This window comes from Exophiala aquamarina (assembly GCF_000709125.1).
Source record: "Exophiala aquamarina CBS 119918 chromosome Unknown aczIA-supercont1.4, whole genome shotgun sequence".
NCBI classification, from domain to species: Eukaryota; Fungi; Ascomycota; class Eurotiomycetes; order Chaetothyriales; family Herpotrichiellaceae; genus Exophiala; species Exophiala aquamarina.
In genome coordinates, this window is record NW_013550584.1 from 818,317 (window position 1) to 1,087,127 (window position 268,811).

The following is a 268,811-nucleotide window of genomic DNA, read 5'->3' on the forward strand; positions in this document are numbered from 1 at the left end:
GCCACGAAAGCGGCGAGGAGATTTGTTGCTGGAATGCCGGCGCCTTCACCATTTGCAATACCGTTGGCCGCCATTTGTGATATTTTGTTGTGATATCGGCAAGTGAACAGTTCTCATCGCGCACATATGACAGCAGCTTTCGTTTCGTCATGCGAGTACCATCAATATAAGCTACCGATCATTCTTATTCGGAGTTTCGCGGTCCAGCGCATCATTGCAGCCCCTTGGATCCCCAGCACCATCTACTGGAACCCTTGTGGGTGAAGTCCGGTCGGGTAGCAAGCCTGCTTCATTGCAGCAGACCGGGAATACTGAGCGTTTCTTCCATTGTCTGCCCTGACAATTTTCGACCACAGTGGGAGCTATGGGAATCGTAGAAATGCACCCGAGCTCTCAGACACACTCGCATGGGACCTGAGGTCTGAGAGTACACTCTCTTCGGGACGACGGTTCATTGGTCCGGGATCGTCTGGTGCCTCCATGTCGGCATTATCATCAACTCGGCTTCCGGAGCCTCGGCTCCCTCTGGATATCAAGTCGTCTGTTCGAGCGTCTGTGGCAATGCGGCAAGGTGCTGATAATCGACACAATGAGGAAACACTCATTCCCTGCATCTTCAGGTCCACGAGAAGTGCCAGGTTTACTGTGTTACGACGGAGAAAAAAGCTCGATCAAAGCCAAATTCGTTGACACTCAAGTGACAATCATCAAACTCGAGAAGGTACCTCTCCTTCTTGCTGATGCCACAACGTGATAAGACTCAAGACGCTCTTGGGGTGTGGGACTTTGCCTCAGACGTGGCTTCTGCTGTGCTTAATGCTAGCTTCGTCTTCTAGATGGTAGTCCAGGAGGCTGCCGTCGAGGAAGTACGTCCACCGCCAGCGCACCCTTAAGAGGCTACCACGGAAGCTAGTTATCATAGTCATTCAGGATAGACGGGTAGCTAGATAGTGACAGGTGAAAGCAAATGAACACTGGAGCGCCTTAAGATAGGCATTGCAAGCCGTAAGCTTTACAAGCCACAAGGTGGGGTTCCAAGAACGCACGGGTTTGAACCCCAACATCCCCCCAATCGCCCGTTTGTCCACATAGCTATCCTGTTACTCTTGGGCAACACATTGAACTCGTCCCTTAACTTGTGGCCTGATAAAAGGGGTCAGGAAGCAAGCTGGCACTTTGTAGTAGACTTCATCATGGCTTCGAGAATGACAGACCTCCCAGCTCCTCAGCGCTTGGGCGGCGTCCGCACAAAAAGATACAAAACCTCGCTCGCCTGTACAACTTGCCGTGCTCGAAAGCTGAAATGTGACGGTGCTCGTCCAGGTACACTATCCCTCAATCTCAGCTTTGTGGCCTGTTAACGAACTGGTGCTTGCCCAAGGGCCTGGTTACGCTTTTGTCAATTGAGTCAAAACCAGTTAAGAATACAGCGTGCCGCAATACTGACCTGGTCCAGCATGTGGCAGATGTCAGGCAAAAAATCACCTCCGCGAAAATTGCACATACGTCCCTTGCAGCGATAATATTAGTACTTCGTCCAGGTACTCGCACGACATACCTAGGACGGAGCCGATCTCGTCCTCAACGGCGCCAGTGCCGGTGCCGACGAATTCATTGTCATTGTCGCGAGCAGAGCAACCTACGACACCCGACATTGGTGAGCCCGTCGGGGATACGGATCCAAATGATTTTGCCACCAAGGTGACCGAGGCCATTGACACCAGACTTGGGCTTCCTGCTGCCAAGAAGCGGTGCTTAATCCCTCTGACAGATGCGCCATTGTTTGGAGACGTCTTGCCTCATCACCAACCCACGAATGAAGCCCACAACGCAGACAATGTTTTGCCACCGCGCAAGCACGCCGACCACCTGGCGGGGCTCTACTGGCTACATCTTGAACCTATGGAGCCTCTGCTCGACAAGGACCACTTCTATACTTCTTATCGTTTGCTTTTTGCCGGTAACGAACTCGACTGTAACGAGTATATTTTTGTCAGCACTCTGAATGCTATTTTCGCCTTGGCCACCCAACTTCAAGAGACCATTCCCTCTGAGCAACGGACAGGCATGGCCAGGACATATTTCCACCGCGCCTGGTCTTTATTACGTCCCGAATCCGTTCTATGGCATCCAGCTTCTATGGACATTGTCCAGTGCTTGCTTCTGATTGCAAGGTATTTACACTGCACGAATAATCCGCATCAGACGTGGATGGCGGTAGGCTGCGCGGTACGCATGGCTCAGAGCCTCGGTCTGCATCTGTGCCACAAGTCGACGACAAATTCCTCCAACCGTGAGAATCATGTGGGCCGACAAGTTTGGCAGCACTGTGTATACTTGGACAGGTAAACAGCACCGACTCTCTGTGTTGTCAGCACTGATCTGTGATAGGATCCTATCATGGACTCTCGGGAGGAGCTCGATGTTAACACTGACTGCCTGCTCCTTCATCTTGAACTCGCGATACGGGAGCCCGGCCGGTGGAGAACCTGTCCATCCTGCTGCCAAGATGCACGACCTTGAGGAAATAGCCACATTCATCGAGTTTTCACAAATTGTCGCCCGTAGTAGCTTTGCGGAACGGCTGGGCATCGCCCCGCCAACTAAGATTGCAGACCTGAATACCGTCATGCAAATTGACGAATGTCTGAATAAACTGCAATCGAGCCATGCCTCTCTATTGCTCAGCGGGTCCCTGACAAAGACAGACGATGACCTAGATCGACAACGATTCTTATTCGAACTGCGGCTTGCACACGCCCGAATCCTACTTTTCAGACCGATACTTGTCCGGCTCTGCCTCTCGTCACTGACGCCTGCGGGGCTTTTCCCTGATCTCGAGCATCGAATCTTGCAAAGTTGTGCCATGCTCTGTGTAGAAAACGCCCAGAAAGTCATTGATCTAGTGGCCGAAGACTGGAAGTCCGACACTCCGATAGGAATATTGCCATGGTGGTATCGCGTCTTTTACCTATGGATCGCCACCTTACACATCATCGCGGCAATGATGCGACCAGAGATCTTCGAGTCTGTCGTTTCGGGTCATTGGGAAAAAGCCATATCCTTACTCACCGCACATGAACATCTCTGCCAGTTCCTTCCAGAGACCGTCGTGAATTTTCGCAGCATGTGGGAGAAAGTCATGAGAATTAGAAATCTGCCGGATAATGAGGTGCCTCCGGCGGAAGCCTTTCAAGACGTCTTCCAGCATATGGGATTGGAAGCGCCAAACCTAATGTACAACTTTGGCACAGAGGACATGACTTGGTTGGGAAATTTCGAGTGGGATGACCCGGGAATCGGGGGCTGATATAATCTGTTGGATCCCTAGTTGCGAAAAAAATTGCTTGTTCATATGCATATGATAGTAGAATCTGTCAAGATCAGCAATAGAACCTGAGCTGACACATACACGGTCATCTGATCTTTTCCCGAACACGATCCACCATTTTCTGGCTCGCACCCATGTAATTCAAGGGATCACACAGGCTGACAATTGTCTTGTCTTCAATGCCAGTAACCAAGATGGCCTCTTGTACCTTGAGCACATCATACAGTGGCTTTTTCTGGTCCGTGGCAATCTGACATGCCTCGTACACCACCTCATGAGCGAGCTGTCTTCCAAGAATGGGAGCCAAACCCATCATCACTGCTTCGCCTACAATCAATCCTTGCGTCGATTGCAAGTTGCCGTACATCGTATCCACGTTGACTACAAGCCCCGCCATCGCAAAGTTCGTTTGGTGAAGAGCGCCCACGGCGAGTACAAACGACTCTGGAAGGGCAGCCCATTCCAAGTGCCATGGTCCCGTGGCCCGCTCGAAGTCTGCTACCATCGCGTCCAACCCCAGTCCTGCATTGGCCCGTAGGAGTTTCGAGGTCGCCAGCACGATCTCGCTGGAGATAGGGTTGCGTTTCTGCGGCATCGTGGAGGATGCCCCTCGATAAGGGATGAAGGGTTCCGAGACTTCGCTAAGCTCGTTCGAGGACATGATCATAACATCGTAGGCGATCTTACCTAGTGAGCCTCCAATTGGAGCCAGAAAGTTGATGATTTCGGCAATAGCATCCCGGGCGACGTGCCATGTAATATCTGGATCGATTAAGTCGAGTTCCTTTGCGAGTTGCTGGCGGACCTCGATTCCCTTATCTCCTAGGGAGGCCAATGTCCCGGCTGCACCGCCAAACTGCACCAATAGACACCTTCTTTCAATCTCAGTTAGACGCTCTCGGTGCCGTAGTATACTCGATAGATATATCGCGCATTTGTACCCAAATGTACATGGTAAAGCATGTTGAAGATGCGTCCGGCCAGTCATGGGTCTTGAGGGCTTCAGCTAAAAGCTAAAAGCTAAAGGGCTTCTCTAAGATTAGGCTGTCAACTTACGTATCGCGATACTTGTCGGCTAATGATTCAAGAGCCTTCACTAAGGTGTCGAGTTCTCTCCACACGATTCTCAGGCCACTGCGGATTTGAAGCATCGAGGCATTGTCCATAATGTCTTGCGTAGTAGCACCCCAGTGAATGTACTTTGCCATTTCCTCCGGGACATTTTCCGTTAGCTGCCGCACGAGCGGTAGCACTGGATATCCGACGACTTCCGTCTCTCTTGAAAGTCGCTCAAAACTACTTAAGACGTTAGCATATGTCAAAATGATGCTCTTAAGATACTGTGACGCTGTAGTCTCGTAAGTAGCAGAGGTGAATTGCAAGGTATAATGTAAGAGAGATATGCATACTTGATCTCGATCTTGCTTAGTGCCTCCGTGATGACCTTGCCTGCTTGAGCCGGAATAACGCCCACTGCGGATTCGGCACGAGCAAGAGACGCCTCAGTGTTGATGAGTTGAGCTACGTAGGCTTCGTCACTGAAGACACTACGAATTTCTTGGGTGCCGAACAGGCCGCGAAAAATGCGGGAGTCAAGTGCGGAAACCGACATTTTTGGGGGTGCAGCCTTGGTGGTTGTGAAATCAAGTATCTTGCTTCGCGCCTGTCAATCGCATTATCGGCAGCGTAAAGCAGGCCCAAATGATATTTGAACTCTTGAACAGTATAGTTCTCGAGAGATGTCTTTGGTCAGAAGGAGGAACAAAGTCGGCATTGTGGCTCTCCACATCTCGGATAGTGAGGCTGCGCGGATTCATTCCCGAATCCGATCGGGATGCTGCCCAACCGCAGCCATGATCGTAGGCTGCGGCTGTACTTAGAAGGATCGCTTTACTATTAGACGCAGACGAGCAGATAGAGTCTGGAATATTCGTTGATGGAACACACCGCGAGCGGGCAAATAAAGGTTGATCGGATTGAGAGGATCTGTAGGTATTTGTATAGACCTTGCGAGACGCCGAGATACCAGTCTTTCATTCTCATCCACTTATTAGTCAAAAAGTAGCTCTCGAGAGACAAAAGAGCTTTCTGGGCCCAGATATACAAACCATGGAAGCCAACTCACTTTGCCTGCCTGGCCAAGACTTGCTTGGCATAGACGTGATAGTATCGACCCGCAAAGAGCCCTTCAGAGATAGTAGGATAGAGGGGTGTAACGTGTATTTTCTGTCAGCGATCCCCCGGCCACGAATTACGTCGTCCCCTCACGAAACAAAAGCTCTGGTACGCATTTCAGAGGATGTTACTTAATACTCCCTGTAATCAATTCCTGTAATTTGAGAATCTAACAAGGGCATACTCCTCATGCCTAATATCGTAAAATGGAAAGTCGCAGGTCATGGCCCCTGTGGACCTGTCGCAGTGCTCTGAGTTCGCTCCCTTGGATACATAGCCTCTTCCTTCTCTATCGGGGCATCAACATGCTCATTGAAGTCATGAATTGGATCGATCAGGAAGAAAGAGGCTTGCAATTCAGGTCAGCGCTGATATCTTGACCTCTTGCAATGGTTGCAATGGAGGCAGTACTTACCGACTAGTGCCACCGCAGCGAAACATGCAGCAGCAATATAAACTCCGCGCAGAGCATCAACAAATGCACCTCTATATGCTTCTAGCGCAGCTGCTAAGCTCTGAGGAGTCATCCCGGGGACTTTGCCTACTGCCGAGGATGCCCCTGTGGCATAAGCGTGGATCACGGCCTCGAGCGTTTCTTTGCGAAGATGAAACGGCAGTAATGCCTCCGTGACCCTAGGCACAACATTACTAGCCAACTTCGAGTTGAACAGCGGAGTATCTTGTCGCTTGTGTCAGCTCTCTGGTCTTTAGCACGTGTATGGGATTCCAGATGTACTCACAGACGGCCAGACCAATTGTTCCTCCGAATGAACGTACTGCAATCAGCAGGCCGCTGGTAATTGCACTATGGGGAATCGTAAGCCACTGGACCAAAAACTGGGGCTAGTGGAATATTCGCCTGACTGACATCAATTCGGGAGGTGTACTTAGCTGGGCAGCTGTCACCAGCGCTGTCATGCCAACACCTAGGCCACAACCAAGGAAAATTGGATAGCCCCAGACTGCTTTGGCGCTTCCAACCTGTGTGGTTGCCATACATATTTCGAATGCAGCGAAGCAACCAAATGCAAGCATGAGTGGAACTCGTAGTCGCTTGGCAGTGAATGTATACCATGCCAGACACCAACCGGTAACCATATATACCGCAAAAGCAATACAATAACTGTTGTAGAGATGATGAGGCTCATTCCAAATGTCAGAGATACCATGGTGGCGGAAACTTACTGGAGTGACACTTTGATGGTGTTCGTCTCATACATAACAGCGACTTGATAAGACAGAAAACTGTTGGCAGTGAAGAACACCAGACCCTTCAACACAAGTACAACCCAACGCAATAGCAAAGTTTCGATCTTTGGTGAATAGCCCGTGATGAAACATTCCGTCAGTCTTGAATTTCCATTCATAGATGGCCAGAGCAATGATGAATGATCCGCCGAGAGTAACAGGTGCGAGAGTGCGGGCACTCTTCCAGGGGTCTGGTTTTAAGATCATCAATACGCTTCGCCATGATCATACCTAGATCACTTACAAGGGTTATCGGCCTTTTCCAAGCCCACTGTCCACAGCACCAGTCCAATGATCAGCAGAACGTAGCCAATCCAGTCGAGTTGACGGAGCTTTTCAGAACGCAGAAGGCTTTGGGTCGGACGTGGCGGGGGATTGTAGAAGAAAAAAGCACAGATCGTGGATACTGCAAACAGACCAGCGTTCATGTACCAGAAATTCCGGAATCCCTCAGGGTTGTGATGGGTCATGACGCCGCCCAGTAAAAGTCCTAAGATGCCGCCCAGACCGACGCCAAAGTTGAGAGCCGCTTGTGCTGCGCCACGGTTGCGGTGAGTCAGGACTTCGGATGCAATGGCGTGTAATAACGGCAAACTGCCGGTTGAGATGCTGCTGATGGCCTCTCCAGCAATAGCCACACCCATAGTTTTGGCTCGAGCTAGGATGATACAGCCAATCAATCCACAGAAGGTAGGAACAAGAAGTAGCCATCTGCGACCCCAGTAGTCTGCCGCCTGGGCCATCGGAGGACTCAGACAGGGGATCATAATGACAGTGCTGGCAACAATCCAAATACTGTCTTGAGAGTCGCCAACAACGCTTGCAATAGAGCTCCTCAATGAACCACTCCCGACGAGGTTGACTAGTTGGGCGACATAGATCAGTGACATTGCGAATACTACCATATAGGTTCTCCAATGGATTTTGAGAGAGATCTCTTCATCCTGGTCGGTTGTTTCGATGCAAGCTGGCTTGCTTTGGGTTCGTCCTGAGCGTCCACTTGGGGGTTATGAGTGTCAACCGAGGTTTGACCCATGTTGATGGATGCTATCTTTGGAGTCCGGGTGATGTGTCTGAGGACCAAGCGTTTGCAATGTCTTAGGAGAAGAAGCCAAGGACTGAGAGGAGCAAAGAAATGTCGTTGTATGGTTCCCAATGTGTTCAAAAGCAGGAAGTGACTCTTTCACATAGGAATTGGCATGCCCACCGAGCTGGTTTTTGGGAATGCGGATAGACGTTGGCGTGCATCTGGACCGTGTCCATTCTTATCGTGCTTTTGGGTAGAGAGGTAGGTAGTGATGGAGACTCTCGCTCGGCAGCTCTACCCGCCCGTGCGGATGCCTGCGTCGCCAGAGGTCTCGGAACAACCAGACAAACTGGATGAAGAGAGAAGCTGGAGTAGCGTCAACACTTCCTAAACACAGGGTGGCTTATCTGAATCTCGTCGTGCTTGACTGGTGTGAAGAAGAAACCGTCAAAGCACGGATGAGAAGCTAACCCAGCCATAACCTGAACAACAGTGCCAGCGTAGTGTCTTCGGTGGTGAAGGGAAATTTTGGTCGCGCGGTGGTGGTGGTGGTGGTGGAGGCAGCCAATGACGACGGATCCCGAGGCTGCGACACTGAGGGGCAAAGAGGCCTCCGTCGGAACGGACTGTGGACCTTATAACAACCATCCCGAACGAAGCCTGCTTGCAGCTAACTGTACAGAGCAGGATCGTCTCCCGGAAAGCATCATGATTTTGAAGCGCTGTTGAGTGCCAGGTTGCAGCCGCGTACAGCTAGGCGCAGACGAGACATCTTGACCCACGTGCATTGACCGAGAGTGGCGGGGCTTTGCATTCAGCTCGGGATGGTGAGATACTCATCGGGCAGGCTTCTGCAGAGGTTCAGCGCATCGTAGACTCACAGCCATGTATAACACACTGCCTTGAACACTCCAACCACTCTTTCCTGAATGAGGATTCATCCTACAATAGCAGATTCTTCGTAGTAGGTCTCGCCCAACAATACCTTTTTCCTATCATTTGTGTTGCGAGCGTCAACTCCAAATCACTGAAGGAATGACGGCCTCGAGGTCAGACGTGCAACCTCTCCCCGACCCTCAACGGCATATCACGGACAACGACGAACATGGCAAATCTTTCTTCTCAAAAGCAGTTTCTACAGCACTGCCTGTGATGAATAAGCTTGGCACTGCCCATCAGCGACTTGGCTATCTTGTGCCCCCGCGCCTCGCGGCCCTTACAAGTCAAGAAGATCTCAAAGTGTACGTGGCTTCATTGAAGGACTTGCCTTCTCTTGTGCCTGCTGGGGGCAATGCTGCAGTCTGGTACATCGACATGCCACCCGGCACTGACAGTCCCATGCACCGCACGGTGAGCTTGGATATAGTCATCCAGATTGAAGGGGAAGTCGAGCTCAAATTGGAGAGTGGTGAGAAACGCATTATGAGGCCAGGGGATTTGACAATTCAGAGATCGACCTTGCATGCATGGCGAAACACGAGCTCTGAGAAGTGGTCGCGCATGATTGGTATCATGGCTGAGTGTCAGCCTGTGGAGGCTGGGGGGCAAGTACTAGGTCCGGATTTTCCAAGGCATTGATGATCGGGGTTTATGTATGTGGAAAGCACAAGTTCTGACATGTTGAGTGTGTGCGGTTTTTGTCTTCAGCATAGAAGTGACCGTAAGGGAGCAAATGTTTCGCGAATCTATCAACCAGGGACGGCATGCCATTCGCATGCTCTTCCTTGAGAGATATCCTTATCAGGCAAGGATCCAATTCTGTCTAGTATATCATACTCTCGTTCTTGTATACCTGCCGCGAAAGAACGGGCGGTTCCTCCACTCATGCGATTACCAGGTTGGATCATCACCTCCGTGGCATCAGAGGTAGCAAGCTATGTAAAATGGAACCACTGAGACTCTCTGATGGCCAAAGGGAGCGAGCTAGCTGGATTGCGGACAGACCACCGAAACCCCATCCTCGGGAGAGAGGTGGGACCATCCGAGGTAGCGCGGTAAGGCCACAAGGTCTGGCTCTTCGGCATTCTTTCTGCGCTGAGAAACTATCATTTCAGTGGTACGGGGCAGTCTCGAGCGTCTCCAAGGTCCGTGTGATATCTAGCGCGTTGAGAAATCTCATTTCGAGACGTTACTCGGGTGGTGCTCGGAACTTGGATGGCTCCTATTTCTGTATTAGTGTGGCAATTCAATCTATCAGGCACATATCGTCCTCGGGATGTGTAGTTTTGGCTCCCAGGCAAGTACCAAGTACCGTCTTCGAGACCGCTCGGGTCCTGAAATGATTCGACTGTGTCTCAGGTGGGTGGCAATGCTCATTATAGACTCTGCAAAGAGCATTTAAAATTGTATTTTGAACTTTCTCCGGGAACAGTTTTTATCCTTGAAGTTGAGAAGTGCATATCGATCTTGACTGACTGGCTATTGCATTTGTGCCTCACACAGCCCCGGCGGAAACTGAACGTGCAGCACAGAGGTATCTTTAACCATGACTACCCCTACAACTACAATGCAAACTGCTCCAGCACACGTGGAAACCACAATCAACTATTTTCCCGAAGTGGGCGGCACAACCTCTTACGTGACAGGAAGTCCCGACTTCTTCAACCGCAAGTTTGCTCCCACGAAAGTGAAGGTTCAAGATATCCGCGGCAGGGAGACAGATTTCTCTCTGGAAAAGCAAGGATTTCAATGGGTTGAACATGCTAGTGAGCAGGGAGACTTCGGTGATGATGCACGCATCCGAAGCTTTTATTATACCGAGGCGGAGGACCTCATTCGGCGTGTGTAAGTACATTTCGAAACCGGGCACGGATAGCATGGAATCTGACGCAATGATTGCGATAGCACCAGGGCTACCGCGGTCAAAGGATTCTCTCACGAGGTGAGGAGCGTTGATTTAAGCACACTTTTGGATCAGAACAAGAGTGTCGACGTTAAAACACCCCGGAATTCACCTCCGGCTATGTATGCTCACATCGACAACGGCCCGGCATGGGCGAACCAGCTGTTCCGACGTTTCTTCACCTCTGAAGAGGTAGAACGTTTCCGTGGCTGTCGTTGGGCCATTATCAATGCCTGGCGACCCATCAAGACTATATACAGGAATCCCCTAGGTGTCTGTGACACATCGACAGTGCCTGACTCTGATCTCGTGCCGGTGTATGCCACGCTAACGCCAACTTGGGGGAACACCCTCGAGGATCTATCAGCTGAGCAATCTCAAGTATACAATGTCAAAGCGAATCCGAATCATCGCTGGTACTTTGCTTCCAAAATGCAGCCTGATGAAGTGCTCCTTATTACCATCTTTGACACCAACAAAACGGCTGAGGGTATTCCGCGCCGTGTTGTTCATTCGGCATTTCCCTACGAGAGCGGACAAGGGGCATCGCCAAGAGAGAGTATCGAGTTCCGGGCTTTGGTCGTATGGGAAGATCAGAAGGCTGCAGAGTCCTAGATGATGCCTACTGGTAAAGATAAGAGAACACGGGATCGTCATTGGCTTTTATCAAAATTGATGCATGATGGTGCAGATAGGCTTCTGGAGTGGCGCCCTTTCCGTGCACGAAGCAGTAGAATCAACTCTTCCTTGAACTGCTTCAGTATCCTGTCATTCTCGTGGTGAAGCACTTGCAGGACCAGCTGCCCGGAGCGAAACAGTGAAAGATCACGCATGTCCTGGCGAGAGGAAACGACCGTGTGAAGGGCTGACTGCAGATATAGTTCTGACTACGTGAGATCTTCAGACGCCACAACAGGGAGACAGATGAGCACTTGTTCGTTTGACAACGAAACTAGCGGGAGCAGCGTCGTGTGGCTCGTGATGGTTGCATCGGCGCGACAGATATGAAAGGATGAGCGGGTGGGAAAGAAAAGGGCCTTGGAGAGAACGAGGTGCTCATGGATGTTAGAAGCGGCGCACATAGCCCATAACCATGTCTCTTCTCCATACCCTGGGGATGTTTCCCTGCGCTACACTAATATAGAATGTGATAAATGGCCTTTTGTCCGGGCCAACTACGTGATATTCTCCGTATACCTCAGCTATTACTGTAATTCTTGGCTTCAAAACTCTACAAGTCGATGCTGAGCCCGTTTCAAACCAAATCGCAAGGCATACTGATCGATGAATCGTGGATAGTGGTAAAGTTGTCAATAAACCCATGAGCCAACCCTACAGTATTGCCATTGCGCAATGGCTGGCACATGATATAGCAGCATGGGAACAAGCACAAGGAACACTTTATGGTGAAAGTGTTGGCAGGCAGTGTTCGTGGTATTGGCAGTGATCACAGTATGATTCATTTCATGCATTGTGAGAGTAAAGACTGTCGCTAGTGAGATTTAGGCCTTTCGGGAGAATTTGCACGCATTGTGCAGTAGGCAACCGTGAGGCTCGCCAGATGCTTTGGGAGATCTGGGCGGTTTCTGCTGTCGTATAATCCTGTACGTCAAGAGCTGAAGGTGATAATATGGTGGCTTTGAAAGAAAGTCCTGACCCAAGTGGATCCGCACTTCGCCCAGCCAGCATTGTTAGAACTTCAACATCGAGACACGATCGACCTGACTATCTGGGAGTCTTTGTCGTATTGTCTGCCGCAAGACGTCTCGTGCAACAAGTCCATGGAGGCTGATATAATGATTGCTTGACGTACAGCGACAACGGGTTCTTCAAAAGGCAATGTCATCTCTCGCACAAGCGTGTTTAGACTCGTTGGGAGCTCGAACATAGCTATTGACTCAGCACTCGGCTGAGATACTTTGAGCATTGGTTGTGCTGCAATGTGAAGTCGCTTCGGTCGATCATTAAGCCTCTGTCGTAAGTTGCTTTACGCATGGTGTACTCACGGGTATGAACAATGAAAAGTCATCAAGGGCACCCTTTGGCCCTTACGACCATCGGACAATCATCACTGATTCCTGGGGTTAATATTATCTGCGATATCCCAGTACCGTAGACGTAGACCATTGCCAGCTTTCATTCAGTTGAAAATGCATCTAAAACACATTGAGCTTGACCACCATTGAAAGAAAAGGGTACTTTGAAGGGTTGATAGATAAGTAAATAGAGTGCAAAATTTGTATAGTACTCATAGAACGCGTTATTTGAGGGACGTCCCGCCAAGTAGGGTGTCCCGCCATATTGAGCTCTGACGCTAGTGGCTGGTAAGGCGTCCATCGCAAGTCTATCTGAACAACAGGTGCTTTCCGCGCAAAGAACGCTTCTACGATTTCTCAATTTGCGACGTATAAATATCGTAATTATTCAGGTAGGTCATAGCCCCTGTCCTGGAAGTCAACCCTCAAGAAACGGCGGTTGGGATACAGGCTCCCAAGGGTGAATACAGGCTTTGGAGGGCCAAGCCAGTCTCATCCTAAACCTTCTACGACCATGCAGTTGACGAGTGACGAGGGTGTTGTGCTCCCAGTCGAACGAGATCCTACAGTCACCGAGTACGACGGAAGTACGAGTACTCTAGATCCCGACTGGTGCGATGAAAAGGTCTTCCAACGCAATCGGCTTCCCGCTCGCTCATATTATATCCCGGACACGTCTGTCTCATTGAACGGAACATGGGCATTTACCTACTCACCAACGCCTTATCATGCCCCATCCGGCGAGGCTTACAATACAGAGATTGCTGCTCCCTTGGTCGATCAAAACCAAGACATCGAAGGCAGGACTTGGTCTAAGATCACAGTGCCAGGCCATTGGCAGCTTCAAGGCTACGGAAGACCCCAGTACACCAACTTCGTCTACCCGTTTCCCTGCTGTCCCCCTTACGCACCGAGTGAGAATCCCACGGGGACTTATTTCCGCAGGTTCAATGTGCCCTCAGACTGGCAAGGGGACAGTCATTTGAGATTAAGATTCGACGGCGTCGATAGTGCCTTCTACGTCTGGGTGAATGGCGTCAAGATTGGCTATTCGCAGGGGAGCAGAAATCCTGCCGAGTTTGATATTACCGACCAAGTCTCGGCAACTGCCCCGAATTACTTGGTCGTGCAGGTTATTCAATGGTGTTCTGGGAGCTATATCGAGGATCAGGATCAGTGGTGGCTATCCGGTGAGTTCGTCTTCCAACATTAAGCTTGGTAGAGAGAAGCAGTCGGGTCAGTATGCGAGAAAGCGAAGTCATGTGGCAATCTTAAGGATCTATCGAATTTTCAGATACTCATCTCGTTCGAAGAAATGAGCAACCTTTCTAATTCGAAGCAGGAATCTTCCGCGACGTCACATTGATAGCGCTTCCAGGTCGCACGAGGATCGAAGATTTCTTTCTCACCACCACTCTGGACAGCCACTACAAGGATGCAGAGCTGCACATTGCTTTGGACATGACGTATGACGAGCCATGCCAGCTGACACTCTTACTGAAAGATCCCTTCGGACACGCTGTAGTTGAAGAGAAGTCTATCAGTGTCTCACACCCTATCTTTGACCAAGAAAAATCAATCCAAGCCTCACATCCCATCTGTACCCTCACAAAATCGATACGAGTCAAGAACCCTTACAAATGGTCGGCAGAGACCCCTGCCCTGTATGAACTCCAAATATCGATATATGGCATGGAAAGTCATGCAAGGCAAAAAATAACACATCGCACCGGGTTCCGCTCTGTCGAACTGAAAAACGGCAACATCTGTGTCAATGGCAAGGCCATCACTTTCCGCGGCACAAATCGGCACGACCACCATCCTAACTTTGGCCGCGCTGTGCCGGCGGAATTCGTCCGGAAAGACATCCTGCAGATGAAAGCACACAATATCAACGCGGTCCGCTGTTCACACTACCCTTCCCACCCAGCGCTCACGGGACTCTGCGACGAACTGGGGCTTTGGGTGATCGACGAAGCCGATCTTGAATGCCACGGATTTGCAGCTGCGGACGACGCTACCAAGGACGCAGCCTCATACACCTCAGACAACCAAGATTGGGAAGCTGCGTATCTCGACCGGATGCGCCAGCTCGTGGAGCGAGACAAGAACCACCCTAGCGTGATCATCTGGTCGCTGGGGAATGAATCCTTCTACGGACGGAACCATGCGGCCATGTCCAAATGGGCCAGGGCGAGGGACCCAAGCCGTTTGATTCACTACGAGCCCGATGGGCAAGCACAGTCCACAGACATGATATCGCACATGTACACGTCTCCCGAAGAGCTTGCCAAGGAAGCAGTCTCGCAAGGCGACGACTTCGACAAGCCGATTATTCTCTGCGAGTATGGCCATGCCATGGGCAACGGGCCGGGCCTGCTGGAAGACTACCAGGCTGCGTTCCGCAACCATCGCCGGCTTCAGGGTGGTTTTATCTGGGAGTGGGCTAACCATGGGGTCTGGAAGGAAGATGCCGATACTGGGAAGAAATACTATGCCTACGGAGGGGATTTTGGCGACGTGCCTAATGACGGCGACTTCGTCATGGACGGCCTTTGCTTCAGTGACCATAGTCCCACGCCGGGACTGGTGCAGCTGAAGAAAGTCATTGCTCCGATACGAGCATGGCTAGAGGAGGAAGAGCTGGTTGTCAGTAATGAGTACGACTTTGCCTCGCTGGGCCATGTCGCTGTAAACTATCGGGTCGAAGCGTTCGCCGACAAGTATGCACCTTCCCAACCAAGAGCAGCACCCTTTCCTACTGTATATATTTTCTTTTGACTGACCAAATTGTACTACATATAGGCCCAAGACTTTGACATCAGGCTACTTTGAGCTCCCACGCATTACGGCAGGGACAAGATCGAAAGTTCGGCTTCCAAAAAAGATCCTCAAATCCAAATCCCAGCACCCGGCTGAGACATGGCTGACGGTGACTTTCCATCAAAGGCACCATACGCCCTGGGCGAAAGCCGGGCATGTTATTGCCTGGGCTCAAATTCAGCTGGATCCTCAAGACAAGCGAAAGGCGTCTACGCTTTTTGATATGGAGCAATGGAATCATCCCCTTACCTTGGCCCCGGCCGATACCACTGAAATTTCTCTCACCCTCACAGAAACCCCACAAGAATACAAAGTGTCGAATGACAACTTCCTCATCGCCTTCGATCGCTTCCGTGGCCACATCACAGGATGGACGTATAACGGCATCCGATTACTCCAGAGCAGCAGATCCGATGCACCCTTACTCACGCTGGACTTCTGGCGCCCACCGACCAACAACGATATGGCATGGCAGACAGGCGAATGGAAGCACTTTGGACTTGACATGATGAGCAGTCGCCTATGCTCTTTCAAATTCCTGGGTAACACCGTTCAAGAAGTCCAGGATGGCAGCAAGAAACCGGGACTCTCCTTCCAAGCAACCCAGGCCTTCGCACCACCTATCCTCGCATGGTCAATCGAAGTCACGACCACCTACACAGTCATCGTCGACTGGGGATCCTCCGTGCCATTTACTCTCCAGATCCACACTGATATCGAGCCAAAGGGACACCATCCGCCAAATCTACCGCGCATTGGCCATAATATCCAACTGTCACCGGCGTATAATCACGTCTCATGGTTCGGGTTAGGTCCCGGCGAGAGCTATAATGATAAGTGCTCCAGTCAGCAGGTCGGGATCTGGGAGAAGATGATCGACGACATGGGGACGAGTTACGAGGTACCTCAGGAGAATGGGAATAGGGTCGGCACGAGGTGGTGTACCGTCAGCGCCGAAGCTTCAGAGAAGGAAGGGGAGGTCCAGGCACCGGTCCAGGCAAATGCTGATGTCAAGAAGGCCACAGACAAAGACAAAGACAAAGACAAGGAGAGAACCACCATCCCGTCTCTCCGCGCCACGGTCCTGCACCACAAAAGTCAAGACCCAGAAATAGCCTCCGCCACTATCCACGACCAACACTTCCAATTCTCGACGCAGCAATACGATGCCTCGACGCTCGAGAAAGCGGCACACCCATGCGATCTGGACGAAGCCGGCGCGCGGCGCGAAGGGGCGCTGTGGCGCGTCGACGCAGACGTTGCCGGCGTTGGCACCGCCGCGTGTGGGCCGGGCGTCTACGAGCGCGACCAGGTCATGTGTGTCCCCCGGAACTGGACGGTGCAGTTGGATGTGGTGCTTTCGTGAGATTTGAGGGCTGAGGTGCGAGGTCGATGATGAATGGGCCTGTCTCTGGCTAGAGACTTGGGCCGTTGGTGGTTTGCCGAATAGCTACGAGTAGCTGGCTAGGTCGTATGGAAGGGCGAGTACTTCGTACTGTGGCGACTAATTGACGGGGCTGAGCAGGCGGATTTGGTGGGGATCCAGACTGGCAAACCCAAAAAAAAACAACTAATTATGTACGGAGTCCGAAGTACCAGGGGGAGAAAGGGAAAAGGAGAAGCAACAGAGACCAGGAGATGATCCAAAAATAGGAAAAATGTCTATTCCTTCGCTACACCAGAACAACGCCGAGCGTATGTATATACTCATCCCAACGAGTCATCTACTGGGATGTATATACGGCTACCTTCGGTGGCGATTGCTACTACTTGGCGGAAACGATGCACATTCAGACATGAGATGCGGCCAGGACTGACTGACTGACTGGCTCTTTGCGTTCTGCGTCTACTAAGTATGTAGAAGAGCCGATCCGCTTATCAATTGGAACGCCAGGGGCACCTGTGTGCTCGACGTCCTGTACGTTTGTCATGTCTCTGCTTCATCTGTAGTGTAGATGATAGCCAGAACTCCAAGATGTAGCTAGATCTTCCCAACGTGGTCCTCAAAGTCCTGGTCCTTAAACATGTTCCCTTTTCCAGAGATGATGACCAGCCGTTCTTGAGATAGGGTCCCTCTCGCCAGAAGCCAGCTATTTTCTGATTCGCATTGATGGAGGACGCCAGCCTGTGTTTCTGAGTAATTTGCATAAAACGGATCCCATCAATCTGCCAACAGCAGCAGCGCAATAGACATATCGAGGAGAAGGATTCGATTCCACGTCGTAGTAGAAGAGAGCGGTAGAGAGGCACAGTAGTTCTTAAACGGTCAAACATTTTCGCTTCAAAGCACACAATAATACATAACAAAAAAAGGAAAAAGTATAGGATCGGGAGCAAGGGTCCGACGTCAACGCTGGCGCGGGAAAATAAGATATGTTATGCAAACATCGAATGCAATCGGGAGGTCATGTCGTGTACAAAGAGGTGTTATATTTTCAAAACAGATAGTTTCTAGTCAGAGACGACATAGGTGGCTGTGCCTGAGATAACCGCGACCTGGATTCGTTCATGTCAGCATATCTGGATACGATATAAATCAAAACCGTCACGGGCAAAACTTACAGTGCAGCCTTGGCTGTTACATCCAGTGACGCCGCAGTATTGACCGTTTGAGTACTTGCATGTTCCGGACAGGTTGCCTTGGATCTCAACGGTGCCTTGGTATTGTGCGTCGGTTGTAGGAGAGTTCTGGAAGATGGACAACCAGGTCTTGCCGTCCTTTGCACCAACACCAAAATTGATAGGTGCATAGTTTCCGTATGGTTGACCGGGAGTACCCCATTGGCAGCCCTTTTCCTTGGACGTACCGATCGGATTGAGGTAATATTGTGCAGAGGTGGATTTGCCTTGCCATTCGTAGTAGGTTGCAGCGTCAGGGACGGTCAACTGATCGGTTTGACCAGGTTGAAGCTCGACTGGAATGGTCTCGGATTCAGTACCAGGATAGTCAGTTCGGCAGATTGCAACCACACCACTGGCCTTATTGGTAGCCTGGACACCTCCAACACCTGGGATACAGAGCTTGGTGGAAAGACCCGGGTTGGTCAAACGGAGTTTTCCACCCGAGCACGACAATCCACCAACTGACTGACCTGTGGCACCCTGAGTGCTGGGCCACTGAGACTTCTGCATACCTGGCGGGCAAGCATAAGAGCACATAGAGCCTTCCTTGCAACCATCTCCAGAAATTCCAGTCACGATATGATTTACCAAACCTCCAGCAATGGAAACAGCTTGGAGACCGGACCAACCACTCATTCCCAGGTAATTGACGGGGACCGCACCATAAGCGGAAGGGAAAGTGTTGCAGTCAAGCTGGCCATCGGGGAAATCAGCATCAATGCCAGTTGCGCCAGTGCCCGACGAAGGAGTAGAGGACGATTGGGCAGGTGAACTCCAAGAAGTGGCGGCCTCGCTTGGACTGGCCCATCCTGAAGAGCCAGGAGATTGGTAGAACTCAGCAGGTTTGGACCAAGATTCAGCGGCGGAGCTGGTGGCAGCGGCGATTGTCGTCGTGGGTTGAGTAGTGGTGGATGGAGCAGAACTGGAGCTCCAGGTGGAAGAGCAGACACCAGGATCCTGACCGTCCACGAACTTCAATTCATTGTCCTGAAGACCTTCGCAGACCTCCTCTGCAGAGATCTCTTCGCCGTTTAGGACATACTTGTACGCAGTTGGGCCGGGAGCCCAAGCGGTTTCGGTGACATCCCTTTTGTGCTTGTGGACGTGTTGATGCCCATGGTTGTGGGGTTGGGCGAGAACGATAGACGCCGAGACAGCCGTCAAGGCAATCGAGGTGAACTTCATGTCGACTGTGTTCGGATTGAGGTAGCTGAGTCTCTCAAAGACTGTAGTGTGTATCCTGAATATGGTCTCGGAGGTGGGCGTTAGGTGCAACGAATTGGGACCAGAATAGATGAATCTGTCACAACCATCGTGTTAGCATCTTTGTCCCGTATCGATTGTTCGCGGGAAATGAGAGAAGAAAGAAAACAGGACCACTCAAGGGCGTGAGTTCCCCAGAAGATCCGTTCCCAGAAGGGGCTTGTTGGACTTACAAAGCCTGAGACTCATATGATCAATTGTCCTGGAATGTGGGAGGTCGAAGCGCGGGTTGTAAAGGGAGGAGTTGGCTGGAGAGCGGTTTGCACGGTGGGTGGCCGCGAGCGTTTGTGGTGATTCTCAAAGGAATGGAACGAGAGAAAAGTCTCTCTGGTAATGAGCGTGAGCCAACTGAAAGGATAGAGGGAAAAGGAAGAATGAGCGTGACAAAGTTAACGAATGTTGTAGCCAAATGCAAGCTTGGTTGTGGTACGGAGGACTGTAGACGGTGTAGGAAAGGAGAGGCTGTGAAGAGGAGCAAGCCAAGGAGTTCAAGAAGCTGGGCGTGGGTCTCCTGGCTTGTGGTCGATGGGGAGGCGGTAGGCGGCTGTAGTCGTCGACAAGGGTTGACGAAGCATGGACTAGGGCATCAGGGGAGGCGTTCCAGGAACAGGCTTAGCCTGGAACTCCATCTTTCTAGGCTTTCCAGGGGGGTTGGAGGACATGCCCTGGGCCCTTGGCCCAGGTACCTGGGGCTAGTCGCAACTGAGCGATCCCCTGGGTGTTAGAGGTCAATGCTGGAGCCAACGAGAGATTGCACTCCACTTCCACGGCCACGGCAGACACATGCCATTGGCGACAACGTGCACTCATTAAGTTAGTGGCATATCGTTGACCATGAACACGTCGACACCCATCTGAACAATGGCCAAGCGAGAGTGAAATGAGTGCTAACTCGTCAGTTGCCAACCAAGTTGACGAGTCTGGCCGCTTAACTAGCGATAGGAGTGATTGAACGCATGCTCGTGCAGAGTACGGAGGACAACTGACTGTGCTAAAGCCCCAGATTGGTGATATCTTAGGTAAACCACTTTAAGCATTGTACGTACTCCGTAGCATCGCCCGACAAGGTGTGTGATCGCTACTACCAGACACTATGTCGACGGCTGCTCCATATTAATCTCAAGCTCGACGATATCTTGACACAAACACTGAGAGGCTTGATGGCCAGGAAAAGGCATTCAATCTCGATCCTCGTGGCAAGCTCGTTGCCCACGCAATCCTGCAAACGACCCTTCGACATGGTTGTTTTCGCGCATCAAGTGGTGGACCATTGCCTTTATTTCTTGTCCATCTTGACCATCGATGGAGAGATTGTATCTTGATGATCATGCCTTGGAAGAGAACAACAGTCGGGACCCGCCATAATAATAATAAAAACCTACCCTAGGGGTGCCACTTTACTGCCACTGCCACTGCCTTTGCCAATACCTTCATGGATACACACATGGAAACTTGGATACTACTGTGCACCTGGGCACCTGTGCAGGCTCTTCCTCTTAGAGGATGAAAACCGTCTGGCAGAGACAGAGCCCCCCTTTGATCCCTTTGATTGCTGGCGGGGATCCTGCTCGCCATGGCTTTGGTGCTTGCTCCGTGCCACCTCAAATCGTCATTGACATTGTCGACATCTCTTGGATTAGATACCTCGCACGGCAGACTTGGATGTTACAAGAACAATCAAATAACCGCCCTTTATTGAATTACTGCTCTGGAGTTTGCTTTAGTTGCCTTGATGAATGGCCTCTGTACAACCACACTTTTCAGCACACCCAAGATCTATTGGAGCGATGCCATCTCAACCAGGAATCAGGTGAAGGCAAAGCTTGTGTACCCTGGCATATCCACTGCTCGCAGGCCCAGCGCGGAGTCGAAGGCTGCTTTTGGTTGCCATGCCCTTGAACTTGAGGTTGCAGACAATACAGAACTGTCCAGGACTCCGCACAAGACCAGGGCAACCAAGCAGCCTTACGTAGGCATTGCACAGCATTTGCTCCATCGTGATCCTGAATCATAATCACAGGGGCTGCAAACAAGCATTTGGCCGCTGGAACCCCCAAGAAACCAAGCTCTTAAGCCGCGTCTCGCACAACCAATCACCGCGAACAAGCCAATCTTGAAGATTCAACCGCCGCCGCCAAATCATGGGAAGCAAGCATTACTTGAATGCCTATTGGACAATTCTCCTAGATTTGGGATCGTACATCTACCCATCTCCCCTGTCTTGTGTCATCCTGCATCTTCCCACCCACACTCAGTCCAGTCCAGCACCGAGTACCGAGTACATACGAGATATCATGTACGTGGCTGGTTGGTCGTTCAGATCCTTGTGCCGTGTTTCATCTTTCTCCACACAAGGCTTCCTGGAATCTGGGCAAAACACACCATCTGCCAGGCCGCAAACTGGACTTGCTTTCTACTCTGTACTTGGTTGACACAATTTCGTCGTGCAAGAGTTCCCTCCTTTTTCTTCTGACGCAAGCACTGTTCATGGCTAATCCCTGCTCTGTCTCTCTCAGATCCACGAATAGTAAAATTGTAAAAAACACTACATCATGGCTAGGAACCCTAACATGCCCCATGCGTCCTTGGTAGCCTCTGCTACGGTACTCCTGATTCCTGAAGCCTCTGCATTTGCCAATGCTCGCCTCTCGCGGGTCAGCATGACTTGCAGCTGGAAATCCTCCGACCAGCCTGACTCATGAGCCTATTCATCCTTCCCATCCTTGGCATTGCCGCATATCCGGTTGGATTCATCATGGAGCTGATTTTCCATCAAATCTGACCGAGAGATGGTAAGCACTAAATATTTAAAGTCTCGTCCTTTTGCAACCGCCCTGTTGTGCGCGATGAACCAATACTCGTACTTAGTAATTCAAAACAATGGTCGGTACACAACTCCTTCATATATCAAGGCCACCTGCGTGGCCTACATAAGCTTCCTCAGGCACCATAGCCATCCAAAATGCCCGGAGGAGGGAATGCTTTGGTAGCTCTTTTTCATTGCAAGGGACCCGAGTACAATCGACGAGGCCGAGATACCTAAGCATAGAAGAGATCCCAAGCAAAGATGAGTCAGGTGCAGTAAACCAGGCGGGAGGGGAAGCAGCTGTATATCTTCCGGACGTGACACTGGACACCCTGTGTCGAATCAGACATCGATTGTCTCGAGTTTGTATTGCCAGTCTGGAGTTTCAAATCAGGGAGTTTCGAAAGTCGCCTTGACGGCGTATCACCAATAATTTCCCTGGCATCGTAAGCGCTCGGTATGATGGTTTATCCACGGCGACTCGCCTCCCCATCTCCACCCCCCCCCCCCCCCCACCCCCCAAAACTTTGGAAACACCACAACACGCCGGGACGATACCGCTGCACGACTGCAAATGCTCCGAGCCCCTCTCAGTAAGTACCACGGTCCGCTTGGCTACCAGAGTGCCTCAGTGCCAATGTCTTCCCAAAAAAAGGTGTCCAAGTCCATTTCTCCTTTCGGAATGTGACAAAGAGGCAGCATCACTTCATCACTTCTTCTCAAAACTGGTCGGCGCAATAGCAAGGACTACCGCTAAACTCGCGATTATCAGGGATCCGGTTAGGAAGCCCACGATAAAGATACTTCCACGACTGGCAGGAAATTTGCCTCTCATGATCCAGTGCTGCGATTCGAAATAACGGTGGAACCCAATAAACAGTATCACGATAGAGATGCCCAGAAATGTTGCACCAAGTGGCTTTCCAATATGGCGGAGCCTAGCGGCTTTCTCTTCGTCAAATGCTGTGGCATGAATGACACCAGCATGGCGCACCTGATGACCATTTTCATCGGGGGGGCCAAGCAGCAATAGTTGATCGAGGAGTGTAGGTCCCAGAGTTGGCACTGACGGGGAAGCAGTACCTACAGCGGACACCACGAGTTCTTGTATGTATGGCAACAACTCCGGAGGGAGTGACTGTGCTACCAATGGCGAGAACGGGACATTGGAGCATGCTGAGAGGGCAGAGATGGAGTTTTGACGGCTCTGTAGGTTGGTGTTGAGTCGGAACAATTGTGTGATGGCAATCCCTATGCTTGCGAACGCTAGGCTGGTCCGTAACCATGCCAAAAATGTTCGTTCCAGAGCCAGGTGATCCCTGGCGACCGAGCCTTTGTTCTCTAGAGAGACGGAGCCGTACTTGTCTGCAATACCTCTCCACCATGTAGGCTTTTGCTTATTATCACCCCGTCCTTCGTCTTCCGAGGCCTCGGCCGGGTCCGTAGAGGGAGACGGAGACGGAGCTGACTCGGTATTGTACCTTCGACTGGCGTGACCGTCTGCACTTCGAATAGGTGTGATCTCATCTGAGTCTGCTGGTGTTCGGCGGTGGCTCGACATTGGAGATTGAGAATGCTTCTTGCTGTCTTCGGAAAAACGAACGCTTGATTGCCTTCGAACAGGTTTCGGAGAGGACTCAGGTAGAGAGTCCGAGGTCTCAGGTTCATCGGAAGAAATAGATTTTGGTTTGCTTTGTGCATTTCGCTCGTGAGTCCGGGAATCCGAAGCCATATTTAGGTCCACCCACGGCCTAACAGCTTGCGTCAATAGAGTTAAGGCGGCTGTCAGAGGTAAACGATCATGCGAGTGTCATCTCTGTTCCTCTCCAATAGTTGCAGAGCTCCACGAATGAGATTGACTGCAGCCCAAGCTACTTCAGAAGAGCAGATGTAGCTAATGCCTTAGCTCTTTGCTAATGGGATCAAACGGAACCAGGCATGCGGGACAATGGAGTAAAGGTCAGGTTGTCAAGGGAATTGGAATAGCCGGAGGGTGAGATACGAGAAGTGGAAGCAATTAATCATAAAACCAAGGAATTGCGTGATGGGTGAAAGGATAGATGAAGCAAATGATGCACCAGACTGCGGGAATGATATCAGTGGGAGACTTATGTAGGAGGGAAAGGCACAGGCGTAGCCCGAGGGCTACGGAGTTAGCGCTTTAGTTGACATCTGTACGTGATCGTAGGCACAAGACGTGCAATTGGAGGGGTAGCTGGCCGCTAAGCACAAAGACCTGGGGAAAATCCAGTGGTTGAGATGAACCTCTTAAAAACGCCCCAAGGCGCCTCAGACAAAAGCGAGAATAGGCGGTTTAACCAGAGAGCCCCCGAGTCCCCGACACAGTCTAACAAGCACACCTACGAGTACGAGCAAGGAGGGAACGGTCGCTTGGTCTGGCACCCATCTGGTGACAGGTCACGGAAACGTCAGGGTGGCGTGGACCCTGCTTAAGTCAGCTTCCGAGGACTTTGATAATAGTGGGTGATAGGCGGCAGCCAGGTGGTGAGGCACCCACTAGACCTTATCCAACATGCAACTGCCTGATGTTTTTGCTAACTCGTATAATTTCTAGATCTACACTCTCGACACATCTCGGTACCCGCGCGTTAAGATGGCTTCCCATGCCATCCCAAGACTTCCAGCTTCAAACAGCATTCCCAAACTGATTCCAGGATCTCGCCGAAAATCAGCCAACCCTTCACATCCCTCCGAGTCAGCCCCCGAAACTCCTGCTCTCCCATCTCCTCCTGCACCAGGTTCTATACACTTCACCCCGCCGGTCAAAAGAATCTTGTCAGCAGAAGATCATGATAAGTTTCTTGCTTCTTCGACTTACATCCTGCTGCAAGCATGGATCTTCAACCTAGCTAACTCGGTTCGAGGTCAAACCACCGCCTCGATCGATTCCCATCATTTATCAGACACCATCCGCCGACTCGACTCTGTCCTCGACCAGCTTGAATCCCTCGTTCGACAACATCCTGCTTTAGACACTGGCTCCAGGTTTGGAAATCCAGCCTTTCGGAGCTTTCATAAGGCAATAATTCGAGATGTCGAGCGCATGCATAAAGAGACGCTGGGCCTAGGCGACGAGGAAGCAGTGCAAGAAGCTTCGGTGTATCTGATCAATTCATTTGGTTCTGAAGAACGCCTGGACTATGGATCTGGTCATGAATTGAATTTCATGGTGTGGCTGCTGTGTTTGTACCAGCTTGGGCAGATCCAGACCGAGGACTTTCCAGCCATTGTCCTGCACACCTTCTTACGTTACCTTGACCTGATGAGAAAGATACAGGTTACATACTATCTGGAACCCGCCGGTAGTCATGGTGTTTGGGGTCTCGACGACTATCAGTTCCTCCCGTTCTTGTTTGGCGCCAGTCAATTGGTTGGGCATTCCTACATCACTCCTAAATCTATCCACAACAATGTGATATTAGACGAGGAGGGCGACAAATACATCTATCTCAATCAAGTCAGATGGGTGGATAATGTCAAGACCGTCAAAGGCCTTCGGTGGCATAGTCCGATGCTAGACGATATCTCTGGAGCAAGGAATTGGCAAAAGGTGGAAGATGGTATGAGAAAGATGTTTGTCAAGGAAGTCCTGGGCAAACTTCCTATCATGCAGCATTTCCTCTTCGGAGGCCTTGTCCCTGGTACTGAGGATATGGGCCAACTGGATCCGGAGACGGTTCGTCTCCAGGCCGAGAGAATGCAGCATGTCAAGGAACGCGGACACGAGCCAGACTATTGGGGCGACTGCTGTGGTATCAAAGTGCCCAGCACCATAGCGGCTGGAGAAGAAATGCGGAAGAGAATGGGCACATCAGGCGCACTTCGGCCAATACCCTTTGACTAACATCACCCCATTTTCGTCGAGGCGACCTCTGGGCTACCCTCCACCTAGGTCTCGACGAGTCGTACTCGTAACCAGGACCCAAAACGACGCACAACTGGGCGTTGGACTGCTTTGTTGCCTTGCACATGCATGGCCACGAATCCTCCCTCCTGTGGGGGACAACCAGCGAATCAGAAGACGAGGCCGGAATGGAGTGGATAGAAATCCCCTCAGTAGCCGATTCAGCCTGACTTGAACATCCAAGAACATTGGGTTGCGATAGCAGCTTCAAGAGTTCGAAGTTGCCCTGATTCTAGCCCGTTGGTGCTGTATCCGTGGGATAATGGAATCCGCGAAGAGGAGAGCGTTATCTGCGGGTATACGGAAAGAATAGTTCGTGTACTCGTACATGAGGGATGGAGGGGCTGAATCGACAGTCCGAGTGCTTATGCCTTGAGGCAGCCCGCCAACCCAAGCCGGCTTTATCCTCCTACAAGCTTGAAGCTTGCAAAGAACTTGATTGACCACTGAGAATGTGCCATCAGCGGATGGAGATAGGACCTCCAAGTTACCTAGCTATCCAAGCAGGAATTCAGCCTTGTTCCCAGTCCTACTCCTGGTACCAGCCTACCTGGTATCTCATGATGACTGGTTCTGCCTGGCCTACTGACCTACCCCTCCTTTTTCACTTCAATGGTTTGCTCTGGCTGAGCTTTGAGGTTCACAGTTCGTGTGAACCTCGCGTGAACCTCACGCACACGCCGCCGCCACCTCTTCCCAAATGCGCCGTGATCGTATCTGCGTCGTGAGTCGTGTCCGTGACCTGTTCCACTGAGTCACTCGTCCTCTAGACCGACCTCTTTCACTTTATCTCACCAGCCTTCGCCTCTTCCTTTCTCTTCTTGTGAGTTATCACTGTCAAAGGCGTGCGATAGCTTTAGTTTGTCACGATCCAGCCAGATCGATCTTATCTTTGACCATCCAAACGTTGATACTCCCCTCTGAGCATCCTCTCGCTGACCGACTACCCCGCCACTGACTTCCAGCCTTATTCTACACCACATCACTTCAACCTTTTCTATCAAATCCATCACAAACCAAGAACGATAGTTGTTCTCGTACCACTTTCTTTCATTGCATAGCCCTTCAGCAACGATGGGCAAAAAATCCAAGAAAGCCGCGGTGTCCAGCACCACACCCACACCTATCGCACCATGGGTATACATCAACGACCCCAGGACCGGCATCCCTCACATTGGACACTTGCACGCCATGCTTCCTGACTCTGCCATTCTCCACAACCCATCCGACCCCAATGTCACTCTCCGTCTATCAGACCTCCTCCTCACCCATCTCACATCCAAAACCGAGATCCCCTTGATTGCCGACAAGTTCTCCGGGTCAGGTGAAGGTGACCTGACCAAGAAACTCGCAACCGTCAAGGCCCTTCGCGACTCTGCGATCAAAAACGGTTGTAACTTCGTCAGTGTCAACATCTACGAGGGCGAAGGCACCGGTACCAAGAAGGAGGACGTGAAGAAATGGGGCACCAACCATCTCGAGGTCAAGGCGGGAGGAGACGATGAGAAGAGCCAGAAAGTTGTCGCCGAGAAGATCTATCGTTGGCTATGTAAGCCTCTGCCTCTCTCTTTGCCTCTTGACTTCCATATGAAAAGGGCCTGGGCGAAACTAACCCCAAATCTTCAACACAGTCAAGGTCTTGACACCGCATGAAACCATCCACCTGATCCCGGAGTCGGAACTACAGGTCCGAGACACCAAGTCGTTCGCAGACTATGCGTACTGCCCCATCAGCGACAGCAAACTGCACCCGAAGAACGCCAAAATCCAGTTCGTCGCCATCGTGCTCACTCGCCCGGTGGTCGGTCCCGACCAGAAGTTGACATGGAGCGTGGCAGACAGGACTGGTGTTGTAAGCACACCCTCTCCGATCTATCTATGAGACACCTCAAACTAATAGCCGTGCCCACCCCTGCCAGGCAAACTTCTACTTCCAATACCGCGGCGCCAGCAGCCAGTACACATGGGACTGGTGCCTTGCCCTGCAACCAGGCGACCGCAAAGCCCTGCCTCGCATGCCAATGGTCGAAGTCAAGGAACGGAAGCGCGTCAAGATTGCCAAAGCACCCTTCCGGGGTATCAGTCTCGCCATCACCGGCGTGGGCGTCACGGTCCGAGCGATCGGCCACGGCGTAGCAAAACTGGGGTCTGCGGTCAAGATGGGCCCGTCGTCTCGCTGGGTCCCCGAGGGCGACGTTACCGATGATGGCCAGGTGATCGACTGGGCCAAGTTCTGGGACGATGAGAAGAAGCAGATCAAGTTGAAGGTCGAGGCGCAGATGGGCCGTGGAGCTGGTGGTGGTCAGAAGATGCCGGCTGTTGTTAAGGTTTTCAACGAGAAAGGCGAGAAGTTGTGGAGGGATGATGACAGCGTCGCGAGTACGGAGGCTGGTGGTGAGTGTGTCAATGAGAAGGAGTTCGTGTGATCAGGAAGGGGCTGTCTTTCAATCTTGCGGATATGTCTGGTTGCGTTACCTGGTGAGAGGCGCCTTCTTCTGGGAACGGATTCGGCCCTGTTGCAGCCAGCTTCTGGTCTTCCTCACTCACTCACTCACTGATCATACCGCTCTGTCCCAGAAGACGTTACGGACTGAACGACTTGAAACCGAGCTCGCGCCCACACAACAACCAGCCAACCCCTTCCCCCAACACCAGCAATGAGAGCAAGTCAGGTCATCACGAAGAACTGGACGACATGCACAGAAGCAGAGCAATCCCAGTGCGCCATCAAACTAATCCGATATCAATCACACCACGAGGGGAAAGGGGATAATGGACCGAATGTGCGATTCTAGATACGGCGTTCTTTTCCTGTTTCATGTGCTGCTACTCGTACGCACGAGTTCACCAGTGATATGATACCCGCATGCTTTTCTCTCTCTCTCTCTCTCTCTCTCTCTCTGTTTTCACACAGCCAAATTAGCTAGCTAGTTCCCTAATGAGAAAGAACCGATTGTCAAATGGACAGAAGTTTATCGATCATTTCTGTGATACCGAGTTTTGAGTCACGATGTGGAGTGTGTGTGAGAATATGAATTAGTACCTTCTTGAGGGGATGGTGCCTTCGTTGTTGGCAGACTGGTGATATGATATGATACGATCAATGGGTACGTGGACGTGTGATGGTCCCTATCTAGGTCCGAACCAGCACTCGTAGCGACTGGATCTTCTTCGCACACGCAAACAGTAGTCAGCCTCAGAGTCCTTTTCCCTCTCACACTTCCGACAACCCCCCCCAACCCCCAAAACGGCTCCCTTCTTTAGTTAGTTAGCAAGCAAGCAAGCATAGTACTTCTCCCCCCTCCCCCCACTCAAGCGCTATAGTCCATGTCTCAAAGCAACCCCTGCGGGCACCAAGAAATACCTACAGCGATCGAGAGAAAAACGCACGAAACTTCACTCCAACCCGCTGTGCGTGCATGGCGTCCCGGTCACGATCGCAGCCAGCCCGCCCGCCCGCACTGAACTCGGAGGTCCGAGCAGCCATACAGAGAAATATGCAACCGCCGGAGCTGGAAGGGCGCTTCGAGGCGGGCACGCAGATATTGCGTCTTTCATCTTCCTTCGAAAGGCGACAATACAGAATGAGGTGGTCTGTCCTCTTTTCGTGGGTCAGGCACTCACCGGTTTGTGTTGGTTGGAATATCCTTGGTTCCGGACTGGGCTCGTTTGCTATACATACTCATAGTAGCATGGAGGTACGAGTGAGTACCGCGGACGGGTTAGCCGTGCTGGAATTTACAACACAGGGGTGACTCTCGTTCGGTTCCAGATGAATGTTCGAATTAGGATTCGTTGCCACGCAATATTATATCCTACGACATCTGCACGGTTCCTTTTTCCAAACAAACTAGGTAAATATTCGGACCGTTCAAGTTGAAATTCAAATTAGTGAGCCCACATCTCAAGGAGTACACTCTGCCTGCTTCCTAGGCCTCCTCCGTGCTCAGTAGCCAGTACTAAGTAGTCCGCAGGTAGTCTTCCAGATCGAAGATAGCAATGTCAACGACCGTTCCCTCCTTCACTACAAATAATATGCCGATACGCAAGCGCCCTGCACTGAGAATCCCTCCTTGCGTGATATGGGCATAACTACAGAGTACAGCTCGTGCCCAGGTGCTTAGCCTCACCATGCAATCTGAATGTATTCCTCATCCCTCATCCATCCTGCAATAGAGCTTACGTGCTGGGCATGTTCTCGACTCTCTTCATCCCGATTTAATTGACTAAGCACGGAGTACTTAGTAGTAGTCTGCACGTCACGCCTGTTAAAACCTCGTAGTTGACTTGGTTTCTAGGGCGTATCGAGTGCAGCAAGCGTTTTTCAGCCCCTTCTCAGTACCCTGTCCCCGACTAACCTGGTGTAATGGGTAGGTGGTATTTCTTGATGCCCCAGAAATCCCTTCCTGGCCTGACCCTTCGGCTAGCTACCCGCGTAGCAAGGCGTTTTTGTTGGATAGAACAAGGGCAGCATCTTGTACTAAGATTACCTCGTTGTCGTAATCCAAAGAGTCTGTGTTCCGCATCACTTGCTGCCGCCTTCTTCTCTGTCTCACCTGGGGTCTCGAGCATGATCACATTACCACGGGTTCGACACTCAGGGGTGTAGCTTGAAGCTTTCCGCACAGTGGCTCGTAGTGTATATGAGTGTGCAGATTTGATCACGAAATTTCCACCCCCTGTGTGTGTCTCTCTCTTTCTCTCTCTCTCTGTAGATGCGTGTGTGCCTGGCCGATCAATACCCACACCCACCACACACATTCTTGACCAGGTCGACCATGGTCATTCTCGTCACGAAGAGCTGCTTCATGGTGAAGTGCGGGGCATCTCTCGGCGCATCGCTGATAGGCACGATATGACTTCTTGAGGCGTCTGGAATGACGGACGAGGCGCCCGGTTTTGCGGGGATGGCAGCCAGGCGAGATGGTTGTGGTGGTGCCCTGTCCATCACCGGGCACGGGCCCACGGGCCACGGCGCGAAAAGCTCGTGTTGCTTTTGTGTGATCGCCCTTTCGAGTACGTCCAGTCATTGGTCCGTAGATCCGTATTGGTTTGTTTCCTAGATTCAGGTACAGGACAGGAACTGGAAGGGGACAGGGTCATGGGTCTACAGATGGTCATGGTTGGTCGTGATGTGGATGTGCGTGGAGGGGTGGAGGGGTTGAGCAGTGACGCATTGTGCACCATGCCACAACGTACCGGTCGAAGCCTGCGAGGATTTCATGTGATAGACTGGTGCGCTCTAAGAGAAGAATGATTGACGAGGTGTAGGCTGCTGTGATTGAAGCGTAAGGAAAGGGAGTGCTTGTTTCGAGGGAGGGCATCCTTCTTCTGTTCAGAAGATGATAGAGGGCCCATCGCACATAGCGGAGGAATGAGAAGAACAGAGAGAGCATCACCTGGTTAGAGTACACAATACACAATACTATGAGCCTTCCCTCCCATTGAGTCCAGTCATGCCTGCCATCTGCCATCTGCCACCTGCCACCTGCCTTGCCCTGCCTCCCCTCCCACCATCGTCGTCGTAAAGCGTCAACATCATACAGGAAATGAAGAAGAGCCTCCCTTCCCGCGGCAAGACTCAAGTATAGCCGGTGCCCCCAAGTGGCCCCACCCATGATCGCTTGAAGGAAGAAAATCCCCTTGATATCTTTCTCTCCCCTTATGTTTCGGATGCTCTTGCTGTCCCATGGCATCATTTTCGTGAACTGGTTTGAATAATATAGTTTGGTCCGTTTGTCTTGACTGGAACAAGTACTGAATTGGATGGAATTTCCCTTGGGCCGTTCCCTTTCCCGGTTGTAAAGAGGTAGAAGAATATGCTCTCATTCGAGGTTGCTTTCGTCACCATCATTGTTTGAAACGCCATACCTTTGTGTGTGAAATTGTAAGATCGGTCCCTCCCCGACGTTAATATCTTCGATGGCTGTGCGTAGTATAAAGAGGTACGTGTGTGACAATGTCAACTGCACCACCTCCAGTTCCGACGCCGAAGCCAGTGTGGTAGACTCCGTGAGATGTAGTTGAAGGTGCCTTCACCTTCAAAACGCGCGGTTGCGGTGAATACATGTATGGCTCCGTCTTTGCGACCTCATAGCCGTGGGAGCCTCGAGATTCTAACGATCCATATGATCCATATGCCGAGTCACGCGGCTCATAGTAGTCGTACGTCGTGTAACTGGCTGGAGCAGCCTTATATCTGCGCGACGATGATCGAGAACTGTGGGAATGAAAGCTTTCCTGGCTATCATGTCTCTGACGATGATGCGTGGGCCGTCGGCTTCGTCGTTCGTAGTCATCATTGATACTTCGGATCTCAACCTGGAGATTGCGCTCCGTCGTGTCCATACGTCGCCTTCGATCATAGTCGTCATCGTTATCTTGGTAACGATGATCCTCCTCGTACTCATAAACAGGTCTGTCGTGTCGAGTTGGTGAATAGATGGCCGTTGATGCCTCATCCGAGGACATGGTCGACGACATGCTTTCTCGTATCGTTTGGAGGTCGACATTCCTCTCGCCGTGCTCTTCCAACCAAGCTCGATCAGCCTTGGCCCGTGAGGGACTTCCCCAGTCCTTCTCTTTCTGTAAAGCCGGTCCCCAGGGACTTATTCCTCCACCAACGTCAAGTGTCAAGGTTTCGATATTGTTGGAGATTTCTGCGAGGGGTTCCCGAGACCTGTCCTTCTCTTGTGTGCGCTTACCAATTGCCTGAGCATATCTCCCTTTGCCCTCTCTCCCTCTGGTCACTTCCACACCACCACGTTTGCACTCTTTACAATCCCCTTCTCTGGGATAGTGATACTTCTCAACCACAGTACATCGTGACGAATAGCACTCGTTGGTCGTCTTGTACTCATGCCCGCATCCATACGATGTTTTGGTACGCACACACATTCTCAGCACAGAGAGGCCAGAAAGCAAGAGGTCAAATTGCAACGCCTTCAAGCAAACGATTTGATGCTTGTGCTTGTGTCGCGGTATTGCGGTATTGCGGTGGTGCGGATTGAGGCAAATTCTTATCTTTCTGATCGAATACTATTGAATGAGGTGCAAAAGGTTGCTGCACAGCAACAGGCACAGGTGGCTTCTTCAGGTACCGAGAGGGCGGTGAAGACTTGTGTAAAGGTCTACAGAGAGACCAGAAGCATGTACACTGTTCAACTGAAGGATAGTAGACACAAATAGGTCACGCAAGTAGGTCTCAAAATGGCTCTCAACTGTGACGTCGAGGTACATTCAAGGCCAGGACCAGTTTGCTACAGAAGGGTAATGCAGTTCATGAGGGACAGGTTCCGTCTCACGTTACCACAGGGAACATGCATGTGAACGACGGGAAATAGAAACAAAGACAAAGAGAAAATTGTGCTCAAATTTGTTTGCAAGCGCTCGTGGAGTGATGGATATTGTGACGGGAGAATTCTTGGTGTTGGCGAAAAGTGAGATATTTCCCATCCCAGTGCTAGAAGGGAGCAGGTAGAGTTTAGAGCAAGAAGTGAACTAAAGTCACCTTTTCACACGAGGGAGGCAAGTCTAAAAACGAGGTCGAGATGTGTGATGCAGACTCCATTCCAACTCGCCTCAGATTTGAGTCGCGGAGGACGACGTATGCGAGGGAAACGCATGGCTTGAGGTATCGTTGCAGTTCTAGGCTGATAGTCCGTCGGTGTAGTGCAGATGCTGGCATGGATAGTTCTCAATCTTGCGGGTGGACAAGGCACCTAGTGTCACAAGAAGGCGGACCTGAACGCCCAAAACTGCAGGGGTATTGACCAGTGTGAGATATGTCGGCTAAGCGTGACCGATAAGTGGCCAGCTCAAGCTTGTTCGCCCTGTCACATCGAGTGGGAAGGGAGTTTCACGGCTCGTAGTGGAGTTTCCGGGCTGGAAGTTTGCCTCGTCAGTTGGTACCTCCAGTCTCTCCAAGACCACAGACACTTGCCTGGCTGGTAGCTCTGGGTTTGTGTTTTAGCGTGCTGGTGCCTCTTGTGGCTCTGTTCGCTCTCCGTTCGCTCTAATCCTTCGCCTTTTGGCTCTTTGCAGCTGCTTCCCTCGCCCCACCACCGCTGTAGCTGACATTGGGTGGCGATGCTGATCTTGGGGCGACGTATTGGGACTTGCATGCAGACGGGGAAGTCCAGTTGAGGCAATCCTTTCAGCAATGATCTGGCAACGTGGGTCAGGTTTCAATGGACCAAGGATCTATCATTGGGAGCTCGGTGTCTTCCATCCAGCCCACGTAGCACAGAGCCATTGGATTGGGAGTCTGAGGATGCTGACCGAGACCTGACTTTGACAGGTGATTATGACCCAAGCAGCCCCAAGTCATGAACTTGCACTGGATTTTGGTGGCAGAATACAAGTCCGTTGGCCCCTCGAGATCTCGCTAACGCAGTGGGATGCTCTTTCGATGAGATGCCGATAGGATGTGGAGGGACAACCAGCAGATGCAGCACAGGAGTAGTAACAAGTGCAGCACCCTCACGGGGCCTTTCGGGAAGCATTGGGAAAGCAATCTTCTGACACCTATCATTTGTCCGTATTTACCTACCTGGGAGAGAAGTCGGGAGTAATTCCACCAGTTAATCAGGGCAGACTGGTTGATTTTCAGGCGTCGGGCCGTTGCGAAGACACCAAGAATCAGCGATATGTATTTACATAGAACTCCAGTGATTGTGGATAGGCTGTCAAGGAAGATTCCGCGGCTATGCCGGCCCAATTTTCCATAGGAAACGAACTCTCTTTGGACTCTTCTCAGCAAATCTAGTTCGAGCCGGATAAACCATGCGCAAGACTCCCTGCCGATTCACCATTAGGTGATCAGCTGAATCATGTTCAGTGCACCCGGCCTGAACACATGTTGTTGATGAAAGCCACAGACGATGCCGATACCCCTCTGGTTCACCCAGGATGCAAGATACAAGAGCGGTGGTTTGCTCGGTAATCGTGGTGTCGAAAGAATTGGGTGGAACGTGATCGTGACCGTTCAAGCGGAACAAGAGGCAAGAGGCAAGAGCCGGTGACCTCATGGCATGGTGGATTGTTGTGGAAGGGACGATCATGCTGAATGTTGACTCGTGACCTGAAAGAACTCCTCCCGCTCCCGTCCTCTTCTTTCTGCTACGTGGAATCTACTCAGACTACTCAGCTGTGCAAACCATTGCCCACGAGTCCATGACATGCCCCACGCAGTGACACCACGTTTTCCGTAAGACAAAACCCATTGCGTTGGAGTCTGGTTGATGTTGTCATTCGCAGCCTCCAGCAGACTTGAGGTTGAGCATGTCCGTTTCTGGAATCTCGAAGAACATTGGCAGTTTGATTCCAGAAGACTCCTTCTTCCTCTTCTTGTTGCAGATCGCCCGGATTTCTGCTCTACCAGTGGACAGCCAATGGTGACATGCCATTTCTCCCACCTACCAGCTGTATGTAATCAAGACAGCCAGCCCATCGAATCACCTGAAGCTCCGCGACCTTTCTTGATTTCGAGGCTCGCTCGCTCACAACGTTATGCTTATGCTGTAACGAATATTTGGCGAGAGAAGGATGAGACAATCCGGAACACCGATTTGTATGACTTGCATGCCCTGCACGGCGCATGCATTCAATCCTCCGAGATGAAGATTCTGTGCCAGCACGAATTCAGTCCTGCTCAATGCAACAACGCCGAAGCTGGGGGAAACCTAATGTGAGTTTGCCCAAGCTCAATTTTGGTCATGCCTACAATTGTTACATATGCCATTCTATACGGCTGGGCGCACATTGGGGAGAGACTTATCTGAAGACTTGAGCAGCTGGGAAAATATTTCCAGCAATGATCAAGCTCGCCCTGATTGAGCTGCACAAGTGATGACAACAGCCCAAGGCAAGCTCCACAAATAGCCAGAACTCTCAGCATTTGAAACACCCTCATTGTCAGATCATAACTAGCCGGTGCCCTTCAAAATGCACACTCAACCTTTAAGCGAGTGGCCATCGATCAATCGCTTGTCTGGTAGGTGCCTTGTCCAGCGATGCGCAAGGCCAACGCGAGTGCTTGCACAGATCCAAGATTGCGGTGTCCGCCCGGTGTTTTGGAGTTACAACAAGAAGCAGGTACTCCGTACCTCCTCCCTCGTACATCTGAGACGCGACTAGGCTTGGGAATCGGGATGATGCTATGTAGTATCGTTTACGCGAATGGTCTCTGCCATCAAGCCGTAAAGTAGGATACTTTGTACGTTCTCTAGAATCATGTGTCAGCGTTGACAATTGTCAAGTCTTGAAAATGACCAACATCAAAGTCTCGTGTTGGTATCAAAGATCTATGGCACCCCCCGTGGCCGCTGGTGATTGAACTGCTATCTAAGTTGTAGCAAGGGCCGTGGCATGCTTCTAGACGCTCACATGGATCACCACCTCTCTATCATTTACTGAAGCCTGCTCAAAATCTGTCTTCAAGTCCTTTTGCTGACTCCTGCTTCAATCTTTCGTTGTTCATGTCGTGCCACCATTTGTGAGTTTCATCCTTGATATCCTCATACTTCTCGTCCCAAGGCTTGGGACTCAAGATATAATGCATATTCTTGACTTGGTCGTCTCGCCAGATGGCATCGTGGACTCCCTTCCATCGAAGGGTCTTCAGAGCATTGTAAATATACGGCAGCCCGACCCAGCGTCCATGAAACCGTTCTCCCAATAAACTTTGGTCGGCAAATTCGTAGGTAGACGTCAAACCACCGTCCTTCATTGTCTCAAGGATCTTATCGTAAGTTCCTTTGCTTGGGTTGCAGGCAACCAATCCCCCGTTTGGTAACGCTATCCCCGTGGTAGAAGAAGGCCCATTAATCTGGGCGTTGTCCGCATCGCCATGCTGGCTCGTCAATGCGCAGTTCTCGGGCGTCCAGTCCTTGGGATAATGTGGTTTGTTTAAGGGGTTGCAGGCACATGCAGGACTGGCCGCATATACCCTATCTCCATCTCCATTCAACTCGGGTGCGTCCAGTTCCAGGTCCATGAGCTCGTCCATGTTCTTCAGCACCATCATGTCACTGTCCAACTGCACGACTCGCTCATACTCCGTCAGACTAAATGGAGTGAGTTTGCTCCAGCAGTCGTAAAACCGGGGATCATTGGTGTATTCCTTGGGGACAGACGGCAATAAATAAGGGATTTCCTTTGCGATGATATTGCGGGCGTTCAGCGCCTGTAGTCCTTCTGAGGGGAAAGTATCCGTGTACAGAGCGACCAGTGGATATTTCGATCCAGCTTTTCTCAATGAGTAGTCTAACGTGAGCAGGCCAGATAAATATTTGGTGTTTGTGATCAGTGTGGTCCAGACTTTCTTGGGGGACTTCTCCCCTTCGCTGGAAGCCATATTGGACTGCTCGTCTCGGGCGAATCGTGGATATTACTTTTCTCAACCTCACTGCTATGATTTGGACCAGGAGCTGTACCACAGGAGGTTCAGATTTTGAAAGGGGTGAGGCTTCATGGCGCCATTATTCAGTTTACTAGGGGCTTTTTTGCTGGTACGACTTGGTTAGTGTTCCGCAACCTTCTTTCCTCTAATCTACAGTACGCACGTTCTCACCGGCATTGTTGCCTCAACAAATCCTTTTATTTTCCCGGGTCGGCGAGTCGGAAAAGATCGTCGACGTCATTGCCCACATCGGGGAGCCTAAGATAAGCCCGACCGGTCACAACGCGAAAAAAGAGAAGTACGGCAATGCCCTGTGCAGCGGGCCATTCTCCTGCGCTGCTCTATTACACCTGTACTTCCTGCTCAATCAATGACTCTACGCTATCATCGGCACTGTGTTGTCCAAATGGTTGATGAGAGTTTCAGTTCTCCCTGCCAGCGGTAACGAGCTGTGACGACCTTATGGATACGACATGTCGGCCGCAATCAAGACGTAAGTACTTCCGTAGCTCAGCCCTGAAGCCGTCTGGATACTGAATGGTATAATAGTGCCGGAGATGCCTTGAGCGCAGGCGCAGACGCAGGCACGTCGTCTCCCGGAAATATACGCATCCTCGACGAGCAGCATGTCGAGTCTAAGCCTGCCCAAAGATCAATCACGAGCAATTACAAGGGCTTCGTCGCTGGCGTGTTCTCGGGCATCGCCAAGTTATCAGTTGGTCATCCCTTCGATACCATCAAGGTCCGCCTGCAGACTTCAGAAAGGGCACAATTTAAAGGCCCTTTGGACTGTGTTATGCAAACATTGAGAAAAGAAGGACCCGGTGGATTCTACAAAGGTGCCACCCCGCCTTTATTAGGATGGATGGCCATGGACTCGGTGATGCTGGGGAGTTTGACGTTGTATCGAAGGCTGCTTCATGAGAATGTCTTTTCGAGCCCGACTCTCCGACCAGGAAAATCTGCTGCAGAGCTAGCCAAGGACCCCTTGCCTTCATATGGACATGGCATTGCCGGAGTCATGGCTGGCTCAACGGTGTCCTTCATCGCTGCCCCGGTAGAACATGTCAAGGCTAGACTGCAAATCCAGTACGCTGCGAAGAAAGCAGACAGGCTTTACCGCGGTCCGATTGACTGCTGTCGCAAGATCCTCAAACATCAGGGAGTCAAGGGCCTATACCATGGCTTGTTCGCGACCTTGATATTTCGATCATTTTTCTTCTTTTGGTGGGGTAGCTACGATATTTTCTCGCGAGTATTCAAAGACCGCACCTCACTTTCGACTCCCGCAATCAATTTCTGGGCCGGTGGACTTTCGGCCCAAATATTCTGGTTGACGTCTTACCCTTCCGACGTGGTCAAGCAGAGAATCATGACAGATCCACTGGGAGGTGGTCTGAACGATGGCACGCGTCGATTCCGACATTGGAAGGATGCTGCGGCCACCGTATATCGGGAGTCTGGGTGGAGAGGCTACTGGAGAGGGTTTCTACCTTGTTTTCTGCGTGCATTTCCGGCGAATGCTATGGCGCTGGTGGCTTTTGAAGGCGTGATGCGTGCATTGCCCGATTAGTTCTGGAGTTTGCATCTGGGCGGCTGCCATTGCGCGAATGACACATGGGCGTAAGCTCGCATAATACGCCATCGAGATTTTCAGATAGTCTCTACGACCACCCCATCTACGAGGGTCTGTTCTGCGCTGTACTAGTAGAAATCTCTATTCGATAAACCGCTTCACCTTGGATTTCTAAGAGAGTGATCATCGTGAGGATAATTGAATGAAACCAAATGCCTTGCAGGATTGAGCAACTCGCATTTCAATTTTGGTGAAGTGAGAACATACCGTCTTGCTGATGGTGGCCTCCTAAACTTTTAGAGCCTCGTTGGCTGCCAAGATATGCCAAGATTCCATGTATGAGACAAAATCTGGTGATCCCAATTTGAATGCCATTGTCACCTCATCAGAAAGAAGTCAAATATCACTGTTGCTAGTCATGGTCTTCCCCCTTGTGAATGGGCCACCCCAGGCCGCACTACGTACACTATCGAATGCAGATGGCTCAGCAACATACACTGAACCTGGGAGCACTTACAAAATTATAGCCGGTGTCAACTATCCGGTGGAAGTGCCCTACAGAAGCGATGAGATTCCGGAGTCTACTTTCATCGATGTAAATCTTCGACCCCATAACGGCGTGGGCATGGTCAAAGAACGCCATGTCGAAGAGCTCGTGAAGCGAACGCTACAGTGCATAGTCCTGGGTGATGAGACGCCGAGAACTATGCTGCAAGCCACCCTTCAGGTTGTGGGTGTTCAGAGTGACGAGTCTTTGCCGGGCGGAATCAAGGGAGGTGGCCAAGGCGAGTCGTATCTCGATATCTTACCATCTGCGATCAATGCTGCAATTCTTGGTTGTGTCGATGCAGGAGTACAGATGAGAACCACCGTTGGAGCAGTACTCATTGGGATCGATCGGGACGGTCAGTTGATTGTCCACCCGAATGTAACGCAGAGAAAGACAAGTACCAGCCTCCACGTTTTTGCCTTCACCAGTGACGGCCAAGTGGTGCTCATGGAGAGCGAGGGCAACTTCAAAACGGGGGATTGGAAACGCGCAGAAGAGGTTGCCAGGTCAGCGGTTCTGGGAACTTCGGATATCAACAAATCCAATAATATCAACAAACAAAACGGAGATGTTTCCATGGACGGCGGTGCAACCAGTAAGAGCTCGGTTGTCTCTGTGCTGGATGTGATCAGAAAAACTCTAGAAGAGAGAGTGATTAAGGATGGAAGATGGCAACAGGACTGAGGCTGTTACCAGTTTTGCATGAGAAACATCAAGATGAGACACATCCACAATGCCTTGGATCACCCGAAGTGGGCGGCTGATGGGATCAAACAGGACCTCAGAGGGGCAGATAGCGGCGCTGGGCGTTGATAAGGGCTGTCTATGGTCGGTGTTAGGCGTCGACATGCCCCGAGCGCCCAGGGGTGCCAGCAAGATTGATCGCTAGGTGCCGACGATCCCCACCACGTGCTGTCTCACAGTGCACAGAAGGAATAGCCAGAATATCGGATCGAGGGGCGTTAGATGCAGCCCCCCTCCGTAACCCCCCGGGCTCCAGCAGCTTCGACATTCCCCTTGTTCCTGATCCTCAAACTGACGGGCCCTCCCCTCGACATCCACATTCGCTTCGCTATATGTGCACGGTACAAAGTACCGGAGTATTAATAGTCGATGAATCCAGGCATCGCGAGCCACCGAGATGGAGGACAAAAATCAACCATTCAAACCGACTTTCAGTACGGAACCCAGGTGACAGAGCAGCTGGCTGCACGTCTTTCTTTTCTTACATTCTGATTGCATTCCTCGTTTTGTGTATTTTTTGCATTATCCTCGGTCAGCAAGCGGCATTTCATTTCTGGGTGACTGATCACCGGTCGTTTGACTCAAGCATCGCAATATTAATCACCTCCGGACGCATTTGTGTGCTTTAACTCCGGGCGAGACGGAAGAAGCCTTCCCGCAGATCTTGGGCGCTGGCAGCCTGACAGACGTCACCACTCGGCACCCCCTTCGGTACTCAAGTCACCCAAAGTCCCCGGCACGATTCGTCCGCCAGGCGCAGACGACCCTGGGAGCTCGGGCCTGTATCCCTCGGCATCACCAACGCACCTCCACCATCACTACCATTTTTGCTGATTTCGGTTACTGCCCATCGTTTTCCTCCTCAACATGTCCCTCTCCCTCCAGCACCCGCAAACTCAGCACGCGCACTCGCACTCGCACTCCACATTATCCTCACCCACTACCTCCGAAGCCGCTAGTTCCAGCACGTTCTCTCCTCCAACACCTGCCCTTGATAATCCTGACCCTCTGCTCTCTCATGGCATGGCCAACTTGAATTCCAAGGCTTCTGTGGGAGAGTCGATTCTGCGCCAGTATGCCCAGCACTTAGATCCTCTTCATGCTGGTGATGATACCCATCATGTTCACCACCTCACAGAGCCTGATGTTGACACCCTGCACGAGACCGCTTTAAACACCGCCCTCAACCTAGCAAACAGCCCTGTCACTGTCAGCAACTCCTTGTTAAAGTCATATACCGCCCATCATCCTTCTGTACCTGTCCCTAAACCACTCTATCTCCCAAAGCCATACAGAGCCCGTCACAAAAATACGAAGTCGACCGACATTCCCAGACAGACCATTCTGAAGGCGCTGGCTTCTCGCCGGCCCAGCATGGGACCCAATACCGCGCCTTTGGGCGCGCCTACTCTCAAGGCTGCACTCCTGGAACCAGAGTCAGAACCACAGAACGATGGCTCGCCTTCGATATGTCAGACAGCCACGGTGGGCGGCTTTAGTTCGATATCCGGCTACTCTCCAACCTCGACCAGCTTTCTTCGCTCTCCCTGCTTTTTCCACCAAAGATTTGAGGGCCTTGTGGACATCCAGAAGGTGTTGGAAGAAATTGCAGAAGACGAGTATTCCCACTCGCGATTGATGCAGACCGCGACGGGCGTCCGCGAGGTTTCCAAGCAATTACAGCGCAAACCTTTAAAGCGCGCTGTGCGCAACATAATGATCGTGACTAAGGCTCGCGACAACAGTCTTGTGCACATGACTCACGACCTTGCAGAGTGGCTTCTCTCAACGCCGAGGTATGGAAGCGATTTGGGTGTCAATGTCTATGTCGATGCCAAGCTACGCCACTCTCAGAGATTTGACGCCGACGGTTTGCTCAAGAAGGAGCCGCGATTTCAAAAGATGTTGAAATACTGGACTCCTGACTTGTGCTGGTCATCGCCAGAAAAGTTCGACCTCGTGCTCACTCTTGGCGGCGACGGCACTGTCTTATTCACCTCTTGGCTATTTCAGAGAGTTGTACCTCCTGTCTTGTCCTTTTCTCTTGGCAGCTTAGGCTTTCTCACCAATTTCGAGTTTGACAAGTACAAGGAGCAGCTTGATCGTGTCATGGGTGACGCCGGTATGAGAGTCAATCTCCGCATGCGTTTTACCTGCACAGTGTGGAGAGCTGATCACTCGCCCAATGCTGAAAAGGGCTCTGTGGAAGAAGGAGAGCAGTTTGAAGTCCTGAATGAGTTGGTCATTGACCGTGGCCCATCGGCATATGTTTCGAATTTGGAACTCTATGGCGATGATGAGCTTCTCACCATCGTACAGGCAGACGGATGTATTTTCTCCACGCCCACGGGATCAACAGCTTACTCACTCTCTGCCGGTGGATCTTTGATACATCCATCCATTCCCGCTATTCTCCTTACGCCAATCTGTCCTCATACCCTTTCTTTCAGGCCAATGGTCCTTTCAGATACTCTTGCATTGCGCATTGCTGTGCCAGTCAAGTCTCGTTCTTCAGCATACTGCTCCTTTGATGGGAAGGGCCGGATAGAGCTGAAGCGAGGAGACTACGTGACGCTAGAAGCTTCACAATATCCTTTCCCCACTGTCATGACTGGCACCAATGAGTGGGTTGAGAGCGTTCAACGAGCGCTCAGGTGGAATGTTAGAGGTGCTGTCCAGAAAGGATGGGATGACGGAGATGAAGAGGACAGCACCAATGTCGGCGACAAATGGGACATCGACATTGACTCGAGTCCCCTAGGGGGCACAGATAGCGGCATTGGCCCTAGCGAGGACGGTGACCATGCTGCAAGCCCCGTGAAGCGCCAAATGAGTCTGCTCAATATGTAGTGGATCTGTGGAGATGAGATTCTCCCACACAACATGTTGAAATTTACGACGTGCATCAATAGTCCACGTCGCGACAAGACATTTACGATACGGCGACGGAGCATTACCCGTCGCGACGACATTGATTATAGAGTTGGAGCTTTGGTCCTAGATTTGTATGCTATGCCTCCTGGCAACCCTTTTCTCAGCCTCGCCGTTCATTTTCAGCCTTGTCCATTTTTTCCTTCTTTCCCTCGTCCGTCCTTTGTACCTTTCTGTTGGTCTGGTATCTTAGGTGAGTCCATGTCCTGACACATAAGAGAGCCGAGCGTCAGGTGGGCCTATGCCCTTCCACATGCAATAACAAAGTGTGAGCAGACTCCAGTACCTTGGCGCGACCAACGAGGCTGGGCAAGGCTGAGCACTGTTGATAGTGAAGTTCTGTTCCCAGGACCGGCAGAATGAGAGTGAAGGAGAGTGCTAATACTCAAAGACCTTGGTTCTTATCCCTCTCTCACTTTCTCGTCGTTACAAATCTCTCCATCCGCATTTTCCGTCGCGCTCGTCGTTACAACTTCATACCAGTTCGTTTTATCGTTCTTTGCACCCTTTATCATACAATTGAGACCTTGTTGTCCTTGCGCGAGGCACTCTTCATCATGTCAAACCCTCGATTCAATGGACGCGGCATGGGACCGACCAACAACTACTCTGCCCCTTCTGCAGCTGACCAAAACAATGGATCTAGCCAAGCACCCACAGTTCCTCAAAACACCCTCAATCCTGCCACTCCAAACGAGGATGGATCTAACACTGCAAGCGCTTCTAGCACTTTGAACATCCAAGCAGTCATTGATCGCTTGAGCACAGTCAACGCAAGACCGCACGAATCTCCTGATTCAATCGGCTCTGCAGATCTACCCATTGGTGGTCCAGTTGTCAATCCTGAGCGAGGAACTCCCTCTGTCAGACCTCATCACAACAATCGCACTCTCCCTCTCTCAAACTATTCTACATCTGCTGACAACGCTCGAGAGAACACTCCTCTTGCAAACGGCATTCATCTTCATCCACACCTTTATCATCCATCCTCTCCAAGATCCACTACCCCAGACTGGGCAGAGGCTGGTTTTGCAATCCTCAACCTTCCAGCAACTCGTTCTACCCAACTGAACGGCACAAGCAGCAGTTCCCACGGTCTCACTTCTGACTCTCAACCTCCCTCACGTACCGCGGCGAACAACAACGCTGGTAACTCTTCTGGAGCTTCCACCAACAACGTTGCTGACCCATCAGCTCCTCCAAACCTAGTCACCGGCTCAGACAACACTGAAGCGTTCAACAACAACAACGTTGACGGTGCATCATCTCCTCGCGATCAAGTCGCCGCGGAAAGAACTGAAACTTTGGTTCATTCAGATCCCACTGGCACTGATCAACCCAAACCTCCATTCCCTCCAGACATTGTCAGTACTAACAATCCTGCCACTCAGCCTGCGACTTCTTCAAACACCATCACCATCCAGACTCCTGTCCCCGAGTCGTCAACTTCATCAAACACTGTCGTCACTGACGCTGCTACCAATCCTGGACAAGCAAGCTCAATATCCGCTTCAGTCCCAACCCAGACTCGTCTGAACCCTAACTCTGTCAACTCTGAACGTGCAAGCTCAAGCTCTTCTACAACCCGGGTTCGAACTCGTTTTAATTTCAACACTCTCAATCCTGGACGTCCAAGCGCGAGATTCTCAAGAGCCTTTGCCCAGAGTCGCGTCAACGCCAGAACTACCATCGCTGCAGCTTCAGAACCAGGTACTTCTTCAGGTACAACTCAGACTGCTCTACTAAGCGATACTGTCGACACTGGACGTGCAAGCTCAAGCTTTCCTACGGTCCCAACCCAGACTCACCCAGACTTCAGTACTGTCAATACTGTCGATTCACAAGCAGACACTTCTTCAGATGCAACTCAGACTGCTCGTCCACGTGACACTGACAGCACTGGCGCTTCACCATCAAACGTTTCTTCAGGCACAAATCGCACTGTAAGATCGGCTGAAGTCGCAGGCTCTTTCAATCGTCTTTCAGACAACTCTACCCTCATCACCAACAATACTCAAGCCGTTGGTGCGGAAAGTACAACCAATCTAGGATCAAACAATTCCAGAATCACAAACACAAACTACACTACACTACCCGCTGGTCCTGCGATCGCCACTCCTCCAAGAAAACCAAGCACGTCAAACACGATCAACACTCCAGATACTCAGATCACTGGTGGTGCACACTTGCCCTCCTATTCAACTCCACCTCATCAAACTGCTGGAGCTCCCCGTTATTCACTCAGAGTTGCAAGCGGTGTGAATCCTTTGGAAGATCAGTCGGCACAAACTCCTCGCAGACAAGTCTCTGCTCCGATCACTCTACCTCGTCGTCGACGTACTATGACCACAGATGATGGAAGTCCAATTCGCATTCGTCCCTCTGGTTCAAACAATGGCACAGCATCAGACGCTGCTCAGACTCCACATTGGAACTTCAATCTCACCTTGCGCAACGTTCCTTTCGCTGACGCCGACTCTGACAACGATGGTGAACCTTCTTCGACCCGTCCCGGCGCGCGTCACCATTCTCTACCCCTTCGTCGCGTACGTGCATCTGAGGCACTACGCACCTTGTCCACCGAGCACGGACAAAATCCTCCTCTGGCTGGCGCCCTAGCGGCGCCAGGCGTCAACGTGCTCGGTGGAGAAGACGACGAAGGCGACAATGACAACGACGACGAGGAGGAGGAGGAAGAAGAAGAAGAAAGAGGGGAGGAGGAGGGGGAGGGAGGGGTCGCCGCCCCAGAGGGGGTTGTAGAGGGTGACCTCCCCCTCTACAACCCGGCGGACGACGACTTTATGGAGGAGGAGGACGTCGAGGAAGAGGAGGAGGTGGGTCGGTGGGAATGGCTGTTGGACGAGACGCGCCACTACCTGCGCCAGGTGGCCGCGGAGATCGACATCCTAGATGAGATCGATGCGGCCGCCATGGCAAGGGGACGTGGTGCGGCCGTTCGGGCGAGGTTGGGGTTGGTGATGGTGGAGGAGGAGGTGCGGAACGTGGTGCGAGCGGCCGTTCAGGCCATTGAGAGGCACCGAGAGAGAGCGGAGCAGGTAGGCGATGTCGCCGACGTCGTCAACGGGCTCCAAGTCGAGGCGTTGACGTGGCGGCAGCGCGCCATCTTCAATGAGGGTCTCCTTCGAGAGGCACAACTTGAGATGGTGCAACTGCGCCGTCAACTCCGAAACAACGAGCGCCGCGGCGACTGAGGCTGCGTTTGTCCATTTGCGATGATGCCTCTTGTGTTTCTGTTTGGATCTGTTCGGTGGTAAGTCCCGACCTGGGCGATGGTGGTGGCGGGGGTGGTGTTGGGTGTCCGGTTGGTGCTGTTGGTGGGCCTTGAGCCAAAGAATACGTTTTCTCCTTCTGTTTTGTTCTCATCGTCAGGTGGTGCTGGTGTGTGGTGTTTTTTTCTGGCTGTCGGCGGACAGCAAAGTCCCTGCGGGGCCGGCCAGAGTGCCGTATGAGAACAATCAAAAGCACTTTAGTTAGCACCCTTTCCTCCTCGGTTTCTTTCCATTTCTTTCAGTGAGAATCGACCTCTACGATGCGAAATGAGCGAATGCAAGCAAACCGTGGACCCTGGCGCCCTTTGATCATGGATTTTCCGTGCCGAAAAGAAAAGGGTTAGCGCCTCACCTGGATCAACGTAGCACAGGGTGAGGTCCATTACTGGGGACATCCTCCAAGATAGCAACGGCTCTGGAGAATCAACACGAATTGTGGCTTGTTCTCGTCTAAGTCAAGCGCATAGAACACCACAAGTTTGCGATGATGCTGGTGAAGTGGGTGCCACATTGCCTCTATTAGGCAAGTTGAGCTTCCTAATCCGGCCTGTTATCGAATTTTCATGATCCAGCGGGGGTATACAAGTCCAGGGGAAAGGGGCCAAGTTTCCCCTCGATTAAGAAGTACTTAAAGTACCTCCAATCCTAGAGTCTACTCTCATACCCCCCGGTTCTTCCCAGGATTATGCCTGTCACCGTCGCCCAGGTGCGCACATTCCCGATCATGATCGCATTAAAGAAGCCATGGCCAGCAGCGTAAGCCCAGTATCAGCTCCCGAGTCTAGGGACCAGTCCGGGGAGGAGCGAAGAGAGTCTATCGATGTGTCGCCGCGACTTGAGCATTTAGGTACACTCTTGGTGCATCTACCCGACTATGGCATAGTTATCTGCAAGCTGTGCAAGTTTGCCGTTCAACCCAAGGCCCTCACGAGTCACCTCCTGCGGCATCACATATACCGAGAGAAGCGTCGGTTATTATTGGAACGTGTTGCTGGACTGACATTATTAGAGCCTGATGATGTTTCTACTCCATTGTCAAAGGACTCGCCGCTCCCTTATTTGCCGGTGACCAGTGGCTATCGGTGCAATCTGCCCCATTGTGGACATCTCTGCATCTCGGAGAAACGGATGAGCTCCCACATGCGATCGAATCATGAGACGAGCGCGATGGGTCTCGTCGGTGGCCACCACCAGAGAGTGTACCTACAGACCTTCTTCAAGGGCAATAAAGTCCGCTACTTTGAGGTCGACCCTAGTGTGTCACGAGAGACAGATAAAGCAAGTACGCAGCCGCTTGAGTACCGCTTTCTACACTTGTCGCAATCAAATATGGAACGGGTGCTGCCGACTGTAGAATCCATCAACTACAGCCCTGAAGGCTTGGAAGCCGCCACCGTGACCCAGCACCAGCTAGAGGACCTCATGTATTTCCATCAGTACATGACCTGTACGGGACTATCACTAATACGAGGCACCGAACCGACGGAATTCTGGACACATGACTTACCTCTCGAAGCTGCGACCCAGCCATTTCTCATGCATGGCATCCTCGGTGTTGCAGCTTTCCACCAAGCACTACTCGCATCTGATGGCCTCGCTCGTACTCGACATCACGCTTCAGGCTTGCGGCATCAGTCGATTGGACTGGCCACTTTCCGAAGCATTATCGACCACCCAACCAGACAGTCAAGCACTGCACTCACAACCTTCGCTCGGTTACTCGGAGTTCAGTTCTGTGCAGAGACTCTGGTGGAGGCAGACAGGTTCAACGCCGGGAGTATGGATGCTACTGAGTCGAGAGTTTCTACCGTTGTGGAAATGCTGCTTATGCTGAAAGGTGGCACTGAGCTGCTTCTGAGGATGCAAAGCCTTCTGCCTGTTGGTTCAGCGCTCTTTCTCTCCGGTGAGGCTTTCCAAGGACTTGCTCAACGCGAAATGCCTCCGGATGCACTTCTCAACTCCACTCCATATCTCGTAAACGAGGTTTGCTCTCGGATGATCCCTGGTACTCCTTCTCACGCTCCGGGCGAGGCTTTCCGGGCAAGTGATTTGGGTGATGTTAAGCATCTTGTCGACTTGTGTGTGTCGGTCTTAGATGTTCCAGATACACAGCAAGTTACACCAGGCTGGATTGAGACTGTCATCCCGGATTCATTCCAAATTACGAACGACATTCATCTCCTCGCCAGAATTATCAATGAATCGCGTGGTCCAGCAAGCGCCTCACACGACAAGGACCAATTTGAATCTCAGACGCCACCGTGCTCAGTACTGCTGTGCTACCCATATATTCCACCAGTCGTATACAGGCATCTTGCATCACTTCCAGCAAAACTTTTCGCGAGGGTGTCGAAGCCCACTCACTCAAATCTTGCAGCCTTCAACAACGCTCTTGCAGCTCTAGTCTCAAGTTATGCACGAAGTTATGTCGCAGACACCACATGGGCGCGGTGGAATGGAATCGAGAGTTGGCCGATGATGCTGTCGGACCAGTTCTTCAAAATGATTGAAGTGAGCGACCCCTCGGCCTTGGTCCTAGTTGCGCACTGGCTTGTGCTGCTATCTAAGCAGGAAGCATCATACTGGTTCGTCCATGGCCAGTCACAATGGTTACTGAGCCTTGTTCTGACCAATTTGGACGCCGAATTACAGCAGTTTGTAAGAAGCTCTTTCTACTCATTGACTTCGGATGGGCAAAAGTCCATCAATTGATTGATAACAGATTGCCATGGCGAAGCAAATGAAGAACATGATAAGTTCAATACAGAGGGGGCTATCTTTCTGGTTTGATATCTTGCGCCTTCAAACATCGCTATTGTTATGGCTCTTCCTGTCAGGTATCTTCGTGGTCAAATTCTCCACAGGAGCATCAACCCTGTAATTCATCGTCTTTCTCATATCAGCAGTGAACCAGCAAGAAATAGCTGCGACTATGCCAAACGGCGCTGCGATCATGAAGACAACCCTAACAGAATCGGCACTCGCCTGCTTAGCGGCTGCTACACCCGCCGAAATGATTGCAGGGTTTACACCCTCGATCTTGAGCAGTGCAGCCTGGTCTTGCCCTGCCAAGGCTGCTACAAAAGCTTGCAAGGAGACTTGTGGAAGACCTGCCTTCGAAGCCGCTGCGGCAACGTAGCTAGGTAGCTTTTCTTTGAGGCGATCTGAGAAAGCAGCAGCATATATCGCCGTGAATACGGCCGCCCCTACAGATCGGGATGATACCGTGACAGCGGTGGCTGTTGCAATGAGGTGGTGCGGCGTAGCAAATTGCACCATAGCAATGACCATGATAATGATCGCCCCAAAGCCAGTACCAGCAAGAGCTGCAAAGATGAGAGTTCTGGTATTATCATCTGGCTGGATTGTGGCAAGTCCTGCGATACCGCCTGTGAAAATCAGGAAACCCGCTGACATGGGCTCTTTGAGCCTCCGGAGACGGGTGCCAATCAGACCCCAGATTGGGGTCGACAACAGACAGCCAAGCCAAAAAGGTTGTTCCCTAGCCGCTAATAAGAATGGATCTTCCTCGAATAAAGTTGAGTTCCTAGTTGAGTTAGCTATGATCTGCTTGAGGGTCAGCTCTTCCAACAAGGAGACTTACTGGACTGGATAGAAGACAACGTAGGGGAACAGCAGAATCGCCTCGGCGAAAATCAGCCAGACACAGATGGCAAATGTCCGGCCCATGCCATGTTCACCTCGGAATAGGTCATGATGAAGGAATCCTGTCGACGTGCCTTTCCACTCATACAAGCCGAAACACACCAGAACGACCAGGCCGGTTATGAGCGTTCCAAGTGTGCGTGCATTTGTCCAGGGATACTCTCCACCACCAAGGCTGAGCCCAACGAGGAAGAGACTTAACCCAGCGGCGAAGAGTCCATAGCCTATAAGGTCGAGATGCTGTATCTTCTGCCAAAATTGCAGATGGTCGAGGCGGCTATGGCGTTTTGGCGGTCGATATCCAATAAGGATACCCGCTCCAGAGGCCCCCCAGAGGCCCATCTGAATCCACTGGTCCATGTTAGCATATATCGCCCCTCTTTCAAGATCTGGTTTAGTCTTCGTACCCACAACTTCCGCCAACCATTCTCCGGGTCGGCCTTGGTGAGGGCGCCAACGATCAATGGTCCTGTGCAAGCTGCCAGACCAGCAGCAATGTTTATCCACACCTGTCCCACTTTATTGTTCCGTTAGATGAGAGTCAAGCTTAGCATAAGATTCAATTCACTTACTGGGCCTCCATTTCCTGGGTAATATCTCGCTAGGGATAGCATACCCCAGCGGCGCCGCCGAGAATCCAAATGATATCAAGATCTGCGCGCCGATGAGCCGGTATATACTCTGCGACCCGGGTGCGATGGCGGCACCAATGAACGATAGCGCAATCAGCCCAAGCATGAGCCCCTTACGAATCTGGAAAACGTCCGAGATCGAAGATACGAGAGGCGCAAAGACTGCCTGCGGAAGCGTGAGCGAGTTCAGCACCCATGTTTGGATGTCTGTCGCGCCGAGACTAGCTCCGATGTAGGAAAGCTGCGGGCGGAGAAAGGGAGATTAGCTAGGCTTCGTGGCGCTGGTCGGCCCCGTGAACACGGCCACAGCCCGGAGCGTATCGACTTACCACCGTTGGCGGGGACAGCAGAGTAATGATGATGACATAGTTATACAGAAACATAGATGCGAGGGCAATCCATGTCCGGAAATGCAACTCTGGCTCATGCTCCGTGTCGTCGTACACGATATCTTGGTCATCATCGACGTCGATCTGCTCCAAGTGCTTCTCGAAGCCGGGAGATACTTTCGCTTCCTCTTCTGCTGTCGCCATGGTCGTGTGCGGTGAATTGTTCCTCGGATGAGTGATGTCTCCAGAGCTGGAGTTTGTTATCATCCCTTTATTCGCAGCTCTGCTTGGGGAACGTCAAGGGAAATGTTCCTTGTCTTTTGTTGTTAACTCTCAAGCACAGTGGCTGTGTCACAAGGTCAAACATATGCACCACGACAACAGCACTGCTAGCATTCATGGCTGCGTTTATATAATACTCGGTATCACATGCATCCTAACTTCCAGAGCACTTTTACCCAGGCCATATTTCCCCTATTCGCGGGGCCCCGAGAAAGCCGAGTTCTCGTGGGACGACTGCTTATCTGGGACCTACCGTGATTTCGAGTAGACCAGTGGCTTTCGTATTACGCTATTTGTACATTGATGCCAGATGTGGGTGGAAGCTATTTTGCCATCCTCCAGTACATATTCCACAGCAGGGTCCAGACTCCGAGAACATGATATGTGGTTCTCCGCTAGGGGAATGGTGTGTCAGATCGGCGCCCTTATCCCCCGGACTCCTGGTGTGGGGTTACTGTGACGAGGTGCCCATCGGACCCGTGCAAAGGACAAGGGGACTAAACCCGACAACGAGTAGTTAGGACGCCCAAAGGATGGTGGCAATATTACTCAACCACACCAGTACGAGGGACGCATACTAGCTCAGTCATATGAATGGCATTTCGAGCGAGGTGCTGGAACTTCCGCCGACGGGACCTGAAAAGCCGCGGAATCGGGCCTATCTGAGCAGCCTCGCGCGACGGCTCTTCCACACGTGTGCGCCTTGGGCCTTTCTGTGACGATTCCTGCTGCCCTTGCCCTACTGGCTCTAGAGCGCAATCCAGTGCCCTCGCATGACTTGACTCGCATATTGACCGACGGATGTTGCTCCCAGCATTGTTGAGGCGAAACATGTCGGATGGTTGGGGGAAAGAGCGCACAATGGGATTTGTATGTAGATCGTATCATATACAGTGCTAACTACCTAGGGATGTATTCTATCAAACTGGTGACATCGAGTGTCAATATTTTTTTTATTTTTTTTTATAAAAAAAAACCCCTCTTCGATGTACATATGTGATTTGCTACAATATATTCGTGCCGTTCGAAAAATGGCCATGTAGCGTCTTTGTGCCAAGGTCTTCTTTCCACTTTTACGTACCTACATTTACGTTCACTTAATAGGACTCAAGCACTCCAATCACCATTCTCCTTCAAATTCGACCTGACGCCAGCCAACATACGTTTCTTCTCCGACTCAAGACTCCAGGAGTGATAGACGTGACCAGGCGGCACATTGGTGTTTTCAAAGGGTTTGCCTTCAAGGACGTGCGCTAGACACGCTTCGTAATTGTCCCGTGCATAGAGCTCTGGATTGTGGTTCCACACCCAACGGCCGATCTTGAAGAAGCCGATGGTGGTGTTGCTGGTGCTTTGCGCGTTCGCTTGGATTGCTGCTACGTCGGCGGTGTGGAGTTCTTCGCGGTTGAGGAAGCCGGTTTGTTGCAGGATGCTTACTCGTTCGAACCTGCATTTCGTCCACCCCGAGAACGGGAAGAGTTAGCACACGTTTATGTTTTGCTTTGTCCTTCCCAACTCCCACGGAGCCCACCAGTGCTCTAAACCAAAAGATAGAAGAGCTCGATGGAAAGTCCTGCTTACTAACCTCAATTTATTGTGCACCTTCGTGGCCTGGCATACGCCCTTCTTGCCTGCGATGCGGAGGCATTCTGCGAGAGAGACGGCATCTTCGAGTGCTTGGACCGCCCCATTGCCTGCGGTTGGGAGAAAGGCGTGAGCGGCGTCTCCGAGACGCACGAGACGTCCACGCTCTGAAGTCCACTGTGGTGTGCCATCCCGCCATCGGAGTTTCCAGTCCACGACCCCGGTTGGTGTTGACCTGATGAAGTCGAGCACTGCTGGATCCCACTCGTCATTCGCTTTCTCGAGGTAGGGGATAAGGTCTGCCGGCGCTTTCACATGCGACCAGGACTCTTCCGCATCGTTGTAGTCCTTTGCAGAGGGAGGTTAAAATTGGACAATTCAGGATCAGGAGGTCTCCTGCTAAGTGAAACCACATGGACAACATCTTGGTGTTTCTACTCACTGGATGTGTGAAAGCAAAAGCTACCCAGTCGGGTGTGAGGAAAAGGATGAGATGGATATCTTTTCCAACATAAGTGCGGAATTCAGGCCTCACATCAATGTGCTTCATAAGCGACGCCGCAGGTGAGCCATCAAGTATGGCAGAACGTGGAAACGCCGCGCGCGCCACCGCATACCCGCTGTCTTGAACAGCAATCTCGGGGCCAGTCTCGAAACCGGGAATCACGGAGCCAATACCATTTGCTCCAATGCAGATATCGCAGGTGATTTCCTTTCCCGAGGCGGTCTTCAAAACGACGCTATCCTCTCGCTCTAGAACGCTGATGACCTTCTCTCCCCACTGGACTGGGATATTGAGTCTGTTCACTTGATCGAGTTGCATCTGAGCGTAGACCGGCCGACGTTTCAGGAACGAGATGTTGACGTCCGGGGCCGCGTGCGCGATCCTGGCCCGGTTCCACTCAGGATCCGTCGAGTGGATCGCCCGTCCAGAAGGCGTGTAGACGTGAATCGAACAATCGTAGATGCACTCGTGATAGTCGGCGTGCATGCTCGGATATTCTTTCAAGGCCGTCAATGCCGAAGGAGTTATGGTGAAGTAGTCGCCTGCAGCAAAACTCCAGCTTGTTATTATCATCTGTAGCACCAACTTTCTTCCTTACTTGCGTGCCGAAGTAGTTATGATAGATGGCTTCAGACCTACCAAGGGGAGACAACTTATTAGCTTGCTCCAGAACAACAACCTCACAACCTTTTCGCCAGCATTCAAGCGCCGCTTGCAAGCCGCCCACACCGCCGCCAATTATGGCGACCTTGATGCCATTTTCGGGAAGTCTCTGGACTCCGTCGGTGGAAGACTCGGTGGTCGTGTAGGCCGTAATCATCGTTCTCCTGTGTCAGTGGTGTTTCCCGTTGTTGTCAAAAGTCTGTCTCCAGTCATCAAAAACAGCGGCTATACAGCGTTTTTGTATATCGTATAGAGCATTGGAACCACTAATTTACTGAAGACTGCAGAGCACAGGGACCGACCTCAGGGACTTGAATCTGATAGCTGAACGGGAGCCGGTCTTGAACTTTCATCACGATTTGACGTCCCACACCATGGCGGAGTCGAAGGACTGCCTGTGGGACGCCGCTCGGATCAGAATGTGTCAGCCACTATCGATTCTGTTGCTCGCACACATTTCTCTGGGAATGGAATATCTCGTGTTGATGATGAATCTGATATTCCCACATGAAGCGAGGCTGCTCGATTGGGCCATGACATTCACGCTTCTCCTCTTTGGGAGAATCCCACCTGATGTTCTCCAAACTGGAGATTGAACATCCACTACTTTAGTCCGTTTTGCCGAAGATATTCGCATTTGTGGGACGCATTGTTCCACCGTCTGGGTGCTCGCGTCTACCAAAAGTAGGTAAGCCAGTGACAGACCATCAACACTAGAATCGTCAACGGCAACTGGTTTCTCAAAGATATGGACGTGAAGAAGCATCTTTACTTGACCGTTCACCGAGAATGAGCGTGTGGCCTATCACTAAGGCCCAAAATTGACTGAACGCGTTGTCAATTGATTTGCTGCATTTCGCGTGTCGGTACTGAAATCGAAACGGCCCAGGGGAAATGCAGCATAGAGTAGACCTCTTAAGATCCGTTACAAATCTATTGATATGGGCTCTCTTCCATAACGTCTCTTCCAACATTCCACCTTCAGGTGCCACAGGCTTGCACCATGGATTCAGTCAATTCCCTAAGTATTGATGTCCATCACCATTCCTTTCCCCCTGCTTACATCAAGTACCTCGAAGCCGCAAGTCAAAGGCCAGGCGGTTGGGTCACTGAGGAATGGACCGCCCAGACCGCCTGCGACTACTGCCACAGCAAAGGCATCGGTGTGGCCATCTTATCCTGCATTCCAGGTGGGCCGCATAGCAACGAGGATCTACCACGGGCCAGTGAATTCACCCGAGAGTGTAACGAATACAACGCCCAGCTTGTGCAGAATTCACCCAGTGGCTCTTTCGGCTTTTTCGCACATGTCACGAATTTATGCGAGATAGACTTGACACTCAAGGAGATCGAGTATGCCTTTCAGCAGCTAGACGCTGACGGCATCACTCTGGCGACAAGCTATCACAAGGACGGCCGTCTACACTACCTCGGAGACCCCCTTTTCACACCAATATGGGATGACCTGAGTGCTCGCAAGGCTGTTGTCTTTGTGCACCCCGTACCATCCGCCAACATGGCGGCCATCAATGAAGCTCTTCCCGCGCCGGCTTTCGAGTTCCCTCATGAGACTGGTCGAACGGCCATTGATTTGATCACCAACCCGAGTAACATGCTGAAAGGCCACGCGGCCGGCTGCAAGATCATCCTCAGCCATGCTGGCGGTGACCTTCCCTACTTGATAGATCGAGTTGCCGGATTGATGAGCCTGGGTCCCCCTTCCTTGAGGCTCAAGAAATCATCGGAGGAGATTTTGGCCGAAGCGCGTCGCTTCTACTACGAAACTGCGTTGAGCAGCAGTCCAATGCAGCTCAATGCCCTTAGCGCGCTGCTTGGGTCCAGCTCGGCTCACATACTCTTTGGTACTGACTTTCCACCAGCGGGTGTGGACGCCATTGACTATTTCTCAAGACAACTGCATGAAAGCCGGGTTGTCAGCGTCCAGGATATGAGGAGGAATACCTTGCAGCTGTTTCCACGTTTCCGGGGACAGGTACAAAAGTAGTTTGAATGGTGAGGCGAACTAGTGTTGCAATTATTCGCATCACTGCGCTGAGACATCACCACGGGACTATGTCCTGTTTGAATGACATCCATTCAGAGATACCCATAAGAGGTTGGCTACACCCTTCACTTGTAATCGGTATCAGCTCCAGGTCTCACACCTGTGCCACCAGTGATTGCTAATAATATCAAAAAGTGAAATAAATATGCGATATCTTCCGCAAATAGCTCGTTTTTCATATGTAAAATGCGTCTTCTAGCACTTCTGGATCCAGTCATCTAGGTTCATATTCTTGATGATTGTCGAAAAGCCTGTTGCCGTGGAATCTTTGCAGATGGCATTTTTGATTGCGTCAGAAACTGGATTGATGTTGTTCACATCGTCTCCTTTGGGATATTCGACGTGGAAAACAGGCTTGTTTTCTTTGATGAATGCAGCATACGTACTGCATTCTGTGTACTGATGACACTGTTCATTCACGCTGAAATCCACGCAATCAATGACATCGGGGATGATCGCTCCAGCGTTCTTCAACGAAACAGTCAGGCCGCGTTTGTGGGCCTCGTTGGCGAGGAAGATAACGTAGTCGGTGGCATCCGATTCTTGAAGGTCAAGCCCGTTATCATTGTCGTAGCCGTCAACATTATCTGGATCGACGCCATTGCAACCCTTCCGAACCGCAAGGTCCAAACGAGATTGCATGATGTTTCGTACGTTCGTTGAGCGAATATCTAGCCACTTCTCGCCAGGCCACCCATCAAGCTCTTCACCAAGATCATCCGGCTGGAACTTGGATGCATCTGGCCGCCAATCCTCATAACTACCAGCAGAAAAGTAGCAGATGACGTTGGCACCTTTTACCTTCATGGTGGAGATTGTGGCCGCGGTATTGTCAACAAGATCGATGGCCCACACAGAAATGCTAGTATCAATCTCTGATGGCTTTGCTATTGGATTTTTAAGCACGTAGTCCCATGTTGTTCCTGGAGCTGGCAGCTTGAGACCGGCAGGCCTAGCAGAGCATGTAGCACGCGTCGAGAGGGATGCGTCTGGGGCTCTTTCATGCAGTTGAGGTAGTCCAATGCTTAGAGCGTCGGCGAGGGAGGCTGTTATCGCAAACCAACTCAGAGCAAAAACCCAGGCATTTCGAATGTTCGAATGCTCCGAGAAATTTGGTAGACGTAGAAGAGCACCCATGATATTGACTGACATGCAAGAAACCGGGTTTTGATCAAGTGAATGTATATAAACGAAAGGATACAATTCTCCTTGTACAGAGTAACGAAGGCGGGCAGCACTTGATGCTCAGACGCAGCCTGCTGGCGTCAATTTATAGATTGACATAGTGTATCCTTCCACCTGAAGAGATTCGATAGCTGAAAGCCCCCGTCCGTGTTGAAAAAGTCCTTAATTAGAATACTACTACGTCTTGGTGGGGGCGGAAGGATGAGAAGCTTTGAACAACCTGGGTTTCGTTCATAAACCCCCAACGATGCACTGTGGCGCAGTCTAGGAGGACGTGTGGTAGCAGTCAAGAGCTCGGTTGTCTGCCTTACACTCGCCTGCCAGAGCTTAATTTATTGAAGCTTCCATCACCTACCGACTGCGCGCCTTGCACGAGTAGTATGTCAAGTGCTTGCGAAAATTCCGATTGGGCAACACAACCCGTTGATAGATAGCATCCTCGTGCGCGATGGTTGACGCGTGTCGCTATGAATCGGAATCAAGACGTATTCGGGTGTACACTTGGAGGGAGACAACGCTTCTGCTATTGCTCTACAGGACTTGATGTGGCCGGACGATTCGTAAGTGCCTCGGAGCTTGCTTGTAATCTAGATACCTACTGGTAGTTGAACCTGAAGGCCAGGGAAACCCAGGGAGGCTGGATAGAGAAGAGATTTGCATTAGCTAATCTGACAATCTGATAATCTGATACCGCCAAGCCGACTGGGTGCCGAGCCAAGGCGAAGATACGTTTCAAATGACAGACGACACCAGGCCGGCCACTCTCCCATCCAATTTCAGACGTTTCAGGTTTTCATCATGGACGTGGCCGTAACGAGTGCAACGTAGTATTCTCACTATCAGGTTGTCACCGTCGATGGACAACTGATCAGTCGAAGAAGTCATGTGTGCAGGGCTCAGGCACGACCCTCCGAAATTCCGAAATTCCGAAATTGATGGCCTAGCACCAATCGGATGTCTCACTCTGACCTTGTCGTTATCCCTACGAGACCAACCTATACCATGTCCATGAAGTCAAGACGTTACGATGAACAGCGTGAACAACGAGGATGAATCACATCACCTTGTAAGAACAGCTTTCGGAGATGAAGGCGAGGATAGTCACAATACCACTTCCGATGCAGACCACCAGGGGCCTTCAACCACGAGACCCATTCCATCTCCAATTCTGCAACCCTCTCATGGAAGCAAGTGGAACCAATTGCGCCAAGACTACAACGATCAATACCTCGAGATATTCAAGCTCCAGTTGGACCCGTCCAAGGGCGAGATTTCGACCCCTGATTTACCCCCAACACAGCTAGGCGCGGTCTGGTGGCGACCGTCTGAAAAGGACAGGTTATATCAGGCCCTTGAACGGAGAGGACGCCTGGATGTGGAAGCAATCGCACTACTCGTGAGAACCAAATCAGAGGTTGAGGTCAATTCATATCTCAGCTGGCTCAGGCAGGAAGAAACAGACCGACAGTTGTTTGAAACCCAGACCAAGAACATCTCGCACATCGATATCCCTGCTGCCATTGAGATCGGCAGTGGGTGTGAGGCGGTGCTTGACAAAGCGGCTGCGGCCCTTTCAGCATTTCAAGAACAATTCGACTTTGCAGCAGGCCAACGTAACCATGGAGTCTGGCTCATCGATCCCCAGACTGCTTCAGAACTTGACAAAGCAGCTGACGAAGCTGAGCTTTCCAGTGACCTATCAGAGGGCGACGGCGGTGGAGATTTTCAACCAGATGCTGGTAGAACTCGATTGTTCTATACATCGACATTCCTGAAACTCAGTGAGAGATTTTACATGAATCAGGGTTCTGGCGAAACTTGGCACGAACTTGGAGAAAACAATGAGCGGCCGGCTTTGACTATGGACGTACTCATAGACTTCTATGAGATGATTGTCAGCTACCTAAGGAGGCTAGTTCAGTCCATCATCTTCATTGCGAAATCAAGAATTCGGTCAACGAGTACCATATCATACAGCACTCTCCACACTGTGAGGCAGGAAGACGTGGTTGCCGCTCTCGATATACTGAACATAAACGATCATCTGTGGGAGTACTGGATCCACATGGCCAGGAGAAATAAGCTACTTGTTGTGCACAAGAACGTGAAGCGTTTCAACCCAGATGCCGTGATGGACTACGACAAAGTTGAAGAAATTTTATCTGAAAGAAAGCGTAGCCGATCGCTATCTGCCATGTCCGGATTGTCAGACGAGTGCGCGCAAAGCGACGGCTCACTTGCAGAGAGCGGTGACGGGGACGAGGATGCTGTTCTTCCTGAAGACGAGGCTGACGTCTCTGAGCCTGGAATGGAGTTAGGCCGTGCATCTTCAACGGACGAAGGCATGGTCGATGATAATGAAGGCGATGAATTCATGTCACTCGGTAGTGAGGATGGGAGCCACAACATCCGTTCAGGGAACTCTCCTGCTAAACAAATGCCTTCCTCAAAGCGAAAACGAGCACTTGCGATTGAAGCCGAAACCGATGAGTACATGGAGAAGCTCGACCAGATGGCTAGAGTACAAGAGGAATCTCGGCTGCTTCACCTCCTTGGTGTCGAGTCTGAAAAAGCCATGGAAGAAGAGGAAATCGAAATTCCCCGCAAGCGACCACGAGTAATGAGGAAGACTGTCGCAGAGACGAAAGGGTGGTCAGCAGCCTACCAATCGGAATGGGAACTTCATAAGGAGCCTGTCCACTTTAACAACCCCCAGATACCAGCTGGCGGGCGCAACGAAGCCGATCTTGAGTAATCCACAAGAACGTGACAGAGTCTGTCATTCATGCAAGGGGGCAACGCCATAGTTTCAGTTTATTGGCAGGCAGCACAACAAGCTTAAGTCGAAGCTAAATGCTTAGCGGTCGATCATCCGCCTTTCTCGTTTCATCCTTGTTTAGCGGTCCAACTCTCACATAAACAATCCAAGCAGCTCCCAAACACACAATGCAACAATATCCGTACACGGTTACTTGTTAACGGACTCCCTCCGTCTACAGGTAGGCCAATAAGTTTCATCACTGCCTCGATGCGGATTTGCTCACAAGTCACTATTTAATACATTTCCGTGCTTCATCTACTAGACGCGTCCCCACCAAGCTCCAGTGCGAGCGACATACCCAGCAACGCGAACTTGACGCGATCTTTGGTTCAACCAGATTACCTTCCACACACCGCCCCCCACACCAGTCCAACGTGTCATCCTCAAATCTCAAACAGACTTCAACACTTTTACTTTGTGTCTCCTTCACGTACCGCAAACCTGCTTTCTCGTTCTCACCGCCGTCATGGGACTACAGGAGGTCAGAAGTACAGACGACCGACACCTACAAGACATTGCCGATATTCTCGCCAGCTCGCACAAAGTGATTGTCGTCACGGGTGCGGGAATCAGCACAAGCTGTGGCATTCCAGTAAGTCTTCTTGGGTGCATCTTTCAAGTAATGTGCTAAAGGCCAGCAGGACTTCCGATCCAAGGATGGACTGTATAATATCATCCCAGAGCAAGCTCTGCTTCCAACACCTCCCGCATCACAACCTTCCACCCCTACTTTGAAGCGAACAATCTCGATGGTAGAAGAGGACGACTTCCCTTCATCACAAGCATCCAGCGCATCGACTACCTCGCGACGCGCATCTACAAGCCCTTCGTCCAAACTAAGGGGACAAGATCTGTTTGATTCTCGAGTGTTTCAAGACGTCGCGTCGACCAGGGTGTTCTATCAGTTTATCGCTTCGCTAAGACAAAAGATCCGAGATGAAGTTCGCGCGACAAGCTCGGTCCACAAGTTCCTGAGAGTCCTTCGCGATGGGGGCAGATTGATGCGGTGCTACACCCAGAATATCGACGGACTGGAGACACGAGAGGGACTGGTCACCGATCTCACGCGTGGCAAGGGAAACAAACGTCGATTCATGAAGAAGCATTACGAGAGTCCTCGTCCTGGTCACGTCCAAGGCACCGACTTCGATGCTGGGTGCGAAGTTGTGCAGCTCCACGGGGATCTGCAGAAGCTCCGATGCACCATGTGCGCCGTTCAGTATGAGTGGACAGACGAAGAGACCGATATTTATCTGGAAGGAGCTGCACCAAACTGCCAGAAATGCAAGGCGAAGAGTGAGGAGAGAATGGCCAATGGGAAACGTGGTCTGGCAGTGGGCTGTCTGCGACCGAACATTGTGTTGTACGGAGAGGACCACCCATCAAATACTCTCCTCACACCTCTCATTCCCTTCGACGCCAGCTGCCAGCCGGAAGTGATGATCATAATGGGAACATCATTGAAAGTCTTTGGTCTTCAGAAGATGGTCCGAGAGTTTGCCAAAGCCGTTCATGCACATAAGAACGGCAAAGGCAAGGTTGTCTTTGTGAACAGGACGCGCCCTGCAGAAAGCGTGTGGGAGGGCACAATCGACGACTTTGTGTGCATGGATTGCGATGATTGGGTCGACGATTTGAGAACCCGCCGTTCAGACCTGTGGCTTCGACAGGGCGAGATCGATATGACAGTTACAAAGCCTTCCCAACCAAGAAAGAAGAGGAAATCAGTGATGGCAGAGGATGAAATCGAGAACCAACCGACGAAGAAAACGAAAGTGGTCGTTGAGATCCCCCGAGTAGCCCATCCGCCACACGGAATACCTCTTCAGAATCCTATGCAGAAGATAATGTCGACTCCGAGCAAGCCCCGATTCCCACTCGCACTCGGCAACTACGCGAGGGGAATCCTCTCTCCCCTAGCACAAGCCAAACGACCACCGATCTCACCACTGACCAGCCCAGTAAGACCTGACGACGACGATGTTATCCACCAAGTCCGAAGTCCGGCGAAGAGAACCACGCCACAGGCACCCATGTTCTCACCGATCACCCCTAACGAGCATCCGGGCAGCAATCTGAAACTGCAAATACTCCCAGACGAGGTTGTGTTGATAGACGACGACGACGACGACGACGACGACGACGATGAGGAGAACAACAACACGACAACAGAAGAAACACCCACCCACCGGAGCCTATCCCGGCCAGGGGCATCTGACACACTGAAGAAGCCCATGAAGAAAGCGCAGCAAGGTCGAAACATAATCTCTCCTGCAACAATGCAGAAGAAGGCGAGACATAGTACGCGGAAGACGCCCGGATTGGTAGCGCAGCTCTGGCAATTTATCACGGATGAGCGGCCGCCGTCGTCACAACCGCGTTCTCCAGTGTCTGAGGTCTTCGAGCGCGAGGGCGAGAGCGAGGGCGATGCCATCGAGGTAGTCTGCACTCCAACTAAGGGACCGAGGGCCAGGAAGATCGATGTTTTTGCTGGGTGAAGTGGCCAGCCCAAGGGCATGCCTGCATGGAGTTTGGTACTGGGAGACGCGAGCACTGACGGACGGGTCTTTCCAACCACCATGGTTCATAATGAATTCACGAAACTGAGTACATACTGTGCGGAATTGGGTTTTGGGTTTTGGGGGGGGGACGGGACGCGCTTGGTGGCCTGTTTGGAATGGTCCATGTTGTATTGGTAGACTGGAGGTGCTGAGGCTCAGTGATGCACCGAGGCTGGAGCATGGAGCATGGAGCATGGAGCACGGTGGCAGGCGAAGCTTTTGATCGTGCGAGGCGGGCATGAGTACACTTGCACTTCGAAGCGTGTAAGTTCGTCGTATGACTTGAATCCAAAGTCTCACTTCACTCGCTTGCAGCCATGTTGAATGCTGCTTTCCACTGTCTTTGTAAAGTTGTTGCCTGGAAAACTACCTGCGGTTCAGGCGCCGCACTCAATACAATGTTCTCGGGTAATTTCGTGTCTCATACGCCATTAACAATGATCCATCTGTGCATGTTCCATTTATGGGTCTTCAGGCTGTGCTGCCATTAACAATAATGTATCGGTGCATGTTCCATTTATGGGGTTTCAGGTTGTGCTTCCAGACCAACTAATCCTCTCAACTGCCTTCTCTTTGAAGCCACACTTTCTGCAGCAGGTCCTACACCCAAGTCTTGTATGACGGCATCCAATTCGGGCCCCTCCATCCGAGCAATTTGTCTTGACGTAGCGGGGAAACTAGGAACTTGAGCAGCAGTCAAGTTATTGACCAGTGGCGTGAGAGGAGACAATTGGGTGGCAGAGTGCGAATTCTGAATTCGAGCCATATTGTTAAGTTCGCTATAGAATTAGAATTAGTTAAGTAAGGCCAGGATAATATTAGGAAAATCAATAGCAATACATACCTTGCCTGCAACTGAGTCCGAAGTTGTTGACTGAAGACCTGGAATTGATTATTGAGGTTCTGGAATTGATTGTTAAGGTTCTGGAATTGGATCTGGAATTGTTGGTGAAGGTCTTGAATCGCAGCTACGATTGCATCGCCATCTCTGAAGGCAGGAAGATTTTGAAGTTTCTCGGCTTCATCTGCAGCAGTTCGAAGACCCTGAGAGAGATTCACTAAATTCGGCTGCGGACCGAGTGGGTTTGGAGCGTCAGTCATAGCAATGAGGTGAGGGTGCGTGTTTGTGTACAAAGAGGGTGATGTCAAGGTAATGGTCTCCTTGCATGACGTAAATACCTTGGCAAGGAAAGAGCTAAATCACCCCCCAAAACAGCGGCAGCAACCGCCCAATTCGGCGGGAAATTTCCCTGCAACCTGCGTTGATCTGTAATACAGTACATGTTGGACTCAACGAGGGAAAACACATCAATGATGCTGGCTGAGTCGGGTCATGGATTCACAATGTGAGTAGTGGGTGGACACGGCGCAGAGACAACGCCGAAACAGTCCATGATGATTACATTTCAGTTCAATTCAAGTTGACGCATGTTGCATGCAGCAGGGGCCTGGTGAAACTCATACGGCTGTCCCAACAGTGGGATGGTAAGATATGTTGTACCAACGTCCAATCATACTCGACGATCGGTGTTCAGTGTATATTCTTTCTTTCCCCTCCCTGACTGACACGGCAACGCCGAGTTTTCTGTGTTGTTCCAGGGGATTCTTCGACCTATTCCAGGTGTTGTAACTTGATGGTCTGGGCGAGCGGTTCCCGATGCTTTCCGGATTAGAAAGACCGAGGCATTGCCTTTCCGCCCTGCGTAACTATTAATTGGTTAGTTCGTTACTGACTTCTACTGAAAGACGAGGGACGAGAGATGGCGTATGAGGCACACACACAGAGTCAGGTCGTACTACGGTACGCAGCGCACACACCACCCCGCCATCAACTACTCCTAATAATTGTCGATTATTGACGGCTAAATCCAAGAGCCTCTGACCAATTTTGCAGGCCACATGACAAATGGAACTACCGCGGTGCGGTTCTGTTCCCCCAGTCCAGCTAAGCCTGGCCCAGGTTCGCCATCCGCATCGTATTCACGCTCATTTGCAATGTATGGACCGAGTCTCCGTGCTCCGGAGTGATATTACTTGATCATTCCGTCTGCTTCTCTTCCTCTCTTCCTTTTCTTCTCCCCCTCGTACATCATCCCCTCCAGGTCCCTGCCCAATTTCTCGCATTTCACTACGCAAGTAGTACTGCGCCATTCTAACTATCTACAGGAGATCGGCCTGCCAATCCGATTCTAACATTGTGTCAAGTTTTGAAAAAGAGAGAAAGAAAAGAAGAGGAGAATCCGAAGGTTGGAGTTCTACCACTTGCCCGTTATTTACCTCACCCTACTTTGTTCTTGGACTTTTTGCGGGGTTCGTCTAAACAGCCCAAAGAGAGAACGCTTCTCTCAGGCGGAACCGGAGACGCGCAAAGGCTTCGGCATTTGGTGTTCCTGTGTGCACCACCGCATTTGTGAATCATTGTACAGTGTCTGTTGTTATACCACCACTTAATTGCATTGGGCAGGATCTATCCTGAATATCATTTCGAGGAAGGCAATATTGATCTTCTTCCGACAGCGCCGGCATTTTGCGGGACTGGTAGACGTCAAAGAGTCGGAGAGTCTAGGGCCCGAAAGTTCGAAGCGGCGAAGAGGCGAGCCTCCGAGTCAACCAATCATCATCTCCAGGAACACGAGCCAAAGTATCTTACCCGAGGTCGCGACCATGCTCATTCCTACCAGCAGCAGCCCCAAGCCAAAGGAGTTTGACTCCATTGAATCGACGATCGAGGCTTTCGGACGTGGAGAGTTCATTGTTGTGTTGGATGACCAGAACCGTGAGAACGAGGGCGATCTGATCATCGCCGCCGAGGATCTTACCACCGAGAAGATGGCATTCATGGTCAGGTACACCAGCGGTCTGATTTGTGCACCCGTTACTTCCAAGATTGCGGCCGAGCTGGAATTGCCTCAGATGGTCGTTGATAATGCGGACCCCAACCGTACCGCATATACCGTGTCGATCGATGCAGACGATGAGTCCGTGTCCACAGGGATCTCAGCTCATGATCGAGCATTGACCTGTCGAACTCTGGCTAGCAACAAAGCCACGGCCGCCAGTTTCCGACGACCTGGACATGTGTTCCCCCTCAGGGCCAGAGACGGTGGTGTTCTTGAACGCACCGGCCATACGGAAGCGGCTGTCGAATTCTGTCGACTAGCAGGGAAGGCACCAGTGGGAGTCATCTGCGAAATGATCGAGGATGGAGAAGTGGTCCCTGGCGAGACGGCGATGCGTGAGCCGGGCATGATGAGACGAGATGCTTGTTTGGCGTTTGGGAAGAAATGGGGCCTCAAGACTTGCACGATTGAAGATTTGGTTGATTATGTCGCCAACGCTGAAGGTAAGAAGTTGAGCAATGGTGTTAATGGCCACCACCATTGATCAATGTATGTCAACCCTCATTTGACGAAGATGGATTTGGAGGGGAAAGGGATAACGCAGATTTGAACATGACTTGAAAGGACTCATACGAACTCGCAGTGAAGACCAGTTTTGGAAATTGAAGTTCACGTTCGAGTTGAAATTAGACTTGATGGACGTGCGTGCTCCATCACCGTGCCCTCTCTACCCGTCGCGATTCGCTGTTACTCAATTGAACCCTTCTGCTCTTGGTTACACCTTCCACTCCCATGACTGGTGACAGGGCCGACTGGAATATAAAAGGCTGAAATCTGCGAAGCCCCAGGTCTTTGGAGCATGGGGGTCACTACCACCATATCTATCCGGTAGCCGAGCCAGTCGCTGACAAGTGGAGCTTTGGATATGGTTATCACTATCTCACCTCAGCACTATTGTGCAAGGGCCTTCACAAAGACGTGCATTTGCGACAGCCTTGTTGATACCGCACAGAAGCTCATATCGCGGATTGACGCCTGATTCGGGAATGTGTCTAGCTCGATTGGCATTGGCATTGAGAACCGTCGTATCAGGGGAACGACTCCTCGTAGTCTAGTTTGGATGTCTTGGAAGGATAAAGGAGCGCCACTCCAGACTCGTCATGTAATCTCGTCTGATGGTTCCACACCGGGTATGTAATACGTGCGGAGTTCCAAAGAGTCTAAGCATTCCCCAGGTGCCGGTGTGGTCCTCCGTGAGGACTTGTCTTGTATCCAGAGGAGAGTCTCCAAAGCTCCAAAGGTCGCTTGCGCCTCAACATGGCGCAGTCGGCCAAAGTAATTTCCATCCTCGGCCAGCCAATCATGTTGGGCTCGTGTTCGGCAATGAGCCTGCCTGCCAAGTAGGAGAAATACAGCTCTTTCGTATTTGACACGGGCGTCAAAGACGAAGGGACAAAGGTGTATTAACGCTGTACTCGGCACAAACGTAGCTGCTGAAATGCTGTGTGGACAGACCTGCGCCTGATGACAGATCTTTGATATGGCCCAGCAAGAGTGTGCATTAAAGCCGCTTCCATGGACAGCTTCCGTGGCATGCCTTAAAGTCAATCGCATTCCCTATGGGCCAAAGAGAGGTATTGCGAGACGCATGCCCAGCCGAGAACGAGGATACGAAAGCAAGGCCCCCTTCTGAAAGTGTGACTAATAAGTAATAGTCCTATCCGAATCCTGACGCTTTTCATCCTCGTTGACTTCAGCCCCCAGAGTTCCGTCGCTCAGCCTGAACACCGCTTCCCAAGGATTGCGGTACCCCGTCACAGACTCGCAGTCCCCAGTGTGCAGCGTATGTGCCCGGGTGCTGGAATGCCTTGTGGTCCCAATGTTGTCACTGTCATCGTTAATCAGTAATTTTGAGCCGCTCTTGTCGTGGACCCGGGCTGTGAGAGCCGGGCACAGAGAGACCTGCGTTCGCTAGAACGTGGCTGTAAGCTAACCACTAACCTAGTTGGGACTTAGTTCTCCTGCCATTTAATTAGTACTAAACGGGCCAGGGACGAGGAAGGACGAGGCAGGTACGAGGGTGTCAGCGTCTACGGGTCTTGCCTTCTTGACTCCTGCTACTCAGTACTCTTGGGATTTGGCGACCTCTTGAGTCTTGCGTCTTGACATCCATCCTTCGCTCCATCCTTATGAATCAAACCTGGACGTACTTCTCTCGTCCCCTTCTCTTGAATTCCGTTGCTCTGAGAATCGTTAACTAAATACCAACTTAACACTCTTGTTCCAGCTGTTCCTCTCGTTGATTGCTTATTTCGGATATTTGCATCCATACTGGTCCGCCCTCGTTTGCTCGACCTTGCACCACCCCATCTTGACAAGCAACTCACTCGTTAACTTCACTGCCGGCATAAAGGAAAAGCGCCATACCTGATATCTTGGATTATCACGTTCCATATTCTTGTCAACACCAACCTTCAGGCCACAGGGGTTACTCCAGGGAGTTTACCTCACCCACCCCAGGCGTGGCATTCTCCGTACCAAAAACAAACAAAAGCCCATCTTCGTCTCAATTCACTAATACTAAGTCGATGGCGCCGTCATCATCTCATCTACTACTCCCGCGCCAATTTGGCCCTGGCAGCGATGGATTCGACGACCGTGACAACGGGGACGGGATTTCGAGAACAGCCATCGGCGGCATCGCCATTGGTGTCGTTGTCGTCATTGTCGTAATCGCCTGTATAATGGCGGTGCGTATTATGCGTCGGCGGAAAGCACGTCGTCGCACTGGCGGCGTCTCTGTACCGCTCCACAACCGCCCGGGCGCATCGTCTGGTCCCAACCTCATCCCATCTCCGTACTCCAACAAACCAGCCGGCTACCAAAACACGCAGGACCAGAATCAAAGCTTACTAGGTAACGCCGCCGTTCCAGGCGGAGTAGCGTGGGATGCAGATCACGTTGGTGTAGGGAGCACGCAGGACGGCTTTGGATTCACGACCTCGAACATCACTCGCCCAGCAAGCATTGCCAACGTCGACGCCCCACCTCCTCGCTATGAAGAGGCCGCCGCTTCTGGCCCAGCAGTGCCCCCCGCGGGTGGTGAAGCGGCCAGCTACTATAACGCCCCACGGGGAGAACCCGAGAGAGGCCGATCTGCAACGAGGGAATCCGATAGTAGAGCCAGAGCCTTAAGCGTCGACAACCGCAGCATGAACGGTACTCGAAGTCGTAGTGTCTCTCGGTTCAGGGAAGAGCATTTGGATAATGTCAACCTTCACCCGAATCTGAAGTCGTAATGAGCAACGATTCGCCAACCTGCTATGATGCAAAGGATATTCAAAAGGCGTTTCTTCATTGGGCCCCCTGAGAGGGCATGATCATGTCTTCTACAAGTGGAATTGAAGTGTTAGGCCTCCACGCATATATGGTTGAGATCGCTATGTCAGGATGAGAAACCGTATGGATTCCCAGGGAGTGGAAATGCAAATATAATATCAGTATCAGCAGCAAGGAGCAGCAAGGGACGATCGAGCACGCAAGCCAGTCCTCGGGTTTTCTGAGCTCCTCAGAATGTGATTTCTCTATGGATTATGAAGGGATGCTTCATTTAGGATACCCTCCCTTGTTCTCTTTTTACATACATTTGCTTTTCTTAAATATTTGGTGTCGTGGGTATCGTGTTCTTTTGGGTTGGTTGGACTGATGGACCTAATGTATGCATGGTCCAATTGATGATGTTACAATACTACATCTCGTTCCATTAACGCTGGTGGTCTCCGATCCTTGATATCAGATGTGCCGTGCTCGAGCCATTGAATAACCAATGCAAAGCATCCTCCTCGGATTCTTTCAAGCAACGTAGGAAGCGATCATCATTTCCCTCCCTGGGGCCTCTGGTTGGAGTAGTCCCTGAACAGTCCCTGCATATGCACGTTCGTTACTTTAACACCTCGACGAACCTTCTTCTTTTTCTTCTCTACCTTGGGTCCCAAGTCCTGGCTGGCCGGTGCGCCTGTCGACTTGTAGTTCATCTTGGTCAATTGAAGAATGGTATCCTCGACGGTCGGCAGTTGGATCTGGGCCCAGATGTCTTTGAAATCTTGATCTAGCGGCGCAATCAACGTCGGGTCGTCCGCCCACACCATGCGTGGGTGGTTGTCCTTCTTGTTCCTCGTGACCAGCAGTTTGTGTTCTGCCTCCAGCTTGTCGATGGTTTCTTCCACGTTGGGCCAGCCGTCTTTCAATTCTCGCACCTGAATCCCCATTGCTGTCTCTTGGGCTTGGAGGTACCGTAGGAGATCGTCTGCGGACGAGATGTTGTGCAGTGGTTTGAAGGTGTAGCTGTCGGTGACGGCATCGTAGATGACTTTCGGATTGACGTTTAGTAGAGTTTTGAGGAGTTTGACGGCTTGCTCGTCGTTTCGTTTGTGCGCGGGCAGGACGAAGGCAATCAGCTCTTGGGATGGGATTGACGCCGGGAATTTCTCCTTCAGGCGATCTGTGGCGTAGACGACATTTGTACGGGCGTCGCTCCCTGCCGCAGAGAGGCCCTGGCCGTACATCCCAGACATGTTGTCGCAGGAAGTCTAAGGTGGTGGATGAATGGCTGAATGCAGGCTAAATGTGAGGGCGTGCTTGCCACAGAACGGTTCTCTCCTGCACGTCAAGGTCAACATCATCGCTGAAGCCTGTAGAAAACATGACTGGTCATACTCCGACAGCAGAAATCTCTTGTCTTGCACTACAGCAAGGGGTGTTTAGGGGACGAGGGTTGAGAGTGCCTAGTGAAAGGATCTCTTCCGCAAACGGAGGGGAAGATCAGATCATGGCGCGAAGAGAAGGGATTCTTGACTACAGAACCGAGTCTTGTCAAGGAGGGTCTGCTGCTACAGTAGCAAGACGGCGGCTAGCCGAGAACGTGAAGCAAGACAAAGAAAGACGGATAGTAAGGGAGTGGAGCAAGAAGGGAAGATAAAGCCTTGAGGAAGATGACAGTGCTAGATAGTACTCGCAGTCAGACGTGCAAGGCTGCATCCAGCGTCCAACGGGCGCCAAGGAAATGCTTGGCGCTGAGCCGAAGAACTGCCTGCAGCCTGCAGCACCAAAGGACTCAGGAAGGAGGCAAGTCACGTCCTTGCTGTCATGGTCGCTATTGCCCGCAATCGCAATTGTCTCTGTTTGGCAGCTCCTTCCACCAGCAACCTCAAGTAGATGCTCACATTCCTTTCAACACTGCCACCTACACTTCTCCCGCTGGTGTATCATGCGCCATGGTGAGCTTGTATGACAAGTTCTCCATTTCCCGTCGCTGGCGCATCTCGTTCTGAGCGCGCCAGTCTTCCAATCCTTGGCCTTTGGTGTCGCTTTTGTCTTGAATCAAGTCCGCACCTTCCCACCCTCCCCAAACATCAGCCATGGCTGCCCCTGCGGTTGACATCCGTGTCATCTCCGCGTTCACTACGGTTCCTGAAGCCTCGCTCACTTCATTGCTCGACAATCCCACGACCGACCTGGTCCAGTCACTCTTGAACAGCATCGAGGCCAAAGCCAAAGAATTTGAACAAAGCAAGTCGCAAAAGGTCAAGCTTGAAGTCGAGCTCGAAACTGTTGTGAGGACAAATGAATCCAAAACGAAAGTCTTACAGAATTCAAGAGACAAGGCCCTCGCCGAGTCGTCAAAACTACGCGTCGAACTACAGACATCTGGTAAGATCAGCCGTTCGTTCAACATGTGCGGTGTGTTCCTAACATAGAGTGTAGAAAATGCCCGATCGCGACTGGAAACGGAGCTGGAGCAGTATCGCTCCGCAGCCGCCAATGAGACCTCAGAAACCAATACCTTGAAAGCTCGTATCGCCTCCCTCGAATCAGCCAACCGTGACACTCTTGGTCTTCTCGAGTCAAAGACAAGCTCATATGAAAATCTGTCCCAAGAGCTTTCTGCTCAGCATCAGAAAGGTGTCGAGTTACGTAAACAGATCACTACTCTCGAACAATTGGTCCAGACTGCAAACTCTAGTGTGGCTTCTGCCAAGTTCAAAGAGCAGAGTCTTCAGCAGGAGGTCGAAATGCTCAAAAAGAACAATGAATGGCTCGAGAATGAACGCAAGATCAAGGGCGAAGAACACACCACGTTCAGGAAGGAGAAAAACGCTCGTATTTCAGAGTTGTCTAGATCCAACGAGCAATATATTTCTGAAATCGAGACCCTAAGACGATTAGAGACTTCCCTGAAGAACCGACTCGAAGACCAGACATCCAAGTTCGAGAATCTATTGGAGGAGAAGCAGAAAATCCAAGAGGAGCACATGTCATCTGAAGATGCCTTGAGGAGAGAAGTGGATGCCACCAAGCGTCTTGCAGATTTGCAGCAAGCCACAGCCGAGACGGCTAGAGAACGAGTCCAAGAGCTATCGGTTGCGCTCGACGAAGCTCGTGCCGATGCCGCAGATGAAATCGGTGCACTCCGTGCGGAAAGTGAGACTGAGCATGTCGATAAACTGGCCGCAGAAGAACGCGTAGCTGAGCTTGAGAACGCCTTGGAACAATTGAGGACTGAGCTCGAGGAAACCCGAGCTCGACCAAGCACTCCACTACGCCCTATTAACGGGACCGGCTTCTCCACGCCATTACGACCAGGCACTCCTGGTGGCATCTTCTCGCCTAGCACCATCTCGAGACCCAAGGCTCAGATGACGATGACTCAACTGTTTAGCGAATACAAGAAACTCGAAGGTGAATTGGTCTCCGAGAAACGTGCGAATGAACAACTTCGTTCGAATTTGGACGCCATGGTTGAGGAGCTTGAGAACAACAAACCCGAGATCGAGGAGTTGCGAATGGATCATGACCGTTTACAGAGCGAGGTTGTGGAAATGTCAAACATCGTTGAACAGGCAAACAGCGCTCGCGACCGCGCCGCAAAGGAGTTGAGAACCGTTCAAGGCCAATTTGAAAGCAAATCGAAGGAAACTCAAGTTCTCGCTCAGCAGCTTCGTGATCTAGGGACTCAGATTCGCTTCTTGCTCATCGAGCAACACGTCAAGGAGCATGGTGGTGGTATGACCCGAGAGGATTTCGACCAACTTGAGATGCAAGCCAATCAAGCAATGACAGAAGATATGGCAAATCTTTCTGAGACGCAGCAGGTCATCAATCAACGACTCATCGCCTTCAAGAATATCGCTGAGCTCCAACGTCAGAATGAGGACCAATTAAAGACCATCCGCAATCTAGTCACGGAACTCGAAAGTAATGAAGCCAAAGAAAAGGAACAACAAAATCATGCCTTGCAACAAGAGCTGGAGAATGCTCGTCAAAGTATTGCCAGTTATAAAGATGAGCTCAAATCGCAAATGGCACAAAGCAAGAGTTTTGCAAAGGAGCGTGACATGCTCCGTAACATGCTGACCAGACGGGGACAGTTTCCTGGGGGCGTTCAACCAAATGATTTCTCCAAATCTCTTCCTATCCCTCCGGCCGAGTCACCTGCTTCTGTCTCTGGCGAGTCTGATTACGCCAAACTGCTTAAGGACGTGCAGCATCACTTTGATTCTTTCAGACAGGAGTCTTTGACGGATCGCACCTCGCTCAAAGCTCAAGTTGACGAACTCAGTCGGAAGAACTCTCAATTGCAGACCGACATCAGTCGAACGGTCGGTCAACTCACAGCGGCAAATCAACGCTACGAGATGCTCCAATTGAACTACAATTCACTCAAGGCCGAAAACGGCGAGATTCAGAAGCGATCATGGACTGCTATGGAGAATGCCACTAAACAAGAGCTCAAAACCCAACAGGTTGCGGAGGAGCTGGTTGAAGCCCGTGGCCTCCTCGATAGCTTACGCCGCGACTCGGCAAATTTGAAGGCAGAGAAAGATCTCTGGAAGAGTGTTGAGAGAAGACTCATTGAGGATAATGAATCTCTCCGCAATGAACGCAGTCGCCTGGACTCGTTGAATGCTAGTCTTCAGACCATGATCAATGAACGTGAACAGACTGACGCTGAGAGCCGACGCAGACTGCAATCGCAGACAGAAAGTCTAGAGTCAGAGCTCCAATCCGTCAAGAGGAAACTTAACGACGAGTTAGAGGAGGGCAAAAAATTATCACTCCGACGTGAGTACGAGCACGATCAGAGTCAGAAGCGAATCGATGATCTAGTTACAAGTCTAAGCTCCACAAAGGAGGAATTGGCATCAGCGAAGACCGCTAGAGAACACCTTCAAGCAAGGGTGGACGAATTGACGGTTGAGCTCCGCTCGGCAGAGGAAAGACTTGAGGTGCTCACACGTCCTGCCGAACCCGCGGGCGATGCCACTACTGAGCAAGCCTCCTTGACCAGAGAACAGGAGTTGGAGGTTGAGATTTCAGAGCTCAAACGTGATCTCGAGCTCAAAGTGTCAGAGCTTGAAAGAGCCAATGAACAGGTCGAGGTTTACAAGAACATCAGCCAATCTAGTGAAGAACGACTACAAGAGCTCAGTGAAACAAATGAACAATACCGCGAGGAGACTGAAGCAGCTCTTGCCGAGAAAGACTCCAAGATCAAGGATCTTGAGCAACGCATTGAGGATATTTCGGCTGAACTCAATACGACAAACTCAGAGCTCTCACGTCTTCGTGACGAGCAGGCAGAAGCTGACCGAAGACTAGATGATCAGAGATCTCGTTTCAATGCCGAGATTGAACGCCTGAAAGAGGAAGCACAGAAAAGTGCCGAGCAGGCCCAATTCAACCTCGAAGCCTCTAAGATACAGGCACAAATTGCGACCGAAGCTCAACAAAACTACGAAAGTGAACTCGTCAAGCACGGCGAAGCAGCCAAGACTTTGCAAAGCATCCGTGACGATGCCAATCAATTGCGATTGCAAATGGTTGATTTGAAGACTCAAGCTGAGACATCAAGAGCAAATCTGGAGCAGAAATCTAGCAGCTGGGATGAAATGAAGGACCGGTTCGAGCGAGAAATAGCCGATCTGAAGAAGCGACGGGACGAGGTATCGCAACAGAACAACCTTCTGCATGGCCAACTTGAGAGTGTGACTCAGCAGATCACGGCGCTTCAACGTGACCGTGCCGCCTTAAGCGAGGGACAAACTGGCGAGCCTCCTGTGCAGACGACTGCCGAATTGGATAAACTACAAGAGGTCATCACCTATCTCCGTCGCGAAAAAGACATCGTGGACGTGCAGTACCAGCTGTCCACGCAGGAAGCCAAGAGATTGAGACAGCAGCTTGACTTTGCACAGTCGCAGCTCGATGAAACCCGGCTCAAGCTCGATCAACAGCGCCGTGCCGAAGCTGATGCAGAACGGAATGCTTTGAGTCATAATAAATTGATGGAAACTTTGAACGAACTCAATCTTTTCAGGGAAAGCAGTGTCACTCTGCGTGCTGAGGCAAAGCAAGCAGCCCAGGGTCTTTCAGAAAAATCGAAGAGAGTTGAGGAGCTTGAAGGAGAGCTACAGACATTGAATGCTCGTGTAGCGGAATTGGAGAGTTTGGTCGAATTGCGAGAGGGCGAGTTGAAATTGAGCCAAGAGGATCGAGATCATTGGCAACAACGAACTCAAAATATTCTATCAAAGTATGATCGCGTTGATCCTGCAGAGCTGGAAGCTTTGAAGGAGAACTTGGCTTCTCTGGAATCTGAACGCGACCAGGCTCGTAGTGAGCTGAGTGATGCAGCAGCAGAACGGGATCAAGCCAGAGCTGAACTGCAGGCACAAATTGACGGACAGCAGGCAGCAATTAAAGAATCCAACGCCGACCTCAGATCGCGACTAAGTACCCAGTTCAAGGAAGTCGTTCAAAAGAATAAGGCTGCCTTGAATGAAGTGAAGGCTCAACTTGACACGGCATTGGGTGAAAAGGAAGCCCTTCAGACTGAGCTTGATTCTACGAAAGAACAACTGGAAACCTCTCAGACAGAAGCCGCCGCAGCCCCTCAAACTGAAATCAATGGTGACCACGGGAAGCCCTCCGTTGAAGCATCAGTCAGTGGCGACCGCATTGCTGAGCTGGAGGCAAAGGTCAGCGAGCTTCAAACTGCTCTGGCCGCAAAAGAGAAGGAAGTCGAAGACCTTCAATCCACACAGGAGGAGAAATTCAAACACCGTGTCGCCGCAATGGAAAAAGTGCTTAACGGGCGCCTGAAGGAGGTGAAGCAAGAAGCCCAGCAAACCAAAGCCACTGCTCTGGAAGAGTTGGCAGCCAGACTTACGGCTCAGCATCAGCAAGAGCTTGAATCTACTAGGTCTCAAACCACCCCTACGGCACCTGAATCGCATTCGCCTACGAATGAGACGTCGCAATATGCAGTACCCGAACCACAAAGGCCGACCGATGATAATACCGAATCGACTCCTTCTGCAGTGAACGTTGAATCTCTTTCGAATGAAGCATTAAGTGCGGCAGTCACCAAACCGCAGCTTGTGTATCTGGCCAAGTCCAACCAGATACTAAAGGAGCTTGTAAGCAATACCATCTTGAAACGAGTGGAGCAGGAGAGGCAAACCTTACAGAAAAAGTTCGAGGAGACGACAAAAGCCCAAAGTGAACATCCAGTTCCTGAGCACGGCGAAGAGCTCGAGCAGAAACTCCAAGCTCAGAGAGAAGCGATCATTCAGGAGGAAGAGACCAAATTCAATCAAGAAAAAGAAAACCTCATCCAACAACATGAAGATTCACTCGCTCGCGAAAAGCAATCTCTGATCATTAAGCACCAAGAGGAGCTTACCTCGCAAAAGCTTCAATTCGACGAAGACTCATCAAAGAAAATCGCAGAGCAAATCAAGAATGCCGAACTACTTTGGGAGAAACGTGGTGCAGTCAAGCTCAACATGGCGCAGAGGAGCGCGCAATTAGCCAATGCCAAGGTTGAAGTTGTGAAGAAGGCCGCCGAAGAGACGCCCACTAAACCGGTCAGCGAAGTGTGGGAAATCGCTAAAGATGCGAAGCCACCAGCTCCTCAGCCCAAACCTGCAACTACTCCTGCCGTTGTACCAGTCCCTGCTTCGAATCCTTTGCCGGCACTCGCGGCTTCTGCAACATCGCAACCAAATCCTCAGGCCGACTCGAAGCCAAATGCAGATGTAGCCATACAACCCGCACAGTCTGCAACTGAAGAATCTGCCGTGGAGACCAAGGTAACCGCAACAGCAGCTAATGATAAACCCACCCCACAGGTCCCCGCTGCTGAACCCGTAAAGCAACTTCAACAGACTCAAGGTCCAAATGCATTGCAACAGCTGCAGTCAGGCATACCACGAGGAGGAGCATTCCGTGGTCGTGGTGGCAGCGGTATCCCTAGAGGACGGGGCGGTGCCCCTCGTGGAGGGGGACGTGGGGGGGCTCAGGCCGGTCCGGGCGGCAACCCACAGCAATCAACTCGCGGTGGACATGGACCAGGAAGTCCTAGTCGCGGGAATCTCAATCCTCAAGCCGCTCAATTTACGCCAGGAGGGAATAAGAGAGCTCGGGATGATGGAGGAGGGGATGATGCCAACCAAGGCAAAAGATTCCGCGGAGAGACAGGGGCAGCTTGAGCAGGGGTTAATTTTTCTTATGTCAAGTCGTGGGTTTTCGAGAGCGCAGGAAGCGTTGCATGGCGAGGAGTACTACATATCTTGGTTGGAGGTCTTTTCAAATCTCGCAGGACACAAAAGGGGCTCAATCCAAAGGCCGAAACGTTGAGTCAGGAATGGATCATGGTAGATTAGTGCATGTACTAGTACGACAATTGAATGAGGATTTGCTCTACTAGAGAGCAACTCGGATTCTGAGATCTCTCACCATATCTATTTTCTAGCACTAGCTTTCCCAGATCTCGAGCACGATTCGCTAAAGGATGTCCTCTGCTTCTCATCGCTTCTTTCTCGTATCTGGCAGTTCACAATGCTGTGCCCAAAATGAGGTAAAGCGACTCCATCGTCAGGTTCAAGCTCTTGGCTGAGAAGATGCGGCATTGCTGCGGCTGTGACGGAGTGAGCACAGCTGAAGTTTCAACACGACTGGCACTGTAAGAGTGTCTGCCACATTGGTGAAATTGAGTCTCGCCGGCAATTCAATGCGTTGATTGCAGTTCGGATGGCGTCCCCTGATTCGAAAGCCCATCCATCGTCGACCTAAGCCACGTCGACCTAAGCCACGGCTTACACTGGAGTGTTGATCCACTGAACCAACAACTCTGGAGACTTTGGCAGAGACACCCAGTAGACTGATCTCCCCTTCATCAGAGTTCATTTCTTCTTCGCCAGAGTCGCCACGCGGAGCGCAGTGCGGTACATGAGGACCGTGCCCTCACGCTCCTTATCCATGGCCTGCAGACGCATAGTCTCAACTAGCGCAGTGAGACCGCCGTCGTCATCATCATCCTCGGCATCACGGGGCCGAGGGGCCTTCTTCCCCCGGCCACGACGTCGATGCACATCGCCATTACCCATCACGACCGTCCACGGAGCGACGTCGCGCTCAACCGTCAGCCCGGCGCAGACCTTCGAATGCGCACCAACCGTCACGCCCGCGAGGACACTCACGTTCGGCTCCAGAATCACGGCGTCCTGGATCGTCGCGCCCGCGTGCACGTGAGCCCCCGCGTGGATGTACACGGAGTTGCCGAGGAGCGTTTTCACTGGGTCGGGTTCTTCCTCGTCGTCGTCATCGTCTCCAGTGGATTTGGGAGTTGTCGCGGGGCCGAGTGACGGGCTAGCTTTTGCGTCAGCTGTGGTGGTGCTCGAGGGAGGCGCCGGCACAGGCACAGGACCGCCGATGATGCATTTCTCACTGATGATGCATCGGTCGGAGACTATGAGTGGGCCATGGATTGCGATCAGTTGGGCGCGTGCGTGGATTAGGTTATCTTCTCCTAGGGTTATCGCGTGCGTGCCGCGGACGTAGGCTCCCGAGTCCAGGTGCGTTGACGGCGGGAGTGTTACGGGTGGTTTTGATGTTGATGTCGTTGTGGTGGTCGTGGTCGTGGTCGTGGCCGTGGTTGGTGGACCTGTTGGTTGGGGTGGCATTTAGGATCACCTATTCGTAGCGACGGCTTCTCACCTTGGAAGGATGGAAGCATTGGGGATGCTCGAGCGATAGAAATTTGGGATGTAGTTTGCGGAATTAGAGGTGTTTCGTAGGGTGGTATGGATGGAGGTGACTAGAAGTGGAAAGGTCTGTTTGGAGCCTATTTTCGTTGACGCGTTTCATTGGTCTGCTGCCGACGTTGTTCACGGGTTGGTGATTTTTGTATCTTAAGGTCTCTTCCAAGTATCTTGCCACAGACGCAGATAATTGACTGATTCTTCGACTCTACTCAAAAACCCTATCCCTTTAGAACATATTCGGAATACCTACATATTGGTTTTGACTATCCTGACAGAATGTCATACTACGACGTGGACGCGATCTTGACAGACTCGCAGAAACTACCGTGTACATTTGAACTCGATGTGCCAGGGTTGGGCTATCTTGATGGAAATGCAGGCCAGACGGTGAGCATGTCTAGTCTGACATTGAGGGAATGAAGGCGCGATTGCGGTGTCGTACAGTGGAGAGATGACCATTGGTGACTGACTTTGGGTGCTTCGCATTTACTAGATCAAAGCAGGCTCCAAGATCGATCTGCCCATGTGGTTGGGGATTCTGCTTGCGGTTTCGAGCGGGTGAGTGACCCAGCATCTCCGTTTCATGCGGCGCAGAGCGTATGCACACCGTAGTAACGTGTAACTTTGGGTCAACTTTTGCGGGCTAACCTCTCCAACTCAACAACAGAAACACACCTGGAGCGACTCCGCTGGTGTCGTTAGATTTCCCAGAGCCACTTCAACAGCGCGTCATCAATGCTCTCAAGGCAGATCCCAAATCGGTAGACCTACGAGTCCAAGCGCCACACTTCTACGCGCTCGGTGCCCGGATCATGGACTTGTTCGAGGACCAAGACGTCCTGGATACGCTGGTTGATGTATGTTATGCCCAACGACCATCGTCTTACATCAATTGGTCTCGCTTTTCAGGATCGAGGAGCTGAACTTCCTGACAGACATTCAAACAACGTGCGGCCGAGATCGCGGATCACGCTCATCACGCTCGTGGTGCGTTGGGAGAAGGCGCGGAGTTTCTGCGGGGCCTGGACGAAAGTGAGCGGCAGATCTTCAAGGCTGCTCATGAGGGTTCTAAAGCCGTGAGAGTATGGACGCAGGATTTGAAGAAGAATACTTGAGAGTGACCCCAATGTGATGGCTTCGATGAATCGCGATAATGCTTTAGCAGGGAGTTGGGGATTGGCCAGGCTTGGATATTGATGAAGTTAGCCTTTTGCTACGCATGGCTATGGGACGAGCGAGTGCATTCTAGAATAACAAATGTCGTGTAAAAATTAATGCTGGGTCTGGATGAATACTGTATTTAAGGAAGAGTGTTCGGCAAGGCTAAACGCTGAAATGGAAACAGACCACAAACAAGCCAGGAGATTCGCGCTATCGTCTTCTGCTTAGCCAATTCCACCAGCCGCCTCCTTCACCTTGGCCTGCTCAGGGGGCTCGTCAACAAATTGAGGCGGTGCGACTTCATCCTGCAAGAACCCCGGCGCGCTCTCTCCCATGCCCATTTCTTGCTCAAACAGCATATCTTCCCCGAGAGCCTCCAGCTCAGCATCTAGTTCCGCTTCGTCGACATCTTCCGGGACGTCATATGCTCGACTTATGCTCTCATTGATCTCATTTCCGACCTCCATCAGATCCGCCATTTCGTCCTGCATCTGCTCGATCTTGTCGATGTTGATCTTGCCGTACTGCTGCTTCAGGGCCTTGTTGGTTGTCTTCATCGCATCCACCGTCGTCATGACATTCTTCAAGTTGTCCTGCATCATCCCGGCTTGCTCCATGTTCCAAGACTGCTGCTGTAATTGGTCGCGCTGGGACTCGTACATCTTGCGTCGTTGGAGGACCTTCAGGGCTTTCTGCTTGATGGCCTGTTTACCCGGCCCGTCGCGCATTTTCGAAAGTTTGGTCTGGTATGTCGAGAGTTCGGCATTGATTTTCGCCAGTTTGACGTCGATTGAGTCGACTCTGGTGTCGACCTGAACGTGGGGTTAGCGCACGAAAGAGAGAGAACGAGCGAGGTATGGGTGTTGAAGAGAGAGCCGCCTACATTTGAAATGGCACTGTTTAGGGTAGGCTTAGGCGCCGTGCTCTTTGAGCCAAAAAGACGATTCATGGTTGAAAGCAGCGGGAGAATCAACTCGTGTCACCACACGCACTATTTCAAAACGAAGAGTGGTGTGTCAGGAAAGGCCATTTGTTGTAATAGTCAAAAACAGGAAAAGAAGGTGGTCTGCGGACGACCTGCGATGTCATCCCCGCGATAATCGCTCCGACGTTTTTCCGGAGCAGTCCACAGCCTTGCCTAGCCTTGCCACCCACAAACAGAGAACAGCAGATCCTGTACAGTTCTATCAACCACATATATATACCAACTACGAGGAGCTTTAATTCGCTTCAAACGACGACAGGCCACTTTTCAGCGACGCCTCCGGTGCCCAGGCTGGGTTCAGAACATGACACCTGTGCTTCAACGGTGCACAGCGGACAGAGTAAATTCCTTCAGAGCACAATATTTCAACAATAAATCGTGCCTGTAGGAATACAGACAATATCAAGGAGCACAGGCATCCTCGATTCATATGTGGCTCGAGGTATGGCGTTGTCTTGGGAATGGACTTGGCTCACAAATAGTATCCCACATGTCCTCCACAGCCATGTGGGCTCTGAAGCGAGGGAGAATGACGACAGGCCTTTTACGAGATGGAGATGGGGAGTTTGGGGCCAAGTAGCGCACGGCAATGCAAGCAACGCGTGGCTGCGTGGCAGATGATGTGCAAAGGGAAATGGGAATTGGGAAATGGGCCGATTTGCCGCTAAAATGTGTCTCCGAACCCTTTGAGCTTAGGCTATGAGATACGGAGAACGGGCCTTTGGGCTGCTCCTGCTCTTTCCGTCCTCTGTAGTAGGGGAGAAGAAAAGGGGCGGCGGTTTACGGCGCCGCACCCCATGTGCCCTGGGCCGCTGGCAAGCAGGTTGGTCTAGGGACCCAGGTACTTCGTACTCTGTCGAGCCCACGGACGCCAATGGAACTCCTGAGCAGGACAATACTATGTAGTAGGCAGAACATTGTTCTTGTGCGTGTCCTCTGTGCAGGAATAGTCCTCATGATATGTGAATTGAGTTGCACAGTCTGCCTAAATTATAAACATGTCACGCAGCATGTCATGGGATTATGGTTTCTTCGTCGATTGGGGAGTACTTGTACCGCGTGCCAGAGCCAGCGTCCTCCACTTGCCAGCGCATCGCCCGTGTGCCAAGTTCAGGTCCAGGTTCCGGTTCAGGCTCTGGTGCAAGTTCGGGGCGTGGGAAATGGGGGGCATGGGGGCTCGAGGGTCCCTTAGGCGCATCTACGAGTAGGCGTGGTCGTAGGCGTCTGCTTGGTCCGCATCTCCGTCGGGCCTTGACTCCTTAGTCAGGAATACAGTACTACATACTGCGTATACCGAGCACTCACGTCCAACAACACCTTCTTTTCATTGTTCACAATTCCAATCATCACGGCGTCATACAATAGACCGCGCCTGTCGAAACCTTCCGGTTTTCTCCCTTAACCTTCAGATCATCGCTGCCTGATCCTGATCTGCCATTGTCCTCCTCATCCTCGAGACTTCGATTCCAGTCACTCCTTTTGTCCAACTTGGTGAGTGATCCCAATCGCCTTGCAATCTCTCGCTCTGGCTCTGCGCATCCTATCATCCGAGCCCATCCCTCCTCTGTTTGTCGAACGACCACTTGATACTTCTCAACTGAGCAACCCGCGCTGTTTGACATCGCGAGAGTGTCCCCTTGTCTAATCGCGGGGCGCACTGAGTTGTGGTCAACCCCGACAAAACTACCCGTTATCGCCTACCGCCGATCTCGATTTCGTGAACTGCACACTACCCACCAAAACTAACAAAGAAATTATCCTTGCAGCGGTCGGGAGCCCGTCTATGTCTTGTTCAATCACAGTCTCACTAGTCACGACTCCTCACGGCCTGCCTCTATCCTCTCAACGCCCGCCGGGCCTGTACCATTACTAAACTTCCCGACGCAGCCTCATTAACTTGGGTTGCTCGACCAAATCTCGCACAAAGATGTTTTGGCGTTTTGGAGGCTACTCCAACATATCTACAATCGACACTTTACTCGACAAGCCTAACGTCAAGCTCGAAGACTTGCTGGAAGAGTCCGACCTCATTCAAGAACTCAAATCCCACCACACAAAATTGATCGAATATCTTCGCGATGAAACAAACCTCCACACTCTCCTCCACTACGTTGTGGCACCCGCACCCCAATCCGAGAACGATGGACTTGAGATTGATGAGAAAGGCAAAGGTCCTGCCGTAGACGATGGAGAGGAAGAACCCAAGAGAGAACTCGATGAGGAACAGGAGAAGACTGAGAAGAAACGATTGAAATATGCATTTGTCGCTTGTGAGATCCTTTCGTGTGAGACTTGGTCCATCACCGAGTCTCTCATGTCGAACACGCCTTACTTGACCGAATTCTGGGATTTCCTGCGCCGGCCGGCTCCATTGGATCCGCTCCAAGCTGGCTATTTTACAAAAGTCAACGAAACACTGTTGGAAAAGAAGACGGAAGACATGCTGGAATTTTTCAAGTCGCTCCCCAACATTATCCCCGCAATCCTACAGCACGTGGATTGCCCGATGGTGATGGATTTGTTGTTGAAAATCATCAGCCTCGAGAAGTCAGATGGTGGAATGGGAATTGTTGACTGGTTGCATAGCCAGGATCTGATTGCGAAGTTGCTCTCCAATTTGGCCCCAGAATGCAACTCTTCCACACAAACCTCCGCAGGCGACTTTCTGAAAGCTATCATCACCATATCGGCAAATGCGGCTCAAAACGAGCAATCTTGTATCGGCCCGAATTCCCTAACTCGCCAGCTAGTCTCACAGCAATGCGTCGAGCAGCTGATCGATTTCATGCTTCAAGGTGGCAATCCACTCACGGTCGGTGTCGGGATTGTCATTGAGGTGATTCGAAAGAATAACTCAGACTATGACCCTGACCAAGGCCATAGCCCAGACTCTCCTCCAACCAATCACGACCCAATTTATCTGGGAACACTCCTGAGGCTGTTTGCTCAGCATGTCCCTGACTTCATGAGCCTTATTCTTAGCTCAAAACACACGGTGACCAAAGGCGAGGAGACCAGCGTAGTTGAAAGAGGAGAGTTAAAATCTGCCTGGGGAACTCAAATCGAACCGCTGGGATTCGACAGGTTCAAGACCTGCGAGCTCATGGCCGAACTCCTGCACTGCAGCAACATGGGATTGCTCAATGAAAGAGGAAGCGAAGAATTTATTCGAGAACGAGATGTTGAGCGGGAACGATTACGAGCTCAAGGCGCCTTTCTATCTCCAAAGCAATCTGAAGATTCGACTGTGGACATCTCTGTCAGCTCTTCTCGCTTTGAGACTGCGTTCAGCCCTTCAGAATCGGCATCTACAGAGGAGCTTCGGATAGTTAATAACGCCGAGGAGGATGGTTTCGAGAAGGTTGCAGTTTCTGAAGCTTCGGAGGCACCTACCAGCGCCATCACTTCACAACAAGACCTCGTCAATGAGTCTCTATCCCCGCAGCAACCTCAGAGTCATTTGGCACCACCAGCGAATCTGGACGAAACAGTTCGCCGCCTCAGCTTGGACAGTCCTGAAGATACTGACATGACATCGCCTCCTAATGAACCAGAATCATCCAGCCCGCCTTCGGTCAATCAGTCGAGTCCCTCTATGGTGAATCACGACAAGCCTGCACCATTATTTGCCAAGGCTTCCGACCCGAACAAGACTCCAACGGCCAGTAGTCCTGAACCGCCTCGGAGCCCGGGCACCACCAAGGATAACAGTTCTGCAGCGGCTCCAGCCGGTCAACCTGAAGGAGAATCCTTCCAGACAACACAAGATGATACGACCGAAATAATACAGCCGGGAGCTCATGATTCTGATGAAGCACCAGTTGTTGGCGACTACCTCAAGATTATGTTCGTGGAAAACAGGGTGGTCCCAACGATACTGGTAAGTTCTTTTTTCCTCACTCGAAATTACTACTAATTCTTCCACAGAGCTTCTTTTTCCGCTTCCCCTGGAATAATTTCTTGCATAATGTTGTCTATGATGTTGTCCAACAGGTGTTTAATGGACCTATGGATCGTGGCCACAATCGATTCTTGGCATTTGATCTCTTCGAGACCGGCCGCATTACTGACGAGATCATTGAAGGCCAGAGACGAAGTGACGAAGCCCAACAATCCAAGAACATGCGTCTTGGGTACATGGGACATCTCACCTTGGTTGCAGAAGAAGTCGTCAAATTTGGTGAGCGACAACCCCGAGAATTACTCTCTCCCGTTGTGCAGGATTACATATATTCCCGTGATTGGGAAGAATACGTTACCAAAACATTGGCCGAAACCCGAGAAAGGGACAATGCCATTCTAGGAGGCTTCAGACCCGATAATGGTCTTGGTCCCAGACAAGCTGTCCTGAATGCTGTAAGCGCTGGTCAGGGCTTTGGCGGCTCAAGTGGCTTAGCTGGCGTTGGGCTAGGCGGTGGTCAGCATGGTCTGGACAGCATAGATCTCTCCAACAATGGAAGTGCCACTAGTGCCGGTTATAATTCTGGTGGTTCACTTTCCAGTGGGTTTGGAAGCTCTTCAGATGATGAAGACGAGGATATGGACGATGCAGAGGATGAGGAAACCACAAGGACCGCCACTCAGCTTTCAGCTGCAGACACTGGTCTTGCATCAGAAAATGTGAGTGCAAGCAGTGCCTTTCGACGGTTTTTTGTTTTTTAGGCTAATAAGTTTTGGAAAACAGTCTGATCAACCAGTACCATTACTACCTCCTCCACCAGCGCCGCTGAACATCGAGCCATCACGTGCTCGCAGGAGACTAGCGGATCGCTTAGCAAGACGAAAGCAGCAAGATGCAGAAAATGAGCTGGCAGCATCCGAATTTGGTACCGAGGCAGACGACCCATTCGCTGCCCTGGGAAATAGTGATGATCAGGACTCTGGAGACCCGTTCTCATTGGACGAAGAAGAACAGGACATAACCACGTTTGGCAAACGAAGCAATGCCAACTCATCCAACCAAAGTACTGGAGATCATCATAGCTTCTCCGTCAGTCGTGGTTTGACGAGCCTGTTTTCTGCAAGCCCTGAGCGGGGGCGATCCACGGATGATTTCGATGGGTCATTGGATGACACATCATCCGAAGGGTCAGGTTCGGACATCGACGCGGAAAATCCTCCCCTGGAGGCCAGAACTAGTCATGAGCGGCGTCCACTGGATGTGGACGATGACGAGGAGATGGGAGAAATGGTCGCCCCAACCGAAGATAGTAGTAACAGTTCGGACGAAGAGGTGCTAAGTCCTCTCGAGAAAGAGAAATTAGGACGATCGTTTGGGATGAATGATCCTGATGAGCAGGCATCAGAGTTTGCCGGACAAGCTGATCATGATGACGACGACGATAGTGACCAGTTGGTGGAAATTGCGATGCCGGCGAACTCGAAGAGGAGATCACGAGGTTGATTCGAGGACGTCGATGACGAAGGAGCCCTTCAATCATGTAATTGATGTGGCTCGAGATCATGTTCTCTTTCTACTACGGAGTGTTCGTCGAACGGCAGGAGCCGTGGCAATGCCTCGCCACCACATCACGAAGCAGGGGGAGAGAGAGAAAACCCATAAACAACAAACAACACACGAACACGAATCCTAACACTGTACAATTACCTCATGTTTTTTGTGATACCCCACCCGAGGAACAAAAGGACAATGATCATCAACACACATTCACAGCGGCGGTACGGTACTGGTACGGTACGAACGATATACAGTGGACTACTATGCATTCAATTCTATTTTATTACTCATTCGAGTGTCAGAGCCTGGAGGAGAGACGACCAGGCTGTTCTAGACTCTTGTTATTTTCTTAGGTGAGTCTTGGTAAGCACTGAGGGTTCCGGGGCGGCAGGAGCGACGCGAATATGTACATACGTATCGGTATGTGACGGTCGACTTGCCACTGCTGTGGGCCCATGACATGTGCAAAGTTGTTGATGAGTCGCTGGATACCAGTTGGGAACGAGGTTTCCTGGCAGGGAGGATGCCTGGCCAGTCCGTGATTGAGGGAGATGAGGGGAAGAAGAGCCATGAGCAAGACGTTTGTTGGGTCGTTGTTGCTTTGTGAAGAAGGCAGCCAGCCTGTCGTTGGCAGTTAGTTGTACGATAATATGTCGAGTCGAGTCGAGTCGAATCGCTTGACAACTCTGTACATGACCTAGAACCTTGACAAATCTATGGGCAGTACCAAGATTGATCAACCGACCGGGGGAATGAAGAGATGAAAGTTATTCAGAAATCCGCTTACGTTTCATTGATTTTTCTTGTTTGTGTCTTTGTAGATTGATCCCATAGGCATATGATGATAATAATAATAATAATATAATTGGGTAGGTGTCCCTCGTTTCGTTGAGAATCTATCAAGCCGTCTTCTACAACGAGGGCTGGCCGACTACCCGACTGACTAATTCTTCTCTTTCGTTCTATGAACGTGTGTATATATATACTGTGAGCTCGTGATATGCATGTCGTCAATGCAAAGCCTAGAATGCAAATCTTGTGTGTACCCCTTTCTAAGGCCAAGCTAGAGGGCGAAGTGCGTTCTGACAGTTTCTGCTGTTCTATTAGATCTCTTTTTGATGGGTAGAAGAGATCATAACCGACATGGACCTTCTTTTTTAATCGTGCTTTAATTGACGGAGCAGCATAAAGATTTTCCGATCCTGATTGTTCAAGCACCGCCATTCTCGTTTGTTGGACGGCCAATTCTCTCGCGGCGAAGATGCCAGTCCCGTTTAAAGGGAGGTGGTGTGTAGTTAGGGTCCTATCCATAGTTTGCCCCTTTTCCTTTTAGCCTTCCAGCTCCGGGGGCCCATCTTCATCGATCTCCTCGCCCATGAAGCCGGCACCTTGACTCTTCAGTTGATTCTTCGGCAAGTCTGCCTTGGAGATCCCCCGCCGTTTTCGCCACTCCCAGACCCCACGGTCGACCTCGTCCCTAGTCACGCCGTCGCGTACCAGGCAGAACGTCACGCCCAGTTCGTTTTCCACGTTGCGATTCCGAATCTCGTCATCGAAGAATATCATGTCTTCGTACGCGATTGCATTCGGGGGGTCGGCTTTGCTGAAGTGCGCGTGTAGCCGTTGGAAATGCGTCGTCTTGTCGCCCGGGAAGATCTGCGGTGCGGTGAAGAATGAGAGGGCCTTTTGAGGCTGTGATCGGGTTGGATCTTGTTTGGCCGCTGCGTTGGTGGTGTCGTCCTTGCCGTTCTCGCTGTAGGCGCCGACAGCAGTGTTGGATTTGGTCAAGTTGGGCACGTGCAGGCCGCGCAGCATATCTCTCGCCAGGTTTGGGGCGTGAGTTCGGCTGGCCAAAGACATCTTGATGCCCCGCTCCTTCGCGCCAGCCAGGATCCCAGGCACGTCGTCGTAGAAGGCGAACGACTCACCCCAGCGGTCGAGCATGCACGTATTGAATTGCCCCGCCGGTGACGCAGGTTTCACGGGGCCTGAGACGTGCGTGTCCACCCAAAATGGCCATAGTGTGTAATCCAGGTCGTAGACTATAAGTGAGGGTAGAGGGAGGGTGTCGGTGAAGGTGCTGGGAATTGCCGTCGTCGGGGGAGGTCGTAGGCCGTTGATTTGCTTCGACTTTCCTCGCGGCATTGTCGGTGGTTGCTGGATGTCAGTAGTCGAAAACAAGAAATCTCCCGAGGGGATATGAAAGGTGAAAAGTAGAGTGAGTAGAAGATCAAACATATAAAAAAGGTTTGGTCGGGTGACCAGTGTGTATATCTGCCTGCGCCGTCAAAGGGCGACTAGGCATAGCGAGGCTGCAGCCTTCTTCTGCGTCAGTGACGATGAAAATAAGTCTCTCAACAAATCTCAGATAAGTACTGCTCACGTGAGTGACCGGCAGAACCACGTGGCGATAAGCTCCGACGAGGCTGAGATGTCGGCTATCTTGTCACCTGGCCTCGTCTTGCTGGATCCTTTCAATTTCTAATATTTGTATTCCACATGGCTCAGTCTCAATCATCAAGCAGCCATCAGGTATCTCTCTGTTCTTTACTTGCAGCTTTGCTTCCACTCCGCAAAACCTAGTAAAACGTTAATGGCTGTCAAGCGGGTCAAAGTGGACTAATAATCCAGTCTCAGGATATTTTGTGTGCCATTACCCTGAGTTGCCTTAGTTCGTATTCGATAGGTCTTCGCGGACACGACTTTTCCTCTGTTAGTCATGGCACGCCGTGTCCCTTAGCCGAGGTGTACAATCCGTCTACTTTTGTCCAACTAAACGGGCCGTTCTTGGATATAGCTCGAACCTGTAAGCGCTATCCCTTTGAGTTTGGTGGAGCCTGTGACCTTTCAGCACCGAGTGCTTTGCACCGGGAATACATCTGGATCAGTTCCAGACTTGAGCTAAATGTGTGTGGGCAACCTGAGGTGAGGGACAATATCTGCAAGCCATGACAAAAACTCTTGTTTTTGTGAATTACGAACACCCCTCTCATATTAAAGAGCGCTCCCGTCGTCAGACGGTTTCCCAACATACTGGCAAATACTCTCAACAACTACAACGAACCAGGCATACGGATGCTCCTCATCAGAGGCCCACCAAGGACAGTTCAGACTATTTCCAGCCACGTGTTCTCGGCCCGATCATTCAACCAGCTCAAACCCCTACCAACCATATTGGGCAGGTGACCCATCGTCCACCCAGCCGGCTGGGCTTGATTGTCCGAGAGAATCGTCGCTGTGTGTTCAACTGGCAATTTCGACATCCCAAACAGCAAACTGCATCCCACAATGCTAACTGGACATCCGACGACAATCCTCCGTCGCCAAGATTGTATAGATCGCCAGTCACTGGCAAGGCCGATGACGCGAAATTGGGACGAGTTTCCAGCTCTTCCAGGGGCATAACTCGGCCTCAGAGCCCACTTAGCCTACTAGGACAAGGCAGAATTGACCCTTTCGCAAGGTTTGCGATCAACGAAGACGACTCCTATATACATGAACTTGTCGATCATGGTCAGTCATGGTTTTCTTTGTGACCTACTGCATCAATAACGTACGCCCTGACATAGGCAATATTAGGAATACAACAATTTTGGCCAATGATAGCCCCCAGTCGAGATGCTCAGGGCCGGTCTTCATTTCGGTATTTCCTTGAGGACATGAGTGTATCACCCATGGCATACTACGGATATCAGCTCGGTATACTAGCAAACCTTGAGTGGCTTCATGACGACCATCCAAAGAAGCAGCATTATATGAACCTTCGTGCCCGCAATATCTACCGCACTGTCCGCTTAGTCAGACAGCATCTTGAGAGGCTCGATGGCGCTCCTTCTGATATGCTGATTATCATCGTGCTTATCCTGGCGACTGTACCGTCAGGAGAAATACTCAGTCGTTCATCCTTGCCTGTTGCTCGATTCCGTTCGCCCCTGGGAGACGCGCAGGTATTGGACCCCTACGGTCACATACCAAATCCACAATCACATTGGACCGCATTCTATAACTTGATCCAATTGTTAGGGGGGCTTGGAGGAATGGTGCATAGAGACAGGGCAGCACTGTGCCAACTGTGAGAAGGGCCCAAGTCATCATCATTCTTGGCTTTGAGACTAACAACGTGGTAGCGGAGATCTCGTTATATCCTCGAGACAAAGCACACCACCGGGCCTACCGTACTATAGCTTTTTCGCAGACATTTCTCATCTCAGCCTTCACACTGACGAGGCTGATGTGGAAGGGCAACTGGCGTCGTGTCTGCTCAACCTCAATTTACCTACCTTTGTCCTCACTGGTCTTCACAAGGCGATCAAAGCTGTCGCAATAGCAACTATCACCTTGGGGGAGTACTATATGAACGAATCTCCCTCGACATTCTTTCGATTACTCGAACTGAGAAACTGGGCTCAATGGCTTTCACTGAGCGTGCGAAGGCCAGAATTCCCGCGACCGAACGCAGACGATGCCCCCGACGAGGACTGGTGCTTGTTCGACATTGTACGGCTCTCTTTACTCACGTACAATAATCTCGTCATCTACCCTCTCTCTCCAACGAACGAGGTTGGAATAAGGCTGGCATTGGATCTGAGGATCGCCTTGGAAACGAGCATCGACAAGCATCCGACCATCTGGATGATGTATCCCAGGTTGCTCCTATGGGCGCTCATCCTTGGAGGTATCAGCGATGCCGCAGAGATTGAGCGACGGTGGTATAAATCTCAATTTCGCGACCTAGCATCCTCGCCACACGTCTCTCTCCTTCATTGGCCCGAGTTTGAGCACAATCTTGGCGATTTCTTGTGGCAGAGTAATGTTTTGAACGCCGAAGCAATCAAGTTCTGGACCGAGTGCGTCAAGAAATGACTTTAACGTTCATGTATGACCTGCTCGATGCCACTGCTGTGGACAGGAGACACCCCCAATCTTTGATTTCTCGCGTCCAGGCATGAAACTGCTTTATATGACAGTTCTTGAGCATTAGGGGAATGGCCGAGATGTTCCCTGGAGCGACTTGAGCATTTTAGCCTTATATCTGTTGGACTGTCGCCTCTTGCTGACATGCTTTGCACTACCCTTATAAGAGAGGCCACCAAATCTTCATTGCGCCATCAGGGTTTCATCTGGTTGGCCAAGGGGTGCTTCTTCACCCTTGCCCATATCACGGTGGAAATACTCAAGCCATGTCTCAGAACTCTGTCGATGGGGACGATCCTGGTCAAGTGACTTCTTCCGTACCTCCACAACGTGGTCCATCAGCTGAACCGCGGCTGCCTTTTGCCCCAGATCCCACAACATTTTAATATACAACGGCTGGTGAATGTAGTGATAATAGTCGATCAAGATGATGCTTCAGTATTGTCTCCTCCTGAATCTTGACCACCTCTTCTAGGAGCAATACTGCCTCCTTAATTTCTCCATTCATCCCATATGCTGAGGCAAGTTCACGCTGGGGTCGAAGTTTGGCCGGATCATTCGAAGGAAGATGGTCTTGACGCCAGTGATAGCACTTTTCAAAGCAGGTCACAGCTTCTTTGATGCGCCCATCTTCCCGCATACACAACCCAACATCGAAGTACAGATCGTAACTCTCCTCCATGGCAACCGTCTCTTTTCCTCGAAGCAAACGAAGCGCATGTGGTAGATATACGCGCCATTGATTCCAATTCTCATAGGACACGGACGGAAAGATGGCCGCCATATGCTGGATGGCATCCCTCTCGGCCTGTGGCATGAGCGCGTTCCTCCCAATCCAGATTCTCGTGGCCAAATGGACCAGGCTGTGCATGTCGAATATGTCCGTGTCCCCGCGCCGGACTAGAAAAACGTAGCCGTCTAGCGTCCCGATCGCCTTGACCATCGCCTCCTCCGAAGTTAACGAAGGCAGAATCGATTGTGGGATGGCTTTTGGTTTAATACAGGATAGAAACAACGATAACTTGATGGCAGCGGCATCCGACTTCTGGATCTCGTGGAACGACACTGGCCACGAGGTGGCCACAGCATTCCTAGAGCCTCGATACCGAGTAGAAACGTGGAACTCCCGACTCATCAAGCTGACAACGTCTTGCTCGGTACCCGTCAGTAGCTCGACATACTTCGCAATTAATACTCGGTTCCTGTTAATGTACGCTCCCACCTGCGTGATCGCTAATGGGAGATAGGTCAGCTGTTTGAGCAACGAGGTTACTCCCCTCTCATCCTTAACTAGGCGTTTGTCGACCAGCGTCTTGGTCAAGAGATTCGTAGCCTCCTCCACTTTCATCTCTGAAAGTATGACCATCTCGCCTCCCACGCCCAGCGCCACATCCTTCGAGCGCGTCGTTATCAGGATGGCGCCATCACCACTGTCTGGCAGGTACTGGTAGACGCCGTCGGGGTTTTCGGACGACCCGAACAGGACTTCCATATCGTCGGCGTTGTCGACCACAAGAAGCCACTTTCCACTCTCTTTAGAGTTCAGACATCGCCGTACCGATTTACGGAGGCCCTCATCTTCCGATTCTTGCGGACGGTAAGTTTCATCGAGATCTCGGTATAGCCTTGGTTAAAGCTCGCCCCGTTAACTGACGGCACCCAGAAGACGGAATGATCGGGTTTATTCTCTTTAGTCCAGTATGCGAGTTGAAGAGCGACCTGTGTTTTGCCCACGCCGCCTAGACCAACAAGAATCACCACTTGGCCTCCTTCTGACGTGAATAGATTCTGGCAGAGATTTTCTACGACGTCCTCCCGTCCAACGAAACGTTTGTTGGGTGGGAGCGGAATGTAGTAACAGGGAAGGGAGACACGATCTACAAGTAAGTATCAGTTCGAGTCATCTCATGGGGTCAATAGGGTTAAGGCTCTCCATACTCAAGTTACTCCGGATGCCGTCATTGTTGTAGTCCTTTTTTAAACTCAGCTCTGAACCTGTATTCGAGAGAACTAGCCTTACCTGGAACCGGCTAGCCAGGCTTAAATCAGCCTTCCCTACCACGAGTAGGGTTCGTTTACGGAACAGCCAGCAACTAAGTAAAATCTTCAATGTACACACTTTGCTTCAGCTTCAGATTCTCCACGCAGTCTCTGGCCCAAAATATCTGTTGCTGGTCGTCCAGGTACTGATAGGTCGCCGCTTCGATGGTCCCCTGTTCTTCGTACGCCTCTAAGCCGACGTTTTAGAGTCCTTGGTCTCCTATAGACGGAAATGTTGATTACGATCATAGTGTGCTTTCCACCTGGCAAGGAATCTTCTAGCTGTCTCTTCTGTCTCGGTGGAGATCTGGACTAGCGTCTCGGACAAGAACTTCAGTAGATTGTCCTCAATCGGTTTCTTACCGGGATTTCCCGTCCCTATCGAAACGAAACACTTGACTAGGGGTTTTAAGTCGCCTATACGGTGACACTAAATATCAGATGCTTCACCTTGCACCTTTTCGACAGGGTTACTAGCCCCTAATGCACCGTCCTCAAAGTGTCGTGTCCCAATCGAGACGGGGTCAAAGAAGACGGTGGCAGGCGACGTAGCCAATGCGGCTTCGTAGATCGTAGCAGATACGACAGGCTTCTTCTCATGGAGATCATAACTTCGCAAGGGTGTAATACCGTACAGCTCCTTTGACGCAGTGCACATGAAACTGTCTCAGTACTCAGCTGACATTTTCAAATTAGCCAACACTCAGAGTAATGCGTACACTCTACATCCACAAGTTTCCTCATCATTGAACTTTTCGTTCGGGTCGTAACCCTGGGACCTGATCACCTCTTCAATTGCCGCCCTCAGTTTTGCACTGTCGAATCGTGCCTGAACACGTCCTTTCCAGCTAAAGGGTGCTCGGTGTCTCTTCTCTTTGAATACCACCTTGATCAATTCAGTGTAGGCGTAGATGCATGCATCCACATCCATCTCTAGTCGACCAAGCATAATGGCGATTAAGCTGCCACATTTCATTTCAGCGAGTCGGTTCGTGGTCCCCCAAGTGCGGTTGGCACTCACCCTCCTGTGCTCGTTCCCCCAATAAGGTCAAACAATTCAGATGGCTTGAGCGGCGAAGCTCTCTTTTTTCGACGTTCGTGGTTCAGCCGTGTCATGAGGCTCTTCAAGATGTAAAGGGTGGATAGGCCGCGGGCTCCACCACCGTCAAGCGATAACAGACAAAGTCCGGTGTAATCAACTGGGTTCAGGTTCCCACCAGTCATTTGTTCGCCGGCGAGTGCCTGCGCGATAATTCCGCATGAGGTCTAGAGAGATGAATTGAGAGGATAAACAGTAGAGAAGCGGCTCCATGTGAAGTCGCAACTTGCAAGACGATCAGGCTGAGTGAGGCACCTCAACTGTCCACATGCGACATGCATTATCCCCACCTGCCAAGTCAGGCAACAGCAAGTCTTTCTCGCTTAGTCGAGAGCTTCTCGCCTTTTTCTCGCCGTGTCTTTGGCCAATTAATAAAGGATGAACCCCAAACCTTTGCCGTTACCTCGTACTGAATCTTTGGAAAGCTCATCGCATCAGCAGGTATGAACAGTGGCTGAAAACCAAAGCCTAGAGTGGTCTGGATAGCATCCTGTGGCGCGAATGGACATGAGCAGCAGACTCCTGGTAAAGGCACGGGAGCTCGTGTGAGGGACAAGGGGACATATGATATGCCCGCAGGCCGACCACCAGCATGCCCCTTACCTAGGTAGTCATTGTACATAGATCGAATGAGACCGACAACCTCTCACAAGGACGGAGTATGTATTTCCAGTGTAATTTTTAGCGAGTACGGAGTACAAAGGCAGGCAAAGAGCAGCCTTTCCCCAGTCTTGGTATCCAGACTTTTGACCGCTATTAGTCATTGAAATTGGATCGGCTTCCCGGGTCAAATCCTCCACCACCATTGAGAAATAGTGCTCTTGCAGAAGCTTCACCTATCTTCACAACTCATGTGACGCTCTGCGAGCATCCATCTGGGAGCCAGTGAAAAGGAAAAGAAAAGGGGTCGGCTTCATCAAGAGGGAGGTCGTCTGATCCAATACATAGGACTTTGACCAATGCCAGACAAGGCGAGAACCGTAGATGTTTCAAGATCTCGAAGATTGGTCCAAACTCACCTCCACACGCGGCTAGGTTCTTCATATCGTCTGCATAAGCCAGCATAATCATGCCCCATGTCGATCTTGATTCTATTTTGTGTTAGGGCCTGCTCGTGTTTCTGCATAAATACTTCCGTGAGTTCGGCCGGGGCGGAAGCCGTCAATCTCCGAAAAATGGCTCAACCAACAAGGCTGTACTTCCGTAATTTGGCTTTTCTGACAGAAACCCTCTTTCGCTTTGCCTCCAGTGGCCCCCCTATCATTGCTTACAGCCCTCCGGCGAACGTGGCTTCGGATCATTGGAAATCAGAATCGGGATTTATGCTCTTCCTGAATGACAATCATTTATGAAGTGTCCCACAGTGGCCCTGTCAAAGTCGTCATGGTAGGTTAATGCTCAATGCTCAATGGGTCAGGCATGACTGGTCGGGCCTAACCCAGTCATCGAGCAGTGCAAAAAGACCGGCATGCCCACTTCGCCAGCCTGTCTAATGCGAGCTGTAAGCTTTGTTGCTGAGTAGTAGGGTATGGCCATGAGTCTCTTCATTCCCATGAAAGAACCACTCCGCTGTTTGATTGATTCCCTTGTCCCTCAATTACTACGATAGGACTGCCGACCATACCAACGATAAGGAGGAGGAAGAAAAGGATACCAACGAGCGATCAACAATCCACCAATTCTGGCGAGGCAATCAATCGTTTCCGTCATGTTGGACAACGCAATAAAGCTGTACGGGGTGTTTCAGCTACAGATCCTCTATCCGGTCCTTGACGCAACAGCGTGGACCGACAAGCACCAGCACCGGCGAAACCGACGGAAGAAGGCAAGGAGGGCATTGAGGAAGGCGGAGGAGGGGGAGAGGAAGAGGATTGCTGCCATGACCGCCAAAGGCCTGCTACCACTCAAGAATGATGTTCTTCTGAAGGAAATTGCTATCTAATCGTTCATGGTGTGAAAGGAAACCTTGGAGGACCACTCCCGGAGAAATTGAGGCCATACAACGAAAAAGCAACAAATGGGATTCTTGTAAACGGCTGAAATGAGTCCTTCGTGCTCATCTACGCCGACCAATTGTATGGCGTACGATATCAGCAGGCTGATTCAGGGTTTGGAAAGCCTTGAGGATACGAAAGGCATTTCTAGGCGCAAAGCAGGTGATTGTTTGTCAAACTTTGGTATACCCCGTGGGACAAATTGAGCTGAAGGCGCAGAGTCGATGGGAACAACGGGGAATGGACATAACATGGCAGTCCACGCTTCGCGGGTCGCCTTCTCACAGATTTGGAATCCAACCACAGTTCTCGCAGATATGTACGATAGCCATGAGATCTTCTCGTAAACAGATTGGCTTGGTGAATTCCTGGCCCAGCGGTTGATGGTCGACCGCAGTCCCTTCTGGGTTTGCGCTTGGCACATTTGTGGCGTTGATGCTTACCTCAGATTAACGTGTTCACCTCATCAAATAGTGCCATCGCCTCCTTGGCCAATCGACCATTCGCTATCAAATGCATTGATGTGGGAATGCAACCCTAGCCTTAGTAGCATGTGTAGCGAAGGGAATATCTGCTCGAGCGGGTCGATGTTGTGGTCGCGAGAAATTAGTCAAATGACCAGGACGGTGGTCCCATCCGTTATCGATAAGAAAATACGGCCGATCACAGGACGAGTTTTCCCCAAGATTTTCTCCAACCTAAACTGCGCAGTCAAATACATCCTCGATGACTCTCAGTTATTGGCATTGATGAAGGGGAGACGATGGCGACATGCTGATAAACGGCTCTTCGCGCCTGGTGTTTGGCATAAGAGCTCTTTCTCCTCGGAATGCTTCAATTTCTAGCATTTTCCTTCGCTGTCTCCATGGCAAGGCACAAGGGAATGGCCCAAGTCCAACGGTAGCAATCATCGGCTCGGGGCCGGCGGGCTTCTATACAGCTCAGAAGCTGATGCGAGCGCTCCATGATACTAAAATTGACATGTACGAGCAGCTGCCAGTGCCTTTCGGTCTCGTCAGGTTCGGAGTCGCTCCAGACCATCCAGAAGTCAAAGTAGGTAGATCTCGTCGTCCTGGATAGCACACTCCTGCGCAAGCGACACTCTCTGACGCTCACCAGAACTGTCAAGATACTTTCCAGGATGTCGCTGCTTCCCCAAACTACACCTTCATTGGAAACGTCCACCTTGGGCTGGAACTACCTCTTCCTCTCCTGGCCAAACATTACGATGCGATCGTCTTTGCATATGGCGCTTCCAAAGATCGCAAGCTGGGTCTGACCGGTGAAGACAAGCCACACATATATTCTGCAAGAGCATTCGTGGGTTGGTACAATGGACTCCCGGAATATCGAGACTTGAATCCGGACCTGAAAGCCGGCGAGACCGCGATTGTGGTTGGTCAAGGTAATGTGGCCCTGGACGTGGCAAGGACACTGCTGAGTAAGGTGGACGATCTCCGGAAGACCGATATCACCGAATATGCACTGGAAGCACTCTCCCAGAGCAAGATCAAACATGTTCATGTCGTTGGTCGACGAGGACCTATGCAAGCAGCATTTACAATTAAGGAAGTTCGGGAACTCCTTCAGCTGGACGACGTCAATTTCACTCCGATCCCAAATGAATACTTTCCGCAAGACCTGAAGGCGTTGCCGAGGCCAAGACGCCGACTGCTCGAGCTCCTTCAAAAAGGGAGTCCGTTGAAAGATAAGGCGACCAAATCATGGTCTCTAGACTTTCTCCTCGCCCCGAAGAGCATCCAGTGGTCTACGGAGGACCCTAACAAACTCGAAGGCGTCACATTTTCCAAGACGAAACTAGAAGACCCCGCCTCATCCCACTCTAAAGTGTCTTCTAGAGAAGAAACAGTCGCTCTTGCCACGTCAACCCTGTTTCGCTCAATCGGCTATAAGGCAGAAGCAATTCCAGGTATGGACGAGCTAGGTGCAAACTTCGACGAGCGAAAGGGCACTATCCAACACGATGGTGCCGGCCGCATTGTTCCCCTAGACACAGTCCCGCAATCTGGCAGCGGCACGACCAAAAAGGCAAGCCTGTACTGCTCCGGCTGGGTCAAGCGCGGCCCTACGGGCGTCATCGCATCCACCATGACCGATGCATTCGAGACCGCCGACGCCGTCGTCGAGGACTGGAAGAAGACCTTCCACAGTGGCGACATCTCAGAAATCGCTCGAGAGAACCTGGCCCCGGAGAGACTCGGCTGGCAAGGAGTGCTCCGGGACGCGCAGACTATGAACCTTGGCCTCCAGCCTGTGCATTGGGAAAACTGGCAGAACATAGATAGGGAAGAGAAGAAGGCGGGTGAGGTGAGAGGGAAGCCGAGAGAGAAATTCGGCAGTGTCGGTGAGATGCTGCAAGTTTCGGGAAAGTGATCAACCTCTTGTAATTGAGCTGGCGAACCAATTTTGTAAGATTATCGCATATGTGTGGATGTACAGCTATAGAATCACCTACCTAGTACTCCAGACGATAGAATCCGACTCTTGTAATAGCGTCAATACTTTGTCAAAAGTGACACCCCTAAACCCCTCGCGTCCATCCGTTCAGCTTCCTCATGTAAGATTGCTTATATCCTCTCCATCCATACCGTGGTATAATGTAATAGAGCTTCCGACGTCTAACCTATCCTTATCCGCTTCCGTTTCCCCACCTCAACATCACATCCCTTCGTTCTCTCTCTCTCTCTTTCTCTCTCTCTCTGCCCGTGATATGTGCTTAACCGGTTAGTTGGTAGAAGGCTGCGGCAACGCCTTGCCCCATATATGTCCAAGCTGAGCGGGGCGTTTACACGGCGGCTGAGACCTATCCTGTCCTGGAGATTAATTCCAATCACAGCGCGTCGAGTTACCATCCCCAAACACCGCTCTCATATGGCCCGCCGACACCGTTCAAAGAGCGGCCCCCCTTCTCTTTCGCTCCCTTCCCGCTCCGGAGTGAAATCTCACGCCGTCGCCTTCTCCCCGTAAAGAATGTCCTGGACAGCCTCGGCAATGGCCAACGCACTCGTGAGCCCAGGACTCTCAATACCCAGCAGATTCACGAACCCAGCGTAACCTTCTTCCTCTCGGATCAAGAAGTCCTGAAACCCCGTGCCATCTTTCCCATAAGTCCCGCTCGCACCCCTCGCCAGCTTTGGCCTGATCCCACAGTAGTCAAGATCCACGGCATCGCGCCGGATCCCAGGCAGATACGACTGGATCATGTCCAGGGCGGCCGCGAGCCGCGCCGGGTTTGGCGAGAGGTCACTCGGGTCGTCGACCCATTCGACGTCGGGCCCGAAGCGCACGCGGCCAGCTATGTCGAGTGTCAGGTGTGTGCCTAATCCACCCAACCCAGGAACCGGGGCCGGGTACAGGAGAGTCTGGGGTTTGGGGTGCCCGCTTGCGTAGGAGAAGTAGCTGCCTTTCGCGTAGAAAGGAGTCAGATGTCGCTCGGCCGGGAGCAGCATGTTGCTCACCGTGATCGCACCCAGGCCTGCAGAGTTGATCACCGTCTCGGCCGTGATGGTATCTTCGCCGCCTGCGCCGTCGCGCGAGCGCGTCGTTATCGCGTAGCCCGGTCCCTCCCCATGACCAAGCTTCTCGATCGCTGTAACGACGGTATTAAGCACCTCTTCACCCCCGCGCTCCTCAAAGCTCCCCTGCAGATACGCCATGAATGCATGCGAATCGATGATCCCGGTGGTCGGACTCTCCAGCACGCCCGCCCCGGCGCGCACGTCCGGTTCCTGGCGCGAGATCTCTTCGCGACTGAGGAAGTGCGTAGGAACGTCGATGGTCTGGGAGAACTCGTGCAGGCGATGCAGTTGCTCCATCTGCTGCGCGTCTTGTGCTATGATCCATTTCTTCGTTCGCCGGTGCGGGATGTCGTTCGCCGACGCGAGTGCGTACAGCAGCTCCTTGCCGCGGATGCAGAGCCGGGTTTTGAGCGTGCCGCGGCCGTAGTAGAGCCCTGCGTGGATCACCTGGTGATTGTTGAGGTAGGTGGTTAGTTTAAATTTTCGATGTCGGGCGAAGCTTTCGTCTCCCGCCCTTCTTTTTTGGAGGGCAGGGGTTCGACAAGGCGGTGATGGAGAACATAAATGAAATGTATCATCTTACCTCGGAGTTGCGACTGCTGGTCTCCGTGCCCACCGCGTCGTGCCTCTCAATCAAAATCGTCGAGGTGCCGCTTCTCGTAGCAAGTTGTCGCGCAACCGCAAGACCAACGGCGCCGGCTCCGATGACCTGTGTACCAACAAAGAGAAAAACTCATGCATCAGCCCGATGTTTCTCTGGCTGGAGTCTGCATCTTCCATCCGTTACCAAAAAGTGGCCTACAAGCGATCATAATTGATAGAGAAGGCATTGAGAAAGAACCCCAACTCACCGCATGCGTGAAGTCAGCATCTAGAGCCTTAGACGTCGAGAATGCTCGACTTCGAGCCGTCGTACGAGATGATGATAATGATGATACTGATAATACGCGGTAGCCCACTCGTGGCAAAGACGGGAGGCTTGCCATGAGCGACGATGGCTCCGATGATCCGATCGAGGTGAGCTTCGTGCCAGTTCCGAAGAGAAACAATGGAACCCGAAAAACAACAACCCCCACAAAGGTATCTATGCGCTTGAAAGGTTGCTCAGACGCTAGACAATAAGTGGTCGATGGTTGGTTTTCCTTGAGCTACATCACACCAGAGTCAGGACAGTGTGATGCCGGATGTGGTATGCAGCAGCTGTGCTGAAACGCTGTCCTAACCGTCAGGATTTGGGCGAGGCTGAAACGTAGGGGAAGCGTGGTAGCAATCTTTCCGCCGAAAGTTGCTTCAGCCAACACTTATTGATACGAGTTCAGAACCAGCACTGAGTACTCTGTATGGATTCTCGATCCTCCTAGCGCCTTTTGGCTTGACAATGTCACCGACTCACCGGCGATGTGGTCACGAATTGTGGTTGATAGTGACAACCGATATAGGTAGGCCAGCGGTGGAGAAGTCGGAGTCAAGGAACAAATGCGGAGACTACGCGGAGGTTTGAACCCGGCGGCTCAAACAATCTAATCGCATCTCACGTGAGCGCTCACCTCGACCGTGCCGCTTTTAGAACCGCCTCCTCGTGACTTGCCCTCCTCTCACCTCACCCTTCAACTCAGCCTCGCCCTGATGGTTCCATTCAATCCTGCAATTCTCAGAAGAAGTAGGCTCAGAAGGGTGGTAAGTGTGCGCTAGTATTGAGCGTAAGCTGAGTTTGGGATTACGCTCACAATGGGTGCGCTCCGGTAGTGAGGCGTGCTACACTGACTTGAGTTTAGAAATGGACCAGCGCGCATTTGAAATCGACTTTCGGCCGATATTGTGTACCCTGACGGTGAGTACACATCGATGGTGAAAACATGCCCGCCCCTAAAATACAAGAATTTGTGTCCGGGCGGAGGGCCTTGGCAGGAGCACGAGGACAGGTAAGTGACCGGGTAATTGGACTATAGATGACTGTCGAAAGCGTAGAAAGATTGTGATGTTAATTTCAGACACCTAAATGTCGTTACATGAGGCTCATAGCTCGTTACGTCTTTCGAGACGATCAGAGCTCTTGGAATGGCTTCGCATAATGCGAAAAGATTGTCTATTCCGATCCACCTGGCGAAAGAGTCCTCTCTGAATTGGCAAACTCCACGTGTCAGAGGCTTCATCTTGTCCACAGCACAGCGCCTCCACCAACGCCGTTCGCTCTCAAAGGATTGGCACCACCACTAGCATCTATTGTCTCACTTAACCTGCCAACGGGGTGCCGGAATCCACATTTCTCGTAAAATCCTTCTTTGCCATCTGCAGCGATGACACAGACGGGAAAATCGCCGACGGGGTCGGTCTTGGCCACCTGTAACGCTTCCTTGACAAGCTTGTTCCCATAACCCTTCCCTTGGTGGTCAGGATGGATGGCGAGAGTTTCCAATGACCAGTGCCTTTGTCGATGAGGGGCACTGAAGAAGGGCGAGCTGAACGGAATGATGGACGGCAGGAAATTCCAGTACGTGAGAGGTGAAGGATTGTCTCGAGTTGCCTGGGCGGCTGCTTCGTTACCATAGACGCGACGGCGGAAGGTGTAAAAGGCGGCCAATAGGGGCCTGATCAAAAGACCTGGTAAGAAATGCAAAGAGTCAACAAGTGAGATTTCTTTTTCAAAGAAGATGAAGCTAATTGTTTGAGAATTTGAGAGGACAATGACTAGTTCTTACGTGGATCAAGTAACCCCCAGATTCCGTAGATGTGCTCCCATCCCCTGCCCACTCGCTCCAATTCTGCAACACCAGTGAGGACTTGATTCTTCCTCACAATCAGCCTCGCATTCCGGAAAAGTAGTGGCTCTGTCTCCCGAGCTTTTTCTTCGGTCTTTCCATATTGTTGGCTTTGGCTTGCTTCTGTGGAGGTCTTGTGGTAGGACACAAGTAGACATCTCCCGTAGTCGTACCAAGAGAGCCACAGATACTCTTCGAACGCCTGCAAAAATGCCTCGGGATGTTGAGACTGATGCGGAAACATCACTTGGAATAAGGGGTCAGGACCAAACGACGCGGCCATGATGGCGGCCATAATCGGGAGGTCGGCCTTTGTGGCAGGACGGACTGGCATGGTGAGAAATTCCTGGAGTGGAAAGAAGGAATCATTGGCTGTTGTCAGGAAGTCGTTTTTGAGCGGCGATCCTTGTTATCTCAGACTGTTTATCTTGGTCCTTTTGGGACAAGAAAAATCTGCACTATATACCATAGGCTGTTTTGCGGCGGAACTACAGAGCGGGGATGTCACTACGCTCCCGCATCCCCGTGCGGCTAGGGCCTATGGCGCGGTTCCTCTGCTGAACTGCGAGAATCCGTTGGTTTGTAGAATGAAAAGCCTGGCCGGGGCGGTATTCAAGGCATTGTGTCCCCTTGGACACAATTGTGATATGGGCGCCATGCATATTCTCTGGATTCGACAGGCTGCTAGAGAGTTGCTGCAGATACAGGTCGTTTCTCCCTCTTTGGCAAAATATATTTGTAAGCTGCTCCGTAGAATTTGACTTTTAGGCCAAACACAAATCATGTTAACCTCGACGCTACAGAATCCGCTCCTGTGTCCTAATGGGTGCCAGTAGGGCTCATTGGTACATGTATTTTACATACAGGCGATGCTCCGGCCCCACTGATATAGCCCTCAACTCGACGAATCAGCACTCGGGTGCGGCTGTAGAAGAGGGGCAGTTCCAATGCCCTAAGTCCTAGACTGTGATGGCCACCCCTGGTAAGTGAAAATTGGCACAAGAGGACTGCTTAGACAGGGTCTGGATGCGTCTATTCACATCGGACGTCGTACACGACCTCCTTCCGAATGATGTGCTCCTCACTGCCGTGCCTTTCTACCGACCCGTCCTCCTGCGAGGCACTGGAGACCCCGTCGTTGCTCTTTCCGACCCTTGGCCCATCAATCCTCGCATGGTACAGTGTATATCCAGGAGGTCTGAAGTCGGCGCCGGAACTTTGTGCTGCAGAATCGTCGCTATCGCCAGTGCCGTTGTTTGCACTCTTGTTTCCCGCTCCTGTCGCCATTCTGTGGTTGGACAAATTGCTCATCTCATAGTCGTGCCCGGTGGCCCCGTATTGATCTGGTCGATACCCAAATTGAGTGGCGTTGCTTGTGTCGAATTTACGTAGATACTGATTCAACGCTGGCATGGCTGCAGAGCAAAGCGCGTAAAGCAGTTCGGCTTGCCGAATAAGAACTGGTAATATGATTGCAACCCCAGCGTCGGACGCCGACTTCAATTCTGACACATACTTAATATTGAGCCCGATGAAGGCAATGATGCTTTCTTCGATCAGCGTGGGTTCCAATATTGCCGGTGACGGAAGTCTTACGGCAATCTCAGAATGAAGCTTGCGGATGCCTGCACTTTTCGATTCCAACTCATCTGGAGGGGAATGAGCACGACCAAAGATAGTACCCAGATGATGATTTCAAGCACTGCATCGAGCACCCCGATGATAATCCAGCGACTTCCCTAGCCAGCGGTCAGCCAAAATTGAAGAAGATATTGTCGGAATGAGCAATACAAGACCCAAACATCTCCCCTCTGTATCCGAGTCAATTACACCCTCGGGGTTGCATTTGACCGTGACGACTAGTATAGAACCTAGGCACCATGCAGCACACAGACCGATGGTAATTTCACACAAACCACGCTTTTGACGTTGTGACGAGGCGAACAGGCGTCGAACCAGCCAAATGGCCGAGCATTTGGCGACAAAAATCGCCAGAAGGAAGAGGACGTCACCAGCTCGGATGCACTTGTGCCTGTCAGCAGACCCGTTGTGGTGAAGTCAAAGCTGTAGCCTACTCGAGCAGCAGTTTCAGTATCACTTGACGAAACAAGATTGTAGGAAGCGCCGAAGCTCCCTTTGACTGTTGCGGCAATCACGGCTCCAAACTGCGGTATTGCGAGGGCCTGCGGATGGTAAGAACTTGGCCATGTAGTCAATTATAGAGCATCTGAACATACAGTTGCCGCAACCGATAACCAGTCATCGAGGCCTATGTTCCTGTACTTGCTGGCTAGACGCATCACCAATATCATGCAGGCATAAATGATATATAAGACGCCTATTGTCAGAACGACCCCCCGGCGATCATGTTCGCTAAGAGGGAACGGTCGTGGGCCATACACGGGCGCCTCCGCCGAAAAGTCAGACATCGTGATGATGATGATGATGATGATGATGATGATGATGATGATGATGATGATGATGATGATGATGATGATGATGATGATGATGATGATGATGATATGGTCGCTGCCCAAGAGTCAAAACTGCTGGCTCTGTAGCGGGACCCCATTGTTAAAAGTCTGCTACTCTGACTGTACGTATGTATGTATTATGTCCAGTGCTAAACAGGCTTGCTCATGCCCCTGAGCTCCCCTGACATACATTAGAAGCTTGTGTGAGGGACGCTTCCTCGACTGAAGGCTGAACTCAAAAACCAGACATCCTGGGTGTTGCCACTACCCAAACAATATTCTGTGACTTTGACATGATTCGCAACGCATCAAAGGCAGCAGCACTCCGTGGTGTGACCACTCTACAGGCACACAGTACAGATGCCTGCCTGACAAGGGTAATCTTCGCTGGGTGGTACCTGGTCCACGATCTTGAATATTGTCGCAAAGCAAATGACAATATGCAGAAACCCGTAGATCTTTGCCTTTAGCAGCCAAGTTCACGAGGCTATCAGTCAAGAGCGAGCGGGCTGATTGGCCCTTGGGCCTTGGGGTTTGGAGTTCAAGCCTAGTGACCTTCGGCTGATCCACTTCCAGGAGGGTCCGGGATTTTCCGGGGGTTCGGCGCCGTCCTCAACGAGCCGAACGGGGATGCAGGCTTGCATGTCCCAAGCCACTGCCACGACGCTTAGATTCACCTTCTGCATTGGAGACCCATGAGGCCTTTCTTGAATTGAGCGATGTGTACTACATATTGTACTCATGCTATGTTGATATAGAGATGGCACATGCTGGTTCCAGGATGAATGTGTGGGTTAGCCCCAAAAAGGCTCCTGGCCCTTGGCCAAAAGAGCCTTTCTTCACCTCATGAGATGGGCCTGTTGAGACTCGCTCCAAGTCCATCCAAGGTACGGAGTATAGCCCAACCTGGAATGCGCCGCTGGCGCAGACCAGCCAAAAACCTTGTCCAGGAGGGCCCGAAGCTCTGATAAGAGTGGTGATGTCCAGCATCGAAAACGACTGCTGGAAAACTCAAAATGCGTTGTTACATACGTACTCCGTACTGGGACAGTCCTGTACGACTCGCAATCATCCCTAGAACCAAGCAGGGTCAATCTGATGCACATTCATCCTTGACTTCTGGCGGGTGGGGTCTCCGGCGGCGGCGCTAGTGACTCTCAGCAACTGGCTAGGTCTAACGCATACATTATGCGGGTATGTTCAAGTTTGCCCACACCCTCGTGGTTCGTCTTCCATCTTTTCATCTTGATTTGTGGCATGATACGCAAGGTGAGTTCGTCCTCAGAAGAAGGACGTGGGGAGGAGCTAGACTTGTCAAAACCGGTGCCTATGATGATGCTTGTCAGAGCTAGAATCAATCGCAAAATGCTCCTTTGGCTGCTCAGGTCGCTTACAGAGTTCGACCATGTCTTTCTGCTACATACCTTCGATCTTTATAGAAGCCAGGCCACGCCAGCCACGCCAACCATGCCCTGCGTCTAGGCAGGGGAAAACATGGCTAAATAGACTAACAGAAGCCTAGTTTACCACGCGGTGTTGCCACGGCCTTAAGAACATTTGCAATTGCCGAAACTTGGCCTGCATAAAATTCCCCTGCTAAAGCTCTCCCCTTCACATCCAACATCTTCCTCTCCTCTATGCTCGCCTTATACATGCTCAGCCGAACTTTGAAGATAATCCAATAGAAATGGACAAGTCAGCTGAATACGAAGTTGACCCGAGCAGTGAGCTCAACGACGAGGCTCTGCTCGGAGACAAGACTGGTTCTGTTGCAGACAAGAGAGACATGGATCGCCTGGGCAAGGAGCAGTTGTTCAAAGTTGGCCCCGCCGACTATTCGTGACCAGAGAGCCAGAACTGACGATCTTTCTTGCAGCGGAACTTTGGCTTTGTGTCGATTTTCGGGTTTGCCCTGATCATCATGAGCACCTGGGAGACACTCTTGTCGACCGTGGCATTTGGCCTAGGCAACGGCGGGCCTGGCGGGCTTATTTGGACCTTTCTCGCCGCCTGGTCCGGCTTTATCTTGGTTGGTGTCTCGATGGCGGAAATGGCGTCAATGGCACCGACGTCAGGTACTACCAACTCCGACATTCTGGACTCTGGTCTTGCCAAGAACGCACTGACAAAACTACAGGCGGACAATACCACTGGGTCTCCGAATTTGCGCCACCCAACGTGCAACGCCTTCTATCTTACTTCATCGGATGGCTGGGTATTCTAGGATATCAGGTCGGAACGACGATCGGGGCCTATGTTGCCGGCACGCTCATCCAAGGTCTCATCATTTTGAACTACCCAGACACTTACCAGCCGGAAAGATGGCATGGAACACTGATGGCCATTGCAATCTCGATCTGTGTGGCTCTCTTCAATATTTTCCTGGCAAAGCACCTCCCGCTGGTAGAAGGCATCATCTTGGTGCTCCATCTTGCCGGCTTTTTTGCTATTCTGGTCCCTCTATGGGTCATGGCCCCACGGACGCCAACTTCGGAAGTTTGGACATCGTTCGTGGATGGAGGACCTTGGGGAAGCAGTGAGTTTCTCTGAGTCTTGGTCGATGTTCTTCGCTTACCTCTCTAGTCGGAGTTGCCTGTCTTGTCGGTATGATCACGAATGCCGGCGCCCTTGTTGGCGGAGACGCTGCGGCACACATGGCGGAAGAGTTGAAGAATGCGTCGAAAATGCTCCCCCGAGCAATGATTTGGACGATTGTTGTGAACGGCATTCTCGGATTTCTTATGCTTGTGTAATAAGCGATTCCTCCCTTTCTGCGTACGCGGCAGGCTGACATCTGCTCCAGTACATTCCTCTACACCCTGGGCGATCTTGATGAGGATCTCTCCTCAGCCACTGGCTACCCCATCATTCAAGTCTTCAATACGGCAACTGGTTCTGCTGGCGGAGCGTCAGGCCTCACATGTCTCTTGATCATTCTCAACATCTGCGCCAATCTGACCACCATGGCAGGTTCATCGCGCCAGATGTTCTCCTTCGCGCGCGACAAGGGAGTTCCCTTCCACAGATGGGTGTCTCGTGTGCCACCTGGCTACGACGTTCCCGTTGTCGCCATCATGGTCTCTGCAACTTGGGCGTGTGTCTTTCACTGCATTTACATCGGCTCAGCTCTCGCGTTCAACATCATCTTGTCCGTCGGCACTGTTTCACTCCTCACGTCATACATGGTGTCCATTGGGACGATTACCTGGAAACGACTACGGGGTCACCCTCTTCTGCCATCAAAATTGAAGCTCGGCAAGCTCGGCCTTCCCATCAACATTGCGTCCCTCTGTTTCTGCGCCGTTGTGTATGTCTTTGCATTCTTCCCTCCCGTACCGAATCCTGCAGCTGCTCAGATGAATTGGGCGATCGCCGTGTATGGGGGATTGTTGCTCTTGGCCTTCACCTACTACATACTTCGTGCAAGGCACGCTTATGTCGGACCAGTCGCTTATGTCAGAAAGACGGCTTAGAGGTGCATAGATAGCTGAACGGGGGATGGAATTTTGAAGAAACTGGCGTATGATGGTGGTTGATCTCCAACAATTTCCTCGCAAATAGAAAGGTCAATGGAGCTCACCGAAATGGGTTTCATCGAACGGTAAGCATGTGGTTTCCAAGCACGTGCTTCCACAAGCATAGACCCCTAGGATGAAAAAGAAATTGCCTTCGTGACTTCAAACGAAGTAGAAGTGTTGATAATTACTCAAGCTGTTCTAATATACTCAATTTAGTTCGGTGGCACGGTGCTGAGAGCCATACTCCACTCCTCTCCTTTGCGGTCTCAGCAATTCTGTGGTCTGTCCACGATAGTCTGTTGGAGAATGAGTTCTTTGCGCCTTAGCCTTTTCCACTATAGAGCAAACCACTTCGCAACAACGTCAAGGTTTGCAGGCTGGTTGGTTACAGTATCATTGTTGTCTTCGCGCCATTCAACAGCTCTGGTGGCAGGAGCCGTTTCCGTTGATTACGCAAGAAGGACCTACCCTAACATACGTAAGAAAACTATTTGGTTTGGCTATATATAACACGTTTCTTGGTGTAAATATGAAAGGTAGATCAGGCCTGCCATGACTGCAGTCTGTGCGCGAGACGGAGGTGAGTACAGGGCGGCGTCACCCCGTTCCCTAAAGGGGTTGCATCACGAATTGCCCAACCCTTAGTTTGTTACCATCGCCACTACTCCTAGCCTTTGCGAGTCTTTACGCATCGTATTACATACGTGGGATGAACGACTGTCCTGATGATAATCCTGATAAGGATATCCGATTAATAATAATAATAACTTTCCTTTATGCACAACCAATTCCTGTCTGGAGCCCGATAAATCTATTTGATTACCGGCGTGCGTCCAATTATAGAGCTATCCAAGCTCTTGCTGGTTCCCAAATCTATGTACAATAATCATACTTCTTCTACCCTGGATCAAACAGGCGGGATGCTGGACTCCTGACCGTAACGCCTCATTGGGCTGGGAGACCAGAACAAGCCGGTCGACGAGTCAACAGGGAATCGACTCTTCGTTCCGAAAAGACGATCCTCTGTTTGACGAATGGTGTTTGTCATCGTTCCCGAGGCTGTCCCGGGCGTGCAATGTACACTGATGGAATTCCCGCGACGCTTGGACTGGAATTCCCATCGCTCAAACGCAAGACACAAATAAATCAAATATTCAGATCTATGCTCGTTCGGTGAAATCTAGCTTGCAATGGTCCTATCATTCATGTCAGTGCTGTCTGGTCTGTCAAGTCCGCGGATTCTGGTCTTACCTGGGGGAAAATGGTTGCAAACACCTCGATATCTTCACTGATTGCTGTCGGCTCGTGGACCCAATCCATCATGACACTTGCCTTGCCAATCATCGCCATCAAATTTAATTGAGCATAAGTCTGACCAAGGCAGTAATGAGGCCCGGTACCAAACACCATCCAATTCTTGACTTGCTTGTCGGCGTCACCGGTGATCCATCTCTCGGGTTCAAAGCTGTCAGGATTGGGATATGCTTCAGGATCATGAGTGGCGGGCCATAAGGCAGGAATAATCATGGACCCCTTCTTTAGAGTATAATCAGGAGTGACGGGGAAATCCTTTTTGGCCACATATGGCACAAAGATGACTGGAGGCCTATATCGAAGAGTCTCCTTGACAACGGCTCGTGTCCAAACCATCGACTCGAGCATGTCCATGTCGAAGGGCTTGTTGCGATCTCCGTCTCGAAGACGCAAGTTCTCGTCACGGACTTTTTCCAGGATTTCTGGGCGATCGGCCATGATCTGGAACAACCATGTGCATGCACTTGAGGTGGCATCCTGCGACGCAAACAGGAATGTGAAAATGGTCTGAGAGATCTCGCTGTCGGTAAAGTCACGGAGGATCTGAGGTGGCTTCTCGGATGGGGGAACCTCTTCACCACGAGCGATCCTCTCTCTGTAGTGTGCGGAATCCAGCATTTGCTTGACCCACGCATCCATAATGCAGGTCACATTGCCTCCGGCGGCCATCCTGACCTTTGCTTTTGCTGCACACTTGGCGAATTCATCCAAGATCATATCGGCAGATTTCCTGCCGTACCAGGCCTTGGTAAAGGGAATAATGACCGGGAAGTTGACCAGTTCCAGAGCCGCCGTCACCAGATAGAAGTCGAGGGCGATCTTCTTGACCACTGCATCCGAAGTATAGTGTCCGACAAAAGTGCGACAAGAGACAGCACACATGAGTTCTCGAAACTCCGGCATAAACGCGGTTGGTTTGTTGCCACGCTCTTTGCACATCTTCAAGAATGCTTTGAAGTATTTATCATAGACCTCCTCTTGACCTGGAAGGTAGATTTCCAATGCTTGACGCGTGAACAGGCCATTGAGACCCTTTCGATAATCCACGTGAGCTTTACCATCCAAGAAGACCCAGTTGGTCGGTCGCAGAATCTTGGGAGCGATGTCCACAACGGTCGGTTTCACGAAAGCGGGAGAATTGAAGACTTTTCGAGCGAGATCTCGATCGGATGCGATCACCACAAATCTATTGGACTATGTCAGTTAGGTGCAACGCAACCAAATGCAGAGGTGACCGACTTGTGGAAAACCGAGACACAGCTCAGATCAGCACTTTCCCACTTAGCCTTGTATTTTTTGAAATCTGGTTTCACCGATTCCAAGAACGGGCCGATGAAGGGCATTTTCCAGGCGGGACCAACAATGCCATATTTTCGAAACTGGTAGCTGACTAAAAAGGCGTTAATTGCTGCTGCAGACTCCCAAAGGCCGCTTGGAGATGTGGAAATAGCTCACATTGATCATATGTAGCACCGAGCACGAGCAGGCTCAACAGGACGGTCCAAACATTAAACTGCGCGCTGACTCTTGCCAAAAGACCCGTGGACTGGAACGCCTGAAAGTTCAAATCAGCATTTGCAAGAGGCGAGGCAAAGCTAGAGGCGTTGGCGAGGACATCCATAGCGAGTGGTCAGTGGGCGAGGTCGGGGACGCAGGTGCTTGTTTTGGTGGGAGTCGAATGAGGACGCGGTGCCTGAGCAGAAGGATCGAGATCTTGGGGGTGAGTCGAATGAGGACGCGGTGCCTGAGCAGAAGGATTGAATTTTTGGTGGGAGGCGATTGGAGGGGAATGTTTCTAGAGGCGGTACAGCCAACACCTGCGTTGGGCCCAACGAGCGAAGCAACCGACTCTGGAGAAAACGAGTGGAAAGGTTTCTAATGCACTCTCTCTTTTCTACCACAGCACAAGTAAGGAAAACGAGGAAGAGGGGAGAAGGAGAAATAGTCAGGTAGGTTGTTGACTTGCGGCTAAGTAGTGGAAAGTATACGGAGGACCAAGGACGGCTTGCGACTTCACCGCCAAATAGCTTGGCCTGGGGGGAGGAGAGTGTCCGGGTCGCAGTACGGATACATACCACTCGTACGAGTCAGAGCAAGCACAGGTCCTTCAGTACTAAATGCTAACTACAACGAGGTCCAGTTCAACGAGACTTTTCCGGTTGGGGATTGCGATAGCACCTAGACAGGGTGGATGAGAGGGGCTTGAGAGCCGCTTAGCTAATGGCCAGGGAAATTTGATCGCGACCAAGGGGGCCCGCTCCTGCCGTTGTTATTGGGCGTGGTGCGTGAGAGCCCCATCGGTTGCTGCCAGCTCCGGATGGCGACACTTTGATCGAAAAGTCACGCTATCCAATTCCAGCGAGTACGAGTCCAAGCACGATGGGGAGGAAGTACTCCGTAGGGGGACAGCTATTCGGCAGACATTCCGAACACAAACATGGCCATCACTAATCAAGACTCCATAGTGCGCATTAAACGCCTAGTGCCCCCCATTCAGGACTAGTGGTCTCTCCTGACTTTCTAACGGCTTTTGGCAGACGCTATCCCCGAGTGGAACAAGCGAGCACGCACCCGAGAGATATATATATGTTACGGCATGTACGGAGGACATCATACCATTTCACACAAAGTCCAGGTTGTATGGAGTATGGATTGATTGGAGGGATGGATAGAAGACACACGTGCTCAGCCCTCGGCCCTCGGCCTTTTATATTGCCTGCTGATCTCATCTCAAGTGCACGTCTCGCTCTGTGTCGCTGTCCCCTCTGAACTCCCCTCCATACAAGAAATGAGAAGAGTCTGTCTTCTGCCCAGCAACGATGGAACCACGCCCTAGTAATGCAATACCCCTATGCTTGAACTTTTTATAAGTAGAAAGACTGCCATTTCTTTCGTCATTTTCGTCGTCGCTCCGCCTTTCCTCCCCATCCCCATCCCCATCCTCATCCTCATCCTCTTCCTCTTTTGTCTTTCCAGCCTACGGAATGTCGAAGAGAGGCTTGAGCTTCTTAATCAATGCCCACTCTGGGGTCGTCATATCGTCTCGGTAGAACTCTTTGAGCGTATCAATCGATTGCCGTGAAATCATTGAATACAACGTGTCCTTGTCCTCGAGCTGTCGACCGTACATGGGCTGGTTCGGGCCTTCAATCTTGACTGCTACCGAGGGTTGGCCCTTCTTGCAAATCGGAATCGCCTTGTGCTCGCGCTCAATGGATGTCCTGGTTAGGATGGTTAGCAACAGATCGCCCGTTCCATCACAATCGAACTTACACTCTGCCCAAGCTGATGATTTCCTTGACTCCCGTGACAGAGTTAGTCTTGACCACCGCGATCGGGGTCAGTGGACGCAGATTGCCTTCAATCACATCTACTCCAATCACGATGGGGTCTTTCTTGTTGAACACTTGTATCGGGGACAACACACAGGGGAACACAGCATTGAGCTTGCTCTCTTCTTTCTTTTGTTCTTTGATCGCGTCCATGTGTGCGGTGAAATCGTCGAAAAGGTGGTAGATGATATCCGCCGTGAAGATCTTGATGCCATTCTCGTCGGCGTACTGTTGTGCCTCCTTGTCAACCTTGACATCGAAGCACAGCATCACCGCAAATTGCTTGGCCTTCTCCAACATCGTGCCCGCCATCATCACATCTCTCTTGTACACTGGCCCAATCGAAATGTTGGCCACCGGAATCTTGGAAACCTTCAAGAATTCCAGAAGGGCTTCTAATGAGCCCAAAGTCGATGCTTGTACACTGACGCCACGGTTGTCCTTGGACACTTTGCTAAGTAACTGTTGTAGATCACCCATCACTTCATCTTCCAAGTCCTCCTCATCATCCTCCGGTCCAACAACAAGTAGACGCGACCCAGCGATGGCCCCTTCTAGATCGTTGGCCGCGATCTTGACCCCCAGCGCAGCCTTGGCTTCCTTGTTGTGCACGTACTGTGACTTGAGACGGAGTTCTTTGAGCGGTGCGGGAGTTAGAAGCGCTCGGATGTTGGTGGCGATGGGGCCGTTGAGACCACAGAGGACAATCCGGTCGCCTTCATGGAGTACACCGTTCGAGATAATGACATCGATCGTCGTGCCCAACCCCTCGATGACCTTGACCTCGAGAACGGTACACTCGACTTCAGACAAGTACATCAGGCTGGTCGTCATACGTTCTTGCGTCAAGGAAACCAGCAGCTTCAGCATATCTGGGATACCCTCGCCGGTATGCGCTGACGTCGGCACCAGAGAGACGAACCGTCGCATATCTTTATTCTCATAGAAGAGCTCGGCATTGAAGCCCTGCTCGGAGAACGCGAGCTTGGTCTTTTCAAGTCGATCTCGAAATTCATTTTGCACAGCTTTGTTCTGGAACGCCAAACTGTCTTGGAAGCCATTGTTATCGATCTTCTTCCACCCGTACAACCGATCGATCTTGTTGAGTGCCACAATAAACGGCGTCTTGCGATCTTTGAGAAGCTTCATTGATTCCAAGGTCTGCGGTTCCAGCCCGTGCATGATATCGACCACTAGGATCGCGATGTTGCACAGCGAAGAGCCACGAGATCGGAGGTTGGAGAAAGACTCGTGGCCAGGTGTATCAATGACCAGAAGACCAGGGACCTTAAATTCGAACTTGCCATCTCGGTTCACGACGGCCGTCTTCTGTTGCAAGGCGTCAAGGGGGAAATAAGTCGCACCGATCTGCTGCGTGATACCACCCGCTTCACCTTCCTGAACATTGGTCTGTCGGATCTTGTCGAGGAGCTTGGTCTTGCCAGTATCGACGTGGCCTAGAATACAACAAATGGGCGATCGTAGATTGTCTTTGGACCGAGCGGCAAGTGCTTCTTCATGCGCCTTTTGTCGTCGAGCGGCTGCTTCGGCTTTCTTCTTGGCAAGTGCTCGCTGGGTGACCGTACCCTCTTCTTCCGATGAAGAGTCGTCTGAGTCGCTGTCCGATTCACCTCTAGACTTGGACATTGAATCTTGGCCAACAGCAGCTGTGGCAGTGCCATTGGCCGCCGCCTTCGCCTTCGCCTCTTCATCCGAATCAGCATCCCAGCTCTCCTTGACGTCGTCTTCTGCGGCCTTCTCCCAATCGTCAACGCCAGAAGATTCCTCTTCTTTCTCTGCCTCGGCGGCGGCGGCGGCCACAGCTTCAGCTTCCTTGGCCAGCCGCTGTCGTTCTGTTGCGGCAGCTTCAGCCTCGAGTCGAGCTTTCTCAGCGGCAGCTTCAAGGTCAACCTCTTCTTTCTTCGGTCCTTTTCGCTTTCTGCTGTCCTTAGCAGCAGGCTTCTTCTTCTCCTCAGCATCTCCCTCGAGGCCAGCAACTTTGACACCTGATTCCAGCAATTGCTTCATCCGGATCTCAGCTTGCTGCTTTTTCTTCCTATCGGCTTCAGATAGCAATTTGCCCTCCTTGCGAAGTTGCTCCTTCTTTTCCCTCTCCCGTTCCTTCTTCCGTTGTCGAGCCTCGGCCTTCTTAGCTTCCTCCTCAGCCTCCAACCGTAGTCGTTCGTCTTCAACAGCCTTCTCTTCTGCGGCGAGCCTGGCAGATTCTTCTCTTTGTCTGGCCAAGGCCTCTTGTTGTTTCTGGATCGCAGCAAGGTGGGCGGGGACTTTCTTCTTCTTGCCACTTTTATCTTCCTTTTCCGGAGCAGCTGGAGTCGGGGTCTTTTCTTCCGCAGCAGGCTTCGCAGATTCTGCTTTCGCGCCCGGAGGGACAGCTGGAGCAGCAGGTGCGGCGGGTTTCTTTTTAGCAGCCTGAAGACGTGTCAGTAGACCTGCAAAAACCAATATAACTCGAGTGAAATACCTGTTCCTTCTTCCTCTGCTTCTCACGCTCTTTCTTCTCACGCTCCTTTTCCTTCTTCGACTTTAGACCGCCACCTGCGTTGTCTTCGTCATCATCGGCCTCCGCAGCCTTCTCCGGTTGCTTCTTTCCACCTTTATCTTTCTTGGAATTTCCAGCGAAGACATCCTCTTCATCGTCGAAAGTTGCTTCGGCCGGTGCTTTGGAATCAAGGTCGGCGAAGAGTGGGGTCGGTGCAGCACCGTCGGGATCCTCGCCGTCGACGAAATCATTTAAGACGGGCTTGCCCTTTTTCGCGCGCTTGTCCTTGTTCTTTCGTAATGCGGCCAGAAGGCCTCCAGCGGCACCGTTCACCTCACCATCGCCTGCCTCTCCAATCTGTTCTGCCTGCTTTGCATCTTCCGTTGCCTGAGCGATGGGATCAACCGTCTCACCTAGATCGGCTTCCCAGTCATCGGCCTGTTTTTTACCACCTTTCTTCTTGGGCGCCATTGCGTTGAATTGTGATGGAGTGGGACGAGTTCAAAAGGATGAAGCGTTCGCGATTGAGAGGCGGCAACATAAAGTCGTGTGCGGGAACCGGTTGGACCAGGCTAATAAGTCCTTGGAGTTGAGGCTGATGATTGGTTGATGCCAATCCACTGGAATCCCACTTCTTTGCCACGGTTGGCCAAAGGACAGTAATTTTGAAAATCGGATTTAAGGATGTGGTGATGGTGCGCAGAGAGGCGGAAAGTTGGTGGGGCAGGACGAGCAGTAACCATCAAACTTAGTTATAAACGCACGGAGTGATGTTGGGAGGCGGGAGGCGGTTGTATCACTTTCTTGGCGGTGAATCCTCCCTCCGTCCACAATTCAGACCTGCTGAATAAAAAAACACCTTCACTCAAGTGCCGGTGCTACTTGCTATCACTATCTAACCATGTAGAGCAGCACCGGCCAGCTTGTGGATGGATGACTCGTTGGATTATCCTTGAGTCATCCCTATGGCGTAATAAACATTTATGGATTCATTCTACTTTCCCCCCAAGCGACTGGCGTGACTCCCTGCTCAACTAAAGCCTGGTGGACCAGGCACCTGGAGAGCAATATCGTCATGGAGGAGACGAGTGGCTGTCGTAGTGGCTATGCCCTTTGGGGTCCAAGGCCCTGGCTCTTCGCCGTAAACCATGCCCTGCCAATTGCTCCACCTAATCCCAGCGCCTCTTACAATCTACCACTGAGGCCGGAATCTAAACAACTTTCTCACCCAAATCACCACGGCCTCAATGGGATGTTCGGTCTCCCCAACAACCGCCTCTGCCAGTTTCTCAAAAGCCCTATGCTGCTCTGGAGTGCGAAGAAGTTGACGTAAATTGTATGGACCGGGCTCAACCATCATGACTAGGCGATCCCCTCGGACGTGCATGTCGGAGAGCTTTGTAGTCGGGAACGAGAATACCACCCCTGTATTTTCGATGTTTCGTTTGCGCATCGGCACGGCTTTGATGACCTCGCGGTCCATGTGGCTCAACTCTTCTAAGAAATGCAGTAGTTTCCACTCGTCGTATGCGAGAGTGGAGAAATGATAGATCGTGCCGTCTACTGTGCTTCCGTAGAATTGGTGCCGATCTCGTTGCTCGGGGCGCGAGCTCTTTCGGAGCCGAATGCAATCAACATCGAGCGGCAGGTTCACTCTGAACATGGGCGCCGGCGGGCTTGATTCCTGGTTGAAGTCGGAGAATGCCATGAGGTGAGTGCCTTCGTTGTCAAAAGCCGAGAACATTGCACAGCTTTCCCCAAAAGTAATAACGGCCTTGAGGTTTCTCGCTGTACTGTCAGACTTGTGCTCCACCAATTCTGCATTCCGTTCGACAAGGACGATCAGAGAGTGGTGAGATGTGGCGACAAAGATGGTCGATCCTTGACACGAGATTGAAGTGGCTGGAGATGGTAGCTCGTACTTTGACAGTGTCTTCCATTTTCTCACCGTCAGGTCTAGATTGTGCAGAATGACCTCGTTCCCGGCAGCAATCAGCAGTGAGGATCTGCCATACGCACAGATGGCCTTGACGCTGCCCTTGACGCTTCGATACAAAACCCGCTGATGAGGGGCCGCGTGACCCTTCTTGATATTCTTTGCATTGACCGCGATAACACGGCCACTTGCTTGGTCGGCATTGCGGCCATGTCGCTCCAGGGCCATCACGATCCACAGTGCCTTCTCCTTGGACTGATCGTCCTGCTCCAACTCCCACTCGATCAGCGCGGTCACGTGCAAATTGGTCTCTTCGACGATGGAGATCGATGTCCTATCGTCTGATTCTTTCCAGTCAGGGTCGATGATGCGCAGATTGACTTGAACCGATTCTTCAATTTGGGGGAGATCGACAGTCGGAGGGTCCTTAGGATCTGGAGCCTGGTTTTCTGCCATGTCCGGGTAAGGCCGTTGTAGCAGCCTTGGAACACCTTTCGTCCTCTCAGTGGCGACCACCAGCTTTTTCAAATAATTCGAATAGAGCATTCGTTGCGGTATGCCGTTCATGGGAAGCTGAGTGATAATGGTTTGCTCCTGAGCGACTAGAGATGCAAAGAACAACTCCTCTCTCGTGGCACAGACAATGAGGCCACCGGGCTCCCCGAATGGAGGCGTCAATTTGGAAACGCGATAAACCGCATTGACTTCGGGTAGCAGTTCTCCAGGCTATCTGGTGTTAGAAGATGAATCAGTTTCCAGAACGGGACGAACTTACCGCCGTTAAGTTGGCCAGACACAAGGCACTCAGCGCATAATCAACTGCTGCACTATTCTGATACAGCGTAACCCGATATAACCGAGAGTCACAAAGCACGAGTGCTGATGGGGTTGCGATATTGTCGCTACTCGTCCCTTCTTTGGAGATTTGCACCGTGGTTTGTCCTAGGTGGTAGAAATCGTCGCATCGGATACCTGGTGATCGATCAGAAATGAGAAGAGATTCCAGAGTGATCGTTACGTACTTAACTTGTCGTTGCGATCGGTCCTGATCTCCAAGCACATCAAAATGCCATTTCGAAGTCCACACAGAAGCATCGTGAGGCGGGAATCAGGATGGCCGAGCGCCGCTAGAGTTGCAATGGATGCAATTTCGATGTTCGAACATAATTCGCCGACTTCCTGTTCGAATGCCAGCTCCAGTGTCAAATCTGGCATGACTAAATATGCTAGTAACTTTGCATTGGTCGTTCCTAGGATGACGACTCGAGTGCCGTTCACGTCTACGCAACAAACGCTAATAGGCCATTCCGGCAACGTGGCAGGACGGGGTGCTGGATCGATACGCAACGCTTGCTCCGCCGTGGCTACAAATGAAACCAGCCCAACCTCGAAGCCCTCAGAAACTTGTCTGGCAATGGCGACGACATCGTATCGCTCAAAAATGTCAGCCTGTAGACAATCGAGAGCCTTGTGTCCGCAACTCTTGATCTCAGTACCAACACCTTGAGTCATGATGTAGATGCCTTTTGTTGTCACCTGCACAATGTAGTTATTGTCGATCGGTGCTGCAACGAGAGTTGGGTTGTCGAGATCAAACCCGGGAAGACTGTCAGAATCCATCATATCGAGTTCTTGTGTCTCCAGGTCAAACGTGACTCCATTCGTGGTGGTTGGGTGTGACGTGAGGAGCAACAGGCTCTTTTTCCAGGAGATCTCGAGTGTCCAGATGCGCAGAATGTCGAAAGCGTCGGGGAAAGGCATCGTCCAACCCAGTTGCGCTTCCATGCCATGGCGAATCTCAGATATGTGCGCGCGGTCTTCGCTTTTGCCTCCACAGAGATATAGCCGATCAGATCCTTCGAGTCGAGTCGGTGCTGCGACAACGGTATCACTTTCGTGAGGGCCGATGATCATGTCGTGGACCGGTGCGAGGTTGAAGATACTCTGCGTCTTCTCCGGGACACCTCGAGCAGACACATGGAATACGCCTCCCTCGGTCATGTCTCCACCAGCAATGATGATATCGCCTCCTTTGCCGGGTGGGCCAGCAAGCATACAAAAAGCCGTGTCGACATGAATCCCCAAATGGCCAACCGTACTGTTCATGTTGAATTTCGTACTTGAGGATTTCTCGATCTGGAAGTATTGGAGTAGTCCATCCTCTCGTACAATGACCAGGTCGTCGCGTTTCTGCAAGTATTGATTGTGTCGTCTGGGTTTGGCCCACTGCACCCACTTGAGTGGGCCGGCAGTTTTGCTCGTGAAGCGGCAGTTGATACGTTTGAACTCCATGGAATGGACGTTCTCATAGTAGCTGATACCCGTTTCCATGACGGCGACGAAAGAGTACGGGCGAGTTGATGAAATCAGCATCAACGGGAAACGGTCTTCCTTCAATGGACGACCACTGCAACTCATCGGTCTGATCGTCTGAAGAGATGACCGGGTATCCCACTTGTACAGTAACAGGTTAGTTTCCACGCCTGAATCCACCAACAGAATCAGAAGGACCTTTGTGACGTCGGAATCCGAGCTTCGAAGGAACGCCATTTTGAGGATGGTACCATCGAGCTGAATGAACCGTTGCTATGATGGTCAGTCAACGAAGCTTCTAGGATGCCGCGCACTCACCTCTGTCCAGGGCAAGAATGAAGATTGCTTTTGTGGATCCCAGTGGTCTGCCTGAGACTTGATGTCGGCCACTGTGTGAAGTTTGAATATGGCAATATATCCGCTGGACGACGCTATCGCCAGGGCGCGGGAGCTGGGCAAAGTTCAGTGAGAGAGTCTTTCTATCTGGCATTTCCCACCTACTCATGATCGACCGCCATGTGGCGACATTGTCTCATGGGGAGATTCATCCCACGGAGTAAGGATTTCTTTGCAAACACGAATCTTGCATCACCCGATGAGTCTTCTTTAGCGTAAACATAGATCAACTCATTGCTAGATGTGCTCAGGACCAGAAGTTGAGGCGGGTGGGAGTCTTCGATCGGCCGTCCATGTATGCTATACTGTTCCTGGTCCCGCTCCTGCTTGAGAATGGCATCGATGATGGGCACAACCTCTAGCTTTGCTGAGATGACCTGTGCGGCGAGGATCTGAGTGCCAAAGTCTAGTTTCGCGGTTGCGTCTGCCAACTGACCGCTGTCCAGAAATTCACGAAGCTGGACAAACGTCTCACCAACAAAGACCACGTCGTTCTTAGTGGAGGATCTAATTCGAGCCGGGAGGACCCATCTGATCGTTGAGCTGGAGCTGAACGTCCTTGAAAGAATGCCTGTGTAGTGGTGGGGTAGAGAGGGAGTTGAATCCATTGAGGGCATGCTGGAGACGCCAGAGATACGGACGATGCCGGCGTCGTAAGACTTTAACAAATGGGACAACAACAGAGTCGGCAGAGATGGAGATGGAGAGGAGCAGAGCTCAATGCAAGGCGTCTTATGAGGTCAGGAATATGACAGGGCCGGGGCGCGTGCGCCGATGGCCTGGGTATCGCAAAACGGTGCTGCACCGGCACTCAACTCACCAGAGCGGAATGTTTCATCAGAAAGAATACAGGCTGGATAGAGTCTCCATGAACTGTACACTTTTCGAGATGATTGGGCTCAAAAACGGTCACGGTCGCTCACAACAGCAGGTTGCAGCTCAAGCACGAGGGGCAATCGCCATGCGCGCATCCAAATCCAATGGTGTCCTCCATAGATTCAACACCCCTGCCCTTCTCACGATGCAGCCTTGAACCGGGGGGGGCTCAAATTTGGAAATCAGTGGTTGTGTAAAGTGTCAACGTACAAGAATTAAGAACCAAGAACCAGCGGATCAATGATGCAGTGGAATTGACAATACAGAGTGCTGACAAAGGCCGGGGACTCGAGATGGCAAACCTTCTGGCACGGAGACCAAGTCCGATTAGGAATCTCCGCCAGACATCAATCCACGGGGGCCTTGGTCTCCCCACATACCCCTTGTCACAACATTGACAATATGACAGACTTTGCCCGGAATACAGCCAACTGAGGCAGTACTGGCTGACTGATTCAAAAGGCCAGCCTGGAAGTCGTGAGTTCAAAAAGCGGATAGATTGGCACGGACGACCCCCCAGCCTGGTTTTGTGCTACGACCTGTCACCTTTATCCAAACCATCCCCAGGCGACCCCATTGACACCTGCCGTGTGACAATCCTCGTTCTTTGTCGTTGGATTTGAATTCCAACTCCAGGAGCGGTACGTGTTTGCAATCATTCAGCTGTTGGTGGGTGTCTGGTACCGCCTACCGACCTAAGCCATCATCACCGTATGCAGAAGGTCCAGATCCAACGGAGATAGGAGGGATCGTGGACCCTGCCATGGCGCTCCTGCTTGAAGACAAGTCCATGCACGACTCTTCTGAGCCAAGTGTCATGCAAACGCCACCTCATGGCACACAGCAGAAGCTCAAATCCATCGAAGAGGCTTGTGAACGGTCAGATTTTGAGGCGCTGGTCGAGCTAGCAACCTCGACCGGTGGTCTCCTGACCGATGAATTACGTCGAAAAGCGTGTGCGTATCTGGCCCTGTTCACTCTTGGAACGCCATTGACTGTCGAAAAGGGCCGATATTATTGGGTTGCATGCATAGGAATCGAGACGAAAACCCGCTACAGGGAACATCTCGCAAGACTTGGGAGAACCTACCCCGGCATCCCGACGAGGATCAAGTCCAACTTGACGTTGACCGAGCGTTTGTCTACTATCCAAGAGGTTTGGAGTGTCTTCCCGCCGAATGGTGCTACCACCCGCTAAATGCTGTTAGATCAGTCTGAACAGGCCCTCGAGGAGAAGAAAGCACAGCTGTCGGACTTGATTATTTCAACTCTGAGAAAGCATCCTCTACTTTCCTACTTTCAAAGTTACCACGATGTCGTACAGGTTCTTCTACTTGTTTTGGGACAGAACAGCGCAGCCCAGGCTGTCTCACGAATGTCTCTTTTTCGTCTCCGCGACTACATGCTACCAACACTCGTCCCTGCAAGAAAGCATTTCGAGCTGGTCTCGGCCGTCGTGAGTATCGCCGATCCGGAGCTGGCTAATCACATCTCACAGGCTGAGAACAGCTTTGCCCTTTCAGCGACCCATTCCTTGTTTGCCCATGACATCCAGGACTACCGAGAAATTGCACGGTTGTACGATTTTCTCCTAGCACATGAACCGGTCATGAGCATTTATCTCTTTGCCACCATCACCATCTCTCGTCGCTCAGAACTACTCGAACTGGAACCTGGTGAATCAGACATACTGACCTATATGATCGCCAAATTACCGCAAAATCTTGATATTGACACTCTGGCCGCGGACTCGGTGAAACTGTTCCGAAGTCATCCGCCAGAGAGTTTACGTGGGCTTCTCTGGTGGCGTCTATCGTCTTACAGTGTGCTCAAAACATCTCGAGACATCAAACGGCCTCAAAGTCTGGAAGAGGCCGAGATCTTAGGCCATAAACAAATACGACAATTGCGGTCGGAAGAACTCATGAGAAAGCGGGCAAAACAGTTACTCAAGTACCGGAGACCCTTGACGTCGTTGACCGCCGCTCTGTTTATTGTTGTCGTTTCGCTGTATCTTCGTAGAACGGGGCAGGACCAGTATCTCCAATCATTATTTGGTTCGGCAGCTCGGTTGCTGTCAAGCTCAGGTTGAGCCGCCAGCACACATTTGTTGGGAAAGGATGTTCATGAGTTCCACGGGACATGACAGATTTCTTGGGAAATAGAGCGCTCCGGAGTCTCGTGTGCAGGTTCAGGATCGGAAAAGCGAAACAAGCTACAGCAGCTGTTGGCCATCATCCATCTACAATGGTAGATGATAAAGCATTAGCGCAGTAGAGGTGACTGCGCGACGGGCAAGTCATAGATGGTATCGATAGCTACGGCGTATTCTTTCGTTATTTTCAACCCGGGTGGGCATTATGCCCCTTGGAAATTGTAATGACACACGCTCTCGGTAACTGTCATACAGTGCCATTGGCAGGCGCGACAGTCAGGTATACGTGTTTGGAGAACCTCACGAATCCACGAATTGTTCACCTCGTCCCCTTCTACAGTATCTCCCTCTTTCCCACGTCCCAGCAATCTCGTAAACATGGCGAACAGGGGGTATGATGTTGTCGTCGACATCGACACAGAGGTGAGTCCACCTGCTTTGAACCTCCAGGGTCAGAGTACTGATGCGGGATAAATTGTAGGGCGATCTAGGCCACACAGACCTACAAGACGACGACCTCGAGTTCCATTCCTCCAGTGAGCTCTACCTTCAGCCATCTCGATTCAATCTAACATGATTCGCAGACTTCGACACACGGCCTTCGAACCGCAAGGTCCCAGCAGATTCAACACCATTCCTGTCCAACAGCAGCACGAATCCCGCAAACCTGCCCAATGACCCCTCGGCCGTGCCATCCAAGCACATGCTCTGGTCTCTATCATTCTACGCTCAGTTCTTCGACGTCGACACTTCCACCGTGCTACACCGGTGCCGCACCGCACTGTTGCCGTTCATCCCCAACACCCCTCCATTTCTCGATACCTTGGACGGAAACCCGGACCTGTACGGGCCCTTCTGGATTGCCACGACCGTGGTGGTGATTTTGTTCCTCACCGGGACAATCAGTCACAAGCTGGCCTCAGAGGGAAAGAAACATTTTGAATATGACTTTAAGCTGCTGTCTGGTGCAGCGGGTTTGATCTACGGGTACACTCTGTTTGTCCCCCTAGGCCTGTGGGGGGCATTGCGCTGGTTCGGTGCACAGTCTTTAGAGCTGGTCGAGTGCTGGGCACTCTATGGCTACAGCAACCTCTTCTGGATCGCCGTGGCATTGGTGTCATGGTCGCCTTTGAATGGTCTGAACTACGCGTTGGTCGGGCTGGGCTATGCCGTCAGCGTATTCTTCCTGGTCAAGAACTTGTTTCCCGTGATCAGCGCCACAGAGAAGAAGATCAGCCAGGTTTTGTTGGTGGCCGTTGTGCTGTTGCACGCCGGGTTGGCAATCGCGATCAAGATCTTGTTCTTCAGTCACAAGAGTCCGGCCGCCAAGGGGGACTGAGGCAGTTTTCATTGATACTCAAGGGTAAATATACGGGAATGATAGCCTACCCGGGGTTAATATGGCTATGTGGGCACGTACTTCTTGGTTTTATCACCAATTGTTCGGGACGAGAGAATGACATGAAAACAGGTCGGTCCGGTGCCTCTGGATTCAGCATGGGCAAAGACCTTCTGGCAAATTCATTCAGGCGCACATGGAAATCATGCGGATGTAAACAGCAGTCATGAGTCATGGATCGAGCAATTTTGAGCAGACGATTGACTTTGATCTAGTAAATGCAGCTGATGTTCCCATTTTCCATTAACCGGATCCATCGCCACCATTTCATTCTCGTTCACTCAATCAGCACTCGTCATTTCCTTTCCATGCTGCTCGAAAATAAAAACGACCAGTACCTCATGTGGTTGCGTGTGTGAAACTCCGACCATACATGACCTGACCGCCGAATGCTCTGCACCTCCCGCGCTCACCAACTCTGCTCCTCCCGTGATCTCGCACAACCACTACTTGATCTTCTTCTTGGGTCGGAGCTGGTTGGTGTGACCGCACTTCTTCTTTCGGCAGTTGGTGGCTCGGGGTGGGAGGCGGGCGTAGCACTTTCGGCAGATCATCTTGTCGCAGTTGTATTTGGAGGCCAGCGCCTTGAGCGAGGGCTCGATGATGCCACCCCGCAGGCGGAGCACCAGGTGCAGGGTTGATTCCTATAACATATTTGACTGTCAATTCTCCAAATTCAGGGTCAAAATTATTTCTCGGTTCCTGGCACTTTCTTTCCGTTCGGACTCCTGTTTCATGTCTCTTTCTCATACTCGCTGTTCTCTTCCCTCTCTCCTTGCCTGTGGACGTGGATTTGGAAAAGGGTGATAGCGTACCTTTTGGATGTTGTAGTCGCTGAGTGTGCGGCCATCCTCGAGCTGCTTGCCAGCGAAGATCAATCGCTGCTGGTCGGGCGGGATGCCTTCCTTGTCCTGGATCTTGGACTTGACATTGTCAATCGTGTCAGACGACTCCACCTCGAGGGTGATAGTCTTGCCCGTGAGGGTCTTTACGAAGCTGTTAAACCGCGAAGATTTGTGTCAGCCTTGATTCTTCATGTTCATGGTACGTCTCCCTCAATCCGCGTGGCGAATTTTCGAATTTTCGATCGTTCGTGGTTTCGGAAAGGGCATGGTGAAATTCGGGCGGATGAAAAGGGACTTACATCTGCACTAAAATAGTTGTCAGTATACTCAGCGCATTCATCAATCTCAGCGATATGGAGAACTTACTCTTGACAGTATCTTCAGGGTGCTGTGGTTGTTCGGATCGATCAAAAGATGTGGTGGGGGTGAGAAGAACGATACTTACAAGAGATTTGTGTGGCAGTCGGAAATGCCAAGATCACGTGAGACAGTTGACTCATCCCAAGTGGCAAGTTAGACGAGGCGAGGCTGCACTGCAGCCTGGCGGGATTTGGTTACGGCGACACGACGATGATGATGACGATGGAATCATTCTTGAATATCTTTAGAAGACGAAGAGTTTCTTCTTTTTACCCCTGTTAGAGGAGAATATATCGCTGGAAGGACCATTTTAAGGGCAGCCTTTTGGGTAAGTCGTGGCTTCTTCGCTATCCTAGTTCATTTCAATTCGCAGCTTATAAGCATGGCTTCGACTAAAGGACTTTTCGAGGTCTCAATCCTGCAGCCGCTCTCTAGATAACTTCACAGGGTGGTGCCTATCAGACTAGAAAGCTACGTGCTTGATGGGCCCCCGAAAAGCCAGAAAAGGTGTGGGAAGAAGGACGCTTTAAGAGGAGGATTGATAATTGGTGTCCCTTCTTCTTTTTGCGAGCAATTGGACCCTCAGAGCCCTGTCCTTGATTATAAAAGCATTGTGATCCAACACGGGAGTAACCTATGTGTGATGATAATGTTGGTGTTATGTATGTATGTACATCGCCCATCTGTTCACATCTCATGCACAACTGAACCTCCCAGGCTAATGAGCGACGCCACCAATCGGCTACGACCACTAAAAAAGCTTGCCGTGTTCAAGCGATCCACTATTTTCTCTAGCATCCGTGACGTTGCGGATCCCGTCGATGTCTTGGTCAGCTTTGCTTCGTTGAAAGGGCAATCTGGATTGCCAACATCCTCCACAAAGGTGAGAACTAGAATACTTGGATGAACGCACATGATGCTGTGCTGTGTGCGCATCTTCGCAGCAGCCGTACGCCCGGTGATCCTTCCGATAGATCACCGACAATGAATTCCGAATGGCTTGAAGATGGAAGTATAAAAAGCAGTGCAAGCTCCAAGCCCCGAGCTGCTTCCTGCTGACTACCCACCACTACCTGGATGACGCAGGATTCATCGTCGAGAAAACCTCTCATCTTTCACAAACTCCAAACATGCCTCAAACGCCCAAGTCACACCCAGGCTTGGTCCTAGGGGCCGCCAACATGGGCTCAGCGAGCGATCCCATGTGCAAGACCACGACGCCCGAGGCGGCGGCGGAGCTTCTAACGATACTGCAGTCCTATGGCTACGACACGGTGGACACGGCACGACGCTACCCACCGTTCGCACAGGGGACGAGCGAGGAACTCCTTGGCTCGGCGCTCGCGATACTTTCGAAGAGGAACAACACGCCGGCAAACCCACCCAACATCAAGATCGACACCAAAGTCCTCTCGAACCCCGGCGACCACACCATCCCACGGATAACCTCCAGCATCAGGGCCTCGCTCTCCGCGCTCCAGCTCCCCAAAGTCCATACCATCTACGCCCACGCACCGGACCGCTCCACGCCCTTCACCTCCGCAGCCTCCGCCTTCCACACCGCCGTCACGACCCACGGCCAGGCCGCACGGTGGGGCATCAGCAACTACACGCTGTCGGAAGTGCAAACCCTGCTCCAGATCTGCGACGAGAACAACTGGACCCGCCCCTCCGTCTACCAGGGGCAATACAGCGCGGTAGCCCGCCAGAGCGAAGCCCTCCTCATCCAGTATCTGCACTCGCAGGACATCTCCTTCTACGCCTTCGCGCCCGGCGCCGCGGGGATCTTCGGGTCCGCGTCACGACTGCAGCTGCAGAACGCCGCGGGGGATGCGATGCGGGCGGCGTACGGTGTGGATGCGGTGCGGCGTGCGGCGGAGAGGGTCAAGGCGGTCGCGGCGGAGAAGGGCATCAAGAGTGCGCACGAGGTCGCGGTACGGTGGGTGGTGTGGCATAGCATGTTGGATGCAGCGTACGGGGACAAGGTCATTGTTGGGGCAGGGAGTGTGCAACAGTTGAGGGAGACGTTGGACGGGGTGGAGAGGGGCCCATTGGAGCCGGATGTCGTCGAGGTTGTGGAGCGCGTTTGGGCTGAGATTGAGATTGAGAGGGAGAATCCGGGGGTGTAAGAATAGATAGCTGGCATGAACAAGGGTCAGAAAAAGCACTGTGTGCCAGCCGTTGAACAAAAGTTCCGACGGTGACTGGGACGAAACCATGATGGCCAATCGACAGATTCAATTGAATTATTCTATATCCCTGTGTGGGTACAATATAACAAAGCCCGAGTGAGGACTTGCCCCCCTTTTCTCACCATAAACCTACTTCTGAGGCCGACCAAGAAGCCTACTTGATTTAATCAACAGGCTCCTCCTCCAGTAACAACTGGAAGCTAAACGGCTCAAAGGGAACACCTTCGCCAACGAAATGTTTACTCATCGCCTCGACCCAGTGGAGACGGAGCGAGTGCAACATGGCGCTGGTACCTTCCATAACACAAAGTACAGCAATGGTGAGCACAAACCAGAAGAAGAACGTGACGACGATCATGACGACTTGCATGCCACCGGACGAGCCGAATGCATTGCCCAAAGTCATGCTCCATAGCACGACCGAGAGCTGTTGATGGGCCAGGGACAGCGCCCAGAGTCGGAGATATGACGCTGTGTGCGAGACGCAGTTAAGGCAAAATTCGATAGTATCTAGGAGGATCGTTAGTACTGTGCCGGTCATCTATTACGAAAATTGTTAACTTACGAATGGTTTGGTGGATCATGACCTCGGAGAACTCGAACTCTTCATGCTCGTCAGCCCCTCCGATATTCTCCGTGATCATAGCCCCTTCGTCATTGTCCTGGCTCGGCCGGCCGTTCATGTGGTGCTCATCGTTCTCGTCGTCATCAAGAGCATGAGTCACTCGACTGGTGTCGCCGATACCACGATAACCCTGTGCGGTGGTCTTGCTGTGTTGCCACCTCAAATACAGTGGTTTCAACAAGAGCAAGATTGGCACATTGATTACTGCGATCAGTACCAGGAACACTTGCAGACCGGCCTGTCCACTGTAAAGTTGCTCTTCAGGTGCAACGTTTCCTGGAGACAAGAACATCTGAATCAACATGTTGAGGAGAGAAGGTGGGTTTCGACCCTCCGCAGGCCAGTCAATCGACCATTTGTAGAGGATACAGAAACTGAGGTAGCCGAAGATGCTCTGGAAGAAGATCATTCCAGGAACAAAGTTACCCCATACGTCAATGGGTGACTTGAAGTGTCTGGCGTTGATGTAGGAAAATATCAAGGCATAGGTCATGTGTGCCCAACCCATGAGAATGGAAAGTTTCATCTTCAAACTATTGCTAAAGAGCAAATCGTTTTCAGATCCATGCCATGCCCAATCCAATCCAAATGGGTATCGGTAGCTGCCTTTGAGATGGCCCGTCACCTCTGGTCGTCCTTCCTCGGGGAACTCCCATGCCGAAGCAAATGGAGTGAACCCCTTGGAGAAGACATCATTGTAAATGAGACCAGTGTACATGGAGAAGATACCCATCATCAACATGATATATCGACCGTAAAAAGCCATGGCGAAGAGTTCATCCTGCTTGGACCGTGCCAGTGGCTTTTCCCAGTAGATCATCGCAGCGGCAGCCATCATCATCAATGTTCCATGGCCAAAGTCACCGAACATGACGGCGAAGAGGAACGGGAAAGTGATGATTGTGTAGAGACCAGGGTTGACTTCCTGGTATTTGGCGGTACCATAGGCGTTAATGATGGTCTGGAAGCCCTCGGTGAATTTATTGGTTTTATTGTAGGTAGGAGGGGTCTTGTTGGTCTTGATTTGGTTGACGATGGTCGGGATTGACAAGCCTGCGCGGTCGTTGACATCTTGCAGAGTTGCTCTGATCTGAGGAAGGGAGCTGGTTGGCACCCAGGCTTCCGCAATCAGGGTCTTTCGCGCCTGGTCGTAGGAGAAGAAGTTCAGCGCGTTGTATACGGCCTTTTCTTTCTTGATCACAATCAACCATGCCGCCAGAGATCGTGCAATCGCATTCAATTCCGCATCGAGAGTGTTCTTGGTGTTTCGGAGAACGCTTGCGAGGTCGGAGAGACGGGTATTGACTTCATGAATTTGATCTCGACGAAGGTCGCTGTTCTCGTCGACATTGTACAGGTCTGCACCGAGAGACTCGGAGATCTTTCTGATTTTTGCGATGATTTCCTTGCCATGGGCGAAGATGACAAAGACATTCTTCCGAGTCTCCTCATTGGTCTCAGGATTGATGATAGGTTCAGGGATCTCGGACTGATTCATGTATAGATTGCCGCGGAGCGTTCTCCACAAGATGCGTTCAAATGCAGCGAGACGCTCACGAGGGATGACACCGGAGACGAAACCGATGTTCATGACGGCGAAGCTCTGCTGTTGGCCGGTGGCATCGCCATTAACTCTGCCTTCCTCGGCTTCGGTATTACGCAGCAAAGGAGCATCATCGTCATCGACGCTGTTGCGGATATCATCAGTCTGCCCGTGTGCACGATCGAAGAAACCGCCCGCCTCTTTCAGCACCCATCGCCACTCGGTCAACTCGACTTCGCGCTTCTTCAAGGTCTCGTAGCTCTCGTTGAGATTGCTGACGCGATGCTCCAAAGCCTCGGCCCGTTCAGCGAGCTCATCGATTTCACTGGCCTGTGGCGCGGCGAGCATGTTCTCATCAAAGTCCCAGTGGCTCCTCATGGCAATGCCAGATTTCTCCATCTGCGCCTTGAAGTATTTGAGTTGGCGTTCGACATTGTCCAGACGGCGGATTTCCTTGGTGAATGTCCGTTGGAAGGCCGAGGTTTCGGAATTGAGATCTCGGAATTGGACGAGGCCGATTTCTCCTAGGGCAGAGACGACTTCGCGGCCGATTTCGTTGGAGATGTAGAGCTGCGTCAGGGACATGCTCGCCGAGCGAAAAAGAGTGTCTTGTTGGGCCATGCTGGGCGGTGGAGAGGGAATGAAGGGGCCACCCAGGCCGTGTAACGAAGAACGTGAGGATTAGGAAAACAATACAGAGCTTTGAAAGCCCCTTGATTGTGGGAATGAAGGTGTTGTTGAAAGGTGGAGGCCTGCTGCGGCCGTCACGATGATTGCATCAAGGAAGCTAGTCGTGAAAGTACGGAGGAGCATGGCTCTGATGAAACGCAAAGCCGCTTTAATATTTTACCGAGCCAAGACTGACTTGATCGTGCTGGTACAGCGAGTGGCAAGCCCAGCCAACTGAAGGCGTTGGTCGAGGAGACTGGCTCTGCATCGACAGTTATACTTAATATTGTGTTGCTATTGACTCGTGACACGTTACACAGATTGCAATTGCTGAAACTCATCAGGCTCTTCCACGAGAACCCGCATCCCAACTTCAATGACTCCGCCCACCTCGACCGTGCTCATGACCCCAGCTTTGCGCTCCACAATCTTACGCTCCTCATCTCGAACAATGAACTTTTCCTGTAACCCCGACCGAAACTTTTGAATCTGTGGGCAAGGATTGCGTAGTCCCGTAAGCACAACAACAGGGTGTGATGTCTCGGCGATCGTGGTATCCTCCACTGTAGTCGTCGCCTGCGGCAGGAAATGAAGCTTTGTGCCCGTTGGTCTTTCCAACAACCGTAGACCTCGAGTTGTCACGTTCTCGCCCAAGTCTCCAGGTTTTACATCGAACTGCTCAAGTATTTCCAGATCTATCAAGTGCACCTGTCGTAGATTCTTAGGTGGTGGGCGGATGTGTAGACGTGAGCGATGTTGGACTGTTTTGCCGCAATGGCAGTCTCCTTCAACACCTAGATCAGGAAGTAGATTAAGAGACGAAGACAGTGTCTTGGAGAACACATGGTCAGTGGACAGTGAGAGAGAAATAACAGACATTCCTGTGATTTCAGGTCTGTCAGTTTTGGAAGGAGGAGCACAAAGATCGCTGGTGGCGAGTATTGATGATGGTGAAGAACAGAGGAAGATATAATAGTTCGCTGTGACTCAGAACGGGCGAGTGCAGCACTCATTCCACGTTCCATTTGTAAAAAATGTGCACACTGCTCGGATTGTCTGAAAATAAATACGCTTCCATATGATTGGCTTCGATCTGAAGCGAACTTGTTAGTGCACGAAATGAACCAGACAAGGGACGGCTTCACGACATCGAGAACTTGATAAGTTCAGCAATATTGTACAATGACCCCCCAGCCCAATTTGGCCGATTCGAATGATCTACTCTGTGCTCCAATAAACGTGAACGCCAAAGATGAAGCCATCAACTGCTGAAGCTTCCTAGCATCATATTTCAACAGAGGGCACATCCTCTGTGTAGGCACCTAGCATGTCCTGTAATGCATGCTGTTGTCCCTTCCGAGCTTGACGTGCTGATTCTCGTCAACAACGTACCATAATACTTGGCCCGACTTCTAGACGGGCGGTGTCCTCCAAGCCTCCAAGACGATGAGCTCTCAAGAAGGCAGTCAATTTCCTCACCATCACCGAAGACTCTCCACTTCCACCTCCACTTCCACTTTGCTCGCTGCTTATGAGTCTCCCCCAACTGATCATGTGTAAAGTTATACATGGAATGAATGGCGAAGCCGCCGCTCTAACCCCATAATCGTTAACCCTACCGAAAGAAATAATCTTTTGAACGCCCACGCTATGCCGTTCAAGCGCAGTAACCCTGGACAGCATCTCAAGTGTAGAAAGATCAAGCAAAATAACTCTTCCATAAGACGCCGGACAGATCTTCAATCTGTTCTGGTTGGAAAGCCTGAGAAGTGGTTAGCAAGACAGATTGAAAAATTGAATGGCGTTTCAACGACTCACCTTGACGTCAATATGCCAAGTATCCTGTCGGGTCTTCTTGAAATCGCTGATGATGCTCTTCACGCTATTTCCTACCGTTGCGGGGTCGTTGGCCGCCTTGCTGCTCAATGTCACAAGAACATCAGGCATCCATGGTGGTGGCGGACTTGAATAGGGAAAGGCTTGAATCAACGCCCCGAGACCTAAAACGGCCGCATGCCTGACAATGACCAACCGTTGTGCCTCTGGAGTTGGAGTATTCGTCCCGGATGTACGAGCTGATGATAACCCGGCCGCAATTCCGGCCAGTTGACCTTTGGGCTTTTTGGGTAGCGGATTTTCAATCAACGTCTGAGTGAACCGGTCGCGGAGCTGGACAATCATCTTCTCTCGGAGTTCAAGAGGTGAACAACGGATCATGCCCGACAATGTAGTCGCGGCGCCGGCGCGCACTTCGTGTTGCGTGTCTTCTAACATGTCCGCAACACACTTGAACAGAATCTGTTTGCTCTCCTCCGACAACAAGAACAATCGTCGGAAGAAGATAATTTGCATGTTGATCATGACTCGCAAACGTTGGTGCCATGAAGGAGAGGTTCTTCCGATTCTGATCAATGAGTCAATGAGCTTCTGGTCTTCTCCTATGCGATGGGGAATATTTGGTAGATGTCGGAAAACGTGATAAGCCAACGATTGCAATTCGGGATCCTCTTTGACATCCATCATGTGCAAGAACTGTTCAGTAAACAAGTTCGGGAAGTATTTCAAGAGCTGAGTACACTCGTACGAAGAGAGCATCGAATCCAGCCAGAGAAGGATGGTCTTGCTGCCCGATGTGTACGAAGATGGAGTCTGTTGTCCTGGTGTACGCTCCTGTCGCCACTGTTCGATGCGCAAGAAGACTTCGGTGATTGTGTTGTCAAATTGCTGAGTGGGGATGTACGGCTGTTTACCGATCGACCCGGCTGACTTCTGTGCTTCGATGAGTTGCTTGACATCCTTGTATGATTCGTGATATCGTGTACGCGAGATGGTCGCGAGTGTATGTGCCATGGCCTCTCGGACCCCCTTGTATGGATGGTCGATGTGGCTCAAGAAGTCTTCGGTGATCGGGGCCTCCAGTTGGAAGTGCCACCCGGCGTCCATGATCACTTGATGCAACAGGTGGATTTTAGAGCTTTCCTTGAAAGCCGCATTCGATCCCATGTCCAGTCGGAAATTAGTCAACCATTCTACGAGGGGCCATGCTCGACGTGGATCACGGGCTTGAAGAATCATGTGAAGGAAGGTCGTCCAGTATCCCGAATTTTCCGGTGTCAAGCCGTCGGAGAAGACTTTGCGAATGATGGGAAACGCAAACTCCCAGACCATGGTGCGACGCTCGATCGAATTGTCCATCACGGACGTCACCAAGCCCGCTAGAATTTCGGCCGTGGCTCGATGTTGATGTTTGTCGCTCCCGTCCTCGAACACGGCAAGGGTTTCCTCTTTGATCTCGTCAAATGTTGCCACCGCGAGGCCATCCCGGATAATGAGCTCGAACGCATAGGTCAGCATTGCTGCGCTAGCCATCCGGAACTTATCCGCTGACTGATCTCGAGGTTCCTGCTTGAGGTATTTGAAGAATGTGGAGAACCAATTCCGGTCGAGCAACTTGCCGATGACAGTGCGCTTTTTCCATTCCAATTCATCGTACTCAATGTCATTCTTGACATTAGCCTTGTATCCCGGCATCGATTTGGACCAGACCAGCCAACCGGGGTAATCGTGATCGATGTATACATCAGCTTCCGGTTTCGAGAAAGCTTGCAAGTATTCATCCGTCCATGACTCTTTCTCCGGATGTGTCGTCACCTTAACTTTAGCTGGGAATTCTTGCAAGGCTTGAATGTAGTTCGCGTAGTCGTGACTGCACACGGCTCGGACATCGGTCATGGTGAACAATGCCACCAGGCCTTGCGAATAAAGACCTCGTAAGCCCGGATGAGGATCGATGGTACCACGTGTGATGAGATCGATCATGTTGTCCGAAGCAATGTGATCGAAACGCATGCCTAACGACATCACCAGTGTCGCAACACGCGTGGCCTTTTTCCAGTGCGATACGCGGCCGAGCTCAATCAGCTCTTCTGCAAGCTCGGCCTTTTTCTTCTCAATGCTCGCACGTTTGCTGAGGATAAAAGACTTCTTCTTGGCAATTTGATCCTCGACATCCTCTTCTGGGGCGAGGGGTTCGACCACAGTGCGATCGACGATTGCCATACGATCACCAGGGCGGCCGTAATCCATGACTTGGAAAAGACCCCCCCCGCACAATTTCTGGATGGACGGTTTATCGGCCGTGCTCGCGTTAATGAATGTTTTGATCACGGTCGGGGTGTATTTCCAATGTCGTCCCACTGTCTTGGCAAGACTGCCGAACAGGAGCGCGAAGAGACCACCTTTGATCCGTGGAAAGTCGTTGCGATCCACGGCCTTTTGGAAAGCGGCCAAAAGTGGTGGGATGACGAACAAGCGGGCTCCGAATATCACCTTGAGCGCTGATTCTCCAGCACTTTGAGCATTGCGGCGAACCTCCGTATATAAAGAGACAGCAGATTCGGCCAAGTCCGTCAACAACTGTTCATCCAACTCAGACCGCGGTCTCGGTGCGGCGTTGTGCCTCAGACGTTGCGTATGGTAGACGTTTGCGCGTCGGACCAGGATGGACCGAGGGTAATCTTTTCTGATGCCACTGACTTTGTACGGTTGTTCATCAGCATGTAGCAGGCGGGTCACACGGTCCAGCACATGCGCAGAGCGTTCGATCCCAACATCGACGAACCATGATCGGTAAGCCGTATAGAGCGGTGCAAAGGAGGAGACATCGTCCTCGCCCTCCCTCGTCAGGAATTCGTGAACTTGGTGGAGCACTCGGCCAATTTCTTGCCTTAACTGATGCAGAGGGGCGTAGTTTTGGTCTCCCGGTCGGAGCAGCTCGCCGCTCGGATACTGGAAAGAAGGTTTAATGGAGGTCTCGTCGGTCCCGTCCAAAACGGCATCGGAATCTGCCACGTCTTGACCCTCCTCTGGTAGATGCCCATTGGCATGTGAGATAGCGGTATCGGCATCGATGCCGGCCGCGGTGGTAGTGAGTCCTTCATTGACACCCTTTGCGTCAAAGAGAACCGACACTCCAGCCAAAAGGAGTCGCAGTAAAACAAGATTTCTCGAGACCTCATCCGACCATTCTTTACCGCTTCCATCTCTCTTGATGCTGGAGGTTCCTTCGATGAGGCTCTTGAGGTGCTTCAGGGCGCCTTCGGCTTGGTTCTGAAACAGCTCGACGGCAAAATCGAGTTCTTCCTTGTTGGGGACGTGCCACTTAGGTTTGACCGTCGCGGCAGGCTCTGCCACGCCCCACAGGTCTGCCGTGACGCCGTGGGCTTTTCTTGCGGGCTCATACAAACTGTAATCTGCCGTATACGTGACGGTCAAGTTGAGGAGAAGGTGGTGCACATAGTTTGAGACATGAACGGTCGGCATTCCTTTGCACTTCTGTTGCATATACACGGCAATTTCAAATAGCTCTTGCTTGTATTTGAGAACAGCGGAACCCACATGAACGACACACATGCTGAGCATGCTGATGTTCCAGACCAATCCTCGATCACGCGGCAGGACATCGGAGGCCGCATTTCTCGTCGAGCCTGCGCCATTTTCGTCAATTTCGGTTCGAATGGCGGCCACCAGGACCGGCACAAACTTGGCCAGAGCCTTCTCCGGATCGACCTTGCACAGACAATTGCAGATGAAGGCCATGGCGTCTCGTGATTGGTGGATTACGTGATTCGCCACAAAATCAACAATCTTGTTCAGGGCCATGTCGAAAAGCTCGGGAGACAGTGACGCGAGCAACGGCATGAACGCGGCCGGAAGAGTATTCACAATGTTTTCTTCGGGAGACCCGCTTCTGATTCGCGCGGCGTCGGGCAAATTTTCAAGAAGTGTAAATACCCGTCCCAAAAAGGAGCTGACGAATTCTCCAAACCCAGCGGTCGATGAGGCGAGGATCATCTCTTCTTGTTTTCCGTCCAATTCCGCGTAGTTGAGTTCCACAGTGGCGCCTTCGAGCTCCATTCGTTCCATTTCCCCCGTGATCCATTCCATGGCCAGGATATTGCCTTGGACGTCGTCTCGGCCCTTGGAAAGGTCCTCAAATGGAATATTATAGCACACATTGGCGAAGAAGGATAGCGTGTAGAGAGTCTTTTCGAGATCGTTGGCATCAATCCCGGGCAGAGCCAGACCCAGTAACGCCGTGATGTGGCATCGGTACCCCTTGGTCCTAATCATGGTTCTGGCCAGTATCTGCAAGGATCTTAGTGATGAGATGGTTCTGTGGACCTCGACCAGGCCTTGCATGGACGGATAAATGCGTTGTAAAGCGCCAGGAAGGATGAGGTCTGGTTCCAAAAAGGCCAGGGCTTGTAGCGTCGACAGCGAATAGCTCATTGCGGTTCCGCTCTTTGCATAGATACCCATAAAGATCACTTCTCGGAGGCACAGGACAAATCGCTTCCGGAGTGGAGCATTGAGTCTTCGTTCCTCTGGCACCTCCATCTCACCGTTACGCTCTCGGTTCCAACGCATGACGAAGAAGTCTGCGAGGTAGAAGACCAATTGGGCGAGGGTTCTGGTCCAGGACCCAGAATTCGACGGGTGGAAGAAGGTTTCGACGGCCTGGATCAGCGTCTCGAGGAGAGACAGTACCGAATCCTTCTTTCCCAGACAGGCTGGTGACAGAGACATGACGAACCATCGTGCAATGTGGTGGGACACCGGATGCTTGCGACTGTCACGATCCAGGAGAATGCCCATACCCGCCGTCAAATCGACGAGAGCGCTGTAGGGGGAGGTCGACTGTCCTACAGGAATCTCCAATAATCTCAAGATGGCGGTCACAATGAGGGTCGACTGTTCTGGTGTGAAGATGCCAAACTCTGAGAACTCTATGTGCTTACTGGGTAAGGCGTCCCGAGCCATACGAGAGAAGAGGTCGAGACTCGCAACGTCGACCGTACGGGAACGGTTGACCAACGACCATAAATGGAAGTACGTCGGAAGGAATTGCTGGGGCGCCAGATCGGCACGGTTGGGTGGAGGAGGAGCGGTCGGGAGGAGGAGATTGAGCAATCCCACCACCACAAACGCACCCTCCGCCTGCGACATGGTGAAGTGAGGTAGAAGCTCCTCCAGCATGGCAGGGGTATCTTCGGGGTCGAAGTATAACTGGGAGAACGAGCATATCTTGATCAGAGTCTTGATATTCCTCCTAAGGTTTGTGGTCTGCATCAATCCCGATTCGCTAGGTAGAACAAAAACCTTCAGTTCCCGGTACAGAAGGCGCCAGTCGAGAGTGAGGTCTTTGAGTGGGCGCAGGTAATGCTTTCGCCTATGACTAAAGTTAGTGGATATCTCTGGGGCCCTGGATAAATACGCACTTTGTGAGAAGCATAAACATGCTCGCAAAACGTTCGGCCACACCGGGATCGATGCCTGGAGCCAGAGCAAGCTCATAGTAGAGTTGGACGAGTTGGACTCGCTGTTCTTTGGTGGGATCAAACTTCAATCCAAGCCAGCTGCGAAGCTCTCTAGTCCAATGCAGTGCGCCCGGTGTGAAATCACCAGCCTGGATGGCGATGTACAGGTGCTTGAGGATCTCGGCCAGGTTCTTCTGACGCTGGCTGTCATCTTCGACGGGGTAAGGGAGGGTTGTGAAATAGGGAAACGTCCGTGGTCTATTTCGCTTGACCTCCTGTGTCGTGTCGCTGATTTGTGTCTGATCTAGACTGGCCGCGCCGCCAGGAGATGTTGCTCTGGAAATTTCGGATCCATTTCTCAGGTTGTGATTCACCACCTCTTCTAGATGCTGTTTGTGATTGTCCATAGCTGAGCAAATGCCCGGGACATTTGTAGTCCAGGTAGGAGAATGAGGATCAGCAGAATGACAGATGATGGTTGTACAGAATGAGGGTATCGAGGTAGGTATGTATGCTAATTGAAAGTATGGTGAGCACCGAGCAGCCGCTTAGCAAGCCGCAGTGCAGCCTTGTTATGCTACGTCACGCTAATGCCTGCGACGAGGATGGAAATCGGTAGGGGTATGAGTACTAGGTCTGGAGAGAAAGGCGGTTTGTGTCATTGAGTGAGAGAGCGATGACGAGGACAAGATTTCAGCCTTAGCCTCAGACTCAGACTCGGACCAGTTACTCTACGGCGAGGATGGCTTGTTCCTTGAGATGCATTCGCACTGGCACTGCACGCGGCTGTGAATTGCAGTCCTGACCACAATGAGCGCTTGGCAGCTAAAGCAATGTAAAAACTGCTCCGAGCTCACCCTAATTACATACATAACTCTAATAATACAGGTTGTAGGCCAGGTCATTCCGGGCTTCGCTTCCACCTAGACATTTATGGACCAGCAATTGGTGGAAGACCAATGCTCTGTCTTAAGCGTTTCTCTCTTGCTAGTCTTCCTCCATTTGTAGGTAATCCTAACTGCTCTAGGACAGAAATAAGTCTCGCGTCTTCCATCGTTGTTATTTCTCTTGGGTTTGTAGGATATCCTTCGATTGCGGTCTTGGTTGAGGGATTTAAGAGTGGTTCAAGTCGATCTGTAGTTCTTGCAAGGAGGGAATTCTGAACTCGTGCCATATGATTATGTTCACTACTAAATTAGTAACTATTATAATAGATTGAAAGCTAAACTTACCTTGTAGAGATTTGAGTACTGAGAGCGTTAAGTTTAGCTTCCATTCGATCCATTCGAGTTTCCATTCGATCCATTCGAGTTTCCATTTGATCCATTCGAGTGTTTATTTGAGTTATTTGAGCGAGGATCTGGGTAAGGGTATGTTGAAGAGCGTTGGCTTGGGCAATTGCAGGTATGTTTGGCAGTTTTTCCAACTCCTCGGTGAAGCTGTCAGCGAAGGTGCGAATGGATTGTACCATAACGTTGGGTATTGGGCTGCGGGCCCACAGGATTCTGGAACGCCATGATAGTAGAGTGGTGAGAGGGTGGTGTTTTGTTTACTTTGGAGGGGTGAGTTACGAGCAGTTTTGCCTTTCCTTGGCGGCGCCCGGAGAATCAGTAACGCCGAAAAATACGCGTCTCTCGACTTTGGCTCTCCATCCGGAGGACGAAGTTTGGTATGGAACGTACCTATACAACTAAATACAGGGCATTGTGGGCGCCCATCAACAGAGATATTGAGTACTGTTCCCCATGCTGCTCCTATTTTGATGTGATGTCTATCGTTCCAAGTAATCTATTCTAGAAAGAACCGATAATGTTCGATTTCTCAGATGCAGGGGTTTCATCAAAGTGGCCGTGAATCCGCACGCAGCTGCGGCGTGTAACACGGAAACATCCATCACCTGCCACCAAAGTTTCACCATCCCGATCTGTTACGTCGCGTCGCCTCGCGCAGCCTTATTTTGGTTTGCTGCCCCAGATATAATAAAGATGCACGTACATGTGCAATTTCGGATTGATCAAATCGGTTTTGAAGCGGTCAACCAACTTCTTCGCATCTTTCTTCGCATCTTCCGCATTGGACCCAAGCACCCTCGTGAACAATGTCATGGTGAAGGGCTCCACGGCGTCGACAAATTGAGCACGGTAGTAGAGGCCTACTTCTTTACTCCGCTTGCCCTTTGCCCAGGGCCCGCTAGGCACCTTGTAGATTTCTTCGTGGACATCGACAAAGCCGACGTCCTCCATGTTCTTCTTGAGGAGGGCGCAAACCCTTAGCTCTTTAACGGATTTCTTGCTTGCCTCGTTCATCTGCTCAGCCCACTCCAGGAGATGAGTTGCTTCTGAGGCGATACCGTCATCGCTAAGTACAATGCAGCTGTACTCTTGCATTTCAATCAATCCCCCAGGTTTGAGATTGGCCAGAGATTGAGAAAACAACCTTAGCCAATCCGCAATACTTCCACAAAGGGCTCTGCCTTGGATGTAGTCGAAATGCTCGGCCGGTGGATATGCCCATTCACTCTCGATATCGTCGACATAGAATTTGCAATTCGGTGGAACCTACTTTACTGTCAGTGGTCTGACGCTTTCCAGTTTTCCGGGAGGTGTCCCTCTACCCGTTCTAACTGAATTGGAGATAAGTCAGTCCCAATGACCAATGCAGTCGGCTGCTCATCGGCAATTTCTATACGCCAGATGCCTGTTCCACAGCCTAGGTCGAGAGTGCGCAGTGCGTGGTTGTCGGCAATTGGGGCGCGGAAAAGAGCACCGCCAATGATGAGTTTGTAGATATGATGACGCATATCGAGTCGGTCTTGCTCCTCTTCATCGTTGGGCAGGATATACTGACCCTCGCGTTTGGCGTGATATCTTTAGAAGCTGGTAAGGAAGACATCGTTGTATGACAGTGAATACAACTGTACTGTCGCCCACTTTCATACTTGTAATTGAGTACCGACAATGCCAAAGAGGCGGACCAAGAGCCCCCTATTGATGATCCAACTGCAGAATCGCCTTCATCCTGATCGGCCTGTCAAACATTAATCTGGTTGATCCCGGGCTTCTGCTGGGGTGCTCAAGTCAGGTAGTAAGTCGGCTTGGTGAGGGCCAGGTGACTCTGTATTAGCCTGGGTTGATGGCTGGGTGTCAGGATTGCACAAGATCCGGTTGGGGGTCCCAAGGAGAAGAATAAAAAACAAGGAAACGACCCTGCCACATACAGGGAGGGGCCGATGAGCGTTGGAGAAAGTGGACTTACATATCATGTCAGGCTATCACAGTGTTCGTTCGCCCACCTTGTTCTCAACAGTGGCCGTGCCATTGGACTGCTGCGAGAGCTGACGACCCCATCAACCTCTATGGAGTTCTCTGACTTTGAAGGCTGGGCCTACGAGGTAGTCCGTACTAATACTGCACAAAACCGGTTCCGTCCACTTTTCCAAGCGTGGTGGAGGGAAAGCAAATCCTTGAAACGGCAGGTCGCTTGCCCGCACGGAGTGGCTAACCAACGAGTTACAGCAGAGGAATGGAGGACCCTGTGGGCAATCCGTGTAGCCCAAATTCGTGTAGTCTAGCAACTTCGAATGAGCGAGGTTGCTGGTCGTGGGAACAGCATGACCTCTTGTACCCGTAGCCAGGGTTGAAAGGGCTACCAATTCATGAGTCAGTCGTTGGATGGACGTCTGAGCACGTTAACTCGGCGCTACCGGGTTTTCACGGTCGGTCCGAAGCGTCCGTCAGTATATGCAGGCACAGGCAGATACAAGACGTCGAGTTCAGCACATCACCCTAGCTCTAGATATTATATTTTACCATGAGACTTCTCTCACGGCCAATTCAAGCCTCCCGCATTCACACTATCTACAGAGTACGGACACTATAATAAGTAGTGCCACGTGTCTGGTTGGATGAAGGCAGACCATCACCGGCCGCTATCCTAGTACTTGTCCCCGGTTGCAGCTCATCCGCCGACCCGTTAAAGCCCGCTGCACCTATCGCCGATGCGAAGCCTACATTTGTCTTCCTACGGGGCCTACAAGTATTTACGATAAAGGTTGCCTTGGAGAATGCTCCAGAGAGAGCTTCCCCTCCCGAGACCCACAGCCTAGTGACTCGAATACCCAAGTAGTGCGTGGTTCGGCTTTTGATGTAACTATCACTCTATTTTCAAAATTCAGGCCCCATGCCGCATGATAGATAGCCGTTGATACCGCTCCGGTGGGAACAACTCTACCGACCGCCCTATCGCATCGTATCTTTGATCTTCACTCACCCTCTTTTTGCTCTGATGAGAATCATCGTTCGCTGGGAACTTGTATCCATCCGAGGTGCACATCATGGCGGTCCCCTGGGCTTTACCAATTAGCTCCTCAATGGGGCTCCTTCTTGTGGGATTGATAGGTTCATTCTTTTATGCTCTCGGCGTGGCGATCTACAGACTATATTTCCATCCTATTGCCCATTTGCCGGGGACCGAAACTCGCCGGATTGACCAGATGGTACGAGTTCTACTACGAGGTCATTCGGCAGGGAAATTTCACCTTTCACATTCAAGACCTTCACAAGAGATATGGTTCGTTTTGTCTTGATCAAGACACAGGGTCCTCGTTTCTGCTGATTCGCAACAGGCCCAATCGTTCGAGTTACCCCGAACGAGTTGCACATCATCGACTCGGACTACTTTGAGGAGCTGTATGTAAAATCCGGGAAATTGGACAAATACCGCCCCTTTTCTGCCAGATTTGGGACCGATGAGTCGTTCCTCACAGCGCCTTCCCATGAATACCATCGTGTCCTACGAAATGCCGTCGCTCCCTTCTCGAAAAGAAAGATTATGGATTTTCAGCCGGTCATTCGTAGTAAGCTGGATAAACTGGTGACCAAGATCGAGGGCTATATCTCTTCGGGCGGCGTCCTTGCCCTACATCGTGCCTGGACGGCTTTCTCCGGTGATGTCGTAACCGAGTTCTGCTTCGCAAAAGCGTACGATCATCTGGACTCACCGGATTTTAAGGATGCCTTCCATGGAGGCATGCACGCCGCTTGTGAATCTTCAAACGTGCTAATGCAGTTCCCTTGGTTATGGCCTATAAGGAATGGTTTGCCGGACTGGCTGGTTCTGAGGATTGAGCCCACTATGTACGTCCATATCCAGGTGCAAAAGGTTATTTTTGGCCAACCAGTACTTGAGAAGATTTCATTGATCCGATGATTCTAGGATTTCCAGCGCACCTTAACCGCGCTCAAGGCAGAGCACGACAAAACTCAGAAGCAGGCCGACCATGCCACGTTATTCCACGAAATGCTGCATAGTGACCTTGCTCCGATAGAGAAGTCGGTTGAGCGAATGATGCAAGAGGCCCAGGTCATTATCGGCGCCGCCATCCTGACGACATCTTGGGCGGCTGTCGTGGCTAGCTTTCACATTATCGACAAGCCTGACATCTTCAAGAAGCTTCGCGCGGAACTTGAAGAGGCCATTCCAGACCCTAAAGCGCCGTTAGATTGGCAACATCTCGAGCAGTTGCCATATCTCACGGGATGCATCAAAGAGGGCATCAGATTGGCTTATGGCATAGCTTCTCGTCTACCACGTGTTGCCCGGCACGATCTCAGGTATAAAGACTGGGTGATCCCGGCGGGAACGCCGGTTTCCATGACGATTGTCGACCTGAACCACGACGAGGATGTCTTCCCCGACTCGCATTCGTTCGTGCCAGAAAGGTGGCTAGGTAATCCAGTCACCGCAAGGGGCCAGAGCTTGGAACAGTATTTTATCGGTTTTGGAAAAGGTGCGAGATCGTGTATTGGTCTGAAGTGAGGAACACCCCCAACTCTGTTGACGGAGTACTGATGAGATGGCAGTCTTGCGCAAGTAGAGTTATACACAGGCCGATCTGCGACGCTTCACTTTTGAACTGTATGCGACTGACGTGACGGACACCATTCTCAAGCATGATTACTTTGTCCCCACTGTCAAACTCGACACCAAGGGGATCAGAGTGAAAGTGGCGGCTATAGGGATATGAGGGGGGTTGACGTCGCTGTGTGAAGGCCCATTGCTTGTGTAAATGAGTTCTCCAGCAGATGGCTGTAGCTTTGCGGTACCATGATGGCGTGGGGATAAAGATATTGACCACACAAATCAAGCCGGAGGGAGAAATGATGCATATAAACCAGCCTGGATCAGCCCATACATCACCATATACCTAATGATGACTGAGGTGCGACTCCACCCTCCCACAATTTGATGGGACAGCCAAATATACCACAATGGGTACCCCGAGGCGAGCCTCGTGATAATTTGAACATGATAGCTGGTCAACGCCAAGATTGCCAGTATCAGCTGTGGGAGAGCGAGACTCCAAGCAGTGACCCTGTCTCGACGACACACTGTTCTCGAAGTAGCTTTTGCAGGGCTGGACGAGAATATGCGAGGGTTTCGCATGAACTCAGTAGAAGAGACAGCGAGAAGCCACAAGGAGGGAGCGGCCAGCAAGAACAAAGGGAGGTTTGATAGTGTCCAGTATCGGAACGGTCCGACGTTCCTGATGTCAACCGTTAGAAAGAAACATAGATCCTGGAGGGAATGACATACCAGTAGTGCGACTGAACGAAGGTGAAAATGGACGGCATGGTGTTGTTGCACCAAGGCCGCCGAACTTCAGGATCTCTGCCTAAACAATACTCCGTGTATGCTAGGTATTGTGGTATCAGAGTTCCCACCGCTACCAGCAAGCCTCCAGCCGCCACTGATGATAGTCGAATCAATCGCCAGATAGTAAACTCTTGAGTCAAGAGCGCAAACACTGTGGCTGCTGCTTCCAGTAAATAGGTTACGCCAGCTAGGATGCCATTTCCCCGGACAAAGGTTGCCAAGCCAAATGGTACTCCAGCGGCAACCATTAGAACGGACCCTGCAAACACTCTAGCATGGTTGAAATAGTGCACGGCGTAGACGTAGCCCAGGAACCCGGAAATTGAGAGAAATGCGAACAGACTTTCCGAGTATGGCGCCGAAAGAAACACTCCGGCTGGAGAGATGATGTAAAAGGCGGCCGCACAGAAAGGGACCTGAGATTTAGGACTCTTGCTTACATCAACGAGCCGTCTCGCGAGGAACCACAGCTGAACAGTCGAGAGCCAGTGTGTAGTATGTGATAGAAGGACACCGGCAATGACCAAGGTCACTGCGTCGTTCGTTCCAGTGAGAACAGCAAGACCTGTCCAAAACAGTAAGTACCAGTTTGGCCTATTCGCGTGTCCTCAGAACAGACTCACGCTTTGCAAGGAATGATAGCGAGGTCGACAAGCCAATGCCCCAGGCCCATTCCTGTTCGAAAACAAGTCCATGTCCAGCCATGTGTGTGGAATATATGGCATCCCACCTGACAAATTTCAGCCACTGACTTTGAAAGTTGTTGGGGGTTTCAGTAAGGATTCCGTTGTTGGTAGCCTTCATCAACAGACTTGCAGAGGTGTCATAGCCAACAGCAAGGCTTGAAAACACGATGAGGAGAATGAGACTCTTCCATACAAGGAACAGACCAAATAAAGCAGACAGCTGGTGTTGAGGAGTAGAAAGAGAATCCATGACGCCAAGTCAGCACAAGGAGGCTGGATTCAGAAAACACCATGCATGGACTTCTGTCACAATTGTGAGGACGGTCTGGGAGGTCCTCGAGTTGATGGAAGCAAGTGCTGCTCTCACATCTAAAAGCGATCAATCGATGTCTATTTTGTCTGTTTCAGTGCATGATGGCTGCTCCTCCGTAGATCGGTAGAACAACTGGCAAATCCTACTGGCGTTGCTGGAGGGCGATGAAGATGAGGTCGCAATTGGGAATGGAAAGGGGGCCGCAAAAAATGCCAAGAAACAAAAGTCGTCCGGATTAACCCTACCTAGATTTAGACACCTTGTGAGAGGAGGAGATTAAGTAAGGTAGCCTCAAAATGCAAAAACCGGCAAAAAAGAAATGAAGGGAGTGGGATTCGAACCCACGAGGGTTGCCCCACCAGGAAGCGCATATCCGTTCTTGAACAGATATAATGTTAAGATTTGACCTTAACCTGGCGCCATAACCAACTCGGCCATCCCTCCATGAGACTTGAAGACGATTTGATGACGAGAAGAAGAAGATATATCTATCTAAAGAAATTCTATGTTTCCACGTGATTGGTACAGTCCGTTGTGATGATCGCTCTCGCCATTCAGCTACTGTATGAGCCTAAGTCACAGCCAACGCTAGTTAATGCCATCCTCAAAGGGCTGGTGGTTACTGGTAAGGACCTCGGCAGAGCTGCACTGCGGACATGCTCGTAATTTTACTATCCTGGATCATCATCGTCGTACTCACTCGGGAAAATCAAGCGCGCTGAATGCGCACCTCACCTGGCCAAAGGAGGGTGTGGTGTGTGACGAGTCTACTGCACCAAATGGATTTGCAAATTCGCGCGGGCGCAGAGTCATGATCTGCGCAGCACATCCATAGTATCCTGCTCTCGTTGTCGTCTACCAGTTATGAGTCATGACAGAAGCCTCCTACAAGGGCAGTGGTGCACCCCCAAAAGACAGAGCTCAAGATGTTGTCTAGGGTGGTCAAGTTTGCCGTGGTTGACTTACTCGTAACTATTCGACCTTGCAGATTTGACTACAAGTAGGCAGGGATGTTAATTAGGCCCTGGGCCCCCAAGTGCCACCTACGCAATAATAGACGTTGGCACCGAGATGGGTTTCAGGAGCTAGTTAACTCTTGCATATTATCTGAAGTTGCCCCGTCAGCCTGAGTCGCCTAACTAATTAGTGGCTGCAGGAGTGAAAATCGGAGCTTGGTCCAGCATCTGGAGGAAACGATTCTACACGTGGATGCTCACCAATTCCATCACCCACGAATTTCAACATCCTGATGTCATAGAGGACAACTTGAAGCCACGCACACAAAGATAACACCTGGATTGAGCATGTCGCTGTCCGGAACGGGACGCCCCTTGGGTACAGGGGCAAATCACGCCTACCCGATCGAGGCCTTGTTCATCTTGACAGGACTTGTTCGTATCATCAGGATTGGCGCAGGGCAGGGACTCGAGCTCAGTGCTCCATACCTCGTAGCATGTCAGATCATAGATGATATCGCTCCTCTCGACTGACACAAAGAGGCGTTCTGCACCCCTTCGCGATCTCGAGGCATGTTACGAGGACGAGAGACATGTGTCAACGTTAGAAGCGTGGGAAACACGTGGTCAATGCAAGCCTCTTACCGCACGTGGGTTCCTTCATCCAGCCTGCAGTGCATCCGAAGGCGTTCTCTGCCTGCACCTTTCCATACAGAAAAAACAGTTTTGGGTAGTCGGTTCAGCTCGTGTGCAGGGGCCACCGGGCTCGAAGCGAATCACGAACACCGTAACCCCGTACTCCCGCAACTGCTAAGCGAAAAGACGGCTTAGGTCTTGTCTAATCCCTGCCACGATGAGCAGGGTCGTCATCGAGCAATTTAGACGGAGGTGGACACTAAGATGGCATCAGAAACAAGAGGCTAGACGTACGGAAGGCTTCGCCCGTGCGTGTGCACGCACGGGCGAAGGTCCGAAGGTCCGATGCGAGTTATCGATTTCAACACCATCCACCACGTTTGGGAGAGGTCAGGACCCTTCGGTCAATACCTGTCACTGGGTAACTCTGGAGTGGAGCTGGCCTGATTTCCAGAGAGAGTTACGTTCTCGGTCGTTCGAATAACAAATGGTTTGTGTAAAAAGACCGGCCTGGACCGTGACAGTTACGACGTGCACGAGATGTGGGAGCTTTACAATTTCCACACGGCATCCTGTCACATTATGAGACGGACGACTCGTACTGCATCATCTACCCGCCATGCAGGATGTATGTAGAGGTGAGGGTTGAAGCGTGGGGCAGTATGGACTCGTGCATCCGCACAAATCTGAGGTTGTTTTCGCACGGCGCCAGAGGCACTGACTACTCAGTCGGTAACAACCAACCTTTTGAAGAGTCACTCACGTAAGACGGCATAAGAGAAAGATCTGACCAGACCGAAGAAAAGCCATGGAAAGGGAATTCGTGAAACTGTAAAGCAAGGCAAAGGACACTGCTGTCGTCGTGGGCCCTGATGCGATATTCCAAGCTTCGATCTTCGACTCCAATTTAGTGCATTTGGATTGGATATTCTGCCATGATCGAAGCAAAAAACACATGGTTGATAGATACTCCGTACACAGTATAGAGTCCCTCGCTACGCTTTTAATGGTCTTGAGTTCCCGCTTGTTGCACATCAGATTTCCATCGCATAGAGTTTGTCGAAGATCCCCCCTGGACGAGCAAGTGACTTATCCATGCCAGAAGACACCAGCTAAGTCCTGCCACTCGCCCAACGGCCGCACATTGCCTTGCGACTAGTGGATCTCAAGCATCTAAGCGAAGTTCTCAAAAACGCCATGCGAAATACCCAGCTTGCCTCGATCCCTTTTGACTCAATTGTGAGAACCCAGAGACTAGGTAAACGTGAGATGCATGTTCATAAGCGAATCATAGGCCACAGCAACGCAAGGATGGCCCACCTGTTCAATGTCAAGTCCGTGCGAGAAACGCCTCTGTCTTCTCCCTCTCCCCAATATCCAGTGCGAAGGGAAGAGATCTATCAACCACTCCATTCATATACTCAAGCAAAGTACGTGCACGCGAATGTCTCTCGACGCAAGAATCCCAGCCCGGACGTGGATCTGCCACAAACCCAAGCGGCCGGATGTGGTGTCGTACAAGGCTGGGCAGTTCAGTAGTGCTCGGACCCTGATCTCTCAAAATCAGTGGTCTAGGATCCCATTTTCAGCTATCCACAACATCCACACTTCCGGACGGAGTGCTTACATGTCGCTTGAAATTCGTACTAGGCTCGTCTGGTTCGCTGGAAGCGGCTAGCCACAGCGGCTCCAGCATCCAACAGCGCCGTCCCGGCCTGGTATCCCTTGGCCCGCGACCGAGCATTTCATGTGGCTTCAGATGGTCAGCACGCAGCTGGCTGTCATCTCCCGTGACCAACGACATGTCATGCAGGCGAACCAACCTATCCTCAATCAAGGCTAGATAGCACTTTTAGCTTCTTTACATGACAATGGATACCGGCAAGAAGGCCAATTTCGAACTTCGATGACCGTTCAGCCAGGGCAAACCCTTCAACTTTCGTATGATTTTGGCCCTTTGTGCTTCGCCAAGCTCAGTGGGCCTGGTCTACAGCCACCTAGTTGCTATGGTCACCCGCCTTTGAAAGCTCGACGTGCGAAGTACAGAGTACACGACGTGTGGAGAGCGTAGGAGCTCAAAACCAGCTGGTTGGAGCATCCAGCAAGAGCCGAACCTCTACTGTTATCCACAGTAGACCGCTCGAGTCGTCAGTTTGATATCAAACGCTTGTTCATTCTTGAACAACGGATCCGTACGGTGGATGGATAGCACACAAATCTGTGTCACCAAGATTTGTGTGGCGCTGCTCGCTTCGTAAGGCCCACATCATGTCCAGCAGCCTCGCGTTCTCACCTACGGAGTAGTCCTTTTGATCCAAACTCAAAGGTACTTGGCAAGTAGCATTTCTATCTTGTCCTAGCCTGCCTTGATCGACTGGGAGAAGTTCTTGTTTGGTCGATGGTAACGACCAGGGGCTGCACTCGTTCGGGCATTAACGTTGGACAGAGGATTGACGTTGAGAGGCCCACCCATTCCATTGGACCCTAGCTGCAGCGATGGTCATTGAAGTCTCGATGCCAGACTCCCCATACTGGAGCAATCATTCTTAGCCTGCTTTTCATTGGTCATCGCCTGTCACCAGTCTTTCGTTCTCAATCTCGATTGAGTGACTCCTCAAGTCGACCTGTGCCACAAGGGCAAAAAGCCAGGAACGTGATGCTTTTAAAGCGTAGCCAAGATTGGCGGCCCTTGACTTTGACGTACGAGTACGTACATACCGATTCATCACACTTGGTATCGAAAAGTCCATGATCTTTTCGATAGGTCGGCTCGTGCTCCCTCCAAGCCCCAAGGCACTCTTCCGGGACCCTAGCTCACGTTGACACAATATCTCTCGCGCAGAATCTGGACGTTGATCCTCGCCAGTTGTCCAGCTATTTGTCGAAAACGCCTCTGACGGGACAGAGCTTCGTATTACCGATGCCGCGAGAGTCTGTCCGACGATCACCCGCCTAGCTTGGTTGGCAGTTCGCACATATCGGTGTACTGGCTTCTCGCTGCATCTTGCGCGCTGGCCAATTCTGTTCTTTGGTGTAGAGGGTGTGACCAAAAGTGGTAGCAGGAGAGCTGGTTGAAGGGACCCAAGTACTAGGGTCGGATGCAGAGCCTGCAGATCACATTTACTGCTGACAACGATGCGCGCTGGCAAGCCTGAAGAGTGAAAACTCGCACTTCAACAATATCTCAACGTTATTGTCATCCAAGAAGTTGTTCGCTAATCTGTTGCGCATTCTTGTACTTGAGGTTCTCTCGAGACAATTTCCCGATTCGGATTGTCAGCATCCTTTGAGATCACGGTTGCGACTGCAGAGGAACGCCGGTCTCAACCTTCTACTCATGAGAATCAGCGCAAATCCCGGTAACCTGGTTCCTCTTCCAGAACAACTGTGATCAATCGCTCCACAAGACCACTCGAGCCCTTGCCCTACAGCATCTGATAAAAACTGCTTGCTCAAGCCTCAAATTGGGTCAGCCTACATATCGTACGCTCATGTCAGCTAGATCTGAAGCGTGTTTCTGATGTCCACGGCAGCATTTGCTGATAAAGACGGCAAAGGCCGCCCTGAAGGACGATCAAGGACTTATTGGATACTCTGAGCTTCCTCCCGACTCTGATTCAGTCACCTACCTATCGAGGACCCGAGGTCTTTCCCTCACATACCCTTGGTTATTACGACAGCTACAGCTCTACAACTTGGGATATGCAATCCTGCTGTCTACTACCCTGAAAGCCCTCTCGATGTGCATTGCCACTGTCACCTTGCGACCTTGTCCAGATAATTCTCAGTGGCACCTGGAAAGTAAAGTTTCTGACCACGTCTTGTATCGTTGTCCGAAGCAAAAGGACAGCCTTGAAATTCAGCACCAACAAGTGCCTAACGACCAGTAAAGCTGTATCAGAGGGTCAAATTGGAGACTAAGTATTTCTTCAACTCAAATCGAAGGTTGCCTTGTGGTTTTGCGGACCTGATCGCTCGATCAAGATCGTTCAGCTTTGCGAGATCCACCCAGACCATACTGCCGGTATCTGCTGGTATCAGTTCACGATTCTGATTGTACCATGTTCTCACAATCAAGGCACTCACTCTACTAGCTCTGTTGTTGACTTTTCCGACCTGGTCAACGAAGTCCTCATGAGGATTTGATCTACAATACTAGGAGTGAGCCCTAATCGCACATTCCCTTCAGCCATAACTGCAGCAACGCACCTTCTTCCCACCTAGTTCTTTGCCCAAAACCAAGGATTTTAAGCTCCTCGATCCCATCTTTGTCGTGCCAACATTCCATCAGAAACCATTTTTCATTCATCCATCCTCACAATTTTAACATTCATTTCCTCTCCTCCAACCGCTTTCTTCATCTATCAACGCTGGTGGTCCTTTCTAAGTTGGAGAATCCAGCGTCAATCAACAGATCAACGCTGTGTCAAGTATTTCAACAGACCGTTTCCCAGCGGTCTCTAGCTCACAGAACTCATGCCTGTTCCACCCAGCAGAAAGACGCCTCCATCATTTACTGAGAAGAGCAGAGACTCTCAAAGACCAGCTCCTGCTAGCAAAGACATGAGCAGGGAAAGGATACAGGAGAAAACAGACCAGACAAGAGCGGGACCATGGACAGCGCCACCACTGAAGTTGCTCGAATTCAACGCTTTGAGGGCCCATCACGACAGGTCGGTAGCATGCGACATTTAGACAGGATGCAGCATTTGCCTTCATTCCCTACATCAGAACTGACAAGATTGAATCATCATAGTCCTCTTTACTACCTAGAAATCGCGCAGTCCCCTGACGATGGTCGAGTCAACGTTGGAAAGTCAAAAGGTAATCACCATCAGACAAGTTCCTTTTCTAACTTTGCTCACACCGTTACAGGTAAACCATTGGCCTGTAGCCTACACCCGGAGCCGATTATCCGACTCAAGGGTGGAGGTGCGGATCCCAACCTCTATCACCAGTCGAACCCGCATTTTTTCTGCATTGTTGAACTCGTTGCCAACGATGAAGTGAGCTCTCCGATTGATGGTGGTTTGGGAGGGGTTCTAGTCTCATCTCTGCACAAACTGAAGGCAGAGAAAAACCAAGGTCAGTGGCGAGATGCCGTCACTTTCGCCCACGGACTGATTCTCTGTAACAGAATGCGGTTACTTCATCTTTGGAGATCTGTGCCCAAAATATCTGGGAATTTACCGCCTCAAATTCGTTCTCTTTGAACTTCGTTATGACGGTGACCTAGGCCAATATGCAAAACTCCTGACATCTACCACCAGCGGATCATTCCCCATCAGGGAAGCTAAAGGCATGGGAATCTCAAAAGCATCCACTGAATTGACACGGTCAGTTGCTGAATGCGGTGTGAAGATTAGAATCCGCAAAGAACCAACGTCTGCCTGTCTCGTCCGTCCGATTGGTCAAGGCTAACTGAAGTGCAGGAACAAGCGCAAACAGTCCCAAACAAGCTGGGGATCTGTGCAGCGTCCGGAGAGAGCATCAGGCCCACTTGCTTTCAGTCAACCACAAGGTGTCAATCCAGCCGAGACTGGGCCTGGCATGCCACCAAATCGACGCGGGGAGAGCATCATGCACCGCCTAACTTATTCAAGAAACCACACAAGCCATCTCGACAATCAAGAGTTCGAAGACTCGAGACAACGCATTTCCGGCCAGGCAGGCATAGCACCTTGGGGTGTTCAGGCGGCTCCTGTGGACAATCACCAGGGCTTCCAAGCCTCCCAGGCCTTGTTTTCTTTCGGACGTCCGGACCTCCACGGTATGAATACTCACATGAATAACAATCATATGAGCAGTATGGTGTCTGGTTCCAGCAATACTAGCCACGGTATGATGTCTGGTTTCAACAGTCATACGAACAGCTCGTCGTCTCCACCGAATGAACCCATGAGCAACATGATGTCCCCAAGCAATGCTCACATGAAGAACGCTTTGTCTCCTGGTAATTGTCATAGCAACCACATGGTATCTGGCCTGGACAGTCACATGGGAATTATGATGAGCGGACATGGTGGTAATGCTGGTAACTTCGCACCTCTTAGCCAGCTATCCAGCTTGTCGAGTGGCTCAGGTCTCTATGATGACATGCCTACCACCAGCATGCCATACACCAACAGCATGCCATACACCATAACCATGCCATACAACGCCACTCACAGTAACAGCATGCCGCCACTCTACAGTCAACAACACACGAACAGTGTATCGCATGCTCCCAGCGTACCACCACTATACAATCAGCAATACTCAAATACGGCATCATCCCAAGGCATGCACACATTGCCCCTCCCCAATCCTGGACCTATTTGGCATCAAAACAGTTGCCATGGTTCCAGCGGCATGGTGTTCAACAATTGATTTTGTAAACCAAGCTTGGTTTGAGCTAAAATCTTGACTCTTGGCACATCTTTGATCGACGAAGTGTTGTGATGTTGTCAATAAGCTTTCCCGTTTCTGTCGATGAATCCAGAGCTCAGCAGAGTACAACACACGCCGTGTTCTCCTGGTTCTCACGCTCGCTCTAACAAGTATGAGTTGCTCGGCTTTTAAGGTGATGATCTGAGCTAAAATCGACCACGCGTGTGCTCTCATGGCTTGATATGTCAAACCTGTCTATGCCCACGTTCCTGTGCGACGAGCTGGCAGGAATACGGGCGCTCCCACGTCAACAAGCTCTTACCACTCAAATTGACATGTGAGCCCTTGCTTGAGTTATGCACTCTGTTAAAATTCATCGGACTCGAACCTCAGGCTTCTTTCAACAGTATTCAGGTGCAACAAGAAGACATGGGGCCTCTTTGGGGTTTGGGGTCGTTGGATGAAGTAAAGAGAGTGATATTACGTTAGTATTGCGTGGCTTCTGGAAATTCAAACAAAGCTTCTATGGGAATGGCAGGGATAATCCAATGAAAAGAATCCGTACTGGTTAGACTGCCAAAAAAATAAAAAAATAAAAAAATAGATAAAAACTCGACGAGGGTCGTTGGCTCGTAGATTCCAGACTTAGCGGTTTGCTGGATTTGTGAGTCGTGAAGCAACCCCTTCGTGGTTCCTCTCTCTGGGCATCGGGATGTTTCGATACATTTTGCAATTCCACTCAGTTGAGGTGACGAGCGGGTGACCAACCCAAACCCGGCCGGGCATAGTTATGATAACGATGATGCGGCCGCTGCCAGGGATCTATCATCTTGCTTTGCACGAACAGGCCTAAGTAGCAGCAGGAGAATGCAGTGCTGAGGACCAAATCTGCGTGCTGCGTTGGCGCTTATCTAGAGCGAGGCTGAACGACATCTCATCGCTCAATTGCCGCCACCCTTCGCCAAGGTCACTGTTAGAGAGGTGGGCGAAGAGGAAGCACTGCTTGCTGCGAGTCAGTAGCTGGCCGGGAGTGTTTGTTCGGGCTTTTGTGCCCGCGCCTCAAGAGCAAGGGAAAGAAACCGGTGGGCCTATGGTATGTATATGGCCACGGGTGCAAGGGAGAGAGAGAGCATCCCGGCGGAGCAAGCGACGGCCGGGACAAGATGTGCATTGGACGGAAGGCCCATCGGTATCCCGCTTACTCTCTTGTTTGGAGGTTCCTGCTACCCGTGTCGCAGACTCCGGAGGCGTTGTGCGAGCTCCACACTAGAGGGGTTCGGGGCCAGTGTAGGAAGTCTGCTCATGATACTGATGGACGTGTAAGGCGCGGATGTGGGGCACGTGAAGGGAATGGACTGACCCTGGGTATCTCACACGTAAGTGAATGATTCAAGGACAACAGAAAGGAAAGATGGCGCCTGACCAGAGAGGAGAAAGCATATGTCACATTGCAGATAGGTTATGGATAGGGCGAGGACATCAGTGGGGTAGGAATGAATGGATGAAAGGATGAAGACAATGATCCTCATTCACCAGACTGTTCAATCGTCTTGACTGTTTCTTTTCCTTACTTGCGGATGCACGCGAAGACATCTTCAACAACAGGGATCCGCCTCGACTCCTTGCTATCAGTGTATCCCTGATGTCGGCTGTGTCCCTGCTCGCATTCGCTAGCAAGCTCGTACTGGTTGGCGTTCTCGCCACACTGTGAAGGGAATACTCATCGACGGTTGCACCGCCCCGTGTTCCGCACGGGAAGTCTACCTCAAATCTTTCAACGAGGTGGGTAACTGCCGTCTACCGCGTGACTCGAGCGTGCCGGTTGATTTTGCTGTTGAGACTGGATGTGCCTGCTTTCATCCACTGGGGTCCTTCCAGTGGTTCATAGTATTTGGAGAATTGCAAGGAATGAAGAATGGAATGATTGATCTTGAGAGCAACACCACCTCAGGACGAGCAGGCCTTCCCTTTATATAGACAAGCAGACGACCGCATATGTTTGCCGTTTTGAGCACCCGTCCTCGACCACCAGCCGTGGACATGTCTTGAACATCATAGATAGCAAAAGAACTGAAATCCGTACGATTTTCACAACAGATGAGGATGCTAACTTTTCCTGCTGTGGTGTCAAGCGGAGTAAGGAAGGTGGTACAGTCTGGTTATTGAACCTGAGAGGTCACCCTATGAAGATCATTTTTGTCCTGCTCAATAAACTTCGCGGCGGCTGAAGTTTACAATTTTGACCCAAACTGTCAGCCCCATTTAGGTTTATTCTATGGAGAGGGGTCCATATCTGCTGGCCCACCACTGGAATGCAATGGAGATTGCATCACCTCTTTGAACTCCAGTCTCGCGTGATCTCCGATCGGACCAAAGGATGTGAGCAATTTCTGAGTCACGACGAATAATTCGAGCTAGTGTCTTGAGATAGATGAAGTTGAGCGTCCATGCGTACTCCTTCCCAAAAGAACAATGTGTTCACTTAGGTAGCCATTGAACATCTTTTAGTCCTCTTCAGAACTTGATCATTGGGCAGATAGGAAAGCCATCACTCATCCTGTACTCGTGATTTGGTAATCATGCCAAAACAGGATGACTAGCCACAATAAATACGTGGTTATTGTCCAAAGGGTCCTTTGAGTTTCCGCCCTAGCCGCTGCTAACGTGGTTCATATAAGCTTTATGATCATCGCGAGAGTGAGAATTAGGTCAGTCAGGGCAGTGGGCTTGTCTTCCAAAAGCCAATCATGGTGATATGTTGTCGTACTGGACAAAGTCGAGATCAAATGCGGTCAAGGCTCCGAGCTTGAATGCCGCTGCTAGTGGCAAGGGGTCCTGGTGCTTTTAGCAACCCAAGATCGGTCGATCGCATTGTTAAGAAATGCCGGATAGCTGGTATACAGAAGGCATTGCGGACCAGGGAGCGCGAGGTTGAAATCCAAAACAGTCGAAAGCGCCTCAGCGATGCATCATGTATCTCTGTAGTATCACTGGGAATGCCACGCACCAGCCTCGTCATCAAAGTTGATCGACGCGTCGAAGGCCCGTCCGATGGTGTGGCTAGACCCAACTGGCAGCAAATTCGATCGTCGTGTCCTTCAATATCTGCAAAATTATCCGAGGTTTCAGCTTCAATTAGTGTTCCAACAACGTTTTGGCTTTTTGCGTCACCCCAGACATGGGGACTAGCTCATGACCAAGTGACTGACATCTCCCCACAGGACTGTGGCAATGTGCTTGCCAGAACTGCTGGTAAATCCACAAACCAAGTATATGGCGTACTCGTACACAGATTTTGGGCGGCGTTGGTTGAGCCAGCCAAGGTCTTTTCAACTCATAGGCTGACCAAAATTTCTCCTGCGAGTTGGTTACATCATGTGCAACGAAACAGTCATTCGGAAGGCAGGGTTGCTCCAGCAGGTGTTAACAGGCCACAGAGTTTTCCATGGTAAAACCCTTATTGCAAGATGCTGCGGTCATCTTTCCACTTGATGGCGGAAGAGGTGTTCGTGGTCCAGCAGCGATGTGAGAAGAATCGAAGCTGCCTAGATTGCCAGGTAGTTCTGCACTCGCTAATTTTATGCTCCAAATTCAAATTCAAATGGATTGAAGCATCTATGAGCCTACCAATTTGCCTTTGAGCGAGAGGAGTTGATCAGCAGTCGCCTTTGGTTGGGTAGGAAGGAAGGAGCAAAGCCGTATTTTCGACCAGAAAGGGAAGCTGCGCGCGCCTTTCAAGTCGCGCAAGAAAAGAGTGATAGGCCGCGACTCGCGCGTTTTCCGCTCACGCAGGCGGTGCTCATAAGCCATTTGATGCAACATACTCGCAAAAATGGAGGTCGGAACAACAAGCGTGGCCCATTCGGTGGAGTGTACGGAGTAGGAAGGACATAGGAAAGGAGAGAGCCACTAGATCCGTCTTAGCCTTATTGTAGTTAGCCCAAGGCTGGCGCCTCCCAATCCTCCCAGACTAATTTAGCCCGGAATCACGGAATCACGTGACTGGGCTCACGTGCTCAGCTAATCGTTGGAATTCATCTTCCTGCGCTTTTCTTACTCCCTTCGCTCCCGTCGCTGACACTCACAAGACCCATAAATACATGCGATACCTTAGCTACGAGTACATATATCTCTAACTGAGAGGCCAGCGAATGCTTACGAGGACTGGGAATACTCCGGTGCCCTCGACAGAACTTAGGGAATTAGTAATCCTAGACGGCATACTGACTATTCATTTGAGGAAAGAGTGATTCATCAATTCGAGGGAAGAAGCAATCTTCCGTTTCATTTTGATTCTGATCTAAGCTTTTCCATTGCACGCCAAGCACCTGCCAGTCAGCTTTCACGTCTCCCATCCCAGTCCAGTCCAGTCCAGTCCAGTCTAGTCTAGTCCGAAAGAGTTGCATTCCTAGCCTCGTTTGATACTCATACAAATAGACTTCACAACTTCCCTCAAGCGCGCGCGCGCGCGCGTGTGTGTGTGTGTGTGTGTGTGTGTGTGTGTGTGTGTGTGTGTGTGTGCCGGGTTCCACGCTCGCGTTCAACCCGCAAAAGGCATTCATTCTGTCAAAGTAGAGTCACCGCCACGAGTAGACCAAGCTGTAGTAATTCCAAGCTCCCGGAACGCCATTACTTCGCATCGCATCGCATCGCAAACCTCGTCATCGCGCCGTGGCCATCACTCCGCGGTAATAGTCGACACCCAACGCAGTCGCATGGCTGAGCCGCGCATCTGCAGTTAGAGGAAGATCGAGGATTGATTTCTGCAAATTCCACAAGGGGTGGCTTGTTAGCTTTCAACAACCACAATCCATCCGGAACACACAGCGGGGAACAGGGGGGTCATGGTTTTCTATCTCTTTCAAGATCGAATGAAACGTACCTTCTCCAAAAGCGATCTCTGGCCGCCTTCAGACTCGTGATTGAGAATCGCCGCAACGGCTCTGCCCATCTCCCTCAAGGCAACTCGTTCCTCGAGTTTTTCTTTATCCTTCCCGAGCGGACCAAGATTGGTCTCGTTGGCGTTCATGATGGTCAGTGCTTTTCGCAGGTGGTGGAGCAGGGCATCCCTCTCCGCTTTGACAGCTTGATTTGAGTGTGCCTTCTTTGACTCCTCGAGACCCATCAGGACCACAAAAGCTTCATAGACGCCGCCGCCTTCGCTCCACGCAATCGCGCCGATATGTTCTTCAGGGCTGTTGCCGAACTGCTTGAGGATGGAGGACAGGACGGTCCAGTTTTCGTCGATGACGAGCCGTGGAGCCACGCGCAGGAGCAGGGTCTGGTGGGCAGCAGGGAAATCTTTCGCTAGGATCTGGTAGGACAGCTCGGCTACGGAGTCGTTTGCGGAGCGGGCGTGGAGGGCCTTAGCCGCGTACAGCCACGTGCTCGGGATACTCAGACGTTGCTCGAGAACGCCCAAGAGGTTCTGTTGTGATTGGGCTCCCGCACCATACTTTGGTGGATCAGATAGGACTGCGCCATGAGCGTTGAGAAGGTCCTTGATATATTGCGTCCGGACACCTGGATCGGAGATGTGCAAGAGGGCACAGGCGGCTCCCACAACATCACCACGTGCGCTACACTCAAACGCAAGCGAAACAGCGAGCTCCTCGGCCTTGTTGTCATCAACATTGACACTGGGAACCGTAGACACAATAGCGTGGTACAGGCGGAAAACAACCTGAGAGTTCCAGCGGGCAGCGAGTGTCGAAAGCGCCTGTGGGAAGGTCGGCTTCTCTAGCCCGCCGACATGGCCCTTCGTTTGTGTCGCGAAAAGTTTGAGCAAAACCCACAATGGATCTTCATTTCCTCTCTCATCCAACGGTGAAGCACTCTCTTCCTGACTGGTGACCTTATCTTGAAACTCCTTGACCGTATCCTGAATCCCGTGACCCTTCTGTCGTCCGTACCACAGTGACAGCGCAAAGGCCTGGATCCAATCGAGATCGAATTTTTCCGAGATCGAGAAAGTTGAAGCGCGATTCTCAACCGGAACATCTTGCTTGCCTTCGCAGACGCCCGTGTTGCCCGCGATGATCTCATACAAAGCTCGAATCTCCTCGCTCATTTCGGAAATGACGCCTTGGTCGCGCCACGCGGCGAGTTGGTCGCCGATATCCCGTTGGACCGTGTTATCGACAGAGTCAATCTGAGACACCAACAGTGTGAGATGGAAATCCTTCTCGTTCATCAACGCATCACACGCCGCTCTGATATTATTGGCCGTGAGATACAATATCGCGGTGGTCGGGGCATTTGACTTCTCGGACGCTCGTATACGGTCTCCATGGCGCCGCCAGATCAAGGTCGAGAGATATTTAGTGAGTCGATCCTTGCGGATGTTGCCGACGTACTCTTGCTGCTGCTGACGGCTGAGACCAAGGGAAAATTCGTCTTCGTAGTCATCAAACAAGACGTGCGCGAGCTCGTAGATGTCGAGCTCGGTCTGGTTCGTGTGATGCTGCGTGAATCGGTTCTTCGTCTGCGAGAAAGGAACGGCCTGGTGCTCGACAAAGGGGATGCCGTCGCGCTCGATGACTAGAGCATCGGCCAGGAGAGATTCGACGTTCATGGGAGTGGTCGATGTGGTCTGTGCATACGCGTGCAAGTCAGAAAAGAACCCGTGTCAAACTGTGTCGAGACAGACGAATCAATAAGGAATAGATGGGAGTAGGCAGTGGTGCAAAATTCAAGAGCAAGTAACAACTGACATGGTCCAGACTGCCTCGCAGTGAAGTCAATGCCACCACATTCCTCCCGCGGCTGTCCGTCACCAGACCTTCCGTATTCCACCCGACTTCGGAGTGATCACCTTCACCGTTCGACTTGTAAATCAAACCATTTGTGGGCGTGAAGTGAGGCTTGAAAGAGGCATGCCATGACTTATCGTGCGCGGCCATTTCGGAATCGTCATCAACGGTCTTCGCGCGCTTCGCATAAGGGAACTAGATGGAGAAGAAATAAAATTGTTTAGCAAATGTGTTTCATTCCAATAGGACTACCTACAGACTATGTGTGTTGTGTTGTGTAAAAAAGGGGGGGGGAATAGAAAACCCATGATGAACTTTTTCTTGAACCGCGGGGCTCGTGACAATCTGTCGAACGTGTCTGGCCAGTACCATATCATCTCACCGTCGTCAAATCCTATTCATCCAACACATACCGCGCGGGGTTCAAGCATTATAGGTTTCCTGTTTGGGCGTGGGAACAATGATCGTGGTGGGGGAAGAGAGTGCAATGGGAAACTTCAGGGAGAGAGAAAGGAGTAATCAAACCTCGAAGTCCGGCCCAGCCTGTCCCTTTCCGCCCCTGGTCATTCTCTCCTCGTGTCTGGTGAACAGGGAATTCATGATGTCGATACTGGTGTTCAGTTGACCCTTGCCGATGACGCCTCGTGGCTTGATGGGCTCGAAGGTACGGTCGAGTAAGACTTTGCTCTGGACGTCGCGCAGCGCTTCGCGGTTTTGCTTTCGAGGACTGATGGTGCGTTGCAGCTGCTCGGCCCAGTCTCCGTCGAGGGTGATCAAAGGCTTGCCGGGGGTGCCTATACGGCTCGCCTTCAGGATCGGCTTGTTGGGACTCTCCATGACTGCGGGAGCAGGGAAGGTGCCCGCCATGCTGACTTCGTTGTCGCTGTTTTCGTCCTCGTATTCTTCTTCCAGGTCAGACCCTGGGCCATCCTCCAGCTCCTGAGGCGTGGGCGCCCTCGCCTCAAAATCATCAATCAGGGAACGCTTGCCGAAGCCGCCAGGGACGGTCTTTTGTTTGAAAGCGAAAGTGTCATCTTCGTCCTCGTCGTCGTAATCATCATTTTCCCCACTGTCAACATCCATACCTGGGGCATTCTCTACCGGCGAGCCGTCGAGGGAGTCTGGTGGAAGGGAGATTTGGCTCCGGGTGAGATCATCGTCGTCGTCGTAGTCTAAGCCATATCTGGTGTAGTGAGGGACCTTGAACGCCCACACACCGGTGGCGACGTCATAGGACTGGAACTCTGTGCCTTGCATCTTCTTCAAGCGATTGATATGCTTGTCGAAGATGGGACCGCTCGTAGCGGATGAAGGCTGACCTCGGGCACGAGGCCAAGAGTTCTCGATATAAATCATCGACGGAACATTGAGGCCTTTCCCGACGGGTGGTTTGGTGCTTGGATCTGGATAGACGGTGACCGAGCGAAGACGAATCTCGACAATCTTCTCGTACAAATCATCCAGCGGCAGAGCTGTCAAATCAACGGCACCCAGGAAGGTCACGCGGCCACAACCTTTTCGACCAACCTCGAACCCGACGAATTCCTGAGCTTTGTCACGGGGCAACTTGCTGATCTGAGCACGTGTCGGCTTCATCCAGTAGTCGCCAGGCTGTGGATCAGGCTTCGCCTCGACGGCGGATTTCTTTGGACTGACATGATCAGAAGCACGGTCCTCGGGGACCACAGCCAGTTCATTGCCTCGGGCTTGTTGGGGATCTGGTGTCGCGGCTCCATTGACGGCTCGGCTTCGAGGTTCGGGCTCAGGCGTATCAGCGTCAATTTCAGTTCGGACCAGCGCGCCGCTGTCGCCGTTCAAAGTGCCGTTCTGACCACCAGTGATCTCCTTGTCGAAACTGACGCGCTTCCTCAATTTGGTTGGCTCTACAGGGGTTTCGCCATTGGTAGCATTCGAGTCGGGTTTGTTGTTGACGCTCTTCTCAGCCGGGCTTGGCGCAGGCAATGCAGGCAGCGACTGGCGGCTAAAGAGGTCGTTGCGAATACTTCGATCGATAGTCAAGCGACGCATATTACCTCCCGACCAACGAGTGTGCCCGGGGTTGTTGAAAGCATTGGGGCTCAAGACACCCTCGTTGTCACCTATGTTGAACTGGGACCTCAAATTGTTGACGGATGCGCTCTTGCCGAACGAGCGTCCAATACTGCCCCCAAAGCTAGTTCCGTTGAAGCTGCGGTTGCCGTACATACTGTTGCTCAAACTCCCACCGCCGGGCGTACTAGCCGCACTGTTGGGCGTTCCATAGGTCGAGTATGTGAATCCAAAGCCGGGTCGACGCGGAGGAGTCATGTAACGAGATTGGTTGAGTCGGAGGCTCGGTGGGGGTTTGGATTGACTCTCCTTCAATTTTTGGCTGGCGGTCAAGGGAGTAAAGATGGGTTTGGAATTGTCAGGTGTTGGCACCGGTAGACCCGTCCAGATCGATGTCTGTCCATAAGGATTGGGGTCATTCAGAGTCGAAACTCGGAAATCCGCTTGCTGTTGAGCATTCTGTTGATTATTCTGTGAGGCGCCGAGACCACCAAAACTCGATCCTCCAAACAACCCCCCGGACTGATTCGTGCTCGTGTTGCCGAACAGACCTGTCGAGGCAGGTTTGTTAGTCGAGTTGTTCATGCCAAAGGAAAACCCCGAATTGGCGTTGGTGTTGCTGGCGTTATTGAATAAACCACCAGACTGCTGTTGATTGGCATTGGCATTACCGAACAGTCCACCACCTGTATTGGCGGTGTTGGTGTTTCCGAACGAGCTCCCGAAGAGACCGCCAGGCTTCTGAGCATTATTGGCGTTGTTATTTCCACCAAACAAGCCACCAGTGGTGTTCGTGTTCGAACCAAATAAACCAGTGCCCGTGTTGGTGGTCTGTTGATTGTTGTTGCCACCGAACAGGCCACCACCAGTGTTTTGTGTGTTGGTGTTGCCGAACAAACCTCCTCCGGTCTGACTCTGGGTCGTCGAGTTCCCGAAGCCTCCCGTGGAGGTGCCGAAAAGCGGCTTCTGCTGCTGCTGCTGTTGTTGATTGTTGTTGCCGAACAATCCACCGCTCTGCTGCTGTGTGTTATTTCCGAAAAGACCACCACTGCTTTGGTTGGTCTGTTGGTTATTACCAAAGAGTCCACCACTCGTGCCGGTGCTGTTCGCATTGGCATTAGTATTCCCAAACGAGAATGCGGGTGTGGTAGTATTGGCTCCAAACGGGCTGGGCTTATTCTGGGTCTGCTGGTTGTTGCCAAAGAGACTATTGCCACCAGACGCAGATCCAAATCCTCCGGCATTGGGGGTATTGTTGGCAGTGCCGAACAGTCCACCCGTAGTTGTGCCACTAGACTGCGATCCAAACAGTCCACCAGTGGCTGGCTTGTTGCCGAACAGGCCTCCGCCACCGAATCCCGTCGTTGCGGTATTGCTGGCTCCGAACCCGGTGGATGCAGATGTAGCATTGTTGCCAAAGAGACCACCACCAGTGTTGCCGCTGCCGAAGCCACCAGTATTTGTGTTGGTTGAACCAAAGCCACCAAAGGTATTGCCACCAAAGCCGCCGGCCTGCCCTGTATTGTTGCCATACTGTCTTCCTGCGTTGTAATCGGCTAGACGAAGTTCTTCGAAAGAGTACTTCTGATAGGGTTGCTGGAACACAATGCTCTGGTACGCGCTGCTGGTGGAGCCTGTGCCGTCCTTCTCGATGTGCGGAGCGAATGGGATCGATGCCGTTCCTTCTGATGGCGGGACGGGTTGGTTGCTCAGAGCTGTACCAGAGCCAAAAGCGTTGGTGGCACCGAAGCCGCTGGTGGTTCCCGAACCACCTTGCCCGAAGAGAGGGGTCGCGGTTGTGGTATTGCCGAACGCAGGCTTATTGGCATTGCTTCCGAAGCTGAAGGACGATGTGGCATTATTGTTGTTACTCCCAAAGGCACTTGTGTTATTCCCCCCAAATCCACCTGTGGACGTGCCAAAGCCACCAGAGTTTGTGGAGTTGCCGAATAGGCCAGTACCAGAATTGGTGCTGGCACCGAAGGGGTTGGAGGCGGGTTTGTTGCCGAAGAGGGAGGTGGAATTGTTTGCGTTTCCGAAACCTGGTGTTTTTGCGTCTGTCAGTATTTCCATATCATCTTCTTCCGCGGTGGCACGCGTGGGGCGAGAATTAGATGTGCGCGATGTCATGCTTGTGGGTTGCAGGCACTTCCGCTCCATGAGGGGCCAGATATCCAACGACATGGTGGACGCGTGACGAGGAATGAGAAGGAAGCGCGAGAAAGAGCGTAGAACAGAGTCGCAGCCATAGTGTGTAGAAGGGAGAGAGGAGCGCGGAGATAGTAGAGCTGCCTGCGCAGTGCACTGCCTGTACAATGATGAAGTGGAAAACAGTGAAGTCGGTCACGTACCTCCTCCAGAACTGGAACCGAAAGTGCTTCCTCCAAATTGATTGTTGGTGCTGGTTCCGAAACCACTGCCTGTGTTTGTGTTGTTGGACCCAAACCCTAAGACGGACATTGAGAATCAGTCACAATGGAGACGAATCAACGAAAAATAGCCTGACTTACCGGTGTTGGTATTACTGTTACTCCCGAAGCCCCCGAAGGTGCTCTGCTGATTATTACTGTTTCCACCAAAGGAAAACCCCCCACTGCCAAACGACATATTGGCAGGAATGGAAGAGCGTCTCGCAATTTTCGCGAAGGTGAGATGTGTAAAAGAGATTCAAGAAAGGAGTGTGAGAATTAAAAAGGACCGAAGATATTATAGGTCGAGGTGAGTTTTTTGAGGTCTCCAGTGTGACGCGCCGGGGGACCAGAGACAGAAGAACCGGAATTGAAAACTTGAAGCGAGACCCTTACACACGACTTCCCAGCAGGCAACAGCTCTCAAAAGAGAGTGCCGTCAGATCTAGGGGGCGGGTATGCTTCGAGTAATCCGGGTTGACCTGATGGATTGATGGCGGCGTGAGCACAGAGACAACGCAACGCGCCCTCGAGAGATGGGGGAATTGTTAGGAGGGAGATCGTATGTCTGAGACTGCGGCGTGTTCTTTGGTGCTGCCCATTGTTGCAGGCTCAGCTTCCAGGGCTAGGCCTAAAGAGACACTAGCTTGCCAAGGCGCATAGTGATGACTCAGCCGCTTCGACGTTGTCTGCCACCCAGTCTCCTTCCTCTCCTGATGTTGGCCGTTGTATCACCCAACAGTGTCTCGCAGAATCGTCAACCCCACGGTCTAGTGCTCGATCGACCCTCAGGCTGCAATGACGAGATATACAAGGAGAATTCAGATTGGTCTACGAGGTACACAGCCCGCCTGGGTTGGAAACTTGGCCGTTTCATCGTCTTTTCAGGCAGACGACCGACTAGGCAGAAGCACGGTGATGTGAAATTCGCACCAGAATTACCGATAATTTCACTTGAAGTGTTCATATATGTTTCATTTTGCTATGAAGAAATTGTTGCATGTCCCCAAGCTTGCAACTACCCAAAGGCGTGAGGGAACAGAGGAATCCGGGTATATCCTTACAGGTGCCACACTCTAACAGTCTCACTCTCACGTGCAATCATTGTATTCGCTCTCTCACTCACTTCTTCTTCGACGACTTGACTGTTTCAATGATCTTATCCACGACGCTAGGATCGCTCAAAGTCGATGTATCTCCCAGGCTGTCTTCCTCACCGGATAAAATCTTTCTCAGGATTCTTCTCATGATCTTACCGGATCGAGTTTTGGGCAGATCCTCGACGATGAAGATGGCCTTGGGGGCGGCAAATGGACCGATGGACTTACGCACTTGCAGGATGAGATCTTTCCGCGTCCCCTCGCCGGGGTCGGTGCCGTCCTTTAGGGAGACGAAGGCGTTGACCGCCTGGCCGGTCAGTTCGTCGTTGATGCCCACCACGGCGGCTTCGGCCACGCCATCGTGCTCGATGAGCGCGGCTTCGATTTCTGCGGTCGACAGACGATGTCCAGAGACGTTGACAACATCATCCACACGTCCTCGGATCCAGTAGTAACCTTCGTGATCACGACCAGCACCATCGCCGGTGAACTGCCGTCATATTAGCCATCGTCCAATGCCACAACGTATGCATATGCACTTACGTAGTATCCTTTGTACACATTCAGATAGGTATCCATGTATCGCTTGTGCGCACCCCAGACTGTTCTCGCCATGCTTGGCCACGGTTGCTTGAATGCCAAGACACCCTCGACATCATTGCCCTGAATCTCCTCACCGGAGACCGGATCAATGATCGCAGGCTCAATTCCGAAGAAGGGCAGAGAAGCACTGCCGGGCTTCGTGGGTGTCACACCAGCCAGAGGTGTAATCACATGAGAACCTGTCTCGGTCTGCCAGTAGGTATCCACGATGTGAGCCTCCTCTTTACCAACCGATTCAAAATACCACTTCCAGACCTCCGCGGCAATGGGCTCACCCACCGACCCTAGAACTCGCAACTTGCTGAGCTTGTGGTGGATGTGTTCATCGCCGGCTCGCTTGAGGAGACGCAGCGCGGTCGGGGCGACGTAAAATTGAGTTACCGAATGCTTGTCGATGACGTCCCAGTATCGCGAGAAATTGGGGTATGCGGGGGTGCCTTCAAACACGACCGTCGCAACACCGAGGAGGAGAGGGGCATAAACGACGTAAGTGTGGCCGGTAATCCAGCCCACATCGCCGCCACAGAAGAAGACATCGTCGTCGTGGATGTCAAAGACATATTTGCCCGTCACCGCCGCACCCATTAAATAGCCACCGGTCGAATGCATCACGCCCTTGGGCTTGCCGGTCGAGCCCGATGTGTAGAGCAAGAACAGAGGATCCTCGGAGTTCACGGGTTCGGGTGCGATATAGTTGGGATACTTCTCGACCTCTTCATGCCACCACCAATCTCGGCCCTTGGTCCAGGGCACGTCGGCGCCGGTCCGCTTGTAGACCAAGCAGTGGGACACGTCGGGGCACTTCTTCAATGCCTCGTCGACAATCTTCTTGGTGCCGATGAGTTTGCCACCTCGCTTGCCCTCGTCGGTGGTGATGACGACCTTGGAATTGGCGTCAATGATGCGATCGGCCAAGGAGCCCGAGGAGAAACCGGCAAAGACCACAGAATGCACTGCACCAATGCGCGTGACTGCGAGGAAGGAAATGACGGCCTCGGGAATCATGGGTAGATACAGAGCAACAGTGTCGCCCTTCTTCACGCCCATCTGCTTCAGGACGTAGGCAACACGGGAGACCTCGCGGAGCAGCTCTCCGTAGGTGAGGGTGCGGCCCTCGTTGGGCTCGTCGGCTTCGTAGATGATGGCAGGCTTGTCTGGGTTTTTAAAGGCATGGCGGTCGACACAGTTGTACGAGGCGTTTAACCTCCCCTCGACGAACCAGGCATTGTCGCCGTTCTCCAAGGAGCCACTGTGGACGGTCTGGAAATCTTGCTGCCAGGTCAACAGCTCTCTGGCCATGCGGGCCCAAAACTGATCGGGCTTCTCGATCGACTCCTTGTACATAGACCAGTACTCGTCGAGGTCTTTGATGTGGGCCTTGCCGGGGCCCTTGGTGAAGAAAGCTTTGGGTACACTGGGAAGCGTGTCAGCGTTCTCTCTCGCTGTGAGAAGAGTTGAGGGGAACCCACTGGAAAGTGTCGACCTCGTGCGCCTCGTGCTGTCCTCACCGTTAGCACTTGACCCGGGGCTCCTACACTGTACAAAACACGACGGGCATTGCTTACCACGACGGGGCCTTTTGGAGGCTTGACGTCACCTTCAGACATGGTTTTGAGCTTACAGGCACGTGTTCAAGTCAATAGCTGGGTAAGCTAAAAAGGAACAAGGAGCATGAGAGGAACAGGTCGAGAGGGCGGTGACAGGAATGGGTGGGCAGTTGTGTTATTTGAAGGACACGCGAGTGGAGGCGAAAAGCAGGTAGGTCTCTGTGGATATTTGGGTAAGAATGGATTTCGTCACACACACTCGCAAGTAGTAAACACAGGCCAGAAGTCAGTCAGCTAGTCGGTTCGCGGCAGCAGAGGTCTGCAGGACCCCTGCCAGTCTCCCCCGGCCGAATGGAAAGTAGCTTCGTTGGGTTCGACGTGCCCTCCGTGGCCGTGAACCGCAAGGGAAATTCGGGTAAATAATCGTGGAGAGATGGAGGATAGGGTGGAGGGGCGTCGCCGGCCAGTTCGACGCCTCCAGCCAACAGGACTTCCGTCGATTCAACTCCGTCAGCCCCCGCACCGCCATGAGTCCCTGCGTTGATCACCCTCGATCAGCTACGAGCCTACGGCGGTTTGCTTGGGGCGTCCCTAACCAGACCCTGACGTACATGTTAGGAGACTGGAAATCGCCCGTTTGATAAATAATTGCCCTCGAATGCCATGAATGCCATGCATCCCCAAGAAATTTGAGTCACCAGTCACCAGTGAGGATGCAGAAAGGTCGCTCTTTGACATCATCTTAAATGGACTTCACCTCAGCTTCGCCAGCGATCTAGCGTCATGTCTTGCTTGGCCTATCCCGTCGACCATCGGTTGCATCATATGCGCCGTTGTGTCTACGGAGTACTCCTGGATGTGCGAGGTTTGGGGGGCGGCCAGGCTCGTCGACACCCTGGCATTCAAGGCACATGAAGCGTCTTGGGGCCTGACAGTTGCCACAGTGAGAAGTCTCCGCATCTCCGATCAGCGATTGCGGATGCCCCAGACATTCCTTAAGTAAGGATAATCATGTGCTTCACCGGCTTGTCGAGTGCTGGGGGATCTCATGTTCAATGCGCGCTCTGTCCACGGCAGTGGTGTGAGGGCTGGAGAGAATTTGTCAAGCGGGATGAAACAGCAGAGTCCGCTTTCAGATTCAGGCTGCGTGGTGTCTACTCTGTACTCTGTACTCGTACTCCGCAACCTAGGCACTCCGTACTAGTAGAACCATCGCCAAATCCGTAGAGCCGAAATGGACACTCATCACAAGGCCGAGGGTCCAGCCCAGCCTCTCCATAGGCTTATCACAGTATCTTCAGAGCTGTTGCGGCTCCCATGAGAAACACAAGTATCGCCCCGTCGCCGAGGATGTCTCTAATTACCTGTATCCACAACCCAAACCCGCTTCTACCCGAATGACCTTTGGACGCCACCTTGGTGGTCTGAAGGAGCAGTTCGCCAGTCGCGAACATGATGAACGGATTCTGGAAGGTTGCCGGAGCCGGCGGGTTTTCGCCAAACGCTAGTGTTGATTTACGAAGGCTCGACACCAGATAAAGGCCTACCATCACGGCGAAAATCACATGGACCATTTTCCAGAACCTCGTCGCTTGTATCTCGGCTTTGCTGGGCACCGCCTTTGGTCCTCCAAACAACTTGTCTGCTATAAATGGCGGGAGTCCAGTAGCCTTGGACAGATCTCCGGCAGATAGTCCGGCTCCCAGTCCCAAACCGCCCGCAGAAATGTTGGGATTGTTTGGGTCGCCTCCCATACCTCCCATCATGGCCTGCATCATCTTCATCAAGGGATCCTCTTCCTGTTGCGTCTGGTTTTCTGACCCGTCGGGTAGTGGTTGCCTCAGCATTGATCTTAGATATTCTTGCTGTAAACGTATCTGTTCGGGATCAGGAATCTCGTTCGACGGGAGCGGCGAAGGTGTGATCGTTCGAGGTGGGGTCGGGACAGGAGACTCTCTGCGCACTGTAGTCTAACATCAGTCTCGAAGCCATGGTGAAACAAACCAGCTGTGAGAAATTCCTCCACGCGCCATGCTCGATGATTGGTCAAGGCACTTCTGGATTGACTTCTCATCTGCGGTGGCTCAAGGTATACTCACTGCTCTCTGGAGTACGCCCGCTCAACCGCGTGATCTTGTCGAGACGTTCAGTGGCATTGCTGCTGACCTTGGCCTCTCGTTTCTGTCTTCGAATCCGCGCTTGACGCTGAGCTGGCGTTTCTTCTTCAGGCACTGAGATTTCGGGGTCGGGCGTATTGGTCATGTTGCTCGGGGCTGCACGCGATTTGCAGGCCGAGGACGGGACAGGAGAATGATAAACGAGGCGTCTGTCAGTCCAAAAGCAATCCGAAAATCTTTGGGATCTCCTGGAACGAGAAGGGCGTGCGTTTTCGTGAGGTTGGGTGAATGCGCGAGTTTGATGAATCTGGCCACAATTTATTCTCTTCGACTGTTCGGTGAGTGAAGCGCGGGCGCGAGCACCAGCAATGACGTAGCCTGAAGAACCCCTCGCTCCCTATCGCAGCACCACTGGTAGTAGTAGCTCATAGTAAAGTCTAGGGGCACCCCCTTCCAGACAGGTACACTGCTGATGATGTGCTTTCCACAATGTCCATTTTACATCACTATCTCTCGGTTGGAGTCTAGGTATATATTTCATGCATCATATCCCAGGTCCAGAGCAATTCAATTCGTGATCCTACGAGTACTTTATAAGCTGTTGCTTTTCGACTCTTCGCTCTCAACGACCATCCCTGATCTCTGATCCTAACACTGAGAACTTCCTATTCAAATCTACCCAAATATTTCTCTGTTCACTGCTCGAGCCAGACCATATGCCTTCCGTTCTAGTTGTTGGGGCAACTCGAGGCCTGGGATTGGCCTTGACCTCATATTATGCCACCAAGCTGTCGTACACCGTCTACGCAACATCTCGCTCCTCCAACACGCCATCTGACCCAAAAGCAGATAAAATATCCTGGATTCCAGACATTGACCTTTCAAAGCCCAGTGCCGGGTCTGATCTCGCGTCCGCGCTCAAGGGCAAAACCGTCGACACAGTGATCATCACCGCTGGCTACTTTGCGACGGAGGACTTCGGTGAGGCCAAATGGGAGGAGGAGGTCAAGATGTACACTCTCTCGGCTGTTGCCCCTATCTTCGTGGTACAAGAGCTTGTGAAGTCGTCCATCTTATCCAAGAGTAGTAAGGTGGTGCTTGTATCGTCCGAGTCGGGCTCAATCACCCTCAGGCACGAACAGGAAGGTGGAGGCAATTTTGGTCATCATGGCTCAAAAGCCGCATTGAACATGGTCGCCAAACAGCTGTCGTTTGATCTCAAGGACAAAGATATCGCGGTGGTCTCCATTCATCCAAGGTCATTATTTCCATGGTAACCCACTCGTCACAGGGCGGGCAATGCTGACTGGCACAGTTTCATGAGGACTGAAATGACCAAGGGGGTCGGTTTCGACCAATTCTGGGATGCGGGCGGTGCTCTCGAACCAGAAGATGCTGCCCGCATAACGGCCGATTGGGTGGAGAAGGAGTTTTCCATCGACAAGACTGGCACGTACTGGGCTCCTAGAGGCACTCGGGACATCGGCAACTGGGATGTGGTCGTCGGCAAAGGTAAGGCGAAGGAGGGTCCTGTCCAGCTGCCCTGGTAGTAGCTTCAGCGCACACAACAGTTCCAACGGCAGCAACCTCGGACCGAATTGTCATGGTCCCCCCTTGAAAAAGGCACAGATGATCAATCAACCTCCAAAGCCCCTTCTCTCAATTCCCAGTCATCACGTCGTTAAGCTTGAAATTGAAACAAGGCCCAAAGGTAGCTCATTGCAAACATATAGCATAAAAGGCCTCCTTTGAAACGCTGCCAGTTCCATCATAGTCAAACTCTTCAATCATTGCCTGGATTTCGTCATCTTCAAGGCCCGTTTCTCCGAGTTCGCGCGACACTCTCCGAATATCTTCAGCCTCGATATAGCCCCTTTGGTCAGGATCGAACAACAATAGGGCACGTTCCACCTCGTCGGTCGGGTCTCTCTCGAACACTCTTTGCGCCGCGACGCGTTGAAACGCGTTTTGCGGTATTAGAAGCTGGCTTGAATGATATATCTGTTGGCCTCTCCCTGGAGGACCTCTTTTAAACTGTGGCTTTGGCACACCGTGGGCCTGCATGATTTGAGCCACTTCCGGTTTAGGGACGGTAAATCCCAACGATCGCATTGCAACCCGAAGTTCGTGGTAGTCGAGATGACGGTCTCGATCGAGGTCAAACAAGGAGAACTGGTCACATGCGTGTCAGTCGTTGGTCAAAGAATAGAAGAAACCCACGAAGCGCATACTGCTTCATTAATCTCATCCCTCTGTTCCTCGCTCAATTCGCTCAGCGCATTGGGTTCTTTATCCATGTTGGGTCTGGGCCCGCCATGCTGTTGAGTTGTAGCCGACTGACCAAATTGGTATGGCTGGTCAGGACGTCGTCCGAGAGAAGATTGTGAATATGGCTGGGCAGCAGCGCTGCCAGCTTTCAAGGCAGTTCGGTCAGGTAGTTTACTCGAGGAGGAGTACACGTTCCGACCGGGAAAGGAAGGGTTCACTTGAGACATGGACGTGATATAGGGTATGGCGCAAATGCGCCGATGTCAGCGTAAGTGGTGTCGGCAATACATGTAGAGTGACAATGCTGTAAGGGTGAAGGAGCAGGGAAAGATGTTTTATCTTGGTCGCGTTCGAATTGGGGTTCAATTATTATTATTATTTGTTTATTGGGCAATGGGCAGTTGGGGAGGACGCGCCGCGGGTTGAGAATACGTAGGGGGAGGTCCGCGGCACGTGGTACATAGCACGTGACCTGATGGCAGCACCACGCGCTTTGCTCATTGCTTACTGTACAGAAAATGAACCCTCCGCAGGCACCTTTCCTTCTCAGCTTCCACCCCGTTCGACCACAACTTACAAGACCTACTATACTCTGTTGAGTCTGACTTCGTTGCACAAGACAACCATGATCTTGTCATTCCAATGTAATGTCAATGCAAAAGGCTCGGGGTTCGCGGCGAGATGACCACCGGATAATCATTCACTTCGACTATGATTGTTTCTACGCATCAGTCGTCGAGAATGAGAACCCTGCTCTAAAATCAGTGCCTCTTGCCATCCAGCAGAAGCAGATTGTGGTTACCTGCAACTACGAAGCTCGAAGACGTGGCCTGCAGAAGCTTCAGCTCATCACTGAAGCCAAAAAGGTTTGCCCTGAAGTGGTCATCATCTTGGGTGAGGACTTGACTCGTTTCCGGGACGCTTCCAAAGACCTCTACAAGTTCCTGCAGCAGTCGATATGGAGTGGCAGAGCAGAGCGGCTGGGATTCGACGAGGTCTGGTACGTCAAAGGAACCTGCTTCGAGTGAATGTCATTACCTAACAATTTGCGCAGGCTGGACTGCACCGACATGGTTGACTACAATATGGAATTGTTGAACCCCCACGATCTAGTTCATTCTTTTTTCTGCCTCGACAAGGTCGACCCTACCATTGGATTTGAGTACGATGCCTCCAGAGTATTCGGTCCCACCTTTCCCAAAGTTGCCGCCTCACCAGAGACTGCCACTGCTAGTGATACACAATTGAGTTTGCGCTTGTGTCTGGGTTCCCATCTTGCTAGGCACTTGCGCCATGGGTTGGAATCGGACAAGGGTTATACATCAACGGTAGGGATCGCAACCAACAAAATTCTGTCCAAGCTGGTGGGCAACGTCAACAAACCGAAGAACCAGACGACGATTGTGCCTCCATACGAGTCGATCAGACAAGTCGATAGCAATGTGACACAATTCTTGGATGATCATGATATTGGCAAGATACCGGGAATTGGGTTTAAGCTCGCCCACAAAATACGATCCCATGTGTTGGGACGTGCACCTGATTTTGATCAAGGCTTCGTTTACGGAGGTACCAAAGAGTCTGTCTCTGTCCGGGACGTGCGTTCACATGCCGGGATGGGCCCTGAACTGCTTGAGGCTATCCTGGGAGGACCTGGATCGTCTAAAGGGATCGGAGGAAAGGTGTGGGACTTGATTCATGGCATCGATGATTCCGAGGTTGGGAAGACCAAACGAGTACCTTCTCAGATCAGTCAAGAGGATTCTTACATGAAATATCTACACACGTTTGAGCAAGTCAAGGAGCAGTTGACCCTTCTCAGCGAAAGGCTTATTCAGCGAATGCGCATGGATCTTTTGGAGGACGACGAGGATGACGAGGATTGGGGTCACGAGAAGGGTCTCGGTACACGACGGAGATGGATGGCTCATCCTCGTACGCTTCGCCTTTCGACCAGACCGCGTCCACCGCCAGGACCTGACGGCACACGTGCAAGGACATTTCACCGGATCTCCAGGTCAGGCCCAATGCCAAATTTTGTCTTCAGCCTGAACGAACGTACGCTTGTGCTGGCTGAAAGACTGGTAGGGGAGACGCTCATCCCGATGTTTCGCAAAATACACGAAACCAACGGCTGGAATCTCAGCTTGATCAATGTTGCAGCCACCAATATGGCGGAGACCGCAGCTGAGACGAAAGACAGTGAGGGACGGGACATTGGGAAAATGTTTCGGCATCAAGATGAGCTGCTCAAAGATTTCAGAGTCACCGTCGAATCAGATCTGATACAAGGTCTTCCATCGCGTGTGCCGGAGGCTTCTAGTGTGGAATGCGGCAGCTCAGGGATAGATGCATCAAATGCCAATCTAGCCCTAGATGAAGTTGCAGAAGGATGGGATTCTGAAGATAGTGACCGGTCGTATGTGGAGCGCTGCGAGTACTGTCAAGCATGCGTTCCAGTATTTGCATTGGCTGCGCACCATCGATACCATGAATTGAGTAATTAAATACCCAGCTAAGGATGGACCAATGCCATTGCACACCTCGCAAACACTTCCCACTTGTAGGTCTCCAAGCGGTTGACGGCACATTCGTCCTACCCCGGTAGTACTGGCTGTACGTAGCGGCTCAGCCAATATGTACCCTAATACTTGTGGCTTGGCGAAGGCGAGACCGCGATACCTTTGTAGGTACGTTGGTACGTGGGTACGTGGGTACGGAGTACCTTGAATAAGGAAGGCATCGGCGTCAAAATTAGTGCCTAGGAAGAAAACTGTGGGTTATGACCGAAGCAACAGGTGTCCCTTTCCAGCAACTCGCATGTTCTCTCGAAAATGGCTTCTCTCGGACCTAGCATTTTTCCGAGCCGAATAATGCCCAACCATCCACACAAGTACAAGCTTTCACCTGTGGCTATTTTCAAACCACCTCTGCGATACGGAGCACCCCGTGTCCACCATCCCAGCTCGCAATCGTATTTGGCAGAAAGCCTTCCGTCATCTTGACCCCAATCGCAGCGCTCAGCCGCCCTCCTTAACGGCTCTCCTTGCTGGTTCGTTTCAACTTGCCCCGTCTCCTGCGCTATTGACCCTCTAGTCGGGCGGCTTTCGCCAGAAATAGAGCCATGTGTAGCCCTGTGGGACAATGGCGACGATCTCCTCGCAGACCATGTTTTTGCCTTCGTTGCTGCTAACCCTCAAGAGCATAAGTCATGGATCTCAGCAACGCAGTTTTTGGATGCCAAAGTCTTCCGCCAATACGACGGAAGTCCGGTGTCCTTCGCAAAGTCCTTCGATCTGTATCTTAGCCGATACTTTGTACGGTATACTATTGAGGTACCCCAGCTTGTCCAGACCCCAACAGCCCTACAGATAGAAATTGATCCCTGTCTTTTCTGATACGCACGTTGGCCATTTTCGTACGCACACACGCGGCAAGTCCGTTCTTTCCTCAGGCCGGTGATGTGCGAGAAATCAAGTGGCCATTTGAGTACCAAGTATGGGTGGCGTCCACCTTGGAAAGAAATTGTGGCTTTTACGCGGATGACGCGGTTTTGGTTAGGGTCTTGCGAACACTTTGCCCTCCAGCCATATCAGCTGCCTATATCCCTCCATTTTGAACAGTCAACTACGAGGTCACTATTTGTCCCTATTCCAATTGTGGTGCTGAGGTGAGGCTTCCCAGGCACCTGATACCATCATCTCTCATCCCTGGGTGGAGAACAACTCCGTCCCATGTGTACGATCCCTTCCGTTGTACTATTTGGACTGGCCTTCGTCCTGGTGCTTACTGTGTATGCACACCACACCCTATCCTCTCGCTTCCTCGATTAAATCTGCAGCCAAAGTCCTTTTAGCGGCTCTGGCCCCGCCATCAATATTTCTTTTCAGCGCGCCAAACGTCATTCCAAAAGGAGAAGATAGCCTAGACCTCCTCTGGCTCTTGATGAGTGGTTCAGCCATTGTGTCCAAGTCGCCAGCACATAGCAACATGATTGCCATGTCTTTAGCTCCGGCAGCGCCTCATCTTTTATCTCGAATAGATCCGATTAATACTCTTCCCATGTTCCCTCTTGAACCTCTTCAAAACCGGTTGGCGTCCATGACATCTATGTCATCTCAGAGGCCCAAACTGTCTCTGAAAACTTCCGATCTGGCGCCCACATATGTCGCCTCGACGACGGGGAGAAACGACGCCAACGCTCACACTACTGCCACCCCGACAACTTTAAATACATTCAATAACACTTTCGACCTAACGTACAGACCGTCCCCGGTGTCAACCATCCCATCACCAGGACCGAGTCTGTTGAGAAGATCAACCAATCTCCAACCATCATCACCTTATGCTTTAAATTTACCGTTTGGAGTATACCCCATATTGAAAAATAGTCCTTTACTTCCGGATCTCCGGCGGTCGTCGCTGGCCACGGCAAGCGCAAGCCCTCGCACCAATGGTCGAAGGATGTTTTTCCCAGCACCAAAACGGGTATCATTCAAACCAGTCCTGGAGGAGGAGATTGTGACCAAGGAGTATGTCGCCCGTCATGCTGATTTAACCTCCTCTTCAGATGAAGACACAGCGTCATCAGAATCAGAGGAATCTTTACAGCGACTCGACAATCCCGGAGACGAAGGCAAACACCGTTTCATCCGGGTCGACGAACTATCCTCTCCGGGACGAAATAAACGAAAAACTCGAGCCACGTCCAACGCCGGTGTTGGTACAGAAGGTCGCGGTCGGCACGAGCGATCGAGGAGTACATCGGAAAGAAGGACGAAAAGGAAAACGAGGAAATGGGAGTGGACCATACCGGGCTCGCTCACGAAATCTGCTGATGATTCCCCAGGAATCAAGGACGGCAGCCATCAGAAACCTGAGGGTGCACAAACCGGGGAGGACAGCTGATGACGACTTTTAAAAAGATACCCTCTTGCCTGCAAAGGCTGTATTTTGGTTATAAAATATTTAACAAGCACAATTCTCGGTGGGAAGGTTGTGTAACATGATGAAATGAGACGAGCTGCGATACGGGCCTCGCATTGTTGCGGTTCCTTTGCAGTCTCAATTTGTATACTACAAACATCTATTTCGAGGGTCGTAGTACATACTCTCCGAGGTTCCTGGCAAAATGCTAAAGCCGAAGCCTCCCCGGAGCCAGCGCCTTTACAACACGCACACACCCTTGGCAGCCTCATGATCAGCACCACCACTACGAAAGGTCCCCATCCCCACTTGATAATCCATCCAAGCATCCCGGTTGCAATGCTCACTATCTCACCATAACATGCGGAGCATGCAACAACAGCACTAGCTCCTTTGCAACATTGGAACTTACACAGCGCCCGGTATACGGCATCCTATCGCAGAAATCTCATACCTTGATTATTTGTTCCTAAAAAGTAGCCTTCCTATCTCCTCAACTAAGCAGGCTTTGCGTACACCACTTTAAAGTCTCCTTGGACTGACACTTTTTCTATGTGCAATGATCGTTGTAGGCTTACGCGCAGCCAAGGCCTCGATTAGATCTAGGCCAATACCTGCCCCATAGAATTGTCACTTCTACTGGCTGAAGCCCATAAACAGAGGTGCTTATTCACCGCTAGGAACGGCAGCCAAGGTCAAAATAGGACTTGGTTACCAATTTGCCTCACTGAATAAGTCGCTGCCTTTATGTACACAGTATCAGTACGATTATCTGATCCTCCACACACTAGCTAACCCAGCTACTCTCATTCCACCACCAATCTCTTAGCTAGCATATCCACTACTTAACACACCACCTTACTATGTTGGCCTCGTAAAGTTTCCCCGATTCTCTCTCTGTCGTATGTTACAGAATAGCTTACAGGAGCTGACGTTTACTGCAGACGATATGCAATAACGCACAGTACAGCTAACATCAAGTAAAGAGCGGCTCCTTGTTCAAGACTATTATTAGCTCCACTTGTCAGCTCTCGCCGTACTCGTACTCGGTAGGGAGGAAGGTCTCGGAATCTACGTGTTCATTCAGGCCACCGATCTGACCTGACTAGGCTTCTTCATTTTGATAAAACGCCAAAGGACGTGTGCATTATGTTCTGTTCTCTTGACTCTTGTGTTATCGCCATTTCTACTGAAGCCAATTTCTACAACAGGGAAGATGGATGAGCTCATAGCGGCCGATTACCTTGTTGTGGGCGCTGGTGCTATGGGGATGGCCTTCGTTGACACCATTCTCACCGAGGGCAAGAAAACAATCGTTATGGTCGACCGCTATGCCCGTCCAGGCGGCCACTGGACGACTGCCTACCCCTTCGTCCGCCTACACCAACCAGCTGCTTCGTACGGCGTGAACTCGACGCGTCTCGAACACGATGGTATCGAGGAGTTCGGCTGGAACAAGGGCCTTTGTGACTGCTCATCTCGCGACGACGTGTGTGCTTATTTCGAAAGGGTCATGAGGAAGACATTCTTAGCTTCAGGACGGGTCCAATACTTCCCCAAGTGCGATTACATTGAGGAGGGCAAGTTTCGCTCCATCCTGACAGGGAAAACGTACCGCGTCGCCAAGGACACATGCATTGTCGATGCGACTTATAGCCGAACTGTTGTTCCATCAATGCGGCCAGCTCCATACGACGTCGCCAGCGAGGTGGATATTGTGACACCCAACGATCTTGCTGAAGCTTCGCGTGGATACAAATGCTATACTGTTGTTGGTGGTGGGAAAACAAGCATGGACGCTTGCCTGTGGCTCCTGGAGAATGGCATCAACGCCTCTAAAATCACGTGGATTAGACCACGCGATTCATATCTGTTGGACCGGTCTAAATTTCAGCCGGGGCCTCAGTTCGCCGCGCAAGTCGGAGCTTTTGTCCAAGGTTCGGTCGAGTCAGTTATGGCCGCCTCCTCGCTAGAAGATTTTCTAAAACGCCAGGCGGCCAAGCAAAACCTACTTCAGCTGGACGAGAAGGTTGTGCCTACTATGTTTCATTGCGCCACGGTATCACAAATTGAGTTTGAGGCACTCAAGGAGATCAAATCTGTTGTCCGTAAAGGCCATGTTACTAGTGTGACGCGGGAAGAAGTGACGCTCGAACAAGGTAGCTATAAACCCGAACCGGACACACTCTACATTGATTGCTCGGCTGGAGGAATCCCTAAGCTCCCTCCGGTGCCTGTGTTCCGAAGCCGCAACATCACACTTCAGCCCGTCCGATACTGCCAGCAGACGTTCAGCGCGGCAATGATCGCTCATGTCGAGGCAACCTACGAAGACGACAAGATCAAGAACGAGCTCTGTGGGCCTGTCCCAATGCCCAACAGGCCTCTTGACTTTCCCCTCGTCATGCTCCAGACCAACTTGAACAATATAGCCTGGCTCAAACGGCCACAAACAGCTTCGTGGTTGGGACATAGTCGCCTGGACGTAATGAAGACCATTGTTCCGCGCGATCCCGAGCAGCAAGTCGCCCACAACAAACAAACACTTACGATTCTTGAAGCAGCATGCAAGAAGATTCAGCAACTGATCGACATGCTACCTGAGACAGACGCAAATAACATGTACACGCAGCTGGAAAACTTCTCTCTCTCGAGTCGCGCACAGCTGTAGGATGTGACAGAAGTGTCAGTGAGTTCTGCCGTAATGACATGGTGCGGTTATGTCCGACATATTCAGGAGCTGACACAAATTGAAGCTGATTTAATAGCATCATGAGATGTGCTTGCTGTGTACCCAACGCGGTACATACACAGTAGACTTTGCAGCGGGCGACCTATAGCCGATGGTGGCGGGGTTGACTTTCTCTCTACCTGATGCCTCATGTAGCATCAATGATAAAAACCCCATTTCAATGGACTTGACTGCGTTCTTATGCTCAGCCTTGGCCGCTAGAGAGTGGCCAGGGTTCACCCCACCCCACTGCGCGTCCCCAAGATTCAAAATCCAAAGCTTACCTATGGGTGTCACTGTATAATTGTACTAAAGCACTACACTCTCACTGTATTCCTTTTGCGGCCTTCTAACAGACGTCCGCTCAAGGTGGGGCTGAACCCACAGTGAACCTGTCATGTAGGGACCGCTCGTTGCCTAATGCTGCGGATCCAAAGCTACACCCACTTTTTAGATGGTAATGTACTCATAGTACAACCTTAACCTATATTTTGCCCTAATTGAGGCCTGAAGGGGCTTTCTTGTTCCCATTCGCTTGCTAGCTTGTCTCTCTTCCTCGTGTACACCCAAGCCTTTGGGCATGTTTTCATATTTCTACAATAAGCATACTCCAACACGTGTAAATTACTTTAACCCGTGAGCACTCCACAACGGATACCTCCAAAGCCAGGGCTATTGAAGACCGTCCATATACCAGTATTGTTGACGGCGTCCATTTGTGCCGATATCTACCCCAAATCGTTGGCGAGACCTTTCGCACAAAGCTTTTCAGCTGGAAGTCCGAGCTCGGTCCCGTGACCGAAATATACAAGTCGAAGCGAAAACCACGGCGGATCGGCAGCCTTGCATAAGATAGGGATGAAACAATTAGATAAATAGTAATGTCCAGCCTTATCCTGACGACTGACTTCCACGTCAAGCCTGTCAGCTGAAAATCCGAGGTCAGCCTATTGACCAAATTATACGAACTCAGAGAGCAGCCACAACAATTTCGCAGTGCTGGCATGAAAGAGGGTTGAATCAATTGGCGAAACTGTACTTTTCAGCCTTATCCTGACGACTGACTTCCACGTCAAGCCTGTCAGCTGAAAACTCGAGATCAGCCTATTGACCAAATTATACGAACTCAGAGAGCAGCCACAACGATTTCGTAGTGCTGGCATGAAAAGGGATGAATCAATTGGCTTAACGGGAATATCCAGCCTTATCGTGATGACCGCCTCCATGTCAAGCTTTTCACCCTGAGCAATGCAGGCCAGTTTAGCGACCAATCAAACAAAGACCACAGTGCCCACATGGCCTTAGCATGGAGGAAGAGAAAGCGATTGACCGAGGCAGTAAACGAAATGTGCGACACGAAGATCGAGAGGTCCGGGAAGGAGAGCTTATCTTTTGATTTTATCTGCGGATCACCCCACCAATCTGGAGCGTTGGGCGTACAGCGTCCCTTTATCAGTTGTTGTGGTCTACAATGTCACAGGAAAGATACCTCACAGACGTAGGGGTGGAAGGAACCACGATTGCACCATCCACTCCAACTAAGCATCAAAGAAGCTCAAAAAGGCCCCCTGAGTACACGTCTGCCCACTATGAACCGATTGACAAGAATGGAAGCTCTATCCGTGTGCTCAAGCTCTTCTCTAGCAACCCTAATAACCCCCAGGTCGAGTGTGAACTGATACAAACCTCTCTGGACAATGAAATAGCACGCCCATATGAGGCACTATCCTGGTGCTGGGGACCTCTGTCTGAGACCGCTTACATCAATATCCGGAAAGGCAGCAAAATCTATGCGAAATACGTCCAGCCTGATCTCGTTTCGGCTTTGCAGGCTCTACGACACTACCAAAATGACCGCTACCTTTGGATTGATGCAGTATGCATCGATCAATTTCACCCAGAAGAGAAAAATCACCAGGTAGAAATGATGTCCATCATTTACGGCAAGGCCCAGCGTGTCTGCATCTGGCTTGGGGATCCTACTAAATCGAGTCGGTTAGCACTCAGCTTCATCAAGAATGAAGTCCTCCAACTCCAAAACTTTGATGATCTATGTGACAAGAAAGCAGACACCACGAAGTGGAATGCACTCCTCGAACTGATGCAACGGCCATGGTTTTCGCGCCGCTGGGTAGTTCAGGAAATTTCACTGGCCCAGCGGGCTCTTATCTACTGCGGGAGCGATAAAATCTCCTGGAGAAAATTCGCAATAGCGGTCGAGCTATTTGTCGAAGTCGAAACCGCAACACATCGACTCTCAGAGGTGATGAAGAAGGACCCTAGATACTATCATGTCCCTGGATGGTTCGAATACGTCTCAGCACTGGGTGCGAGCCTGTTGGTAGATGCCACTGGACGCCTCTTTCGAGACTACAAAGAGCTGCAGCAACCCACGACGTCTCCAGTCGGACAGGCTGATCTGGACACCGAACTCGACATGGACTCCGATTTGGAAGCTTTGACAGACGGTGAATCCGAGGCCGGTAGTCTGGACGGGACAGTAAATTCCCAGATAATTAGAGGGCAGCCATTGTTGGGCCTTGAATACCTTGTCTCGAGCTTGTCTATATTTGATACCACCGTTGAACATGACACCATATACGCACTGCTTGCAATTGCGAGAGACACCACTCCTCGAGCCCAACAAATATCAAGCAAGCACTTGGATCATACCCAGGACGTACTCGAAAGATTCACGCAGAAGAAACGGTTCAATGTTGACTACGAACAACCTTATGTCGATGTGTGCAAGGACTTCATCCAATTTTGTATCCATCGCTCCCTTCACACTGATCCCAGTCGAGCACTTGACATCCTTTTCCGACCCTGGGCAACGGAGGAACGAAAATCTTAGAACGACGAAATGCAAAAATCAAGGCTAATAAAAGAGAACAGGCTAAAAAGGAGAGGATTGGGAAAAGGGCAGCTGTTCATGGCCCCAAAGCAAATACTGCACCAAGTAACCCCCAGATAGAGGCGGGTAGAAAGCAGAAGCGCAAGCGAGCCAACACCCCAACCATGGATGTTGAAAAAATTACCACAGAGAACCACTACATGCCACTAGCCTCTTGGATCCCTCAGCTTTCCGGAGCACCCTTTGCTATGTACTCACAGGCAGGAATTCCTGGCTTGAAGATGGGTCGCAAAAATGCAGATCCCTTGGTTGGCCTTCCCAGTCTGACACATAGAAATTACAATGCTGCTGAGACCAAGAAGATCGATATGAAGACTTTCAGATTTCGGAAACGAACCAGTAACGGGTTAAACCATTTCAGCCTGTACGTCAAAGGATTTGAATTCGACACCATCGACAAAGTCCAGAATTCCTCCCAAGGCGGAGCCATTCCATCAGAGTGGGCGGATTTCGGGGGCTGGCCTCTTGGGACTGGAGTTCCGCCGGATGAGTTTTGGCGCACGATTGTAGCCGATCGGGGAAGAGATGGAAAGAATCCGCCTGTATACTACGCACGGGCGTGTAAGGAGTCCTTCGAAAAAGGTGGCTACGTCAGTGGCGCCGTCAACACGACAGACCTGATAAACAACGAAAGGTGCTCAGTGATCGCACAATTTTGTCGTAGGGTGCAGGCCGTGATCTGGAACAGGGCGTTGGTCAGGACGAAAAGTGGAAAGCTCGGTTTAGCCGGTCCAAACGTCCAGCCTGGCGACAAGGTTTGCATCCTGTACGGATGCAGCGTGCCCGTTATTCTTCGCAAGAGCGAGGAAAAGAGAGAAGAAATAATGGAGGGGGAGATAGCATGGGAACTCCAATACCTGAAGAAGCAATTGGCAGAGTGTTATCGTGCGTATGTTAGGCGCCGAGAATTCTTTCAGCAAAAATGGAAGGATGACAAGGCGAAATACAAACAATGGGAAATGACAAAGCGGGAAGAGTGGAAGCGGTCGAGAACCTCTAAAGAGTGGCGGAAAAAGTGGAAGAAAGATACCGAGGAGAAGGAGGCAAAAGCGAAAAGCCTGGTCGTCAAGAAGTCGACAGCTGGCGTACTGAAGATAAGAGACAGAAAAGTCTATGTCCAGCATTGCCGTGAATTGTTTTGGTATTGCATCATGCGAATTGATCGTGAATTCGATGCTTGGAAGCGCGGCAAGCGAGCGGAGAAAAAGGAAAGAGAACAGCGGCGAAAACAAGGCGATAAGGCAATGACTGAGGAGGACCATGCTTGGGATGAACCGAATGTAAATTGGCGGGAATTTGAACTCTCACTGAGATATTTCCGCCGATGGAAGAAGAGAACCAGGGACGTAAAGGAGAGCATTCGAAAAGAGGTCGAAGCAGAAATGAAGAAAAGGACGGAAGGAAAGGGCCAGGAGAAAGGCCAGGACCACGTCCATGAAGCCGAACCCGAGCTCGTACGAGAACAACGAAAGAAAAAGCTGACCGAAGAGCAGAAGGAGGAGTACGAGGCGAAACTGAGGGAAAACGTCAAACGAGCGCTTGGGAAGGACCGGTTTTACAGTTATCAGCTTTATGGGGAATGCTATATACACGGCATGATGGACGGGGAAGCCATGTCGGTGCAGAACGGGAACTCTGGAGATGAGAATGCAAAGCCAATTGACTCGACTGTTTTCGAAATCAGGTAACGCAGCTGAAGAGGAATGTGGTTGTAAGAGGTTGGTTACATATTGCACCTTCCAGAGACTTCGGAGGCACTGAGAGATTAACATAGACACCCTACCATCAAGAAAAATCAGCGGGGCTCTGGGTATCAGCACCGACTCCTCCCCAATCTCCGCCTTAGACGCGATGATCTCCCTGGAATTGTTGCAGAACGAGACTGTCTTGGGCGCCGGCAGCTCCTGAAGCGTCCATCCACGTCCAAGCCACTTCGCATTCCTGGAATGTCCTCTGATCGTGTCATCGAAGCGTATCGAGCCGTTGTCATCCGCTGCGCCATCTCCAGGTCGAGATAGCGTGGCCTAGACGTCGACAAAGTACACGTAGCTTTCCACTGCGTCGCGGGACCAAGCTCTTATAGAGTTGGTAACATCAGAGAGCTTGGCACTGCTACTCTGATCGATGCAAACACTATTAGCACCCTGGAGAGCTCGCTGAAGCGATCGCCACCTTCTAGCGGGAGCTTAAATTTCTGGATATAGTGTAGTCTGAGCCTGCAGAACTGACGCTCACTCTTCCCACCTCCATTCTAACCTGGGAGTGAAATGCGGCTAATACTTAGACATTTATGCGCTCGCATTGACTACAATGTATGCGCTTCAGATGAAGGTATTGCATCATTGAGTTTATGCCCAGAAGGAGACCGAAAAAAGGGCCTTCATTTGGCCACAGGAGAACCTCTTCGCTGAAAAACTTCTCTGTACTTGCAATTTTGAGTCTTAACGTGACCGATTCTTTCACAGTGACTCCATTAATCATTTCGAGCCCGTATGTGGTGATGGGGCTTCTAACCTGACCGGGGAGAGACGGTCATCTCGGAGCTTAAGCGAGGCAAGTCCTTGACGTGATATGATATTAATGATAGAGCCAAAATCCAACATTATTGTGGCATCAACTCCATTGGCATCGTCTCTGTCCATTGAAATATTGACATGGGGAGTTTGATTCTCGAAAATACCATATTGATAAAAGGGCTCGTCCCTATCAGTAGGAAGGTCATCAGTATAACTTTCTGTTGCAGCTTTGAAACGCGGGCTCGAATGGGAGTTCATTGTCCCACCACGGGCAGGTTGATGACTTTCCATCCTCAGATACGTTCTGTAACAGATTCGCCAATGATATCGGCGCCCAGGGCTGAGTCACCAAGAATAGAGTCTTCTGTATAGAATCAAGGGTATATGCACCGACATATTTTAGGATTGCGATGCTCGCATTTTCCGAGAAGCTCGATTTCAGATTCTGCGGATGGCGCAATCATAGGTAGACCCCGCTGTTTCTATGTCGATGTTTCGGGCGTTCTGCATGGAGCTCTTTTATTGCGAAAGTGTCACCTAATTTGTTTGTGGCCCTAAACACAGAACCGAAAATTCCTTGGAAAGTCGGGCTATTTGATCTCGACGGTATGGTGACTGCTCTGCCCTCCTATGGTTGAAACGTTGATTGTATTACCCTTGCCTCCCAGCTGGCAGCACTAGCCGAGTTACAGGGCACGGGAATGGGCCATCCAGCCTGAGGCAAGCCTCAAACTGGGAACCCCTTTGTCCAAAGGGGCCTCGTCAGAGGGCACCACAGAATCATGACTTATCCACCTGCACCTGCCGTTGTGATCTTGGCCTAGAACAAGGCAACATCGGCTAATGGCAACAATGAACGAGCAAGCACATGGAACTGGGCTCTCCGAGTACATGAGACGGGCAGAAACTGAGAATATAGGGGCTCAGATTTTACTCAGCATGCTCAAGATATTCTGTACAATTCTGAGTCCGCAATCGCTTGATCAGGCTTCCACAGCCACAGCCACTGCTCAGGGTTGCTTAGCCATAACTCAGGAAAAACAGCATGGTGCTAAGGGCTGGGCACAGCTACGGATGTTGGAGAGGTCAAGATTCGGAGCTGGGTATAATGGTATTTATGAAGAAGAGTGGCGACAACAGTAGAGTAACAGATTGGGGGTACAGTGAGATCCTGACAGCTGATCATAGCAATGGGCGGTGTGGCAGTCGTGGTGGCACTCGAAGTACCCTGGGCATATTTCACAACGCAGAGCATTTCATCACGCTGGGATGTCGATTCACAATCTATGATATTCAAAATCACCTGCGGACACTGCTCCGCGAATATGTAAGTGTTGGCGTGATTACTTGGCAGTAGGGTGGTCCATTGAAGTGGCAAGATGCTCTGTTTTTTCTACCTAATGTTGCGTGTTCTACCCGCTATATATATTTGCTAGTAAAGTGATCTAGAAAGGCCATTTTTCCATCTGTAGGAGCCTCTCACGTCCTTCCAACACTTTGCAGTATCATTTCCGTATCAACCTGCCTAGTAAAACTCATTCCTGAGCGCCACAGGAGGAGGCTTTTTGCACGGATCTATGGTGAGTCAATGCGGTGGATGATTCATCTACTTGCGCATTTGTGTCAATAGTAAGGCGGTGTTGGTATGTGATATGGTGGAGTAAAATTGCTAGAAAAATCTCTGATTTTCTATCTAAAGTTGGCTATATACTTGGTAGACACTTGATCTATTTAGGCTCCAATCGCATACACTTGAGCTTCTTGTCTCATAATCCACGTATTGTCTCAGATGCCTAGTTGTCGAGTCATATTTGGCGGTGGATTCTTTGTCTGGAGGCCTTACCACTGCGGCGAGTCAGTCATCTATTTGCGCAGTTGCGCCAACGGGCTGCAGGAGATTACAACGGCACGTGATTGTGAATAAGTCATCTTCTGTGGCTGGTAGGTCTAATTGTGGCTGATCCTGTTACTGTAATGTTACCCATGATGATACTCGGGTTCGTCCTCGGCTGTTCCAAAACCTGTCTCCAAGTACCAGGCAGGGGTCTTGAAGGGGAGTATACGGCAGCACCGACCGTGAATGATGATAGTGGTAAGATTGATAATCCGTCATAAGGAAAATAGATGGTCACTTTATGTATTTATCGTCTTTGAGTTGTAAAGTTAGCAGTATTGACGTCCGGAGGAGGTCCAAGCAGTTTTAGCTGATTTCTGTACGGTTCCAGAAACATGGGCACAGAAACATCAAATCGTGGTATTTATGAACAAAATTGGTAATGACTATGGCACAAACCATTTCAGATGCATAGAGATCTTGAAATACCAACAACAGCAATGTATGGTGTGCCAGTGCGTTGTGGCAGTCAAAGTACCATGGACATATTTCACCACGCTGGGTGTTCCACCACGCCGGGATGTCGATTACAAACCTTGTAGAATCCGCGTGAGGTTCCCCACTTCAGCTTCATGCATGTGGGAAAGCACCGTACGGAGTTTGGGCGGGATTTAAGCTATTCTCCGTAGGATCCTTCCTCGCCAACAGCACCTGGCTCAATTTACGAATCTCTGTCCACTTGTTTCCGAGGCGTCAAATAGCCAATCCGGATATAAAATAACCTCCTGTGCAACCGCGCGAGATCGTGTACTGCTACGCGCCGGCATTCAACCCGAGTAGACCCTCATTCAGTCTCACACCAACCGAAGTACGACTCTCTAAGTGCACGAACATCACGACAATGACGAACCTTGGATCCTTATCAGCAGACGTACTGCTCGCTCCCGGACCGAACGACAGCGTTTCAGAACTCCGCTGGTCTCCCATGTCAAACCATCTCACGATTTCAGCCTGGGACAACATTCTTCGAGTCTACGAAATTACCCAATCCTCCGGCTCCCCTCACTCTGGCAACCTCCTGTTCACCCACGCTTTGTCCGCGCCGCTCCTCTCCTGCGACTGGTCGAAGGTATAGTACAGCATCCACTCTGGATCCCACGATATCACTCCTTCCCTCTCTGGACCCTCGGAATAGCTTTAAGACGCACGGTTTAATACGACAACTCTTTAGGACGGAACTCACGTCGTCACCGGAAGTACCGACCATAAGGCCTTTCTCCTGGACCTGAACGCGCACGGATCACTTCCTATCCAAGTCGCGGCGCACGCGGCGCCTATTAAGAGCGTGCGGTTCGTGACTATTCCCGGATCTAATGAACCCATACTCGCTACCGGCTCCTGGGACGAGACCATCAAGTTCTGGGACGTGCGGCAGAATACGCCCCTCGCATCGCTGAACTGCGAGGGAAGGGTTTTCTCCATGGACTCGGCCGGCATGTTGCTTACTGCAGCGACGTCCGAGGGGAAAGTTCATGTGGTTGACTTGAATAACCCTACTGTATGCAGGACGACCACGAAAACGGCGCTACACAAGCAGATCCGTGTCGTGAGCTGTTTTCCCACGGGCGATGGCTATGCCGTGGGTGGGATCGAGGGCCGTTGCGCGTTCGTGTATCTTAATCCGGAGAGGGCGAGGTTCGAGTCTATGTTCTAGTTTATCCCATGTCTTTGTGTCTACTGGAAGGGCTTGTCCTAGCATACCCCCCGGGATGATCGCAGACGATACTCTCTCTGGGATTTCGCGGTCTGATAATCACCCTCTTTTAGCGAGAATTTCAGCTTCAGGTGTCACCGGTTTGACACGCCTGCCAGCGCCAGCACCAGCACCAGCACCAGCCAGAGAAGTCTCCTCAGTAGCCACCCCCAGATGTCCAGCACTGACGTCTACGCGGTCAACGCCATCAGCTTCCACCCGCTCCACCGTACGTTCAGCACAGCGGGTTCTGACGGAAGTTTTGCATTCTGGGACCAAGCGGCCCATTTGCGGCTCAAACATTTCCCGCACGTAGCTGCGACGAGTGCATCGTCGAGTATGGCTGGTGCCGCAACGGATCGACAGACGACGAGTTTTGGCAGTGGAGGAAGCGGACAGAAGCCAGGTAATGTGAGCACAGGTGTAGCGGGACAGGCGGCCATCACGGCGACTGGATTTAATGGTGACGGAGGTCTCTTCGCGTATGCGGTGGGCTATGACTGGAGTAGGGGGTATAGAGGCAGCTTGGTGGGTAGGGAGGACAGGGTCTTGGTGCATGTTGTTGGCGATGAGTGTGTGCCTAAAAGAAACAGCAAGGCTGGGAGAAACATGAAGTAGTGGTGCTATTGAGGTGATCGTGAAGATTGGTCAGGGGAATCTCCCTTGAAGTTGATGGTTGATATCTAACTTGGTTATTTGGTAGCTTATTCATACGAGAATAATACGTTACATGTATGTAGTCGGTCCTCCACCTATCGTTTGGTCTTCTTTCGCCAGACTTGCTTTTGCGCATATAAAATGTATCTGACCGAAGAGCTAATATCTGTCTTTCCGTCTTTGCGCTCATCCAATTTTTCGCACTCAGGTCTCTCCCGCATTTGCTGGCTTCCGCGTGTGCGCTGCTCTGTCATAAGCTGCGGCCTGGGTATAAAGTTGTCCCGGAGAATGTCTCAACGATTGGTGTGAGGTCTCCCTTCTCCGTCCAGTGTGCTCAGATATATCCGTTGCCCTGCTTTTCAACATTTGCATCATCTCGACCATCTGTTAGCCTAACGTGAATGTGTTTTCACAATTCCGCTCGAAGGCGTATTGAGGCCGTGCCCGCGAGTATAGGATCCTCGCCGTGAGGAGAAAGTCATTGCCATCGCTCGATGCCCATTGTGCACGTACTCCACCACTTTCCACGACTTTTGCACTCTTGTGAAAGAAAGCCCGCCCTTTCCCCCATGTCGCGCAAACCCAAAACGGTGTGATCGCTAATAGCGAGGCAGAATTTCAGCTTGGCGGCGATTTCGCAGCTAATGCCATCAGGGATGCCGGGTCGCTCTTCGGTGTTCGTGCGGCGCGTATACCGCCGTGGCGGGTCAATGGTTGTGCGTCTCAGCCCACTGTATCATCCGCATGCAGCCACCTGCTGAGGTATTTCTGCCATTAGCTTGTATCGAAGATCAGGCCCCTTCTCGACCCACGGTAGAGTGTGTTGGAAGCACGGCCATGCGACGTTGTCGAAACTGTCCTCCATGTTGAGTTCGCTGACGAGAGTGAACATTGCATTCGGTCGTGGCTCGAAACTGGTCGTATAGATGCAGCAATGATGGTCATGAGCATAGAGGCCAGGGCATCAAAAAGGCTAGCGTAGAGAGATCGGGGGGTAGCGAGCGGAGGCGGCAGCAGGAATTCGTGGGAAGGGGTTAGTCGGACTTGAGTAAGTTTGAGTCATTCTCTCCGATGATTGATGACCACATGAGGGCCAACTTTTGTGTCGGACAGTCAGGCGAAGCTGAGAGTGGAAGGGCGACGGGCGCTGGGATAGTTTGAGAACGTGCACTCCGGTGAAAGCAGCGAGGAGGGATTCTCCCTATTTATCCACGACGCGAGGGTGAGGGCTCGGCAGAATTGGCCGCTTTGGTGTAAGTCGTAGGCGGCTGGCAGCGAAGACAGCTGCTCTTTACCGCTCCAGGCAACGCTAGCCAGCCGAAGCCAGCCTAGAAGTGTGCGGTCCACCGACGCTGCTTTTGAGAAGGTTCGCGGTTCTATTGGATGAGCCCGGCGCCATCACGGGTGACGCAACGATGGGTCCAGAAAACCAATCACGGCCGCCTGCAAAAGAGGTCCACCAGGGTGAGCAGGGACAAAGTCGCACCATGGCGCCAAGGCGCCAAACCTTGGCAGCAGTAGATTGACACACGCGAAACCTAAAACTTTGGGACATTAGACGCGTTGAAAACTTCCCTTCTAACTACGCAGTAGCGCCACATTGCATAATGCAGTGCTCCATCATCAGGCGATTTCAATATAACCGGCCAAAATGCTCAATACCTGCTACTCTGCCATCTTCTTTTATCTCCCCTGAACGAGGAGCGTATATGTCCTAGGGTGGGAATTCGACGAGGCCAGCGCCTATTCTCCCTGCTACGCTCTTTTATAGCTCGATCATCATAATAGGGCTACAGAGTCCCAACACACTATTCCAAGGTATTATTTTAGCTAACCAAACATCCTACCACTGTCACGCCCTTTATCGAAGTAACATCTCCCTTAGCTTAACTCCACTCAATAAACCCATGTATGCTAGCATTGTTCAATCGAACACAGCATCCTCTACTCAATGCCGCTAATGACTGATGTTAAAGCACTCCATGGCTAAAACGGTACTAATGGCTAATTGTTTTAAGGTATGCCGGGTGAGAAGGAGGAGCTAATTGTTCCGCCTTTACTACGACTAAAGGGTCTACTATTTCGGGCCTACTACTGCCAGCGCGACGCTAGTAGTGGATAGTCCCTCGCAAGGCCGTCGAAGGTCGAGTAATATAGCGGAAATCTAAATATCGTAGAAGTAACTAGTCGGCGACTCTTCACCTCGTGATTAACTATATTTAATTATTGCGTATAGTTATTCTTACTTACCTAATGACAGGAATATCGAGAGTAGATTAGCTAGTGACGAGAGGGCGGTGCTAATGTAGGCCTTTATCCCCGTTTGCCTACGACGAAGGGAGTGTAAGGTTTACTGTATGCCTATCTCCCCTTCCTTTATTCCATCGTTAGGGATCCATTAGCTCGTCCCTCGATCCATGCCCGCCAACTTCTAGGTGGAGTGAGTGATATTATACTCTTAGCTAGCTAAATTCCGTAGGCTAGGGCTATCCTATCCAATATTATAGTCTCTTTATTAAGGATGGACGTCTACATAGCTCTAGACGAATCCTTATCGATTAGTTATACCCGACGTTATCGCTAGTCCGTTCGGTCAACCCCTACCAATCTCCACTCAGCCAGGTAGAAGGACAGCCGTTGTCCAACGCACTGCTCGCATAAATCTACCTTGCTCAACTAGCTTTCCAGTCCGCATGACCATAATTCATCCGATTAGGCCCCCACGAGCCAGAAACGCCTAATCCATTTCCCAGCAGTCAAGGCATGAGACATGCACGCCGCCGCCACACAACAGGGAATCCAAAATTCGGCGAAGGAAGACTAATAGATCATCCTAGGCTGCCTTTGAGTCATCGAGGCACCATTTAGTCTAACCGCTCCGGTCATTGGTGTCATCGCGTCCAATTTCGCACGTGTCACGCTTTAGCTAATGTGGTAGTTAATATGCGGTTACTATTAACGAGGAGATACCCAGTTTGAAGGGCAGTCTTGTCAGTACAAAGGTCTATAAAGAGAGTAATATATTGGATATAGCCACACGGAAGCAAACAGCAGCATAATTAAATGAAATTCACGTGATTTTACATGTGATCCCTAAATTTACTGCACAAGAGGCGGTTACATCATTGGTCGATTGAAGGGTCCCTGCACTAGGCACCAGCTTGCGCCGAAAAAGCGGACCCGGTGAGCACGCCGGGCAACAATAACCGAGCAGGGAAGCACGGAACTAGGGCTTCCGAGCATGCGAAACACCAAAAACTGGGAACCCGGGGGTCAAGTTGTGGGTCCCTCACAGGACTCACGGCTTGGCTCACGCTGCTCACGACACGCCTCAGGGCCCACCAAGCCAAGCGCAGGATTGCACAGCCACAGCACAGCCACAGCTCAGAGTTGCACAGCCATCGCTCAGGGTAAACCGGCGGGTGCTCAGGCCTGGAAACAGAAATGGACTTTGGAGAGGTCAAGATTCGGTGCTGAGTATAATGGTATATATAGTGATAGGAAAGATGGCAAGAGAAAGCGCTTAATACGCTTTCCCCTCTGAGATGTTTGTGAGAAGAGGCACCTCATTTATGGCGGCATTTATACACAGTACTGTAGAGAGTTCTTCGCCTCCCCATGTGTGATAGCGAATCCTACATCGTGGGCGATGTGTGTCTCAGAATATCCCGAGTTCGCCGGTTGTGGTGTCGAAGAGGTGCATGTTGAACCGGGTATAATGGCGGGCTAAGGAATTAATACTTGAATGTTATTATCAGGTGGGGACGGGGGGTTGGGTTTGACTGAGGCCGAGGCTGCCAACGGTGCTAGTTGTTGTAAGTACGCCCTACGGAGTACTAATTCTGTTCTACAGATTGTTCCTCTCTAACGAGGCAGCTGAACTCGCCAACTGAGTCCAGCAGATTGAATAATCTAAATACCTAGGTAGGTACATTTGTGGGTTTGCAACGAATTCAGCCTCGGTGCCCCTATCAAGACTTCGATTTGTCCATCCTAGAGACACTCCCATATGCAACCAAACTGGGACCTTCCCTCAGAGCAAGTGTTGTGCAAGACCTCTCGCTCACCAATTGTCCTGCAACAGTCTCCAACCTGCCGACGTCCCTATCGTGGTTAGCAGAGCGTGGGACCAAAATGCTTTCCCGTATCCCATGCCCCCTTTGGTTGCCGAAAGCGACGTGCCCAACAGTCCCATTGGAGTCGCGCAGGCTATGATTACACTGACCGCCCTCCACTCTCCCGCCGCCTCCAGCACAGCCACTGCTAGTCCAAGCATGAATTGGCAGCCTGCGAACAGGTAGACGTAAACGTGCAGTGGCTGGTTGCGCGGCTGCGGGAAGCCGGCCTGCTCGCACACGCTGTACACGGCTGGCGTGAACGTGCTCACGGAGATGATGAGGAGTGTAGCCGAATAGAAGGATGCCCAGATGTACGGCCAGTCGGGGATGGACGCAGTGACTTCGGTCATGGTAGAGGAGGTAATTATGGTGGTGACCAGTGATGCCGCTGTGTCGTTCGGTGAAGTGGGACGGTGGCCAGTCACTCTTTTCAGGCGGACAATTCGGAGTGGTTTTCGAAAGGGTCTAGAGAGGACGTGCTACATTGGATTGTGGTGAGGTGTTGAGAGGACGGCTTCTACCAGTGCTGAGTTGTTCCTTATCTGTAGGTCGCCCTCAGCTTTCCCTTTGCCATAAGGCCCCCTCGGGCCTTCAGCCAAGGCCCAAATACCTATCCCGGCCCAGCACGGCCGATCAAAGTGCGAGTATTTACGTCGACTTAACCTACCTCGGTCGGCAGAGTTCGCAGAATGTCTTCCCCGGTGGCCTAATCTGATGAAGAGCGGTTGCTTCGGGTGTGCTAGGCAGCTGCAGCGCTCTACCATACCCACGAAACACATTCCACAGAACCCCAGTCACCAGGTAGCTAAACGAAGACGCTGGACTCTCGCACTTGGCTTGGTGTCGAACCTATCGACATCCAGCCTGATTTCGACCAAGTTTTCACAATCTTGGTCGTTGGGTCAAGTCAATGTACGGTTGATATTGAATAAGAATATCACTATGAGAAATCAACAACACCGAGACTCTCTTGATCAAGTTTAGAACTAAGTTAGTGAAAGAGTGTATACTAATTTCTAGTGGAAAACTTAAGTAATCTTTAGGCCTACATCCTATGGGTGCCTAGGCTCAATCCCACAGGTGTGGCTGATATCTCTAGTGGAGTCTTTTGGGCGCACCTCTATAGGACGTTGCCCAGACTAAACTGGTCCTATCTAATCTGGCGATGCTCTCCGTTCGGCGAGACAGATAATCCGGATATGTAGTGAGGAGTAGTTCTCGATCGAATTCACACCTACTGTTTCAGGTACGTTTGTGCCATCAACGTTCCCACCAACGCTCCCACCAACGCAATGTAAAGCGACCACCTAACACTCTCGCACCCTACGACTCCCACAATGGATCGCTCACTGAAATGCTTCACGAACTGCCTCGTGTGCATTTCGGGTGAATTGGTTTCTCAAGACCTCTATTTCAGCTCGGACACCGGGATCATCACGCCCACCTACTATTATCGGCAAGAAGGTGTCGAGAGGATCGACCTGGATGGGAAAGTCGTCGCCCCGGGGTTTCTGGACTTGCAGACGAATGGAATGCAAGGCGTGCATTTCACGCGGTTGGGGAGCCAGCGGACCAATGGTGAAGAAGGTGATGAGGCGGAGGATCTAAAGATATTAGAGACGGTGAGCAAGACAGAGGTGTCTCATGGTGTCACGGGGTTTTGGGCTACGGTTCCCACGGTGGAGGCGGCGAGGTGGAAGCAGGTGAGAGGCATTTCATTATCTTGGTAAAGCGGTTTGTGGGCTGGGATATGATGAGTCGGGGTGGTTCAATGGTTCCTGGGACTTCTCCCATGGTTCATTGTCTCAGCCATCGACTTGTTCCTCCCGGGATATCAAGCTAATGTTGATTATGGCCAGATAGTGCCAGCTCTTGGACCGAGAATGTTTTCCAATGGGGCAGATCTTCTCGGTGCACATCTGGAAGGGCCATTTCTGAGTCCTGCAAAGAAGGGTGCTCACAACGCTGATTACCTACAAGATCCGACACAGATCTCGCCGGTTCAACTCTACGGGGCTGACAACCTTACGTCGGTCGTGAGCATGATCACTTTAGCCCCTGAATTGCCAGGCTCGACGGCCCTGATCGGACAGCTACAGGAAGAGTACCCTCATATTATCATTTCACTCGGTCATTCCGTAGCCAAGTACGAGGAAGGACTCGCTGCCCTGCAACTGGGTGCGCGGGCGTTGACGCATGTCTTCAACGCAATGGCACCATTCGAGCATCGAAACCCTGGTCTCGCAGGCCTCATGTCGACGGGACGATGCTACTATTCTATCATACCGGACGGGATCCACCTGCATCCGTCAGTGGTTACGCTGTGTCTACGCACCGACCCGAGGAAGTGTGTCTTCATCACAGACAGTATCGAGCTTGCTGGTCTGCCTGACGGCGTTCATCCCGGCCACTGGCAGATCCCACTGCAGCAGGTCAAGCAGGGAAATCGAGTGACCATGGAAGGCACAGACACGTTGATCGGAAGCTGCTGTACCCTCGACGAGTGTGTAAGGAACGCCGTCGCTTTTACGGGCTGCAACCTGGCAGAAGCCGTGCAATGTGTCACTGAGAATATTGCCGACATGATGGGCGAGAACAGAAGGGGGAAATTGGAGACAGGACGGAGAGCTGACTTTGTGGTGATGGATGCAGATGGTGTGGTACTGGAGACGTGGATGGAAGGAAGAAAAGTCTGGCAAAGAGAGTCGATACTTACCTAACTCGGTAGCTACTAACCTCTGGATACTAGGGTAGACCTCTGGCCTTTTTGCTCTGTGAGACTCGAACCGTGCACTTGGTAACACCTTTAATACAGGCCTGGTGGCTTGTGCTGTAGAATGATATCAGTCATAAGCCTGGCCTGGTGCTGAGACGCTGAGCCTTGAAATGATCCGTGGTTACGACTACCGGACTGGAGATCATCTATGTTGAATCGAAGGATAACAAAACGATTGGTCGGATGATGGAACGGGCCAGGGGGGGGGCTGGGCATGAGAGATGGGCTGAATTCAAGCGTTGGAACCCTTCAGCCATGGCTTGATGAGGCGCACCTCAGCCGGCCGGTGTGGCTAACAGTGTAGCAGGCTCAACTCCACCAGCGCAAAATGCTGGATTGGAGGCTGGTCTAGGCATAGTCTGAGTGGTTGTTCTGGTGAACGATGCATGCTGGTTTCCATGCTTTTTTAGACATTCGATGCCGGTAAACAAGCGAGAGACCCGCATGGAGGCGGTGGGGCACTTGTCGCGTTTGAATCTGGGCAGGCGTGATTAGTGGGCAAGCTTAGTGGGCAGGTGCAGGTCGGCGTCGATCGCCATCACCGCGTTACGTCATTCATTAGTCGAGATGTCGTGCAAGGAGCAAGTACGGGCATGCTGTTCAATTCACACGATTACGACTGCTGCCGATCCCTAAATTGTCCAACTCCTCAAGCTTGTCATTTATTTCTTCGTCGTTTATTTTCTTTTTCTGTTCTCTCCATCTTTGGGTGTATTGCTTTCGTCTCTGGGCGTGTCTTTAGGACTGACGAGCCAGTTGCATTAGGGTCTCACCTTAGCTCGGCCACACTTCTACGCCCAACCTTTCGTCATGGCGGATGAAGTCGCTGCTCAGCAGCAAAGGTCTGGCAAGCCATGGAGCGGTACCAACAAAATCCCAAACATCAAGGAGTTCGTGAGCAACCTCGATAGGGAGAAGGCCCAAAGAGACAAGGCTCTTGAGGCCGGTGACACTCCGTCTCAGGGATATTCTACGGAGGTGACACCACACCAGAATGAAAAACCAAAGAAAGAAGGCAAGACGGTCACAGACCCAGTGACGGGGAACCAAGTGGTTATCGCAGATGTCGGCAAGCAATACATGACACGGGCTGATAACCCAACGGTAAATGCATATATACCAGCTGGTTTCCTTCATGAGAGCTGACTATTGCATTCAGCTCTCCATTCCCAACGCCAACCTGGGAAAGCCAACCCCCGTTCAAACAGATCATTCTCAGACAGGGGCAGAGTATAAAGAGAAGCAAGACATCACAGCTCCCCCAGACCCCATCGCCGAGGGAAGCACGTCAGACGTGCCTATCCATGGTGAAAAGACCAACATCTTATTCCATCCCACGCCGTCAGTCAGCTACGAGCCCATGTTTGTCATGCTCGAACAGCGTGCTGGTGGTCTTTGTATCGCAATCTTGATTTCGGTCGTCATCGTAGGCAAGATGTTTGGTGGCGCTCTCAAAGGCTTGGTTCCACTTGGCATGGTGCTCGCGTCTGGCGTCTGGCTCTGGATGAAAGAGGTTGTTAGAAGCGGCCGTGAGGTTGAATGGAGCTCTGAACAGGCGAGAGGCGAGACGGTATGTACCCATCGAGACATCGATACGCACACAGCGAGCTAACAAGCTGGCTAGGCAACTGCGAACCTCCTTCCAGAGTCGGTTGAATGGATGAACACCTTTTTGAGTATCGTCTGGGGCTTGATCAATCCAGACATGTTTGCAGCAGTGGCAGACACACTCGAAGATGTCATGCAGGCCTCCGTACCCGGGGTGATCAACAATGTCAGGGTGGCCGAGATCGATCAAGGAAGCAACCCCATCCGGATCCTGAGTCTGCGGGCATTACCGGATTCCAGAGTGGAAGATCTCAAACAGAGCATTCACGAGGAGAACAAGAAGACCAAAGATCCACAAGAAGCAGCTGCTGATGAAGAGGGTGGTGATTATTACAACCTCGAAGTTGCCTTTGCTTACCATGCCAAACCCACCGGAGGATCAGCCGCTGCGAGGGCGAGAAATATGCATATGAATTTGGTCTTCTACCTTGGCATCAAAGGTCTCATTGGAGTGCCTCTCCCGATTTGGGTAGAATTGCAAGAGCTCGTTGGGACCATTCGGTTGAGGCTGCAGATGACTCCAGAACCACCATTCGCCAAAAGCCTGACCTTCACCCTCATGGGCGTTCCTCATGTCCAGGCAGGATGCATTCCAATGGTTAAGCGTGGGGTTAATCTCCTCAACTTGCCATTGATTTCGAATTTCGTCAATTATGCAGTGGCGGCCGCTGCCAGCCTTTATGTCGCTCCGAAATCGATGCAGCTAGATCTGAAATCCATGCTACAGGGCGATGACATTACAAAAGACACTCAAGCGATTGGTGTCATGTGGGTTCGCATCCACCGTGCCGACGGCCTTAGCAAACAAGATCGCCGTGGCAGCAAATATGGTGGAAGTGACCCCTATATCAACCTTTCCTTTTCCAAATACGGGAAGCCCATGTATTGCACTCGTGTCATCACCGATGATCTCTATCCAGTCTGGGAAGAGACCGCTGCACTATTGGTCACACCAGAACTGATCAAGGCGGACGAACAACTCAGTGTAGAATTGTGGGACTCGGACCGCAACTCCGCTGACGACATGGTGGGTAAAGTCGAACTGTCCATGCAAAAAATGATCAAGCATCCAGGCAAGATGTATCCTCAAATCTCCAAACTGGCCGGTGTCCAAGAGGGCAGTGAAATGCCCGGTGAGCTTCATTGGGAGGTTGGATACTTTGGCAAGCCCAAGTTCCGTCCAGCACTCCGCACCGACGGGAAGAACAAGGCACTTCCGAAGGGACTTCAGGACGATGAGCAGTTCCAAGACGAGAAGGGCACTCTGGACACTGCAGATTCCGATGCTGTTGCTCACACACCGCCTGATCCGCTGTGGCCCAGTGGTATTTGTAGTGTGATCGTCCACCAGATCGTCAATTTGGAGCTCGAGAACATCAAAGGCAGCAACGGAAATCGGAAGGGCCGAGAGTTCGAACCCGCCAAAGCATATGGAGAGGCCACCGAGGAAGAATCAAACAGTGAGCAACCGGTGAACGATCCCTTTGACAGATCTTGACTAACCAGGACAGAACTGCCCACCTCTTACTGCACCATCCTCTTCAACGACGGTCTGGTCTATCGAACTCGTGCAAAGGCTGTTAGCAGCAAGCCGATCTTTAATGCTGGCACTGAACGGTTTATGCGTGATTGGAGGTCTGGTCTGGTCACCGTAACTGTGCGGGATCAACGCAATCGCGAGCATGATCCCGTCTTGGGTGTTGTCCCATTACGGTTGTCGGAGATACTCACTACCAGCTCGCAAGTCACCCGCTGGTACCCGCTTGATGGAGGCATCGGGTTCGGTCGGATCAGAATTTCCCTTCTGTTCCGAAGCATTGAAACTCGACTTCCACCCAATATGCTCGGATGGGACGTTGGCACGTTTGAATTCCTGTCCGATCAAATTGTCACCAAGGGTTGGACTGAGAACACCAAGCTGAAACTTCGCACTGGTGGCAGCAGTGGGAAAATCCCTCGAACACAGTGCCACAAGAGCGAGGACGGCGAGGGTGTCTATTGGGACGTCTCCGCCGAGAAACACCAACATAAGCGACTGCCGGTCAAGCATCGTTACCGGTCTCCGGTCATCTTCGAGTTTCATGTCAGTGGGAAACGCGGGGCGGCTGCGTTCGCCTCGATCTGGCTGCAAAACCTGATTGACAACGAAGAAACTCCATTTGACATCCCAATATGGAAAACGAAGAACGGGGCGCGTCTGCTCCAGAACTACATCACGGAGGAGAATTACAAAGCTTTTACCGACAAAGGACTTGATGATTTGGAAGAGGTGGGACGGTTACAGTTCCGTGGTCGATTCAAGGCTGGAATGGATGAATCTCACCGTGATTTCGTGGTGGACAATGACACGCGGGAAACGTATGAGACATTCGAGGCATGCTTGACTGAAGGGGTCCGAGCACGTGTGGTGGAAGCCGAAGTGCCTGATGCGATTCAGGAGTTGCACGACGCCTCATTGACGGAAGGTCGTGATGTGCTTCATCACCAGGTGGACGAAAAAGAGAGGAAGAAGTGGCTCAGTAAATCCGGGGAAGACTGGTCTGGGGCATTCAGTCACGATCCGCGGGCTTACACGAACAAGAAGTGGGAGAAGATTGCAGAGCCCGGAAGGGATGAGCCGCCGCACGATCCTTACAACCCATCAAGCGATGATGATGATGACGACGATGCGGCGGTTAACACCAGCTCGGAATCGGATCTGGGCATCACTGACGCTTCCAATGCACCTGAAGGCGGATTCCAGCGGCAGCGTCAGAGCGTCTCTTCGGGTGGACGACCCAGTGGGGATACGTTGGACACGACAGATACCCATGACACAACCGCAACTGGAGATTCAGGCAATTCAGTGCAACCAGTGGCGGCCAAAGACGCAAAGTTCGACCGGAAGGCTGGCAAACGTGCTGAAGAACGCAAACACCGTGGTCTGTCCCAGTGGATGCCTGCTCGCAATGTCAAATTCGCCCAGAGCCAGGCCAAGATTGGTGTTTCTCGGATCAAGAAGAGATTTACTGGCAGCCTTGGTGGGCGAGAGCCTGGTGTTGAGACCGAGGCTGCGTGATGAGCGATATTGGAACCCTTGTCTGGAGCAGGTGAGGGAAGGGATGTGCGAAGCGAGGGAGAATGACCTAGCGTAGCATGATCATAGGAGGCATTAGGATTGTAACTCAAGGTCTCGGAAACAAAGATGATAATTTATGATTGAGTTCCTGGGGAGGTTACTGTAATTATTAAAATTATAAGGACGGACCAGGAGCAATGAAGGATAAAGTGCAGGGGCGCTTGGAAGAACAAGAGCGTTTAGCAAGTGTTTGAGGTGTCGGGAACCAAGTGGCCGGACACGCTTCGGCGCATCGGACGCCACGGCATTGATCTGGTGCTAGTAAGTAGTGTCAAGATGAGACTACTCCGTACGAGTACGAGTAGTACGCCCAAGATGGCCCAGCCATCCCCCTTCTAGACATCCAAACGGCCGCATTTGACCCTCTGGCTTGAACCCGAAATGTTGAACGCGCCATTGATGTTCTGCTACATGTTCTGCATCATTGAATCTATGGATATTATTGTTTTTGGGGGGAAGTGGGGGAAGATGCAGAATAATGCAGGGTTAGGATTATGCACGACAGAGCAAGAACCACAATTGATGATGGGATCGGAGTTAAGGTTATCGACTTCCACGGATGTCATCTTCAACACCGAACATGTCACTATCTAGGGACGTACCGATTGCAGTCGAAATTGGGGTGGGGTGTAAGTAGGAACTAATTATGTACGGAGTACTCCGTACTTGTACAAGATAGTCTGTGGGCAACCTCCGTGGTACTCAATACCAGGGAGGGAGGAAAGTCGTTGCCGAAGCGAGCTTGACTTGTGAAGGCTTTCGTCATCGTCAGCACGTTGGCTTGGTATCGTGACCCACAGTACGAAGATATACTACCTACAGTACGAAGATAAACATCGGACGAGAGAATGTGTAGTAGGTAAGAGAAGAGAAGAGAATGGCACAAGGGTTAGAGAAGGAGACTGCCTGGCTTGTGTAGGAGGTTTTGTGCACCCGCTCGCATATCTCTTGGGCGCAGATCTCGTATAGAAGCGACCGACAAACGGGCACGAATGCTAATCACTAGTATTTCGGGAACGACGGGACCGGGTTATAACTTATTTCTGGACCATTATTGTGCGGGTGCGCGGTACTAGTCAGCGCTGAGTGATTGGAGGCCCGCACGCCTTATTCTAGCCGAGACGGCAACTTGATTGTGAGCGCTCGCCCGGTACGCCTGGCGGTGGTCGTAGGTGCGGGAGAGAGTGTGAGCGTAAGCTGCAGCTAAGAGTGCCTGGAAAATTGAGAAGGGAAAAGCCCAAGGGGACCGACACACACAGGAGGCTGGTCAGTGGTCGCAGGCCGCAGGCCGAGGGTCGAGGTCGCATGCATGGAACCCAATGCCAAGCAACAGGTTGGAGTTCCCTGTGCGTGCCCTGTGCGCGCCCTGTGCGCGCCCTGTCGTAGCGACTCCAGTCAGCCCGCACCCGTACACGGAGGCCGTGCAGGCACTCGTTATGGACCGGGGTAGGTGTGGTCAAGCAAAGCAAAGCAACAGAGGCACCTCCACCACCGCCTCCATCTGCGCCTGTGAGGTCTGCACATCTGCACCTACTCCAGCCAAGCACCATCAGTCAATGACCGCGCGTCCACGTTCGGGTGCCCGCCACTGCCTCCCCCAAAATGCTGAACTGCGCCTTCCAACTGCCACCACTACGGCTCCCACTAGTCCCTAGACTCTCCAGTCACGTCCATCCAAACACCCCCTCGCCTTCACCTCTCACCCTCCATCACCACTCCCGATCTTATCCTTTGCCAGGTCTCCGATTACTCCGTCTGGGCATTACAACGCTCACTCTCGCAGTCTCTCTCTGCTCCTCTGCCCACCGTCTCTGCCTCCGACGCCTCATCATCATCACCATCATCCATTTCCATATCTCTTGTCCTTCGCTCTGCCGTCTTTATCCCACTTAAGGACCTACCGCCCTACCGAGTACTCCGTACTGTCACCATCTTTCTAGACCTGTTTACCTACCCGTACCTGTACATCCACCTGTACCGAGTACCTCGTCGATAACCCGCCTCTCGCTATACCCATCTGTCCAAATACCACTGTCGCTCTCATGCAATAACTGAACCTTAGTTTTTAATCAACCCCCTCTCTCATCCTTTGGAGCGCTATGCGCTTCTTCAGAGACCTTGCCGCTTTGGCTGCGTCATGTCTCTTTCTCACATCCACCGTCAATGCTCACTCGAGAGCCCGAAATCCTTTAAACTACCTATCTCTAATTGAAGATCCCCGGTTGCATACTCCTTCGCAAAGAGTACATGCTTACTCCCATTTCGACATTACCTTCGACCTCCATAACCATGCCGAGCACATCCGATTAAGTTTAGAACCCAACCACGACATTCTCCACGAAGACTCCTACATCGAGTTTCTTGACAAGGATGGTAACGTCAGACATGCCGAGAAGATGCAAAGGGAGGACCACAAGGTCTTCCAGGGGAGGTCCTATGTCGTCGACGACGATGGCACTTCCACCCATGTCGGCTGGGCTCGCATTGTCGTGACCAGAGACGGAGTGCGCCCTCTTTTCGAAGGCGCTTTCACCGTCCTGGGTAATCATCACCATGTCCAACTCAAGTCCGACTACATGTCGACCAAGCATGAAATGGATCCCGAACTAGAAGACGATGATGATGAGTACATGGCTGTCTGGCGAGACAGCGACATCAGCCGTCAGCATCCTGGTCACCACACCGAGCTAAAGCGCAGTACCCCGATCTCCTGTGGTTCTGACCAACTTGAATTCAACACCCACCCTGACCATCCTATCTACCGTGAATTAATGCTCAGGAGAGACGAAGGCACTTGGGGAACCATGTCTGTTGCCAATCTATTCGGCAAGCGGCAAAGCAACATCGACGGTGGTGGTGCCGGAAGTGGTAACTCTGCTGGTGTCAATCTCAGATCCACCATCGGCAGCACTGAAGGTTGTCCTACAACACGAAAAGTCGCCCTCCTCGGCGTTGCCACGGACTGTTCCTATACCGCCAGCTTCAATTCCACAGATACTCTCAGACAGAATATCATTAAACAGGTCAACACCGCCTCCGACCTCTTCCAATCCACCTTCAACATCACCCTGGGCCTGAGGAACTTGACCGTTTCCGACGCGGAGTGTCCAGGTACTGCCAACAGTCAATCACCATGGAACGTCGGTTGTAATACCAACACCGACATCACTCAACGCCTAAACCTCTTCTCGGCCTGGCGAGGACAACGGGGTGATGACAATGCCTACTGGTCATTATTCACAACTTGCAACACTGGTGCTGAAGTTGGTCTAGCCTGGCTGGGCCAATTGTGCAACCATGGTGCTACGACTCAGACTGATACCAGCGGAAGCAGCCAGAGTGTTACAGGTGCAAACGTCATCGCAAAGACCTCCACCGAGTGGCAAGTTTTTGCTCACGAGACGGGCCATACTTTTGGTGCGGTACACGACTGTGATTCAAGTGCCTGCCAAGATTCCAATGTGGTGAATTCCGGTCAATGTTGTCCCGCGAGCTCATCCACTTGTGATGCCAATGCCCAGTATATGATGAACCCTTTCTCGGCATCTGGGATCACTAACTTTTCGCCCTGCTCCGTCGGCAACATCTGCAGTGCTCTCGGCAGGAATTCCGTTCAATCGAGCTGTCTGACCGACAACAAGGGTGTTGTTACCATCAGTGGCAACCAATGTGGCAACGGCATTGTCGAGGAAGGTGAAGATTGCGATTGTGGTGGTGAGCAAGGCTGTACCGGAAATATTTGCTGCAATCCGACCACTTGCAAGTTTGCCGAAGGTGCAGTCTGCGACTCAAGTAACGAAGGATGTTGCACAAGCCAATGTCAATTTGCATCGGTTGGCACTGTGTGTCGGGCAAGCACCGGTCAATGTGACCCACAAGAAACCTGCTCAGGCACCAATGGTACCTGCCCCCCAGACACTACGGCTCCTGATGGAGATAGCTGTGGCGATGGCCTTCGATGTGCCAGTGGTCAGTGCACGAGTCGAGATCTGCAATGCAAGACTCTCATGGGTAGCTATACGGCCGGCAACGACACATATGCTTGTAACAGTCAAACCTGCAGTTTGAGCTGTGCGAGCCCGGACTTTGGATCAAATGTTTGCTATAGCATGCAACAAAACTTTTTGGATGGAACGCCTTGTGGAGGCGGTGGCCACTGCGAAAACGGTGTCTGCCGTGGAAGTACAGTTGGCGGAGAAGTCAAATCCTGGATCGATGACAACAAGCCATTGGTGATTGGTTTGGCCAGTGCCCTCGGTGGCCTTCTCTTACTTGCTATCCTTGGATGTGTCATCCGAGCATGTAGAAGGAGTAGACACAAGAAGATCGACGGTGTGGGTCGTCGAAGCCGCCGGAATTTGGGTGGAAATCCTCCTCATGGTGGCTGGGATGGCCCAGGAATTCCACCTCAGATGCAAAGCCGCGGCTATGGAGGTGCATATGAACCCTCGCCGGTTCAGATGCACCCCAACTCTGCGCCGTGGTATCCCCCACAGCCCCCACCATCTTATAGTGGGTGGCAACCAAGTGGTGGTTATGGTGGACCGCAGCGAGGTCAAAGTGTGAGATATGCTTGAGAAGTGGTGAAAAACGCCAATTCAGTATAAAAGAAAGAGTACGGACATACTGTACAGCCTTGCACCCGTGTGAACGACGAAACTGCATGTGTGGCTACAGCATTGCTTACGTTGATATCGCATTGGTTTGGAAAGAACTGCACTGCATACGGCACGGCGTAAAAAGCTTTTTTGGGTATTGCTTTATTTTATGGGAGTTTGTCACTTGTGTATCAATCACGACCCCCATCTTATGACAGATCTTGATCGATATGAATCGAAGCGAACCGAATCCAAAAGGGACTTTGGATCGAATAGGCAGGCACTCAATCCTGGAGCTTCGGGAAAGGAAGCAGCAAGCAGGAGGACACGAATACTACAATATATGTCTATACATACATAGATCCTATACCGGACGTAGAGATATCTACCTTGGGTAGTTGAGGATATTAATATTGTTAGGTTGTACTTCAGCTTGATCTATAGAGCTCTCCTTGGTTGACATCAACTTGGGAACTATATCGACACATCGGCATCTTGCCGACGAGCCCCGTTGAATGATCACGCGCAGGGTGAACCTCGGCCAATTCTCCGCAAACCGTGGATGCCGCCGCCCCACACTCGAGTCACAAGAGTTTCCACTAGATAGAAAAGTACGCAGTATGGCGTACCTTCTACCAAGAGAAGCACGCAATTTCGTCATCTCAGCACTTTCCAATAAGAGCTCTCTATTCTTTGGGCCTGTCATACATAACCAGCATTCCGTTCGTTTTTGTCCATACGGTGATATCCATAATCTGATCTGGGTGATGCGATCCCATGCCCTGGAATTGGTCATTCAGGTCCTACCACAACTCGACTCGAGGACTTCTCTTACCGTTTAGTCTGCCACACCTCAGTCATACACCCTGGGCTTTCTGAGCTCTTTCTTTTTGCTTTCTCCATGAACATCAGCTCCCTCCTGAGCTCTACCGCTGCCGCTGTCCGTTCTCTCGCTGTACCTATCTTCCAAGACCGGTGCCTACCTACAGCTCTCGTAGCGGGGTCATCTGCTCCTACTTCTGGACGTAGGGATTTGGGTACTGGCAGGCCGACGGTTCGCACGAGGACAGGCATATCCAACCGGCGCAGTATGTCGACGACCGCAAAATTGGAAGAGAAATTCAAGCCTGCGCGCCGTGTCGCGGGCCAGAAACAGGATGTCTGGTCGATCGTCAATGAGGCCGCGGCGGCGAGCCCCGTTCAGCCGATCGTCAACATGGGGCAGGGGTTTTTGTGAGTTGATGGTTTCGCACCATCTTTCCAAGAAATAGATCTGCTGATAGGGCGCTCAGTGGCTACAATCCTCCCAAATTCATCCTAGACGCGGCGAAAAGTGCACTCGATAGAGTCGAGTGCAATCAATATTCGCCCACGAAGGGACGCCCCAGACTGAAGAAGGCTATTGCCGATGCCTACACGCCTTTCTTCGGGAGGAAACTCGATCCTGAAACGGAGGTCACCATCACGACTGGCGCAAATGAAGGTTCGTGTTGTGTTGCGTTGTGTTTTTGGAAGGGATGGGTGCCAAGTGACAAGCATTTGGGCTAACTTGGGATATTTCATACAGGCATGTTAAGTGCGTTCATGGGTTTCGTGGAACCCGGCGACGAGGTCATCATCTTCGAGCCCTTCTTCGACCAATATATCAGCAACATCGAGATGCCCGGTGGCACGATCAGATATGTGCCTATGCATCCCCCCAAAGATGGCGCAGAGAGAACATCGTCCGCCGCCAACTGGACCATAGATTTCGACGAGCTCGAAAAGGCATTCAACCCCAAGACCAAGATGATCGTCCTTAACTCCCCGCACAACCCCGTAGGAAAGGTCTTCAGTAAAGAAGAGCTCCAACAGATAGGAGATCTATGCCTCAAACATGAAGTCATCATCCTCTCTGACGAAGTCTACGATCGCCTGTACTACGTCCCATTCACCCGCATGGCCACATTATCACCTGAACTCGCCGACATCACCATCACGGTCGGGTCTGCGGGCAAGAACTTCTACGCCACGGGCTGGCGTGTTGGCTATCTGATCGGCCCACCCAACCTGATCAAATACGTGGCAGCCGCACACACGAGAATCTGCTACTCGAGCGTGTCCCCTCTCCAGGAAGCCGCCGCAATAGGCTTCGAAGAGGCTGACAAAGTCGGTTTCTGGGACCAAGCCGTCAAGGAAATGAAGGGCAAGATGGACCGCTTCTGCCAGGTCTTCGACGAGCTCGACATCCCGTATTCGATCCCCGAGGGTGGCTATTTCGTGCTCGCCAACCTGAAGAAGGTAAAGTTGCCCACGGACTATAAGTTCCCAGAGCACGTCAAGGACCGACCAAGGGATTTCCAGATGGCATGGTTTTTGATCATGGAGCTGGGGGTTGCGGCGATCCCGCCGACGGAGTTTTACACCGATGGAAGGGCGTATCTCGCGGAGGATTGGATGCGCTTTGCCGTCTGTAAGAATGATGATGTGCTCGAGGACGCGAAGGAAAGGTTAAGGGGTTTGAAGATGTACTTCTCCTAAAGAAAAAGACAGGTTGAGACTTTGGGGGTCCTAGACTCTGGACGGTAGTGCTTCAACTAGAAGGTGCATTTCGCGGGGTCGGATCCGCGTTGGACTAGTGGTATTAGAATAGTTGACTTCAGCTGAATTCATGGTCCATTTTTATTCCTCGCTGTGTTCGAGTTATCTAAGAGGTGATCTGACTTAGGCGACTGCTTTTCAAGTTCATATACATTGAATGCACTGTTACGGAAGCACTGTTCAGAATACGGTTTAACAGAATGCCGTCAGCGTTCGAAATCGCCAGCTGCAGTATTGATAGGTCAGCTCGGTAGCAGCGGAGAATCCTAAATTTAATCATTCTTCTCTAAGGGCAGACGCAGGTGACAGAGCAACGCACAGCACTACGGTAGTGATAAGTCGGCGTTATGGACTGGTTAAGGCTTTGCATAAAACGATCAGATCCAAGGAGTCCACAGCCTTGTCACGTCCGCTAAATCCGAACCTACTTTGTAAAAAGAACGCGACGACGCGTCGAGCGGAGCCCGGGGCGTCCGCCTCCGCCTACAATTAGATTAAATTTCCTTGCGTCCCAGGCTCGATCACCACATCAGTAGTCCATCGACCCCCGACTACTTCTTTCATCCTTTATTTATCTCTTTATTGCCGAGACCTCACCTCCACCCATTCCAATTCAAAGGCATGGAGATTCCTCCTCCTCCTTCAAGATGGTTCAGTGTCCGATCTGCAGCCGGTCGGTGAAACAAGCCAACATCAATAATCATATCGACTCCAACTGCGTGGAGGATATCGAGAATGAGCAGCCGGACAGCAATGCATCCACTACTACTCCAGCGAGCGGCGTGGCGAGTTTCTTCAAAACGCCTGCGAAACGAGACACGGCGATGCTTTTCCTTTCCTCGTCGCAGCCTGTTGGACAGAGTCCGAGCGAGTTGAGGCCGAATGCGAATCATTCGAATACCAGCTTGAAGCGATCGTTTGATGCTGCGTCCTTGTCCTCGTCACAGCCCCGTGCTGCTGCCGCCGGGGCACTGGGCAAGAAGAGCGAGGAGATACGTCTGACAGACGGCGTCGGCCGAGATACTACGAGTCCTAATGGTTCTACTACTCCAGCACTTCCCTCGCCAGCGGTCAAGAAACCCAAGACGATGAGCGCATTCGAGAGGGCGGCACCACTGGCGGAGCGGATGAGGCCAAGAACACTGGACGATGTGTGCGGCCAGGAACTTGTTGGGCCCAACGGTGTCCTCCGCGGCTTGATCGAGCAAGACCGCGTGCCCAGCATGATCCTGTGGGGCGGAGCAGGCACAGGCAAAACCACCATCGCACGTGTGATCGCGTCCATGGTCGGCAGCCGGTTCGTCGAGATTAACAGCACCAGCTCGGGGGTCGCCGAGTGCAAGAAGATCTTCGCCGAGGCGAAGAACGAGCTCGGCTTGACTGGTCGCAAGACGATTTTCTTCTGTGACGAGATCCATCGGTTCAGTAAGAGTCAGCAAGATGTGTTTCTTGGGCCGGTTGAGGCGGGCCATGTCACGTTGATTGGGGCCACGACGGAGAATCCCAGTTTCAAGGTCCAGAATGCGCTCTTGAGTCGGTGTCGGACGTTCACATTGCAGAAATTGACGGATCGGGATGTCGCTGATATCCTGGGCAGGGCGTTGGAGGCGGAGGCGGAGAGAAGGGAGAACTACACTCCGTCGCCCCTGGTCAATGATGAGTTGATCACGTATTTGGCCGCGTTTGCGGACGGGGATGCGAGGACGGCGCTCAATCTGCTGGAGCTCGCGATGGAGTTATCCCAGCGTCCTAACATGACGTTGGAGATGCTAAAGCAGTCTCTCACCAAGACGCTCGTCTACGACCGCGCGGGCGACCAGCACTACGATACAATCTCTGCGTTTCACAAATCTGTCCGTGGCGGTGATGCAGACGCGGCGCTGTATTATCTCGCGCGCATGATCCAGTCAGGAGAGGACGCACTCTACATCGCAAGAAGAATGATCGTCATCGCTTCCGAAGATGTGGGCCTCGCGGACAGTACTATGCTTCCCCTCGCTACGGCGGCATATACTGCGGCGGAAAGGGTAGGCATGCCCGAGGCCAGGATTAATCTCGCCCACGTCGCCGTTGCGCTGTGCCAGGCGCCGAAGTCGACGCGAGTGTACCGTGGGCTGAGCAATGCCATCCGGGCTCTTGAAGAGCCGGGAGTTGCGGGTCTGCCTATTCCAATTCACCTCCGAAATGCCCCTACCAGGTTGATGAAGGAGCTTGGGTATGGGAAGGAGTATAAATATAATCCCGATTATGTGGATGGGAAGGTCGAGCAAGAGTACTTGCCGGAGAAGTTGAGGGGCAGGATATTCCTCGAAGACAGAGATCTTGGTGAGGAAGTTGACCCTGCTCTCCTGGGAATACATGATTGAGATTGGAACGAATACGGACGGCTGTTGACAGTTGCGTCCGGTCTCCTGCGCGCAGTGTTTCCACCTGCTTTGCGTTCGCGGGAAGCTGGCAGCCCCTCCCAAGCTCTGACGTCGTTTTCAAATCATCGAATGCATCTCTATGCGACCTCTTCGCTGCAACAAACCCAGATGGATACATACCAGACAGCTAGAGGAGACATGCCCTGGGATGTCTGCTTACCGGAACTTGCCGCGAGAGAGCCAATCCTAGGCTCCGCAAAGACTTGAGGCCTCTGGTGTCAGCCAAACCTTCACTCCAGCCTGAAACCCAAGAAGGCCTCTAGCACACAACCTTACACGCATTTCCAGCCCACAAATTTCGAACCTTTGACCGCTGCTAAATCGAGATCTGGGCTAACAAAAGCGGGGGGGCTCGTATGCGGCTGAAATCCACTTTTCGTTTGGTCTAGGCACCCCCATCGTCTGGTTTGCCCACCACATCCTTTCGCATGCGTAATGTGCCATTCAAACAAATCCCCATGGATCTGTCTCCAAAGCATGCCCAGCAGTTCCTCGTTGCAGTTTCCAGATCTGGACTGAGCCGTCTTAGCCCAGCAGTAGTTGCGACGCCCTGTTTTGTTGACGAAATAGAAACGGGGGACCTTGGACAGAAGGGCGGTCGCCATTCGTGGCTTGAACGAAAACTCAAAGGATACGGAAACTGGATGTCCAGCTCTGTCATCTAAAGAGCTGAGAAGCTTGTTCCAGGCACGATGAGCTGGGTGGCAAAGTTGCAAACTTTAATTCACACTGCTGGTCACCGTCGCCCGCTCACATACGAACGAGGTAACGGAGGGCTTCTCGCCCAATATAATATATCCTAATACTAGCTCGAGGTCTCTTTGTTTGTTCTTCCTCCCTCTGTCAAAGAGATAAAATCCTGGCTTGTCCTCGTCAGTCTTCTCGCTTGCAAAGAACGGAACTGAAAAACAACACAGCACGGCAAGCTCCCCGAAACACATTTGACTCCAGTTGGATCCCCGTGCGGAACGATATACTTCGAGACCGCTCAGGCCCCTTCGTGTGTTGCGTTCACCCCGATACCAAGTCGACTTTTCTGCATCCCGTAATCGGACGGCTCGTGTGATCGATCGATCGGTAGCTTGGTCTCGAAACCACCTTAGAGCTAGTGAAGAGAAAAAGAAGCCCTAAAGAGATCATGCCGACGAAAGGATCATGCAAGTGCGGCGATCTCACCTATGAGTTTGACGGCGAGCCGCTTGTCAAGGTACTACATGCACATGCTCTCCTTCCAACGTTTCCCCTGAGTATAGCCCCGTTCAACTCTCCCTCCAAGACCACGTGGCCCAAGCCCCGAAATCTCAGCACACCCCCAGCATAAACCAGTTCCGCTATTTTTATTCGTATCAAACTATCCTGTCGTGTCCTGTCCTATCGTATACTACCCAACACTAACCACGGGCCACTGGTCCACCACCAACAGGGAATCTGCCACTGCCTCACGTGCCGCAAATTGACGGGCAGCGCGTACGCGACCTTCCTCCTCCTCCCGGACCCGGGCTCGTTGACCGACCGCCCGGCACCACCGGGCACCTCGCTCCACATGACGTCGAAAACGTCGTCTGCAGTGCGCGAAACCACGGGCGTGCACGAGGTCGGGCTGGACATGACGTTCTACGGGTGCAGCAAGTGTCCGTCGACGCTGTACAAGCGCGCCCCGGGCGGGTTTCCCGGCGTCGTGATTGTTTTCGCGGGCGGCCTGGACGGCGGAGACGGCGCCGATGGCAAGGCGCGCGCGGACGGTGGCCTGGAGGCCTGGGGCACCCCGCAGGTCGAGCTCTGGGTCAAGCACCGTCTCCCCTGGGTCGGCGAGGTCAAGGGCGCCAAGCAGTGTCAGGAGTTCGAGTGAGTTGAGAGCGCGAGCCGGCTGGGGAGGAGGCCCGGGCCGAGCGTTGCTGCATGATGAGTGTTGGGCTGGACGACCGGGGTTTGCGACTTGAGATTGAGCCCAAGGTCCGGAGCGGCGACACTGCTACGGCACGGGATGCGATGGGGTTTTTGATGCAGTTATTTTGTTTTCCGCCCCCTTGTTCCACTTGATTGACACAGCCATTCGGAAATGAAATGCACGACTCATGCTCACTCGAAATCCAATTGCTTCTGAACATTCGCGTTCTCCTGGAGGACATCCAATTGCAGGGCTGAGAATGGCATACTCGTACTATAGATACGAAAGGGGGGAGATGGAATGGTGATTAATCGAATGAATCAAAGCAAGTCACGATTCGTTCAGGAGGACCAAGTGTGAGTGACACATAGCCCTGTACAACACTTTTGTCATTATTGGTCTGGTTTGGCAATTATGGGATTTCTGGTTCCTTTTCGGGATCTGGCCTTTTCAACTCACTGACGCCTTCCACTACTGAAGGTCCTGCGTACGTCTCCTTGCAACATGGGGTAATCATAACGATTGGGTACTTATAAGCAGAATTAAGGATGAATGAATTCTCGCACGCGACTGCCTCTCTTCTCTCTCTCTCCCTTACTTTCTCTCTTTCGCGGCGCGACGCGTCTCAATCGCGAGGCTGGGTCCCCGTCGGTGCTCGGGTGGATCAGGTGTATATGCTCTGTGGTGAGAGGAGGAGGTCAGTACTAATCAATTTCAGGAGCCGGGATGGAAATAGGTGTCCAGGGGGGGCAAATCGTAATTAGGGATGTAGCACTCACCTCGGTCATGGAGTTGACCTGGAGGCCCTTCTCGGCCATTTCCTCCTCGCACAGGAAATCCAACTGCATCCAGACGAGATGGCCGCGGATCTTGTCCATCTCCTGACGGATCAGGTCGACAGGCATATGGGGGTCATGGATATGACCCTGCTTGATGATCTTGCGCGGAGCAAAGCTGTCGTAGTCGGCCCAGGTCTTGATGTTGTTGTCGGGATCGGCGCGGAACAGGTGGCGGTAGACTTCAGTGTTGGTCGTCGCCTGGGACGTCCATTTTTCCCACAAGGCGTCACCCAGCGGGTCGGCGACGAAGTCCCACTCCTCTCCTGAGTAGTTGTCGTTTGGACACACGGTGGGTGGTTGCGCGTTCGGGTCGTTTGAGCCGTCGACTGCTTGCGCTTCGATCATGCCTAGGTGCTCGCGCCACAGGTGGCGGCGGAGGGTTGCTGCGTGGTGGCCTGCTTGGTAGGGTTTGCCGTCCATAGTCGACTCGAGGATCTTCGTGTCAGTCATGACGATGGAGAGTTCCGAGTCGTGCTTCCCTAGCTGGGAGCGGTCGTTCAGATTACTCGACCCGCAGATGACGGTCTTGTCGTCGGCGATCAGGAGTTTTGCATGGATGTACAGCTCTTCCTGCACAAAGTTTTCCTTTTCTGCCTCTCTCTCGCCCTCCCATGGCTCCTCGCTGACAAGGCCGCCGCGTGCCATGGCGTCTTCGCCGATGGAGTCGGTCGACGTGATTGGATCTTTGACATCGACGTCCCGTCTTGCTGCTTCGAACCTGCGCTTCCGATCGATGATCCGCTTCTGCTCGTCGGAGTTGACTGCCGGGGCCTTGGAGCTCCCCTCGCCGTCGGATGATTCGCCTTCGTAGCCGTGGATGCCCGAACCCATGATTTCTTCGGCTTCGGCGCGCTGAAGCTCCTGGTATGAGACACCGGATTCTTTTTCTTGTTGAATTAGGGCTGGGGTCTTGTTGATTCGGTCGTAGGCTCGGAGGTTGAAGACAAAAATGTACTTGGCTGGATCAAGGCCCGCTTTGGAGACTTGTCCCATGATGGAGTGCTCGCCACGATTGATGGACTTGAACTGGTAATCCATGATGGCACGGGTTCCAATGGCAGCATCCTCACGAAGATCTCCCGCGAAGCCAGGGATGGCCGGGATCACAATGATGATTCGGAATTTGCGGCCCTCTTTGTCGGCACGAATGCAAGCATTCACCATGGCACGACCGATGGTATTGGTAATCGGGGTTTGCTGATCGCCAGTGGCAGTGATGAAAAATTGGTTCTCGATGTAGACGTAATGTTGAGCATTTTCAATGACTTCAGCATAGGCATTTTGGATGCTGTGGTCAATCAGGATACCGCTGCTCCAGTCATCGCTGCTGCGAACAATTTGAGCGTGGACCGAACCGGCATTTTGCAGTCCTTTGCCTTCGAGTGGGGAAAGTGGGTGCTCGAGGTACCTTCCTACGGGATGTTTGGGACGTTGAATGGAAATGAGATCTTCGTCAGGGTTTGAGCCATCGGCGCGGGATCTTGTGGTCATGCAGAGGTAGTCAACTCCTTCATCCCGCTTATACTTGTCTCGCTTGATGAAATTCCACCTCAACACGAAATGTTCTGCAATGTCAATGACACATTCTCCAACGAGTCCCATGGCAACGTCGTGCCAGGGCATTCTTCCATATTCCGTCTTGTTCAACTCATTGTTTGACCAATCCTCCACGGTTTGGAAGTCCATGATCCTGTAATTTTCAATTAGCTAGGGGCGCAATCAAGAGGAACTGATCGCACGCGCCTGTTGTTGTTGAAGTCTTGTCCAGGGAAGATTTCGTTGACCACGCCAGATGGATGCACATCGGCCAGAATATGTTGTCTAATATCCCACCTGCCATAACACAAGTCCAGCCCGCCGATGAATGCGAGATGGTAGTCGACGACGATAAATTTCTCGTGATGAGCCCAGTAAAAAGTCATGTCACCGAAATTCTCGAACACATTGTGATCTGGGTGACGCATGACGTGGATGTTTCCATGTCCAGGGGTTCCCTCTGGGCAAAGAGCCCTCAAAGCGTGTTTGGTGTGGGCGGAATTACAAGTCAGTGCCTGCTGAACTTCTTTGTAGACAATAACATAGACCTGGACACCGCGCTCGGCTGCTCGCTTGATGATCTGGTCAAGACGCCATTCTTGGTTGAAAAAGGGAGGACGACGCAAGAACAGCTCCGGGGATAGCCACCAGTCCTCGATGTAGATGGTCTCTTTGGCAGATTCGAGGCCAACAGAGACAGCCCACATGTAGTCACGACCATCGACATACCATTTGATGTTGTTGCCATCGCGCTCGGGGAAGAAGGACTTGAACCGATGACTCTCGCAAATCTCGGTTCTTTTGCGATCGGTAGCCTGCTCGTGTTCCTCATCATGGCGATGGTTGCTATTCACAATGTTGGTGAGCTTGCCGATCTTGTGCTTGAGATGGATGGCTTTGATCTTCGCGTCTTGCAGCTTGGAATCTAGGGTAAGGAAGATTATTGGTTTCGGTTGTCTGTGGTCTGGAGGTGGAGATTTCCAGGTGTATGTATCGTACCTTTGAGTTTGTCTCGGAGAGCCCTCATCTTGCTTAGAACCTGTCAAGGCTATCGTGTTTAGAATCGGTCAATAGCGGGGCTTCTCATTGAGCGTAAACGTAATGGTGTGTGTCGTCTGCGGTGCACCAGGCACAAGCGCGGATCACAGGTTGAGATGAAGATAGAAAAGAAGCGTGGAAGATGAGAGCATGGAGGATATGGCTACGTGAAGCAAGCAATGGCACTCTCCATCTTCACAGCGACTGATTGACTGTGGGAAAGGATGGAGTCTGAGTCTGAGTCTGTCTCTGATTCTGATGGACTACGTCATCCCTTCAGCTTCAGCCTTGATTTGTTCCCCCTCCATGCCATGCGCCTGATGCAGCCCGTGCAGCCCACCACACACCAGTCCTTCGGTGCACCATCCAAGCAAACTCTTTGCGCCATTGGTGAATATACCCAGCTACTTGATCCTGCAGCTGCAGCTGCGGCTGGATTGTCGGAAGTCTACAAGGCTGGAATCTTGCGAAATCTGTTTTCCGTGGTGTTGTGTTGGGGTTGGGCCCAAGGGACCGTATATCTGGTTTCGATCCGTACATATATCAAAAGGGCTATATATGGCATAGAAGATTGTAATCGAGCACCCTCGATATTACGTTACATTACACCCATCCAAAAGATCCATCAAATTCCCATACCACATCTTCCCGGGGCTTGATTCGAATGTCCTCAAAACTGGGAACCTTGCCAGTGTCATAGTACTCCACTAATGCTTGCATGTCTGCCTCATCCATTGCATTGAAATCATCGGCATTCCACTTATCACATACCTCACTCATCCAACCCATCCTCTTGTTGATGTCACGTGTGCTCTTCCCCGGGGCAACTCTGCGGAGTTTCCGTCGAAGTTCGCCAACCTTTTTAATGCTGTCTCCGGTGCCTACCGGGAGCATCTGGCCTATTTGTCGGCGGATGGCTGCAGCCATTCTAGGTCCATTGCCATTGGTGGACACCATAATCTGCAAGGGCCCATCACGATGGACGCTGCCAAAGTAGAAGTCACACTCTGGGGGCACATCGGCTATGTTGGCAGGGACTCTGAGTTCCTTGCAATACTTCCATATGCGTGTTGATGCTTCAGGGTCATCAATAGCTGTCAAGACCATTGCGACGTTCTTGTTTGGTTCGAGATCGAGGGGCAAAAAGATTCGATCGATGTGGTTAACCTGGCCGCGTTCGACCCTGTATGCCACCTCTTCGTTGAGTCCAGCGCGTGGGCATACAACGGTCACTTTCGCATCCGCATTGAGGAGGTTGACAATGCGTCCAGCGGCAACCTGTTCGCTCGATTAGACGATCGTTTTGGATTGCTGCTGACATGGGGTAAAGGAGCAGCGTACCTCACCGCCGCCAATGACTAGGACTTGCTTGTTCCTGATCTGCCATGCTAGGATCAAGGAGCCTCCTCCCTGGATCTCAGGATACTTATTGGGCATTGTGAGCGCATGCGCGCGAGAAGAGCCATGGATGGCAGCACCGAGGAGATGCTAGAAAGTCGACTGGAATGTGATGGGGGCGCGGGCATGCGGCGTTTTGTTCAGCAGCTCCACAGATAAGTGATAAGATTAGATCAAAGATCAACAGTCACGTGGACGCGTCCCTGCCTCTTCAGCCGTCGCACCTGCATTGCGGGATTCAACCGAACCTTCCCTGGCACTAATGAGTTCAGGGATCTAAAAAAGTCACGACTCACCATAGCTTCACTTCCAAGTTCCAACCACGTTTGGAAAATATATCCCTGCCCTCGCACCGAAACCATCTGTATGGGAGTTTCACGGTGTCGGAATCCCTTTGAACATTCCTTTGGTCAATATTCCTGCTCCGCCCGCTGTGCCTTTTCTACAAAACAATTGTTATAGCTTCCCTCCGTCACTCAAAAGTCAAGACACAAGCATGAGAGGAGTTAAAATCTTTTCGGGTAGATCCCACCCTGTACTTGTAGGCAAAATTGCCGAGAGGTTAGGGAGTGATCTGGGCAAGTGCGATCTTGGGAATTTCTCCAATGGAGAGATCAGTGTGCAAATTGGGACCTCGATTAGGAACGAAGATGTCTTCATCGTCCAGAGTGGTAGCCCCCAAACCAACGACAGCGTAATGGAAATGCTCATCATGATAGCCGCTTGCAAAGGCGGTTCCGCAAAATCAATTACTGCGGTCATGCCGTATTTTCCTTATTCACGACAGTCTAAGAAGAAGGCCCACCGAGGTGCCATCACCGCCAAAATGCTGGCAAATCTTATGGTGGTTGCCGGTGTGGATCATATCATAACCGTTGACCTTCATGCCTCTCAAATGCAAGGTTTTTTCGGAAAGCCTGTCGACAATCTCTACGCTGAGCCAATCATCGCTCGATGGATCAAAACAAATGTCCCCCACTGGAGGGATGCAGTGGTGGTGAGCAAGAATGTCGGCGGAACCAAACGCGTCACTTCCCTGGCAGATGCTCTCAAGCTACGATTTGCTCTTGTTTCGACAGACCGTAATCGTTCACGCCCGTCGCACCAGAATACAAATCTCATGGACAGTACCGTATTCTTCGATGCAATAGAGCCACAAAATGCTCACTACAGACAACCCCTGAGTGACGGAGATGATGGCGACGAAGCTGACACGGAATCAGAGAAGCCTGGTGACTGGGATCGACGGCAGGAATTTCCTCTTCGTGGTCGTCACCCGCTCGTCAATGGAACCAGTCGATCAGGAAGACCAAAAGCGGTCACAATTGCTTCAAGCCCCTTGGTCCAGACAACTCGCGTGGAGTCTTCATCCCCTCCGCCTTCTCCAAGTCGGCTGGGACGTGCAGAGACCGCCCGAAGCGCGCGACGCCCCTCAGAATACGAAGCCAACGAGGCCTTGAACGATGAAAGAGCACGCGACGTGATTGTTGGTCGATTAATTCAAGGGCACCTTGTCGAAGAAGACTATGCATCACCTGGCATGTCTAGCTTGACAGCCTCGATCACTGGGTTTCCGGGTGACCGAAATTCTCAAGATGCGGCTGAAAACACGGGCTACGATCCAATGACTTCCTCTTTCGTATCGAACGCATCATCATTTCAGCCTGATCATGCGCTGGGCGGTACATTCGATGCTGCTGCAACCTCAGACGAAGAAGAAGAAGGCATCAAGAACCCTGACCTAGAGCACACCATCACATTGGTTGGAAACGTCAAGGATACCACTGTTCTCCTGATGGACGACATACTCGACCGGTCAGGTTCTTGGATAGCTGCAGCAGAGACTTGCGTCAAGATTGGACATGCAAAGAAGGTCTACTGCATCGGAATCCATGCCCTTTTCGGTGAGGATGCTCTCGAAGAGTTGGAAGACTGCGACTGTATTGATCATATTGTGGTGACAAATACCTTCCCGATATCCCCTGAAAGAGTTCGTGCTTCAAAGAAGCTGATAATGATCGACCTCTCTGGCTTATTGGCGGAAGCCATTCGACGGAACCATCACGGAGGTAAGGAAACCGATATACGAAGACCTTGAGGGGTAAATCGCTGATCTGAACAGAGGATATCTCGACATTATTCCACTTACACGATTAGAAGCACTGGGGATGGTCAAAAACTCCATTCATTTCGACTTCACCGCCCTGCCATCGACTCGACGACATCTCCTAACCACTCTGATTCGTATGAACCAACGTAGATCCTTAACGACGAACACGAACCAAATACTAGAATTCTCCATGTTTCGTTAGCCACAACCCCCAGCATTTTCCTCAATGGAACGGACATTTCTCGGGTTATCATTTGTGACCCAACCCGTCAAATTGAGAGGACCAGCTTGATTGGCACATTTGAAGGGTTGGCCCTTTCCATTCCCCTGGGAACCTGCATGCTAGCAGACCGCAGCCTTGTGAAATTTTCGGATCTTTCAGCCACCAACCTCGGACATCGGTCCACTTAATTAGTACTGTGGCTGTTTCAGTTATTCCAGCATCATAATGTTGCACGCCCATGCACATCATGTTCCTTATGCGAGAGCATGGGAGGTAGCTTCATCAAGGCCAGATACCCCATGCATATATCTCAACACCTCCCCTGGCGCACCATGGCAACTGGCACCGACTCAACCACCAAATTTGCGAGGGTGGTTGCAAAGTAGACGAAGAGGCTCATCATACTCACTACATTGAGACCAATCTAATATGTATACTATGGCTTAGGCCACCCGCATGGTATTGAGCCCTACGGAACTTCAAGTGGTGTTCATGCGGTACGGAGTACGGTATGCAGGATCTGGCATCCGATGCCGATCCCCTGCTGATACAGGGTATCCCAGACGCAGCTGCACACTAACGCCTTGAGTTTGAGTTTGGGTTTGCCTTGCTCAGTCGCGGAACCGGCGCGTCCTCGCCAAAGCCCTCCTTCGATTTTTGGGGACCCGCTAGGCATAGGTCCTCGTATTAGCCGATCCTCCATCCACTTTTTTTTCGGCGATCGCCCGGGCCCACGCCCCTGGGACCGCTCGAATTCGTACTACCAACTCTGTTTTATCCCGTCCCTTGGGTAGTTTCCCCTTCAGAAAACAGAAAGTTTTGGCATGGCCCCGACCGACAATATTGTGAGAGCGCTGGGGATTGCCCAGAGATTATGACTATCTGCCGTCATTCATCGTTCAATTAGGCAAGTCATTGCCCCACCATTCATCCTACATCCCACGAGTCTGAATACAGTGCTCGTCGACCAACCCCACGCCAGTAATGTTTGACATGGATATCGTCCTTTCTCCTGCGCCAGTACCAAGTATCGTCACACGCCTTTGGAATTGTGGTGTTCGACAACCCTTGTTTTGGCCCGTGGACTGAATCTTCGAACGTCAGCGACGCTGGTCAACCCTTGACCGCTTCGTGTGTATGTATGTTAGCTACCTCGAATGGTCCTAGATTGCGGGTGGAAGGCTGTTCCGTTTAGCTCTCCATCTCTAAACCTATTTCCGTGCACTCATGCGGTTGAGACTGCCGAGAGCAGTCAATTTACGGCAATCATGCTGATCACATCGGCCCGCACGGATTGATGGCACAGCTGGCCAAGGGGGGTTAATGATCATTTTTGCCATGAGTGACACCCTTCTTTCACTCTTTACGAGTTTTTGTTCTCACGGGTGAAAGAGAAGGTACCATCCTCCACTCTTGAGAACAGCTTCAACAAAGAGTGACTGGTCAGTGCGCCTCATGTGCCGCCTTCCTGTCATCCTGGGTGCATGACGATATGAACGCTTTGACGATGATTTCTATGACCAGAAGTCGGCAATCAGATTTGTTTCACAGAAGTCATATACACAGAAGTTTGGGTCTCAAGGCGTATCACCGAGAACTCAGTCCACGACTATTTAACTTCAGCCAAGCTAGCTTTCCCGTCTTTGCTACCGGACTGTTCATACGAAATCAGCCAATTTATAGATTTTTCTACTCGTCTCTGCTCCAAGATCTTCCACAAGATTCAAACCTCAAGGCCCCGAATCAGTAATGGCAAGTCCTAGATCGAATACCGATGTATGTGTCATCATCATCACCACCTCCTCATGATTGCAGGAAACATCCCTGACGCAGCCCTTAGCCTGCAAATACTCGTCCGGCCTGGCACTATACAGTCGATAAGTGCCCTGGGCACAGATTTACGAAGCTCACCGCTCCACCGAGTCCTATGTACTGGTCGTGTGGTCGCTGCGCTACAAAGACAACACAGGCATTTCAGTGCATCCTCTGCGGATGGAGCATTTGTAGTCGCTGCAAACATTACGACCCTAAATATGCAAACCAAAAGACAGAAGAGAATCAACCAAAGTATCGGGGATAGGATCATTCCTGTTGAGGAGTATGGATAACGATTTGTAATCTGGACCATCTGCCCTTCGGATCGTTGTATACTGACGTGCCTTTTACAGGGTGCGGTCCTTCTCTCTAGACCCTCGCTGGTTTACAGCTTGGGTGTACGGTTTGGGTTGGGCGTTAGGTGTTGCCAGAGCTATTCTCCCAGCTGTGGACCTCTCATTTGGCCGGATTTCTCGGTTGGTTGCAAGGTGTCACGGTCTAAAGGGTGCATAGCACATGCTAAGTAGCGGTGGTTATACAGCAAGAACCATGTCAATGCGTTGCTTGTCAATGGGAGGCATCCTGATTCCTTCTCTGGCCTTAATTTCAATACAAGTCCAGTCGGTGCATTGCAATGGTACGAATACAATAAATGTGGCACGATTGAGTCACGAATCTGAAGACGATTGTGGCAAGCGCTGCAGCCGTTGGCGGAGATGTACAAACATAAACAAGCCATGAGATGCACCTTGCAGCCCGAATTGGCAGCCACTATGGGACTGCCTGATCGGCTCTTCCCGCAATTTATTCTCGCTGAATTGTTTCGACATGGCTTTCCTTTCTACCAAATTTACAGATTTCTACTAACACGCGTGCCGGTCTACCGCGGCAGTGTCCTTCTCTCCAATGCTCAACCCAATACAAATGCAACTATCGCTCCCATCTGTTGCCTTTATTCACTTTCGTCTTTTCTTTCACGTGCAGCCTCTGATAGTGTGATAGGAAGGTTAGCTGACCTGTCTATCACATGACAACGGGCTGGGTGGCTGCTACTTGCTAGATTCTTGCGCATATATAACATTTCTACTTAGCACTCGATCACTTTCTCCCATTTCCTTACCTACAACAACAATACAATGATGATGAGTTGACGGCCCTTGTTACCCAACCCGTGGCCACTCTTTCCAACCGATTACACGGTCTAACCCCTCACCCCCAACCTCACTCCATCGATGAGAAGTCTGAAAGTGAGTGAACGCTGAGCGTAGTTCTAATCCTGAAGCCCAAAGGAGAGAAGCTGGCTGCCTAGTAGTGTGTAATAGCTGTCTGTATTGTTCGCATGGTTCAGTTTCATGGTATTATCAACACACTGGAGGAGCTAGATAGCTGCAAATGTCTCGAAAAGCCACGGCCTTCTAGAGTGTAGATCGCTCTCGCCATCGGTGTTAGCTGTGGTCATGGCATGTTATGCAATCCTACGACCCGTTTCCTTGCCCGACTGCTGCGTGCAATGTGGTTTCGTGCGGCGCAATGAGTTACTGCTTTTGTTCCCAAGTAGTTGGACCTAGTTATGTCTTCCGAAGGAGGATCTACCTTTTAGGTTCTCCAAGACGAATTTTTGGAACCGGATAAAGGCTGCCAGGCAATGCTGACTGATCGATATTCACCTGTAGGGTTTGTCACTGTTCAGGCCTAGAGCCTGACCACATCTAGGTCATGGGAAGCATGCCTCGCAGCCTGACCGAATTGGCGGTTGTATTATCCAATGCCCCATGCCTTTCCCAGTTTTTGGTGCTGGCAGGGGCGATCCCTCTGGCAAGGCATTGAACATAGTCTCAGCCTCATGTGAGCTTGAACCCCTAGGAGTACTCGGTATATAGAGTTCAGCATTGGGAAGGCTCCGTGCGAATGGTATCAAGCGCTGACTTTGCCTTTCTTCTCCAGCCGGTACACCCAAACCAGTATTGTCCTCATTCGAACAAGGTTATGAGCATGGCAAGCGTGCTCATGAGCTCCTGGGTTCGGAATCGATCAGAAAATAACCCCGTCGCAAAGTTTACGTGTAGTTGGCCCCGCTGCCCGGATCGTGGAGCGTATGCTATAGGCAGAACTCAGTCCAGAAGAAGTTGGAAATAGCCTAAGGTGGTTCTGCTTCCTATATAAAACTACGCAGTACGAGGGACGTCGAGTTGACTGAGCAAGCGAATTTACACTCCGGCTCGCTTCGTTGTGCGCCGAAAGCGAAGGAAATCATGATCTCACAGCCTCGCTTCTGGCTAAATAGCCTATGAGTTGGTTCGTTGTAGACTAAGCGAGTCCGCTAGGGCCACGGATGAAAAGGACTAAGGGAAGTACCTTCCAGCTCACAACAAGCCTGACTTTCTTCTCTTCCGATTCTGCCGGCATGGCCCATGACGCACACTTTTTAGTCAAGCGCGCCCTTGTCTTCGCTTGTTGAATTTCCACGTCCAATCGGCTCGCGGATTGGACGCCAGTGCGATTGTACATGACGGAAACAACCTCAAAGAAATCCCACGAATTCTATATTTGGTCTGAAGAACTGGCCACAATGGGCAATTGCAAGGGCTCACAGCCGAACTGGCATCTGCCTTGGTCGTGGGACGAGATATGCGTGCAGGGATCCGCAACCACTTCCGCGTCGTGGGATCTTCCCGGATCAAAGGGCTGTTTGTACAACAAGCATGATCTTGACACAATGCGGGCCAGAGAACTTGATGAAGCTGCATTGCAAACGGTTTGTGATGTAGTGTGAGACTTGAGGCCCAAAGCAGAATCGTCGTCGTCCTGATTAGGTAGTCGGTAGATTCGACATGGCACCTTTTTCGTCTCAGCCACGAGAGAAAAGTGGGAGTGTTACGGTTTCATGTAGGGGTACGGATAACGACTCGACTCTCAACCCACCGCTTTTTGCCCTTACATCGTTGCTTTAGTCTTCTTCAGCCATCTCATCTCTGCTTCCCATCTGTCCCTCCACTGGTAAACGAGGTCTCTCCCCCAGAGAAATTTCTGCATGACTCCGCGCAGCTGTGCCCAGTCACCCAGCCACTCCTCCGACCGAGCCTCATTCCTGGCAGTTGGGCCGAAGATCTGCTCCATCAACGGCACAGTATATTTGACCAGCGGCTGGCATTGACACGCTTCGGCAGTCAACAGCACGGTCCAGACGAAATGCTCCTGCTGCTCTCGACTCGCCTCACCCGCGCCACGTTCCCTAGCCAATAACAGAAGCTTCTTTGGAAACAAATACTTCTGCGGACTGAAACGATAGCAGAACGATCGCATGCTAACGAGCATGACGCTGAGACAGACAATGGACTCTGTCAGCCGTTGGGAGATCGACAGGTACCTTTTCGCGTGCATGATGATGGTCGCCGGGCAGTAGTCCTTCAGCTGGATAAGCTTGTCCCCGTTGCTGGAGAAGAGTTGACGCTGTGTGAGACCGATCAGTGCAGTCACTTCGACGCTCAAGTGCCCATTCAACGCCAGTTCGCGGAACCCTTGAGGGAGATTGGCGATGATTGCACACACCTCTGGTGGATATGGATGTGTAGGATACTCGAGAGATGATGGCAGTGTATCTGACGATTCAGGTGGTAGGCCCGTACGCGATATTGCAGAGTCGGAGGACTCAAACTTGGGAATGTCGCCATCTTTAGACACCCCGGGAAGGTCGCCGACCGCCGAAACACTGTTTGAGATGTTAGTGGAAGAAATAGCTTCTCCATTTGGTGCAAGACTTCGAGATTGGATCACTGACTATTCGATCATGGACTTGAGGAGTCCCTCCTGGCCAAGATTGTCCAGACCACCGCGTGAAATGATCATATTCTGCAACGCGGCGGCATGGGCAGTCACCTCTGCCGACGTGCCATACTTTGTCTAACGCAACAAAGATCAGCGACTATAACCCAAAATTACCCGGCAAGAAAAAAACAGCGAGAGAGACTCACAGCCAAATCAGCAAGGAAAATCGTCGTCATGATGGCCGCATCATCGACGTGCGCCGTCTTCGGGCTCGCGAGGAGCTTCCGTAGACACGCCATCGCCCGGCCATAGTGGTATGCAATCTCGGCAGTGAGTCTCGTTTCCCCGTGGCCGCGATCGTAGACGTCGCTGTCGCGGTATGACAGGGCCAGTGCGACGATAGATTCAAAGAGGTACTCGTGTTGCATGCCCAGTTGTAAGAAGGGGAGGAGTATCGTTGGGATTTGGTCTTGGTGGGATGACGACTTGGAGCGGCCTGGCATCATGTGCTTGATCACTATGTACCCGAGAGAGGGAAGTCTGGTTAGTGAGATGGCCCTGTTCTGCTTGCTACACCATATCTGCTTTTCATCTATCAGTCCATATAGCGGGGAGTCATACCGAAATCAACAGCAATCGTCACGGTGCGAGAATTCTCAATCGGGAATGAATTCAAGTCTTCCGCCCCTGGATTGCCAATTCTGCATATGTCGGGGGATATTTCGTCGGTGGTGCGGTAGTAGTGACGCCGACACACCCCGTCGCTTTGTGATGTGGATGTCGATATCGATGTCGATGTCGAGTGCGAATTCGAGTGTGCCTCCGCTGTTGCCTTTTTGGACGGCTGTTGCTGCTCCCCCTTCCTCTCTCGACGCAGCCGATGCCGCGGCTGTTTCTTCTCCTGCTTGACGTGGTCGGTCATGATTATGAAGCGGAGTGGTTGCCGGCCACCCGTACTCGACGTGGATCCTCTCGAGGTAGCCGTGCTAGAGGCCACCATGACGCGTTGCTTGCCTGTTTGATCTGTTGCGATGCAGTGGGTCGAGTGAAGGCCTGGATCGTCGCTCACTCGCCCCCCTGAGCCGGCGCTATCGTTATTTTTGATGTTGTTGTCGTAGTTTGAAGAAATCATCTTGCTGATGGGATAGAACAACAATGCAAAAGAAGGTCAAGGCTGAAGAGCGTTGGTCACTATTTACAGACCGAAGACGCTTTTTGTGTTATGGTTTTGGCTTGTAGTTTTTTCAAGGAAAATAAAGCTCCTTGAATAAATCAGAATTATCTCTGTTAGAACTACCGGGTAGTAGGATGTTGTCGATCTCACTTCCAGCTTCCTTACGGCGATCGATGAACAACAAAAATAAGACGGATTTTCGTAGAAAACTAGCAACTTATCTGCTGGGCCTGAATAGCGATGGGTGGATGCAATGCAAGTATCTAGCCTTGCAGAAATTTAGCTATGTAGTGGTTCTAGAATTCTGGAATTGATATTCAGCTATGTACATCCCTAGTTTGGTCGGTACCAGGGAAGTCCTATGTACAAGGGTCTGACGCCAAGCTGATCTGATGATGAGGCGTCCCGTGATTTCCAGCGGAGGGGACGGGCTATAAAAACCAGAGTCCAAGCCTTCAGGGAAATAGTACAGCATTATGGAGTCGGTTACAAGCATTTCATGGGCACGAGCACGCACTTATGGGTGAAAGGAATCTGTTAGTTACCAAGCACTCTCCATAGAGACCAACCCAATGATATTTCACTACTTCGCTAATCGCAGTAACGCCAGCCCATTGACTTACACCAAATATATTTTATGGTATTTTCCTCCGCGGGGGAACAACAGTCTTATCCTTGGACACATCATGAGAACTCCCGTCCTTCGAGCACAATTGGCGCCACGAGCGTCCAACTGTAGATACCGTAGCATACCCAAGAACTGATGATCTTGATCCAGCTGGCCCAGTAAGTACGACCAACAGGTGTGAAGTCGGTCTTGTGCTCTGGGTCCATCTGTTGTGTAAACAGAGTCGCAACCCAGCAAGTTGCCAGTAAGAAGATGATGTGGAAAAGGGTGTAATTGTACTGGGTTCCTTGTCGCTCGTCGTCCTTTCCTCCTTTTGTACTGACCTCCTCTTCGTCATCTGAATCCTCGTCAAGGGCTGATGCTGGAAGAGCGCCACTTTCGACTGCAGCTCGCATAATCTCCCTACGCGAAGCAGGTTGTTGAGTAACCAATCCATGTTCATTCTCATCCTGCGTCAATTGAGCATACTTGTTCGCGGAGTTATTAGTTCCGATGGCAAATCCTTGGGTGGCTGCTCGAGTAGTGGTATAGGCGATTGTGAGGATTGTAACAATGGCGCCAAGGACAATAGTGGTGGTTCTTGCGCCTCGAGCACGAACAAGAGGATTGCAGTTCTTGTCGTCAGGTTCCATGCATACGGCGGAAAAGGTGAGGTAGGTGCAGTAGACGGCGACCATGGCAGACTGGGCCAAGCCTGCTTTAGGATTGGCTTCCTGGATAGTGGGTTGAACGCTAAGGACGGTAATGACACAGAGGAAGACCAAATTGATAGTGATGGCCGAGATATTCATACTGCATCCACTTTTGGCGAAAAAGATATACATGATGATGGTCATGGCGATGGCGGCAATATACATGCCGAGGCTAGACCCCATAAGTAAGACTTGCCAGAGGCGGTAATTTGGACCATCTCCTTGATCAATCTTGTCTTGACAGAGTTCTGCCCAAGTATGCGCTAGGTCAACCAGAAGGATCAGGCCGAGAAGGACAAAGAGGATGGCACCGAAGTAGGCGATGTAATTGCCCCAGAAGAGAAAGAAACCTTCGGGAATGAAGAAGCTGATGACGACAAAAGCAAGCCAAACGAGTATCTTGGGACCCCAAAAGCCATTTTGTAGGCCGGCCCTAGTGTCTCTGGTGCTCTTGACGCCGACGAGGAGAACGGAGAGCAACAAATGGAACAGTGCGAGGGCAAAGTTGATACGCTGGACGGCGAAATAGCCATAGCAGTTGGAGGAGCCGCATTTGAAAGTCATGTAATCCAAAGTAAGATGTTCAAGTTTCCGAATAGCCCAAGGAGTGAGCATGACCCAGGCAACAATACTGTTCACCAAAAGAATCATAGCGTATGCGATTCTGGTGGCGATAGAGGATCGGAATTTAGACATGCCACATGGTCCGCACAGCATGGAACAAGAGGCTGCTCCACAGCATGATGCTCCGACTGACCATAGTGTTGCAGCGGATGGGAGGAGGAGGGCAGGTACGGCAAGGATAGCACCCATTTGGAAGGGCTTAGGCCGAGAGGTTGTAGGTCGCTGGGGAGGCTGAGAATCGAGACTATTCGGTTTCGATAGATGACTATACTGGCGGAGAGATGTTGTGAGAAGAGGAATGCGAGATGAAAGACGAGCGGGATGGGATGACAATGGTGCTTGTCGTCGCCGTTGTTGGCTGGAGACGAAGGATGCAAGGAAAGAGCATTAGCAGCGGGTGGGCTGGCTGCGGCAGTGACGGCACGAACACGTGATATGTACCCGAAACAGAAGGTTAACCGGAGTGCCACTTTGCACCCGATTGGGGGGACCCCCGATGGAGTACTCCGTACTGCAGGTGCATTCCCACCTCAACGGACTTTCCAAACGACTCGGATTCCCCAGTCGACAGTCGATGGAGGGGACGAAGTGTTGTGTGCTTCTCACGTTTTCTGCTCTTCCCACTTTCTCAACGTAGCCCACGATCTTCATGACTTCGTGGTGGGCGATCCTTATTTCTGGAATGGACTGACACGCATCCTCCCGCAATCACCATGATCCTCAGTTCCGAGCCAAACAAGGCGCGAGTCCTGACGGTGGTCTTCTGCACCGTAACCGCATTAGCCTGCGGTACCAATGCGAGTATCTCTCCCCTATACATGTTGTATACTGACATCGGTCACAGTATGGCTACTCGGTATGGGGTCCGAGTTTCGCGACCGATCTCAGACTCTCTGCCACCCAGAGTAACCTTATCGTATGAGACACCGACCTAGATAAGAGATGGACAAACAGGGCTGATCTCTGTTGCAGGGTACTTTTGGAAACCTGGGCATGTATGCTACCGGTATACCGGCTGGCATGATGATAGACGCCAAAACCCCAAGGTGGGGAATCGTTCTGGGCATCTTCTTCTTCGGTATTGGCTATTATCCTATTGCTCGAGGTATGCATGGAATGACCCCCGGCATTCGGAAGATGAGTCTAACTCTCCTCAGCATACCTGGCTGGACCTGGTGCCTACAGCGTGGCTTCTATATGCTTGTTCTCCTTCTTCACCGGCGCGGGCAGTTGTTCCGCCTTTACCGCGTCCATCAAAGCAGGTAAGCCTACTTAATACCACCAAGGTAAAAGCCGAACGACTGATCATATCATATCAGCCGCATTGAGTTTTCCCGATGCACGAGGGACCGCCACAGCCTTCCCGCTGGCAGCCTTTGGTCTGAGCGCGTTGTTCTTTGCAGGAATTGCCTTGCTTCTCCCTTCCGGAGTTTACAGCTTCCTTGTTCTCCTGGCTGCCGGCACCGTTGTACTTCCGCTGATATCGCTTCCATTTGTTCGTGCTCCCACCCACCGCACCTATCAACACCTACCGCAGCACGAGAACCAAGTACTCCGTCGGACTAGCTCCTCTACCAGCCGACAAGAACAATCTCGTAACTCTGAAGAACCAGGTGCGCTCATTGAATCTCAAAATCACAAATCCCCAACGACGAACAACTGCATAGATGCATCTGGACCCCTTCCCATCCTTGAAGCATCCAGCACCGAAAATTCCTCCTTACTCTCCACCACTTCAGAAGACCTTGAAGACCTTGAAAATTCCAAGCATTCCCACTCTGACAAGACCCTTGATTCCCCTCATCTAGACATTCGTGGTTTTGCCCTTCTACCCCTTCCTGAATTTTGGCAATTATTCTGTATGCTCGGGCTTTTGACTGGCATCGGCTTGATGACAATTAAGTGAGTTCCATCTTCTCTCGTTCCTCCTGGGCGCATCCCCTGACGACGGCTTAGCAATATCGGCAACGACGCTCAAGCACTTTGGAAACACTATGACCCCTCGACTACAAGCGAATTCATTGAAAAACGCCAGGCAATGCATGTCTCAATTCTATCATTTTTCTCCTTTTCCGGACGTCTCCTCTCCGGCATTGGCAGCGACATACTGGTATCGAAACTTGGTCGGTCGCGATTCTGGTGCCTCTTTGTCTCCGCTCTCATTTTCTGCTTCGCACAAGTCACCGGAACCGCAGTGGAAGACCCGCACTTCCTGATCCTCGTCTCGGGACTCACAGGCCTCGCCTATGGCATTCTGTTTGGAGTGTACCCGAGCCTGGTGGCACATTGTTTCGGGGTACACGGTTTGAGCCAGAACTGGGGCACCATGACCCTCGCTCCCGTCATCTCGGGAAACATCTTCAACCTGCTGTACGGTTGGATCTATGACTCCCACAGCGAGATCAACGACGAGAAGGGCAGTATGGAGTGCCTTATCGGCCGCAGGTGCTATGCCCAGGCATATTGGGTCGCACTAGGCGCCGCTCTGATTGGTGTGGCCACGTGTTTGTGGACTATCCGCCATGAGTATCTGGTGCACAGTAAACAAAACACAGCAAATGGCCGCGGCCAAGGCTTCAATAGAAGGTCGGACCATGAGAGACTCGCCTAGACGGGCGATCATGTATTTGGTCGGCGATCTGCGTCTGCAATCTTGTACGTACGACTGTCCGGCCAATTCTACCGATATATATACTTCTCCCCCCACCCCATCTTTTTTGGGGCCCAATATCAGCAATTTAGAATAGGAACCATATAGAAGGCGACTGGCTACTTGGTTGAAGGTTAGGGACAGGACACCCAGGACCTACGCGAGTAGCGTGCAGCAAACCTGGAATCTCGTTATTTTTCTCCATAGCCTTTGAATTGAAGTAGTTTCTTATTTATCTAAACTCCTAGTTCCCAGGGCCGGAGATCTTCTTTGAACGCCGTGTAGAAGAATTTGGTCGAGAGAGAGGGGGGGGGGGGCAGATTCGTGCGCCATGAGGTCCCTCCCTTGTAAAGGTCACTTAATCATCATCTGATTTACAGTAATGATATTTCTTCCCCAAACACCTCATTGTTGATCTCTGTCATTTCTATCAAACCAGCCATTCTCGAAGCGCCTGCCGTCTCTCGATTTCGTGAACCCGGTGGGAGACGATTTTATTCAGCCCTGCTTGTCTCATAGCCCACCTGAACGCCGCTGTCCCTCTCATGGTGATCGTCGTAAGCCAATATTGTTAACAGTAATAGTACATCGAAAATGTTCCTGATTCGGGATGTTGTTCTCCTGTGTTCTCATGTCTTGTCCGAATCTCCCGTATTTCGTGCCACTTCCGCTGCGGCAGATGCTTCCTCTTCAGCCTCGACGGGAGGGCTGGTGACCAGATTGCTGGGAATGGCAGGTGTGTTGGCAGGAGCCGTGCTCATGTCACTGATCTGTTTCTCCAATTCCCGAATTCTCATACGGAGCATCTGATTCTCTCTCGTCAGATTCGCGGTCTCAGCTTGGTAGAACGCGCTTTCGTCGCGGAAACTGTTTCTTCTTCCAATGGTCTCGATTGGGGAAGGTGGGGAGATGAATTCGGAATTTCGGCTTTCTCCACCATCAGCCATGCCATGGAGGTGGGGAGATCTGCTTGCGCTTGAATGTCGGTGGGTGTAGGAGACTCGTCGTGGTAAAGGCGTGCCAGCTGGAACAGCGGGATGGACGGAGGGAAAGGATAATGAGCGCTCGGAAGCGGGCGTAAGGTCATCGATAACGGCGGTGCTGTTGCCCGGTTGTGAAGGTCGCCTGGACTGTTCGGACGACGTACGCAGGGCGTCAAGCTGCAATTGCTGTTCCCGAATCATTTGTAGCATTCGATTGACCTGTGCCTCTTGCTCTTGCTCCAGGACATTGTGGACCTCTCCGAGGCTGGGTTGTCGCTGGTGGTGTGGGTCGCCAGTTGCGATGGTTGGACGGCCCGCTAGGGTGGGTGGACTTGCTGAGACATAGCTGTGAGGCACTCTGTCTGTGAAACTGGCACGCAGGTCACTGCTAGAAAGTTCTCCTGGGCTGGGGAGGGAAGGGTCGTTCAGGTTGAGGTTAATGGCGACTTGTGAGCGACGCCGATCAGTGGGCAGTCGGCCGAGTCTGGGGGAGCCTCGATTACTCAGGGAAGATCTTCTAGACTCATTAGCAGCATTGATGCTGGCGGCAGAGGCGAGCGATATGGAGGCGCTGCGAGGGGAGGGAGTCTCTTGTCGATTTGGAGGAGAGGTAACTGTGTGCATGGATCTCGGCTGCATTGGGGAGGAAGACATTGAGCGTGAAGGTGGTAAAGAATTGAGGTCTGGAGGGGCCATAGTGAAACGAAGGGTAAAACAAGATTGGGAAGCAGAGGGATTTATACGGATACTAGTACTTGTAATTTATGTTAGGCTGGTGAGCGAATACCTGGAAGCGTGAGGTGTGGTTCCGTGATGAGCGGCGAAAGCTGAGGGTCTTGGTGTGTGTGCGCGTGAAAGACACAGGCAGAGCAGAGCACATGACGTGAAGGAGGGAAATCTTGGCGGGTGGGAATCGCAAAGGAACGGGTCTGCGTGCTCTGAATGGACTGTACTGTGCATAAGCTGATAATATCGCACAGAGATGAGCCACAATTTGCATTATTTATGTTAGTCATGTTTGCAGTGAGAGGGATTAGGAAATACAAAAGCCTAGTAATGATAAGTCCTGGGCTACGTAATGGCCCGCCCTAGAAATGACCTACGCGTCTCAACGCGTCATTTTCTACTATAGTACTCCGTTTCCATCTACAGTAGTTACTACTTATATGAACTAGCATTCTATAGCTTAAATCTAACAGCCATTCTCAACTATAAAGCTCGATGATATTTAATTATTTGCTCCGCTATAACTGCAAATGATATAGAGTCAAAGATTCTTAGTCATTATTACGCACTACTCATACTAATAGGTAGGTACTCCGTACGGAGTACAGCTAGTAGATATCGATTTTCCATTCGTAGCTCGGGTCCTCTTAATCGTAGTTTTCTCGTCCATCGTCCGACTCGCCTTTGTCGTTTCCAACTGTAGTGGCTCTTGATTCTCTCCCAGCATCCAGCAGCTTCGTCAGTAAGCCTTCGACTTGCAAATCGTTCTCACCTCTCAATTGGTCGAATAACGTGGACTTAACATGGCGAATCACAGCTGGCGTTGCTTTACCTTCGATCCATGCTTGAAACCTTCCTTCAAGGTCTCCGCTCACGCATAAATGATACCACTAGACAGACCCTCAACTTCCCAGTCCTCGATCTCAAGCCTGCCTGCCTTGCGATCGTCACGGCTCCGTTTGAACCCTGTTTCGATGATGCTCTCCTGTAGTCCTTCCATCGTAGCTGTCCTTTTATCGATATCCTGCTCGTCTAGTTCCATCTTTGGAGCAGCTTTGGCGCTTTTCTGGCGAAGATCATCTAGAATGCTCTTCTGAAGCTCGTACATGGCCGCCATGTTCGTTCGCGCAAGTTGTGCCTCTGTCGCTTTTGGATGTTTCGGTTCTAGTTGTCCATCATTATGCAGGAATTTGCGCTTGGGTTCCATTATCCGGGCAAGAGTATGTCATTTCTCGAAGCTGGCTCGCATAGATTTCTCACCACATCCTGGAGCCACCATCAGTGTCACATGCGAGCTGGCCGGACCGTGGCGTGGCGTGGCGTGGCGGGGTGCTGGTGCTTCATCTGCTAGAATTCCTCAAAAGCGCCGGTAGTGCTCCCATTACATATCAGTTCTTTCTACCTTCATGTTGGGTTGAAAGGGAGTCAGGTAGGGGGGAGAACATCCTTAGAGGTGATTTGAAAGTCCCTAAGAATCTGTACCTCCATAACCAATTCCTCAGAGGCTGGATTGCGTCTGAGTATCCACTACCTATCCATTCCACCTCGATCAGTTTGCCATGCAATGCAATTACGCTGAAGTGGCCCAGACCTCGGAACTCCTTATTAAGACAATTATGCCTGTGGCTGGTGGTGCTGGCACGCAATTTCACTTATCACTCCCAATGGGTTAGGATGGAACCCCTGGAAATTAGGAACATATGCAAACTCCCTGCCACGACCTGGTTGTATAAGATACAAAGCGGTGGAACCACCCTCCAAGAAACGACTAGCTGGAGATATTCCAACCCTGAGGTGATACCCGATGAATGGAGACAAATGGACGGCGTGCGTGAGACCAATTGAAGATCGGATCCGAGTCGACACGTACATAATTTCAAACCCGACTTGTGCCTGGAGTCCAGTGACCAGTCTTTTGCTCTTGTCCAAGTGCAGTCTATCAGCCTATTATGCCCCATATTCACGGTGAGAACAAGCTTTGGCTCATTACTCAGTTTTAGGAAATGACTTTAACCCTGGTAAGCAAATTTCTCTCGATTTTCAACCTCTTGGATTCACCTATAGATGTCCTTCTTAGAGCATGTCTCTCGCATCTCACTCCTTGAAACACCCTGTGCGTGGTTTTACACTAATTTCGAGATTTTGTCAACACTTCTAGGATCACTTACGTCTCATTCACAAAAGCCTGGTCTGTTCCGTTCTGAAACTTACCCTTAGCACTCACCGTCCTGTGAGCCTCCCGCACTTGCGCCTTTTGGAAGAATTGCGCCTGCCTAGGGGAAGTTAATATTGGTCACACCTGTTGCCATCTAACTTACACTGCACAGTACAGAGTACCAAATATCAGATTGAGCGTAATGTAAGACGTCACCGCCACGATGAAAGTCCCAACAGCTTTCTGAAACGCCATGATGGCGAGACTCAGCGTCACAAACGAAGCCGAATTCACGGTCAAAGTTGCAAATGCGCTAGCCAGCATGTTCAGTGCAGATCGTAGATCGGGCGCCCGCTCTTGATTTCCACGCTCCGTAGAGAACTTTATACGGTAGATGATAAATTTCGAGTGCCAGAGCACGTAGCCTGCAAGGAGGATTGCAAGAGCAGAAAATAGGAACGCTAACGCCAGCAGAAGCTGGACTTCCGAGTCATCGAATACATATCGAGGCTGGAAGGATTGCCCTAATAGAGTGTTGAAGGTGAAGCCCGCAATGAGTGTCGAAACTGCGATGGATCCGTGTGACGTTGACTTGGACAGATCTAACCACGACTCAACGAGGTACATTTCTTGTGCATCACTCAGGTCTCGAAAATGTGGAGTTGCGGACAACCTGGTGGTCAGGGTTTCAAGACCGGGAAAATCACGAAGGCGTTGGCCGTATGCTGGTCCAGACATGTCTTGATTTCAGATTGACTGCAGAAGCCGAAAAGGTAGAATAGAACGTGTACGGATACAGTGCTAGGCTAAAGGTTGAATAACTAAAGTTACACACTACTACCTTCTATTCATTATCATCTCTTTTAGTAATTGATCCTACCCTACTTAGAAGATACTGTACCCCTCCCAACCCCTCGAACTACGTCATTAGCCGCAGGTGCAATGCAATTGCCTGGAGCCAAACTTGATATTTAAAGAAAACAAGGAGATTGGAAAATGATGGAGATCATGCTTGCAAAAGGAGAAGATGGGCAAGCCAGCGCAGTTGATGGACAGACAGCCTGACGGATGGCCGTCCTCAGACCCTGGGCTGTCAACGCCAACCTCTACTACCCTATTGGTTCCCATGCTGCTGATGGATACGGGGGGACTTAGTATGTGGCCCACTATCTGGCGGTGTTGCGGGTGGCGAGTTTGACCATGTTCAATGGAATGTCGTTCCGTAGGAATCCTCGTATATGGAGTATAAGGCCCCACTAACCTGAGGCTGAAGTCCCTCCATAACTGATCCAGGCGACCGCCCAGCCACATTGAAATTGCTCACGCGCCAAGTGCTTGTTGAAATAGTGCTATAAAAGGGAACAGATTTGCATCAACACACATTTGACGTCATTAAAGAAATGAGGTTCGCTCCTTGGCCCTGGGGGGCCTGGTTTACATTTGAGGGCATCTTGTTGACAGTCGCGGCAGCTCTGCTTGGTTCTTAACAAGACCCTCCGTTTATTGCAAGGGTCCAGTTGTTGTTTTCTCGACTTCGCTTTGGAGCAACAACCACTTTCAACAACGTCTCAACATGTCCGCCCTCGCAACAGCACTGGGCTTGCACACAGGTCCTGGCATCCCAGCAGCAAACTATGCCCCTTACCATGCAATGTTCAATTTCATTTGGGCCCATATCCTCACCTCATCACGTGCACTCAAACAAAGATACGGCATCGATCACAACGTCAATCCGCGCGAAGACCTTGCTCGGTTTGGAGATAAGGCTGTCCAGGAGGGCAAAATCACCCGACAACAGCTCAATCGATTGAAACGCAGTGAAGCAGCTCACGCTAATGCCATGGAGCATTATCCCGTCTTCGTCGCATGCATCTTGTTTGCAACGGTCAACAAAGTTCCCAACAAGACAATCAACCGTACGTGTGCTATATATTCGATTGCACGGATCGTTTATACCATTGCTTATGTGTGTGTGGACAAATGGAAGCATTCCTGGATTAGGAGCTTGGCCTGGTGGATCAGCAACTTCAGTTGCATCTACTTGTTCTGGCAAAGTGGGAAGACATTAAGTTAATTTATAAAACGACATCGCCTTGCTCTCGACCCTAGTCCACACAACCCGAGCTAGCTGGTTCGTGAGGAACCTATGTACAGTGCTGAGGTCCCAGAGGGCAAGTGTTAGGCTGCTAGTAGCGACACCTGGTTCGCTGAGTAGATTATAGGTCCGGACGAATAGTGTAACTCAAACTCAAGTTAGCCTGACCACATAAGTGGGTAAAGAGGTCTACGGCATATCATAACTGACTATTTGCTTCAATACATCTCAAGCACATCGGCTTGGCTCGGAGCTAATACATCTGTCGGAGCCTCTGAGGTGTCCGGTGGTTGTCGGGTCTATTTGGCTTAGAGGTGGCTCGACGCTCCATGTGGCATGCCTGCGTCAATCGACGCAAATGATAGCAGTTTGCCCAGAAGCTGGACATCACCTTCGACGTCCGCAATCCCAGTCAGATTTCTCTTGCCATTTAATACTTCGCACAGCTCAGCTTTCTCCAGAGTGAGTCTGACACTGCCCTGGGGACTTGTAGTAACCCTGTCGCCGACCAAACGTCGATATGTCAATGCACCATTGCTTAAAATCAACCTCCACCTCTCATCAATGTCCTTGATGTGGATGTCGATGTTGATGGGTTGGTGTTCCCTCCCAGCTGCCTGACCGTCGACAATGATGGAGAGACCACCGAGCCATTGCTCGACTGCAAGTCTGGGTGCAAATGATGCCAGACTGGCTGTATCTTGACCGCGAGATCTCTTGCCGTTCCTGAGATCCATTGCCTGACTCAGGTAGAAATTTCTCCAGGTTGCGTTCTCTGCGCCGAAGCCCAGACTCTCGAATACGTAAGCAAGCCTATCTCTGCATTGCAGACGTGCGCTTGCAGGACCACCAGCGCCGTCTTCCGCTGCCACGACATGGCCCAACAATGTCGCAGCAAAGCGAAGATCTCCCTCGTTGATAAACCCGTCGGCTTTCTTCAACAACTCTTCCGGCCCACCAATGCATGCCACATATTTAATCCCCTCTTCCTTCGGAGGCCACTTCCATAGATTTTCGGCTGCACCGTCAAACCACGTCATGTAACGCTGGTAAATCCCCTTGACGTTGTGGTTGACGCTTCCGTAAAAACCTTGCGTGTGCCAAGCACGCCTCAAAGCAGGAGGAAGCACCATGCGTTCAGCAATCTCCGTTCCGTTCCATCCTCTATTCATCTGCCTCACCGTTTGATCATGGATGTAGGCGTACAAATCTCTCTGTTGTTCCAAAAAGCTTGTAATGTTGTCGTTCCCCCAGGTGGGCCAGCCATGGCTTCCAAATTGTACTTCTGCCCCTGCTTCCTCGCAGTAGAGCACCAGAGTCTCGTCTAGGTATCTACTCCAGGCCTTGGCGTCCCTGACGAGGGCACCTCTCAGGGTGACGATGTTATGGAGGGCATGAGTAGCGCACTCGGCAACTAGCAAAGCGTGTTCGTTAGGGAAGTAAATGTTGAGTTCGGCTGGTGCCTCAGTATTTGGCACCATCTGAAATACCATGTGGATGCCGTCAATCGTTAAAGACTGCCCAGTGTAGGTGATGTCGACTGTCGGCGGGACCAGACTCGTCGTCCCACGGGAGGTTCCCATGCCCAGACCTACTCCCACCTGTCCGATGGAAGACCGTGGAAGCTGAGATCCATACATGTGGGCAGATCGTTTGCGCATGATGGGTCCAGCAAAAACGTTCTCAGAAGTAGCTTCCTCCATGAAGTGTTCGGGTGCAATGATTTTCACATCGTCCAGGCCCTCCTTCCCCCTCGGTGGCGGTAGAATTCCTGCGGCGCCTCCGAAATGGTCGATATGCGAATGCGTGTATATAACGGCCTTGACTGGACGACTACCCCGATACCGCTTGTACAGATCCATCGCTGCTGCTGCACATTCGCAAGAAATCAAAGGATCGATCACGACCAGGCCACTCTGGCCTTCAACGAAAGTGATGTGCGAGATATCGAAGCCACGGACCTGATAGATAGATGGGCTGATGCAATAGAGGCCCTGCTTGGACAGCAGTCGAGCCTGTCGCCATAACTTTGCTTCCACTGTAGTCGGGCATGGCTCCTCATGGACAAAGTTATATTCATCATTGTTCCAGACAATTTGACCTTGTGCGTTTTTGACAACACACGGTTCCAGACATCCTATAAAGCCGCGCTCGGCATTTGCGAAGTCCACAGTATCTTCGAAGGAAGGCGAAGTCCGGTCGGCAGATCTGCTCTCGGTCGCGGTCATCGTCGCGCGGTCAGTGAATCTTTGCAACGGGAGAGGCTTTCTGGATTTCTGGAACCAGAGGAGGGGCAAATCTCCGGAATTAAGTAACTCACTCGATGCTGTATGAGCGTACAACTTCGGCACTGAAAGTTGCTGTCAGCGTTCCGAGACAAATCCATTCTCGGCTCGCTGAATGTGTTCGCGAGATGGGCTGCCGAATGCCGAGCCCTCCTCGGCAAAAGCTGAGTGCTCCCTATTGGTTGCCGAATCGAGAGCAAATCAGCATTGAGATATTTCTTACATCATCCTTCTTCCGGCCAGGGCAGCACAAGCCCCGTCATATACGACATAGTCATTTCCTGATGTAGGAGCGTTTTCGGTAAGCTCGGTTGCGGAGACCCCAGCCTGTGAATCTGGAGATAAATATCCATACATCTCTTGCAGTGGTAATAAACGATTTGACACGCCTGCTCTCCAGTTTCTCACTCTCGGCTTTGCAGCTTTCACTTGCTGACCAGGATATCTTCGGTAACTTTAGAGATGTCTGCTCCTGAGCAGGACGCTGAGAAGGCACGCCATGTTGAAATGGTGGACTCAATTCCGGCTCAAGACGACGATGTCTCTTACGCGGAAGGCCGGAAAATCGTGCATAAGATTGATCGACGTCTCGTAACATCTCTTGGGCTCATGTTTGCCATCTCCTTGATGGATCGCACCAACCTGGCATCCGCTAACATCTCCGGAATGTGAAAAGAGCTGCACCTTACAGTTGGGAATCGATATATGCGTATGAGATTATGATGTCGAGGAGTCATGATCTGACAAGAATAGTCTATTGCCATCATAATTTCCTTTGTTCCCTGTATCGTCTTCCAGTGGCCAAGCGCTGTTCTTGTCCGGAAAATCGGTCCACGCCTCTTTTTGCCGGCGGCAACTTCCTGTGGGGAATTGTGATGTTGTGTATGGGCTTTCTTCACCACTGGGGTGAGCTCCTGGGACTTCGAGCCATTGTTGGAATTTTCGAAGCAGGCCTTTTCCCTGGTGAGAATTTTATCTTTCCAAAGGCGATATCACTTAAGAATGAGGCTATGCTTTGTTCCCGCTCACCTTCAATACAGCTCCCTGACGGCTGCAGGTGCTCTCTTCCTATTGCAAATGTGGTATATTCGTTGTGTGTGGCACCCTTCTGCTTCGGCCGTGCTACTCATCGCCCTATACTAATCCCCGAGTTCAGATGACGTCCACAAGCGGTATGCTTCTTTCTATCTAATCAGTATCGTGGGTTCCTCCCTCTCTGGAGTCCTCGCCTATGCCTTCATGCAGATGGGCGGCGTTGGTGGCTATCTAGGCTGGAGGTACATTTTCATCTTGGAAGGTGTGCTGACGTGTCTCACCGCAATCGTGGGAGCATTTCTAATCGTGGACTTCCCTGAAAAGGCACAAAACAGCAGAGCGTTCCTCAAACCGCACGAGCTGGCATACGTCATAAGACTTCTGGGAAAAGATCGCAGTGATGCTCACGATACCGCTTTCAGCTTGGCAATTTCTTCCAATCCGGCTTGGATGCTAAGATCTGGCTTTTCGGGTTCCTCTTTTTGTAAGCCCTCTCCTTTGAGGCGAACTCATTATGCTAATAGCGAGATAGTTGCAGCACCATGATGTCCTATTCAGTCGCTTTTTTCTTGCCTATCATTCTCAACGTCAAGATGGGCTTCGATGTTGGAATCTCGCAAGTGTTGAGCACTCCACCCTACTTCTTCGCTGCCATCGTGATGTGCGTCGAAGCATGGATAGGGGATAAGTACCATGTTCGGAGTCCAATCATAGTATGCAACGCCTTATTAGCAATCTGTGAATTGTGTCTCCAGGCCTGGACCGAGACTGCAGGAGTCCAGGACCTAGGCGCCTTTCTCGTTATCGGATCTGCGAATTCATCAGTCCCGACCGTCATGGCATGGCAGGCCAACAACATTCGGGGTCAGTGGAAAAGACCATTTAGCAGTGCAAGCCTGATCACGCTTGGTGGACTCGGGGGAATAGTTGGTGCATTGGTGTTCCGGTCTGAAGATGCACCCCAGTATCTGCCCGGGATTTATGCCTCGCTCACGTAAGTACTGGTTTTCTTCAACACTCGCAATGCTGACAGGAAATGGTCTAGATGTTGCGGCCTCACTCTTGTAGTAGCAGACGGCTTAGCCTTTCACATAAGCAAGGTTGAACGAGAATGTCCACAATGGTGATATGTCCTCGAGGGGTTACCGGGATTCCAATATACTTTATAGAGGGAGGTCTATTGCGACTGGCACGCCCGTTATGTCACGGGCGACGATGAAAGCTTGGAATAATAGTATAGATCGAGGCTGCGAACGAATACTCTATCGACTAATAGATGCTCTATAGTAGTAAGATAAGGATGTTACTATATACACTGTTAGGCACCACTCGTGCTAACAGGCAGGACTACTAGTAGAGTAGTTTAAATAGTCTCGATGTTGGATCTATCTCTCAATTACAAGTAATACCTTGAGGTGTCCGTCGTAGCAAGCTCAAAGCATGAGGTTCCCCTGGGACCCGCATGCGGTGAGCAGCTCTTATATACTAGAGTCTCGGCGCTAGCTTGGCGGCGCTATAGAAGATTCTAGACTCCCTATCTCTCTTCCACTAAAGGGGGAACAGTATGTACCTTGTCCGTTCCTGACATACACCTACTTTATTTATTATTATGTGAAGTTACTATAAGCTAGTAACTTAGTATCATAGTGCTAAAATACGCTAGCTCCAATAGCATATCACTAGTAAGTTCCCTTCCGTATATAAAAAGGTACTTGCTAAGCTAGTACAAAGAAATACTAAGGACTACGGAGATTAGTGGGGTGGCTACGGGAATTAGGCGCAACCAATGCCTCCCCCTCCCGCGGCAGCTTGAACTTGGTGCCTGTACAGGGCCCTGAGCACAGCGGCATCTGCTGAAGCTTCCGATTGCATGATTACGAGCAGTCGGCAAGCGTTCTCACTCCCCCGGCTGTTCCTCTATGATGGGAAGGGACATGGTCATTCCTAAGACGGTATGTCCTAAGTCCATACTAGACTAGCGCCTGGGCGCTCTCGGGGTCGCCTCGGATAGCATCGAATACAATAGCTCTAGGAGCTAGTTCGAATGCGTCGAAGCGACGCAATTGACGACGGTCTTTACAATCGCTTGGCATCGCTAATCACACCTGGTCACCATATTTACCTTCTTAACTTTGTGCTGGTCGTCTATCTGCAGACTCGTCGAAGTGAGTTTCCTGCTGATACGTCTTTTGTCAACAGCTCCTTTTCCAAAAGAAAAGCGACCCATGGCTGCTACATCGCCGAGCCCATCAAACCTAGCCCGAGTACCCCGCGATCGTTCCCGAGTGGTCTGCCAGCGATGCCATTCCAGAAAAGTCAAATGCGACTTGCTTCTCAGGCTGCCCACCATGGGTATCTGCACAAATTGTGAGAAGCGGAACGAGCTATGTCAGCGCAGGGATGGACCGAAGAGGCAGTCTGTGCGCTCATGTCCAGGGGTTCCGTCTTCGGGGAGTGCGTTGCCCGGCGACGCCCCATTTGTTGGGACATTGGCGCCATCTATAGTTGCTGACAGGACAGAAACGCCCTCTGAGGAATGTGAGGACGACAATTCCGGATGTCCTTCTGAAGAAATGCAGTCACTGAACCGTGGTTATCTCGGAAAGCACTCGATCATGTCGATTCATGGCCCCCTGTCGGCCTCGGCCTCAGCCTCGGCAGGTTCCCTTTCTACACTGCTCGAAAGACAATGCTTCGTAGCCTCGCAAGCAGATCAGCTACCAGCGCCCTCGATGATCGAGGCCTCAGCCGCTCGCTACTTCAAGTACTTATATCATCGCATTCCCGTGCTCGACCACCAAGACGTGGAATGTGCTAACCCTTCGATACTCTTACTGCGAGCCCTCTGCTTCGTCGGGTCCTTTCTTCGTCATCCAAAATCCGCGGATAGCATTCAGCAAACCGAGCTAGAATACGTCAAAGCCAAGATTTTGTTTTTTCTAAACCATGAACGTGATCCCCTCACTATGCTGAAAGTTTTGTGCACCTTTACTCTTTGGAATGTCCGACCTGCTTCAGTGGTCACCATTGACTGCAGCTGGAGTTGGCTTGGCCTCGCAGTAAGCCTTGCTGTGCAGATGGGTCTGCATCAAGAGTCAACATACCTGGAAAGATCCATACCAGGTTCCGCTCGTCGGATAGCGTGGTTCCTTTACTCGCAAGACAAAATGCTCTCTTCCTGCTTCGGACGGCCTCAAATTTTAAGAACCGAAGAATTCGACCTGCGCCCGCTGACAGTGACAGACTTCGCGCTCTCGGAAGGTAGACAGGCTGGCAAATTTATCATCTATACGCGGTTGGCACAAATTATTGCGAAGATGCTAGACCTCCAGCAACGACAAGACCTCACCACCAACGAAGAGGTGTCATCAGCGCTTGCAGATTTCCGAGCTTGGGCTCTCGAGATGCCGAGCGATCTTCGGATCTACAACGAACAAGGTGGCAAGGTCTACCGCCGCGAAATCTACGAGTACCTTGCATCTTATCTTACTCACATCATCACGTTCTTTCACCACTTTGGAAAACACTTCCGACCGTCAGTGGTCTCGCGCATTTCACTGGTGGCTTCATCCTGTATGATCGGCCTATATCAAGACATGGACTGCCGTGACCACATCAATTACCTCACAGCCATCAATAACTGGTACTTGATGACAGCCGCAATTCCTCAACTCAACAACATCGCCAGAGAAAATCGAGGCGAGGGCTTCCAAACGGAACCACGAAGGAACAAACCATCGTCTTTGCAAGACCTTGATATCTTACTGGACATTCTCAAACAACGGACTGTCAAATTTCCTGGAGCAAAATCTATAGTCAACAGGTTGGAGCAGCTGAAACATGATGTGCTTTCCCAGTGCGTGGATTCCAACCTCGCCGCGGTCCCGGCAGAAAGACACTGTTCCGAGCTGGCACTTTTACCACAAGGTGTAATCACAAATGTGCATGATCTGTTCCCGTTTCCAAAATCGTTGTCTCCCAGACTGCAATTGCTGGACGCCATAGAAGCAGAATCTGCAACGAATGTTTTCTTCGACGGGTATCCCGACTGGTCGTTGGACAACCTCTTCAGCCTCGATGATATCAACCCCATGGCCCTTGTTGACATCAACCTCGTGGACTTTGCTTGATTTTCTCCGGCCAGATGCGTCCCCAAGACGGTACTGACTTACTTTAATTGGCACTTGGTATTGTACTATTGTTGAGTGTTGAGTACGATTAGACTCCTCAAGCCGCCTGGACACAAGTCCGGGGCGGCGAGAAAAGAGACGGAAGACTAATTAATCCTCTCCAATCATTAACGCACCTACGAAAGAAGACCCTTTTTGCCTGCTATATTACGTTTCGACTCTTGTAAACTAGGTCACTTGAAGGGCCGCTGGAGTAGACGGCCCGCCCCGAAGGGGAAGTCAGCCGATGGAGTATAAGGCTATTCAATATAACTAATGATTAGAAGTACTCAGCCTAATTAACACTTAGTACTAAGTATGCTAATAAATTTTTAACTCTCAACAGTAAAGTCGCTGAATGCGTAAATCCTGTCCCTGGTGCTGCATTCAGAAAAGCAAACCTGGTACTGACTATGCGTTGATAGACAAAGTTAAGGATGATGCCTATTTTGAAATCACCGGAAACGCTCAGAGTCGCTTTGTTTAGGCACCAGCTCTCTTCCACTGACTTGTGGCGAGCCAACGGCGTATGGTCTCGATCAAGACTCGGACGCTCAAACCATCATGCTTTCGCAGCACCAAGTATCAGATCCGCTGCCTTTTCAGCTATTGCATATACCATCGACATTGGGTTTCCGCTTATGTGAATGGGAATAACACTTGCGTCTACGCACCTCAGCTTAGCGACCTCCTTTACCCTGAGATTGGTGTCGACCACTGTTCCCATGGCAGCCGTGCCGATGGGGTGATGCTCTGTCCCCACATGGCTGCGAATGTACGATATTTCACGGTCTCGGTCTCCAAGTCCAAATTTTTCAGCTAGCGTGAAGCTTGGGTTGAGCTGCTCTCTGACAGCTGTTGAATTGGAGACCTTGGTCAGGAAGTGCATTGTTGCGCGCAATACTGCGACATCCACCGGGTGTGATAGAAAGGATGGGTCAATCCTGGGTGGAGCTTCGGCATCATTTCCTGTTATGTGGACACTCCCCCGACTCAACGAATATTGAAATGCTGTAATTGCTGTTACGTGATTGTTTCCACCAGCCGCTGGTCGAATGAATTTGGACTGGTCTGCTCGCCCTTCTGCAGCGTCAATATTTGCTGGAATGAAGAGAATCTGTATGGCGCCTGCGTGGGGATCACTCAGCCTGTTGATTACTCTTCGTTGTTGAGCCATTGTGAGAGGTTTTTTCAGACCCTCAATCTTTCCTACTGCATCGATAGTGGCATCAAGGTCGTTGGGGGAAACCAAGGATGGATAGCTGAGAAAGCCCATACCCGATGGAGGATTGGCAAGGGGGCCGCCTCCCGTACGTTGATAATCTTCCATGACTGTTCGAACAATAAGTGGATCTGCAAAGGCATCGATAGAGAAGCCTCCTGGCGCCAGTTCCAACGTCGTGATGAATGCAGTGTGGTCTTGCATATCTTCACCGACGAAACTATTCGGCACCACGCAGGCAACTCCAGCAGCTTTGAGAATTGTAGGATCTCCAATCCCTGAAAGTTCAAGAACCTGCGGGGTCTTAAGGGTGCCTGCGCTGAGAATGACCTCTCGCGTGGCATTTACTACGTACTTGGCTCCCGAACGCCAAAAGTAAACCCCTTCGGCCACCCTCTCGGAGCTATTTCCCTGAAACTTCACGGACTCAACGTTGGCGTTCGTAAGTATTCTGAGGTTGGTGCGGTGTAAGTAAGGTGAAATATATCCTGAAGCTGCATAGCTTCTTGTTCCGTTGTGATCGGAGCGGTTGACTGTCGAAAGAGCCGCGAAGAAGCTATCATGTGTCCCGTTGGTAGCATCTTGCGGTTTTGACTCAAATCCGGCAACGTCTCGACACGCGTCCAGAAAGACGTTTTCCATAGGAATCTGGGATCGTGTTGAGCTAGTGTGGATTGGCCCATTGGTCCCATGTGCTGCAAGACATGCTGTTTGGTACTCTTCAGCCTCCAAATACTCATTCCTTCTGAAGTATGGCATCATGTTGGACCAGGACCACTCGTCCGAGCCAACATAACTCGCCCATTCATCGCAGTCAGAGCCGAGTGGTCTGCTGTACTGCATGTAATTTATGGCACTGGTGCCTCCCAACACTTTTCCGCGTGGCAAAGCGAATTCTAGATTGTTTGCATGAACCTGTAGGCTATTAAATGGAGATCTAAGCAACGAGCCAGTGCCTTACTTGCGGAACGCTCTTCAGCATCCAGTCATAGTCAGGCTTGAATTGCATTTGTGGAAACATGCTTGGAATATTGACCATTGGATCATCCAGCTTGTTCTCGCCAGCTTCGAGCACACCTACTCTAAATTGCCCACTCTCAGATAGACGTGCGGCAAGTGCGAGTCCGGCCGTACCTCCACCGACAATAATAAAGTCAAAAGAACAAGAGAGGAATTCCTCGACAGAACAGAAAATAGACATGTTTTCGAATGGAGGCTTGATGAGAATGGATGAATCAAGAAAAATGGATTTTATCTTTGGTTTTCTTTTCAATGCTTCTGATGACCCCTCTCCTTTCGAGACAAACCCCCAACCTAGGATGAGGTCTTGGACCTGGTGTCTGCACGCAGCGCAGCATCGCTTAGAAACAGATTATCAAGAGCTGACACAGCTTTATTGGAACTCGATATCATCAAAATCTGGCGGAAGATGAAGGTATTCATTCACCCTGGACAGGGATGAAAGAACGATACTATTTTACTGGTGATGCACTCACCAGAACAGGATAGTGGTCCTTCAGGCTCGACGGGATTGGCCGAGTGATTGATTCACCTGCCGCCGGAAAAAGGTCGTTCCTCGAGCTTAGTCAGACCGTTCTCTCGACTAAATGCGTCTGAAAGGAGTTGCTGCCAACTACTTATGCGGTAGTTACGTCTTGCAGCCGTTCCTAGTACTGTATTTAGCTAGGTCGCTTTATCGAGAGTGGGGTCGACACTTGAGTCTCCACTTACTACGCCTAGGCCGAGATATACTCTATACGGCTAAGCTAGACCAGCTCACCTCTAAAGTGTTCGAATACGGTCGACGTCACATTTTAAAGTATTCGAAATACTAATATAGTAGCACTTTTATGGTTTAAGATAGGAGGTATTTTAGCTACTAGCGCCGTAGGAGTTTAGGCTCTATCCTTACTAGTGTAATATATATTAGTAGAGCTAGTATGCGCTAGTTAAATCTTAGCGCTAATTATAGACTTGCGTATTGCTGCTATTTCAGTAAGACGAAGAGGGTCAACGAGTCGAAACTATGAGTGTCTAAACTAGTGCAAAAGGCATGTATAATGGCCTCTTGTCATTTTTAACAGCATTTACTTTTGGTCAAAACCTTCTGACCTTCGCAAGGTGCCCAGTCAACAGAAACGTGAAAGCCGAAGGCCCGAAGCAATACCACCACATTGGTGGACATGCACGCCCGAGGTCCCGAGTTAATAGCTGCTAAAGCCATAAGAGAATTAAAATTCGATGCGGATTCTCGGAATTGATCTCTTGATTGCTACTAGCAGCATCGTAAGAGGCTCGAAGTTGAAGCTCATCACGAACCTAAAAGAAACGGTCACCGGACGTGCAGATGCGCCATGCTTCTTTGAGTAAAGCTCACCGTCGGCACATTTGCTTGTACCGCTGGGGGGTTTGTTTGTCGTTTCACCACGCTTTCGCCTTGATGGTTTGTTGTACCAATCGACAGCTTTTCAATATTACGATGTCGAGCAAGTCCTGGAATTCTCCGGCGACCGGATTCGGAGACCGCATGACTACTTCCTTACCTACGCCTCTCGAAAATTGCGAATCAAGCATATGCAAGTATCACTTGCAAGAGAAGACATTGACCCATGCTCTCTTGCTGCTCCAAATCCCACGTCCATAGCCTTGGATGTCTACTCTGGATTGGTTCCGCATCTTCCGTAGCCATCTGGAGACGAAATCTGGGGCCCCAGCAGGAGTCGTGCGAACGAAAAGCAAAGGAGCAAGTCGGACGCCAGTCCCCTCTGGGGTGTTGCTCGCTTGAAAATGAATTCTGGAGACTTGCTTCATAGACAGCTTCTAGAGTCATTTAAGAAATGCCTTCCACGTTCTGTGGCACTTGAGTTATCTGATTGCCCATTCTCTCGCACCTTGTTGCGCTTTTGAGATCATTACGCATCGTCTTCTCATGCCATGGCGTCCAAGTCAGAGTCCGACAACATCGAGCACGGTTCGTCCGTGACTATTGAGGATACTGACCTCAAGAAAAATATTCGAGATTATGACGTTGCGTTGAGCTTCGCAGTGGATAGCGAGAGTATTGATTGGACTGAAGCTGAGGAAAACAAAGTATTGTGGAAGATTGACGCCGTGATCTTGACCTTGGTAAGCTTCAGCAAGTGCAACGCCTCCTAAGGTCTTCGTGAACGTGAAGTTACGCAACTTGTGTTCTGATGCAATTCTCCATATTATAGCTTTTCATGGGCGCCGTTGTCTCATATGCAGATACTCAAGCATACGGATTCGCCGCTCTGTTCGGCCTGGTCAAAGATCTCAAGTTATTTGTGTTGAAGGCCGTTGGAGGCAAACCTGTCATTGACACAACCAAATATCAGCTTTCCGCGGGCATGAGCCCATTAGGCGCAGCAGCTGTAAATATTCTACCTCTTGACCGCCGTAGAAGGCACATGAACTCATTCTCTACAGGGTCAATATCCATTACTACTTCTTGCGCAGTACCTCCCGGCCGGCAAATTCTACGGTGTCATTATTATATACATAGGATTGACTGCTATTCTGGTCATCGTATGCCAGGATTTCGCCGACATTGCGGCTCTTCGGTACGTATAAAGTTAATCTCAACAAGGTCTACATGCTTATGAGAAGCAGGTTCTTCACCGGCTTTGCCGTCGTGTCACAGCCGCTATCTGTCATCATAACCTCCATGTGGTATGTTCTTCTTCTTTATCGAGAACCTTCTCGCTGATGGAATTCGCAGGTGGAAGAACAAAGAGCAACCTCTTCGTGTTGGCATCTTCATCTCAGGAACTGCTATTGGATCTTTGGCAGGACAGGGAATTGACCTTGGTGCAGTGCATCTCTCCGGTGCCTACACTGCGAGTCCCTGGAAATGGATTTACGTTATCCTAGGTTCTGTTACTGTGGGATTCGGCATCTTCACTGGGCTCATCTTCCCTGCCAATCCTATGAAAGCCTGGTTCCTCACTGCCAGAGAGAAGGAAATTGCAGTGCGACGACTTGCCCAGAACAATACGGGGATCCAGACTCGCAAGTTCAAATGGAGGCAAGTCAAGGAAGCCTTCACGGATCCTCAGTTGTACATCTTTGGGGTTTACAGTTTCACATTCGCGTTTGTCAACAATGCCATCGGCACGTGAGCTTGTCCTGATGGATACTCTTTCAAGCCTCTGCAACTGACGCCCTTTCCCTAGTTTCGGAGGCTTCTTGGTCTCGTCCTTCGGCTATTCTAACACGAGAGCTCTTGTCCTTTCAATGCCTGCGAGCGCCGTTGCCATTGTTTCCATGGTGTCATCTGGAATATTCGGCACGTTCTTTCCACGCCGACGCATTCTGATTGCCATTCTTTACCTTCTTCCCAGCCTGGCAGGAAACATCATCCTGTGGAAGAGCGACAGGTCAAGCAAGGGGGCCCTTTTGGCTGGGTTGTACATCGTGAGCTCTTTTCCCCCTCTTTAGGTCTTTGGCACCCTAACACTCGTGGTCTTCTATTGGTAGTCTACTACGCTCTACGGCGCTCTTGTACAGGAATTTGCTCTCCTTTCCTCCAATATAGGCGGACACACTAAGAAAACAGTCATCAATGCCACGATATTCGCTCTTGCGAACCTCGGTGGCTTTTCTGGACCATGGGCATACGAAGGAAATGAAGCCGCACGAGGCTACCCTACAGGTCAGATTACAACTTTGAGCTTACTTTGTGCGAGCGTGGGATGTTTTGTACTGCTTTGGTGAGTATACCGTCCTCCTGCTTGATAAGGACGGAAGCCGTCATGCCCAGATCGCCAATGCTTTCACCTGTAAAAATCTTCACACAACTAACACTACGTCCATAATAGGATTCACTATATCCGTTGCAACAAGAAGAAAGCCCCGCTCAGGGAAGAACACCCTGAATTGATTACGGATCCAAATGTTGCCTTTGCAGACTTGACAGATCAATCGAACCCGATCTTTCAATATGTGTGTTGAACAGCAGAATGTCGCAATACTGTACCTCTATCACACAGATGGTAAAATACAGCAACAATCGTTGCGATGGATATGCAATGGTCCATGGTGATGAGCAAATGAGATTTGACCAGAACACGAGAGTCAGGGAAAGTGGCATGTGAATGGCGGAATGATTACTTAGTTTTTAGAGAAGATAGGCTATAGAGCAAAATCGAAGTCATGCTCGTACCAATCTCAGAAGAGTGACCCTCATCGTCAGCATACTTTCTCCCTTGTACACTAGACGTGGATCTTGGGCATTAGCGACGGCGACTAAATTATCTGGGGTCATGCACATGGATATCTACCTAGGTAAGATGTCCGTCTCTCCGGTCACCGGGCTTGCGGCAACCTCTCTCACTCTTCGTCTACGCTCCCACACTCGCTCTCAATTGAAAATTTCCCCAGACCTCGCATGTTTACTTGTGCCGAGCTCGAGGCATTTCGATTCCCCGTAGGCAAGCATGTCAAGAGAGGGAAGCCGCAACGTGACTTCGTCATCCACGAACAACCGCATTTCCGGAAGCTTTCTGGCCTCGTGTCATGCTTGCGGTCCCCTCACGCGTCAACCTTCGGGCCCGAGGAGAAGCATGTGAACTACTTTAAGAGCTCGATGTACAAGATGTATTGAAAATAAATCGGGTCGTTTGCGAGGAAAAGTCGCTCTACTCATCTCGAAGCGGGAGACATACAAATACCCTGATTCGAACTCCTGATGTCTTAATCCGCGAGAGCTACCCCTTCTCACCTCGCACATGCAAGATCCAACGACCAAATATATACAGCCCCTGACCCATCAAGCAGCAGCAAAAAAATGGCAGATCCACAAATGCCGCCCGCCCGCCGTTCCTCTGCGAAAAGTACTTTCATTAGCACCCAACACGGCACAATCGCGGTGTCCAACCCCTACGACTGGCTCGAAGACACATCTAGCGCCGAAACTATATCCTTCGTCGAGGCCCAAAATGCCGTGTTCGCGTCGTATCTCAACGATGAAAAGCTCGGGCCCGCGAAGCAGCGCTTGACGCTCAGTTTGATGGACATGTGGAAGCTCACCATCTTTCCAGGTGTGCCGCAGAGTCTGGGAGATGGGAATGGGGACTACATCGTCAGAGTGATGGGCCGGGGACGGGAGTTTGGCGTCTCGTACCGGGTCGGCAAAGCGGCTCTCCTGGGCGTATCTAGTGCTGCTGCTACTCAATCCGATCAAAATGGAATTGAAAGCCCAACAATCTTCTACGATGAAGCCACCTACTCCTCCGTTCTGACAGCCTCATCGCTTAGCCCGAGCGGGAATTTCTGGGCCTTCACGACCAGCGACTCCGGCTCGGACTGGGGTGTCATCCGCGTCAAGGACACTCGCACTGGCGAGATTTTGCGCGATGAAGTCCGCGGCACCAAATTCTCCAGCAAACCCTGCGCCACGATCCCCTGGCTCGGAGACCGGGGCTTCTTTTACACTTCCTATCCCGGCGGCGGGCCACATGGGAATAGCACAGCGGTCAGAACAGCGCCGCCTCAGGTCCGTTTCCATGTCCTTGGGGCGGCGCAGGAGGTCGATGAGGTCGTGTATGAAGATGCACAGCATCCCGGGTATTCAATCAAGGCGAGTGTGTCGATGGACGCGAGAACGGTGTTTCTCGAGGTGTACGATCAAGGTAGGGGATGCCAGGTCTGGGCTGCCAACGTCGATGTGGACGGAGTGAATGGCACTGTCGGTGCTGCTCCCAATGAGAGCAAAAGGCTCAATCTCAAATTCGACGAACTCGTGTCGGATAGCTTTGATGCTGAGTTGGAGTAAGTCTTTTCACATCCAGTCAACCCAAGTTCTTCTTTCTTCTACCATAGCTTTATGTCCACCTCCCTAGCTGACGCACTTTACAGATACATTGGCTCTTCTCCTGACAACTCGAGCACCCACTTCTTCTGGACCACAGACTCGAATGGCAAAGTAGTCTCCTATACCCCTCACAATAAGGACAAGAACACGCCTCTCCGCGATGTGGTCGGCTCTCGAGAGCGCGAGACTTTGAAGCTTGCACGCCTCTTGTCTGACGGCAACATACTGGCCGTGCGCTCCGTCGACGTGCGGGATCAGATCCAGATCTTCTCGTCGCGGACGGGTGAGCATCTCACGACCGTGGCAGGCGATGATCTACCCATGTGGACGATCTTGGACGTGTCTTTTGATCCCTCGACCGAGACTCTGTTCTTGCTTGAGTCGGCGTTCACGCATCCGCCGCTGCTGTGGTATACACAAGTTTCTCCATCCAACGCAGCGGCTGCAGACGGTGGAGAAGGACGGGTAGCAATGGCTGTCAGTGACTTCAAACTCATATCTCTCTTCCCAGAAGACGAATCGTCCAATCAATCCTCATCCGCAGCAGCATCACCACCACAATCCCTCTCAACGACCCAAATCTTCTACCACTCGACCGACTCAACCCCGATCCCCATGTTCCTCACATCTTTGTCTCCTACAACCTCCTCTCCCTCACCCGCATCATCTTCAGGGCCCATCCTGCTCTACATCTACGGCGCCATGGGGCTAGCCGTAATCCCCCACTTCCGGCCCGACTTCATCACCTTCCTGCGCGTGTTCCGGGGCTCTACGCTCGCGGTGGCCAACGTCCGCGGCGGCGGCGAGTACGGCACGACGTGGCACCACGCAGCACAGAAATTGAACCGGCAGCGTCTTTTCGACGATGTTGTATGCGCGGCTGAACACTTCCGCGGAACACCAACTTTGGACCAGGGACGGCGTCAAGGAGAAAAATCATCCTCATGGGCGAAAGCATGGGCGGCCTCAACGCAGCGAGCGTTATGACGCAGCGCCCGGATTTGTTCGACGCGGTGCTGCTGAACGCCGGCGTTCTGGACGTGCTGAACCGCCAGCGCATGGCCGGTACGGACCGCGGGGTGCAGGAGATCGGGGACGTCAATGACGGCGTGGAGGGCGATTTCATTCGCTCATGGACGCCGCTGGAACGGGTTTTGTCCTTGCAGAAAGATAGGGGTGAGGATGAGGTCAGAGAGGTAGCATACCCTCCAGTCCTCCTGACCGCGGGCGATAAAGACGACCTGGTCAAGCCGTCGCATAGTCTGAAGATGGCGGCGGCATTACAACATCATCATCAGCAGCAGCAGCAGCAACGTTGCCCTGCTGATCCAATTGCGGCAGCAGCCACACATGTCAGAATCATCAAGAATCTCGGCCACGGAGGCAACATCTCGGCCAAGCAAAAGGCCGTCGTGGGCGTCGAGCGGTGGTTATGGGTGAAGAAGACGCTGGGGCTGGAGGTGGTGTGAATTTCAACAGAAATTCTACATCTTCCTTCTTGGGAGTACTGTCTGTATACTGTAGATGTAGGACAAGACCGAGATGCTACGGATGTAGGTGGTTGAACAACGTGGAATTCTGCATCCAAAAACTAAAAGGTTTTTGCCATGGGATATTAAATTTGTTGGTGCACTTTCCTGATTATTTCACATAGTGTAAGTACGACTGCTCGAGTTAGTATACGGGTATGAGGGAGGCAAAGGGAATCGTGGGCAAGGTCGACACCAAGCATTCAGCCCTCTTCGGCCCAGTGCTCATCTGAACTAGGGAGTGTGCTTTTTGCTCGTATAGACTGACCAACCTCATGGGCGGGCTCCGTGACCATTTGTTTTCCTTTTACAATAGACACAATTTCCAAGCACCTGTCAAGGCAAAAGGGAGCCATGGATGTTCGCGTGCTTTGAACACGCTAAAGTTTTGATTTGACCTCTATTAGGTCGTCGCTTTGATAGTGTTCCTTTATGGCCTTAAGGAAGGATTTCTAGTTCTGCCTTCATGTTAAATGCTCCTTTAGACAGACGGGCAACGATCTCGAACGCAGCGTCAATGCCCATTGTGCTTAAAGTACCCGGTGTGGAAGGAATAGTAGATCTAGACTTTAGCTATTGGTGCGTTACGTACTTTATAAGTTAGTTTATACTAAGATTTAGTAATGTACCGTATATATTTCCTATTCTTGCTACTAAATACGCTATACTTATACTAGTATACTGTTGAACTTATCTATCTATAGCTATAAATAATTACTTGCTAGGAACTTATTATAAAGCCTTAAGTATTATAGGTAACTACTCCCTCAAAACGTGATTCGATTCTGTTCTTCAACCCAAGAAACGGAGCAGGACTAGAAATCCCTAGAAGAAGACGGAACACTCGTGCCCGTACTAGTGCAGCAGAATTATCATGCTAACGCAAGTTTTATACATGTCATATTACTTCAAAAGAGGACCCCAGCTAGGTTCGAATATGGAGAAGAGTGGTGGGCTCGTGGCAGAAGTTGAATTCGTCAGGAACTGCAATCCTGCCTCGTCGTGGGTGAGATGATGACCAGATGGTCCACCGTCAATGAGATCAACATCAGAGATTGGTGCAGTCTGGTCCATTGATAGATGTGCGGGCTCTCCCATTGCCTCGTTCTCCTTCTCAGTCCAAGATTGGGAATCCTCGTAGCCATCTGGCGGTCCTTCAAGAACCCGTTTCAGCTGCCGTAGAACCAAGTTACCGTAAATTCGCGGAGCGGTATTATTGGCAACAGCCATTTCTGTCATGAAAGTGGCGACTTCTTCCACAGAAACCATATAACTTTTCGACATCGGCAAGGCCTCTCCGAAGAATTCGTACGCCTGGATGAGGTAGAGGCAGCAGAAAGCGACGAGGGCGTACCCAAATTCAGCCATGTAGCGGATATTTTCCCGCCGTAGTGGCGAAATATCCACCAGACATCGTGAACAAGCATGCGCTGCCTGGACGGATTTCAGAACGGACTTTCGGGCCAAGTGGCTCAGGGCGGAACGAGACGCGAATTCCTGATCGAATGCAGATCGGGTCTTCTCCAGAATGTACCGTGTGCCAAATGAGCTGATGCAGAAGCGAGTGCTTTCGAAGTGGAAATTCACGGCCCCGTTCTTTGATATGTCGACATTTGTTATGGTTACATTGGACTCTCCACGAAGACCCCATCTTTGGCTCCATACTTCCAGAGCCCCTTCCAAGTCTTCCAGAACGGCAACAATTCCCTCGACGTTCATTGAGTCTGAAGATGTACACCACCACTCAGCAAGACCGGGAGCGCTTCGGCCAGCTTGTTGCCAGAGAGTATACAGGTCAATTTCGGCAAGAACACGAGTCACTCGCGATGGTCGCGGTATGTCTCTTAACAAATCAACCGCTAGAGTGATGGTACTGTCCTCCCGCAGGGTCGGAGGTGTCCGAGTCATCAGGGAGAAGTGATGGGACATTGTCACAAGCCACAGCCAGTACACGTACATAGAAAAGGCCGATGACTTTGATATATCTGACGAATCACTCCGTAGTAAAACCCTGACTCTATCGATCGAGCGGTGTAGTCCCGCCCTTAAGGCGAAAGCCTCGATAGAATATTTCAGGGTCCAGTGATCGAGGAAGCTGGGGTTTTCAGGCGCTCCAGGGAGTGGAAACACGTCTCCAGCTGGGCGGTATGCGTAGAGAACGGCTAGAGCCTGCAGTTGCGTCCAGATTGCGTCTTCATTGTGCGTCAAAGGGCCGCTAATGGTTTCGATGAACTCTGAAATGTGGGCGAGAAGCTGTCGTCGTACATTTGCACTTCCAGGAATGAATTGGGAAGCAACAAAACTTGCACAATAAGCCAGGGGTCGCTTATACATAATGACATAGCGCTCATCTCTGAGGTCTGCATCGTCGATGACAGGTACACAGTACAAGATCTTTTCCCGGAAGCTAGAATCGAGCCAGAAAGTCAGGATTACCTGCGATCGGCAACGTGGACAAGAGCAACTTACAACTCAATATACTCGACCAAAACATTCTCTGGGATTTCGGCAGACCTAGAATTCCCAACCCGATGATCCCTTGGCTCCTGCTGATGTTGATGCTGGGAGCCAGAAAGTACATCCTGTGCTGCCACAGAGCCTAGAACATCAAGAGGAGATAATGAATATACTGATGGAAGGCTCGGGGTAGAAACATCTTCCGTTCGGGAAATGCTAGCAGGAGAATCATGTGCATCCGACCTATGAGTAGGACTCGGGCGACTCGGAAGCCTGGGCAGCTCCGGTGGAGCCAGCCATGGAGACGTCATCGAAATACTTCCATAAGAACCTGTGGCGGTCTGGATGTCTGGAACCTCGCCGACCGAGGATGATACGGGCGGCAGCCTCTTGCGCAGTGAATTGGCCTGCGTTTGGCCTCTTCTCGATGGACTCACCACGCATCTCCTGCCGGTTCTGAGACATCTGGCGCATGGTGGGTTCTCAGCTCCCACGCACCTCATCTATAAAATGGTCATTAGATCTCTCGGCGGTCATTTGTCGTCTTGTCACACCTTCAGCCGCCGACATGCCGCGCATGCTACGGGAGCGGACCCAAGTAGGGGTTTCTGTAATGGCGCCGGGGAGGACATGATGTATTGTCACTGTGACATCAACATTAGGCCGTCATATCGTCTTGAATCTGTAGAACGAGAGAAACAATGTTGAGCTCTAACACTAGCACTCCTGGGGGCCGCGGATACCACGCTCCTTTGTGACGGCCGAAGGTGGCAATTTAGGCGACGTGCCCCTAAGCTATTCCTGGGGTTAGGCACGTCCTAGGGCCTCAATCACTCCGACCAACGCCCCCAAGGCTCTGATTGGGCTACTCCGGAGCTGAGTCATGCCGGATTGGTGGGGGCTAGAGCCACCGACTTCAACGCCTAGAGATTCAAGCGCCATTCCGCCTCTCGCAAACCCTACATCCCGCCTGAATTGCTCGCCGCGATAGCGCTACGATGCCCAAACTGATTCAGAACCCGAACGAGGACGACCCGTCGGCTCTCCCTTTCCACACGAGCGGCAGGCTGCGTCGGAAAGTCATGTATTATTATTGTTCTTCTCTTTATAGCTAACTATATAATTTTTAGGCATTAAGAAAAATTATTCCTCTAAGTCTACCTATAATTAGCATATCTACTATATTATCACTCTATAGTACAGGTATTTATACTAAATGTACAAACTATAATCATTTATCTACTAACTGTAGAGATATTTAGCTCCGTAGCGAATCTAGTGATTAGCGGCGGGCTTAGCTCTCACTCTAACCTAACGTAGTTTCCGCAAGACGCACCGTGCGCTGCATTGAAATTAGCTTAGACTACATCTCTTCAAACACGTAATCTTGCTTGCATTCTACATGTAGCAATAAGGAATACTATCTACGTCGTAAATGACGCTCTCTTCAGTCCTGACTAAGCCCGACTTGGTCGACCATGGCGCTGAATCACGGTTAATCGACTTACTTACAAGGTCAAGCTCACACATTGCGCCTGGGTTGGCACGTCGTCCGCAATCCAGGCCAGCAACACCTGTCTGATATGTCCCTCGACCGTGAAAGGGCCGAGTTGGAATTGTTCGGAAACCCGAAGCCCCTGGGAACAAGTTGGAGAAGTATAAAATTGGAATCGTATTCTTGAGATTCCATATCTAAGATATCCTCTCTCATCTTATGCGGCAAGAATTTCCCACGGTCTGTAGTTGCCCGAACCTTCTGGGTAACTGTTCTAAGAAGTCCACAGGTTAACGGAGAGACGGCGCGAAAATCAGCGTCCGCCCGCGCGAAATTCAACCAACTGGGCATGTAAAGAGAAACTTCTGAAAAGCAGCTACTGTATCTTACGGAATTGGCGACCATGTTCCAAGGGCTAGTATCTCTCTCTACCGACGCCCGGTATCCCGGTGACGTGATCTTTGACGACATGCAGCTGTCGGATACAGTATCCACCATTCAGACTTACTTGTATCCTTTTCATGGTCTGCAGCGCATTTTCGTGATCTCGGTCTAGACATTTTAGCGAAGATTCCACCACTATGGTTATGAACCAAGTTACACCCAGACCCTTAGATCCCGATGATTCCACTACTTATGCGGCCTCAACACCCACCGAAACGACAGTTAATGACCTCGATCTTTTTCACCATGTCGATTCTGGGCAAGGGCTCACTTTCGTTATCCGCTCCGTCCCGTGCTGACAAGTAATCACGCTATTTGTTGAGAATGTTGTGGATTGTATGCCCTCGATTCTTCCACCACTCTTCAACTGGCTGGTGTTCATCGGTGAAGTGGAGATACTGCTGAATCGGTTTCAAGGCTTGGACACTGTAGGGATCCTCAACCCTTCAAATCCATTTAGCAAAATCGAAAGCGAAGGAGTAGATGGTCCCTTTGTTCAACGGGTGTAAGGGGGGTGGACCGTCATTGAGTCGGATCGTCAGCGACTTCGATTTTCTGAAGAGAGAAGATGTCTACCAGAGTAAGGACTGGAGTACCACGCGTTAACTTTAGGCTGGCCAAACGCCAAACTGCTCCTTCGGCAGTAGGCTATTGCGGTGTTGAACCTCTCCTTTCCTTGAATCGAGAGTTGGTGAAGACGCTTATAACTTGCCCCTGCCGTTAAGAAGATTCCAAACTCGCTTAACATAGGGTCACTAGAAGATGCGAATCATATGAATCAATGGTAACTTCTCACGAGGAGTCAAATGCGACCAATCGGGAAATATCTTGTTCTCTAGTAGCTGAGTCTAGGGGGCGTAAACGTGCTCGTAAGACCAGCTCGTTGGGCACTAACCTAGTCCTGTCAGTTTTCCCTTTTGGGGATGTGTTGAAGCCGGGTTGCTCCGCCATAAGTTATAACTCCTGTCCCGCCTACCCGCATCCCATAGTACATCGGAGCATTTAGTCATCGATCGTCAGCCATGCACCAATTGACTTGGATCAATTCGTGGCTGAGAGTATTCTTTTGGTAGCAGCCAGATTATTACGATTGCGTGCAGGCCAATGCACGCAATTGCTGTACACAGTACCAAGCTTACTAGACAAAGTACCGTTCCCAAACGCGATCTAGGAATATCGCAATATGTCTGTGGAGGGGACCATTGACCACATACTGTCCAGGGACATTGCCATCCGACCCTCGAAGGTCTCAACAAGTGACGACGACAACCATCTGACACTAAATATTCGTTACCGTAAAGGCAACGGACTTGAGGCATCTGGTCCCACCATCCTGCTCTTGCCATTTTGGGGTGGCTCAGCATCGACATTTGACGCTGTCTTGAACGAAATAGCAACTTGTCGTCCAGTTGGTATCTACGTGGCGCTATCCTATCGCGGGACCGGCACTTCGAGAACTTTGGAGCCAGATCTAGCCGAAGATCATACGATCTCGACCTTAGCGTCCGACGTCCTCGCTGTGCTCCAGAGCGAGGATTTTGTCGATCTGGTCCCCTCAGGGAAAGTTGTGCTCGGCGCACACAGCATGTCCGCCAAAGTTTCACTCCAGCTTCTCCACAATCTGGAAATCGAACCATCTACCAGCGTCACGGCAAAGGTAGCAATAACAAGTTTACTTCTATTAGCTCCCGCTCCACCTGGTCCACTCGAATTTTCTCTAGAGATGCGGGCGCAGTCCATGAAGGCGTATAAGTCGCTTCAAAGCGCAGAGTGGTCGATGCGACATGTGCTCACCCATCGACTGTTGACAGATGAGCTGGCTACTCAACTTGCTAGAGATGCTATCAGGATGAGTCAAGGAGCGAAGAGGGGATGGCTGGAGTTTGGGATGGGAACGGATTGTACCAATGCAGCTTGGGATTTCGCAAAGCGCAGGCCGGGTATGCGAGTGAGTATACTTGTTGGCCAGGAGGACAAAGTCGAAACCCCCGAGAAAGTGAGGAAGGAGACAGTTGGGGTCCTGCAGGCCATGGGATTCAAGGTTGAAACTAAAGTAATCAACGACTGTGGTCATTTGATTCCCATTGAAGCTGTGAGAGACGTTGTTTGCCAGTTGGTCGAGTTGGTCGATGGATAAATCGGGCAGTTACTGCCACTAGAGCATCAGCGTAGACACTGATTGCAGTAGGAATCTTGGATACTTCGGAAGCGTCAATTTCGAAGTATATCGCTATAAGAAATCAATGACCAGGTTCCGGGCATCAAACTCGGTAGTGTCGTGGAGGTTCGAGTCAATACAATCGTGGAGAGAAAATGTTTGCCACTTCTGACCCCAAATAAAGACAGCTGATGTGTCCGCCATACTTCCCTGACTTAAATTGGTTCATGTCGGCGAACGGGTGGCTGGGGTCGCCTTTAGGCTCTTGACGCACTGGAAAAGACTGAGAGTGATTTGTAGTACGCACGATAACGGCCAGACCGATTACCTGCGAATCTCATGAACGTTCATACTTCCAACAATGCTGGACATTGTATTTTTTCCCCCAGCGGTCGGAAACACCAACACCCATGGTCTACGTGTGAAATCTGCACGCAGCCGGATAGTCACCTTGCTGTACCTTAGCACTAAGATTCCTGTACTTAAGGGTTCATGGCACGCTATTAAGCTGAATTTATGGAGGTGGCCATACGGCATTCTGCATCTTCGTTCCATGATCGAACACCGCTCATGTTTCCCACCAGTGTTCAAAAAGTCAAACCAGTACCACACAGAAAACCTGCCTGTATTCGGTTGTAGCAATACAATTATCATCAATTTGTTTCCCATAAAGCTCCCAATATCGGCTCAAGCGGTTCTAATCATGTCTAAGTGGTTGAAGCTACTCCGTGGGAGGAGATCTGGAGGTGTTTCGCTGTCATTGGTGGAGTATAATTCCTCCGGGGGCCATCAATCCCTAAGCTGGCTTTCCTCTTTTAGAATCGTCTCCGTCGGGAAAGGACAAATTTGCGTTCAGCGGCAATCATGACCCGCAGGATCCGCTATCTAGGAGGCCTGTTCCGGTCAGAGCGGGTATGGTATTCAGTAAACATCTTTCGCCCAGGCGATCTCTATACGCCGTATATTCCGTCATGGACTAGGGCTATCAGTAAATTACTAAGTTAAGTATAAGGATATAATATTGCTAAGGCCGTGGCGTAAGTAAGTAAGTTTAGTATGAGTATCGATTAGTGCTAGCGTAAGTAGGTAGTATTCAAATACTAACTATATAAGACCTTTTAGGATAGTACAAAGGTATTATAAAGACCTCTTATTAATATAAAAAGAATCAATCCGCTCCCTCGTCCTCCTCGTCCTCCTCGTCCTTGCACTCTTTGTACCCCTTCGAGAAAGAGTCTTATTATTCCCTAGGTACGAATTGATAGATACTCCGGCCCACCGGGACGCTAAATAGTTACTATTAGCGCTAGTAAGTGGGCCGCTAAGAGCCAAGGGGTGCCTATTGATACTATGATATTCCGTGCCATTCGCGTGGGGCGTGGTCGATTCGTCGAGGGGCTGCCTAGTACTATATTTTCTCATATCGCCGAGGCCGTACGCGAGTAGGCGGTTATTTATTCGCATCTCGTACCATTCGTGCCTTGTCCGGAACATCTCCCAAAGCCCACCCCATCTCTTGCCCAACACCTCGTCTCAACTAACTTGATACAATATTGCCATTGGCGCACAACTTCCCAAGAGACCATTCGAAGACCAGAGGGACCTCCTCCCTCATGGCTCCAAGTCGTGCAGGAATTTGATAATGGCATCCGCCATTTGCTGCAGCCCGGGATCCTCCAAGGGGTAATGCCCAGCCTTCTCAAGTTCAACAATCTTGACCTTCACCTTCTTGATCTTCGACAGAAATACTTCACTGATCCACCTTGGCGTCCACAGATCCTCTGCCGGCTGGGTGAGCAGAATGGGACAGACGTCGAACTCTTCGGGATCTAGCGCAGGCTTGTACGACCCATGGGTCGCCAAGAACCTCATGGTATTCCAGCGATTGGCAGACGAGGAGTCCAACATCATGATCTTGAGCGCGTCGGGGTCATTACACAGAGTGTCCATCTTGCTTGCCAGCCACATTGGCATCGCCAGGCTCCGGAGCAGAGGAATACTGCCCTGTATCTGAGCCATCGGGATACCGACGCGGCTCATGAAGACGTTCCTGGACACTTGGTCGCGGACCTGCCAATTGCGCATCTCGATGAACGTCATGCCGATGACGCCCTTGACCTTCTTGTTGAGCGCAGCCACATGGTAAGCTTCCATCCCTCCAGCGCTCAGTCCATACAGCGCAATCGGTCGCGCGTCTCTTTGGAGTTCGTGGTTCACAAAATCATTGCCAATATTGACCCAGTCGCCATATGTATGGACCGAGGACGGATTGACCTTAGTCCGTCCATACCCAGGCATGTCGATGGCGACGAGTTCAAACCCCGCCTCGTGCAAAGGCCTCCCCAGTATCATGGACATCTGCCGGCCATTGGTCCCCACGCCGTGCAAGAGAATCAGTCGGATTTTTGACTTCGGATTCGGCCAGCGGTCGAGATGGATAAGATGGCCTCGGTTCTCCCAGAAGTCCTCTTCTGGATGATGTTCCCGTGTGAAGTGAAGACGCTCAGGTAAGAAGCTCTGCACCGCCTTCCAGAGCCCTGTCTTGCCGTACGTGGTCATTGCTACCAGTGATGGAAAGAAAAGAAAATTGGAGGCTTAGATACCCATAACTGCAGCCACTTGCCATACCTTTGGAGCAAAACGGGAAGCGGCCCTTCTGCGCGCAAGGTGATGCTCTCGTACTTATAACTCTGCATCCGAATCATGCAGGCAGCTTGCATGGCTTGGGCGTCTCTCCAGCCCTCATTCCCCCAGTCGTAGATCTAACAGAGCTCTTAGTAATTCCACTACTCATAAACGTGGTCATATTTATCGAACTGTCCGCACAATCGGCATTGGGGTAGCACATATTAGTCATTTCCAAGATCTACTACGAGCCACTGTGCATCTAGTCTAACTCACAAGATGCTTTTTGTCTCCTCTTCTGCGATATGCAGAGCCAACGATCATCCCGACCACTGTTCCATTGCAGCTAGCCCAGTTGCACTAGGCCGACACTGCAGTAGTGTTGATCCCTAATCCAGACTAGCCTTCATCTTATCTCCACCCTAGCTACATACATACATACTTATAGTGAGGAGACCGGTTTCGCTCTTCGATCCCCAGAGGGCGGAGGTGTTATTTAAGCTTTCCAACACCCCGGATAGGTAAATTTTATGGCCTTGCAACGGATGTGCTCCGATCACGTTGAGTTGTTCCACCTGCGTGATCGGACGGAGGGAGGCCTCGTGGGAAAGGAACAGGGAGCTCTAACACCTAATATCCATGGAGGTGTCTTGTTTAGCTTGGATCTCGCCAGACCGTAGTTCCTCTCCACATGGGATATAGCAAAATAGTCCCATACTACATGCGATGGGGAAACAATTGGGGGGGGGGGGGGAACTATTGTCTTGCCTGCCGTGTCGGCAGCTCAAAGCCTCAGCTCCAGAAGAGGTCATCCGAATCCAACAGAATAACAAGATTCTCGTGGAGCAGATTCCGAACAGGAGTATATTGAAATCCCCTGCGGTAGCGAGATGAGACGTGGTCAGAAGACTCAAAAAGGATCCACAATTCATAAGTGCTATGATCTAAAAGGATCAAGACACAACGTCCCCTTCTAAATGACAAAAGCAGGAAGAAAGAAGAATGGGGTGCACTGACCCCAGAAGACAAGACAGAGGTGATTTGCAAAGAGTAAGCGGGACGCTTGAAGGCAGATGGCAGGAAAAATGATTCTTGCGTGGAGGGACCCTTGGGAGGGCCACATAGGCGAATCAGAAAAGGCCCAATTAGATGAATCCGATGATGCGCACCGCCCAACCGAAGCCGAGATTCTGTGAAACAGATAGCGATGTAGTAGGATGGGGAAGAAGATCCCGCTAAGAGCGAACCTGCGGAAGTCAGAACGATGGCGAGGAACCGCCGCGTTTGAAAGTAGAGTCGACATGGCTATGCAATTCTCTCTCTATTGTAATGGCTTCAAGTTCGAAGGAATTGTGGAGCTGTGAAGAGGAATGACGTTCCTTGACATGAAGAGGTTTCGTCCGGCGATTTATACCTGCACTCATGACCTGATCCAATATCTGAACACCCATCTTGGGAACATGGATATCTAACTTACTGCGAGAGTAGAATCATCAAAGTAGGTGGTTTGCGCATTGACTGGCCAAGGACGGAAATAACAGATTGCAACGAGTATTCGATATGCGCGAGGTACCCTAAATCCGCGCTAGAAGCGAGTATTCCCAGTGAGAAGAGCCTCGAGGTTGAGAGGGAGTATGAGCTAGTTATTGCGATAAAGGATCTTTTTGGATGAGCTTGTCTTTCGTAAAACAATCTCCATCGGATATCACGTTCAATGGGAGTTTTCGACCCAATGGACAGGGCAGGATCCCGATAGCATTTCAAGTGGATAAATGGGAAACAGCATAGTCCATTCTTTCGTTACATTTGGCATTCATCTGTAGCATTAAAACTGTGTTGACGAAAGTATTGCCGAGGTGCCAACCTGGCATGTTTCGTTGTCTCGAGGTGAGGCACGTCCTCAGGAACAGGGAGAAGGATGTGACGTCAATGCCGGGGAGATCATGTGACTCGTAGGTGCCTGTTCAGCGATTTCGAGTTAGGCAAGTCCAGTCCGGGAAACAGGCTGACGGTGGCACCTGCACCTGCACCTGCACCTGCCAGTGCCTCACGAGACAATGTTATTGTTTATATTGTTCGCCGCCCGTTCATCCTTTACCAAAGCGCGCTCCGGTCCTTGGTAAGCCAATCAAGCAACACTTCAGAGCCAAACAAGATCACGTCAAAGTCGGCACTTACGAAGTTACGAGTAAGAAGCGATCACAGTGCTAGGCCTAATCGGTTGTCGGGTGGACAGCCTCTGTTGACAATCTGGACGAGCTTCCTCCCACTTGCAGCTCCCGAGTCCCCCAGCCTCTCCCATTTCATCAGCCCGCTGCCACTGCCAGTCCACATCCCAGCCACCCTCTTAGTCTATCCACCATCCGCTCACTACTGCTACTGTCATCCCTCCTCATAGCATACCTTGTTGTCGCATCGTCATCGAGACAAACTACTCTCTCTCAAGCTTGTGGTGGCATTCTATCCGTTCCGTCGTCGAACAATTGACCGCCATGTCTTCAGGCTTGCCCTACTTACAAAAGCTGCGCAAGTCGGATCTGACCGAGTTCGCTGAAACATCCAGACTGTCCGAGTAAGTCGCGTCGAGACACCGTCGCAAACACTCGAGAACCATTGCTGACGTCCATGCGACCCTAGTTATGCTGGTTTGAAGAAGGCCGAACTCGAAATCGCCTTGGACGAGCATTTGCGCGCCAACTCGACCACTTATGCCAAAGACCCTTCGTTGAGCGAATACTACAAGCGGCTGGCAAGCAGTTCTAGGTCGCCTACCAAGAGGATTGCTGAAAAGGTCTCGGAAGTCGTTAAATCTGACGAAGATGCTCCGGTTCCAGCGAAGAAAGTCCGGCGCAAGACTACAACCGCGCCAGTCGAGGAGACGTAGGCAAACGCCCTGTATGCAAACAGATGTCCCGTACGTGTACTGACCGACTATCTAGGACCGACACTGACTCACCCGCTGGTGCTCTGATCAAATCTCCCGCCAAAGAGCTTGCTCGTCGATCGTCCATGTTGACCTCTCAAATACCCATGCCACCATCCCCCGCCGCCGTCACGGATGCAATCGATCAACAGACGCGTCGCATTCGCACTTCTATCTCTCATGCATACGATCGAACTCAGATTCATCAATATGCTGATTCAACGCGTGATTTGCTTTCCTCGCCATTGACTGTCAGCATCTTGGCAATTCTGCTCGAAGCGTACGGCCTCCGTGGGAAAATTCTCCCCAATAAGATTCTCACTGAAGTTCCTGCACTTCCATACCTCACTACAAAGCCGATACCTGTCAAGGTTCCAGATTTATTCCTCTTACTCGAGCAAAAATTCTGGGCCCCATTCACGCTCTGGTTCCTGGCATCCTTGATTGTCCCAGCAATCATCTCTTATTTCATCAATTTGCCCTTGAAGGCTCACCCAAGCTACACTTATTCGACCAGGCGCGCCACTTTAGAGGCCAATTCTCAGCTCCAGTTTGATCCTTTCGTCTTCAACCTCGCCAAGGGCTTGCTTGCATACTTGATCTATGCACAACACTTTGACCTGGGAGGTCTTTACACCCACCACACGATTGCCACTGTGAACGAGAGTATCCTGGGTGGTTATTTCAGCATCCTCATCAGCTCAGGCCTCGGGGCTGCAGTGGGGTTGTACGAGGCGGTTTTGAAGAAGTAGTCTCATCTCACAAACAAGGTCTGGTTTGATATCGACTTAAGAAACATGTGTGGGCATCGCAGAGCTTTCGATTCTTGTAGGTGCGACGAATGCGGTTGACTCGCAGGAGAGAGCAATGTTGTACACATCTACAAGCGCATCCAGAGCGTAGGAGAGGCTATCTTGGAACTGGATCGGGATGAAACGAGTTTATGAGGGTTATTTCTTTTTATCACGCGTGTGTTGGATCATCAGAATGGTGGATAGGCGTTTTTACTCTCTTGATGGCGCTGTACGACTTTACCCCCCAGCCTGTTCCACTTGTTTTTCTTTCCCCCTTTTTTCGCATGGCTTGATACCCACGGCGCGATCTATTTGAGTCTAGGAACATCAAATGCAAATTAAGGCAGGAATGGGGGGAACTTGTACCTTCCCGCTATAACTCAATCAGAGAGAGGCGGGGAGGGGGGCCGGGGGCTGTGTATGGAAGAGTGGCTGAGATGTCAGAAATAAGATAGGGCAAAGCCAGAAGGACAAGGGGAAGTGGGGCGGCCATTTCTTTCTTTTGTTTCTTGTCCACAAGTACAAATCAAATCGATACATGGAACCATAACTCAAGGTAATTTTCCTGCCTTATACATTTCTCTCTCCTCTTATGGTGATTCCTTGGACGGATACGAACGGATCACCATGCGCCTGTATGTTTGATCAGGTCGTGAAGATGTAAGAGGAGGAGCAGGGGACCTGTCCAAATACTGTTGGCGGGTTGCGTGGCACGGCACATATTATGATAGTAATAGTCACATTCAAGTGATCAGTGTGAGTAATACGTGTGTGGGCAACGGACGCTACCGCTACCGCAGCAACGCGGAAATTGGCGCTCTACTTTTCCCAACGTAGCTTTATTCACGGACTTGTCGTATATACTATACTGTCTCTGAAGCAGGATGCCCGGCCCTTTTTTTTTCCAATCTCGACGATGAGCGACCTGCTTTTGTCCTTCCTGTTGC

At 51.2% G+C, this 268,811-nt stretch overlaps 92 protein-coding genes across 92 annotated transcripts in view; 47 read left to right on the forward strand and 45 right to left on the reverse strand.

Moving 5' to 3' along the window:
- Positions 1–74, reverse strand: part of A1O9_05413 (uncharacterized protein) — a gene marked incomplete at both ends in the record, with an annotated part of 1,489 nt that extends 1,415 nt beyond the window's left edge. Inside the window, one exon of the mRNA XM_013404632.1 lies at positions 1–74. This exon is cut by the window's left edge and continues 588 nt beyond it. Within this exon, the coding sequence (XP_013260086.1) occupies positions 1–74 (74 nt within the window).
- A 1,119-nt stretch (positions 75–1,193) lies between these two features.
- Positions 1,194–3,310, forward strand: A1O9_05414 (uncharacterized protein; the record flags this gene model as incomplete). The annotated part of the gene is made up of 3 exons (XM_013404633.1): positions 1,194–1,323; positions 1,595–2,174; positions 2,392–3,310. The coding sequence occupies 3 exons, from the start codon at positions 1,194–1,196 to the stop codon at positions 3,308–3,310; spliced, it is 1,629 nt and encodes a 542-aa protein (XP_013260087.1).
- A 106-nt stretch (positions 3,311–3,416) lies between these two features.
- Positions 3,417–4,943, reverse strand: A1O9_05415 (3-carboxy-cis,cis-muconate cycloisomerase; the record flags this gene model as incomplete). Its single annotated transcript, XM_013404634.1, has 3 exons — positions 3,417–4,323; positions 4,388–4,627; positions 4,741–4,943. The coding sequence occupies 3 exons, from the start codon at positions 4,941–4,943 to the stop codon at positions 3,417–3,419; spliced, it is 1,350 nt and encodes a 449-aa protein (XP_013260088.1).
- Positions 4,944–6,349: 1,406 nt separating this feature from the next.
- Positions 6,350–7,644, reverse strand: A1O9_05416 (uncharacterized protein; the record flags this gene model as incomplete). The annotated part of the gene is made up of 3 exons (XM_013404635.1): positions 6,350–6,629; positions 6,777–6,945; positions 6,999–7,644. The coding sequence occupies 3 exons, from the start codon at positions 7,642–7,644 to the stop codon at positions 6,350–6,352; spliced, it is 1,095 nt and encodes a 364-aa protein (XP_013260089.1).
- Positions 7,645–8,816: 1,172 nt separating this feature from the next.
- On the forward strand, positions 8,817–9,359 carry A1O9_05417 (uncharacterized protein; the record flags this gene model as incomplete). Its single annotated transcript, XM_013404636.1, has 1 exon — positions 8,817–9,359. The coding sequence occupies one exon, from the start codon at positions 8,817–8,819 to the stop codon at positions 9,357–9,359; it is 543 nt and encodes a 180-aa protein (XP_013260090.1).
- Positions 9,360–10,266: 907 nt separating this feature from the next.
- A1O9_05418 (uncharacterized protein) lies at positions 10,267–11,238 on the forward strand (the record flags this gene model as incomplete). Its single annotated transcript, XM_013404637.1, has 2 exons — positions 10,267–10,565; positions 10,626–11,238. The coding sequence occupies 2 exons, from the start codon at positions 10,267–10,269 to the stop codon at positions 11,236–11,238; spliced, it is 912 nt and encodes a 303-aa protein (XP_013260091.1).
- A 1,935-nt stretch (positions 11,239–13,173) lies between these two features.
- A1O9_05419 (uncharacterized protein) lies at positions 13,174–16,848 on the forward strand (the record flags this gene model as incomplete). Its single annotated transcript, XM_013404638.1, has 3 exons — positions 13,174–13,849; positions 13,999–15,382; positions 15,465–16,848. 3 exons carry the CDS (start codon positions 13,174–13,176, stop codon positions 16,846–16,848), a joined length of 3,444 nt encoding a protein of 1,147 aa, XP_013260092.1.
- A 1,085-nt stretch (positions 16,849–17,933) lies between these two features.
- Positions 17,934–19,289, reverse strand: A1O9_05420 (murein transglycosylase; the record flags this gene model as incomplete). Its single annotated transcript, XM_013404639.1, has 2 exons — positions 17,934–17,978; positions 18,045–19,289. 2 exons carry the CDS (start codon positions 19,287–19,289, stop codon positions 17,934–17,936), a joined length of 1,290 nt encoding a protein of 429 aa, XP_013260093.1.
- A 3,593-nt stretch (positions 19,290–22,882) lies between these two features.
- A1O9_05421 (uncharacterized protein) lies at positions 22,883–23,905 on the reverse strand (the record flags this gene model as incomplete). The annotated part of the gene is made up of 1 exon (XM_013404640.1): positions 22,883–23,905. One exon carries the CDS (start codon positions 23,903–23,905, stop codon positions 22,883–22,885), a length of 1,023 nt encoding a protein of 340 aa, XP_013260094.1.
- An 882-nt stretch (positions 23,906–24,787) lies between these two features.
- A1O9_05422 (peptidylprolyl isomerase) lies at positions 24,788–26,038 on the forward strand (the record flags this gene model as incomplete). The annotated part of the gene is made up of 1 exon (XM_013404641.1): positions 24,788–26,038. One exon carries the CDS (start codon positions 24,788–24,790, stop codon positions 26,036–26,038), a length of 1,251 nt encoding a protein of 416 aa, XP_013260095.1.
- Positions 26,039–27,163: 1,125 nt separating this feature from the next.
- Positions 27,164–28,488, forward strand: A1O9_05423 (uncharacterized protein; the record flags this gene model as incomplete). The annotated part of the gene is made up of 3 exons (XM_013404642.1): positions 27,164–27,647; positions 27,730–27,950; positions 28,018–28,488. Coding segments are annotated over 3 exons (1,176 nt in total), but the record flags the coding sequence as incomplete, so codon positions are not given.
- A 3,520-nt stretch (positions 28,489–32,008) lies between these two features.
- On the reverse strand, positions 32,009–32,995 carry A1O9_05424 (uncharacterized protein; the record flags this gene model as incomplete). Its single annotated transcript, XM_013404643.1, has 1 exon — positions 32,009–32,995. One exon carries the CDS (start codon positions 32,993–32,995, stop codon positions 32,009–32,011), a length of 987 nt encoding a protein of 328 aa, XP_013260097.1.
- Positions 32,996–36,521: 3,526 nt separating this feature from the next.
- A1O9_05425 (uncharacterized protein) lies at positions 36,522–37,454 on the reverse strand (the record flags this gene model as incomplete). Its single annotated transcript, XM_013404644.1, has 1 exon — positions 36,522–37,454. The coding sequence occupies one exon, from the start codon at positions 37,452–37,454 to the stop codon at positions 36,522–36,524; it is 933 nt and encodes a 310-aa protein (XP_013260098.1).
- Positions 37,455–37,972: 518 nt separating this feature from the next.
- A1O9_05426 (uncharacterized protein) lies at positions 37,973–39,072 on the forward strand (the record flags this gene model as incomplete). The annotated part of the gene is made up of 2 exons (XM_013404645.1): positions 37,973–37,992; positions 38,049–39,072. 2 exons carry the CDS (start codon positions 37,973–37,975, stop codon positions 39,070–39,072), a joined length of 1,044 nt encoding a protein of 347 aa, XP_013260099.1.
- Positions 39,073–39,493: 421 nt separating this feature from the next.
- Positions 39,494–40,309, forward strand: A1O9_05427 (uncharacterized protein; the record flags this gene model as incomplete). The annotated part of the gene is made up of 1 exon (XM_013404646.1): positions 39,494–40,309. The coding sequence occupies one exon, from the start codon at positions 39,494–39,496 to the stop codon at positions 40,307–40,309; it is 816 nt and encodes a 271-aa protein (XP_013260100.1).
- Positions 40,310–41,236: 927 nt separating this feature from the next.
- Positions 41,237–43,219, forward strand: A1O9_05428 (NAD+ kinase; the record flags this gene model as incomplete). The annotated part of the gene is made up of 1 exon (XM_013404647.1): positions 41,237–43,219. The coding sequence occupies one exon, from the start codon at positions 41,237–41,239 to the stop codon at positions 43,217–43,219; it is 1,983 nt and encodes a 660-aa protein (XP_013260101.1).
- Positions 43,220–47,334: 4,115 nt separating this feature from the next.
- A1O9_05429 (uncharacterized protein) lies at positions 47,335–49,302 on the forward strand (the record flags this gene model as incomplete). Its single annotated transcript, XM_013404648.1, has 1 exon — positions 47,335–49,302. One exon carries the CDS (start codon positions 47,335–47,337, stop codon positions 49,300–49,302), a length of 1,968 nt encoding a protein of 655 aa, XP_013260102.1.
- Positions 49,303–49,392: 90 nt separating this feature from the next.
- A1O9_05430 (uncharacterized protein) lies at positions 49,393–51,421 on the reverse strand (the record flags this gene model as incomplete). The annotated part of the gene is made up of 5 exons (XM_013404649.1): positions 49,393–50,137; positions 50,195–50,607; positions 50,664–50,773; positions 50,829–51,129; positions 51,218–51,421. 5 exons carry the CDS (start codon positions 51,419–51,421, stop codon positions 49,393–49,395), a joined length of 1,773 nt encoding a protein of 590 aa, XP_013260103.1.
- Positions 51,422–52,606: 1,185 nt separating this feature from the next.
- Positions 52,607–54,408, reverse strand: A1O9_05431 (uncharacterized protein; the record flags this gene model as incomplete). The annotated part of the gene is made up of 5 exons (XM_013404650.1): positions 52,607–52,935; positions 52,988–53,037; positions 53,085–53,431; positions 53,526–54,161; positions 54,187–54,408. The coding sequence occupies 5 exons, from the start codon at positions 54,406–54,408 to the stop codon at positions 52,607–52,609; spliced, it is 1,584 nt and encodes a 527-aa protein (XP_013260104.1).
- Positions 54,409–55,254: 846 nt separating this feature from the next.
- Positions 55,255–56,256, forward strand: A1O9_05432 (uncharacterized protein; the record flags this gene model as incomplete). Its single annotated transcript, XM_013404651.1, has 1 exon — positions 55,255–56,256. The coding sequence occupies one exon, from the start codon at positions 55,255–55,257 to the stop codon at positions 56,254–56,256; it is 1,002 nt and encodes a 333-aa protein (XP_013260105.1).
- Positions 56,257–56,511: 255 nt separating this feature from the next.
- A1O9_05433 (uncharacterized protein) lies at positions 56,512–57,453 on the reverse strand (the record flags this gene model as incomplete). Its single annotated transcript, XM_013404652.1, has 1 exon — positions 56,512–57,453. The coding sequence occupies one exon, from the start codon at positions 57,451–57,453 to the stop codon at positions 56,512–56,514; it is 942 nt and encodes a 313-aa protein (XP_013260106.1).
- A 1,075-nt stretch (positions 57,454–58,528) lies between these two features.
- A1O9_05434 (uncharacterized protein) lies at positions 58,529–60,256 on the forward strand (the record flags this gene model as incomplete). The annotated part of the gene is made up of 1 exon (XM_013404653.1): positions 58,529–60,256. One exon carries the CDS (start codon positions 58,529–58,531, stop codon positions 60,254–60,256), a length of 1,728 nt encoding a protein of 575 aa, XP_013260107.1.
- A 532-nt stretch (positions 60,257–60,788) lies between these two features.
- Positions 60,789–62,820, forward strand: A1O9_05435 (uncharacterized protein; the record flags this gene model as incomplete). The annotated part of the gene is made up of 2 exons (XM_013404654.1): positions 60,789–60,914; positions 60,964–62,820. The coding sequence occupies 2 exons, from the start codon at positions 60,789–60,791 to the stop codon at positions 62,818–62,820; spliced, it is 1,983 nt and encodes a 660-aa protein (XP_013260108.1).
- A 580-nt stretch (positions 62,821–63,400) lies between these two features.
- A1O9_05436 (uncharacterized protein) lies at positions 63,401–63,984 on the reverse strand (the record flags this gene model as incomplete). The annotated part of the gene is made up of 2 exons (XM_013404655.1): positions 63,401–63,662; positions 63,728–63,984. 2 exons carry the CDS (start codon positions 63,982–63,984, stop codon positions 63,401–63,403), a joined length of 519 nt encoding a protein of 172 aa, XP_013260109.1.
- A 1,563-nt stretch (positions 63,985–65,547) lies between these two features.
- Positions 65,548–66,267, forward strand: A1O9_05437 (3,4-dihydroxy-2-butanone 4-phosphate synthase; the record flags this gene model as incomplete). Its single annotated transcript, XM_013404656.1, has 1 exon — positions 65,548–66,267. The coding sequence occupies one exon, from the start codon at positions 65,548–65,550 to the stop codon at positions 66,265–66,267; it is 720 nt and encodes a 239-aa protein (XP_013260110.1).
- A 2,044-nt stretch (positions 66,268–68,311) lies between these two features.
- Positions 68,312–69,022, forward strand: A1O9_05438 (uncharacterized protein; the record flags this gene model as incomplete). The annotated part of the gene is made up of 1 exon (XM_013404657.1): positions 68,312–69,022. One exon carries the CDS (start codon positions 68,312–68,314, stop codon positions 69,020–69,022), a length of 711 nt encoding a protein of 236 aa, XP_013260111.1.
- A 576-nt stretch (positions 69,023–69,598) lies between these two features.
- A1O9_05439 (uncharacterized protein) lies at positions 69,599–70,297 on the reverse strand (the record flags this gene model as incomplete). Its single annotated transcript, XM_013404658.1, has 1 exon — positions 69,599–70,297. One exon carries the CDS (start codon positions 70,295–70,297, stop codon positions 69,599–69,601), a length of 699 nt encoding a protein of 232 aa, XP_013260112.1.
- Positions 70,298–71,140: 843 nt separating this feature from the next.
- Positions 71,141–77,275, forward strand: A1O9_05440 (uncharacterized protein; the record flags this gene model as incomplete). Its single annotated transcript, XM_013404659.1, has 2 exons — positions 71,141–71,432; positions 71,487–77,275. The coding sequence occupies 2 exons, from the start codon at positions 71,141–71,143 to the stop codon at positions 77,273–77,275; spliced, it is 6,081 nt and encodes a 2,026-aa protein (XP_013260113.1).
- A 693-nt stretch (positions 77,276–77,968) lies between these two features.
- Positions 77,969–78,748, reverse strand: A1O9_05441 (uncharacterized protein; the record flags this gene model as incomplete). The annotated part of the gene is made up of 1 exon (XM_013404660.1): positions 77,969–78,748. The coding sequence occupies one exon, from the start codon at positions 78,746–78,748 to the stop codon at positions 77,969–77,971; it is 780 nt and encodes a 259-aa protein (XP_013260114.1).
- Positions 78,749–79,105: 357 nt separating this feature from the next.
- A1O9_05442 (DNA replication complex GINS protein psf3) lies at positions 79,106–79,944 on the forward strand (the record flags this gene model as incomplete). Its single annotated transcript, XM_013404661.1, has 4 exons — positions 79,106–79,216; positions 79,323–79,387; positions 79,497–79,686; positions 79,765–79,944. 4 exons carry the CDS (start codon positions 79,106–79,108, stop codon positions 79,942–79,944), a joined length of 546 nt encoding a protein of 181 aa, XP_013260115.1.
- Positions 79,945–80,214: 270 nt separating this feature from the next.
- Positions 80,215–80,939, reverse strand: A1O9_05443 (uncharacterized protein; the record flags this gene model as incomplete). Its single annotated transcript, XM_013404662.1, has 2 exons — positions 80,215–80,802; positions 80,874–80,939. 2 exons carry the CDS (start codon positions 80,937–80,939, stop codon positions 80,215–80,217), a joined length of 654 nt encoding a protein of 217 aa, XP_013260116.1.
- A 1,963-nt stretch (positions 80,940–82,902) lies between these two features.
- A1O9_05444 (uncharacterized protein) lies at positions 82,903–86,379 on the forward strand (the record flags this gene model as incomplete). The annotated part of the gene is made up of 3 exons (XM_013404663.1): positions 82,903–84,855; positions 84,903–85,595; positions 85,660–86,379. The coding sequence occupies 3 exons, from the start codon at positions 82,903–82,905 to the stop codon at positions 86,377–86,379; spliced, it is 3,366 nt and encodes a 1,121-aa protein (XP_013260117.1).
- Positions 86,380–87,762: 1,383 nt separating this feature from the next.
- Positions 87,763–88,578, reverse strand: A1O9_05445 (uncharacterized protein; the record flags this gene model as incomplete). Its single annotated transcript, XM_013404664.1, has 1 exon — positions 87,763–88,578. One exon carries the CDS (start codon positions 88,576–88,578, stop codon positions 87,763–87,765), a length of 816 nt encoding a protein of 271 aa, XP_013260118.1.
- A 2,952-nt stretch (positions 88,579–91,530) lies between these two features.
- On the reverse strand, positions 91,531–91,728 carry A1O9_05446 (uncharacterized protein; the record flags this gene model as incomplete). Its single annotated transcript, XM_013404665.1, has 1 exon — positions 91,531–91,728. One exon carries the CDS (start codon positions 91,726–91,728, stop codon positions 91,531–91,533), a length of 198 nt encoding a protein of 65 aa, XP_013260119.1.
- A 1-nt stretch (position 91,729) lies between these two features.
- On the reverse strand, positions 91,730–92,839 carry A1O9_05447 (uncharacterized protein; the record flags this gene model as incomplete). The annotated part of the gene is made up of 1 exon (XM_013404666.1): positions 91,730–92,839. The coding sequence occupies one exon, from the start codon at positions 92,837–92,839 to the stop codon at positions 91,730–91,732; it is 1,110 nt and encodes a 369-aa protein (XP_013260120.1).
- Positions 92,840–93,817: 978 nt separating this feature from the next.
- A1O9_05448 (uncharacterized protein) lies at positions 93,818–94,336 on the reverse strand (the record flags this gene model as incomplete). The annotated part of the gene is made up of 2 exons (XM_013404667.1): positions 93,818–94,049; positions 94,107–94,336. The coding sequence occupies 2 exons, from the start codon at positions 94,334–94,336 to the stop codon at positions 93,818–93,820; spliced, it is 462 nt and encodes a 153-aa protein (XP_013260121.1).
- Positions 94,337–97,461: 3,125 nt separating this feature from the next.
- Positions 97,462–98,874, forward strand: A1O9_05449 (ferredoxin-NADP+ reductase; the record flags this gene model as incomplete). Its single annotated transcript, XM_013404668.1, has 2 exons — positions 97,462–97,533; positions 97,600–98,874. 2 exons carry the CDS (start codon positions 97,462–97,464, stop codon positions 98,872–98,874), a joined length of 1,347 nt encoding a protein of 448 aa, XP_013260122.1.
- Positions 98,875–99,443: 569 nt separating this feature from the next.
- On the reverse strand, positions 99,444–101,005 carry A1O9_05450 (uncharacterized protein; the record flags this gene model as incomplete). The annotated part of the gene is made up of 3 exons (XM_013404669.1): positions 99,444–100,466; positions 100,603–100,728; positions 100,871–101,005. The coding sequence occupies 3 exons, from the start codon at positions 101,003–101,005 to the stop codon at positions 99,444–99,446; spliced, it is 1,284 nt and encodes a 427-aa protein (XP_013260123.1).
- Positions 101,006–102,168: 1,163 nt separating this feature from the next.
- On the reverse strand, positions 102,169–103,112 carry A1O9_05451 (uncharacterized protein; the record flags this gene model as incomplete). Its single annotated transcript, XM_013404670.1, has 2 exons — positions 102,169–102,620; positions 102,719–103,112. 2 exons carry the CDS (start codon positions 103,110–103,112, stop codon positions 102,169–102,171), a joined length of 846 nt encoding a protein of 281 aa, XP_013260124.1.
- Positions 103,113–103,810: 698 nt separating this feature from the next.
- Positions 103,811–104,191, reverse strand: A1O9_05452 (uncharacterized protein; the record flags this gene model as incomplete). Its single annotated transcript, XM_013404671.1, has 1 exon — positions 103,811–104,191. One exon carries the CDS (start codon positions 104,189–104,191, stop codon positions 103,811–103,813), a length of 381 nt encoding a protein of 126 aa, XP_013260125.1.
- A 2,748-nt stretch (positions 104,192–106,939) lies between these two features.
- A1O9_05453 (uncharacterized protein) lies at positions 106,940–108,725 on the forward strand (the record flags this gene model as incomplete). Its single annotated transcript, XM_013404672.1, has 5 exons — positions 106,940–107,071; positions 107,129–107,327; positions 107,390–107,788; positions 107,836–108,001; positions 108,056–108,725. 5 exons carry the CDS (start codon positions 106,940–106,942, stop codon positions 108,723–108,725), a joined length of 1,566 nt encoding a protein of 521 aa, XP_013260126.1.
- Positions 108,726–109,973: 1,248 nt separating this feature from the next.
- A1O9_05454 (uncharacterized protein) lies at positions 109,974–111,705 on the reverse strand (the record flags this gene model as incomplete). The annotated part of the gene is made up of 3 exons (XM_013404673.1): positions 109,974–111,270; positions 111,324–111,474; positions 111,540–111,705. The coding sequence occupies 3 exons, from the start codon at positions 111,703–111,705 to the stop codon at positions 109,974–109,976; spliced, it is 1,614 nt and encodes a 537-aa protein (XP_013260127.1).
- A 1,356-nt stretch (positions 111,706–113,061) lies between these two features.
- On the reverse strand, positions 113,062–116,387 carry A1O9_05455 (translation initiation factor 5B; the record flags this gene model as incomplete). The annotated part of the gene is made up of 3 exons (XM_013404674.1): positions 113,062–113,305; positions 113,358–115,846; positions 115,899–116,387. The coding sequence occupies 3 exons, from the start codon at positions 116,385–116,387 to the stop codon at positions 113,062–113,064; spliced, it is 3,222 nt and encodes a 1,073-aa protein (XP_013260128.1).
- A 721-nt stretch (positions 116,388–117,108) lies between these two features.
- A1O9_05456 (uncharacterized protein) lies at positions 117,109–121,178 on the reverse strand (the record flags this gene model as incomplete). The annotated part of the gene is made up of 5 exons (XM_013404675.1): positions 117,109–118,578; positions 118,628–118,824; positions 118,875–120,438; positions 120,484–120,616; positions 120,667–121,178. 5 exons carry the CDS (start codon positions 121,176–121,178, stop codon positions 117,109–117,111), a joined length of 3,876 nt encoding a protein of 1,291 aa, XP_013260129.1.
- Positions 121,179–122,200: 1,022 nt separating this feature from the next.
- Positions 122,201–123,529, forward strand: A1O9_05457 (uncharacterized protein; the record flags this gene model as incomplete). The annotated part of the gene is made up of 2 exons (XM_013404676.1): positions 122,201–122,618; positions 122,646–123,529. The coding sequence occupies 2 exons, from the start codon at positions 122,201–122,203 to the stop codon at positions 123,527–123,529; spliced, it is 1,302 nt and encodes a 433-aa protein (XP_013260130.1).
- A 441-nt stretch (positions 123,530–123,970) lies between these two features.
- Positions 123,971–124,931, forward strand: A1O9_05458 (uncharacterized protein; the record flags this gene model as incomplete). The annotated part of the gene is made up of 3 exons (XM_013404677.1): positions 123,971–124,015; positions 124,074–124,128; positions 124,177–124,931. The coding sequence occupies 3 exons, from the start codon at positions 123,971–123,973 to the stop codon at positions 124,929–124,931; spliced, it is 855 nt and encodes a 284-aa protein (XP_013260131.1).
- Positions 124,932–125,437: 506 nt separating this feature from the next.
- On the reverse strand, positions 125,438–127,132 carry A1O9_05459 (large subunit ribosomal protein L40e; the record flags this gene model as incomplete). Its single annotated transcript, XM_013404678.1, has 3 exons — positions 125,438–125,635; positions 125,807–125,987; positions 126,888–127,132. The coding sequence occupies 3 exons, from the start codon at positions 127,130–127,132 to the stop codon at positions 125,438–125,440; spliced, it is 624 nt and encodes a 207-aa protein (XP_013260132.1).
- Positions 127,133–127,326: 194 nt separating this feature from the next.
- On the forward strand, positions 127,327–128,325 carry A1O9_05460 (uncharacterized protein; the record flags this gene model as incomplete). Its single annotated transcript, XM_013404679.1, has 1 exon — positions 127,327–128,325. One exon carries the CDS (start codon positions 127,327–127,329, stop codon positions 128,323–128,325), a length of 999 nt encoding a protein of 332 aa, XP_013260133.1.
- Positions 128,326–128,551: 226 nt separating this feature from the next.
- A1O9_05461 (V-type proton ATPase subunit A) lies at positions 128,552–131,177 on the reverse strand (the record flags this gene model as incomplete). Its single annotated transcript, XM_013404680.1, has 2 exons — positions 128,552–128,898; positions 128,954–131,177. 2 exons carry the CDS (start codon positions 131,175–131,177, stop codon positions 128,552–128,554), a joined length of 2,571 nt encoding a protein of 856 aa, XP_013260134.1.
- Positions 131,178–131,537: 360 nt separating this feature from the next.
- On the reverse strand, positions 131,538–132,104 carry A1O9_05462 (uncharacterized protein; the record flags this gene model as incomplete). The annotated part of the gene is made up of 1 exon (XM_013404681.1): positions 131,538–132,104. The coding sequence occupies one exon, from the start codon at positions 132,102–132,104 to the stop codon at positions 131,538–131,540; it is 567 nt and encodes a 188-aa protein (XP_013260135.1).
- Positions 132,105–133,031: 927 nt separating this feature from the next.
- A1O9_05463 (proteasome activator subunit 4) lies at positions 133,032–138,951 on the reverse strand (the record flags this gene model as incomplete). Its single annotated transcript, XM_013404682.1, has 2 exons — positions 133,032–138,456; positions 138,506–138,951. 2 exons carry the CDS (start codon positions 138,949–138,951, stop codon positions 133,032–133,034), a joined length of 5,871 nt encoding a protein of 1,956 aa, XP_013260136.1.
- Positions 138,952–139,481: 530 nt separating this feature from the next.
- Positions 139,482–139,976, reverse strand: A1O9_05464 (uncharacterized protein; the record flags this gene model as incomplete). The annotated part of the gene is made up of 2 exons (XM_013404683.1): positions 139,482–139,731; positions 139,777–139,976. Coding segments are annotated over 2 exons (450 nt in total), but the record flags the coding sequence as incomplete, so codon positions are not given.
- A 520-nt stretch (positions 139,977–140,496) lies between these two features.
- A1O9_05465 (uncharacterized protein) lies at positions 140,497–141,344 on the reverse strand (the record flags this gene model as incomplete). The annotated part of the gene is made up of 2 exons (XM_013404684.1): positions 140,497–141,102; positions 141,159–141,344. 2 exons carry the CDS (start codon positions 141,342–141,344, stop codon positions 140,497–140,499), a joined length of 792 nt encoding a protein of 263 aa, XP_013260138.1.
- Positions 141,345–142,953: 1,609 nt separating this feature from the next.
- Positions 142,954–144,569, forward strand: A1O9_05466 (uncharacterized protein; the record flags this gene model as incomplete). Its single annotated transcript, XM_013404685.1, has 4 exons — positions 142,954–143,113; positions 143,169–143,704; positions 143,759–144,357; positions 144,422–144,569. The coding sequence occupies 4 exons, from the start codon at positions 142,954–142,956 to the stop codon at positions 144,567–144,569; spliced, it is 1,443 nt and encodes a 480-aa protein (XP_013260139.1).
- Positions 144,570–144,685: 116 nt separating this feature from the next.
- Positions 144,686–146,134, reverse strand: A1O9_05467 (uncharacterized protein; the record flags this gene model as incomplete). The annotated part of the gene is made up of 3 exons (XM_013404686.1): positions 144,686–145,088; positions 145,139–145,763; positions 145,822–146,134. 3 exons carry the CDS (start codon positions 146,132–146,134, stop codon positions 144,686–144,688), a joined length of 1,341 nt encoding a protein of 446 aa, XP_013260140.1.
- A 6,268-nt stretch (positions 146,135–152,402) lies between these two features.
- A1O9_05469 (uncharacterized protein) lies at positions 152,403–154,158 on the forward strand (the record flags this gene model as incomplete). The annotated part of the gene is made up of 4 exons (XM_013404687.1): positions 152,403–152,613; positions 152,665–152,874; positions 152,927–153,173; positions 153,222–154,158. 4 exons carry the CDS (start codon positions 152,403–152,405, stop codon positions 154,156–154,158), a joined length of 1,605 nt encoding a protein of 534 aa, XP_013260141.1.
- A 4,661-nt stretch (positions 154,159–158,819) lies between these two features.
- On the reverse strand, positions 158,820–161,105 carry A1O9_05470 (uncharacterized protein; the record flags this gene model as incomplete). Its single annotated transcript, XM_013404688.1, has 3 exons — positions 158,820–158,921; positions 159,041–160,750; positions 160,872–161,105. Coding segments are annotated over 3 exons (2,046 nt in total), but the record flags the coding sequence as incomplete, so codon positions are not given.
- A 324-nt stretch (positions 161,106–161,429) lies between these two features.
- A1O9_05471 (uncharacterized protein) lies at positions 161,430–165,143 on the reverse strand (the record flags this gene model as incomplete). Its single annotated transcript, XM_013404689.1, has 1 exon — positions 161,430–165,143. One exon carries the CDS (start codon positions 165,141–165,143, stop codon positions 161,430–161,432), a length of 3,714 nt encoding a protein of 1,237 aa, XP_013260143.1.
- A 1,346-nt stretch (positions 165,144–166,489) lies between these two features.
- Positions 166,490–168,677, reverse strand: A1O9_05472 (acetyl-coenzyme A synthetase; the record flags this gene model as incomplete). Its single annotated transcript, XM_013404690.1, has 3 exons — positions 166,490–166,957; positions 167,011–168,484; positions 168,613–168,677. 3 exons carry the CDS (start codon positions 168,675–168,677, stop codon positions 166,490–166,492), a joined length of 2,007 nt encoding a protein of 668 aa, XP_013260144.1.
- Positions 168,678–169,903: 1,226 nt separating this feature from the next.
- A1O9_05473 (uncharacterized protein) lies at positions 169,904–170,879 on the reverse strand (the record flags this gene model as incomplete). The annotated part of the gene is made up of 2 exons (XM_013404691.1): positions 169,904–170,580; positions 170,717–170,879. The coding sequence occupies 2 exons, from the start codon at positions 170,877–170,879 to the stop codon at positions 169,904–169,906; spliced, it is 840 nt and encodes a 279-aa protein (XP_013260145.1).
- A 571-nt stretch (positions 170,880–171,450) lies between these two features.
- A1O9_05474 (3-oxoacyl-[acyl-carrier protein] reductase) lies at positions 171,451–172,284 on the forward strand (the record flags this gene model as incomplete). The annotated part of the gene is made up of 2 exons (XM_013404692.1): positions 171,451–171,992; positions 172,050–172,284. The coding sequence occupies 2 exons, from the start codon at positions 171,451–171,453 to the stop codon at positions 172,282–172,284; spliced, it is 777 nt and encodes a 258-aa protein (XP_013260146.1).
- Positions 172,285–172,450: 166 nt separating this feature from the next.
- A1O9_05475 (uncharacterized protein) lies at positions 172,451–173,229 on the reverse strand (the record flags this gene model as incomplete). Its single annotated transcript, XM_013404693.1, has 2 exons — positions 172,451–172,906; positions 172,966–173,229. 2 exons carry the CDS (start codon positions 173,227–173,229, stop codon positions 172,451–172,453), a joined length of 720 nt encoding a protein of 239 aa, XP_013260147.1.
- A 426-nt stretch (positions 173,230–173,655) lies between these two features.
- On the forward strand, positions 173,656–175,509 carry A1O9_05476 (uncharacterized protein; the record flags this gene model as incomplete). Its single annotated transcript, XM_013404694.1, has 2 exons — positions 173,656–174,002; positions 174,057–175,509. 2 exons carry the CDS (start codon positions 173,656–173,658, stop codon positions 175,507–175,509), a joined length of 1,800 nt encoding a protein of 599 aa, XP_013260148.1.
- Positions 175,510–177,112: 1,603 nt separating this feature from the next.
- Positions 177,113–177,910, forward strand: A1O9_05477 (uncharacterized protein; the record flags this gene model as incomplete). The annotated part of the gene is made up of 1 exon (XM_013404695.1): positions 177,113–177,910. One exon carries the CDS (start codon positions 177,113–177,115, stop codon positions 177,908–177,910), a length of 798 nt encoding a protein of 265 aa, XP_013260149.1.
- A 1,234-nt stretch (positions 177,911–179,144) lies between these two features.
- On the forward strand, positions 179,145–180,599 carry A1O9_05478 (uncharacterized protein; the record flags this gene model as incomplete). The annotated part of the gene is made up of 1 exon (XM_013404696.1): positions 179,145–180,599. The coding sequence occupies one exon, from the start codon at positions 179,145–179,147 to the stop codon at positions 180,597–180,599; it is 1,455 nt and encodes a 484-aa protein (XP_013260150.1).
- Positions 180,600–182,130: 1,531 nt separating this feature from the next.
- On the forward strand, positions 182,131–183,513 carry A1O9_05479 (uncharacterized protein; the record flags this gene model as incomplete). Its single annotated transcript, XM_013404697.1, has 1 exon — positions 182,131–183,513. The coding sequence occupies one exon, from the start codon at positions 182,131–182,133 to the stop codon at positions 183,511–183,513; it is 1,383 nt and encodes a 460-aa protein (XP_013260151.1).
- Positions 183,514–183,677: 164 nt separating this feature from the next.
- On the forward strand, positions 183,678–185,591 carry A1O9_05480 (uncharacterized protein; the record flags this gene model as incomplete). The annotated part of the gene is made up of 2 exons (XM_013404698.1): positions 183,678–185,257; positions 185,348–185,591. The coding sequence occupies 2 exons, from the start codon at positions 183,678–183,680 to the stop codon at positions 185,589–185,591; spliced, it is 1,824 nt and encodes a 607-aa protein (XP_013260152.1).
- A 3,233-nt stretch (positions 185,592–188,824) lies between these two features.
- Positions 188,825–189,637, forward strand: A1O9_05481 (uncharacterized protein; the record flags this gene model as incomplete). Its single annotated transcript, XM_013404699.1, has 2 exons — positions 188,825–189,052; positions 189,155–189,637. The coding sequence occupies 2 exons, from the start codon at positions 188,825–188,827 to the stop codon at positions 189,635–189,637; spliced, it is 711 nt and encodes a 236-aa protein (XP_013260153.1).
- A 6,151-nt stretch (positions 189,638–195,788) lies between these two features.
- Positions 195,789–197,171, forward strand: A1O9_05482 (N-acetylglucosamine-6-phosphate deacetylase; the record flags this gene model as incomplete). Its single annotated transcript, XM_013404700.1, has 2 exons — positions 195,789–196,154; positions 196,311–197,171. The coding sequence occupies 2 exons, from the start codon at positions 195,789–195,791 to the stop codon at positions 197,169–197,171; spliced, it is 1,227 nt and encodes a 408-aa protein (XP_013260154.1).
- An 866-nt stretch (positions 197,172–198,037) lies between these two features.
- On the forward strand, positions 198,038–201,893 carry A1O9_05483 (uncharacterized protein; the record flags this gene model as incomplete). The annotated part of the gene is made up of 4 exons (XM_013404701.1): positions 198,038–198,331; positions 198,387–198,797; positions 198,852–200,295; positions 200,347–201,893. The coding sequence occupies 4 exons, from the start codon at positions 198,038–198,040 to the stop codon at positions 201,891–201,893; spliced, it is 3,696 nt and encodes a 1,231-aa protein (XP_013260155.1).
- Positions 201,894–204,052: 2,159 nt separating this feature from the next.
- A1O9_05484 (uncharacterized protein) lies at positions 204,053–206,530 on the forward strand (the record flags this gene model as incomplete). Its single annotated transcript, XM_013404702.1, has 1 exon — positions 204,053–206,530. One exon carries the CDS (start codon positions 204,053–204,055, stop codon positions 206,528–206,530), a length of 2,478 nt encoding a protein of 825 aa, XP_013260156.1.
- Positions 206,531–207,641: 1,111 nt separating this feature from the next.
- Positions 207,642–209,071, forward strand: A1O9_05485 (uncharacterized protein; the record flags this gene model as incomplete). The annotated part of the gene is made up of 3 exons (XM_013404703.1): positions 207,642–207,784; positions 207,844–208,034; positions 208,119–209,071. The coding sequence occupies 3 exons, from the start codon at positions 207,642–207,644 to the stop codon at positions 209,069–209,071; spliced, it is 1,287 nt and encodes a 428-aa protein (XP_013260157.1).
- Positions 209,072–209,778: 707 nt separating this feature from the next.
- On the forward strand, positions 209,779–211,497 carry A1O9_05486 (ATPase; the record flags this gene model as incomplete). The annotated part of the gene is made up of 1 exon (XM_013404704.1): positions 209,779–211,497. One exon carries the CDS (start codon positions 209,779–209,781, stop codon positions 211,495–211,497), a length of 1,719 nt encoding a protein of 572 aa, XP_013260158.1.
- Positions 211,498–212,974: 1,477 nt separating this feature from the next.
- Positions 212,975–213,406, forward strand: A1O9_05487 (uncharacterized protein; the record flags this gene model as incomplete). The annotated part of the gene is made up of 1 exon (XM_013404705.1): positions 212,975–213,406. The coding sequence occupies exon 1, from the start codon at positions 213,101–213,103 to the stop codon at positions 213,404–213,406; it is 306 nt and encodes a 101-aa protein (XP_013260159.1). The 5' UTR covers positions 212,975–213,100.
- Positions 213,407–214,149: 743 nt separating this feature from the next.
- Positions 214,150–216,847, reverse strand: A1O9_05488 (uncharacterized protein; the record flags this gene model as incomplete). The annotated part of the gene is made up of 3 exons (XM_013404706.1): positions 214,150–215,991; positions 216,024–216,745; positions 216,820–216,847. The coding sequence occupies 3 exons, from the start codon at positions 216,845–216,847 to the stop codon at positions 214,150–214,152; spliced, it is 2,592 nt and encodes an 863-aa protein (XP_013260160.1).
- Positions 216,848–217,461: 614 nt separating this feature from the next.
- A1O9_05489 (uncharacterized protein) lies at positions 217,462–218,295 on the reverse strand (the record flags this gene model as incomplete). The annotated part of the gene is made up of 2 exons (XM_013404707.1): positions 217,462–218,136; positions 218,200–218,295. The coding sequence occupies 2 exons, from the start codon at positions 218,293–218,295 to the stop codon at positions 217,462–217,464; spliced, it is 771 nt and encodes a 256-aa protein (XP_013260161.1).
- Positions 218,296–218,752: 457 nt separating this feature from the next.
- On the forward strand, positions 218,753–220,354 carry A1O9_05490 (ribose-phosphate pyrophosphokinase; the record flags this gene model as incomplete). The annotated part of the gene is made up of 1 exon (XM_013404708.1): positions 218,753–220,354. The coding sequence occupies one exon, from the start codon at positions 218,753–218,755 to the stop codon at positions 220,352–220,354; it is 1,602 nt and encodes a 533-aa protein (XP_013260162.1).
- A 4,984-nt stretch (positions 220,355–225,338) lies between these two features.
- On the reverse strand, positions 225,339–227,301 carry A1O9_05491 (uncharacterized protein; the record flags this gene model as incomplete). The annotated part of the gene is made up of 4 exons (XM_013404709.1): positions 225,339–226,113; positions 226,183–226,304; positions 226,376–226,686; positions 226,791–227,301. The coding sequence occupies 4 exons, from the start codon at positions 227,299–227,301 to the stop codon at positions 225,339–225,341; spliced, it is 1,719 nt and encodes a 572-aa protein (XP_013260163.1).
- A 726-nt stretch (positions 227,302–228,027) lies between these two features.
- On the reverse strand, positions 228,028–229,476 carry A1O9_05492 (uncharacterized protein; the record flags this gene model as incomplete). The annotated part of the gene is made up of 1 exon (XM_013404710.1): positions 228,028–229,476. One exon carries the CDS (start codon positions 229,474–229,476, stop codon positions 228,028–228,030), a length of 1,449 nt encoding a protein of 482 aa, XP_013260164.1.
- Positions 229,477–230,280: 804 nt separating this feature from the next.
- A1O9_05493 (uncharacterized protein) lies at positions 230,281–231,898 on the forward strand (the record flags this gene model as incomplete). The annotated part of the gene is made up of 4 exons (XM_013404711.1): positions 230,281–230,392; positions 230,445–230,549; positions 230,607–231,189; positions 231,244–231,898. The coding sequence occupies 4 exons, from the start codon at positions 230,281–230,283 to the stop codon at positions 231,896–231,898; spliced, it is 1,455 nt and encodes a 484-aa protein (XP_013260165.1).
- A 668-nt stretch (positions 231,899–232,566) lies between these two features.
- On the reverse strand, positions 232,567–233,616 carry A1O9_05494 (uncharacterized protein; the record flags this gene model as incomplete). Its single annotated transcript, XM_013404712.1, has 1 exon — positions 232,567–233,616. The coding sequence occupies one exon, from the start codon at positions 233,614–233,616 to the stop codon at positions 232,567–232,569; it is 1,050 nt and encodes a 349-aa protein (XP_013260166.1).
- A 3,758-nt stretch (positions 233,617–237,374) lies between these two features.
- Positions 237,375–237,875, forward strand: A1O9_05495 (uncharacterized protein; the record flags this gene model as incomplete). The annotated part of the gene is made up of 1 exon (XM_013404713.1): positions 237,375–237,875. The coding sequence occupies one exon, from the start codon at positions 237,375–237,377 to the stop codon at positions 237,873–237,875; it is 501 nt and encodes a 166-aa protein (XP_013260167.1).
- Positions 237,876–238,204: 329 nt separating this feature from the next.
- Positions 238,205–240,124, reverse strand: A1O9_05496 (uncharacterized protein; the record flags this gene model as incomplete). The annotated part of the gene is made up of 1 exon (XM_013404714.1): positions 238,205–240,124. The coding sequence occupies one exon, from the start codon at positions 240,122–240,124 to the stop codon at positions 238,205–238,207; it is 1,920 nt and encodes a 639-aa protein (XP_013260168.1).
- A 519-nt stretch (positions 240,125–240,643) lies between these two features.
- Positions 240,644–242,214, forward strand: A1O9_05497 (uncharacterized protein; the record flags this gene model as incomplete). Its single annotated transcript, XM_013404715.1, has 5 exons — positions 240,644–240,849; positions 240,912–241,144; positions 241,239–241,274; positions 241,338–241,700; positions 241,775–242,214. 5 exons carry the CDS (start codon positions 240,644–240,646, stop codon positions 242,212–242,214), a joined length of 1,278 nt encoding a protein of 425 aa, XP_013260169.1.
- A 1,350-nt stretch (positions 242,215–243,564) lies between these two features.
- Positions 243,565–245,346, forward strand: A1O9_05498 (uncharacterized protein; the record flags this gene model as incomplete). Its single annotated transcript, XM_013404716.1, has 1 exon — positions 243,565–245,346. The coding sequence occupies one exon, from the start codon at positions 243,565–243,567 to the stop codon at positions 245,344–245,346; it is 1,782 nt and encodes a 593-aa protein (XP_013260170.1).
- A 601-nt stretch (positions 245,347–245,947) lies between these two features.
- Positions 245,948–247,808, reverse strand: A1O9_05499 (uncharacterized protein; the record flags this gene model as incomplete). Its single annotated transcript, XM_013404717.1, has 2 exons — positions 245,948–247,522; positions 247,569–247,808. 2 exons carry the CDS (start codon positions 247,806–247,808, stop codon positions 245,948–245,950), a joined length of 1,815 nt encoding a protein of 604 aa, XP_013260171.1.
- A 2,491-nt stretch (positions 247,809–250,299) lies between these two features.
- On the forward strand, positions 250,300–251,578 carry A1O9_05500 (uncharacterized protein; the record flags this gene model as incomplete). Its single annotated transcript, XM_013404718.1, has 4 exons — positions 250,300–250,742; positions 250,801–251,041; positions 251,105–251,337; positions 251,446–251,578. 4 exons carry the CDS (start codon positions 250,300–250,302, stop codon positions 251,576–251,578), a joined length of 1,050 nt encoding a protein of 349 aa, XP_013260172.1.
- Positions 251,579–252,413: 835 nt separating this feature from the next.
- On the forward strand, positions 252,414–254,426 carry A1O9_05501 (uncharacterized protein; the record flags this gene model as incomplete). The annotated part of the gene is made up of 2 exons (XM_013404719.1): positions 252,414–253,396; positions 253,484–254,426. 2 exons carry the CDS (start codon positions 252,414–252,416, stop codon positions 254,424–254,426), a joined length of 1,926 nt encoding a protein of 641 aa, XP_013260173.1.
- Positions 254,427–255,871: 1,445 nt separating this feature from the next.
- Positions 255,872–258,057, reverse strand: A1O9_05502 (uncharacterized protein; the record flags this gene model as incomplete). Its single annotated transcript, XM_013404720.1, has 3 exons — positions 255,872–257,375; positions 257,438–257,928; positions 257,980–258,057. The coding sequence occupies 3 exons, from the start codon at positions 258,055–258,057 to the stop codon at positions 255,872–255,874; spliced, it is 2,073 nt and encodes a 690-aa protein (XP_013260174.1).
- Positions 258,058–260,547: 2,490 nt separating this feature from the next.
- A1O9_05503 (uncharacterized protein) lies at positions 260,548–261,501 on the forward strand (the record flags this gene model as incomplete). The annotated part of the gene is made up of 1 exon (XM_013404721.1): positions 260,548–261,501. The coding sequence occupies one exon, from the start codon at positions 260,548–260,550 to the stop codon at positions 261,499–261,501; it is 954 nt and encodes a 317-aa protein (XP_013260175.1).
- A 1,632-nt stretch (positions 261,502–263,133) lies between these two features.
- Positions 263,134–264,081, reverse strand: A1O9_05504 (uncharacterized protein; the record flags this gene model as incomplete). The annotated part of the gene is made up of 1 exon (XM_013404722.1): positions 263,134–264,081. The coding sequence occupies one exon, from the start codon at positions 264,079–264,081 to the stop codon at positions 263,134–263,136; it is 948 nt and encodes a 315-aa protein (XP_013260176.1).
- A 2,558-nt stretch (positions 264,082–266,639) lies between these two features.
- A1O9_05505 (uncharacterized protein) lies at positions 266,640–267,822 on the forward strand (the record flags this gene model as incomplete). The annotated part of the gene is made up of 3 exons (XM_013404723.1): positions 266,640–266,719; positions 266,785–267,027; positions 267,087–267,822. The coding sequence occupies 3 exons, from the start codon at positions 266,640–266,642 to the stop codon at positions 267,820–267,822; spliced, it is 1,059 nt and encodes a 352-aa protein (XP_013260177.1).
- Between the last annotated feature and the right edge of the window lie 989 nt (positions 267,823–268,811).